We start from the raw sequence: 284,631 nt of genomic DNA, 5'->3' as shown, positions 1-284,631 counted from the left end.
CCCGCTAGTGTTCCTTCTCCGTGCTCTCTGTCTCTCTCAAATAAATAAAAGCTTTAAAAAAACCAAAACAACAAAAAGACACCAGTCTTTTGATTCAGACCCACCCTAATCCGGTATGTACCTCATCTTAACCTGACTACATCCACAAAGACCTTATTTCCATATAAGGTCACACTTGCAGGTACTATGAGTTAAAACTTGAACTGTATTTTGCGGGGGGGGGGGCACAATCATGCTTATTACATAGAGTTAATTTCTTTTCACTCTTTAATGAAAACACTCAAGAATCTGCATTCAAGAATATGACTCACCTCTGAGTCAATCCCAAAGATTCTGCTAAAGATGTTTTTATTTTTTTGCTTCCTAGAGAGCATGTTAAATTTTGATTTCCTTTTCAACCCAGAGTTTTGTTTTTTTTTTTTGACCCGCAATTATTTAAGAAAATGAGTTAAAAGTCCTAAGCATCTTGAGATACCCCATTATTGCTGTTTTGTTTGCTTGTTCTCTTTTTAAAAAAATTCTTTTGTGGTGTCTGGGTGGCTCAGTCAGTTAAATGTCTGCCTTCAGCTCGGGTCATGATCCCGAGGTCCTGGGATGGAGCCCCACATCCGGCTCCCTGCTCAGGGGAGAGTCTGTTTCTCCCTCTCCTCTTGCTCCTCCCCCCTGCTCATGCTTTCTCTCTCTCTGTCAAATAAATAAATAAAATCTTTTAAAGAGTTCTTTTAGTCCAAAACTTGAAAGTTCAATAATTTATCAACCATGGTAAAAAAAAAAAAAATCCCCACAATACCGAGTTAATTAAAACGGCAAAGTCACCCGCTAACCACCAGTTTCTAAATCGTATTCACACAGATAATTGTTAATTACTTGGAGTTAACCTTTCCAGACCTTTCTTTCACATATACATGTTTAATTATCAGCCTCAAATGCTCATAGAGGGCGGAAGGGCAGATACCAAGGCACAAATGCAATAAAACCAGAAAAATGGAAGATACCCACACCAACATTTAATTTTCCTAAATCAAGTTTGTTTCTGAGGGGAGTACAAACACATACACAGCAGGTGTATCCACACTCTGGTGAAAATAAGCACTCTCCTCCTAGGGGCTCTTGAGAATCTGTTTGCTTAAACATCAAAGTCCATCAAACTTTTCTCCAGATATAAGCACAAAAATCAACTTCAAAAATCTTGACCTCAGCTAAATAAGTTACTGATTTAACTGGAGGCTGGACCACTCTACCCTCAAACTTAGACAAACAAATCTCTGTGACATCTGCCCTGTTAGGGATTATAGTTCAAAATATTTCTTTTCCCTCATAACAGCTTCCCACTCATTTTACAAAGGATTTGTACTACCTTTGATATAAAACAGACAGAAGAATTATTTAATTTGTAACATATCCCAAGACGAAATCTATAGAATTTCAGAGAGATATAATAAATTAGTGAACCTGAATTATAATTGATTGTCTATTTCATTCCCTAATTTCTGATTTTTTTAAAAGATTTTATTTATTTATTTGATGGGGGGTGGGGTGCACAAGCAGGGGGGAGGGGCAAAGAGAGAGCGAGAACCAAACTCAGAGAGTCCAACTCAGGGCTTGGCTAGATCCCAGGACTTCAGGATCATGACCTGAGCTGAGGGCAGATCCTTAACTGACTGAGCCACCTAAGCACCCCCTGATTATTTTTGATTTGTTTTTTTTATTTTTATCTTTGTCTTAGAAGTGAAAGGAGTAGGAATTAAAGCTACCAACTGTTCCTAACTTTTCACTCTTAAGACTATTTATTTAGAAAAAAATATTTATAAGCCTGGATGATTTCAACAGTTCAGTTCTAACAAACACAGATTCAGCCTGGGTGGGATAAAAAAAACAAACTAGTTTTCTATTTTTACATGAACGAAATAAAACATTTTGGAATTTATACACACTGCATCTTTAGAAAGAAAGCATATTTTCTTCAGGACTTTTGCAAAGAAAAAAGGATTATTTTGAGAAAAATCCATGTTTACTTAGAGAAAAATCCGTGTTGTGGCTGCCAACTTCAAAAAATGAACAGATACTCTGGTGTTGCTTCATTGGAGACCAGATTTGAATTTAGGCTTGTCTCCATTTTCCTATGTTACAATGAATTTCATTATTGTAGGTACTAAATGAAAAGTTTTTTCTTTCTCTGAAACACTTGTATCTAGTGTTTACCTCAGACTGATTAGTTTTCACTGATTTCTGTATTATGATGTAATTTATCCAGCTGACATGCACCTACATTCAAAGAAAACGCCATAATTCAAAAATCAAAGATCTTCCTACTAGAAGAAAATGTAGGCTAATATCTTTGTAGAAAATGTCAGATAATAGCTCTGTGGTCTGACAGTAATACTGTTTAAACAAGATCAAATAGCTTTGACACTAGGGAGAAAAATCGATAGATTTTATTATATTTCAGTTAAAGATTTCTTTAACCAACAAAGATTTCTTTGACCAACAAAGGTCAAAATGGAGAAACTCAGAAGATAAATGACATACTGGGAGAAAAGATTTGCAACATCTGAAAGAGACAGGGGATTTATACCTTGAAATGTCAGAAACTCCTGCAAATTCACACACACACACACACAAAAGAGCAAAAACGTCTTAATGTCCTTTGCCCAACTGAAAAATGGGCAAAGGACATAAGCAGTAAGTCGCTGAATGGGAAATCCCAAATGTCTAAGGAGTATATACGAAGAGTTGCTCAAATGCATCAGTAATGCGGGAAGTGCAAATTAAAACAATAATGAGAACTCACTCCTCACTTATTAGATTGGCAAATATTAGAAGGATAGTGTTATCCTTAAAATAAAAAAAGTGCCCATCATTTCATTAGCAAAAGCTGGTTTATTTGGGAACAGCAGAGAAGTGTAATCACGTACAACTGCACTACCATAAAGCCGTAGGCAACTTTGAGGAACACAGGAGAGGACCACTCTTTTATAGAGGAAATGGGAGTTGGGGGCCGATGATATAAACAAAAAGTCCATTGGTGGAAACTAGGAGTTTGAAGTATGGTGGTTTTTGATTGGCTGAATTGAGACTGTCTCTCATTGGCGGGGCTCTTGATGGGGGGTGGGGATGAAGAGGCCTTCCTTCCTCCTGCTGGGATAGTAAAGCAGTAGCTAAAGTAGCCTAGGGTAAGGTCCTTGTCTTCCTATGGAGTCTGCAATTGACAAGTGGTAGGGTGTGAGAGCTCCCCCTGCTGGCCTCTGTTCTTTATTCGAAATGAAGTTTGCTTTTATCAATGTTCACGGTGGAAATACCAAGGACTTTATGTAAGATGTGGGGATAGAGATACCTTTGTGCACTGCAGCCAGGAGTGCAGATTGGCAGAGATTAGGAGTAATCCAGCACTTCAATCCAAGTAGTTATGCACACACAGTAGAAATCTTACACTTGGATTTACGACCCTGAAAAATTCCCCCACACAGATCCATAGAGCCATGGATGAGGACGTTGTGTGCAGTGCTGTTTGCATTAACGGGTAGCTGGCGTCCACCCAGGTGTCACTCATGGGGTGGCACGAAAATGCGGTACAATGAAAATACAGTAAAATGCGGGGTTGGCATACTATTGAGTATGATGAAGCAGTTAGAAGCAAACAACGAGATCAGGGGTTCCCAAATGTTCTCATTTCACAGCACCCTTAGAATCTCAACAATTTTTTCATGCAACTCCTAGGTCAAAAGCAATGGCTAAGAATTCTGTGTATTAAGTAGTTACGTCCAAATAGCTGAATATATATTTATGTTCTAACAACCCAGTAGTATTTGAAGAAAACAATGCACATAAATTGGAGGAGAAAATAATATTTCACTGCATTCTTTTTTTTTTTAATTTTATTTATTTATTTGACAGAGAGAGATCACAAGTAGGCAGAGAGGCAGGCAGAGAGATAGGAGGAAGCAGGCTCCCCGCCGAGCAGAGAGCCCAATGCGGGGCTTGATCCCAGGACCCTGGGATCATGACCTGAGCTGAAGGCAGAGGCTTAACCCACTGAGCCACTCAGGCACCCTATTTCTCTTAAATAACCAGAATAACTTCCTAAGAGGATGTGTGTGCCTACCCAGCTTCTCAAATGTTGGCATCGGATTAGACACTGCTGTCCTTATTTTCTGTTTCCCTCTGATTTCCCTTCAATACTTGCTTCTCACCACAACTGCTGAAGGCACAGCTCTGCAAAGATATATGAGGTTATATTATAGAAAGGAATGTAACCCAATCTAATATTGGAGAAGTAGACTACCTCAGATTAGCAGTTCACGGGGCACCATTTGGGAACCACAGAGTTAGGCATACCTATCACAGTATGAAGAAACCATAAAAACAGCGCCAAATTTTTAAAAAGTACTGGAAAACTAAGACCCAAGGAGCTCCACTGAGTCTGTTCTTGCTGAGGTTGCAAAGACCTTACTGCTAAACCAGGGGACAAGTTCCCATGCAGCATTTAGCCTTGTTGAGCCCTTCTCCTTCCAGAAATGTTCATCCACTGGCTTCCACTACCCCCCTCTCTCATGACCTCTTTCTGGTCTTTGACTTGTCCTTTGCAATTCCCTTTAGTGGTCTCCATCTGACCCATTCTGAGCCCTTTCTGCACAAGCTAGCCCATTCCAACTGGGACCTAATAACTCATAACTCATTGTCTTTGGCCCAGAGTCCTTCCTGAGCTGGGGGCCACATCTCCAACTGGCTGTTCAGTGTCTCCACTCAGACATCCCACAGGCACCTGAGACCTACCACATCCCGAGTAAGCTCCCCACCTTCCCCGCTCCCCACCTTCCCCGCTCCCCCAGCTGCTTCTCCTCCCATGTTTTCTAGCTCAGAAAATGGAAGCATTCTCCACCTGGCAGTGGCCTGCAGCAGATTGTGTCCATGGCCCCAGTTCTTCACCTTCCCTACATCCACAGCCTTGCCCTGGACTCATCCCCACCACTTGGCTTTGGGCTGTCCGCGAGACTCTGGCTGGTGGCACAGAGGAAGAAGTGTGGCATGCCAGTTCCGAACTTGGGCCTTTGGAGGCCTCACATGTTTGCCCTTGCCCTCTTCTGCTCCTCTGCTTCTGTGAGAAGAGCACGGCTAGGGTACTCTACTGGTCCAGAACGAGAAGGATGAGAGACTTGTGGAACAGAGCCATTCCACCTGAGCCTAGCCTAGATCAGCTGACACCCCCTTCTACCTCCTGCTGACAAGTGAGGGACACCACAAGATCACTGTTGTAAGCCACCAAGTTTGAGGGTGCTTTGTTATGCACCAACAGTTAACCAACCAGGCCACCTAGACTAGAAACCAGGGCATTGCCTTTGACTCCTCCCCCTCTCAGTCCACGTGATTCCCAGAGCTTCCCAAATATCTCTCGACTCCATTTACTGTCTCCATCCTGGGCACCTCTGCCTTACCTCAGGCCTCCTGCAGCCCCATTTTAACCCATTTTCCCTTCCTGCCTTTTGCCCCTATTCTCCACACAGCATCTTCCAACTATGCAAATCCGACCATTGACTTTCCTGGGGGTTGGCTTTGCCCGGAGGCTGGAGTATCAGTTAGAGCCCCAGATGAGGAAGGAGCCTCGCTGGGGATTGTGGGTATCTTGGTCACTGAGAAGAGACCCTCACGGGGGCAGTTTCTGCTTTGTTCCCAAGTCAGTGCAGGGGCTCTTTAATGGGTTCTGCGCAGGGAGCCAGGTTCAAGCTTGGAGTAAAATAAGCAAAAGACTGTCTTCACTCAGGCCACAGCAGCTCTTCTGCAGGGTCCCCCAGAACCACCTCTACTGCTTGGTGTGCTTTCTCAGGGTGTCAGCAGAGAGGACAACCTGAGAGACAGCGACAACTTGGAATTACACTTTCTGTCCTCATTCCTTGCTAATGGGCTAAGTCACAGATGGACAGCTTTCCTACATAGGCAAACGGGCCCTCAGACCTCCAGCCTTCTCTGGCCACAGTGGAAGGGCTGTTACACCAAAAGAAGGGATGAGTCACCAGAATGGGGTGGGTGCCACAGCCCACAGAGAAAAGCACCCCTGAACAAGACAAGGCCTCCCTGTGAGAAAACTTGAGACAGAGCCAGCAGCCTTGGCCTTCAGAGAGATTTGTATTTTGCCACGGGCCTTCTCACAGGACTGCCCAGAAAATTGTCTTGTTTCATGGTTAAACATGCAGATTCTGGAGTCAAACTTACTGGTGTTTGAGCCCAGCTCTGCCACCGATCTAGGGACCTCTGGCAAAAAGGAGCATCAAGGCTCTAAGCAGTTCAAGTTCAGCAGGAGGGACAGCAAGGTGATCAGACCTTTGCAAAAGTATGAGAGAGGCTCTGATGGGCTGGGAAGGCCCTGGGAGGAACATCTCACCTGGCAGATCTTCCCGGAATCAGTCAGTCCTAGGAACAAGAATGACACAGCCAGGTAGAATGTGGGAAAGAGACAGTGTCCTGGGTTCCAGGGGAGAAGGGAGTGGGTCTGATTTTGTTCCTCATGCACCCTCCACATGTCTGGCACGCATTAGACTACCAATACCAGCTGATCCCGGGAACGAATGAGCCTCCCTGTCCAGAGCATGGGAAGCTCTGATTTTAAATACAGAGGTGGGATGTGGCCCATGTCAGAGCTGGGTAACCATTCAGATTTGCTAGGACCTGACAAGGCCCACTAAAGCCCAGCGCCTGCAGCTCCAGGGTACATTTGCCTGTGACCTCCGTGTCACCAGCATGAGCGGACAGCTGCCTTAGCACCCAAGACACAGCCATGGAAGCCTCCAGGGTCAGGGCCACCAGAAAGACAGGTAGGGATAAACTAGGTTAAAGGTGGAACCTCTGGCCCAGACGTCCTCCTCGGGAAGCGAGGCTGCGTTAGGGCAAGAGATGTGCAGGAGAGCACAGGTGGATGGGGAGGAGGGCAGGGGAGGAGATGCCTGTCTTGTTGCACAGGTGCGAAGCGCGCCAGGGCCCGGCTGGACGCGTGTCCCCGCCCCGTTCCCCGGCAGGCGGCGCCAGAGCGCAAGCCCGCGAGTGACACGGGTCCGGGAGTCCAGCCGGGCGGAGCGAGGGGCGGGCCCGGCGTCTCTGGGCGCTGGAGCGCGGCGACACTGCGGCCGCGGGAAGGACGGACGGACGCGCTGCCGGACCCTCCGCGGCCATGGCCGAGCACGCCGCTCGCCCATGCTGCCTGGGCTGGGACTTCAGCACGCAGCAGGTACCGTCGCGGGCCCCGGGTCTGGGCTGGGCGGGGCGGGCTGCCTCCTCCGGGACGCCGGGCTGGCTGGCGGGACCCGGGCGCGGGGAACCCTGGGCCGAGCCGCGGGCGAGCCTCCCTCCCGGGCGACCCCTGCCCCCTGATGTCTTGCCCGTGCCGCCTGCCGGCCAGATGCGGCCGCGACACTGCCTGGACTCGGGCCCTCCCGGAAACGGTGGGCGCCCCCGCCCCCAACCCCGGCGGATCCTGCGGGTCGTAGCGGGAAGTGCCTCGAGCGGCCGGGGTCCCGAAGCGCTCACCCCTCATGGGCGCTGAGCGACAGGGACCCGAAGGAAGTTGGCCGCCTGAGACTCGGCAACAGACAGACAGACGGTAGACGTGCACGCGGGCATAACCAGTGACCTGGAACCAGATCACTGCTTGAAACTTTTTAGGTGGAATGGGCACGATGTACGCATGAACTTTGTTCCACCCGTGGTTGGCGCCAGCATGCCCGGGTCAACGTACCCGGCACTGCTGGCCCCAGAATGGGCTGCGCTGCTCCCGGGGCTCTGCGGACAAGAGAGCAGAGCCAAAAATGCCTTCAAACTGGGTGTGGGGTGCCAAGGGGCTCCTTTTCCTTAACTTGGGAAATCAGCACGGGTGCAGTCAAACCCCTCGGTCTCCGAGATGGGTCTGGGAGGCAGGCTTAGACCAGTTCTGACCAGAAAGTCCTGTGGGGCTAGGCAGTGAGGTTGCCTTGCTGGGTCTCAGTGCCCATCTATCCCAGAGAGGAGCTGTACCCCTGAGTTTGGAGGTCTGTTCCATCCGGACCTGTATGTCGCTGGACCATGATCATGGCCTGTGGGAACAGCCCAGGGACCTTGTCTGGTCTCTCAGGTCCCTGCAGAGGGGGTCCTCAGAGACATCTCCAAATCCTGCCTCTCATTCCTTCCCCTGCAAGACTTATTCAGGCCTCCTTGCCAGGTTCTGGAATCAGCTCATCTTTGAACATCTGGTTCTAAGACGATCTTGGCTTTGGTTGTTTAGGGGGCAAAGATGCCTTGAGCTGTACGGGTGTTTCTACTTTGCCTCAGCCTCTTCATTTTACCTACTCCTTGGGTGTGTTCCCAGAGGAGGCCTCTGTTACTGTAGTTACAGTGATGTACCCCCAGCCTTCTGGGAGGTCTCCAGGCTGAGCCACTCACTGGGGTGTGAGGCTTCACCTGGTGATGTTCCTATCCCTGGACCAGTGTAGAAGCCGAGGAAAATTCTATACACCATTTTTTAAAATGCCTTCCAGGTGAAAGTTGTTGCTGTTGATGCAGAGCTGAATGTGTTCTATGAGGACAGTGTGAATTTTGACAAAGACCTTCTAGAATTTGGGTATGTACATAGTATATGTGTGTTGGGGGGGTTGGTTTTGGGGTCGTCCCTTAACCTTTTACGTTCATCAACCACACTATTCTGGTGTGATATTGTGATTTAGAAGAAATACATAATTTGGTCATTCAGATGGCCAAAATATATTTCTCACATGCATTTGGTCTTCGTCCATAGTTCCTGCCTCACCGTTCCCAAAACCCTCGGAACTTCCTAAGAGTTGAGAGTCAGAAAGGTGCCTTTTGTTATGTTAATGGAGGTGACTTTTGGACCCCACCTGGGGGTAGGGGCTGGTTGCCCAGAAGACCAACCTTGTGATTAGAGGGTTGGAATTTTCAGCTGGAGATTGAAAGGTCAATGGCCAATGACTAAGTCCTGACTGTGTAATGAAGCCTTCACAAGAACTCAAAAGGACTGGGTTCGGAGAGATTCTGGGTTGGTTTGGGCAGAGCGGCATGCCTGGAAAGGATATAGTAGCTCCTTGCACTTTCCCCATACCTCACTCTATGTACCTCTTCATCTGGCTGTGGATTCCTGTCCTTTATCATGTCCTTTAATAAATTGGTAAACCAATTTGAGTTTCCCTGAGTATGAGTTTCCCTGAGTTCTGTGAGCCGCTCAAGCAAATTAAAAGAACCTAAGGCCATTGGAACCAACAATCTGTGACTGGTTGGTCAGAAGCACAGGGAAAAGCTTAGGGCTGGCACCAGGCATCTGAAGTGGGTTGGGTGGGCAATATTGTAGGACTGGCCCCTACACTGGGATTGGATGCTGTCTCTGCGTAGATAATGTCAGATCATCTTCTGGTGTCCGAAAACTGCTTGGTGGTGTGTGAAGAGGACCACCATCCCTACCTGTCCCCCACCATATTAGAGTTGCGTCCAAGAACCTGAGAGCTGATATATCTATAGATCCATCTTTATCAAACTGCAGGTGTGGTGGTCTGGGTAGACCTCTCGGCATCCTTTTTTCCTGTGCCCTGAATATGTTTTCCGTTCCTTCCCAGTTCCATGCATTCGTTCATCCATACTTGCAGTAGGTATTAGTTGAGACTTGCTTTGTGTCAGGCACCATGCAGGGTATCAGGATTTGATGGTGAACCAGGGACGTGGTCCTTACTTTCCCAGAGCTTCCTGTTAAGTAGGGGAGACTGATACCAATCAAGGACTCTGACAAAATAATATTTGATTATAGACTCAGAGAAGGCCATTAAAGGAAAGGAACTCACTTCTCCAAATGTTTATTATAAAGGAATGTGACCTGGACCTGGGGGGTAGTCAGGAAGGGTCCCAAAGGAAGTAATGCTTTAGCCAAGGTCTGAGTGAGTGGGGTTTGCCTGGTGATGGAAAGGAGAGAGCGTTCTAGGCAGAAGAAGCAGTGTGTGCAAAGGCCCTGTGGCAAGAAAGAGCACTGCTTATTCAGTGAATTGAAGAAGGCCAGTGTGGCTGGAGAGCAGAGAAGGGAGGTGGATGCTGGGCTGGGTCACATAGGCCTGGGTACACGTTTCTCTATATCCTAATACCTATGAACAGCTCCCGAATGACTATACAGATGGGAGTAAGTTGTGACATAGTTGTATTTGTATTTTGAACAGATCTCTCTGGGTGCTGTGGGAGATCAGTTGGGGGTTGGTCAGTATGCATGTTGGGAGAAGATGGAGGTGTGTCAAGATCATCTGGATGGGAAATGGTAGCATCTTGGGAGAGAGAGCTGGGTGGTAAAATTGACAAGTCCTGGGGAAGAACTGAATTTGAAATGTGAAGGAGAGGTTTCTGGGTGGCCTTCTGGACGGATGGTAGACTGAAAAGAGTTGGTTTTAGGGAGAAAGATCATGAGTTTAGCTGTTGTATTAGTTTGCCAGAAAAAAATACCACAGACTGGGTGTCTCAAACAGCAGAAACTTATTTTCCTATAGTTCTGAGCCTGGAAGTTCTAGGTCAAGGTGCTCGTAGGGTCAGTTTCCTCTGAGAGGCCTCTCTCCTTCATTTGCAGATGGCTGCCTTCTTGCTGCCTGTCACACGGTCATCCTCTGCCCCTGCATCCCTGGTGCCTCCACTGTATTGTATCCTAGTCTACTTTTATAAGCACACCAGTCATACAGGATTAGGGTGTACCCTGATAACATCATTGTAAGTTAATTGCCTTTCTCAAGGCTCTTTCTCCAAACACAGTCACATTCGCAGGTACTAGGGATTAGGACTTCAACATATGAATTTGGGGGGATATAATTCAGTCCATAATAGCTATGGACTTGTTGATTCTGAGGTGTGAGAGGCCCTGGTGGAAGTGTCCCTCCACAACTGTTTTAGATATCGCTTCTGGAGCACCTGGCAGGCTCAGTCGGTAGAGCGTGCCCCTCTCGATCTCAGTGTTGTGAGTTTGAGCCCCTTGTTGGGTGTGGAGATTACTTAAAAATAAAATCTTTAAAAAAAAAAAAAGATATCACTTCCCTATTGGCTCTTTGGCATGACTCACTGCTGCTCATGTCGTAGGCCTACTTTGAGCAGAGGTTGGAAGCCATCGTGCATTTGTAGTTTGTATTACTGTAGACTATGTGTGTTTGAGTTTTCGGTAGTTGTGTCTTTCATGGATTGTTCCTTTTTTTTTTTTTTTTTAAGATTTTATTTATTGGACAGAGAGAGACACAGCAAGAGAGGGAACACAAGCAAGGGGAGTGGAAGAGGGAAACAGGCTTCCTGTGGAGCAGGGAGCCCGATGCGGGGCTCCATCCCAGGACCCCAGGATCATGACCCGAGCCAAAGGCAGACACTTAATGACTGAGCCACTCAGATGCCCAGGGTTGGTCCATTTTATTTAAGCTTTTAAATTTGTGGCTACAGAATTGTTCATAATATTCCTTTATTTTCCTTCGGTGTCTGTGGGATCAGTAGTGATGGCCCTTCTGTCATTTCTGATCTTGATCATTTGTGTCTTCTTGCTTATTGTCTTGGTTAGCCTGGCTAGAGGCTTATCAGTTTAATGCTCTTTTTGAAATGTCAGCTTTCAGTTTTGTTGATTTTTCTCTACTGCTTTCCTGTTTTCATTTCTCATTGATCTGTGTTCTCATTTTTAGTATTTCTTTTCTTCTAACACGGGTTAGAGGTGGGGGTGTTTCCTGTGCTACCGCACTTCTCGGCCTTTTCCTATTGCTTCCAGATTTTGAGTCACAGTTTGAAAGGCCTTCCCCATTCTGAGATTGTGAGGCAATTTGCCTGCATTTTCTTCTAGTTCTTGCAAGGTTTCCGTTTTCTTATATAAAAATATTTGAAGTTTATCTAGGTGTATGGCATGACATTTGGATCCAGCTCCAATTTTTTGCTGATGACTCTCCAATTGTCTTGCTACCATATTTTTAGAAGCTCATCTTTACCTCACTGATTTGAGATGCCAGCTTTATATGCTAATTTCTGTGTATGGTTAGGTCGATTTTTGGGTCTTTTCTTTTGTTCCGTTAGTTGGGTCGGGTCTGTTCATGAGCCAGTAATGTGTTTTAATATTCCAGCTTTATAATATGATTTAATATATAGAATTGTTTGTCCCCTCTAACTGTTGTACAGTGTCCATGGACATTCTTGTTTGTTTTTTTTTTTAAGATTTTATTTATTTATTTGTCAGAGAAAGCACAGGCAAGGGAAGTGACAGGCACAGGGAGAATCAGGCCCCCCGCTGAGCAGGGATTTTTTTTTTTTTTTTTTTCTCCCCTAGGACCCTGGGATCATGACCTGAGTCTAAGTCAGATGCTTAACGACTGAGCCACCCAGGCACCCCCTTGTTCTTTTTTTTTTTTTTTAAGATTTTATTTATTTATTTGACAGAGAGATCACAAGTAGGCAGAGAGGCAGGCAGAGAGAGAGGGGGAAGCAGACTCCCCGCTGAGCAGGGAGCCCGATGCGGGACTAGATCCTGGGACTCCAGGATCCTGACCTGAGCCGAAGGCAGTTGCTTAACCAACTGAGCCACCCAGGTGTCCGGGTTTGACGTATGGATATGTTGCAGAAAGGACCATTCTACCCTACCCCTCCCTATACCCAGCCCCTTTGCAAAGTGACTTTGTAGCTCCTTCCATGGAGAGATGGGAGTCATTTCCTGACCTGCGAATTTTTAACCAGTAGAACGTGAGGGAAGTAACATCGTGCAGTTCTAGACCTAAGCCTCAAGAAGGCCTTGCTGACTTCTGCTCTCATCCTTGGAACCCTGCCCAGCCACCACGTGACCAAGCTCGGGCCAGCCTGCTGGAGAATGAGAGGCACGTGGCTAAGTTACCCCGGTATCCCCAGCCAAGAGAAGCAGCAGCTGGCCCCCAGAGGCAGAGCCCTCTCGCCCTCTCGCTACTGCTAGCCGACACACAGAAGGAGCCCAGCCGAGCTCAGCCCAGTGACCCACAGAATTATGAGCTAAACGAGATTAGTAGGTTCAAGTTACTTAGCTATGAAGTGGTTTGTAACAAGGCAAAACCACGTGGTACCTCTATTTCATTTTAAACTTCTTTCTGACTGTTGTATCTTTTTACTAATGTAAATGGGGACTTTTCTATAGCGATTGAGCAGCGATCTACCAGGCTTCTTTCCCTCTCCTCCTGGGCACACCCCCACCTTCCTTGCAGTTTTGGTCGGTCGTGTGACATGAGTCCTAACCAGCAGAACGTGGGAGAAAGTGAACAGGGCTCTCTATCAGAACATACGACCCCAGCTGTGATCCTCTGCCCTGTGTCTTTCTGGGTCCTGTGGCTGGATGGGAGTGTCCAGGGCACCTTGGAAACCGCTTAGAAGATGAGAAGAGCCCCCTGTCCTCCTGGGTCCCTGATTAACCGCAGGGAACAGAGAGCCCCCCTCCCTCGGCCCCACACTCCACATTCCTGGTCCCCAGCACTCCACTGATGATGCTTTGCATGAGTGGGAACTAACTTCAACTGTGTAAAACCAGGGAAATTAACTAATACAGGGTCATCCCTTCCCCTCACTTTTTTTTTTTTAATGCTCTATTGAGATAGAATTCATGTACCAAAAAATTCACTCTTTTAAAATGTACAGTTGCATGGTTTTTAATATACTCATAGAACTGGGTCATAGTCTCCACTATTTAGTTTTAGAACATTTTCATCTGCTCAAAAAAAGAAACCCCGTATCCACTAGCAGTCACTGCTTACACCCCCTCCTCCAGCCCTGGCAAGCAGTCTTGACGGATTTGCCTATTCTGAACATTTCCTATCAATGAATTTGTGCAATGGCTGGTAATTTTTGGCAAGTTTCTTTCACTTACCATAATGTTTCCAGAATTTCTGTTGTATGCTATGAGTACTTCATTCCTTTCTATAATATACTCAGTAACGTTCCATTGTATAGTTATTACATTTTGTTTATCCATGCATCAGTTGCCAGATATCCAGCAGAGATATGCAGATATCTTTGGCTCTTATCAACAATCCTGCTGTGAACATTCATGGATGTTATAGGCTATGTTGTGCCCCCTTCCTGTCCCCTGAGAAATCCTGTTGAAGCCCTAACCTCCAGTGTGGCTGTATTTGGTGATAGGGCCTGTAGAGAGGTAACTCAGGGAAATTAGGTGGTGAGGATGGGGCTCTAATCCAACAGGACCGGTGTTCTGGTAAGAGGAAGATCTCTTTCTCCTCCCTGAGTCTGCACAGAGGAAAGGCCATGTGAGGACACGGTAAGAACATGGCCCTCTCCACATAGGAAGAGCACTTGCACCAGAAACCAAAGTTGCCAGCACCTTGATCGTGGGCTTCTTGCCTCCAGAATCGTGACAAGATAAATGCCTGTTTAGACCACTCCATCTGTGGTAATTGTTACGGCAGCCGGAGCCGACTAATCTAGTGTATGAGTTTTTGTGTGGACATGTGTTCTCATTTCCACTGGGTATATACCTAGGAGTGGAATGAACAGACTTTTCCAAAGCAACAGTACCATTTTATATTCCCATGAGTGGTATAGGAGGATTGCAATTTCTCCAAGTTTTTGCCCATGTTGGTTTTTTACTATTCTTCCAATTACAGATTATAGCCGTTTAAGGGGGCATGAAATGGTGGTTCATGGTGGTGATTTGCATCTTTCTAATGACCAATGATGTTGAATATGTTTGCCCATTTGTGTATCCTTTTTGGAGAAATGTCTACTTGGATCCTTTGCCCATTTTTCGACTGCCTTGGTTGTTTTTTTATTATTGAGTTCTGAAAGTTCTTTGGATAGTCTGGAGACAAATCTCTTAACAGACAATATGATTTCAAAACTTTTTTCCCATTTCTGGGAAATGGGAAAAAAGCATTGTCTTTTCACTTTCTCGATGATCCTTTGAAACAAAAGTTTTAAATTTTAATTGTCTATTTAATCTATTTTTTTTCTTTGTTGCTTGTACTTTGGTACAGTATTTGTTAGGTTTTGGTGTTGATTTTGTATTTATTTCACACACAAAAAATTGAAAATTTCCAAGGTGCCCTGGAACAATTTAAATACTATTAGAAATACTTGTTTTTTAAAGGTTTCAGAGCACTTGTCTGTGAAACCATTTGGGCCTGGTGCTTTGGCAGGTGTGGGGAGCTCCAGTCTTCCCTCCTAGCAGAAATTGCCAAATTTAAGTTGTTAAATACATGCGGACTGTTTAGTTGCAATTATCGTGTGTTTTGTAAAGGCAACATTTTTTTCTGGTGGTTTTTATTGTCTCTGGAAAGTTTGCTTCTCTTTTTTACCTTTTCCCTAATAGTATCTTTTCAAAAATGTCAGTATTATTTAGTATAATTTGTGTATAAAAAAAGGACATCCATTAAAATGTACACTCTAGTGCATTTTGATAGAGGCAGACCTATAGCTGGAAAATTGCCACCAAAATTATGATATACAGAATGTCTACATTGCTCCAAAAAGATTCTTTGTGCCCCTTTGTATTCTATCCTTTCCTCCCTGCTGAACTTGGGAAACCACTGACCTCCTTTTTCACAACAGGTGGATTTGTGCTTTCTGGCATGTGATACACATGGCATCATATGTGTATATGGACTCTTGTGGGCCTGGCCTCCTTCACTCAGCATGATCATTGGAGATTCATCTCTGTCAGTGTGTGTATCAGTAGTTTACTTTTTTTTTTTTTTTAAGATTTTTATTTATTTATTTGTCAGAGAGAGAGCAGAAACACGGAGAGCTACAGGCAGAACAGGCAGAGCAGGCAGAGGAAGAAGCAGGCTCCCCACCGAGCAAGGAGCCCAGTGTGGGACTCGATCTCAGGACCCTGGGATCGTGACCTGAGCGGAAGGCAGATGCTTAACCGACTGAGCCACGCAGGTGCCCCAGTAGTTCACTTCATTATTATTACTATTATCATCATCATGTAGTACTCCATCACACACACACACACACATACATACCACAATTTATCCATTCACCTGCTTGGGGACACTTGAGTTGACTTCAGGTTTTTTTTTTTTTTTAAGATTTCATTTATTTGACAGAGAGAGACTCAGCGAGAGAGGGAACACAAGCAGGGGGAGTGGGAGAGGGAAAAGCAGACTTCCCACGGAGCAAGGAGCCTGATGCAGAGCTCAGTCCCAGGACCCTGGGATCACGACCTGAGCCAAAGGCAGAGACTTAACGACTGAGCCCCCCAGGCGCCCCTGACTCCAGTTTTCTGTTGCCACAGATAAGGCTGCTGTGGAAACTTGTGTACAAACCTGCCTTGGAACTTTTACTTTCATTTCTCTTGGCTGGGTAATTAGGAATAGACTCTCTGGGTCCCATGGTTATCTCATAGCATCTAGCTATGGATTCTGAGCTGTTTGTTTGTTAAAGATTTTATTTATTTATTTGATTGAGAGAGATTGAGAGAATGAGTGGGAGGAGAGGCAAGAGGGGAAGCCGACTTCCAGTAAAGCAGGGACTTGTGGGACTCGATCCCAGATAACCCCGGGATCATGACCTGAGCTGAAGGCAGACGCTTAACCGACTGAGTCACTCAGGCTCCCTGTTGTTGTTGTTGTTATTGTTTTAAACTCATCCTTGAGGGGTGCCTGGGTGGCACAGTCAGTTAAGCGTCTGCCTTCGGCTCAGGTCATGATCTCAGGGTCCTGCGATCGAGCCCTATATCAGGCTCATTGCTCAGTGGGCTTCTGCTTCTCCCTATCCCTTTGTGCTCTCTCTCTCTCTCAAGTAAATAAACAAAATCTTTAAAAATAAAGATAAACGCATCATTGAAAGAGTTGGATTTTGTCAAATCAGTTATTTGCACGAGGTTCTTATGGGGGGACAAGGGTAGGGAGAGGGGTCCAGGCAACTTTCCAGGCTTGCAATCCAAGGACTCCCTGGTCTGATGGCCAAGAACGTTTCCTGCAGACACAGCACTTCTGTGTGGCACATCCTTTCTACCTCTCCAAACCCAGTGGGCTTGGGAGGGTTTTAATCCAACCCTGCACCCTCTAGTTCCCTCATGGCCACAGCGCCAAGTGGTGCCATGCCTGCGTTTCAGGGCAAGCCCCTCATATTTAGAAGGCTTAGTTTTGCTGGCGTCTTCTGAGAATTACCACCCCTGAGCGATTTCCTAGGTCTCCTCTTTCCATCCTGCCAGCGTTCATTGTTCAGCCTCGTTCAGTTTAGAGTGTTCTCACCGATGATGGGGAAGGGGCGTTTCTGTCCCCACCGGGTCTCTGCCCAAGGCCCTGCCCAGCACTCTCTCTTGTTCTTGTAGGACCCAGGGTGGAGTTCACGTTCACGAGGATGGGTTGACAGTGACCTCTCCAGTCCTGATGTGGGTCCAGGTAAGCAGAGGGATCCCAGACCCTTTGTTGAGACCAGGTCCTCATTGGGAGAGGGAGTCGGCCTGGCTCCTCGGGCTAGACTCACCCCAGCAGGTGTCAGTACTTCCGAGCCGAGAGGGCACAGAAAGGTCTAGCAGATCTGGGGCTAGAGCACTGGCAGGCCCTGACAGGAAGTAGCCATCTTGAGAATACCGCCTTTCCCAAACCTTTGCCAGACACTGCGGGAGGCCCTCCGGCCAACCCTCAAACCCTGAGATGTAGACACAGCACCGGCGTTTTAGTGTTCAGGCTCAGATGGACCCCAGGCCAGGCCTGCCTGCTCAGGACCGACAGGAAAGGAAGTTGCCTATTGCTGAACATGGGTGACCCATGGAGCTGTGGAACCAGGGGTATGGTCAGTACGGAACAGCATGATAGGGCTGAGTCTGCCTTGGGGGTCCCAAGACCCTGAAACTGGAAGCCAGCCAAAGGCAATACTCAGTGTGTCTGCCAAAGCTGGTCCAGTCCTCCGGTACCTGGTTAAGCAATTCCCTCTACTGAATTCTTTCTGTTAAGATAACTATTGTAATTTTAAAAAAAAAATTTTTTTTTTTTTAATCAACTTAACACTGACTCATACTGGAGGATTAGGGTAAAGGACAGCTTTCTACCAGCCAGGCCAGCTAGAATGGACTTCCTAAGGCTGAGCCAGACCAAGGGGTGGTGGGGTGACAGGGAAGAGTCCGTGTCTAGAGGTCCCAGTGATAATGTCAGGGGCTTTGATAGATCGGGGCCTTAACTTGAGGTGATAAGCAATGGGTAGAGAGCCAGACTTGGGGGTGGGGCCCCGTGATTTCTCACTGTGAGCAGCCCCCCAGGATTGGACCTGTTCTAGCTTTGCCAGTCCCCCGTCCAGCTGTACCCCATCCCCTGCTCAAGGTTTGGCCAGGAGGACCCAGTTGGCACAACCTGGGCTGCGAGAGGAGCCCTCCCAGCAGAGGGTAGGGATGGTGGAGTCAGGTCAAAGCTCCAGTGGCTGTTCTACCCTCGAGGGAAACAGCCTGGGGTGACTCTCTGATTCCTGCCCTGAAGTCTTAGGGAGCATTAGGCTGTGCTGGGCAGCACCATCTATCCCACAGTTGGGGTCTTGCAAGAAAGAAGATTGCACCCAGATGGTGGGGGGTGGAATGGGGATTGGGACCGATGGCCATCTCTGCCTTCCCTTTCCAGTCTGGTGCTCCTGGACACAGAGTCTAGGCCTGGTCCCCTGTCCCTCCGATGGGGGCTGTCTACTTTGCTCTTCACCTCTCTGTTGCAGTGAAATCACACTAGTAGTTCAGAGGTTGGAAATGCAAATAAAAGAAACCACAATTTTTTTTAAAAGATTTTATTTATTTATTTGTCAGAGAGGGAGAGAGCGAGCACAGGCAGACAGAGAGGCAGGCAGAGGCAGAGGGAGAAGCAGGCTCCCCACTGAGCAAGGAGCCCGATGTGGGACTCGATCCCAGGACGCTGGGATCATGACCTGAGCCGAAGGCAGCCACTTAACCCACTGAGCCACCCAGGCGTCCTAAGAAACCACAATTTGATCCACCTTGTTTTTGCTCTTCCTGAGTGCTTAGGAGTCCCAGATTGGAGAAGCAGAATTTGAGGGACCCGTGGTTTCTGACTCCATCTATTTAAGCTATTTTTACTGTGGTTCACCTTTTTATTTGATTGGTGCCGACTTTAATGAATTATTCCAGGCCTTATCCATTCTAAGCGATCAGCTCTCTTGCGTCTTTGGGATAAGGGCAAGCACTAGGGTTTCAGGGCTAAGGCCCATGGGTTTGTGTGACTCGGTGGTTCTGGACAGTCGCGGTGGGCTCTGTTTGTCTTTCAGGCTCTGGATATCATCTTGGAGAGGATGAAGGCTTCGGGCTTCGACTTCTCTCAAGTTCTCGCCCTGTCTGGGGCGGGTCAGGTTTGTCTGTAGCAGCCCTCCTGTGGCGTGTGGGCGGCCGTTGGGAAGGGGTGCGGGGCTCCCCTGGAGGGAATGCTGCCCCCGAGAGTCGCTGCATGCTTTCTATTGTTGGTAGAGCCCTGCCGCTCTGCTACCTTGGAGGATGTAGAGCGTGCCTTCTTGCGAAGGATCGGAGGTGGCTAGAAATGTGCAGCATTATCCAGAACAGGACCCCGGGTGAGGAAGAACCAGATAGAGGTCGTTGATTGGGGTAGAAGAAGCATTTGGCATGCTTTGATGATGCCTGCCTGGGAGCACTGGCATTGCTTTTCCATTTCCTGGAAGTAGAGACAAAGTCAAACATTCGACTTCTAATGAGAGCAGTTTTAGTAGTAGCAATATTTGTAAAAATAACAACAAAACACACCAACTGAGCACTTAGTGCGGGCCAGGTGCTGCGCTGAGCATTTTACATAGACTGTCTTTTTGTCTTTTTTTTTTTTTTAAGATTTTTTATTTATTTCTTTGACAGAGACAGATCACAAGCAGGCAGAGAGGCAAGCAGAGAGAGGAGGAAGCAGGCTCCCCGCTGAGCAGAGAGCCTGATGTGGGACTCGATCCCAGGACCCCGAGATCACGACCCGAGCCGAAGGCAGAGGCTTCAACCCACTGAGCCACCCAGGCGCCCATCTTTTTGTCTTTTTAAGAAAGAGAGAGAGAGCATGAAAGGGGGAGCAGTAGAGAGAGAGGGAGAGAGAATTTCAAGCAGACTCGGTGCTCAGCGTGGAGCCCGATGTGGGGCTCACAACCCTGAGGTCATGACCTGAGCCGAAACCAAGAGTCCGCTACTTAACCGTCTGAGCCACCCAGGTGCCTCTTACTTAGACGATTTAACCTAATTGTTACAGTGTTTTAGGAGGCAGTGTCAGGATGTGGTTAGCACGGGAGCACTGGGTCTGCTGCCCGGCTCCGTCCCCAGGCTCGCCATTTAAAAGCAGTGACCGGGGCATGTCATCGAACTTTCTGGTGCTTCCTGTCCTCCTCTGCCTGAGTTTCAATGTGAATGTGAAATACTTAGTGCATAAAAACTTCATGTAAGTTTTAGCTACTACCTTTAGTATCATTGCCATTTACCTGAGGGCACTGAGGCGCAGAGGGGCGATGCCACTTACCCAAGGTCACACAGCTGCCTGGTGGAGGAGTCAGGACCCAAGCTGAGTCTTACCCTCTGAATCACTTTGCTCCATGGTGGATTAGCCTGCTTTCACATCCTTGTGAGAGAGTGCTTACAGATTTTTCTGAGCCACCTCTTCTCCTCTACCCTCCAGCCTAACAGGAATTTAACGCTCCTGTCCTTGCTCGACAGATTCCCCGGGAGATCTTGCCCACCTCTCTAATCTGAACCACAAGCTGGGATACACTGTCCTCCTGGGCATCCCCTGATCCCATGCCAGGTGTCCCCAAGAACACCTCCAGCTTACCCCAGGACCACAACCCACCTGTCATCCTTGACTGTCCAAGGGGTCTCCGTGCCCTGTTCATTTGTTACATGACTCTTGAATCTCCCACCTCCTCTCCAATCCTGCCTCTCTTGCTCCAGGCCGAATATCTACGGTTTTTCTCTGGGCCTCTCCTTGGGCCTCCGTGCCTCCCAGGTACCTTCCCCGTGACTCCTAAACCCTTTCATACACTCAGCCCTGGCCGTGGCACTCCCTTGCTAACCCAGAGTTCCCACACCTCCGAGATAACCCCCCACCTCCAGGCCTTGGCGCTCAGGCTGCCACCTCCCCGCCAAGCCCCCACACCACCCTCCTGCCGAAGACTCAGCCCACTGTGTCAGGTGCCACTGCTCCCTGCACCTGCCAGCCTCTCTCAGCCATGCCTGCTCTCTGCATGGAGCACCCATGCGCTCAGCTCCAGCTCCTTTCCTACTAAACAGGGCCCCTTCTGCCAGCTCGTTCAATGGCCCTCCTCTGTGTCCCCACTGCCCTGCCACTGCACATCCACAGGGTTTTGTAATTGTGTGTTTGTGTCTTCCTCCCTGACTCACCGACCACATCGTAGAGAATAAGGACAGTACTATTCTTTTTTTGTTTTTTTAATTTTATTCACTTATTTGACAGAGAGTGAGAGAGAGCACAAGCAGGCAGAGCAGAGGCAGAGGGAGAGGGAGAAGCAGGCTCCCTGCCAAGCAAGGAGCCCAACACGGGGCTCGATCCCAGGACCCTGGGATCATGACCTGAGCCGAAGGCAGTTGCCTAACCAACTGAGCCACCCAGGCACCCCAAGGACAGTACTATTCTATTCATCCATCCCGTTGCCCGGCATGATCTAGGTGCTCCGTAAATGTTCGTTGAGTGTAACTGAACGGGTAACTGAATAAAGGAATGAATTTTAGGTACTATTGTGAGCAATATGTTTTTACAATACAATTTTACGAGGATACCAAAATCCAAACCACTAATTCTTTCTTGGACCTTTCCTGTAAGTTTTGAGGGGGACAGGGCAGAGTTCTCATTTTCTAGAGCTGAAAACCAAGTCTCAGAAAGGGTGAATTCTGTAAGAAGTGGCAGGGCCAGGCTTGGAGCCAGTTCTTTGGGGTGTGGTCTGGACTCTGGGAGGTGATCCCAGTGTGTGGCCATGTGAGCATGTGCTTGGGTTTTCCCTTGACAGCAACATGGAAGTGTATACTGGAAGGCTGGGGCCAGCCGCGTGCTGACAAGCCTGTCACCAGACCTCCTGTTACATAAGCAGCTCCAGGTAACCGTGGGAAGAAGGGCCCAAGCCCCTGTGGGCCCTGAAGTCTGGGGCTTTTGTGCATTGTCAAGGGCATGGGAACTTGGCTCAGGCAGTAGTGCGGTAAACAGGGTCTGCCCTGCCTCCTGCTGGGTACAGCTGGTGTCCGGATGGAGGGTCAGGTGCTGACAGCCCTCGTCTCGGGTCCCTTCCTGCTAGGCATGGCTCCGGCTCGTTTACCCCTCAGAGAGCTCACCTTGGCGCGTGATGCCTCTGGGTGGTGCTGGGAAGGCAGGCTCTGTCATCTCCATGGTTCCCCGCCACAAACGCCCCTGGGAAATGGCACTTTGCGGCAGCTCTGGCCCTCCCCTGCTTATCTCCAGTATCGCTAGTGGTGCTCAGGTGTCTGCCTCAGAACCTTCTACCTTGAGCTTTCCGGGGAGAGACACCACTGGGCCAGGCCGAGGTTTGCGCAGGAAGGGCTTAACCACTGGTCTCCCAAGGTCACATCCGGTGGGGAGGTGACCGCACCTGCTGTGATAGGCAGTGGAACCGCCGGTGCCGGGGCGGCTTCCAGAGTCAGCAGGCAGAGTTCAAGCCTGTGCCTTTGTTCCTCCTTTCCAGGCGTGTTTCTCCATCAGGGACAGCCCAGTGTGGATGGACTCCAGCACCACAGTTCAGTGCCGCCGGCTGGAGGCCGCCGTGGGCGGGGCGCAGGCTCTCAGCTGCCTCACCGGCTCCCGAGCCTATGAGGTACGCAGTGCCTGCCTGGGGCTGGGGGCCAGGGTTGGTCCTGGGAGGACGGTCCTGTTGCTGGTTCTGGCCCCTTGTCCCTGGGTGTCTGGAAGGACACAGCTGGTGACCTGCCCCAGTGGGGCTCCCATGAGGCCCTGTGGGTATCGCCCCTGCAAAGCCAGGATTGGGCACTCTGGCCCCTGGTTCTGCCCAAGGCTGTCCTGCCTCCCTCTGCTGCCCACAGGCAAGGGCGGGCCTCCTGTTGCCCAGCAGGGGACCGAGGTGGGCTCATGGCCGTGCTCTCTGCAGGGTGATGATGGCACTTCCACTTCAGCCTCTAACCTGGGGATAAAAATAGCACTCGTGCTTGGGACAGTTTTGAAGCCCAAGGGAGTCAGTGTATGCAAGGTGTTTAGTACAGCTCCTGGAAAAGTAAAAGAGGAATGAATAAATAAAAGGAATGCCTCTTTCCTGCTGGCTTCAGCCCCTGTACCTGGAGCTGGCTCTGGCTAGCCCAGTTTGGCTCATGATTGGGGGTAGGGAACATAGCCTCATCTCCTGCACAGGGCCCTTGGTCAGCACAGTCCCTGTGGTGGGGGGTGGGGGGGAGAGTAAGGCTTTTTCAGTATGGGTGTGCAGCAAACGTTTCTAGGTTTGAGGCCTTTGTAAAGCGTTCATGATACTAACTCATATCCAGAGCATGCTACGGCGACCTCACTTTGTGGAGATGATCACTGCACATAGGATTTGGGTTTTTAAGAATTTGCGCTCTTTTTCCAGCGTTTTACAGGAAACCAGATTGCAAAGATTTACCAGCAGAATCCCGAGGCCTACGCACACACAGAGGTTGGTTAAATGTTCCTATTTGATTTAAGTCATAGTTGAATTTCTTTTATAACTACCTTTAGCATAAATAGATCTCATGTTCATTGGCCAAAAACATTGATTAGCAGACATTAGAAATGGTGTATATTCAGTTTGCTTATTTCTCACTGGTAAGCCATCTCCAAAGAGGAGGGGAAAAGGGAATCATGGGAAAGAAAAATCAGGGCCTCTCCTGACCAGCGGGGTGGAGGTCAGGGGCAGAGGTCAAGGGCAGGGTGGGAGCCCTGGGGACTGGTGTCTTCCTGGGGCCCCCTGAGTAGGAGATCCAGGTGCCCCTCAGTTTCCTGCCTGCTTAGTGCAGGATGGCTACCGGGCACTCAGTTGGCGCGGGCTTGATGTTTTCTTTGGAAATGGAGAAAGCTGGACCCATGTGGCTGCAGCTGTGTCCCTTCCGTCAGAGCCTGTGTCCCGGGAGCTCAGATTCGTTCTTCGATCCACAGGCAGTGGAAGGCAGCACTTAATGCCGCCTGGGAAGTAGTTCCATACCTTGGCTAGTGATTTTCATCTCTGCATCATTAGAAAATGATCGGTGTATATTAAACCAAAGTGCCTTTTTAATCTTGGAAGTTAACAATATCCCGTTTATTACGTGACGACTCAAGGTTCCAGGTTTCTCTGCAGCGTTAGCTGTGTAGATTCTTGGGGAGGGGAGGGCAGAGACGAAAAGCCCTCTCCACATTCTCTGTGTAGAACAAAGGTGGCCTGAGCGGGAACAGGAGGTGTTGGCATTCTCTGCTGTGATTGCCGCCTGGAAGCACGGACCCTGGGGGATGTTTGAAGTCCGTTATCCATTCCTCTGGCTCATGCCTGGGGTTTGTGGCTTCTGAGGGGCCGACTTCCATTCACACTTATTCTGAATCTCCAAGAGTGACTTTGTTGGTTCCGAATCCTGTGGCCGCGCATCCCACTTCCCTTGTGACTAGATATAAAGACCACAGAAACAGAGAAAGGAAATCAGGCTTGTTGGACGCCCGGCGGAAGGGCCACTTCCTGAGCACGGCTTTTCCATAGGCCTGTTGCTCTTCCTCTTTGCTGGACTGGATGGTTCTCTGGCCTGTCAGACACTGCAGAGTGAGGCGCTCCCCCAAGGACTCAGTTCTTGGTGTTCCAGATACATATGCCAACGGTCCTGTCGCCAGGATACTCTCTCACCGCCATTACTGGGCCATCTCGCTCCTCGTTTCCCCTTCCCTCCCCGATTTAAAACTCTTCTCAGGTGGTGGGTATCAAAGTATTCAGTTGCTTATGGTATGAGGCCTATCTCACTGCCTCTCTCTCTTTCACAGAGAATTTCTTTGGTTAGTAGTTTTGCTGCTTCCCTGTTCCTTGGGTCTTACGCCCCTATCGACTACAGTGACGGTAAGCCTTCAGAGTCCTGGGGGGTGTGCCTGTTCAGTGTGTGGGTGGACCTGTGCGCCTGTGGGCGGTGTGGGCAGGGCAGACTTTTAGCCCTGTCATCTTTTGCTATGAAGGCAGTGAGTTAGTTATCTTTTGCTGTGTAATGAATGACCCCAATGCTTAGCAGAATAGGAACTTTTTTTTTTTAAAGATTTTATTTATTTATTTGACAGAGAGAGAGAGAGATCACAAGTAGGCAGAGAGGTAGGCAGAGAGAGGGGGGAAGCAGGCTCCCTGCTGAGCAGAGAGCCCGATGTGGGGCTCAATCCCAGGACCCTGGGATCATGACCCGAGCTGAAGGCAGAGGCTTTAATCCACTGAGCCACCCAGGTGCCCCAAGTAAGAACTTTATTTTTTAATATTTTATTTATTTGAGAGAGAGAGGGAGGGAGAGCACAAGCAGAGGGAGAACCAGGCTCCCCACTGAGCAGGGAACCTGTTGCCAGATTTGATCCCAGGACCCTGAGATCGTGACCTGAGCTGAAGGCAGACACTTCACCGACCAAGCCACCCAGGCCCCCTGACTGCAGGTGTTTATTATCTCACAGGATTTCTGCAGGTCCGTAGTCTGGGAGCCGGTGAGCTGGGTGGGCCTGGCTCAGGAGCTCTCATGAGGTGGTGTTCAAGCTGGCAGCCAGGACCTGCCATCGAAAAGCTTGAATAGGGCTGGAGGATCCATTTCCAGAGCCCCAAACCTCTTAGCCAGAGGCCTCACTTCCTCACCACATGGGCCTCCCGTAGGACACCAGTGACAGTGGAGCTGGATCCTCCCCCCCGCCACCGCCACCCCTGCCTGAGCGAGGGATGAGACAAAAGGGTGGCCAAGCAGAAGCCGCAGAATCTCTACACCTTAACCGTGGAAGTGATGTGCCATCCCTTCCTGCTCACCCTGCTGGTCGCACAGACCTACCCCAGGTGCGGGAAGGCAGGGACCTCACTAAGTGGGAACACCAGGGCTCAGGGTGGGCATAGGCCACTTGGAGCCTGGCTCCCACAAGGTGTTGTTTCTTGAAGTTGTGTTCACATTTGGGGAACTCAAGGGAGTGGTGAGTTTCTGGAGTCAGTGCCTTGCCAAAAATTAATCTAAGTGATGCCAGTGAGGAAGGAGAGCTGGGAGGAGGCTGCCGAAGGTACTTTTGTGTGAGGCCACGCTACAAGGCCAAACAGCAGAAGGAAGCAGAGTGCAGAGCGAGAGCCCGGACTGACGCTCGTGACTTCAGAGGAGTCTCGGAAGGCTCAGAGCCCCCTGGAATCCAGCTGGAGTTGTCGGAGTGCTGTTGTTGGCCACATACTATTCTAGCGTTCAGGGAGAGAAAGTAAGGTGTCAAAGAGGTGATCCCCGAGCTTCACTCACAATCTGGGGAAGAAAGAGTTCCCACAGGTAGCTGCACACAAGTCAGGCCAGCAGAACGCTGAACCTGGAATAGCCCACATCCACCCGTCTTCGCCATCCCCACCCTGGGGTGGTTACGTGCTGCTGGGAAAAGTCACAGCCCTGCTCCCATCGGTGTTCCAAAGTTCGGGTTACAGCCTCGCTGGGCCCTCGGCTCCACTCTCCTCACTGCCCCGAGAAGTCACTCCCTGATTTACCAGGCGTCTCACCTCCTCGCTTGGGTCCCTGCCAATGGCTGTCTGCCTCCACCTGGGCCCAGTGGAGGAGGAAGAGAAGAGCCCTTCTCTGCTCTGGCTTCTCTCCCCTTTGCTGTCCTCAGGAAAGCCTTGGGAGACGTAGATTGTTTTCAGACAGACTTCGGGAGCTGATCCCTGTGATGTCCTTGAAAAGTTAGAGGTGACTAGGGAAGCCTGAGAGCTGACCCACATCGGCAGAGGGCCACCTCTGCGCAGACCCCTCGAGCCCCAGGGGACATGGAGAACAGTTCCTCAGCAGCGTAGTGCCGGGTCTTAGGACCACAGATTCCTAGGCTGACATGAGGAATATTTGGAGGAGGTGGTGGGGCTGTGTGTTTCCAAGGCCCCTGCTGACCTCTGGTTCTCCAGCTCTCTAGTTGCCTAATGACCCAGGCACACTGCATGCATTCCGTTGGGAAAGAGCTCCAGGTACAATTTTGTGGCAAGAACTCGATCGGCTTTCCGCCAGATGGGCATGTGTTCACCACAGGTCCTTTGCAAAGATGTTTCTGTTTCTCATTTCCTTCATTCCTTAGGTTCTGGAATGAATTTGTTGCAGATTCAGGACAAAGTCTGGTCGCAGGTCTGCCTTCATGCCTGTGCCCCTCATTTAGAGGAGAAGCTTGGCTCACCTGTACCATCGTGCTCTGTGGTGGTAGGTCCCCGTGCGGGTGACATGGCTCATTTCCGAGTGGGCAGCTACTGGGGCAAGCAGTGCAGAATACACACGCACGCCTGCATGCACGCACACACGCGCACACAGAGTCACCCTCATTCATTTCTTTACACACGGGCATACACACGTGGGATTTTCAGGCTAGTGTAAGGGAAGTATTTGATGTACATCAAAGCCAAATGTCTGGATCAGTGCCTTGCGTTTAGCAGGGACTCAAGTGTGCATACAGATGACTGCCTCGTGGCAGCGAGGTGTGAGGTAGGGGACCTGGGAAAATTCCACTAGAAATTTATTAGAACGGGAAGCAAAGTAAAAGGTATAAGTGGTGGGTGATTGTGAACTTTAGGAAAAAGTACACAGAATGCTGACATTCTAGGGCTAGGTACCACCTCTGAAGCTTAAAACGGGCAGTCTGGAGAAAATAGAAATATGAACAAGCTGAGGGAGAACGCAGGCAGTGCGCCAGACTGCCCAGGCTGGATCCCTGCCTTGGCTGCTCACCGGTTCTGTGACTTTAATCTGTGCCTCGGTTTCCCCATCATTTCCATTATTCCTGAAACAGTGGGAATAATGATACTTTCTGTGTCATGCGGACTTGTGCAGAATAAATGAGTTAATGCATTTAAAGCTCTTAAGATGGGGTGCCTGCCTAGCTCAGTTAGAGCATGCATCTCTCGATCTAGGGGTTGTGAGTTTGAGCCCCACTCTGGGTGGAAAGATCACTCACAAATAAAATCTTTAAAAAATTAAAAAAGAGGGGTGCCTGGGTGGCTCAGTGGATTAAGCCTCCGCCGTGGTCCTGGGATCGAGCTCCGCATCGGTCTCTCTGCTCAGCAGGAAGTCTGCTTGCCCCTCCTTTTGCCTGCCTCTCTGCCTGCTTGTGATCTCTCTCTCTCTCTCTGTCAAATAAATAAATAAAATCTTTTTAAAAATTTAAAAAAGAATAAAAACAGATAAAGTGTTTAAGATAGTGTCTGGTCCCAAGGGTAATATTAAAAACATTTACGGCAGCCGCGTGCAAAAGAATGAAACTGGACCCCTGTCTTACACTGTACACAAAAATTAACTGAAAATGGATTAAAGACTTGAATGTAAGACCTGAAACCATAAAAACTACTAGAAGAAAACAGGTGTTAGTGACAATTTTTTGGATTTGACACCAAAAGCAAAGGCGAGAAAAGCAAAAATTAAGTGGGACTTCATCAAACTTAAAAGCTTCTGCACAGCAAGGGAAACCATCAATAAAACAAAAAGGCAACCTATGAAATGGGAGAAAATATTTAAAAATCATATATGTGACAAGGAGTTAGTATCTAAAGTATATAAAGAGCTCTGCTCCACAGCAAAAAGGCAAGATAGTGCAGTTTAGAACATTTAACCGTTAGCGCGGAATCCCCATTCAGCATAGACACTGGTGTCCCCTAGTTTACTACGTTTGTGGCTGCTCTGTGGAGAGAATGGAATAGAGGGAGACTGGGCCCTGCCTTAGAGGCCCTTTGGTGGGAGCACACGCCACACATTCAGAAGAGCGAGAATTCTCGGTGTTTCTGAGTGTCGGTGGGAAGGAAGCAGAAGGTCCCTGAAGCCCGCTCGTGCTGCCTGTTCCGAGTCCCAGCCACTCTTCTGAGATTGACTCCGATGTACAGAGCTGAGAGAGGAGTGTCCCTTGCCTTGGAAGAGGACAGTTCAGGACCCAGGCCTGCTGAAGCCCAGTGGAAAGAATAAGGAAGGGCCAGCAGGAACTGGCCGAGCGTCTGGGATTGGTATTCCATGCATGGCTTTGGGTTTTGTGTGAGACGGAGAGCAGTGTTCCGTCCGTGGCTGCGGGCTTTGTTTGCCTTATGCCAGGAACACATGCCTCCAGGAGGGGGCCTGTGCACAGACCGGCAGCTTGAGGAATGGAAAAGAACTGACTCTGAAAGGGTCTTTTCATTTGTACATACGTACCCACGTGATGGGGGGAAACAAGCCGAATCCATGTTTCCCAGCATCCCTTCTGCAGGCAGTGCCCGTACAGCTTCCTCATTTCCGGCAGGAACGGGTTTGGGATATATGGTATCCGACGCTTCTGCAGCCCCAGCTTGCGGCCTTCTCACCCAGTTATTTTTCCAGCAGCCGTGGCTTTGTGCAGGTGTCACCCGGCAGCATCCTGCCCCAGCTGCATCTCATTTCTCTCACCTTCTGCCCGGGGCTTCTGTGACTCCCATGTTTGTGCCCTGCAAACCTGGAGGTCCGGGGAGTTAATACCCCAGGGGGACAGCCCCGGCATCCTTCACGCACAGCTCCTTGGACATTGCCCACAGTGAGGACCAGCATGACAGTGTACCTTTGGATGGGCTCTCCCACCTCCCCAGTTCCCCTCTCATTTCCTGGGATTGCTTCCCCCAAATAAGCCACCTGCACACGAACCCTGTGTCGGGCTCTGTTTCCTCAGGCAACCCGGGCCAACACATTTCTCTTCTGGGAGATAGCTTATTCTGCTGTAAATCCGATTTTTTTCCTGGAAGGAGCAAAATTTTCTTTTTTTTTTTTATTTTTTAATTAATTATTTTTATTAACATATAATGTATTATTTGCCCCAGGGGTACAGGTCTGTGAATCGTCAGGCTTACACATTTCACAGCACTCACCATATCACATACCTCCCCCTTAATGGAGCAAAATTTTCTTTCTAGACACCAGGATGGCCCATTATTCCTTTTAAACTTTTGGAGCTTCGGTAAAGTCAGGGAAAGGGGAAAAAATGTTTTTCTTTTATAGCTATGCTCTCTAAAGACTAGAGTCTGTCCAGAGGGGTCACTGCTGTCTGGTCCCACAGCTACCCTGGGAGGAGAACTGGAGGCCATGTTTCCCCAGGGGTGTTCCCTCCCCACACTGCTGTTTTTGGTTTATTTTCCTTAGAAACTTGACCTGTGCACTTGTGTGTTTGGTTAATCAGATTGCTGGGCTGATAGAGCAAGGGTGTGGGGCCTTCTCTTCTTCCATGAATTTTCTTCCTGTGTGTCCTCTTGTTATTTATTTTAAAATTTTTAAAATTAATTTTATTTATTTATTTGAGAGATCATGAGCAGGGGGGAGGGGTAGAGGGAGAAGCAGACTTCCTACTGGGGGGGGGGTGCGGGGGGGTTGGGTAGCCCAATGCGGGATTCCATCCGAGGACCACCTGAGACGGAGGCAGACGCTTAACCTACTGAGCCACCCAAGCACCCTCCCCTTATTTATTTACCACTAGTGCTGTCTCAGAATTTGGAACTTACAAAATAAGTACACACTGGGGATTGGTTTGTTCTAGCCACCTCTCAAAATCTAGTGGTGTTCAAGGTGGGGGTGACTTAATATTTGTGGTTCCAAGCCTGGGCTGGGCTCCTCCAGCTTCTCGTGAATGGGAGGGACATCCCTGGTTTGGGACAGGGAATGATGTGCCTGCAGGCCTGGCGACCTGAGGCTTGGAGGGCTATGCAGAGTAGGTCAGATTTACCTCAGTGGGGCATGCTTGCTTTTCCTCCTCAGGGAGCCATTTCCTCCTACTTTGTCCAGCGCTATGGATTTTCTCCAGGATGCAAAGTGGTGGCCTTCACTGGGGACAATCCTGGTGAGTAACTTGGAGGATTTCACTCTCCAAGTAGCCTGACTTGGTCCATGCTGGACATTTGAGAATGCCAGCCTCTGGAAACCCTTCTGTGGCAGGCCCCTTCCTCCCTGGCTGCCTGCCACACTGCTGGCCTGAAATCTGACTCCTTGTACTGCCCTACCTTGGCTCTGACTCTGTCCTCTGCCTCCCCGCTCCGGTGTGAATGAGCAGCAGTTAAGGCAGGCGGTCACGCCCACCCCTCCCTAACTGCCTTTTCTGTTCCAAGCTGATCTTCTCAGTTCTCCAGCCCTTCCTCTAGGACTTGGTTTTGTATCTCCTTCGCGTCATTTGATCTATAGGTGTGAAGTACTCTTCATCCAAACACCTTGTCCTTCCCCCAGCTGCTCCAGGAAGAGTCATCAGGACTCTGAAGAAAGGGCAGGTGGCCGCACTGTGCCATATGATGGTGGTGCCTCAGCCCCACCCCTGCAGCCCTTTTCCTAGAGAGCCACCAAATTCGGGTTGCCAGGCAAATGCAAATACAGATACAAGGACACCCAGTGTGCCTTGAATTTCAGAGGAATGATGAATAATTAGTGTAGTAAGTGCATCCCATGCAATATTTGAATTTCACGTAAGAAATGATGTCTTAATTTAAGTATGGCCCAAAGTATGTCTCTCTGAAATTCAAATTTAACTGAGCGTCCTCCATTTTTTCCCCAAATCGGCATCCTCAGCTCTTGCTCTTAGAAGGTCAATGTAAAGTACGTAGTAGAGGACCTGGGCTGCTGCACAGGTGGGGCCAGGGTTTGCTGTCCTAGGGAGGCTCACTTCCTTCTTAGAGCCTCTCCTGCTTCTCTCTGTGGTCAGGGAGTGTGGCTCCCTATTTCTTATGCTTTGCTCTCCTTTTAAACACATTTCTTTTCAGTTTTTTTTCTGCCTTCAGCCCTCCTCCCGGTTTCATCACCCACCAGCCTCCCTGTACTTTCCTATTGTTGGCTGTGTAGACAAGCAGGACAGGAGCATCCAAAATAAATAGAGACGCATATGTCTGGGAGTTGTATGCCTCAAAATAGAGCGGATGGTCCTTGTTAAAATTCATTCTTAACAGCGAGAGTTACTTTATCAGTATTATTATTAGAGTCCCTATTTTCTGCAGTGTTTCTGTATATTTTTGTGATCAGGAAAAAGCACCAAAGTCGCTACTGTTGTTCCAGGCGTCACTAAGAATAATGCTCATGGCGTTCCTCGGTGTGCTTCCAGCCTGGAGCTGAGGGCACGGTGAGCTCGTCCCCGCCACACTTGAGGCCACATCAGTGTCCTGGGTGTGACCCCTCCCTCCTGGGACAGCCTTGGCTCTGGCATCTGGAGGGAACCCCAGAAGCCAGACAGGGGCCTTTTCCATCCCTGAGCCATTTCTGGAGACGGTCATGCGGGACCTGTTGGCCAAGCACAGAAACTAACAGAGCAGGTTTGGGAGAAGGGATCCCAGTGTTCCTGGTCCGAAGGTGGAGGGGAGGCGGAGGCTGGTGGATGGAAGCCGGATTTCCACAGTGGCAAGGCATGAAGCCCAGGCTGTCCCTGGGGTTGAGGGGAGGCTCCAGGCTGCAGTGTGTGGGTTCTGGTGCTCCTGGCCCCCATTTCCATATCCCTAAGAGCTGGGAGGTCCAGCCTCCCTCAAAGAAGAACAGTTGGTGTAGGAACACCAACTTAGGAAAGTTCTCCACTTCTGTGGGCCACGTCTGTTTTCCTTTCAGAATGAAAATAACTTTGTTGAGTCTCATTAGGCAATGTATAATCTTGTACCCCCTCTATCAACTAGAAGAATGTCAGGGGGAAGAATGGGCCTTTATAACCACTGAAGTGAGCGCCTGGCTTTGTCTGAGCAGGAATGACAAAGAAGCAGCTTTCCAATCCTCCCTCTTGGACCTCGGTTTCAGGCTGAAGGTTGGCAACACCAGGCAGGTAGCCCTCAGTCAGTCCCTCCCGAAGTGTGACCTTGAGTGTGCGGCTGTTTTAAATGATGCATTAGTTGCTTCTTCGTTAAAACAACAGCAGTAATGAGCAAGCAGACTAACCAGGCTCATGCTCTTTGTCTTACTCACAAGGGATACCTCTTCACTGCAGGAAAAAAAATTGTTAAATACCGACAAACCAAAGGAAGGATGTAAAAATCATCCATAATCTCTTAACCCAGAGATAACCACAGTTAAAATTTTGATGGCTATCCTTCCACATTTCTTTCTGTGCTCATAAGTAAACATATTTTGTTTTAGTGGGCAGCATCATTTCAACGGTTGCCTGGGGCCCAGTGGTCCCACAGTTATTTCCCTAGTCCCCTGTGGTGGAGGTCGGTGGGGCTTCTGTGCTCGGGCAGTGCAAACAGTGACAATGAGCACACCCTGTCCTGTCCCTCATCCCTACAGGCTAAGTTCTCCGAGATAGGGCTCCTGGATCCAAGGCTCTGACACACATGGCAGGGGGGGTGGAGGACACATGTCTCTCCCACGTTTCTCCTTCACTCGCTCAGTCAGTCACATTTAGTGAGCACCCCCACCCCCACCCCGCCCCCAGCCCCAGTCCATGCTAGACCTTCTTTTAGTTCCAGAGTGCATCAGTGAGCCCGGCAGATGCTGACTGCTGTTCTGGGCCTCCTGTCTCGGGGACAGACTGCCCTTTACATTCTGCCCCTTCACACTCCTGCCTCACCTTTGTCTTTCCCTGCCATGTGTCTGATGTCTTGACTCGGCCCCCTTGGTTCTCTGTACTCTTGGGAGCACCTGATGGTGGGGAGTTGGACCCTTTTAGAAGAGGCTTCCCAGCTCAGATCAGAGGCCCTGACTACAGGGACTCTACCCTTTCACACCAGGGACCTCCCCTTGGGCTCTCCCAAACCCTCAGCTCATCCTGTTCCTGCCTCTACCCTGGCATGTGGCTTGGGGCGGGAGGTTCGGAGCTGGCTCCCACCTGGGGGTGACTGTGGTTTGCTTTGTGGCTCTGTGTGACCTCCAGCTAACCAGAGGTTCCCCTCCCATTCTCAGCGTCGCTGGCAGGCATGAAGCTGGAGGAAGGTGACATTGCGGTAAGGCGACTTCTCACATCTCTCACCCATAAGCAAAGCCCGCTCTCTCTGCCCTGGGGGACAAGGGTCCCAGCAGCATCTTTACTGCCTGTTAGAGGGTCTGGTGGTCCCAAAAGGCAGCTGAGGGAGGGGATAGGAAGACCCAGGCCCCAGAACCTGCTCATATCTCCTCTCTTAGAAGGTCATGGCCTTTGCCCGGTACGCAGGTCCCCTTGTTGGCCAGTCTTGGTGGGTACAGTGGCAGAAGGGTCAGGCATTGGAGTGGAGGACTGTGGGCTCTCCAGATGAATAAAGAAAACAGAACCTGTGCCCTTCTGGGTCTAGTGGGAAAGTCATCTGGGAACCAGTTGTCACCCAAACAGTTAGATACAATTGTGGTAAGTTCTAGAAAATGGGCCCACAGTTTCCATGAGAGCCTAAATCTGGTTGCTAATTGGTTCATCTGGTGTGGGAGGGTCAGCAGAGGTTTCTCTGAGGAAGTGGCGTTTACTCTGAGGTCTGCGGCATGAGGAGTGAAATGATGGGGCGTCGGGGCTGGTGGAGTGGGGCAGAGGTGCCTCATCTCTGGCTATTTCTTCCCAGGTCAGCCTGGGCACCAGCGACACCCTATTTCTCTGGCTCCAGGAGCCCATGCCCGCCCTGGAAGGGCACGTCTTCTGCAACCCGGTTGATGCCCAGCACTATATGGCACTCCTGTGGTAGGCTTGGTGGGCAGTGGGCACGTCTGGCACTATCTGGAGCCCTCAAGCTCTTCTTAGCAGGCTCTTGTGGCAGCTGAGACCCTGGGACTCACTGGGTTTTTCTGACAGCAGAGCTGGGTGGGGAGGAACCCAGGACATGGAGTCCTCCCCAAATCCAGATTCGAATCCCATCCTCAACACCCATATCCTATGTGCCCGGGGGGCAGACCCCATAGCACATCTGAGCCATAATCTTGGCTCATGAAATGCGAAGAATGAAAGGTTTACCATTGTGTTGTTAGGACACGCGTAGCACATGGTAGACGTTCAGTAAATAGTAGGAAGCACGCCCTGCCCCTGATGGTTGTCATGGAGGAGGTGTACTCTGCACCCTGATCACAGGCCTTTGGAAACCCACCAGAGGCACCCAGGGAAGTTCCTGAGCCTCTAAGCTCCAGGAACCATTGGAGAATATGTAGGTCTAGTAAATTTAGCTGGCTCTGTTCCATTGTCCAGGTGGTATAACGTGTAGAAGCCACAGCTCCCCGTATTTCCCTGGGGTGTCTTCGTGGCAGCCTCTGTAAACAGAGCCCAAGACAGGCCTTCCCCAGTGATTCCCAGGGACCTTAGCTGGGCGTGATACCTGAGGGAGAACCTCAGATCTCTGCTGTCCACTGCCTGGGGGTTGTGGTCCAGCCCGACCTGCAGCCCCTCGACCCGGGACTCTTCCCCAGAACACATGGGTCCAGCCGGCAAACACTGGGTGCCCCCCCCCTCAGGGTTCTGTGCACTTCTGCAGCTTTAAAAACGGCTCCCTCATGAGAGAGAAGATCCGTGATGAGTCCGCTTCCTGTTCCTGGAGTGATTTCTCTGAGGCGCTGAGGTCCACGGAGATGGGCAACGGCGGGAACCTGGGTAGGCTGTTTGGTGTTGCCCCGGCCTGTGAGGGGCAGCAGCTGCTGGCAGGAGGGCCCCAGGGGAAGGGGGAGAGAGGGCCACGGAGCAAGGCAGGGGAGCCCCAGCTGTTGGTCTTTGTGCTCCGTGGGCCCTCCAAGCTGGCGTGAGACCCAGTGATCTGAGTGAGTAGGGCCGTTCTCCGTGCTTTGAGTGGAGGGCTCTGTCCCCCTCAGAGCCCCTGGTGACTACCTCAGGGATGGCAGCCACGGCTCCTGCTTCACTCTGGTGTGCGCCCATCCGTAGCTTTCTGCCCCAGCTGCAGGGTTCTGGTCGAAAGAGGGCCCAACCTTGGGCCAGGCCTCCTGAGCAGGGAGGGGACGTGCTGCCCTTGGCCAAACCTGAGCTGGTGTTTTCGGGGCACTGGGGCAGCTGCCTCTGGTCCGGGCTGTTGGGTGAGAGTTGGCGGAACTGTCTCTAAGAAGATCCAGCCCCAGCCCTTCCAGTTCCTGTCTTTCCTGCCGGAGAGCGAGACGGGGAGCATTCCCGTTTCTTCTGGGGGCCAGAGATGTGGGGTCACGTCACCCTATTCCATCCTACGTCTTTGAGAAGCTTATATTTTGCTTTTGATTACTGACAGTGAATCTCTTCCTGGTCTGGTTTCAGGTTTTTATTTTGATGTAATGGAGATCACCCCTGAAATTACTGGGCGCCACCGGTTTAGTGCAGAAAACCACCAGGTACGTGTGGTTATGGGGAGAGAAATCGGCTCCAGTTCTGAGTGTTGAATTCAACAATCACCTCCCAGGTTCTGCTACTCGAGGGACTTCCTGTACTCCGCTATTGCTTGAGCAAACATTTGGATGGGCCAGAGTGCATTTCCGTCCTGGGGAACCCACAGGATCTAAGACGCTGTTGTCTCTCACAAAGAGGAGTACGAACACCTGGGGGCTTTCCCCTGAGCTGCTAACGCGTGTCCACGCTGACTACCACTGAGAGCCATAGAGCCTGTTCCCTCAGCAGGCTTAACCCTGCACCCCCAAGGACTCACACTTTCTCCAGATCAGGAATTTGTTCCTGATCGAAAGCCTCTGGGACAGGACGCATGAACATTTACTGAGCGCTGTTTCCCTCCAAGCACACCGTGCTGGTGGCTTCCTGCATCCTCCATTGACTGCTCAGAGCATCTTGAGGTCCAGAGATGCCGAATCATGTGCCCAAGTCACCAGGACCTAGGACGTGGAGGGAGGGGCCTCCAGACCCGATCCTCCCTGGCCCTGAAGCGCTGTTTCCTTCCCCCTCCACTGTGCTGCCTTTCCTGCGTGGGACTGAGTAATTCCCTTTGTCTAGTACCTGTTATAGTTAGAGTTGGCATCAGCTTTGTGGCTGATGAAGTCACTGTATATTGGGTTGTAAGTGGAAAGCTTTATACAAACTGTAGCAGGGAGGGGCTCACCTCAGTCTTCTGAGGAAGGGTCCCTTTAGTTTCTGTTGTTCCAACAGTGAAGACGTGCCTGTTCCTTTTTGCATAAACCCATTGAGGTCTGTCAGGGAGAAGGTAGGATCTGTCACTGGTCTCAGGGGCTAAGGTCTGGGCAAAGCCAGGGTTGACGCCTAGCAGCGTTAGCCTGAGCGACACTCCACAGCTGTGGGCTCTCAGCATAAGCTCCGGGTTCTCACTTAGGACCAAACACCCAGACCCGGCCTTGTTGTCTCATTTGATCTTTAGAACCACTGTGAAACACAGGTACCATTATGGCCTTGGTTTTGTTAAGAAAGGAAATGAAAATCCCAGTGAAATTTACGTAACTTATTCGAGGTGGCAGAGCTGAACCCTTGGTGGCCTGAGACCGAGCTTCCCAATGCTCCGGTTCCCTGAAGTTAGCACGCCTGAGGCTGGGGTCACGTATGTGTGAGGGACGTGCTTGTGTGTGCACACATGGCAGGTGCTTAGTGGGTCAAGAGCTCCAGCTGTGTGTGAGCTGCCCGGGAGGCCCGAGTCCTGAGTTCCGAATCCGGGCTGCCGTTTCAAAAGACCACATATGCACACGCACGCACAGACATGTGCACACGCAGTGAAGGGACAGCAAAGGGTTTTCACGGTGCCTACTTTCTCTTGGGGACAGGTCTCAGCATTCCCTGGGGCTGTGGAGATCCGGGCACTGATCGAAGGGCAGTTCATGGCCAAGAGGATCCATGCTGAGGGCTTGGGTTACCGAGTCAGTAAGTGAGCGGCTGGCGGGCTGTGTTCTGGGGCGGGAACCCTCACACCCTGAGGTGGTTGTGACCCTTCCCGGCCTTAAGGCCAGGCCTCGCACGGCACTATCTGTCGAGGCTTCACTCCAAGGGCAGGGGGGAGAAGGAGCCTGGCCCCAGGTGGCTGGAGAGAAGGTGAGTCAGTGGGCAAGGATATGCAGGCAGGCAGGGACAAGGGGGCACTTGTTTCTGCTTCTCTGTTCTGTCCCCACTAGCCTGACCTCCTGGCAAGTAGATGTAGCACTTAGAGACCTTTCTGTAGCCCAGACCTGTGACAACATGATATCCCAAGCCCCGGACCCTGAGGACTTGGGCAATGCCAGTGGGAGATGTCTAGGCTGGGGCCACCTGCCTCTGGGGCACAGCCTAAGCACTTCAGTTTGGACAGAGAAGAGTGGGGATACAGAACCACTGTCCCCACTGAGAGATCTGGAATGGAAAGGCAGGGCGGGGTGGGTTGGGGTGGGCACCCATGGGAAGAAAGGGATTCCTAAGAACTTGAGCTATGGAACGGGCAGCCTCAGGGGGGCAGCGAGTTCTCCTTACTGCTGGCCCTGGAATGGTCTGGGGCACAGGCTTCTGCCCTAAAGGTGGAGTCCTCATGATACTTTTGTGGACAACCTGAGATCTGTGTAGTATGTTTTCTGCCTTTGAACCAACCAAATGCAAGCGTACTCTAGAAGTCAGCACTAGGTAAGCCTTTCCGGGAAGCCGCACACACACACCTCCCTGGCAGTCTCTCCTCTCTGTGAAGGCCTAACGGAAATGTGTACCCGTGGGCTCTAGAGACGTACAGGAGAGCAGTCATCGTGGCTGGTGCTCACCAGCCCCATGCTGCAGCCCGGCGCCCGTGGGTGGTAAGCAGGACAGGTGCATTGTGGGCTATTCATGCAATGTGACGCGACACAGAAATGAAAATAAACCAGCCTCCACCGTGGGCGACGCAATGGATGAATCTCGCACATGTCACTCGGTGTGAAAGAAGCCAGGCACAACAGTATGAGTGGTGGGATCCCATGTTCGTCAAGTTCAAAGCCAGATGAAACGATTTGCTGTCACTGGAAGCCAGGGCAGCGAGCTGCTACCTTTCAGAGGTAGAGGGCCTCTGCGGTGCTGGTGGTGTTCTCTAAGTTACATGCATGCCTGGAGTTTGTGAGAATTTGTCAAGCGGTCAGCTTATGAGGTGTTCTGTATGTTTTTCAGGGTATATGAGTTCACCACAAATTTGAAAGTAAATAAAATGAGCATGATAAACATTTCCATTTCTTTCCATTCCATCACTCAAAGTCTAAAAAGAAATTCCCCAGGGCACCTGGGTGGCTCAGTCGGTTAAGCATCTGCCCCTGGGCTCAGGTCATGATCCCCAGGGTCCTGGGGTCGAGCCCCATGTTGGGCTACCTGCTTAGCGGGGAGTCTGCTTCTCCCTCTCTCTCTCTCCCCATCTCCCTCCACGTGCTCTCTCTCCCACACCCTCTCTCTGCGTCTCTCAAATAAATAAATAAAATCTTAAAAAAAGAAAAAAGAAAGAAAGAAAGACATTCTCCAAAGATCTCCAAAGATTTCAGAATCTCCTGAAAAGTGAGACCAGTGAGCAGGGCAGGGATGGGGCTGAGGTTGGCGCCCAGTGCCTGGCATGAAGGGTTCTCCGGCCAGCAGAAGGTGGCACTTTGTGGGGGGCTGGCCCCAAACAGTGTGCAGGAAGAGGCAGTGAGAGCACAGAAGTCCTCCTGGGCACTGGAGAGGGGATGGGGTTATGCTACCATTCCCAGCCTTTAAAGCATTTTTGTGCAAACCCACATAAAGTTCTTTATCCTCTTAGCAAGCTTAAAGGCAGTGTCAAACCTGTCTTGCCAGCTCTGCTGGGTTCCTCTCCAGTAAGATTACATAAATGAACATGCCTGGAACCAAGCAGGGCTACACAAACGTGAGGCATCATTCTCCCAGCTGCTGTGTGGACTGACCTGTGTTCTTAGGGGACTTGCTTCTATAACTCGACGTTATGTTCATGAATTCCTCCGTGTGAATTCCTCCGGCTGTTCGTTGTCGGCTCTCCCAGCGGTGTGATGATCCATCACGGGCTTGTACCAGGATCGATTGATCCATTGTTCTCTGACGGACGTTTGCTCTTCCCAGCTCAGTGTCATGAACTGTGCCGTGAACAGTGCATGCCCTTGGCTGATTTTTCTTTACTTCATCCCTCCTGCGTGAAGGTATCAGTAAACTGACCGCCTGAGTGTACGGATTTTTTTTCTAGAACTTGTCATGTTTGGCTAGCATAATGTTTACTTTGCTAATCAGATACCTTTGGGCTGGGCCTGCTCACTTGGGTGCCAGTGTGGTACAGGTGCGGCCGTTCCCTAGCCCAGTCCCCTCAGTTGCTCCCTTCTCCTGGCCCCGCAGACAGTCCTATTGTTGGCACCTGAGCCTACAGCTCCTGCTTCTTTTTTTTTTTTCCTAAGATGAATTCAGCTTATGTCTCTGATGGGTGATTGTCTGTCCCTTACCATGTCTGCTCCCTTAGCTCAGTATTACTTCAAGTTCTGATTCCCCTCAAGGCCTCCAGGCCCCCTCCCCAGGCAGCAGCTCATTTTGGCTGAAGGGCAGTTCTTTTTTTTTTTTTTAAGATTTTATTTATTTATTTGACAGACAGAGATCACAAGTAAGCAGAGAGGCAGGCAGAGAGAGAGAGGAGGAAGCAGGCTCCCCACTGAGCAGAGAGCCCGATGTGGTACTCAATCCCAGGACTCTGAGATCATGACCTGAGCCGCAGGCAGAGGCTTAAGCCACTGAGCCACCCAGGCACCCCAGAGGGCAGTTTTTTATCTGGGGGTCAGATGCTGCTGCTGATCAGTGGAAGTGGGTAGGGACAGAGGCTGAGAGTCTTGAGTTTCTGAAATCACTGGTCTACTGTCAGTGCATGAGGGCTCCCGAGTCCCCACCAACACTTAGCATTAAGCACCTTTGAATCCTTTGCTAATCTGAGGGATGTAAACTAGTATCTCAGTGTTACTTTCATTTGCGGTTTTGTTTTTTTTTTCATTAATAATGAGTTTGAACAGCTCTTTATAACTTTGGGTTTTTTCCTCCATGAATTGGCTGTTTGTATCTTTTTTTTTTTTTTAATTTATTTATTTGACAGACAGAGATCACAAGTAAGGAGAGAGGCAGGCAGAGAGAGAGGAAGGGAAGCAGGCTCCCTGCTGAGCAGAGAGCCCCATGCGGGGCTCGATCCGAGGACCCTGGGATCATGACCCGAGCCGAAGGCAGAGGCCTTAACCCACTGAGCCACCCAGGCGCCCCGGCTGTTTGTATCTTTTACCATTTCCCCCATATTGGATTTCCCATCTTTTTCTTAACCATTTGCAGGAGTTTGTCATATACTTCAAATAGTACTAGATCCTTGTCAGCTTTCTGTGTCGCAAGCATCTTCTGTCATTTGTCTGTTATCCTTTTATAGTGTTGGCAACTGAACAGAATTTTGATTAAATTAAATCTGTCAATATTTCTTTTAAAATTTTATGCTTTTGAGATGCTGTTGAAGAGGTTTTTCCCCTCTTCCAGTGCCACAGAAATTTTTTTTACATTTTGTACTGTTCATGTAACTTCCATGTTTAGAACTTCTGGAGTTCACCTTTGTGAATGGTGTAAATCAGGATCCGGTTTAATTTTTTTCCACGTGATGACCCCGTTCCCTTTTCCTTCACTACTTGTAGTGCCCTCTTTATCATGTATCAAGTTTTTATATATATATGTGGGTCTCTCTCCACATCCCCTTTGCCATTCCATTGGTTTATTGGTCTGTTCTTGGGACAAACCATCATTATGGCTTTGTAATATGTGTTAGTTGGCCAGGTCTGCATGACAAAGTACCACAGACTGGATGGATCAAACAACAGATATTAATTTTCTCACAGTCCTGGAGGCTAAAAGTCTGAGATCAAGGTGTCAGCAGGGTTGGTTTTTCCCGTGGTCTCTCTCCCTGACCTGTAGATGCCTGTGTCTTCACATGGTTTTCCCACCATGTGTCCTAATAGACTCTTCTTATAAGGGCAGCAGCCATATTGGATTAGAGCTAACCCTAATGGCCTCATTTCAATTAACTACTTTTAAAACACGTATCTGTCTTTATCTCCAAATACAGTCACATTCTGAGGTACTAGGAGTTAGAACTCCAACATATAAATTTTGAGGGGACACAGTTCAGCCCCAGACATGTCTTAATATCTAATATAGCAATTCATCCCTCACTTTTCTTTTTTCATTGTTGTCTTAGCCATTTATGGGTCTTTATTTTTCCATAAATATACTAAATTGATTCAGTTATTTTTTTTAAAAAATCCAGTTGGAATATTTGTTTAGGTTGCATTGAATTTATAAATTCATTTGAAAAAGCTGACACTTTTATAATGTTAGTTCAAATCCATCCAAGACCAGGGACATCTTTTAATTTACTTCGATATTCCTTTTTGTACTTTAATAAGTTTCCATTTTTTTTCCACATAGATACTTCTGAATTCTTTTTTTTTTTAAGATTTTATTTATTTATTTATCAGAGAGAGAGAGAGAGAGCGCACACAAGCAGGCAGAGTGGCAGGCAGAGGCAGAGAGAGAAGCAGGCTCCCCATCAAGCAAGGAGCCCGATGCGGGACTCGATCCCAGGACCTAGGATCATGACCTGAGCCGAAGGCAGCAGCTTAACCCACTGAGCCACTCAGGCGTCCCGATACTTCTGAATTCTCTGCTAAGGTATTTCCTGGCTACATTATGTTTCTGGTTGCCGTTGTGAATGGTAACTATCACATTTGGTAATTGATTGTTGCTAGAAATGCCATTGATTGTTATAAGTTGGTTTTTGTATCTGGCAATCTTACTAAACTTTAATTAGTTTGCTTATTTTTAATTTTTCTAAGTAGGTAGTTTGTTGTCTGTAAAATAATGGTAGTTTTATTTATTTTCTTCAAATCCTGATACATTTATTTATTTTTCTTGCCTTATAGGCATGGCTAGTATAACTAGTACTATGTGACAGTGTAGTGGATGATATTAAGTCTTTGTTTTGTTCTTACTATTTATTATCTATTGCTATGTAACAAATTACTTCAAGACCTAGCAGCTTAAAATAACAACGAACATGTATTATCTTACGTGGTTTCTGTGGGTCAGTAATTTTGGATTAACATAACTCAGTCATTCTGGCTAAGGTCTCTTCTATGGTTGAGGTAAGTATGTTATCTGGGGCTGCAGTCATCTGAAGACTTGACCCAGGCTGCAGGATCTGCTTCCCAGGTGGCCAGCTTACACAGCTGTTGGCAGGAGTCCCCAGAATGAGGGATCCAGGAGAGTGATCTACAGCGGAACAGGATAGAAGCCTCAATGTCCTTTATGACCTACTCTTGGAACTCACACTCCACCATTTACACAATATCCCGCTGGTCACAGGAGTTGGCCCCATCGATTGTGAGAGGGAACAACACGAACCTAAACATATCTGGAGGCAGGGGTCATTTGGAGGCCATTTTTTTGAGGTCTGAGAGGCACACCAGTCTTAAAGAAAATAATTCTTGGGCACCTGGGTGGCTCAGTGGGTTAAGCCTCTGCCTTCGGCTCAGGTCATGATCTCAGGGTCCTGGGATCAAGTCCCTAGTCGGGCTCTCTGCTCAGCAGGGAGCCTGCTGCCTTCTCTCTCTCTCTGTGCCCACCTCTCTGCCTACTTGTGATCTCTCTCTGTCAAATAAATAAATAAAATCTTTAAAAAAAAAAAGGAAAGAATTCTTAATGTTTCTGTGAAGAATGACATTTGTTATAAATTTTGGATAGATGGTCTTTATTAAGTATGTTTCCTTCTATTCCTGGTTTGTTGACAGATTCTTTTTTAAATGACTAAAAAAAAATTGAAGACAGTAAGATGTTGGTAGGGCAGCAGCCTCACAAGCAAATTACCTGTGACAAACCTGCATGGACAGAGCCAGCTTTGGATCTCTTCTTGAGTCCTGTGTGATAAGCAAGAGGCATTGGCTCAGTACAAGCCCTCTGTGGCTGAAGAACTCTGCAAAAGTCTTTTTTGTCTTGGGGAGATTGGTACAGCCATCAGTGTTTTCTTCTTCCTTGCAGTGCCCAAGACAAAGATTCTGGCCACCGGAGGGGCATCTCACAACAGAGATATCTTACAGGTATGTGATGATAGCAGGCCAAGCAGTAGGGCCTCTTCCATGTCTGTTACTTCTAAGAGCCAGACACTGTCCTTATTGGACTGCCTCTGTTCCCACTGCTGCAGATGTCTGACCATCAGGCTATCACATCATGGGGCTGTCAGTGTCATACTGGACACTGAGCAGTTTTGGATGTAGCCTGAGGCTGTGTCAACTATTGACTTATAATATGCCTGTCTTAGATAAAATTCTCTAAAAGAAGAGCCCAAGTTGGGAATTCTTCTATAAGTGGATTGTTGAGAAAGTGCTCCCAGGAGACAGTGAGGCGGGGCAGGTAGGGCCAGGGGAAATGCTAAGGCCCCCAGGCCACCCTGACTCTATTATTATTAGGGTGGCATGGCCGAGTATACTTCCTGTAAGGCAGTAGAGGTGGAATGGAAGGCATCAGAAGACACATGAGGAAAGAGAGCATAGAAAATGTGTGCCAAATGTCTGTGTTCCCTCTGAGGAACGGCCTACCCCAGTAAGAACCTCCCTCCTTTTCAGGTGCTTGCAGATGTGTTTGGCGCCCCAGTGTATGTCACAAACACTGCCAACTCAGCCTGTGTGGGCTCCGCATACCGAGCTTTCCATGGTAGGTCGAGGGATGGAGAACAGAGGCTTCTGGAAGAGTTGGGGCACTGGCTGCGCTAAGGGGGATAGAAAAGGGGAGATTGGAATGTTCCCAGTCTTTAGGAACATTGGAGTCTTGGGCTTCAGTTTCATTTTTCTCCATCCTAGCAGGCAAGAACCAACTTCAAATCTTCTGTTATTTTATTCTGTATTTAAAGTGGGGAAAGAAAAGTAGGTTCCTAACTGAATGAGGCTTGGTCACACTCAGGCTCAGCACAGGGACATTGGGAAAGGACAAGAGACATGCTGGAGGGCACATGGGGGTGGGTCTGGACAACTGGTAGGCAGGAGAGGTGGATGAAGTCCAGGGCCATCGTTTCAGCAAATGCAGGAAGTGAAGACAAAGCTGAAGACTTCAGAGCCAAACGGCCCAGTACCCTGGACAGCTCCACGAGGGCCCATGGCTCTCATGGAGGCCTTGCTGAACCTCTGATCTCCCCCTTCCAGACAGGTTCTCCTGGGAGCTGCCCCTGCCCACAAGGGGCCCATTTAGTCAATCTGCCCTGTCCTCTGCTGGCTCCGACTGCTCCTCCAGCTGCCCATTTATCTCAAGGGCTCTCTTCCCTCTGCCAGTTCTATTCATGCATTTACTCTTCCTTCGCTTTTTAACACACCAATTTAAACTTACATGTTTCTATCAACATTGAGAATTAATCAGGGACCAGCTCCTTCTCTTAATAATTAACCTCTTACTCTTTGACTCCCCTCCCTCCCTACCCTGTCTACCTCACCCCACCTCATGCCACCTCCTGTGTCAAGATCACTGGGTAATTTATTTCCAGATTGTGTTTTTAATTAAACTTTACATCATATTGGCTTTTATTTGCATTTCCTTATGAATCTCTCTCTCTCTTTCTAATTCTGTGCATTTTCTTTCTTCTTTTTCTTTTCCATGGTAGTTTTGTTGGACTCTACAACCTAGATAAGTTTAAGAGGGAATTTAATAGGTGATAATTTTGGAGGCCTTACATACCCAGCATGGACTTTGTTTTACCCTCTAAATGAATGCTACCTTCTGGGGTGCCTGGGTGGCTCAGTTGGTTAAACATCTGACTTTGGCTCCTGGGATTGAGTCCTGAGTCAGGCTCCCTGCTCAGCGAGGAGTCTCCTCTCTCTCCCTCTGCTCTTCCCCCAACTTGTGCTCTTCCTCCCTCTCTCTCTCAAATGAATAAATAAATAATTTTTTTTTTAAAAAATGCTACCTCTTTGGGCAAAGGACTCTAACTTCAAAATACTTTCTCTTAGCACCTTGAAAATACTGTTCCATAATCTTCTGGCCCTTAGTGTTGCCCATGAGAAGCTCAGGGCCCACTTCTCACTCCTCCTCCAGCTAAAGCAGGAAAGGCGCTGTCCTTTAGGGCCTCCGCTGCTATGTGGCACTGCATTTCTTTTTTATTTTTCCTTTTCTATGCCTATTGTGTTGCCAGAGGTTACCTGGGGCAATGCCCCACTCTGCCCTCCAAAACTGCAGCCCAGGCAAAGTCCAGGCACACCGGCCCTCACCCTGAGGTGTCTCAGCCACTTCACGTCTGTTCTCCCAGCTGCGTCCAGGCTGAACCTCACACATAGGCGGTCTCTGAATCAGTGGACAAGGGACCAGTGTCTTTTGATTGGTGTCTCTGCTGCCCCCCCCCCGCCCCCTTCCCATGCAGCTCTAAGCCGAGATATCCCAGCATTTGCTTGGAAACTGGGCCTCATGTCTTCCCCAGGCCCTGCCTCACTCACGGTGCTCCTGTGTTTCCCTGCCAATCTGATAGCACTCCTTAAAGACTGTCTAGAAATTCCTCACTTTTCCTGCCCACTGATGGTAGCCTTCCCTCCTTCCCAGCCCTGTGCTCATTTGCTTGGGAGTATTTATTGAGCGTCTCAGGTATGCAGGTGCTGTGTGAGGCCCCAGGGCTCTTCTGGAGACCCAGTGCCTGGCTTCACAGAGCTTCAGGCTCAGCAAGGGCGGAACCTTAAATCTGGGGCCAGAAATTGTACGAAGTCTCTGGGGACAGCAGATGGTACTTAGGGGTGGAGGGTTAGGGAGCCTCAGAACAGGTGACATTGTAAACCACAGGTTGTCTGAGAAGAGCATAGGTCCATGAAGAGAGGAAACAGAGACTCTGGACACAGTGAAAAGGCTCTGAGGGAGCTCTGAGGGACCTCTGAGAGGTCCGCACATCAAATTTCTCTCTCTTCTCTCTCTTTTTTTTCTCTAACAGTTTTACCGAGGCACAATTTATATGACATAAAAGTCACAATTTTAAGTGTACAACTCAGTGATTTTTTAGTAAATTTACTGAGTTGTGCAACCATCACCATAATCCTGTTTTAGAATATTTTATCACCCCAGAGATAAGATGCTATTTTTAGTTAATGTCTTCATTTCCAACATGCACTGATGTGAAATGAGCTTTCCCTTCTAGGCCTTGCAGCTGGAACAGACGTGCCCTTTTCAGAGGTGGTGAAGTTAGCCCCAAATCCCAGATTAGCTGCTACCCCAACCCCAGGAGCTTCTCAGGTGAGAGATCATCAGAATCTGGTCGTAGCCTTTGCATTGTGAAAACCAACCACAGTTAACTCTTGAACAACACAGGAGTGATGGGTGCCAGTCCCCTTGCAGACACAAAAATGTACATATAACTTTTGACTCCCTCAAAACTACTAATAGCCTACTGTTGACCAGAAGCCTTATTTATAACATACCTAGTCAATTAACACAAATTTTATATATTATATGTGCTATATACTGTATTACTATAATCAAATAAACTAGAGTAAAGAAACTGCCAAGAAAATAATAAGCAAAATGCATTTACCATCTACTCTATTTAAAAAAAATCCACCTGTAAGTAGACCCGCACAGTTCAAACCCATGATGTTCAAGGTCAACAGTAGGTTCTGTTCTTCTTTCCAAAAGGTAAGTTTGGTTCTGTCACTTAATGTTGAAGTTGATGTGTTCAGCTAATGGGGAAATCGTCCTTTTGGGGTTTTAATTGTCAGGGAAACAGAGCAAAAGGAGCCAGGTTGTCAGCTGAGATTCACAGATATTGCTGATTTTATAGCCCCAGGGGTCAGATCGATTGCTGGGTATGTCTTCAGTGTTCCATATGCCTCAGAATGAGCCCTTATATTTCGAGGGTTACAGAAGCCACAGAAAGACTCTGTCACTTAAGCGTAAGACGTGTTGCATTTCTAGTCCTCAGATCTGAAGTCTGGATCCAAGACAGGTGTGCAATTCCCCAGGCCAGGAAATCCCCCCTTGTTACAGCTTGGGTTCTCTGGAAAGCAGACCCTGAGATGCTAATTGGGGTGCAGGACACTTATTGGGGGTGCTCTTGGGATCTACATCCGTGGAGAGGGAAATGAGGAGGCAGGACGGGGCAGAGGGAGGAGGTGAGCCGTGGGGCAATTGCTGTGGAGACCTCAGCCAGCCCTAGGGCAAGTTCTGAAGCTGGGCTGACTCTTTGTACTCTAACCTAGCTAGGGTGAGGGGGCTGGGCTGTTACACCTCATGTCAGCTGGTCTCTGTATGCAGGCTACCCCAGGATGGGGTAAGGCAGCGCTCTCTAGCCAAAGCCATCCCCAAAGGGGGCTCTCAGCTGAGGGCTGGACGAATAAGGTCTTCGTTCTTAAGGGGAAGTCTGGGTGGTAGGCCACCACATCCAGTATACCTCTCTTCCTATTTGCAGAATGTTCTTGCAGCCCAGGGGCGGGGCTGTGCAGACAGGGCATTATTACTGATGCAGCAGGCAGTAGGGGCTTCATGCTTGTCCCAGATTCCCTTGGCCCTCAAGTGCCATGGGACGATGTGGAGTGGGCCCAGGAGGATACCGTGCACGCACTGTGTCTGTGTCACAACCGAGTGACCCCAAGCTTAGGAAACTCCCAAATTATAAAGGACCTGCAAGGCAGATCTGCCCAACCTTTGCCCTCGAGGGAGACATTTTCTGTACTAGCCTGGTCAGCAAGTAAATTTTCCCTCTGCCCTGAGGACGACTCTATCTCTATCTGCCAGTGCTATTTGCTTTATAAACATTGAAAAGATAGTCTGCAACAAAGGCTGTCACCAGACATGTAGACACACCATGGAGAATTGTCTCCCAACCTATCTTGGGCCAGAAGCTCCCCGTTTCCAGGTGACCACAAAACCCACACACGTAAGTGTGCCCTAGCTTCTATTACTTAGTCCTTAAGTTGTGTGTCCTTACCTTTAAGAGGCAGCTCAACGCTGCCGGAAGATCTCAACTGATATAAAGGACCGTTGGGTTTTCATTCTTACCCTGCCTGTCCTACAGCATGTGACCTTCGTGTGACCTTGAGCAGCATTTCTCATCTCTGAGCCTATTCATCTGTGAAGTGGGGATAACATCTGGTCCTGCCTACTTTCAACCTGCTAATTGTGAGGCTTAAAAGGACTCCTTGGGGGGCACCTGGGTGGCTCAGTGGGTTAAGCCTCTGCCTTCGGCTCAGGTCATGATCTTGGGGTCCTGCGATCGAGCCCCACATAGGGCTCTCTGCTCAGCAGGGAGCCTGATTCCCCCTCTGTCTCTGCCTGCCTCTCTGCCTACTTCTGATCTCTTTTACGAAAAAAAGAAAAAAAAGACTCCTTGGCTCACATGGCTTTATTATGTAACAAGAAGTCTGACTGTAGTCATGGGGCTGGTTCTGTGGTCCACAATGTCGGGGCTCTGGGTTACAGTCCCTACGGTTCTACAGATCAGCAATGGACAATGGCAACATGAGAACCACCTATGTCACTTACAATTTTCTAGAAGTCTCATTTAAAAATAAAAAAAGGAAAAATAAATAAATGACTAACTTCAAAGATATTTTTATCTAATCCAGTATGTCTGAAATACTGCCATTTCAACAGGCAGTCAATAAGAAAAATTGTTAATGTGCTATTTTACATTCCTCTTTTTTGTAAGAAGCTTTTGAAATCTGATGGGCATTTAGTCTTGTAGCACTCATCCCAGTTCAAGTGCTTCCAGGTGTATATGACTTACAGCTCCTGGGTTGGGTAGCACAGCTCTCAATGTGCTCCAGGTGACCCCAGGATGTCTGCAGCTGCTCCAGACATCCCACTCCCCACCCCCCACTATATCCATAGGCAGGACTGAGAGCCTGGCATTGGGCAGCCCCTCCTCACACACTTCTTGCTCATGAGGGGGAGAATCCTGGTCTGCTCTCTCAACTCCCCCACCAGGCTGCTGCTTGGTCCTATGGTCACACTTGGTTGTAAGAAAGGCTGGGGTAGGTTCTGGCTCTTTTGTCCTCTAGAAGGAGGCCCACGAGGGAGAAGGTAGTTGAAGAAAGCTTTAGGGCGGCAGACAACTGCACGTGTCTCCTTATAGGTAGCAAACATTCTGTGTGTGTACCACTACCTTCCCTGGCTTGCCCATGACCAGAGTCACTAAGGGCTCCTGGAACTCCATACCCTTCAACCCAAGGGCAACGTCAGAATCCTTCGGAATGCCAGGTTGCAAGCAGCAGCTGGCTGTGTCTGTTGGTAGAATGACCCATTGGAGGACTGGTCTGTAAACTCCTTGGGAGCAGGGGACCATGCTCTGTGTTCTTCCTATGGCATGAACAGCAATGGGTGTGCTCAGTGGGAAACTCAAAACCGTACCAGTGTTTTCTGCCCGCTCAGCTGAATATTGCAGTTTCCTCCTGACAGAGGAGGTCAAGCTCTCGATGAGTTCTCTGTTCTCTGTCACCTTCACCAAACTGCCCCAGATGTGCCCAGAGTGGGCCCTGGGTACATAATCAGTGACTAAAGCACTTGACTTTGGAGCCGATTAAACCAAATGAAAGAGTGAGGTTGGCATGAGTGAGTAGTGGCATTTGTGAGTTGCAAGGAAATCTGGGTCCCTTGGTTAAATGTTGCTTGTCTATAAGACCCCGTGTGCTGACCGGAAGTGCCCACATTTCTCAGGCAAGGCTTATTGAGTCATGGATGAAAACAGCTTTAAAAAAAAAAAGGAGGCGGGGCACCTGGGTGGCTCAGTGGGTTAAAGCCTCTGCCTTCAGCTCAGGTCATGATCCCAGGGTCCTGCGATCGAGCCCCACATCGGGCTCTCTGCTCGGCGGGGAGCCTGCTTCCCCCCCTCCCTCTCTGCCTGCCTCTCTGCCTACTTGTGATCTCTGTCTGTCAAAATAAATAAATAAAATATTTAAAAAAAAAAAAGGAGGGGGGAAGGAAGGTTAAGAATGTGGAGTCGTGAGGGGCACCTGGCTGGCTTAATCGGTGGAGCACGGGACTCTTGATCTCGGGGTGCTGTGTGTGAGCCCCACATTGGGTGTAGAGATTATTCAAAAATAAAATCTTTTAAAAAACCCTTTTCCCTTATTGGTTTTTGGTTTGGGTTGATTATCCAGCACACTGCATATATAATTTTGTAGCCCACTTTAAAAAAAAAAAACACTACAGTACAACATGAGTATTTATTTTCTTAAAAATGAGCATATACATTATTTTTTTAAAGTTTTTTTTATTTATTCATTTGACAGACAGAGATCACAAGCAGGCAGAGAGGCAGGCAGAGAGAAAGGGGGAAGCAGGCTCCCTGCTGAGCAGACAGCCCGATGCGGGGCTTGATCCCCGAGCTGAAGGCAGAGGCCTTAACCCACTGAACCACCCAGGCGCCCCCATATACATTATTTTTAGTGACTGCAAAACATTCTGTTTGGCTGTAATTTACTTGTGATTTTTATATGTCTTAGAGCAGTTGCTTCTAATTTCTTTGTTTTTTGTTTTACAAAAGATTTTGCCCATTTACTTGAGAGAGAGAGAACACAAGCAGGGGGACCAGCAGAGGGAGAGGAAGAAAGAGGCTCCCTGCAGAGCAGGGGAGCCCGACACAGGGCCTGACCCTAGGATCCTGGGACCACAACCCCAGCCGAAGGCAGATGCTTAACCGACTGGGCCACCCAGGCATGCCATCTAGTTTTTAAATTGCTGTATTGAAATTATGTGGGTAAAAGTTTGAGAAAACCTTTTCCTATTCTGCATGAGAATTTGAACTTTGGTTCAACTTCTAGCTCTGTTTCCTTTGGAATGTCAACAGTATTACTATGCAACATCGCCGATGTAAAAATGGCCTTTAAGTGGGGCACTGCATCTGGAGGGGGGAAAACCATATATGCCTGATGGGAAGTCATACTTAGGGCCTCCCTGAGCCCAGTGATGTCTCATGGGCACGTGTCTTGCCTGTGGAGTTGTTATAAGAGATGTTCCCATGGGGCATGAGGTTTCAAAGCCAGGGTGCCTCTTGCACCTGTACCATGTGGATTTCACCTCCTTGCACCTGAGCTGTAGCATAGGGGGCAGGGAGACCCTTTCCTGGACACTTGTGCAAACTGCTGTTAGGACCACTACGTCGTCTTTCACTCAAGTTTGTTTCTCCAGTGTACCCTGTTGTACCCTGAGGGACAGAGTGTGTGTGGCCCATGGTAGTCTTAGGAGATTGGACAGTTAGTGGTATGGCACCCTACATTTAGGATGGTTTCCTTAGGAGAGCTTTGTAGAAGTAGAATAACTGGGCCAAAGACTATGGGCATTTTCAAGCCCTTTAATACCAATGTAGAGTCAAGTTGATTTCCAGAAGGGTTGCACCACCAACTTCACCAGCTGTGCAACAAGATGGCATTTCCAGATATCTTCACCAGAATTTTTAAACATTTTGTAGGTTTGATAACAAACTTTTTGGTCCTGATTTGCATTTTTTAAAAATCTTAAGCTGTAGGTTTGGGAACTACTAGCATTTTCTCTTTTGTGAATTGATGCCTCCTTTCTTTTGCCAAGCACAAACAACTTAAATTGCAAGTACATGGCATGCTAAATTTTAAAATTGCAAGTGGCAAAGAGATGAGAGGCACCTCTCCCTCCCTGTTCTAAACTGCTCTTTCTGCCCCTCCAGGTCTACGAGGCCCTTCTCCCACAGTACGCCAAGCTTGAGCAGAGAATCCTGTCCCAGACCCAGGGGCCTCCAGAGTGAATTCCTCAGGCCCAGGCAGCCCTGTTAACCCTGCCTGCCAGGCTCACGGATCCCACTTTGAGACATACGTGTTCCTCCTGCACAGTAGGGATCCTCTTGCTTGTCCTAAGTGACTCTGCCTGCCCGTCTGACTCCTCGCGGTGCTCCGGCCCTGCCTGGGACTACCTGAAACCCACCTTAGCGCATCTTCCTCAATGTAAATGGACTGAAACAGTTACACTGTTTCAGTTACAGTTTCAGTTACACTGAAACTGATTCTGTGCCCTTGTGCCCGGGGCAGGAAAGCCGCTGTCTTCTCCTGTCCTTTATCTCGGGGCGGGGGGGGGGGGGCAAGATAAAGCAGTGAGTCTGGGATATATCCAGTAAAAATTGTGACTTTGTGCCCTTTCAAATGCAGAAGTAAAGCGAATACAGGGACCTAAATCAGGTGAACGGTGGAGACAAAGCTGTCCCCCGTACCCCAACCCCAGCAACCTCTTCCCCAACTCTCACTCTGGCTTCTCCTCCTCAAACTGTAACCCACAGCCATCCGCCCCCTCCATACCGTGACCCTGCAGTCCATCCTCCCGCCCCCAACCCCAAACTGATCTCCTCAGCTGCTGCCTCCCTCCTCATTTCAGGGTCTGAAGAGCTTCCTAGTAGCTTCCTTTCTTGTCTTCTCCTTGCTCACCCCTCCAAGTTTTTGCCCTTGTCACCTTCCAGCATCTGCCCCTTCATCCTTCGTGATCTCTCCTCCCTCCCCATGCCCACCTTTTGTAACTCACTGCCTCTCACCCAAAAAGCTTGACAGGCCTAATGACCAAGCTTTCTGCCCCCTCCCATCCACCCTGCTCACTGGCTGCCTTGCTCCCCAGAACACCAGACCACTTGCAGGAGCCCTGTCCCAGGTGGTACAGGGTAGCACCTCCCTTCCTCCGTCCCTCCCTTCAGGAAGAATTTCTCTAATTCTGGATTTCGTTGATTCTGTTTCTGATTTGTCATTTAACATATTCTCTATCTTCTGTATTTCCTATAAATTTGTGATTGGATCTAAGACAGAGCTCTTCAACCTCAGTACTATTGACCTGGAGCTGGATAAGTTTTGGTTGTGGGGGCTGCGGGGTCACTGGCCTTGACCCACCAGATGCCCGTAGCACGCCCTCCCCAAGTCGTGACAATCCAGAATGTCTCTAGGCATTGCCACGTTACCTCCTGGTGGGGATAGGAAGACAAAATGGCCCCTGGTTCATAACCACTGACCTGGAGGCTTGATCTGATGCACATGTGATTATTTGCTGTTTATGTCAGACAGCTTCATAAGGCAGTGGTGTGTTCTTCCATCAAGAGACACATATGTCTGGTTTTCTCTCATTTGAGGGATGTTCATGCCTAGCTCCATTAGTTCACTGGGGATATAGTCTTGTTATTCCTCTTCATTTACCCGGGATTCTTCTATGTGACAGACATTCTGTATCGACTTACCCAAAAGAGCTAGGAGAGGCTGGGTAAATAGATTTTTTCCTCTGTTCACCAGTTTTCAAAATAATGGGTTGATTCCCAAGCATCGTCTAACAGCAAGTAGGTTTTTGTTTTTAGTGCCAATAGGATACATTTAATATATTTTATGTATTTTAATCCATTACTGTAATTATTTCTATCCTTTCCTTTTTGATAGTCATTCTCTGCAACTTTTCTCCTGCTTTCCTGATCTGCCATTTCTTCTTACGTACTGGTACAAATGCTCTGTGTAGTCCTTAATGATTGCTGGGCCCCCAGTTTTTATCCTCATCCCTCTTTCTCTCCCATTTTGTCCTCTTTTATTAGATGTTTTCGTCTCTTCTTGGGTTTCAGCCACTGCTTATGTGTCAGGAGCACTGATCTTTGCTTCCATCCAGAACTCTCCTTGGAGTCTACCAGAATTCTCACCCAAAGGAGTACTTCAGACTCCACTTATCTTCCTTTGTCCTTCCCCAAACCTCCTCCTCTCGTGTTCCTGTTTCAGTGAACTGACACCACTGTTCATCCATCCATTGATTGAGGAACCCAAACCCCAAATGCAGATGTCCTCCCCCTTTCCCATGTCAGATCAGTCACCAAGCTGAGTTGGTTATTCCTTTGTTAACTCCTAAAGCAGTCCCTTTCTCTCCTTCCCTCCTGTTTTACTTTGGGCCCCTTTATTCAGTGCTCAAATTATCACAAAACCTTACAGGTAAAGTCCTGTGTGATCTGCTTCCTGCAGAATCCCCCCAATTTTACCTTTGCTGCAGGCCCTTGCCTAAATTGGAACCTCAATTAAACCAGACTACTTATGGTTTCCACCCAGGGTGGAAAAGTGCTGCAAACCAGGTCTGAGACCTGGTCGATCAAGGCAGTGGATAGGTGGATGTCAAAGGAAGAGATTTAGAAAATGAGTGGGACCAGCGGCATCTCTCCTGTGAGAGATGAAGTCGTCTTGAAAGGAAGCGGTATCCCTAGCAGCTTGGTGGATGAAGGGGAAAAAGAAAGCAGAAAGCTGAAGATAACAGCCTATCAATAGCAAGTCAAAGATTCAGAAGAAAATGGACAACTTCCTCACCCCTAGTTCCTAGACATTACTTATTAAAGACACTTTACAACATTAACCAATTGAAAAAGATTCTCTTGGACCAAGAAACAGAGAAAGCCACTCGATCAATCCATTTTACCTCTGCCCCCAAAGAGTTGCGTGTTATTGCAAGCATGTCAACATAAATAGAACAAGGAATTCACTGTATATACAAATACAGGAAGAAAACAGAGTGAGAATCATAACTTTTCAAGCCGAGGAAATACTCCAAAGTAAAGAGAACAAAAGAGAGTAATCCATAACAACCCTCTAACATGAACTCTAAAATAAATTTTGCAACAGTTGTGGTTAGGAAAGATACCACAGTTCGGAAAATTTAAAACTCAGAATAAAAATGAAAAAGCAACAGGAATATATGAAGAGAGAAATGACCAAGCTTGGGAAACAATTTGAGTGAAAAATTAAAATCATCATAGATAGGAAGACAAAATCAATAGAGATGACTACAAGTATAGTAAAGCATATAGAAGTTGGGAATGACAAAAGCTAAGACAGCAAAAAATACAGAGGACAAGCTGAAAAGGTACAGAACGAAAATGATAGGTAAAGAAGTAACACAGGCAAAACTGGAGCTCCCAGAAGCTACCAAAAAAGACAGTGGAATTGGTTAATAGTTAAAACTACTCCAGGAGAGGGATGCCTGGGTGGCTCAGTCTGTTAAGTGTCTGCCTTTGGTTCAGGTTATGATCCCAGGGTCCTGAGTTCAAGTCCTGTATCAGGCTTCCTGCTCAGCAGGGAGCCTGCTTCTTCCTCTGCCTACTTACTGTTCCCCCGCTTGCACATTTTCTCTCTGACAAATAAATAAATACAATCTTAAAACAAAAAACATGCCCCAGGAGAAAAAAGTACAAAGAAGACCTAAATCTTTATCTTGAAAGGGCCCCTTTGTTACATAGAAAAATTGACCCAGAATGATGAATATCCTAGCAAACTATTAAGTTTTGAAGGTGAGGAAAAAAACCCCTCTGGGCCAAAAGAGCTAGTTTCTTACAAAGAAAGCGTCAAATTGGCGTCAGACTTCTCAAAAAGCAAGTAGCAATGGAGCAACATTTTCAAGAAGTATAAAGAAAAACAAAGGAACTAAGTGTTTTGTATCAAGTTAAGCTGTCCTTTAAATATCAAGGATATGTAAAAGGTTTTTTTTTTTTTTTTAAGATTATTTATTTATTTATTTGACAGATCACAAGTAGGCAGAGAGGCAGGCAGAGAGAGAGGAGGAAGCAGGCTCCCCGCTGAGCAGAGAGGCCAACGCAGGTCTCAATCCAGGACCCTGAGATCATGACCTGAGCCGAAGGCAGAGGCCTTAGCCCACTGAGCCACCCAGGCGCCCCGATATGTGTAAGTTTTAATCATGTGAGAGCACAGGAAAATACTGTACTCATAACCCCTCAGGATTTTACTTCAAGACAAGCTTCGACCAACTAAAAGATGATTGGGGAACTTAAGCAAAAGGACTGGTGGTAAGCATTGAGTATCTTTAGTTTCAGATCTAAAACCAAAATGAAAGAGGAAATGGGGTGGTAGAATAGTATCAAATGATATTCTTTGACAAGGTAGAAGTCACAGTGAAATAAATGAAAAAGAAGGGAGAGGAGGCGGACAGTACAAAGAGGTCTTTGTTGCAAAGGCAGTGTGTACAAGGCAAAGAGTATCATTTAAAGTTGACAAACCGAACAGTTGGGGTTTAAGTAAGGAAAAAGGAGACAAAGGATTATGAAAGGGGACAAGCTAATTACCAGAATAAAGATAGAAATCTCCCTCAATGCTCAAAGATACTATAATAAAAGCAAAAAATCATATAGTGAAGAATGCAATGAATGTAGCATCATACCCAGTAAATACAAAAACAAACATAGAGTTAAATTACTAAACTAAAAGGCTCAACTCATCTATTAAAAAAAAGTTCAAAAATGAGCAAAGGGGAAAAAAAGGCAAACCAAGAAACAGACTGACTCTTTTTTTTAGAGTAGGCCCCGCACCCAGCATGGAGCCTAGTGCAGGGCTTGAACTGATGACTCTGAGACCCAAGACCTGAGCTGAGATCAAAAGTCAAATGCTTAACTGACTGAGCCACCCAGGTGCCTCAAGAAACAGACTTTTTAACTATAGAGAACAAACCGGAGGTTATCAGAGGGGAGGTGGGTAGGAGGATGGGTGAAAAGAGGTGATGGGGATTAAGGAGTGCACTTGTGATGAGCCCAGGGTGATGTATGGAAGTGTTGAATCACTATATTGTACACCTGAAACTAGTATTAGTTATGTATAAGTTAACATGTATATGTATGTTACCTAACTGGAATTTAAATAAAAACTTTAAAAAGTTCAGATTTGCTTACAAACCAGCATCCTATTATCTGTTATTTACAAGAGACATCTAAAGTAATTGATCCATAAAGGCTAAAAATTAGATGGGCAAAAATATAATAGGCAAATACAAATCATAAAAAGCAAGATTACAATATTGATATATGACAAAGGTAAAATTCAGGAGAAAATTAAATCAAAGAAGGAAACTATAATGCTAAAAACCACAATTCACAATGAAGATATACTAGTTACCAATGTTACAGCTCAATTATTTCATTTCTCAACTTTAAATTATTTTCTTTGATTTCACCTATAGATTCCAAAAGAATTTGTATGTCTTCTGAATATATATTGCACTTCGCATCTTTTAATAAGGAATACTAATACATAATCGAGGATATGCCTGTTCTCACAGAAAGTTGCCATTTGTTATATCACAAAGAAAACATCTAATTTCCACAAAATAGAGACAATACAGTCTTCTTTAACCACAGTGCAATAAAATGAGAAATGGGGGCGCTTGGGTGGCTCAGTGGGTTAAAGCCTCTGCCTTCAGCTCAGGTCATGATCCCAGCATCTTGGGATCAAGCTGCGCATTGGGCTCTCTGCTCAGCGGGGAGCCTGCTTTCCCATCTCTCTCTTCCACAGTCTGCCTACTTGTGATCTCTGTCTGTCAAATAAATAAAATCTTTTTCTTTAAAAGATTTTATTTATTGGGGCGCCTGGGTCCTGGGATTGAACCCCGCATCGGGCTCTCTGCTCAGCAGGAGCCTGCTTCCCTTCCTCTCTCTGCCTGCCTCTCTGCCTACTTGTGATCTCTGTTTGTCAAACAAATACTTAATTTTATTTATTTGTTTGACAGACAGAGACCACAAGTAGGCAGAGAGGCAGGCAGAGAGAGAGAGAGAGGAGGAAGCAGTCTCCCCGCTATCCAGAGAGCCCGACGCGGATCCCGATCCCAGGACCCCGGGATCACGACCCGAGCCGAAGGCGGAGGCTTTAACCCGCTGAGCCACCCAGGCGCCCCAATAAATAAAATCTTAAAAGTAAAATAAAATAAAATGAGAAATGAATAAAATATATTTTTTTAAGTCTCACCGGGAGAAAGACTTTCTATGAACTACTCTTGTGGCAAAGGGGGAATATAAACCAAACTTTCAGAGCTGTTAAAAAAAGATTGATAATTAAATCTGTGAGAAATAATTAAAGCACTGATAGGTGAAATAATAGCTTTAAAATACTATCACATGTGTCAATTATACTCAAAAATTTTAAAATACTGTAACATTGATTTTAAAAAGCAAAATAAAAATACAACTCAAAAGCAAAAAAAAAAAACAAAAACAAAAACAAAAAACCCCACAAAACCCAAAAGGGATATAAGAAGTAATGATAAAATCACACATTAGGAAAACAGGAAAAAATAAAATTAACGAAGAGCATTTTGCTTATTTGAAAAACAACTGAGACACCTCCGTGGCTCAGTTGGTTAAGTGTCCCACTCTTGGTGTTGGCTCAGGTCATGATCTCAGGTTGTGAGATAGAGCCCTACATCAGGCTCTGCACTCAGCATGGAGTCTGCTCATTCCTCTCCCTCTGCCCCCTCCCCTGATTGCATTATCTCTCTCTCAAATTTTAAAAAATCTTTAAAAAGGTAAAAAGAAAAACAATCAGAAGAGACAAGCCATTAGCTAACTTATGTAAAAGGGGGAGGAAGTAGAAATAACAAAAGTAAAAATACTAGTGAAAAATTGACATTAAAACAAAATAAATTTTAATTTTAAGGACTATTTTGTACAACTCTGCAAATAATTTGGTAACCTAGATGAAATGGTAATGACCTTAGGTACTAAAATGACTCCAGTAGAGAAAGTTTAAGCCTTTCTAGTTCATAAGGGAACTAGAAAAGATTATCAAAGAGCTATAAGATGAAAAAGGCTCCAGTTTAGATGGTTTCACAGGATTCTACTAAACTTTCATCGTTCAGGTAATCCCTTTGCTACATAATGTATTCCAGAATGCTGGAAAAGAAGAAACACTTCCAGATTTTTATGAAGCAAATACAACATTGATCCCTAATATTAGGTTGCAAAAATAGCCCCAATTCTCCACTTATCCCTATGTCTACATACTTGGCCCTGAAGTTTTGCTGTGCCCTCCCTCTCTGACTCTGGGCTCAGCCATGCAAGTCTGGTCAATGGGATTTTCACAAACAAGGTGCAAGCATTGGCTTGGAAAGTCCTTATGCCATTGAGATTCCTCTCATTTTGCTCTCTGCCTTTATTATGAATTATTTGTGCCTAACCTTGCCTGACCAAAGCCATCCTGGGTCAGTCAAGGTCACTAACTGTCCCAGACTTGTGAATGGGTCCAGGTGAGACCAGAAACACTACCCAGCCAGGTCCAACCTAAATCCCAGCCTGCAGATCAATGAGCTAAATACACGTTTATTATTTTAAGGCATTAAGATTTAAAGTGATTAAAAAAAAAAGATTTAAAGTGATTTATTCGCAGTTACAGATAACTGATACACAAATTGGTGCCAAATAAAAAAATTAATATCTGTGACACTGGAGCTGGGCTCTGGGTGGGGCTTGGAAAAATGGTGAGAAAATTATTTTAGGGGGCTGAAAAATGCAAAGAAACTGAGCACCTGTGGTAACTTGGAAGATAGAAAATGTACCGCATGAACATTTGGGCTTGAGAAAAGACATTTCTAGGCAGAATGTTGAAAATGTCAGCTGACTATTACTCAGAAAAGAACTAACCAGATTTGAAGTACAGTTTAGATGGAACGTAAAGGTGCTAGAACAACAACTTTCTCATCTCCATTCCTTTAAGCCTACAAAGATATCAGACTTAACGATACAGCTTTAGGTAAAAACAAAATCAAGGGCTGAAAGACACTTTGCTAAGACCTCTGAAAGAATCAAGGCATCGTCTAATGGACTTTTCCAGTTGATTAAAATGACTTCCAGGAAATATAAGATTCTTGTCCCACAGTAGCCTGATACCTAAAGTATCGTGATTAAGCCCAAAGGGCAAGTGATATCTCAAAATGATTGGGTATGGCTTTTGGTGTAGAGAGTGGACTCAGATCAGACACAGAAGATCCACAGAACGTCTTTATGGAGCTATACTAATAAAAGTGACATCAACCTAGATTAGAAGGGACTAATGTAAAAAGACTCCGGGCCCCCCAACTTTCTTTGGACAGGAAGCAGACTGAGGAAGTTGTTCAGAAGGCCTGTTTTCTAATGCCCTCTTCAGAAGTGTCCAAGGAGAGCAATGCAAAGTGAAAGATGTAGAGGGTGAAACCAAGGAGCCATGGAGAATGGTGGACTGGATGCCACTTTCAGTGTGGCAGATAAACTCTAAAATGACCTATAATGTATTCATACCCTTGTGTTACTCCCACCTCCTGAGTGTGAGCAGGACCTGTAACTCCCTTCTAATAAAAAATGGCCAAGGTGATGGGGAGTCACTTCTGTAATTATGTTACCTTTGATTATAACTGCTATCTTCCTGACAGGCTCTACTGAGTCTTCCTTGCTACCTTTGATGAAGAAAGCTGCCCTATGGAGAGACCCATATGGCAGGGAAGTGAGCAGCTTCTGTCTAATGATCATCAAATAATTGAGGCCCTCAGTCCAGCAATTCACAAGCAGCTGGATCCGCATGACTTTGGAAGTGATTCCTTCCCTAGTCAAGCTTCAGATGAGACCTCAGCTCTGACCAACATCTTGATTAGAGCCTTGTGAGAGGTTCTGAAGCAGAGGACTAGAGGACCTAGGTAAACCATATCCAGATTCTTGACCCACAGAAACTCAGATAATACATGGATGTTGTTCTAATCTACTAAGTTTGTGGTTATAACAGTAGTTACTACTATACAGCAATAGATAATTCATACATCCAAGGAATGAAGCCTTAATCACAAACCATTCCCCATCTCTCCAGCAGGGGGACCTGGTTATACATTCCGAGTGGGACTTTAAAATTGCTATGGGCAAGTGACTGCTATATGCTTTCATCCTTACACTTTCCAAATGATAGCGCTTTTGCAATGATCTTGCACTTGTTTCTACCCACTTATGTTGGTTATTTGAGAAGCAAGTAATTTGACTTTTTGGTTCATATGTCTTTGGATCAAGAGTAGGCCAGGGGCACCTGGGTGGCTCCTCGTTTGAGTGTCCAATTCTTGATCTCAGCTCAGGTCTTGATCTCAGGGTCGTAAGTTCAAGCCCTGTATCTGGCTCTGCGCTGGGTGCGAAGCCTGCTTCGAATTCTCTCTCCCTCTTCCAGCAGCCCTCACTGTGCACAAGTGCGTGCTTTCTCTCCCTCTCAAAAAAAAAAAAAAAAGAGTGGGCACAACCAGACTTTACTTAGATTGTGAAATCCTAAACCTGATTGAGATTTTTGCAGGGCTTTGGGATGAGAATGTGTATATTTTACATATGGGAATGGTGTGTATAACTGGCCATGAGGGAAAACTGAGATAGTTGCAGAAACGCCCCCACATTCCTCATTGTGTCCGTATGCTTTGTTGCACAACTTTGCCACGCTCTCCCATTTGGACTCAGAATTGGTTGTGTGACGCGCTTCGGCCATGTCAGTAAATGAGATGCAAGCTGAGGCTTGAAATAACTTGCATGAGTGAGTTTTCTGTTTCTTGCAAGAACAGCATTACTATGATAACATGAGAAGGTGACAGACACATGGAAAGAGCCTGGTTGTTCCAGGTGCTCCAGCCAACAACTGGCGACATTACAGATGTGTATGCTCGCCCAGCCCATATCAGAATCACCTCAGTCACAGGAGCAGTAAGCCTTTTACTGTTGTAAGCCTCAAGCTTTCCAGTTGCTTGTTAGGCAGCATTATTTTAACAATAGATAACTACTACAATACCTAACTTCATAACGATTATACAAAATAAGGAACTACATATCAATCTCTTTTCTTTTTTAGGAATTCTTTTCTTGGGGGGTACCTGGGTTGCTCAGTTGGTTAAGCGACTGCCTTTGGCTCAGGTCATAATCCCAGAGTCCCAGGGTCAAGTCCAGATCGGGCTTCCAGCTCCATGGGGAGTCTGCTTCTCCCTCTGACCTTCTCCCCTCTCATGCTCTCTCTCACTCTCTTTCTCTCTCAAATAAATAAAATCCTTAAAAAAAGAATTAAAGAATTAAAAAGAATTCTTTTTTTTAAAGGATTTTATTTATTTCTTTATTTGACAGAGAGAGACACGGTGAGAAAGGGAACACAAGCAGGGGAAATGGGAGAGGGAGAAGCAGGATTCCTGCTAAGCAGGGAGCCCAATGCGGGGCTCGATTCCAGGATCCTGGGATCATGACCTGAGCCGAAGGCAGATGCTTAACGACTGAGCCACCCAGGCGTCCCCGGTATCAATCTCTTATTAATATTAATGAAATTATTAGCAGTTTTGTCAAACTGTCTATGATTTAGTAAAAATCAGATTTATAAATGATGAATTTATCAAATATTATTGAATTAATATCAGTTAGAAAATCCCAAATGAAAAGATCAACAAACAGAAACCAATAGGGCATTGAAGATGATCTGTCATGGTCAAGTGCAGCTTATTCCTGAGTCGTCCAGTATTAGGAAATCAATGAATACAGTTCCCCATTTTAATAGACCTAAGAAGTCAAGCAATTTGATCATAGCTGTTGAAAGTCTTCTGACAAAATTCAACACTCATTTCTGATTAGGAAAAAAACACCCCAACCCTGGTAAAAGGCAGCATCTACTTAATGAAGAAACACTAGAGTCATTCCTGCTAGAATCAGGAATAAGTCAAAGAAGTCCACCACCGCCACTACTATTTAATAGTGTATTAAAGTAGTAGCCAGTGCAATTAGATCAGATAAAACCAAAGCATAAGAATAGGAAAGGAAGAGATAAAACTTAAGAGAATCAATGTTAAAAATAATGCGAGTAAGAAAATCCAGTAAAGTAGCAGAACATTGTTTTTTAATATAAAAAGCAGTGTTGACATATGTAATCAATAAAAAGGATATGTTGTGAAGGACAAGAGCCCAATTACAATAGCAGAAAAAAAGTTAAAATACTTAAAATAGAGGTATAAAAATAGATGTACAAAACACATGTAAAAATAGATGAGCAAGGGATGCCTAGGCAGCTCTGTCGGTTAAGTGTCTGTCTCTAGCTCAGGTCGTGATCCCAGGGTCCTGGGATTGAGTCCTGCATTGGACTCCCTGCTCGGTGGGCAGCCTGCTTCTCCCTCTGCCTGCTGCTCCCTCTGCTTGTGCGCTCTCTTTCTGACAAATGAATAAATAAAATCTTAAAAAAAAGAAAATGGGGCACCTGGGTGGCTCAGTGGGTTAAGCCTCTGCCTTCGGCTCAGGTCATGATCCCAGGATCCTGGGATCGAGTCCCGCATTGGGCTCTCTGCTCGGCAGGGAGCCTGATTCTCCCCCCGCCCACTTGTGATCTCTCTCTGTCAAATAAATAAATAAAATCTTAAAAAAAAAAAGAAAATGGTCAGCAACAAACAACAACAAAATATACACAGAAACAATACAAATACTTTTTAAGCGTTTTAAAAAATGCTCAACCTCTCTATGATATCATTTCTCACCTATGAAATTGACAAACATCCAAAAGTTTGATAAAATGCTCTGTCACCAAGGCTGTGAAGCTTGGTATGAGTACAACTAACAAAACTAAGTATGAATGTGATCTAACAGTTTCTCTAGGAATCTGCGTACAGACAGAACTCCAACATACAAAACATCTATACAGGGTCATTTATTGTGAAAGTATTAATAAAACAAAATATTTGGAAAAAAGCAAGTATTGATTAACATAGGACCAGTTGAATGCATTATGGTACACAAGAAAAAAGACTAAGGAAGATCTGTGTGTACTGATTCCCCAAACACGGGCCATTTTTATTTACTTCTTTCCTTCCATTTATACTGCTTTAATTCCCCTCAGCTAAGTTTTCTTTTCTTTTCTTTTCTTTTGAGCGAGCGAGAGAGAGCACGCGAGAGAGAATGGAGGGTGATGGAGGGAGAGAGAGAGACTCTTAAGCAAAAGGATCCACGCCCCATGCAGAGCCCAACACAGGACTCAGGCTCACCACCCTGAGATCATGACCTGAGCTGAAAGCAAGAGTCAGATGCTTAACTGACTAAGCCACCCAGGCATCCCTAAGTTTTCTAATTTTCAGTGTAACATGTCTTACAAGGATTTTGTTAAATTCATCGTTATTTAAGTGCTTTTTAAGTTGTGCAGAAATATACATAAAGTTTACTATTTTATGTATATTGTAATTCTATATTATATTGTATATTGTAATAGTGCAGAAATATGTATAAAGTTTACTATTACTATTTTTATGTATATAATTCAAGGCCGTTAAATACATTCACAGTGTTGTGCCACTATCACGACTGTCCATCTCCAGAACTTTTTTTATCATCCCAAACAGAAACTCTTTAGCATTAAACTACAACTCCCATTCCCTTTCCCCCAGCTCCTGATAGCCACTCTTCTACTCTCTGCTTCTATGAATGCTTCTATGAATACCTAAAATAGATACTTCCTATAAGTGGAATCCTACAACATGCATCCTTTTGTGTCTTGTTTGTTTCATTTAGCAAAGAGTTTTCAAGGTTCATCCACGCAGTGAGGCTGAATAATTTTATGTGTACTCCACATTTCATTTATACATTCATTGGCTGCTCGATGTTTGAGTCCAGTCATTTCTGTCTTTTGGATACTGCAAATAGTGCTGCTGTGAATATTGATGTACAAATTTCTGTTTAAGTCCCTGGTTTCAATACTTTTGGGCATGTACTTGCAAGTGGAATTGTTGGATTATATGGTAATTCTGTGTTTAATTTTTTTTAAAGATTTTATTTATTTGTTTGAGAGAGAGAGCACAAGCAGGGGGAGCAGGAGAGGGAGAGACAGGCTCCAATTTGAGCAAGGACTCGATCCCAGGACCCTGGGATCATGACCTGAGCTGAAGGCAGACACTTAACACACTGAGTCACCCAGGGACCCCATGTGTTTAATTTTTTGAAGAACCACCATATTATTTTCCACAGCAGCTGCACTATTTTACATTCACACCAACAGTCTGCGAGGATTCTAATTTCTCCACATCCTTGTCAGCACTTGTTATTTTCTGGTTTTGTTTTGTTTTTTTGTTGTTGTTGCTTTTGATAATAGCCATCTTAGTGGGTGTGAAGTGGTATTTGATTTGTGTTTCCCCAATAACTAGTGATGTCAAATATCTTTATGTGCTCATTGGCCATTCATATATATTTAATGTTTTCTGATGCTGATGTAAGGATTTTTCATTTTTAATTGTTTATTGCTAGCTTATAGAAATGCTCTGTGGTATCATTGCTAGCATACAGAAATGGGTTTTTGCTTGATCTTGTATTTTCTACCTTGCTAAATTCACTTATAAGCTCTGATAGTATTTTGTGCTCATAGAATAGGTAAGATTTTCTGGGACACTTGGGTGGCTCAGTCGGTTAAGCTGCTGCCTTTGGCTCAGGTCATGATCCCAGGGTCCTGGGATCAAGTCCTGCATCAGGCTCCTTGCTGGGCAGGGAGCCTGCTTCTCTCTCCGCCTCTGCCTGCCACTCTGCCTGCTTGTGCGCGCTCTCTCTCTCTCTCTGACAAATAAATAGATAGATAGATAGATAGATAGATAGATAAAATCTTAAAAAAAAAGAATGTGTAAGATTTTCTGTGTATGTCATTTGTGGAAAAAGACTGTCTTACTTCTTCCTTTCCAATATTTATTTCTTTTTCTTGCTTTGTTGCAATGGGTAGAACATCCAGTATAATGTTGACTAGAGGTAGGAAAAGCAATCATCCTTGCCTTATTCCTGATCTTAGGAGATGATTTTCTTTTCTTTTCTTTTTTTTACGACAAACTGCATGTTAGCTGCAGGATGTGATGTGATGTGTTGTGATATGATGTGTTGTGATGTGATGTGATGTGTTGTGATGTGATGTGATGTGATGTGATGTGTTGTGATGTGATGTGATGTGATGTGATGTGTTGTGATGTGTGTTTATCCTCCCTGGTGTTTATTAAGATTTTAGGATCTATGGGATTCTAGTTTTCATGAAATTGGAAAAAAGCTTAGCCATTATTTCTTCAAATACTTTTGCTGTATTCTCTGGGATTTCAGTTAGACATGTTAGACAATTTGTTATTGTCCCATAGGGCATAGAGTTTCTGTTCATTTTTTTCTAGTCATTTTTTCTCCCCATATTTAATTTGGCTGGTTCCTACTGCTATGTCTTCAAATTCATAGAACTTATTTTTCTGTAGTGTTTTAATCTGCTGTCAGTTTCATCCAGTTAATCTTTTTTGAAAAGATACTACATTTCTTTTATTTCTAGAAGTCCATTTTGGAAATATTTTCATTCTCTCTTCATTATGTTCATATTTCCTTTAAATCTTTCAGTATATTTATAATAGCTTAAAAAAAATCCTTGACTTATAATTCCATCATCTCTGTCTTCTTTTTCCGTTGACTGATTTTTCTCCTGCTAATGGGTCACATTTTCCTTTTTTTTTTTTCATGTCTAGGAAATTTTTATTAGATGTTGGGCATTGTTAATGTTTTATTGCAGAGTGTCAGAATTTGTTGAATTTCATTTAAAAGTGTTAAACTTTTGTCTGGTAAATACTTAAATTGCTTATGTATCAGTTGGATCAATTCAAGGCTTGCTATTGTGGACTTATAGGGGGAGTCTTTATTCTTGGCTAGTTTACCTCCACTACTATGGAATGACCCTTTGTGTTTCCACTCTGACGGTCTTGGGTGTTTAATGAGGACTTTCCACTCTGGATGGTTAGAACTATAAAAACTTCCCTTTCCTGTGTGAGTTCTTGGAGCTATTCAGCTTCTGTCTTTCTTTCTCTCCCCCCATGGAGTTTCATTGTATGCATGTATAACTCAGAATTCAGGAAAAGACACAAGGAGACTCCTCTGCAGATGTCCAGCTTTCTTTATGTAATTCCCTCCTCTCTGGTACTCCGCCAGAGTAAAATTTGCTCTTAAATTTGCTGCAGCCTTCTCCATTTTCGATCTCATTCTCTGTTCTCAACTCTGCAAAGTTTCCAGGCTCTGCTTGGGATATGCGTCCTGCATTGTGGACTGGAATTTGTCTTCAGGCAGAAAGCAGGGTCAATCATAAGGCTCCTTTCATTTTTTTCTCTTCTCTCAGGTCTTACAGCTTGTATAATGTCCAAAAATAGTTCCCTCCTATATCTTGTCCATTTTTCTTGTTATGGTAGAAGGGCAAAAGCCATTCCAGTTACTGTGTGATGGCTGGAAGAAAAATCTTATCCAGCTCAATTTTGATTCCATTTCTAGAAGTTTCTCCTTAGTGAAGGAATCTGATCTAAAACAGAAGCCTGGCTAGTCAGTTTTTTTTTTTTTTTTTTTTTAAGATTTCATTTGTTTGTCAGAGAGAGAGAGAGACAGCACAAACAGGGGGAGCAGCAGGCAGAGGGAGAAGCAGTCTTCTCACTGAACAAGGAGCCAGATGTGGGATTCGATCCGGACCCTGGGATCATGACCCAAGTCAAAAGGCAGACACTCAACCAACTGAGCCACCCTAGGTGTCCCTGGCTAATTAGTTTTAAAAGTTCACAGGGACAAACTGTTCTAGCTCTTTCTATTCTTACCAGAGTCTCCTTGCATTCACTTGTGGTCAGACTGGGGAAGCCCATCCCAGTTTCACCTACTGTTATTGAACCATGCTTTCCAATGAATCTCTCTTAGCCGTCTGGGGATTCTGTTTTCTCAGGAACCTTATCTACACTGCTGCGTTCTTCATGTTCCCTTTGCACAGATACTAGTCCATGCAGATTGCATTGCTGTTGGTAGTTCATAGTTTATCTCCATTTGCTTGTATTTTTGGGGTTTTGGGGGGAAACCTTGTCACCTAGTTTTCTTGTACATGTACATGGGTTTTCTGTTTTTTGTTTTTGTTTCCATGCAGTTGCTCTGTGAGAACTATGGAAGAATTCAAAATATATGCAGCCACCAACCTAGCTACCGTTTTCCTGGAATCTGATAGAAGTTTTAAGAGCCTGAATACAATTTACTTTCCCTCTCTCACTGCAATAGTAGAAGCATGTATCAAAATGTAACCTCCATTAGCTTGTGTCACTGAGTTGTTACAGTGAATATAACTTGCTTGGTGACTCACAATGGACAGGTAGCATGAATGAAAAATAAATTTGGTTGTTTTAAGCCATTGAGATTTGAGGATTTCCCATTACCACGGTGTAATCTAATCTATTTGAGAGAACTTTCTACCCAACTCAATTAAATTTAGTTGACCCGAATGTGGTCACCATAAGTTAAGAGAGAGTGTGAGGAGAAATATGAAGATAGGAAGAAAAGAAATAAAACAGTTTGAGAATTGTCTAGGAAATAACTTTTAACATTGATGGCACATGGAATAGATTGGAAATAAATGGATAGCTTACTAAGTTTGGGGGGAATTGTATTGCCAAAGAATTATGCACCCACCCCCATTATATAGGGTGAATAGTACACTCTGAAATCATTTAATGTGGTACTGCTGTAACTAAATTACCCACTATTCTAATATATGTTACCCTATATCTCTCATAATAATAACCCACCATAGCATATCTTTAAACAATGAACTGAGAGAGGCTGGGGCCACTTCACTTTTTTTTTTTTAAAGATTTATTTATTTATTTGACAGACAGAGATCACAAGTAGGCAGAGAGGCAGGCAGAGAGAGAGGAGGAAGCAGGCTCCCTGCTGAGCAGAGAGCCTGATGCAGGGCTCAATTCCAGGACCCTGAGACCATGACCTGAGCTGAAGGCAGAGGCTTTAACCCACTGAGCCACCCAGGTGCCCCTTCACTTTTTTTTTTTTTTTAATGAAGAGTTCTCAGAGTAAAATTACAAAAGTTGTGGTTATTTTAAGAGTTTATCTTGACAAATAAATGCATTTAACCTTCACAATATAATGCCTTATAACAATTCAGATACCAAGTCATATTTTAATGCTATAATTTTCCATCTTCTTCCATTAGCTTGATACTGAGGGAAGTCATGCTCAGTTGTTTCTTCCCAATTCTTTGGTCTCTGACTGTGACCATTGAGGAGGACGGGGAGTAGGGGAAGAATGGTCCTAAACACAGAATTCCTGAGTGACAGAACTCCCTGCCGTATGTTTTATAGTAGACATTTGTTGTTTTTTTGCCTTTTAGCTTCCAGTTACCTCATTTCTGATACCAAATGAGGTATTTAATGTTCTTGTAGTTCAGAAGAACAGAAAACCCAAACCAAACTTCATTTTCAGATATCCACATCATCTTTCCCTATCAGCCTAATATTGGTTCATGAACAAAATGGTAGCAGAGTTACAGGCTAATCTCATGAGCTCAGCAATATAGATTTCAGCTCTCCAAGAGAGTCAGGTAGCAGTGGCAATGGGGATCGCAGGGGATCTGAGGTAGAAACAACCTTAATGTGTTTGAGGAGCAGAAAGCACACCAGTGTGTCCGGGGATAATGGGGAGGTGGAGAGGAAGTTGGAGAGGAAGAAGGGTTGATTATGTAAAGCTTTATTAGGCATTGTAACAGGAAGCCATGGGAGGCTTTTAAGGAAGGGAGTAATGTGATACTAGTTCCAGGTTTAAAAGATCATTTCAGGCTCTGTGTAGAAGTTGTATTATATAACAGGAAGAATGAAAGCAGGTGACTAGTTACAATCCCTTCCAGTTCACTGCTGTTGCAGGGGTCCAGATATGAGAGATTGGGTGCTATGGTATATATGGAGAACGTGGCTTGATGGTTGATATGTTTTTGAAGCCAACTTGCTGATGAACTGAATATGGGAGAAATCAAGGGTGGCTCATAAAGTTTTGGTTTGAGCGACTGGTTGTTTGGTTATGCCATTGATTCAGAGAAGGACAACTGGAGAAGCAGATTTGCTGTGAAAATGGGGAACTCTGCTTTGGCTAGGTCAGGTTGGAGACAGCTGGTAGGCTGTCAAATAGAGATGTCAAGTAGGCAGTTAGATATACAAATTTGGAGCTCCCAGAGACATCAAGACATCAAGGTGGAAGACACAGATGTGTTGGCAACTTGGACCGCCCTGAGTCATTATGATACCTATCCTGGTGTGGAATAGAAGAGAGGAACCAGCCAATCTAATTGTTGCCACAGTGGATTTTATAGTTGCTATCTCCCAGCAGGGAGAAGGCAGCGATTTATCTTTTCTAGAAAAGCCACTCATTCTGAATGTGGAGTTGCTCTCCCTGCCATCATGTATCTATCCATACAGCCTCCTGTAGGATTACCCAAATACCGGATACACCACCAGGGGATCCCATACTACACTGGTTCTCGCTCAGCACACAGCAGCACTCAATCCTGTGTTAAAAGGCCTACACAGGGATTGTGGCAAGGAGGTGCTGTCCTTTTCCACAGGATTTCTCCAGAACTGGAAGGGACCTTTAGAGACTCAAATCTTCCTGGGTGGTGACTCCAAACATGCCACACTTTGGGGCCACTATCCAGATGCTCCTGATGCTTTTTGAAACTGGGGGGTGGTGGGCCCTCATTTCAACGTCAATCAAGGCAATTTCATTCTGTATGGTGGACTTTTACATAATATCTAGTTTCAATAAGGTTTCTGCTTTTTGAAAAATGCAAAGCAGAGTAATCTAACCTCTTCATTTCCTGCGTAAGGAAAAAGGCTTAAAGAAGTGAAATAACTCTGATTTCCAGGCACCGCCTCCTTCCTGGCTGCCTTTACCCTGCTCTTACCTTGCTCCAAGAAAGGCTGTGGCAAGTCATGAGAAGCCAAGGGGCAATTTCTGTATCCAAGGATCCTGCACATCATCCCTGAGTTGTGATGGGTTTTCCCTCTTTGGCTGGGAGCCCCATCGTGACCTTCCCAAGCTCTGGTTGTGTGATAAGGAGAGTGGAATCTGAGATGAAGAACAAGGGGCCCCGAGGAGGAACGTGGCAGGGGAAGAGGACAGCAGAACCATTTGCCAGACAAGATCTTCAACTGGGTGGACTGGAGGCAATTGAGAACAGTTTTGAAGGTACACACTGAAGCAGGGGTGGGTGGGGGGCGGTGGGAGTGCTGAGGACAAGGGTAAGTTTGGGGAAACCAGTTGCCATTGGTCCTTTTCCACCTGCGGCTGCTGTGCAGGGAGGGGCTCAGCGCCCTCTCTCACACAGGTGGGTCCAACTCCAGGATGTCCAGATGTCTTTGAGAGAAAGAGAGAGAGAGATCGAGAGAGTGTGTGTGTGTGTGTGTATTAGGGTTGCAGACATGGAGGGCTACCTGTCATTTCAGAAAAGATAGGCTTTTCTGCCGATTACTTCGGCACGAAAGACATGACCTTCCCACGGTTCACACTGACCCCCATTTCAAAGGTGGGGAAGTGGAGACGCGGAGGGGAATCCTGGCGAGTCCGGGGACTGTCCACCCACTCCCGCCCGCATCGCAGGGCAGTGCGTTCGGGAGGGTGGGCTCTAGCACGGAGCAAGAATCACAGGTGCGGCGCCCACCGCGTCCCAGCGACCACCGCCGCCACCCCTGCCAGCGCGCAAGGCTTCGCCCTCAAGTCCGGCGGTGGTACGCGACCTCCCGGAGGGCGGAGGGCGGGGGCTGGGGGCGGGGCCTCCTTGTTGTTGTTTCTCCGGGGCACCGCCCCTCAGGGGGGCGCGGACCACGCGGCCGGAGGGCCCGCCTCCCCTCCCCCTCCCCGCCCAGCTCGCCCGCCTCTTTGTATCCAACATCCGGGTTTCCCCGCTGGCTCGGCTCCGCGGCCGCGGCTCAGGAGCCATTTTGGACTCGGTTCAGCTCCCCTCCCCCCACCCCTCCCCCCCGTTCATGGCCCCTCCGGACTCGGCCCCTGCGCCCGGGGCCCGGGCCCAGCCCCGCCGCGCTATGCCTGAGTCGGGCGCGCCCCGGCCCGCACCCCGCCGCCGTCCCCCGGTCCCCGCGTCGCCCCGGAGCCCGGGCCGCAGCCTGCGCCACCCGCAGCGGCCCTGAGCCCGGCCCCGCCGCCCGGCCCTTGGAGTCTGCACGCTGTCCGGGGACGAAGGCGCAGGAAGCGCGCGGGGAACGAGACCTAAGGAAGAAGCGGGAAGAAGAGCGCAGCCGCCGCTGGGCCCTGCGCGCCCCGAGAGCGCCGCGCGGCCCTGCCCGCGGGCTCCGGGTGTCCGCGGGGCGGCGCCGCGGAACATGACGGCGCCCTGGGCGGCCCTCGCCCTCCTCTGGGGATCGCTGTGCGCGGGTAAGGACTGGGCGCGGCGTGGGGGGCGCGGGGAGGGCGCGCGGGGCCGGTCTCGGGCGCCGCGCGGTGTTTACCAACAAAGGGCGGGCCCGTGGCCTCCTCGCCGCCCCACCTGCACCCAACTTGCCCCTCCCGGGGCGGGGACTGGGGGCGCGCTGGGCACCGTGCTTGCCGATCTTGGAGGGACGATCGTGTTCGTTCGGCGGCCTGGCGACCGCATGTTCGGGGTCGGGATCCAGAACCTCAGGGTCGGGGTTCAGGCTACTTGGGCGCGTGGAACCCAGGGAGATTGAGAGGAAAACCAAAGCGTGGAGAAGGTGGCCAGCTCTAAAGCCGGGTGGCGAGATCGTAGGTGCAGGAGGGGCTGGGGATAGGACTGCGCGACCCTCAGAGCCACTAGGTGTTGCGAAGCGAAGGGGGCTGCTTCACACAGCTAGGAGGAGTCCCCTGCACTCCGTCCCACCGGCATCTGCCTTGTGTTCCCCTCGAGGCGGGCGGTTGGCGCCCGCTCCCACCTACGCCCGCTTTCTCTGCGGCGGCCCCAGGACGCGAGATGCGGTCACCCCAAAGGACCGCTTTGTTCAGGGCTCCTGAGAAGGGAGGTGGGGTGCGAAGGAAAATTAACAGGTCCGTTTGTGCCTCTGAGAAGCACGTGGTGGAGATGGGTGACCGGCAGGGCTAGTGTTAAGCTCGCGTGCCTGTGGTTGAGCGTGTGTGGGTGCGGGTGTATACACGCGGAGTTCCCGCTGGGAAAGCGCTTTTCCCCAAGGCCGAAGCAGTGATTTTCCTCTTCTAGCGGTGTTGGGGCGCGCCCAACTCGGGTTGCGCGCAGCATTGGGCTCCGCACTCCGGTTCGGATGGCTCCAGGTAGACCCGGGAAGTGTGGGGAGCCGCTCTTTGAGGCTCTAGAGGGAAGATCAGGGGCGGTTGGTGCGCGGAAGCCCGGGCACTGGGTCCTGCGCGTCTTTGTTCCCAGCCCCCATTACACATGCAGCGCGGGTCCCCGCAGCCCGCGATGGCAGCAGCGCGGAGTCTGGGAAACCCGTGAAGGGCGGGGCCTGGCGTGCAGGGGCGGGGCAGGGATCCCCGCGCTCCTGCGGGGTGGCGGTGGGGGAATCTCCATCCCATCCCACCCCTACTCTAGGCCTCCTTTTAATGTAGCGTGGCTTAGCTGTCTACAGCCAAAACAAGTGAGTTGTCTGCTTGGAGTTTGGAGCTGCGTAGCCTGAGCGCAGGGAGTAGGGGATGAAGACCCCTTTATTGGTACTTGGGCATAGTGTGGGAGGGAGCGTCACGGCTCTTTTGGAGCCGTTTCCCGTGTGGTAGAAACAAAGTGGTGTTGTTGAACTCGTTGCTCTCTCTTTTAAGTGCTGCTTTGAGATGCTTCTGAAGGGAAAGGAAGGCATTGCTCTTCAGAGGATAGGGCCGCGCAAACCGACTTAACAGACACGCAGTAGCCCACTTGGCTGTCTAGATCCCTCCTGAACGTCCTGGGCTCTTCCAAGCCCCAGCCTGCAGAGGGAACCTCCTAAGGCAGGGCAGCCTCAGATCTGGAACCCTCATCCTAATTTGTCTCCATCTCGTCTCACCAGTCTCATCTCCCTCCCTGAAGAGGTAGGACGGGGTGGGGGGGGGCTTGGGCCCCTGGAAGGACTTTATTTCCCTCTTTCCCACTACTCCCCCCAACGTGGCTTGGGCAGTGCTGAGCAGTGTGTTCTGCGAAGTGAGGCAGCTGGAGTTAGACTGGAATCCAAGTACCTATGTTCCTGTCCAGAGAGGAAGGTGGGGTGGCTGGGTGTTTTTTTTTGACCACAACAGCCAGTTCTCTGGTGGCCACTGCCCTCACCTGTGAGGAGCCCTGGGAAGAGCTGCCCCAGGCCCACGGAGGGGGAGAGCTGGCCCTCCTGTTCCTTCGATTTCATGGATCGCCTTCCTTCAAGGTCTTGACTTGCTGTTTAGAAGTACCCCATCACCTGCAGCACACACAGGAGGAGGATCAGGAACAGCACTGTCCAACAGAAGTGCAGCATCCACCATTATATAACTTAAAATTTTGTAGTAGTGTTAATGAAAGGAAAAAGAAACAGGTGTCTTAGTCTGTTTGGGCTGCTATAAATAAAGACTATAAGCTGTGTGACTTCAGCAACAGAATTTGTTTCTCACAGCTCTAGTGTCTAGAAGTAAGAGATCAGTGTGCCAGTATGGTAGGGTTGTGGTCAGGGCCCTCTTTCTGGCTGGCAGATGGCTGTCTTCTCACTGCATCCTCGTGTGCCCTTTCCTCTGTGTTTGGAGGGCTAGGTAGAGAAAGATGATTCTTCCTCTTCTACTAACCCCAAATTGAGGGCCCTGCCCTCATGAACCAGTCGAACCCTGATTACCTCCCAAAGGCTCCAGCTCCAAATACCGTGGTATTGGAGGTTAGGGTTTCAACATACCGATCTTGAGGGGACACATAGAAACATTCAGTCTATACCTCTGAAACTAATAATATGCTATATGTTAATTAATTGAATTTAAATAAAACAAGAAAAAATAAACATTCAGTCTGTAACAAGGTGAAATTAACTTTAATGATATGTTTATTTAACTTAATATATACCAAGTAATCATTTCATCATGTAATCAGTATTAAAACAGTTAATGAGACATTTTACATTTTTTTGTACTATCATCAAAATCCAATTGTATTTTATTTTATTATTATTATTTTTAAAGCTTTTATCTGTTTGACAGACACAGTGAGAGAGGGAGTGGGAGATGGAGAAGCAGGCTTCTCTCTGAGTAGGGAGCCTGATGCAGGACTCGATCCCAGGACCCTGGGATCATGACCTGAGCCAAAGGCAGATGCTTAATGGTTGAGGCATCCAGGTGCCCTTCCAGTGTGTATTTTATTTTTATTTTTATTTTTTTATTTATTATTATTATTTTTTAAAGATTTTATTTATTTATTTGACAGACAGAGATCACAAGTAGGTAGAGAGGCAGACAGAGAGAGGAGGAAGCAGGCTCCCCGCCGAGCAGAGAGCCCGATGCGGGGCTCGATCCCAGGACCCCGGGATCATGACCTGGGCTGAAGGCAGAGGCTTTAACCCACTGAGCCACCCAGGCGCCCCCCAGTGTGTATTTTAAACTTAGAGAATATGTCAACTCAGACTTTCCCATTTCAGGTGCTCAGTAGTCACATTTGGCTAGTGGTTACTATATTGTATGGTGCAAGTCTAGAAGAAAAGGGAGAATTTATGCTGTAATAATGGCACATGGTGTTTATTACAGGACCACTGTTCAGTTAGTTCTGCGGGTTTTTTGTGTTCTGTGCCTGGCTCAGTATCCTTGTGAAATAAGTCATTTGGTTCTTGCCTTGCAACAGACATCCTAGACACACTTTTGTGGGTCTCTTTAGAACTTCTGACATCTGTCTCTGTATTTGGGGTTCAGATTAGAGCCTCTGGGGGTGGGGTGTATGCTTTCTGAGTGGAGTGTCAGGAGCCACTGGTGGAGGAGGACCTGACTCTTGTCTGTCCCATCAGGAACCTCCAGCTTTGCCCCAAGTTGTCCTCAGGGGCTGGATACTCTCTGATCCACAGATGTTGTGTGTTTCCTCGGGAGAGAAGTGTGTGTGTATGATGAGTGAGGTGACCCTCAGGCTTGTTGTAGTGGTGGCTGTCAGGGATGCAGACCTCAGAGCCACAGGCTGCTGGTGTCATCCCCCAGGGAAAGGAATCCTTTGCTCCCTATCCTTGTACCTGCTGGTTACTCCTTGCTGGCTGGCTGGGCTGCCCTTCCAGAGGAGTGGTCACTCTTATCTCTTAGAGGCTCTTCTGAGCTAAATGATACACGAGAAACTCACCCAGTGTTCCAGGCTCTGTAGCTGTGTGAATAAACAAGTCCTGGGACCCCACAGACTCCCACAGCTTGGGTGGGCCTCTGGTGTACTACTCTGCAGGGTTTTTCTGGGCATGCAGAATCCTCAAATAGCCCCTGGACCTCTCCTGGCACTTCAGCTAAGGAATTTTCAGGGAGCCCAGTGAAGGTTGCCCATTCTGTACTGTGGACCTTTGTATTGTGAGCCCCTCTGAGAATCTGATGAAAGCTGTGGACTCTTCCCCCAGGTGAATACAAATAAAGAGAGAGCACGTGCGCATGAGAGCCAGGGCAGGTATTGTGCATGTACACTTTCCCTTTAGCACTGATACCAGGAGCCTGTAGCCCCCTGTGTTGGACTCCATGAAGTCCTGGCTGCCTTACACGTAGCCACTGTACCAGGCCTGAGGGGCAACTTGTTGCCCTTGGTGGGGGGTGCACTGGGTTTCTTCCCACATTGCTTCTAACCGCAGGATGGGACTTCTTTACTTCTGCCTTTTGTGATCCCTGTGTAGTGTTTACATTCCAGCACTGCTCCCCTCCTTTTTCTCCTCCTAGAGGCAGCCCTCCCTGGAGGGCCTATGCATTCAGCCCCTTCCTGGGAGCTCAGGGTATTGTAGTTGGAGACCAAGGGACATCAAGTGAAGAATTAAGATTCCCTTGTAGATACTGGCCTATTACTGTAGGTGGAGATTTGGGGGCTGTGAGGAGGAGCTGGTGTGGGTATACTTTTGAGAATGACACTGGATAGGCAGTTCTCAGGCAGGGTCCTGGCTGGGCAGACCTCATTCTAGGACAGGGTTTCTCAGTCTTGACACTATGGACAATCTGGACCCCATGATTCTCTGTTGTGTGTGTGTGTGGAGGTGGTGGTGAGGAGACCTGTCTTGTGCCATGTAAGATGTTCAGCAGCATCCCTGGCCTCTGTTTTTTCAATACTAGTGGTACTTCTCGTTGTGACAACAAAAATGTCCTGGGTAGAGGGCTTGCAAATCACCTCAGGTTGAGAACTCCAATCTAGTGTTCCCATGCTTCAAAGAAACAGTTGTGGGAGGTGGGGTTATGGCTAATGCCCACAGCACCCCCCCCTTCCCGGATTCAGGGTGGCAGCTTGGAGTCTCTTCAAAGCCTGGGAGATCCCTGCTTGCTCAGCCTGCTCGGTCTTGAGCATTTGATTGGAAATGAGTGGCTCAGGAGTCCCTCTGCCAGCCAGCGAGGAGAATCCTGGCGTCCTTGAGTTTTCCCAGAAGCGGTTCGGGTTTCAGGGAGGTGGCAGCCGTGGGTGGCTGGGCAGCCTGCCTGCCCGCACCCGCCCACCCGCCTACCCGCCTCTGCCGGCCGCCTTGAGCTTTGCACGGGGGCCTCGCCCTCCCACTCGCGCAGAATGTCAGGCAGTGCGTGTTGCCGAGGCCACCGCGCCGCCTGGAACCCCGGGGCTGCCGGCCCTGGAGCCGCCCGAGCTGCGGCTGGGAGCTGAGGCTGGCCGGAGCAGTGCCGGGCTGCAGCAGGACGTGGGCATGCCCTTGCCCTCGAGCAGGCCGGCCGCCTGGCACCCCGCCGAGCCTGGGGACGCCAGCGTAGGGGGGCAGCCTCTCCCCCGAGGTATGGGCGCAGGCTTCCACCCTGGCCTCTGGGAGTCGGCGGGTAGGCCCTGGGAGGTGGGCTGGGCAGCGGGGGCGCCAGCACTGGCGGCCCTCACCCAGGGGGTTGGTCTCTCTGGGCGCGTGTGCTGGCTTGGCAGGCAGGCAGTCTCGTGTCTGTGCTCCATTCCAGCCTCTGCTAGGGGGGCTTTCTGGGGGCTCCTCTCTAATCTCGAGCTCGGCAAGGCACAGCTTGCTGCACTGGGACCCTGATTGCAGACTGGGCCCTTCAGGTGGGAGCACACAGTCCCCATCGCTTGCATTTCCAGGTTCTCCACACCACTGCTGTGTCCCTGTTTATTGGAAGGGGTTGACATTTCTGGTTTGGTCTTGTTGCCTTCTCAGAATTCTTTATTTTCTTTCCTTCCTACCTGTTCAGTCTTTATTCTGCAATAGACACCCACCCCCTTGGGGCTTTTTTTTTTCGTGGTCTTTCTCCACCAGACTGGGGCCCAGCCTGGCCCAGAGGGGCCTTTTTCCAGAGGACCTGGTGGCCCCTCTCCTGGATGCCCAAGTTGGGGGTGAGGATGGGAATGGGGGAGAGGATATGCTACTGCCTTCTTTTGAGTCTCTGTTTTAAGTTTCTCAGTGATGTCTCTGTCGGCTGTGCTGATTATAGGGGTTGGGGGTGAGCTGTGCTTCTTCCTGGCCCAGGATCAATCATGGCTTCGTGCCTTTGAACAACCCCAGGCTTTGCCCCGGTTTTTTACAGTCTTGCTGGACACATATATGTGCCTTTTTCAGACTCAGGGACTGGCGGCCCTAGCTGGGTGTTTTCATTCATGGACATGTGGTTATTGGGAGCAGGTGTTGGAAAGACAGCCTGGCCCACTGGGCAGATGTGTGGCCCTCCTCCCAGGGGACCTTCTCTAGGGGCTGGGCCTGCCACACAATGGGACTTCTCTTTGAGCAGAGGTGTTTTGTGAGGTGAGCTCGTGTTCTTGTTTGCAAATGTTCCTCTGCCGACTATTTCAGTTCCACTCTGACAACCAAGGAGGCTAAAATTAGTTCTGGGAAGGAAAAGGAAGGCTGATTGGAAACCCAAGCCCTTGGCTGGAGGATGGAGAAGGCTGCTTCCCGGAGTTTGTGGTCAAGCATTTCGGAAGATGTGACCAGACCAGCTGTTGTCTGTCCATCTGAGGAGAGGGTGGGGCCCCTGCTGGCCTCCTCAGCCTGAACCAATGGAAATGGGAGGCTGACTTGGAAGCTGACTCTCTTTGAGTGTTGATGTCAGGATGTTTTTTTCTTCTGACTTGTGTAGTGGTGCACAGTGTTTTCAGGTATGAGGACAATGCCTTTTAATGTCTAATGTCATTGACAATCCTCTTTCTACCTCCAACCCTCCCCCATTGATTCAGAAAGAATGCTGTGAGTCTCTGAATTCTCTGAGTTCTCAGAGCCCGGGGCCGACAGCCATGGGTTAATAAACCCGTGTACTTCTATGTACTTTTTGGGAATTTCCTTGTCACTCAAGTTTTGATGTTCCCTTCAGGTGTTCAATAGCCAGGCAGTCCAGGGCCTGCTTTAGAACTGGCTTGGGTGAACTGGGTTAAAGAGGAGCCCTGTGGCTCATGTTTCATTGGGGGGGGGGGAGGTCTAGCCTTTCTGCCTGAGAAACTGGGGATCAGGGTTCAGCTGTTCTAGGGCTTAGAAACAGAGGGGCTGAAAAGTTACAGAGGTGAATTCTGCTTTCCCTCCCGCCAGGCTGGCCCCTCTTGTGAACCCCCAACCTGAGAGTGGGTCCTGCAGGGGCACTCAGGGGAAGGAGAACTAGGACAATGGAGTTCTGCCTCCTTAGCCCTGAATAACCACTCTGAAACCTCCCTTTACTCAAGGGTCTCCTGGTTAGCTACCAGGGTATAGCTGGGGGGGGGGTATAGAGGTCACTTGGGCCATATTTCTTTTCCCATTTTAAATTTTATTAATTTCTGATTTTACGAATAATACACATACATTCAACTGCAGAAACCAGAGCCTTTTACCACCCTCAGTCCCCACCTGGTCCCATCTGAGTCCTTCTACACGTTTTATCTGTGCATCTGTGGAAGTACTTAGAGAAATAGGATTTTTTTTAAAGATTTTATTTATTTATTTGACAGAGAGAGAGAGATCACAAGTAGGCAGAGAGGCAGGCAGAGAGAGAGGAGGAAGCAGGCTCCACACTGAGCAGAGAGCCTGACGCGGGGCTCAATCCCAGAACCCTGAGATCATGACCTGAGCCGAAGGCAGAGGCTTAACCCACTGAGCCACCCAGGCACCCTGAGAAATAGGATTTTTTAACTTAAAATGGTATTGCTTCTTTTCAAACATTTAATTGGGTATAAAATGCATGTAGAACAGTGTAATTATCACAAGTGACAGCTTGATGAATTTTCACAAACTAAATATGCCTGTGTAATCAGCATCTAGGTGGAGAATCAGAAATTGACCAGCCCCTATCTCCACCAAGCCCTTTCTTGTTCCCTTCCAGTCTCTACCCCTATATCCCTAAGGGTAATCACCATCCTGACTTCTCACAGCCCACATTAGTTTTGCCTATTCTTGGGCTTTATATGAATGGAATCTTAACAGAGTGAATTGTTCTTTGTCCATCTTTTGCTTACCATGTTTATGACTTAATATCTGTATTGTTGCATGTTGTGGCTTTTAAATTCAGAGGTATGTTTTGGCAGTCTTTCTTGTATGTATGGATCTACCCGATCATTTTAATAGCTGTGTGAAATTTCAAAGTTTGTATATGGACTACATTTTATCTAGTCTGTTGATGGATTTTCTGATTGTATACAGTTTATGCAGGTTGGTTCTTAAGGACAGATGATGAGGAATTTCTGGGTCATAGGATGTGTGTATTTTATTTTTATCAAGATTTATTTATTTAAGGTATCTCTGCACCAAATGTGGGGCTCAGACTCAGCCCTAACATCAAGAGTTGCATGCTGTGCTGACTGAGCCAGCCAGGCCCCCCAGGACATGTACATTTAAAATTTTTTTTTAAAAGATTTTATTTATTTATTTGACAGGCAGATCACAAGTAGGCAGAGAGGCAGGCAGAGAGAGAGAAGGGAGGACGCAGGCTCCCTGCTGAGCGGAGAGCCCGATGTGGGGCTCGATCCCAGGACCCTGGGATCATGACCTGAGCTGAAGGCAGAGGCTTTAACTCACTGAGCCACCCAGGCACCCCTGTATATTTTAAATTTTAATAGGTACTGAGAAATGGCTATGCTGTTCCCCCCTCCCCATGAGGCTACCCAGGTGATGGCAGTGGGGGCAGAAGCTGGGTGAGATGGCAGGTGGCCTCCTGCAGCTAACTGTAGGCCTCTCCTCCCCCTCCAAAAATGAGAGATTGCAGAGGTTGGAAATAGCCCATTTCGTAAAAGGTGCCCAGACAAGGTCTAGTGTCTGAGGAGAGCCAGAGAGGCTCCTTCCTGTGTCTGAGCCTCCTGTGTTGATAGAGGAGAGGTAGCAATGGACTTGCCACTAAATGCTGCTCTGGCTATGCATGTGTGTGTCCGTGTGAGCTCACCAACCAGGCTTTACACTGCCTCCAGCCTCCAGAGAGACGGAGGCACTTGCTGAAGGTTGTGAGGAGCTGTGCATAACAGGGCACCAGCACTGGTGACCCCAGTGCATTGACAAGATTGTGGCATGGCAGGATCCTGATTTCACATGGGGGATAATGGTGGTAGGGGATATAGGAAACACTTGCAGAAGAATTATTTTAGAATCTGGTGAGGAGCTTCTTATGACAGAAGGGACTCTGGTGAGCTTCACTTCTGTCTGAACGTGTGCAGTGTTCCCTTGTATAACTTTCTGCCACGAATGGCCACGGAACTAGGGAAGATAGTTTGAGATAACTTTTTTCCAGAGCCTATGCTTTCCTAGTCTGCTTCTTCATCATGCTGTCCGCTATTTTACCACTCTTTCCCTGGGATTCCTTGTGTAAACCCACTTGTCAGGCTCTGCTTGTGGATTTAGGTGACTGTGGACTTACGGTACTCTTTCTAGGATGAATGACGTCTCGGTCAGCTTTCCCACTTTGTGCAGGTGATGTGCACTGTCTGTGCCTTAGACTGATAGGGCAGCCATAGAATGGGTGGCTTTGAAATACCACAGACTGGGTGTCTTCAGTAACAGAAATGTATTTTCTCACAGTTCTGGAGGCTGGAAGTTCTCCTTGGAGAGCTAGCAGGGTTGGTTTCTGGTGAGGACTTTCTCTGGCTTGCAGATAGCTGCCTACTTACTGTGTCCTCACATGGTCTCTTCTCTGTGTGTACATACACTCCTGGTGTCTTTTCCTCTTCATCCGAGGATACCAGTCCTGTAGGATTAGGGCTCTACCCTTACAGCCCAATTTGACCTTAATTACCTCTTTAAAGGCTTTACGTTCGGTACAGTCACATTGGGAGTTAAGAATTTGGGGGTGGGGGAGACACTCAGTTCAGCCCCCAACAGTCTGAAATAATAAAATTGGTTGAAAGGGAATTCTGTTTCCCTCTTGAGTTACACTTTGGAGTGGAAGTTACTTTTTCCATGCCTCTAGGGTCTGATTAAACACTTGCATGGATGGGATTATCTACATAGGTGATTTCAGTTTCTTTGTATGGGTAGAGCTCCTTTGGGTGTTATGTGCTCCTGAAAATAGCCTAAAAGCTGGGTAAAAAGTAGATATGGAAGCTTCCTCTTATGATGACCAAGACCAGCCCTCTTTCTGAAGGCATCTGGAAAAGATGGACAGATTGCAGCAACATCTCTGGTTGAAATCATCGTACAGCTAAGAAGATAGTGAAGACCTACCAGGACAGGATATGTGTGAGGCCCTGGGTGGTGACTTTGATGTTTGAGTCTCTTTTTAGCTCTTCCATATGGGCAACCAAGAGGGTTGCATTTGCATTTGATGGCCTTGTGGGGCTAGGAAGACAGGGATTGGAGTTTTCAACAGAGGGCAAGTATGGTGAACCTCTCCTTTTGAGTTGGAATTCCAAAAACTTGGGGCAAAGGGGAAACAAAAGAAGACAAACCTAAACAGGATTAGGATGTTCCGGAGTTAATTGTGCCCTTAGCTGCCTGCTAGGAACACATGTAACATTATAGGAATGTAACAGCATTGTAGGCCTCAAGTTATTTTACACATATCATTACTGGGTGATCATGATCATTTTAAATAAATAGCCATTTTAAATAAATAAATAAATAGCTTCGACATCACAGTTGAAGCAAAACCTGGGTGAGTTCCAGACTGGAGTTATCATAGGTATATTGAAAAATAATGCTTGCTATGATCAAGGAAATGAAAGTGGGGATTTCAGTAGAGAGCTGGAAGAATATATAAGAGCTAAACGAAAACTCTATTATAGATCTACGTTGTATATGGACAGAAATTAACTCAGTGGATGATTTTATCAAGAGATAAAGTAAAACTGAAGAGAGTATTAATGAACAGGAAGACAGATCAGAGGATAATATACAGACTTAGTCCTGGAAAGAGAAAAAGATAATACAGAAGAGAGGGAAAGATACAGAGAGGATGAAGTGAAAAGGGCTAAGATCCATGTAATCAGAGCCACAGAAATGACCAGAAATAAAAGACAGAAGCAGAAGAGATAATAGCTGAGAACTTTGCAAAATGAATGAAAGGCGTCAAGCCATAGATTCAAGATGCCCTGTGAACCTAGATAAGATAAATAAAATTTACACACCTATTCTTTTTTTTTTTTTTAAATAAAGATTTTATTTCTTTATCAGGCAGAGAGAGAGAGGGGAGGAAGCAGGCTCCCTGCTGAGCAGAGAGCCCGATGCGGGGCTCGATCCCAGGACCCTGGGATCATGACCTGAGCCGAAGGCGGAGGCTTTAACTCACTGAGCCACCCAGGCGCCCCAACACACCTATTCTTATTCCGGCCAAACTTCTGAACACCAAGGAGAGAATCTTAAAAGGCAGCCAGAGAAAAAAGGCATATTTACAATCAAAAGAGTAATGGTTATATTGACATCTAACATCTCCGAAACAGTGGAAGCCAGAAGACAATGGAATGATAGCTTTAATGCTAAAAGAAATAATTGTCAACCTAAACTTCTATATTAAGTGAAACTGTCTGTCAAGAATGAAGGTATCAGGGCACCTGGGTGCCTCAGTCATTTAAGCTTCTGATCTTGATTTTTGCCCAGGTCATGACCTTAGGGTTGTGTGGTCGAGCCCCATGTCTGGCTCCACACTCAGCAGGAAGTCTGCTTGAGATTCTCCCTCTCTCTGTCTCTCTGCCCTTCTTCCCTCCTCTTTAAAATAAATACATAAATTTTTTAAAAAAGAGTGAGGGTATCAAGTAAAGAGAGTGTTCTTCAGGCAGAAGTTAAATGATCTAAATGGGAGGTCATAGATGCAGAAAAGAATGATGAACACTGAAAATGATATGCATTTGGACATGAAAGAAGTGTGCTGCTGAGTTTGAAATACATATAAAAGCATCACATGACAACAATGCTATATGGAGAGTGCAGTGAAAATAGAATTTAATTGTTCTAAAAGTTCTTACATTGGCCACCATGAAGATGAAACTACCCGTTAATATTAGGTTTTGATAATTCAAGGAGGCATCTCTGGGGTAATCACTAAAGGATAGAAAGGTTATAACTTTCAAGCTAATAAAGGGGACAGATGGAATAGTAGGGAATTTACAAATTGAAAAGAAAGCAATAAAAGTGAGATAAGGGAACATAGAGCAGGAAAGGTAAATAGAACTAATATCCCTAATGAATATAAGATGCAAAAGTCTTTAAAACATTCACAGATAGAATCTATCAATAGGTAAAAAAATAATAATAATACATCATGGCCAACTATTTAGTCTCAACTATTTTAATTGGTTTAACAATTGAAAATCTAATCTGCCATCCATGTTAACAGAGCAAAACAAAACAAAACAAAAAACCCCCCCATAGGATTATCTCAGTAGATGCAGATAAAGCCTGTAGGATATAATCTTTAATCCTTGGAGTAAAACAGTTTGGAAATGCAAAGGACTAGAAAGAGTCAAGGCTATCTTAAAGAAAAAGAACAAGTTGTGTCTACTGGATTTGAGGATTAAAATGGGAAGGTTTTGGGATGCCTGGGTGGCTCAGTGGGTTAAGTGTCTGCTTTGGACTCAGGTAGTGATCTGGGTGTCCTGGGATTGAGCCCCACATCATGGTCCCTGCTTGGAAGGGAGTTTGCTTCTCCTTCTCCCTCTGCTCCACCTCCTGCTCATGCTGTCTCTCTCTCTCTCAAGTAAATAAAATCTTAAAAAAAAAAAAAAAAGGGAAGCTTTTGGTGCTAGATAGCTAAATAGACAATGGAATAGAATAGAAAGTCCAGAAATATATCCATGCCTATATGGATGCTTAATTTAAGACAAAGGAGAAACACAGAAGTTGGGAAATGGACCACTTTTCCCATAAGAGTCAAAGCATTTCAGTTCTTTTGAAGTGATATTTCATAGGCATGAGAAATTGTTTCAGTATTGGGAAGTGGTACTAGTTGATGGGGCTTCAACAGGGGAATAAATCACCCATTTTTGTCTCTTAGTATTATAAAATTTCATCTTAATAACCACTCTAGCTATGTTGACATGGTATATTTATTTCCATTCATTTACTTTCAACTTGTCTTTGTGAATTTTTTGTTTCAGATTATTCAGTGTTAGAATTTCCATCTGGTTCCTTTTTTTGGTAGGTTTTTTGTTTTTTTAAAGGTTTTGTTTATTTATTTGAGAGAGATCAGGAGTGAGTGGGAGAGGAAGAGGGAGAGGACCCTGAGGTCATGACCTGAGCTGAAGGCAGATGCTTAACCAACTGAGCCACGCAGACACCGTTTTTTTGTAGGTTTTATTTCTCTGCTGATATATCCTATCAATGCCTTCATTGGAATGTATTTTCCTTTAGTTTCTTGAATGTATACTTCTGATAGTTACTTTAAAATCTTTGCTAATTCCAGCATCTGATCATCTTAGAATTAGTCCAGCGATTATGTATTCTCTTGAATATGAGATACATTACCTATTTTTTACATAATCTTGGATTATATCTAAATATTGTGAATGATAATTGTAGAGGCTCTGAATTCTGTTTTGTTCCTCTTAAAATCATTGTTTTGAGTTTGTTTTGTTTTGCTGGTGGTTATTTGTTTGTTTTTTTATTTTTGTGTTAATAGGTGGTTATATTGGCTGAATTCATAAACTCTTCTGTGGTGTGTAGCTCCTGAAATATCTGTTTTAGTTCTTTTAGGTTTTCTTGGTTGCTTGAAGTGTGATTGGTGCCTGTGTAGTTAAAGGTCAGCCAGCAGTTTGAACAGAGTTCACATGTAGACTCTGGCTCCCATCCCAGTGTGGCTGTCACCCTGTATCTCCTTCGGTCTTCATCTTTACGATACCTATCACTATCTCTTGTGTTGCATCTTTGGGTTTTTGTATCCTTGTTGTATCTTCTTTTTTTGTTTGGTGGAGCATATCCTCTAGTACCTTTTTGAGAAAGGGTGAATAAGAGGTACATTTTTATGATCTTACTTTTCTCTCTTCTTCTTTCACATTTCATTAATAGCTGACTGGGTATGAGCTTATAAATAGGACCCCCCCCCCCCCATTGACTGCAGGAAGTATAAAGCCATTCTGATTCCTAATTTTTTATAGGTGACAGTTTTCTCTTGATAGACATTTGTTGTGGGTTTTTTTCTTGTCCCCACTGTGGTGAAATTTCACAGTGATAGGCCTTGCTGGGAGGCCTGTTTTCATCCACCGTGATGGTCTTTGATTTCTTCTCTTTTGTTTTCTCCTTCCACAACTCCTGTTACTTAGGTCTTGAACTTCTGGACTGGGCCTCTAGATTCCTTTTCTGTTTTCTCTCATATTTTCTGTATTTGTGTGTGTTTACTTGACTTCAGTGTTATCTTTTATTCCTGTTGGTTTTCATTTTTGCCAACTGTATATATGTGTGTGCATGTGTATATATATATATATTTTAAATTTTTTTTAAAGCTCTTTCATTCTCTGATCTTTTAACAATGCCATTCTGTTTATTTTTCATGAGTGCATTGGTTTTCTTTTTTTAGCTCTCTGAGGGTACTGGTAGAATTTTTGTGAAGTTATCTTCTCCCTACATAATCTCTGTTTTCTCCAAGTTGGTTTTTTTCCCCCCCCTCCCCTGCGTGTTTTTATCTCTGTTCTTTCAGGTACGTGGCTTTCCTAGACCTGTTAATATTTAAGGATGGACCTGAATACTGATTGAGAGCTCTGAGCTTCTGAGTGGAACCCGCCAACTGTAGGATGATCTGATGGGGTTGTTTTTGAAGCTAGTTAGATTCTCCTGAAAAGTATCTTCTGCTTTCTGTTTGGGGATTGGTGGGGGAGGGTAGTATAGGTCTGGCTGCCAACATCCTAGGAACCACGGTGGGAGGACAGCTGGAGTTTCTGTACTTCGTATATTGTTCTGTATAAGTCTTGTTTCAGTATGGTACCTGTGCCCTCAAATTTTCCCACTGCTCCCTTTCCAGAGGCTCTTTATTTTGTCTTCTTTAGAAAATAACCTACCGTCTGCTGGGTTGGGGGAAGCAGCCCCCAGCCATGGTGAGTGGTAGTGAGCTCTGAGGATCTGGCCAGCCTTTCTGTTTTTGGATTCATCTTCACCCCCACTCTTACAGAGACATCTGATTACACAAATTCCTGAGTTTTGGAGGATCCTGTGGTGGAAATTGTGTTGCTTTTCAGCTTTCTCCACAACCAACTCAGGAGTCTGTGTGGTTATTGACTGCTTGTGTATCTGCTTTCCAGCTTCAGAATTTCATTTCTGTGTTTTTTTCCTGGTTTTTTTTTTTTTTTTTTTTGCCTCTATGGGTTTATGTTTTAAAAACTTCTCTGTGCTGTGGTTTTCATGGAAGTACAGGAGACAGAAAAAGTAATACTTGTGTATAATCCGTAACCTTTACCTGGAAGCTCTCTTTTTAGTATTCTTTAGAAACGGTATGGCTTGGAGAAAGGCAAGGATTGCAGAGAAGGCCCTGGACCCACACTTTGTTCTATGGGAGGATGGTGTCCGGGACTTGTTTACAGAGTCGAAGCTGGAAGTGAATTGAGGTGACCTGGCTTGATTTCCTTGTTGCTAGGCTAGGCTTGGAAAAGCATATAGAGCTCTTCCTATCACCCTTGGAAAATGCTTCTGGATTTATATTTTGGCAATAATAGTGAAATAGTAAAACAGTTGATAAACATCCTCATGCAAGAGACACAGAAATCTGGATAAGATATAATTAATATCCTTTTAAAATGGATGTGCGGGCCCCTGGGTGGCTCAGTTGGTTAAGGACTGCTCTTGGCTCAGGTCATGATCCTGGAGTCCCAGGAAGGAGTCCCGCATCAGGCTCCCTACACAGCAGGGAGTCTGCTTTTCCCTCCACCTGCCCCTCCCCTCTCTCGTGTGCCCTTGTGCGTGCATGCGTGCTCTCTCTCTCAAATAAATAAATAAAATCTTAAAGAAATTAGAATGGATATTCATAGCTGCATATGTAGGAAAGTAAGGGAGAAGCAAGAGGAGGCTGGAAATTAGAACTGTATTAGTTCTGATTAGGACTCTGTCCCTATCCCTAAATGTAGAGGTGTAGGTTTAGTGGCAGTGTGTGTAAGGCACTTAGAGATAAGGTATGAAATTGAGACTGAGGCCCTCATATGATAAAACTTTTGTGGGGTTATACCTTCAGTGAAAGTATGGACTAGAAGAAACATTCTTTTGCTGACAAAGGGAGTATATAATGAAATTGTCTTGGCCTAGGTTGATAGGGAGGCCGGTAGTTCCCTTGAGAATTTATAACCATGGGTCTGTGCTTACATGAGCTTGGAGTTGAAGTTTATACCAACTAGTGTTCTCTGGGAAACTTGAAGTTGAGAAATTGAAGTGATTCCAAATTGATGATATCCTAGAAAGTTTGGCAGAAGCAAAAACATAAATTATCTCTGGAACATTGCCCCCTCAAACTTGGCCTTCGAGTATTCTCACAGAAGAGGCCTGATGAACATAAGATCTGTATCCAAAAACAGAATCCAAAATTCTGAGAATCCTAAATTCCAAACACACCAGGAAATAAGATACCATGAGTGAAAAATCATCATCAGACTAACAGGTGGCAGAGATAAATGTTCAAGAAATTAAATTATGGAGTTAATAAAATAAGGGTTTGGAAATATGACAAATAATGGAAGTATCAAAATTAATCAAGAAACTTTTTTTTTAAAATAGAGCTTCTAGAAGTGAAAAAATGGGTTAATTGAATTTATAAATTAAGTAGAAGAGCTAAACAGCAAATTAGACACAGCTAAAGAGAGAATTAATAAATTGGAAGTTAGGCCATATACAATTATCCATAGTGGTGCCTAGACACAGAATTGGAAAACATAAAGGCAGGGTTAAAATACTGGATAGAGGGGCATCTGGGTGGCTCAGTGAATTAAGCCTCTGCCTTCGGCTCAGGTCATGATCTCAGGGTCCTGGATTGAGCCCTGCATTGGCCTCTCTGCTCAGCAGGGAGCCTGCTTCCCCCTCTCCATCTGCCTGCCTCTCTGCCTACTTATGATCTCTGTCTGTCAAATAAATAAAGTCTTAAAAAAAATAAAATACTGGATAGAATGAGAAAGTCTAATATATTTCATTTATTTTTTTGAAGATTTTGTATATTTATGTGAGAGAGAGAGAGCGCACACAAGCAGCGGGGGAAGGGCAGAGGAAGAGGGAGAAGCGGACTCCCCGCTGAGCAGGGAGCCTGATGCAGGACTTGGTTCCAGGACTCTGGGATCATGACCTGGCCCCAAAGCAGACTCTTAACTGACTGAGCCACACAGGTGCCCCAAGTCTAATATACTTTAATAGGAATTTCGGAATCATAGACTGGAGAGATGCAATACTCAAATTAATAAAAGCCAAGAATTGTTCAGAATTGATAATAGAAGTAAATCATTGAATAAAAAGCATATTTTTCCAAGCAGTGTAAATAAACATATACTTAGACACACGGCTCATAGTGAAACTGGAAAGAGATGATCTAAGAAAGTAGCCGAAGAGAAAAGACAGAGTATCTACAAAGTTAAAATAATAGCAGACTTTTCAGCAACAACAGTAGAAGTCAGAAGACTGTGGAATAGTATTTTCAAAAAGACAAGAGAAAATAACTCAGCCTGAAAGTTTATGTTCTTTTAAACTGTCAGTTGGGAAACAGGGCAAAATAACATTTTCAGAAAAGCAAATAAGAGCTTCTCTACCAAAAGATCTTTACTGAAGAAGGATGTTCTTTTAGAAGGACAGTGGTCCCAGAAGGAAGAGCAGAGATGTAGGGTTGGCTGAGCAGACGAACTGATGAAAGTATGGACAAATAAGAAAATAGCGAGTGTATACAATAGAGATCATATCTGCTTTGGAAGGCGGATAAGAACAATGATAACAGATTAAATATTTAACACCAATATTACATCAAACTGATTACGTGTTGTCGGAAGGAGGTAGTTGGGTCTAAAGCAGTTAAGTTCCTATGAGGGATGGTAGAGATGTTGATTAACTTTAGTTTTTTAGCATAAATAGTACATGTTAAAGTTTAAAGGCTAGCTTGTAATAGGATAGATACAGAGTGAGTTATTTCCAGACCAGAGTGGCTGAAATGTGGAATTAAAAAAAGATATTCAAAGGTGGTAGCAGTAGAGAAAAAAAAAATGTAAACATAGCAGTAATCATGAATATAATGGGATTCAGTTCTAGGTCAAAGACAGGGTTAAGTTGAACTGGAAGAAAAAGATAAAGATTTAAAATAAAAGAAAAAGATAAATTCAGAAAATACTAACCACAAAATGTTGTATAGCTACATTAACCTTTTTGGTGAAGAGCAAATGAACAAATAAAGGGGGTTACTATATGGTTAGAAAGTTTTGTTGTTGTTTTTTTTTTTTTTTAAAGAAGATTGTATTTATTTATTTATTTGCCAGAGAGAGAGAGGGAGAGAGAGAGCACGCAAGCACAAGCAGGCAGAGGCAGAGAGAGAAGCAGGCTCCCCGCGAGCAAGGAGCCCGATGTGGGACTTGATCTCAGCACCCTGGGATCATGACCTGAGCCAAAGGCAGCGGCTTAACCAACTGAGCCACCAGGCATCCCTGGTTAGAAAGTTTTAATACCAAGACTATATAAAGAATTCATGCAAGTCCTGGGAAAAGCAGCCTAGCAGAAAAATGGGAAAGGATGTGAACAGGCATTTCTTAGAAGTAGAGGTTAATAAACACAAAAGGATGAAAAAAAAATAAACACAAAAGGATGATCAGTTTTACACATGATTAACAAATGGGAATCAAAACTGTCCTACACCGTTTCATGCTGATCAGGTGCGCAAATACTGGGGTGAGTGTGTAGCTTAGTGGGGCTGTAGTCTTCTGGGAACATAAATTGGTACATCCAGATGGGTCCTTGGGAGAAAAGTTTGACAGTCTCTGGTGAGTTGAAGATGCTCCTACCTTATGATAGGACCCAGCATCTCTAACATAACCCCTGCCTGCCCACATGTGAGCACAAGAAAACACACAGGACGAGTCCAGAGGCTTCCTCGTGGCCGCGCTCAGATCCTTACCCCTTGTAAATAACCTAGAAGTGCAGTGGCAGGCTGGCCAGTTCCCTTGTGAGCTCGGACTGCGGAGCTGGGCTGCCCGGGTTCCAAAACCAGGCTGCCTGGTTTTGACACTTGGTAGTTACTTGGGGAAGATACTTCACCTCATTGTGCCTCAGCTTAGGATACATTTATTTATTTACTTACGTGTTTATTTGAGGGGGGGAGGGGCAGCGGGAGAGGGAGAGAAAAAATCTTAAGGTGTGGAGCCCTACCTGGGCTTGATCTCATAACCCTGAGATGATGACCTGAGGCGAAATCAAGAGTTGGATGCTTAACCACCCAGGCATCCCTAAATTATTATTTGCAAAATGCTTAGTTTAGTGCCTGCTATGTGTTTGTTAAATGAATGTGTATCAGTGTGGATGGCTCACAAATAAATGGGTCAAGTCAAACAAGCCAGTGTGTCAAGAGGTTGTTTGGCTGCTGGGAATGTGCTGGAGCTCTTCTCTTGTGTGCCAGTTCAAAGGTACAAGTATAGATGCATTGTGGATTCTGTTCTGCCCCACTCTCTCTCTGTGCCACTCCACCTGGAGTCTGGAGAGTAAGGGAGAGCACTGGCCCCCTCTCAAGTATGGAGGCCTGGAGGCTTCCGGGAGGAGGGTGTACCTTGGCATGCTGACGGCAAAGGACTGAGGTGGATGTGGTGGGCGGCATTCCTTTCTCACTGGTCTACGATGCCCCTGTGGTTGGGGCTGGGCATCTGTTTCCTGTGGAGGGAGAGGGGGACTGCCGAGGGGCTTCAGGAGCCAAGGTTAGAATGCAGCCGGTTGCTGGTTGCTGGGGTCTGAAGCTGCTCTGGGAGATGTTGGCCAGGCTGGATGTATCCCAAGCCCAGAGCTCAGGGAGCCCCAGGGGAGGCGTGGCCACGCTAGCTCCATATCCTCCTGCCCGGGCTCTGCCTTAATCGCCCCCCACTTCTGCATTCCTCTGTCACTGTTCCCTCCCTGTTGTGCTTCCAGTGCCTCCCAGGCAGTATCTGGGTGGGCTTTCCCCTGCATCTCCCCACCACATAGTGGGCTGTGTCCAAGGCCAGCTGGACTGGCAAACACCTCCCTGTGCTTGTCTTCGAGTGTCAGAACTGGTCTGTTTGGGGCAGGCTCCGGAATGTTGGTTCAGAGTGGAGTATGTATTTTTATTTCTCTCGGGGGTGGTATGTGTCCAGGAGTGGGGTGTCTCTGCCCACCTGGGCTGAGGGCTTGGGGAATACTGGGGTCTTTTTTCTAACAAAGTCTAAGCCCCTTGGAATCTAGAGACTGCCTGTTGGGGAAATTGCTACTTGTATACATAGTTCGTCTGGAGGCCAGCAGTTGGGTTGGCTGTGACTCAGGGATGGAGTGAGCCACTTGCCCAGGTATCTGGGAGGTAGGCTGCCCTCAGGGCTCTGAGGTAGCAAATATGGGGGGGGTACTGCTGGCACCCCATCTTGGGAGTACAGCTTCCTCTCCTGCTGGGATAGGCGAGTGAGTGGGTGGGGGTCGGGGAACCTCATGTACATGGGTGCCCGGGCCTGTGAGCAAGCGTGGGCAGGAACCCTGTGTCTATTAAAAGGCAGAGGCTGCCTTGTGGTTGGAGTGTTGCCAGAGGCTATAAATAGCTGAGTGTGTGCAGAAGCCAGCATGAGGAGGAGAGAGAAAGGGGGAGGCCCTGGATTTCCAGCTGGCAAGCGGGGCCTGGGCGTGGTATGGGAGGGACATGGAGCCTCCCAGGTTTGCAGGTTCTCCTGGCTCTGAGTGCGAAGCTTTTGGAGGTGCTGGGAGCCCTCCTGGGGGCTTGTAATGTGAAGGACTGTCACGGGCAGCAGGGAGGGGTATGGCTTTTGATGTGACAGCTAATGTGCCAGGCACTGTCATAACCACTCTTAAAACACATCAACTCATTTGGCTTGGGAACAGCCTGAGGAATTAGGTGCTTTTATCATCCCTTTTTCATACATGAGGAAACAGAGGCACAAGGTGGATTGGTAACTCACCCAGGAAGTGTTACAGCTAGGATTTGAATGAATTAGCATAAATAGTACATATTAAAGTACTCTCAGCCTGCTCCAGGCTGCCTTACTCTCAGTTGTCTGCAGGAGGATCTGGTCGGGGTCGGGGGTCCACTTATATTCTAAGCCCTTGGGTCTTACCTGGAGCTTTGGCCTCGCCAGCCCTGTCCACTCGGGTCCTGCCCATGGTAATGGCCAGAGGAACCTCTGCTTGGTGAGTGGCATGAGGAGAGGAGCTGGGCTGGCTGTGGCCACTGTCAGTGTTGGTACTCCTTGCCTTGCACAGGGGGCTTGTTGCTTATTTTCTGCTTGGAGATGGGAACTCCCTTGAGGGATACTCAGTCTGGGCTGCAGGCTCAGGCCACACCTCCTGTCGTCCCTTCCCTTCAAAGCTCTGTCCTCGTCAGGTGATGACCATGGCCTTCTGTCTGTCCATTCGTTCTTCCCTCTGTCTACGTGTCATGTGTCTGGAACTGGTTCTGGCACTCAAGATAGTCAGGCTTGTGCCTTCATCAGCCTTGCAGGCTCATGGGGGGAAGGCTGACATTTCAAAAGGGATTTTCAAGTACACTTATAATGTTTTATTTCTTAATATGAGTATTCACTATGTTATTTTCTCTTGGGGGTTGTCTTTGGTTACATTATTTTTACACGTTTTGAATGTCTGAAGCAGTCCTTTAAAAAACAGCAGGCCGTTGGTCCAGAGTGGTAAATGAGGTGGTGGAGGAAGCAGTAGAGAGTTCGCCTGGTCTCTGGGGAGAGAAGAGCCAGGGTTTAAAGGAGAAAGTGGGGAGCATCCTGCAGCCAGAGGTAGTAACTTGTGCTAAGTCCAGAAGCAGAGCGTGTTCAGGGGCCTGGCAGTGTGGTATGACAGCAGTGGGGGAAGCAAGATCGAGGAGTGGCCGGCCCCCCTCTCTGCAGCCCCCCCCATCCCTTCAGGTTCTCCCCTCAAGTCTTAGGCCTTGTGCTCCATGAGGGGCCTGGCTGGGAGAAGCCAGCGTGCACCCCTGCATGAACCCCTTTGTGTAGACCCTGACGCCCTTCCTGTGGACCAGGCTGGGTCCCAGCTGCCTGGGTGGTGGGGAGGCCACTCTTTTTCTTCTTACCGGTGTCCTTGCATGCCAGAGCCATGGCTAGACACTGGCATTCTAATAGGATGGCATTCTGAGCCGTACGTGCTCCTACCTGGAGCTTTGACATGTGCTTTTTGCCTCTGGCCTCTGGGGGAGCCTCTTGTCCGTGCAAAGAGCTCAGAAGGGGTGGGTTGACTAGAGAATGATCTGCAGTGGGGGGTGCTTCCCTCCTGATAGCCAGTCATTGCCCTTCTCCCGGGGTGTACCGTGCATATCAAGTTCTTCGCTCTCGATGGCCACTGTGATAACCTTGGCCGTGGAGTGGAGGATGAGGGAGGCTTTGGGCTGTTAACGACTCAGGGCACTGAGCTCTCCCCCAGGGTCAGGATGGGGTCTTCTCTCCTGGTTGCTGGTGGGCTGTCTGACTGTCCATCGGTGGGGGTAACTCTGACCCTTCCTTCCTCCTTCCTGGGGCAGGAATACCAACTGGGGTGGCATCAGGTCCCTGGCTTGCAGTAGGCCCAGGAAGAGTGGAGAGGTTAGGTGGATGCTTGGTGCTGGTTTCCTCTTGGGTGTCTGTGTGGTTTTTGGCAGTGAGGTTGATCATGAGTGTCTGTAAAGGGACCATAGTAGGGCACTGAGTTCTGGAGAGCTCTTCAGCCCAGGCTTCAGGCAGGGGCCATCATCTGTTTCCTGGGAACCTCCTTTAGCATCTCCTTCTTCCTTCCCATTACAGGGCTTTGGGGGACTGGGGGCCAGTGGGGCAGATGGGAGGGCTGGGCATGGTTGCCTGAGAAAGGTGGATTTGGTGAATGTTTGAGGCCATATTTGGAAAGGAATATATTTGGAGGGAGAATAGTTGAAGGGGGCAGTTGGGAGTTGAAGTGTTTGGCCACCTGGATGGCACTCATGTAGGGGGTGGAAGAGGGCACAGGAATGGTGGGGAGTGCTCACAGGGGTTTTCAGGGGCCAAGCCCAGCTGGGAGGATTCTGTTAACTGTGTCTAGCCACCAGCCAGCCCTCTTTCTGCTTGGGGCACATACTCCCCGTGGCGACTTTGGGAGACTTGCCCTGAGCATGCTGGCCTGCTTCTTAGGACCTTCTCCTGCCCTGCTGAGCACCAGGTGGTGTTGCTGGAGGCAGGAAGGACACTGGACTGGAGGGTCTGAGGTGGCGTGGGGGACACACAAGCAGTGAGTCTCCCGGGGTGAGGTGGACAGCAGCAGCAGGAAGCTGCCTCTGGGAGTTTGCCCAGACATGGTCCTTGAGGTCTGCATCAGAGCCACTGGAGGTTCTGGGGGCGGGGGCCTGGAGGTGGAGGGTGGTGGTGTTTAAAACTGTGGTAGAATTTGCCCCCCTTTCAACTGTCCAGTATGGGCGAGGCCCAGGAATAGGTACTTTTAGCAGTCTCTCCTCCCCCCCAACACAGACAGTGATCCTGTTGTGCATGGGGGTTTTGAGGGCTCCCCACTTCTGCTGCTGCAAGGGAGCCATCCCCACACCCACACAGGAGGCTCAGGCATCTGTGGAGCCCCTTTCTGTGCCTTTGGCTGTCAGTCTGGCTGTTTGACACCCTCCCCCACACCCAGTCCCCCTCAGGGTGCCGGGGACTCAGGACAGGCGGGCGCAGGGGTTTGTGGACCGCTCAGCCCTTTTCTCGCTTCCCGGGCACAGGTTCCGGGCGCGGGGAGGCCGAGACTCGGGAGTGCATTTACTACAACGCCAACTGGGAGCTGGAGCGCACCAACCAGAGCGGCCTGGAGCGCTGCGAGGGCGAGCAGGACAAGCGGCTGCACTGCTACGCCTCCTGGCGCAACAGCTCCGGCACCATCGAGCTCGTCAAGAAGGGCTGCTGGCTGGACGACTTCAACTGCTACGACAGGTGCCTGGAGCCCGGAGGCCGGGGCCCACCCTCGCTGCCCCCCATCCCCTCGGCGCTCTGGAGTCTGCCCTCCCCTCCCGGCACCACCCCTGCCTCAGTCCTCCTGGAGTGCCCTACCCAGTCCCCCTGGAGTCCACCCTCCGCTCCCCTAACCCTGCAGCCTGGGGTGAGCCTGTCCTCCCCTCCCGGCACACCTCTGCCTTAGTCCTACTGGAGTACCCCCCCCCCCCAAGTCCCACTGGAGCCCCGGGGGGAGTCTGTCTTCCCCTTCTCGCACCACCCCTGCCTCAGTCCCACTGGCACCTACCATCCAACCACTCCCAATTCAGTCCTGCTGGAGCCGGGCCTCCCCTCCCATTTGCCCCCCAAGTCCCACTGGAGCCTACCTCTGGCTACAGGGACCTCTAGGCCTCAGAATGTGAAAGCGAGCCTGGCATTTAAGGGTAGGGGGAGACAGGGGCCTCTCCTGACAGCTTGGTCAAGTAGGGATGGTGCCAGGGTCTTAGCTGTCCCACAGATGTGTGTGCCCTGTCCCAGTGCAAAGGAGAGCTCTTTGTGTGGAACTGTGGCTCTCCTGCCCGACATTTGGGTCCTACTTTAGGGGAGGTGGGTTCACACTGTCCCCTGATGGCTCCCCTTGAGCTTCTCTGTCTCTGGGGAGGGCTTAGCTGGGCACGCCCCAGTGAGGCTTGCATCCTTCAGCTGAGGGGTCCACGGGAAACTGTATGCCTTCAGGCAGGAGTGTGTGGCCACCGAGGAGAACCCCCAGGTGTACTTCTGCTGCTGTGAAGGCAACTTCTGCAACGAGCGCTTCACCCACTTGCCGGAGGCTGGGGGCCCAGAAGGTGAGGGCTGCGGGAGGGCAGGCTGGGGCCTCTCCTTGGCCCTGGAGCTCTCCTTTCAGCTCTGGAGTTGGGTGGGGAGTGGCTGTGGGATTCTCTGGTCTGGCCCCTGAGGTGTGTGGGTGGGCGGGCTGTGTGACACAGGGCTCCGTGTGTCCCCTAGTCACGTACGAGCCACCCCCGACAGCCCCCACCCTGCTCACGGTGCTGGCCTATTCGCTGCTGCCCATTGGGGGCCTCTCGCTCATCGTCCTGCTGGCCTTCTGGATGTATCGGCATCGCAAGCCTCCCTACGGCCATGTGGACATCCACGAGGTGAGACAGGGCTGGTGAAGGGCAGGGGTAGAGGTGGGGTGACCCGGCCAGACCCTCGTAAGCCCTCCCTCTTCCCCAGGACCCTGGACCTCCACCTCCGTCCCCTCTGGTTGGCCTGAAGCCTCTGCAGCTGCTGGAGATCAAGGCTCGGGGGCGCTTTGGCTGTGTCTGGAAGGCGCAGCTCATGAATGACTTCGTGGCTGTCAAGATCTTCCCACTCCAGGTAAGTGAGCGAGGGGCTTCCAGGTCATCCACCCGTGCTGTCCAGCTGGAGCTGTCGCATCCTAGGGCCGTCAGGCTTGTGCAGGTGGGATGAGAGAGAGGCAGGCCCCACTGACATTTTCTTGTAGGGCTGGGGTTGGGCTTTGCAAAACCTTGATCCACTCTGGTTTTCAGGGGTTTGTTTTTGACATCAGGTTCTGCTTAGAGGCCTCGGACACCAGGCTACCCCAGCAGGTGCCCAGAACACTTAGCAAAGCCAGGCCTGGCTCTGCATCTCATTTGGTGGGTGCAGTGGGCCCCTCACTTCCCTCCCTGGGCCTCAGTGGCCTTGTTTATAAATCAGGTGCTAGCCCTAAGTGATCTATGGGATCACCATTGACCTCTGCTCTGGGGCCCAGCTCAGTGCTGGTCATCTGCCTGCCTCCCTTATGGAGCTGAGGCTGGTCTGGGGTGGGGGGATTGCAGATGGCTGGGGTGGCGGTCCTGCTGCAGGGTGGCGTGGCAGCAGCGGGGCTTAGCCACATCCCTGCCTTAGGACAAGCAGTCATGGCAGAGTGAGCGGGAGATCTTCAGCACACCCGGCATGAAGCACGAGAACCTGCTGCAGTTCATTGCCGCTGAGAAGCGAGGCTCCAGCCTGGAGGTGGAGCTCTGGCTCATCACGGCCTTCCATGACAAGGTGAGTCAGGCTGTGGACAGCCTGTGACAGGCTGTGGGCTCCTGAGACGAGGTAGCCTTCCACCCTTGGGCGACCCTTCCTCAGTGTGGACATGAGTGCCTACAAGAACTCCTTTAACCTGGGATAAATTCTTAGGAATAAATGCAGTGACTTTGTGATTAACACCCTCTGACCCCCAGAGGGTCCCAACCCTCTTAGCTTCACATACCTTCCATGTCGATCACAGTCTCCCAGGAGGGGAGCCTGCCTCTGTCCACTGAGACAGTCCTCCTGGGGCCCAGCTGGGTTCTGTTCTGTTCCCGGAGCCTGTGCCCAAGTTCTGTGCTGTCTCCTGTAGGGCTCCCTCACGGATTACCTCAAGGGGAACATCATCACGTGGAATGAACTGTGTCACGTGGCAGAGACAATGTCAAGAGGCCTCTCGTACCTTCATGAGGACGTGCCCTGGTGCCGAGGAGAGGGCCACAAGCCGTCTATTGCCCACAGGTACCTGGCTTAGCAGTTGCCCTCCTTGTGCTTGGTGTGGAGCTGCAGAGGGTTGGAGGGTGAGAACAGGGCCTGGGGTGGAGGCAGGGGGCTTTTCCATTTCATAAAGATGCTTAGCTGCTCTGTGGTGGGGGGCCATCTGGCCCATCCCCTCCCTTCCGCCTTTTCCTCAAAAGCTGGTTTTCTCATGCCCTCTGGTGGCCACATGAGGAAGTGCTGACTCCCATTACTTCGGTTGGAGGGTTGGTTCAGCAGTTCTCAAAACTTTTTGGTTAGGATCTGTTTACATTCCTTTTTTTTTTTTTTTTTTTCTTTTTTTTGAGAGAGAGAGTGCACACCTGTGCTTGGTGGTGGGGGGAAGGGCGGAGGGGGGGAGAGAGAGAGAGAGAATCTGAAGTAGGTTCCATGCCCAGCATGGCCACTTGTCATCACCCTGAGATCATGACCTGAGCGGAAATCAAGTCATATGCTTAACCCACTGAGCCACCCAGGGGCCCCAGGATCTCTTTACAGTCTTAAAGAGAACTTCTGTGTACATGGGTTATGTCTACGGATATTTGCTGTGTCAGAGTACTCACGTTCTGTTAACTCAGAGTGATGACATCCCATGTATGTAGCCGCTGGAACACTCTTCTCCTGAGATTGAATTTACAAAGACAAAGAATGGATTTTGAATGAAAAGAATTCTGGTCTTGCAGTTCCCCTGAAACAGTGTCAGGGACTCTTTGGGGTTCTGGGGCTACCCCTTGAGGACCACCGTAGTGACTGGTCATCATAGTCCTCACTCAATGCCAGCACTGCTCTGAACACTCAGAAACACAAGGCCAGGTTTGTCTTAGTATCTCACAGACATTTGTCTGTGAGATGAGGGTGTTTTCTCAGCTCCATCGTACAGAGCAAGGACGGTAGTGCAGAGAAGCTGAGAGGTTGGCCATCAGACTTGGTGTAGGGTGGCTCTGTGCCTACAAGGGAGGGAAATGAGCCTCGGGTTCCAGGACTCAAAGCTCAGGGGCCCCTCATGGTAATAACATCAATGACGTTTAAGGCTGACAGTGTGAAGTTGCGATTTTTGTAGGTCAAAAGTGGTTGAATGTTGACTCTTCCGTATGGTTTGATCTAACGGTAGTGCTCAGTAAGTGAGCTGGGTGGCCCCGAGCGTGTGCACTTACTGCTCCCTGAGCTTCATTCCTCACAACAAGACTGACACAGGCACTGGGGAGACCGAGGAGCGCATGCACCCCTTTAGCACAAGGCGGAGCTGAATGCGCATGCCAGCGCCCGACTCTACCCTGACGCGAGTCCCTTGGGCTTGTGCAAAAACCTGGGTAGGTTCATTCATTGTGTCACTCCCATCCCGGCTTGTGGACATTCTTCCCCAGAAGCCTTCATCCCAGGCCAATAGGCCTGACCTCAGCCTCTCCGAGAACGCAGAGGCTGGCCTTTGATACTATGGGGACTGGAATGGGGTCTGCCCAGCCATTGTGATCAGTGTTGCTTTGACAGCTATGGCAGAAATGTATTGAGGGATTCTGACATTGAGGGGGGTGAGGGGTTGAAGGGTGTCCTAAAGCAGCCTGCCTGTGCAGCCTCATAGAACCCCACCCTGGTGTAGGCCCTGCTCCCAGATAGGGTGCGATGGCCTGGTCTGGGTCTCTGGGGGCTGGAAGGCACAGGCTCCAGATCTCGGGGTCCAGGTGGGAAGCCAGGAGCCGGAAGCACAGTATTCCTCTTCATCTCAGTCCACTTGTCTCCTCAGGGACTTCAAAAGCAAGAATGTATTGCTCAAGAGTGACCTCACAGCCGTGCTGGCTGACTTTGGTCTGGCTGTTCGGTTTGAGCCAGGGAAACCTCCAGGGGACACTCATGGGCAGGTAATGAGCCTCAGGGGTGCTGGAGCGGGGCTGGCACAGGGGTGGACACTGCCCTTCTGGGGCCCAACTGGCAAGACACAGGGGCAGGGGTCACTGTGAGCTCAGAGCTGTCCAGGAGCAACACTCGTCTTCCCCGTGGGGCAGGCCAGCCCTGGAGGGTAGCACAGCCCTGAAGGCCAGTTAGTCAGACCCAGCTTCCCCACCGGGGTCGGTACTCATCCTTGCAGCCTCAGTCTCTCTTTTCCCTTTCAGCAGAATTGTAAAGCAATATAATATAGAAGGAGCTCTACTAAGAATCCAAACCAAAAATCTAGAAAACGTACCTAAAAGTTAAGCCTGAAGAAATCCTCCTAGAACAATTGCTGTCAATATTTTTAAGTATTTTTCAGCCCCTCTGTTTTTGATCTTAGTCTCAGGAAAATGCACACCAAGCGGGTAGCCCCTCGCAGTGCTGGTGTTTTGAGGAAAGAGACAGCAGTTCCGTGTGAGAGTCCTGTCGTGTCGAATGTGTGGTGTTTTTCAGTTCTCCTTGGGGTATTGTACGCACACTGTGACCTCTCGTGAGCTCCCCATGAGTGTGGTGAGGCAAGGGCTGTCGTCCCCAGCGGTGTCCTCTGAGTGCTGCCGTCCTAGCCCCGTCTAGTGGGCTCGGGTGGGGCTCTCGTGTGCCGTGGTGATGATAGGCCCCCTGCCCTGTCCTCATGTAGGTGGGCACGCGGCGGTACATGGCCCCTGAGGTGCTGGAGGGAGCCATCAACTTCCAGAGAGATGCCTTCCTGCGTATTGACATGTACGCCATGGGGCTGGTGCTGTGGGAGCTTGTGTCCCGCTGCAAGGCTGCGGATGGTGAGTGAGGCGGCAGCCCTGAGTGCCTGGGCTGTGGGCTCAGGGGCCACGAGCCCTCGGGGTGACCCTGCTGGGCTCTCTGTCCCCCCCAGGCCCTGTGGATGAGTACATGCTGCCCTTCGAGGAAGAGATAGGCCAGCACCCGTCCCTGGAGGAGCTGCAAGAGGTTGTCGTGCACAAGAAGATGCGGCCTGCCATTAAGGATCACTGGCTGAAGCACCCGGTGAGCAGCCTAGGTGGCAGGGGACCGTGCAGGGCAGCTGAGAGGGAGGCCCGTCTAGGTGGGACGGAGGACGAGGATGCCTCAGGCAGCAGGACCGTCCCCTCCTCTCCCGTGGGGTCAGAGGCCACTTAGTGCATTGTCTCCCTTCCATCAGGAGTGTGTCTGGGGAGGTTCCGGCTCGGCAGGGCGGTGGCTCTGCACTTGGGCCCTGAGTGATGAGGCCTGTCGGTCTGTTCCTTCAGGGTCCATGTGGCCTCTCCGTGGACCGTTTGTGGGGGAGAGCCCACTGGCCCTGGCCTGACACGTCTGGGTTTGAATCCTAGATCTTCCCATGAGTAGCTGTGTGGCTTCTGGTAGATTGCTTTATTTCTCTGAGCCTTTGTCTTCTCAGGGTAGTAATACATTTAACTGGTAATTATAAATTACTTGGCAGGACACCTATCACATAAATGCTTAGTATGGATTAACTCTGATGAAATATTATCTGTTCTCTGCCTTCCTTTTCTTTCTGGGCAATGGACCAAGCCGTGTGGCATCTTGTCCCCCTCAGTGTGGGGATATTGTACAAAAGACCCCCACCACGTAAACTGTTTACTGTCTTAGAAGTTGGACAGTTGCCTTCAGCTCCATTGAGGCTCTCCCTGCCATACACCTCCCGGTTCTTTCAGAAATAGGACAGCCTTGGGGCCACTGGAGGCTGGCAGTCTCCCATACATGCCATCAGGGGCCAAGTTCAGTTGCAGTGCAGCTCCCTGGAATCTGGGGCTGCTGATGGAGAAAATTGAGACATGGGGACATATAGGCTGGGCCAGAGTCTGTCCCTTCTGCCTCAGACTTCTCAGTCTTCCAGGGCAGAACTGGCGGCCAGGCTAGTTCCCTGATGAGGAGCACAAAGTGCAGAGAGATCTCGGTGTGGTCTGGTGCTGAGCAGGCCAGAGACGCCTTGGATATGGGCATTGGCCTTTCCTGGCTCGTGCCAGTGGAGGGTGTCAGGCCATGTGCCCCAGACTCTTGGGAGGGGCCCCGGGGGTTGTGGGGAGTGGGATGGGTGGGGTGAAGCCCTCCTGTGGTCCCCACTGTAACTGAAGCTGCACACGGTGGGCCCCTGCATGATTTGAGATTCACGTGAGGTGTTTGAATGTCACTGCCCCAAGGCAAGCAGTTGGGTCTGCCCCAGGAGCGGCCTGCGTTCCCTGCCCGGTCCCTTCCTGTGCTGAGGCTGTGGAGGGAGGCCAGCGGGCTCAGGATGGTAACTGCTGGGAGGGAAGGCGTCCTGATTCCTGCAAGGTCCCTTGGGCCTCTGCTGGCTGACCTGCTGCTGGGGTTGGGACCAGTGGGCTCTGCCCAATCCTCAGGTACATCCTCAAGTTCACCTGTCCCCCTGCTTGTCTGCTGAGGGCCACTGACAATGCTGTCCTTTCCCCTTTCCCTCTTTGCACTGATGTGCAGGGCCTGGCCCAGCTCTGCGTGACCATCGAGGAGTGCTGGGACCATGACGCAGAGGCTCGCCTGTCTGCGGGCTGCGTGGAGGAGCGGGTGTCCCTGATCCGGAGGTCGGTCAATGGCACTACCTCGGACTGTCTTGTCTCCCTGGTGACCTCCGTCACCAATGTGGACCTGCCCCCTAAGGAGTCGAGCATCTAATAAGCCCAGGACACGAGTGGATCTGAAGAGGAAAGGAAAAAAAGTTGTGTTTTGTTTTGGAAATCCCGTAACACCAACAAACACATGAAATGCAGCTGCTATTTTATCTTGACTTTTTATTATTATTATAATTATTATAATTATTATTATTAATATTATTTTTTGGATTGGATCAGTTTTTACCAGCACACTGCTCTACTGTATCGCAAACAGCGGACGCATCAGCAGGCGTTGAGGTGCTGAGCTGTGAATGCGGAACCAGCGCCATGCTGAAGAGCCTCAGCCACCTCCTGTCCCTTGGGGTTCATTTTTCCCGCTTTCTCTTTGTTTGTTGTCTCAGAATCTGTGACACAAAGAAACCCATCTCCTGTCTTAGGAAACTTAATGCTGCAAACTCTACCTAGAGGAACCTTTGAAGACTGTTACATTAAGAACACACCTTCCTCAGAGGAGGAATTTCCCCCTGCCCTTGTGCCCCCCCCCCGCCCTTATTGTTTTTCTCCCTTTTTAGACAGTGAGTTTAAGAAACAGCAGATGTGTCTTTCACGGATTAACGGGTGTTGTCCTGACCGAGGAAAAACGGGGATGACAATGAGGATGGTTTGGACCAGAGTTGGAAGGGGAGGACAGAGCTGGGGATGGGGTTTGGAACAGAGCTACACTGGACTCGGGCACATTTGGAGCAACATCCTTTGCTAGGAGGCTACTTCTCAGGTAACCAGGAATCGAGGGGAAGGACCGTGTGGAGGCCGAGCATTAACGTGAGAAGGGGTTTGGAGAAAGTCTGAAGGCAGGTGTGGCTCTGACCCATCTGTTGGCCCTGACCAGTTTCTTCCTGCTGACTTGGGCTTGGGCATTGGACAGAACGTTTTCTCTGCCCTCATTTTAAGGTTAGGCAAGGGTAGAAATCATCATGTTTTAGTGACTGTGTTTTTCATAAGACAATACTGTAAATATCTGTAGCGGAGGAAAGAGTTCAAACATGTTGCTTTCTCCTGGTCAGGTCAGGGAAATGCCCACCGGGTGCCCTGCACAGCCACAGCAAGAGGGCTCCCTGGGCGGGGCCGCTGCGGCCTGCCTGGGAGACCAGAGCGTCCTGCGGTGCTGGCTCTGCCTTGTGTGGTGACACTGCTGTCCCTTCACATGTCTCGTGCACATGGCTTTCTCCAGACCCCTCAAAGAGGTGCATATTCTAAAAACTGTTTCTCTATTATGCCATAACCTTGCTCTAGTCAGTGAATGTTCTTATGCTGCTGTTTCAACATTTGAATTTTTTTTAATTTATGAAACATGCAAATTTTTTTAAAAACAAAACACACATCCACATATACACACATGCTTTGCGATGTGGCTTCCGAGGTTTAAATTTTGAAAAGTAAAAGAATTAAAACTTCACGACCACAGACCACCTCAAACCAGAAATACCTCAGAATTTTCTACTTGTGTAAGTTTTATTATATATTTTATTAGTTGTGTTGTCTCGTAGTAAGTATATTTTAATGTAAGTTGGCTTTTATGACAAAGTTTAAAAGAAATAGAGAAAAAGAAAAAAAGTGTGAGTCTTCTAGTGAGTGCTACCATTTTTGTTTGATAACGCCCCCTTGTAAATAATTGTCATCAACTGTAGATTGGCTGTCTGGGCTGTCTGGGCATTCATCACTCTTGTTTGTGAAGGTGTTTCCCTCTGGTTTCTTGAGACTTTTATTTAAAAACTGGATCTCTTTCATTTTGAGGGTAGGTGAGTTGGTGAGCGATGGGGAGAGGTTGACCTGGGTGAGAAGGGGAAAGGGGTGCCTCCTCTTGACTTGCATGGAGGTTCAGATCTTTCCCTCAACGTGGTTGGTCAGTGTTCAGAATGACAGGTAACCCCACTTTAACTTGGTGAGACTGTGGCCCTTCGGTGTGCTTGAGGTGATTTTCCTTGAGCAGCAGCAATCGTGGAGGAGGCCAGTAGTGTCTCTGTGAGTCTACACCGTGACTTGGGACAGTCTGTGATAGAGTGGTGTGTCTGGAGTGGCGAGTTCTCACTGTGCCCTGGAGTCACAGTCTGAGCGCGCACACTCCCCACTTGGCATGCCATGTGCATCGGGCCTGCCACTTGGCTTTGTCCCTTTTTCTCTGTGTTTGGGCACAGGGTGCTGTGGGAGGTGAGTGTGTGTCCCTCAGAGCTCTGTTTTTGCTTCATGGGTCAAGCTCTGAGCTGGTCAAGCTCTGAGCTGGACAGGTTTTTTGTGTGTGTGTGTGTTTTTTTTTGTTTTGTTTTGTAAGCTGTGTTGTCTTTTTTTTTTTTTTTTTAAACTATTTTGTGCTGTGGTATTTTTCTTCCCTCGGAATAATTTTTAACAGCAAAACAGGCCTTACAGCAGTTGCTTTTCTTTTCCACTTATTTCTTTAAAAAGCTTTAAAATATTTATTGATAAGTGCCATATCTAATTTCTTTAGCTTTCACCTCAGGCAGTGCATCTCTACTTCTCTGGCCTCTGCTTTTCACCCTCAGCGACAAATAAACCACTAACAGATGTAGCTGATTCACCATGGGAATGACCAGATCCCTCATCCTACCCAGTGTGGAACACTAAACCCCTGCCTCTCCATTTGGTTTTAGATTTCCTCTGGATGATTTTTCTTTTGGCTTGATTGTTGTAAGAACACGTGTTTGGCCTGGCTGTGGAGGGTTGAGCTGTGGCCTTGGTGTGGGCCTTGCTGGTCAGCTCGCAGTACCGACAGGGCAGGCCTTCCCGTTGGCCTACATGCCTTTTAATCTGGGTGAGCTCCCTCTTTGCCAACCCTGTGCTCAGCTGCTGTGGTGGCTTTGGGGCCTTGGCACCAGAATGTCTGGAGGTGGTTCCTGTGTGGTGTGGCTGGGGAAAGGGAAGTCTGGGAGCGCCAGTTCTTTGGGCTTCAGGCTGCCTTTCCCTAATGCCGTGGTGTAAAGTGCACGCATCAGGCAGTATCCTTGACTGCTGTTGATGGCAGAAGAAGGTGGGTAATCTTTTTCTAGGGCGTGCCCCTGGGAGCCTGGGTGGGTCTTTTCTCTCAGATAAAGTGTCTTTGTGCTGTCATGTATTCTTTGGGGAGTGAACCATTTAGAGCACTGGTTTATGCTTTTTTGGGTTATAGGGCCTCTGTCTGTGCTCTTTTCCACAAAGATTTCATGTATTGTCCACTTCTGGAGAACTCAGAGAACTACTCCCCACCACCACCTCCACAAGCTCTGATGGAAGACTTGTAGGAGTCTGACACATCATTTTGCCTGCCTGTGGGGGAGGCTGCCCCACCTAGGGTGAGAGGGTGGCCAAGTCAGGGGAGGGAAGTGGCCAAGGATCCTTGCTCCTTCCTTTCTGGTGTTCTTCCATCCACACAGGCTCCTGGCTGTGGGCTGGGCTTTGGGAGAGAATGTGTTCTGTTTGAAAACGTCCATTATCACTGGGAAGACATCCCAAGCCAGAGAAATACAGAAATGAGCAACAGAAGGAGGAAATGAGTGGGACAGAGGCCACTGTGTGTCCTGTAAGGAACTCTTGATGGGCCAGCGGAGGCCCTGGACATGGTCCTTAGGGGCTTGCATCAGCCAGGTTTTCTCCTGGGATCGTTGGTCCCTCCCAGGAGTCCTTTGAGTGAGTTACTCAGGGTGAGGGCTGTAGGTGGAGTGTTCTTAGGAGAAAGGGAGACCTGACTGTGAAGGGAAGTGGTGAGTATCATTGGCCCATCATTGGCCTTCACTGTTGAACATGGCCAGCTTGTCCTTCATTGTTTAACATGGCTCTGTAGGTGTAGGTGCCCAGAGGGATCAGGGCTGCCTGGGGAGGGGTTCCCCATGTGTGCCAGCTGCTTTTGACTCAGAATTCCTCCTGTTTGGACTTGGGCAATGTGCAGAACAGGAGAGATCTTGTTCAGCTTTGAACATCTTCAAGTGGCTTGAGCCCCCCACTCGCTTGTTCTCAGCCCAGTTCAGAATTTCTCCTCCAGGCCACTGAGCTAGTTCTTCATTGACCCTAGGGGCCAGGCCAGTCTTCTTGTCATGGCTTGTCATGTCATGCTTTAGAAAGCAAAGCAGGTGACCCAGCACTTTTCTGCTCTGTCACCTTTCTCTCCAGTTGCCGAGTTCTTGCTTCCTGCTACCCTGACACTCTGCACTGAGTGCTTGAACTGTGTGTGTGGTGGTGCTTTGGTGGCAGCCCCAGCGCCTGTGTGTGTGTACGCGTGTACGTGTGGCTCAGAAAGCCTGTCATATGGCACCGATGGCTCTGAGCCATGAGGGTAGGGAGGCGGCTATTCCATCTGGAGTGGGAGGACTGGGTGGCCCTCTTGCAAGTGGCATTTTGCCCTTTTTTAGGGTGCCATGTAAAGTTCCCCGCACATACTGGTAATACAAGGGTTTGCTGGTTTTTGGCAATATGGTAAGCATATGTGTCATTGTTTGGAATTGGTACTAGAAGTCGAACAGCCAAGTGTCATTCCTCAGAACTTGGCTCACTAGATGGGTATCTGAATTAGAGAGCATTTTCTTGTAGCTAACTCAGATTGATTGTCAGTCCCAGCTATTTCAGTAGCCTGTTGGGTTCTTAATGGTTTATCTTTGGCTAGATGGCCAGGCCCGGTTCACATTTCAGGGGCTCGCTAGACCACACCTTTCTAAGAAGTGCAGTGAGTTGGTTCATCTGCTCTCTCCACCTCCCATCTAGGGTGAGCAGCCAGAAGGGAAAGAGGACAAGGTAGTTTTTTCTCCTCATTTGGGTGCCATGAATTCTTTAGTTAATGGGTGTTTATAAAAGCGGAACTAATAAATTAGTTAGTAGCTTCTAGGTGTTCACAGTAATGTTTTAGGTAAAGAAACAGGCCCAGTAATTCAGTTGATGAACTGTTTATATTCTCAGTCTAGATTTCATGAATTCAGGGTTATATGCATAGTTGTTTAAGTAAGATTCCTGGTAGTTGATTTGTAACCAGCAGTCCACCTATGAATGTATCCCAAACCTTTAGAAGGCTTGGACAAGTTTTTTAAAGTAATGATTTAGTTTTGTAGCAAAAAGAAATTGAAGATTAAAATGCCCCCCTTGGAAATTAATTCAGTTGACTCAGCTACATTTTAAGAACAGTGGGTCCAGGAGACCCATAAACTCATCAAATAAAAGTCCAAATTATCTAGAGAGATATTTTGAATATTTCTATTTTATACTCATTTGGGGTCCATTGTAAACTTTGGTTTGGACAAGATTTTGAATTTAAACGATTTATCACTGTTTAAGTTTTACCAAGCTTTTAAATTTGTGTGACTATCTTCCGGGTGTGAAAGAAGCCGGACTTTGTGATTGTGGTACTCCACATACTCCTGTAGTGCCAAAACCAGTGATCCTTTATTTGCTCCGGTGGCAGCTTGTAGAGATCATACAAGTGGTTTTTCCTCATGAATTAAAATGCGTAGTCTCTAAATGCCAGTGTGTGGTGATGGGCCCTGTGCTGCCCTTCCTATCCGGGAGGATCTTTGGACTGTCCGGGGCCTATGCGGTTCTGAGAGCCACTGAACGTCCACCACAGGACTTCAGAGAATTATACGCTTGGGCATACACGTGTATGCAATGGATTATTCAAACATGAGCTCTCTGGGCATCTGTGGGAAAGTGTTAAATTTATTTGCAAAGTTTACATTTTTGAGCTCACAGTTACGAAAAGTATGACCCATTATTAGCTAATGCTTTTTAGGCAGGTGAGGATGGGTTTTATTTTGTTTTTTTGTTTGTTTGTTTGTTTGTTTTGTTTTGTTTTAACAAATGGATATGTTCTGTCTTGAGTCCTGGGAATTTCTGCTGTTGGTTGGGCATGGGATCATTGTCTGTTTCTCCCAATCACGTTTGCATCGGAATGTTGTTAGGTAGCATTGTAAATAAAAGAATAGGTTCTATAATAGAGATATGACACTTGAAATTTTACTTTAAAAAAATCTATAGCTCTACATATATATTTAGTTATATCACCTGACAGATTCTTCTGCACAGTGTGGAGATTGTTTTATACCACAGATTATTTTTATAAAGTCTAGTGAGTTTGAATGAGAATGATTTTGTAATCAGAGTAAGGAGCTTTACCTTTCATGATCAATGTACACTGGAGTGTGAGTGGTGTGGAGCTTTTACCTAGTGCTCATATGGATTCTCGTGATACACTGGCAGATTGCAGGCCCTTTATGGGTCTCGTTTGGCCAGAACTCCACTTGCGGCTGGGTGGGACAGTGATGCTCCAGCTCCGCTCCCTGCATACTGGGAGGCAAGGGGCTGGGGAGCGGCAGGAAGAGCCTGCAGTGTGTTTTTACATTTGTGCTTCCTCCTGAGATTTCTTCTGAACAAAGGGTTCTGAGGTTAGAAATGAGTTTGTGAGTTCCTGCCATAGGATGTAGTTGTATGAGGGTGTTTTGAGAAACAGAAATTATGCGGGAGTGTGGATTGGGGTGGGTTGGGATGATTAAGATTCAGGCTATATAAACATTTGAACTGAGAGATTGGTGATTTGAGGAATCCACAAAACTGAATTATCTAGGACCAAATTTTCTAATTTTCAGGACAGAATTTCTGGTTGACATATTATTCAGAAAAGGAGGGGGTGTGTGGACACAGTGATTAGGTGAAATGGTGAGCTGCCAGCCACCTTGTGTCTACTCTGGTCGGGACCTCTTGGGTGTGAGAGTGCTTGGGGGCAGCTCCCTGCTTTCATGTAGCGAGTCACAGCTGGGAGCCCTCTGAGGAAGCTCAGAGTCCCATACCAGAGAGCATCTTCCAGCCATCACAGAGCCCTTCCTGCTCTTCCTGCAAAGGTCAGCATGGCCACCAGGGGATGGGAGGCAGTCTTCATGTTAGCCTTTTTATTTTGGGGTAGAGAGTGGATGGTTATTTGGGTGAGCCTTTTGGATGGGGATACAGGGAAGGTGAATAATGAAGCTCATTCTCTGTATCGTCATTGTCATCCTGAGGCCCAGCTGAAGACCTGTCCCCCCGACCCAGGCTGCTTGGGATGGTTGGGATGGTTTTGTCAGGAGAATCCCTGATGTGTCGTTTTAAGCCAGCTGTGCTTTTTATTCAGTCTGGTTCATAGTGAAGTTTTACACTTTACCCCTTTTATACTTGGAGTAAATTTAGTTTCAGCAGGTCTAGTAGCAGTCCAGGAACTAACCCGTCGTTCCTTTCCCTGCTCCTTGTGTAAGAACGTTTCTCTGCTCTCCAGCCACGTGTCTTGGAATGTAATTCTGTTGTGCCTTTGTTTTTGTCACCTGCCTCCCCTCAAAAGCAACTGCTGTAAGCTTTTTTCTACTGGTCTTTTCTAGCCCGAAACCCCACCTTTTTCCTTTCTCCCAGCTGTAATTTCTGGATGCAGTTCTGTGCTCCAGGTATTTGAAGAACCAGTTACCTCAGACCTCATGTTGAACCGTGTCACCATCTGGGTCCTCTCGATACTGCAGGCTTGTAACATACACACATAGGAACCCTGCCGAGTATGGGCACTTACTTGTTTTAAAGTTAAACTCTTCCCAAGGACTGAAAAAGGGGCTTCCGGCAAGCTCTTCACTGCACTGTGGTGGGATGGGTCTAGAGTGTCATCTGAACGGTGCTTCCTGGGTTCCTTTTTGAATTCTGCCATTTTCAGTATTCACATGTCTGAAAAGGTAAAGTGATTCAATTGGCTGGTCTTGCACACAAATTAGTTCCAAAGACGAGCTCTTTGTAATACATTTCCAGTCATTAAAACTCAAATGTAGAACATTCCTTTAAATGGCAGGATTAAAAAAACCCACCATTCACCACTGTGCATTTTGGGAAGATGTCTGTAGCATATGTTGCTGTGAAATTAGGCCTTGCGGGATATGGCTGTTTGTCATTTTGATGTATTTTAAATAAATATATATATATATTTTTAAAGAGCCTTTTTTACCAATTCAAAAAGTTTAATTAACCAGCAGTCACCACATCTGAATTTTTGTCTCTGGGGCACAGATGGCAGACTGAAAGTGGTAACTCAGCCGTTTGAGCATGGGCTGCCTGCCTGGGCTGTCCTGCTGACCGTGGGATGCCAAGGTCAGTGTGTTCCCAGTGGGTTCTGATCAGCCCTCGAAGTGTTTGATCTCTTCCCTGATCAGTGGACTGTTGACTTCAGTCCCTGCAAGTGCTTTAGCCCAAGTGGGGTTTTCTCAGAGCACTGCCACAAGCTAAGTGTATGTTTAGCCAAATAATTTCTCCATTAAGGGAAAAATGCGCTCATTCAAATGTTACCAGCAACAACAGAGATGAGAGTAGGAAATATTAGGCAACACTGGGGTTTTGATTTGGAAAGTGTCCAAGTCACTGTCAAAGGCTGTCTGAGAGCCAGTGATCATATAGAGATTCTTAGGAGACCTCATCTGGAAGTATTAAGACCTCCTGTGAGTTGGAGGGATTGTTAAAATGCCAGCAGCTCCCCCCGCCCTTTTTTCTAGAATTCTGTAAAAATGCAAAGAAAATTGAGTGGTACTTAAGAATTGAGGGTGAGGGTTACCGCAGAATAGAAGCATACTTGTAGATTTCAGTTCCATGCCACCAAAATCCACACAATGCCATTTTTCAACTGTACAAAAGAATCTGCTTATGAATTTGACATGATCTTAGTGGTAGCGTCAAAAGGCCGAATTTTTCACCTGTTAATATTTTTCCACATTTGTCCTTAAATCTGAGTAACTTTACAGTACTGTAAATTTAACTTATACATTGAGTTTGATGTCAATTCTTGTGAAAAGAGCTTCTCCATGTAACAGACACACAGTTAAAGAACACAGCAGAATACAAAATTTACAGGACCAGTTTTGGAACCAACAGAAAATGTCACCTCTCATTTGCCATCTTTATGTATCAGTTTTATCAGCTACTTCTAAATTTGTACATTACATGTAAGGAAAAGAAGGAAACCCCTAAGGCTTGTCTAACTTAGTGGAGAATGTGTGTGTCGGGTTTAGGATGGATAGCAAAGTCTTACTGAGCTGTGTTATCTAACTTGTATATAACAATTGTAATTAAAAGTCTGGATTCACCTGTTTCTTGCGGTTTAAAGCAATGAGTAATTACAAACTCTGGAAATGTGACTAGTATATGACTTAAGGCTGTAGAAGTGAGGAAGCTCTTCAAGTGCTAAAAATAAAGACTTCTGGTTTTTGGCTCAAATTCAGTAAGTACTGTTTGTATACCAGGATATGTGAGATGTAAATGTAATAGGTCACTTTTCACCCTTGTAGCTATAAAATAAAAATTTTGTAGAACAGAAATAGCTTGTACTACTGAATTAACAAAAGTTATACTAAAGTATCATGTTAAAAAAATATATATACACACACACACAGAGTTAAGCGTGTTGCTGTTACCCTGTCTGGATTTGAAGTGTGCTGATTTATATAACACACACACACACACACACACACACACACACACACACACGTATATATATATATTATATACACGCACACATCTAAAATGGCCTAAAGCAGACATCCATGTAATTACAGTTGCAAAATGAAGACATTTTGGAAAGAACATTGTATCATAGTTCATTCATTTGCAGTGGATCTTTGTTCCTTTTTACTGTGGTAATTTTAGAAATGAGTGTCAAGTTTGAAATTAGATCTGCTAAGTTGGGGTTTTGCTGCTTGAACTCTGCACTGGGTCCTCAAATAAACCGATGTGAATGTAGTTTTTTTCCCCCTGTGTGAAGAAGCAGCCATACCCCAACGGAATAGGAGGAAAAATCTAGAGCTATTTCAAGTTTTATCTTTTTGTATATGAAAATAAAATAATAATAAAACTACCCTGTGTCTCTCTTAATCACATGGTGGGGGATTGAGGTTTCTCTTCATGAGGGAATTAGAAATCAATACAGTGGCGCTCTCTCACAGGGCTGACTCTCGAACACCCCTGAGTTCCTGCTTGGTACACATGGAGTTGTTAATGGTTGAGTGCCTAGTCCACCATGGTGCTGTGGTACTGGAGCTCAGCACAGGTCTTCATTTCTGCCCTTCAGAAGCTCAGGACCTAGTTGGAAACATGGGGTTTCTCCTAAATGGACTGTCCTGGAACTTGGGGTAAGTTCCTGCAGGTAGGGGTATATTTTCCAAATCTCCAAGATTCCTGTACCTCCCTCCCCTACCCCCAGTCCTATACTTTGCAGACAACCCTGAGTAATATATTTTTTTAAAGATTTTATTTATTTATTTGACACAGAGACAGAGATCACAAGTAGGCAGACAGGCAGGTGGGGGGAAGCAGGCTCCCTGCTGAGCAGAGAGCCTGACACAGGGCTCGATCCCAGGACCCTGAGATCATGACCTGAGCCGAAGGCAGAGGCTTAACCCATTGAGCCACCCAGGCACCCCTTGAGTAATATTTTTGTAAGTGGAGTAGAGAAGCCTGGAAAATAAGTTTTATTCAGGACTACTGCAGAATACAGGCTTTGTCATTTTCTAAGCATGGCTGAGTATCAGGGTCAACCATAAAAAAAAAAACATAGTTTATGGGGCACCACCCCAGATTTGAGTCAACAAAGCCCGGTCTTATGTTTAGGAATTCCTGACTTACCTTGCGAGGTGAAAACATGGTTCCCTGTTAATGAAATAATGAGTCTCTACTGCCTAACAAAACCGGAAAGCCCCAGAAATCACTGCTTCCTGCAGTAACAGATTTTTTTGGCCTGTGACTTATATTTGCCAAGTGGAGAAATACCAGCTTTGGATCCTTCTGGTACGGTTAATGCCTTTTTCTTCATGCTTCAATATGAGAATTAAACAAACCTGTTTGGAACTCTTAACGATTTTTGACTAAGGGACCCTTTATTTAGGAACCAGTGGTCACAGCTTATGGCCCATTTTGCTCTCTCAGATTTAGACTGTTCACCTTTTGTTAGTGAGTGCCCCTAATGATAAGTGCAGAGAAGGAAAGGAAGGCTAACATTATCGAAAGAGGATCTTAGAACTAGAAATGCTGGAAGGTTGGACCAGAGAGGTCATTATGGTCACACTTTTCCCTCAGCAAAGGAATTGGTTCATCAAAGAAAGAAGCTGATTTTAGAAAAACAGGCTTGCTCAAGTGAGCAAGTAGAAGAGGGTTCAGGGTCCATTAAGTCTGCCCTCCCATCCCTTCCCTTAAATCTCAGGTACCCCTGTGGAACACTATGGATGCCCTCCCCCCCCAATTACAGTTTAGAAACTACTGGTCCAATTCCTTCACTGGGAAGGGAGGTACCCTACCCTAAGTCAGGCAGCCCTTGCAGTTCTTGACATCTTGGGGCCAAGTGTGGGGTTCACTGTTGTGTCTAAGTACAGGGTCTGGATGAGGAAAAGTCATCTACCATTTATCTCTCATTCTGGTGTTTAACACAGCACACGGCACTTAGGAGGGCCTTGAGAAATAAATCTCTCTTAAGTGAATGAATGTATTAGTATATTCTGTAAATTGAAACTTAGAGATGTACCAGTGTTGTCTGGTTGTATTTGTCGGGACTCTTGGTTGCAAATGACAGAAACCATTAAACAAAAAGGGGGTTTTACTGGAAGGATCCTGGGGCAACCAAGCTTTGAGTAAAGGCAAGCTGTGGAGGGGCTTCAAGAGCCTTGGCAGCTGGGATCACAACATTGCAGCACTAGCCCTTCACTTGTGTCTCAGCGTTTCCTCCACTGTTGCTCAGTGCAAGATGCGTCTGGTCCTTTGTCTACTTAGCAGGAAAGAAAGCTACAGATAGTGCCAGAGTTTCCTATGTCACAGCTTTGCCACCTAGAGAGACTTCCAGATACACAGTCCCTGGAAAGATTCCAGTTGACCTAGCTCCACCAGTTAGGGTCAGAGGTACAGGGAATTATACAGAATGACTTTATAATAGGTATTCCTGGGTAGGGGTGTGGACCCAAGAACCAATCAAAACAACACTGACACTTTGGCTGGCTGTTAGAAAACCCTCCTGTTTAAGCCCACCTGGGTGCTGCAAAATGAACAAAATCCATTGGGTGGGAGTGCCTAAAACATACCCTTACTCTGTCAGCAGGCATTCAGCAGTCCGAAGTTTATATTCCAGCAAGATAAAAGAGGACGAAGGAAAAATCGCTAACACTACAGAGCACTTAATGACACGCGCCAAATTCTTCCCTAAATGCTTTACGTGGTAACCTTTAATCCTCACAAGAAACCTATGGTCTAATCATCTTCATCATAATAACTTATTATTTATATAAATGTATAAATAATATTTATTGTATACTTTTCATATATGATACCGTTACCATTATTCTCATCTAAAAAAAGAGGAGACAGAAGCCCTGAAAAGTGAAGTAACACACCCAAAGAGGAAAGTGGGTGAGCGGCCATCCAAACCCCCGCACTCTGATTGAGGGTCCTAAGCCACCATGGAGTACTGTCTTGTCAAGACACTCCTAAGGAGGTACAAAGCAATTAGAAGTTAGGACATCTAGACCGCGACTTCAAAGCCAGGTGTCGTGAAGACGTCTAATATGGCATGTGTTTTGGGCTCAGACCTGAGTTGGAATGGCGGCTCTGAGGTCTTACTCTAACCGTGTGCAAATGGCTTATTCACCTATAAAGTGGCACTAAAGGTACACACCACTGCGCCCTCAAGACGTCATGCCTCCCACCCATCACCGGATCAAGGGGACCAGGGGTGGAGCGACGATGGGCCGGTCGCGGTGGGGGGAGGGTGCGGGGGGAGGTGGTTAGAGATTCACCGGCGCCTCCAGATTTGTCACTAGGGGGCTCCCGAGGCCCTCAGCGGGGCGGGTGTGCGCATGCGCTCTGCACATTTTGTGGCTCCACAGAGGCTCGGTGAGAGGCGACTCCAGGTTGCGCATGCGTGTCTCGGTCCCGCGGTGGCGATTGGCTTTTAGGCGTCATAGCTGGTGTGCGCACGCGCGACTGCAAAAGGTAAGGTGCTCTGGATAAGATGGCTGCCAAAAGTTTTGCTTCCCGCCTCAGAGGCTCTGGGCGCTTTTTGAGTGTCTTCGTGGCGGGAGGTGTGGTGGGCGCCGCGGGAGGCGGGTTCACGGCCATGCAGTTGTTCCGGAGTCAGGGCGCTGAGGCAGCGTTGGCAGCGAGGGAGCCCGACGGTAAGTCCATAGACCTCTTCCCTGGCCCGGGTTTTGGGCAGGATTCCTGCCTTCGGCATGAATTGTAATCCTCTGTCCGCGGCTTTTCTCCCCTTGTGGGCCCCGAGCCGGGGGTCTCGGGTTTTCGGCCTTTCTAGTCTTCCCATCCGGCCTCCCCGCTCCACCGGAGGCCTCGCCTGCCTCTTTCGCATACTTCTCCATCTTCATTTTCTCGTCTTCTACCCCCGAAGCAACTTACCACAGGTACGTTTTAATGTCTGTGACCTCCTTTAGGTCGTTAGCTCCGTAACAACTCGGACTGTGTTTTGTTCTCCACCGTATATACAGTCCAGCACCTGGTGCTTAGTTGACAGTAACCGTGGAAGAGTGAATACATTAACACCTGGTTTTAGCAGATTAATTGTCCTCATTTTGTCTTCGTTCAAACGAAGGGTGCCCGCATTAACCCTAAAAAGAAATCTGTCAGGTTATCTTATCAGCAAAAAAGTGGGCTTCTTTCGGAAGAGTAGAGAATTTGTAATCCAGAACAGGCAAGCCATGGCAAAACCGTAGGCAAGTGCGGCAGCCAAAGGAGAGGAACTTTACGGAGAAGACTGAGGAAAATTGGGAGCGTTGTTTTGGAAAGTCCATCGGAGAAAAAGCAACGGTTCAGGGTGATGAGTTTCTCATTGGCTGAGTTGCATGGGTGTCAACTTCTTGTAGAGGTTGCACTGTCAGGCGTTCCCTGTTGGGGGCCTGTAGTTGACGGTTCTTTCCTCTTGACAGTTCTTCCGTCAGGGTCTGTAATTGACAGTTTTCCTGTAATTGAGATGGGGTTGAATGGCTCCCCCTTCCAGCCTCCCCTTCTAGCAACAGAGTTCACTTTCCTGAGGTTTCCCTTTATTAATTTTCACACCTGCTAGCCCTTCTTCAAAGGATATAAATAAATCCTCAAGCTACCAGGGGTACCTCATATTTAACAGTGAAAATGAACTCGTGCTCATTTTTTACACTTTCCCTGACATGCTGATTTATCTTGCTCCTTGTGGTACTTGGCATTTTAGCAAGAGAACTATTCTGGTAGGTCGAACACCTGGAGAAGCCGTCAAGAGAGGGTTATTTTGAGACAGAGTCCTTGTTAAATGTGTGCTTAGTTTCTCCTAGTAGGAGAAATAAGACAAGTTTTACCACTGTCTGGCTGCAGTGCACATCTCTGCTTCAGTTCCAGAACAATGGATGATAGTCTTTTAAGATGTTTATAAGAGGCTGTTTTTGTCCCCATGCTAACTCTTATCATGTAATGAGGAAGTAGGCTTTCCCCCATTAAATCATATCAGTGGCTAGTAATGACTTGTTTTTCCTTTGCTGCTTTTGTATACATGGTACTTTATGGGGCAGAGATTTGGACATTTGATGTGAAAGACCAGTAAGATCAGGTCCTTATTTAAAAGTTAGTGAGGGGGCGCCTGGGTGGCTCAGTGGGTTAAAGCCTCTGCCTTTAGCTCAGGTCATGGTCCCAGGGTCCTGGGATCCAGCCCCACTTGGGGCTCTCTGCTCAGCAGGGAGCCTGCTTCCCCCTCTATCTCTGCCTGCCTCTCTGTCTACTTGTGATCTCTGTCTGTCAAATAAATAAATAAAACCTTTAAAAGTTAGTGAGATAGCTGCAGTTTATCTTGTTAAAACTATAGGACTGATTATAGGCAAAGCCTACTATCTCTTTTCTCTGCGTTGGAAATAATTGCAAAATGAGATCTGGTTGATTAGACCTTTGAGTCAGTCCTTTGTAAGTCTAACCCCTCTCCCTTATAATTTCTTGTTCCTAGTAAGAATTACTAATTATTTGTTATTTTCCCCCCTCCCTCTTTGCATTTTTAGGTTCTGCAGAAAAGGCTCTCTTGGAACAATATGGAGTCCCTTTAACTGGAACAGAGACTAGGCATTACACTAATCATGCCTTGTCTTATGATCAGTCAAAGCGGGTGCCTAGATGGGTTCTTGAACATATATCCAAAAGCAAGATAATGGGTAGGTGGTTAGAAGTAAAGGCATTGATGAAAGGTGTTTCCAAATTTAGAACAAGGAGGATTATTGATTCAGCCTTTTTCACATTACAACACATTTAGAAAATGATGATGTTTGTATGAAGCACTTAGATAATTGGACCTACCTGGTCTCCAGTGAGCTCCAGACCCTTCCCAGCTTTCTAAGGGGCTGAGAGGATCAGTATCTTGACATATGAGTTGAAGGCTCTGTCAGTATTGCTACAACTAGCACTATTCGTGCATTATCTCCACAAATACTTTTAAAGTGCCTACCACATGTCTGGCACTGTGCTGAGCCTTGGGATCAGAGCATATGGTCTCTCATCCTTGGCACTTTGAGTTAATGTTGGGGAATGAACTGGCCTATCAAACAAATAATCATGAATGTGTAATTATTATTGGTAATAACTGTTCTGAAGGACAAGTGATTGTAGGTTGGGTTAGTATAAACAAGGAACAGTAAAGAATGTGATGAGCAGTGATGTAGGAGAACCTGATTTTGATTAGCAAGGTTCTCCAAGAAAGTGGCTTGGAGGTAGATGCTGTTACCTAGACAGTGGAGTGGGATGGTCCATGGATTGTGGACAGGTGCATTCCAGACAGAAAGAAAAGCACAGGTGCATCTTTGAAGGCCCCAGTGTGAAGAGTTTTGTTCCTTTAGGGAACTCAAAGGCCAGAGTAGCTGGAGCAAGGGAGAACATATGAAATGAGATTGGAGAGGTAGGTGGGCATGTAAGTCTGCTCATGGTTTTAAAAAAAACATTTTTTTTAAATGTCCTGGTGGATTCCTATAATTAAGATGACCAGACCTTGATATTTAATGTTAAATTGGTTTCTGTGTAGATTATTCTGGTTTATACTATGCACTGTTAACTACTTGTCCTGTCTTCCACTCATAATGAACATTACCAATTTAATAGCTGATTTTATTTCCATTTATTGGATACCAGTGAAGATTAATATTTTGTGAATTATTCTTTCTTTGTGAGTTATTTTTACCATTTTCAGTTGGGATATTGTTTTTTGAATTGATTTAGGGAGTTCTTTATGTGTTAGGGTATTACCTTTTGTCATAGTTGTTTTATTCATATTTTATTTGCCTTTTAATTTGTTGTAAGGCCCACACATTATTTCTCCTTGCTTTAAGTACATGCTCTGTTTATGTATATTAAAATGCTGATGTTTAAATGAGTATGTGCCTTCCTAGGGTCAAACCACCAGCAGAATAGCAGGAGCCTTGGGCTTTGCTTGCTGCTAGAAGGAGACTGATATAGTTGGAAACTTCATCATAGCAGTTGAGAGTTGATTATAAATGTATATCAAGGGAAACTCATTTGGTATAGTTTCAAACCAATGAATCTCCTTTAAATGCAGAACTTTTCCCAAGATGTAAGGGATTTTGACTTTACTAATTTTATCCTGCTCTTTAGAAAGGCATATAAGAAAAATACCACATTTCACATTGTAATGTGTAATTTGAGGAGGTAAAATAATATTATTTGAAAACAGGAAGCAGTATACTTGTGATTTACTGGATATTAGTCTAAAGAGACTTCTGTTTTCAGTAATGACAGATTAGATTACTCAGTCTGACTCTCTGCTAAAAACAAGAAATGTTATTAGCGGACTGAGTGTCTGCTAAAAACAATAAGAGATATGTAGGGGAAAAAAATCACTTAAAAAAAAAAAGTTAGCATGATAGTGGTGAGTTGCCAAGCCACTATCTGGGGGAAAGCCAGAATCCAGAGAGATAAGGGCAGTCTTGGTAAACCATAGCAACATACATTGCGTTTGATTCCACCTTTGTAGGGTGAGGGAGACTGAAGGTGAGACCTAGGGCTCACCCAGAGTAGATTGTTTTACACGACCCTCCCCATATTACCCTGGAACCTCCAGAGGGCTGAGCCCTGGGGGAGGACAGGGGAAGTGGAACTAACCTGCCTGCTCACTGTAGGGGACCGTATGGAAGGTTATCTTGGCACTGAGCAGAAAAGGGTCAAAAGGAAAATAAAAAGCTTGTTCCAGAGAAGTGGAGGCCACAGACTGGCTATCATGCAGACTTAACAGCTGGGAGTCATGGATCCTGTGTAGATCAAGCAAGGAAGCCCTGATCTTGGTTTAACACGGTTCTCCACTGGCAGTGCCTCCAGGTAACCTGATAGAAACAAATTTACATCCATCTCAAGGAAGGCATCTTTATCCTAGGCCTTTGGAAATTCCCACAGATGAATTTTCAAGGGTGGTGAGCACCAGGCAAAGACAATCAGGCATGTAAGGAAGTGATTCCAGTGGTAATGACATGCAAGAGAAGCTTACTAATAATTCTTCTGTTGTTTTTTTTCTTTATGAAGTAGCTCTACAAAACTCAGTATCTGATAATCTATTCTGAGTTTTGGGGTCTGATCATGTAAAATTTTTCTGGCCGAATGAAATGACACTGGAATTGGTAACTTCATGGATCTCCATTTTAAACATTATTGAGTAGCAGTCTGAATATGTTCCATTTATCTGTATTATTTTTATAATTTAACAAGATCTGGCCTAATGACAGTGGAAAATATGGGATTAGGGTTTGCTGATTGGTGTGGCAAACTCTTCTAAGGTGGGAAAATATAAATAAAATAGAGATTTTTTTTTTTTCTCTCCCATGTGGTACACAGATATTTTGTTTCAGGAATTTCTGGATTGAGCTTATAACCTAAATGTTTGTTTCGTCATGGCTTAAGAGGCAGCAAGCAAGATACCAGAGACACTCTCCCCCTCCTCTATGCTGTGGCTGCCCAGAACAAATTGTTTTGTGTCTATATATATCCATTATTTCAGTACATACAATCTTGTCAAATATAGTCGCACAAAATACAATACATGAGGGTTTTGGTTTTTTTTTTTAAGCAGGAGTTTATTTAGTAGGTAAGCTTTTTATGTAGTTCAGCTATTTGGTCATTGTTTTACTTAAATACTATCTGGGGGATTATTTGCCTTTAATTTCAGAGACTAGGAACAGAAGTATATGAGATAGCTACCCCATATGAAAAGCGTTCTTCCCTAGACTAGTCCTTGCTAAATTCAGATGAGGTATCTGAACTATCCCAGGAACTTGAGACATGCACGCAATCACTAAATACTAGCTGCTCAGAGAGATAGTAGCCAGGAGCAAACAGCTTGCCTTGCTTAGAGAATCTTGAGGGATATTTGTCCACTGATAACTTACCCATTTTGTGTGTTTTTCTTCAGGTGATGCTGACAGAAAACATTGTAAATTCAAGCCCGATCCCAACATTCCTCCAGCCTTCAGTGCTTTCAACGAAGACTATGTTGGGAGTGGATGGTCACGAGGACACATGGCTCCAGCAGGAAATAACAAATTTTCATCTGTAGGCATTTTTTTGGGTGGGATGGGAATACGGGGCTGGATATCTATATACTGTGGGACTTGGGTATTAAAAATATCGGAGGCAAACCTTAATATTTGAGAATTTCTGCACTCTTATTTTGTATTTTCCTTCCTGACTTTAATTCCTTTGTTTGCTCAGATAGTGAGACATTTCTTAAACAGGTTGAAAAAGTAAAACTAAATGCTATGTAAAAGAGAACTGGAGAGCTCTTAGGAGCTATTCATTCATTCATTCATATTTTGAAAAATTTCAGATCTGTAGAAAACTTGAGAGTATAGCAAAAACATTTTTAACTGTAGAAAAATTGAAAAGATGGTACAGCAAACATTTTTTTTTTTTAAGAGAGCGGGAGGGGCAGAGGGAGAGAAGGAATCTTACGCAGACTTCACGGTCCATGGTGTTCAGGGTTGCTCAGAATATTGTATCATCTAAGAGTGAGGATATTTCTATATATGACAGGAGTATCATACCAAGAAGTGTGTATGTATATGTATTTTTGAAAATTTGTACAATAACATACAGTTCATACTCAGATTTGCCTCATTGTTGCAGTTGTGTTCTTTACACAACTTTACACAACATCTTTTTGATCCAGTGTTCAGTCATGAATCACATATTGTCTTTCTAGCCTCCTTTACCTTAGGTTAAGTTCTCTGCCAAAAAAGGAGAGAAATGTCTTTTATGACATTTATTGCATCAATTGTTGGTGATTATTGTCATTAAGATAGTGGTTTTTAACCTTAGATACTCACTATAATCACCTGGGGATGTTTTAAAAAAAATCCCAATGCCTAAATCCAGAGTAGTTAAATCAGAAACCCAGGCACCAATATTTTTAAAAGGTCCCTGGGTTATTTCAGTGTGTATTCAAGGTTGAGAACCACTGCTTGAAGAGAAGTTTATTGATAGCATTCGTGGTTAATACAGGTCAGTGGAGGGGCGCCAGGGTGGCTCAGTTGGTCAAGCGACTGCCCTCAGCTCAGGCCATGATCCTGGAGTCCCAGGATCAAGTCCTGCATTGGGCTCCCTGCTCAGCGGGGAGTCTGCTTCTCCGTCTGACCCTCTCCCCTCTCATGTGGGCTCTCTCTCTCAAGTAAATAAATAAAATCTTCAAAAAAAAAACAATACAGGTTAGTGGAAGGAAATAATAATGATAGCCTTTCAGGAATGTGAAATGAATGAACACCTAGTGGCCAGAAATTCAGAAGAATAAGGAATTCTTCTCTGCCACTTTTTTTTTTTTTTTAAGATTTTATTTATTTATTTGACAGAGATCACAAGTAGGCAGAGAGGCAGGCGGTGGGGTAGTGGGGGGAAGCAGGCTCCCCGCTGAGCAGACAGCCCGATACAGGGCTCAATCCCAGGACCCTGAGATCATGACCTGAGCCGAAGGCAGAGGCTTAACCCACTGAGACACCCAGGCGCCCATTTTCTCCACCACTTTGAACCAATATGTTTGTATTGTATTCCTTACATAAAATTTCTGAAAGTTGACCTTTATGGAGAAATTCTTTGCCAGAGGCTAAACACCAGAATTTATCCTTTAGCTTTATATTGGAAATTTTGCTCTTAGAGTCTGCATCACTGGTTTGAATTTTAGGAAGTACAAAGAAAGCTAGAACACCAGACTACTTATTTTGTTATACCCCTGTTATGAATAATCATTATTGAGCTTTCTGACCTGGAATAGCTATGGCTTTCATTTATTTGAACAAGTAGTCACTGTAATTGCCTTGAGCTAACATAGAAGGAACTGGCTTTCAGAGTTTCTTTGTAAAATCTCAAAGGGAAGGCATTTCATTGCAAGTTACTATTTTTATTTCTTTTCACAGAAAGCCATGGCTGAAACCTTTTACCTTTCTAATATTGTGCCACAGAATTTTGATAATAATGCTGGATATTGGAACAGGTGAGGCCTGAGAGTTTTAAAATATGATTCTGTGGGAGAGGAATGATGTGCCAGGAGAATGTACTGGTGCACCCATCAGTTGTTTCTCTGTTTAGCAAAAGCTAGCACTACTGAAGGTAAGTACTTTGGACTAGCTGTCTTTGCTGTATGCCAGGAGTACGGTTGTCTGTGGCAGTACTGACTTCAAAACCGCCAGCCATTTTGATCATATTTGCCACTGGTCAGAAGTCAAGTTTAGGAAGAAACTATTCACCAAAATATTATTACTGAAGCAGTAAGAGATTTTTGAGTATGTCCAGAAGACACTATATTTTTTTCTACTTGTATTTCAAGAGTTGCTGAGCTTTTTAAAAAAGTTTTGGTACAATTAAACATAACCAGTTTTTCATAGAACCTAACAATAAAATCATAGGCTTTTTGCGGGTTTTTGATACTTCTAAGGAGTTCTCTTGGGGGATCTCTTTAAGCATCTAAAGCTAGCACTGATTGAGGGTGTTTCAGGCCATTGCATTTTCCTTAAGCAGTACTTTATGGTTTAAAATAATTAAGAGAGTACCCCACATTGAAGACTTGAGCAGTTATCAGTCATGTCTCCATATTTGTTCTGTCTGCATACCCTCCCTTCCCCCACTCATTATTTTAAGCAGGGGACAGCTATATTGTTCTATCTATATATGCTTTAATATATATTTTTAGAAGATAAGGATTTTTAAAAAATCAAAGCAGAGCATGATTAGTGCACCCTCAAAATTAAACAGTAATTCCTTATTGTCAATTTTACGATTAATGTTCAGATTTTTGTTATTGTCCTTAATTTTTTATTTCTGGTTGATTAGTTTGAATCAGAATTCGAACAAGGTCCACATATAGATATGTTCTTTTAATACTCTATTAATCTATAGGTTTCCTTTTTTTTTTTTTTTAAAGCCTTGCAGATTATGTATTGAAGATCGGGGATATTTGTCTTACGGAGTTTCCTTTTTATTTTGGCTGGTAGCATACCTGTGGAAGCATTTAACATTTTCCTTTCCCAAGGGATACATTTTTTGGGAGAATAATTTACCTGTTAGGCATATATGCTCTGAGGTGTAATACTGCTGATTTTACTTTTTAGATAAGGAAGCTGAGCGATGATGACTTGCATTGTTATCTCTCATAAATCTTTCCCAACTGCAGTATAAGAAAGTGCATATTAAACCTACTTGCCATTTTTAGCTAGTAAATTAGCAAAACCATTTTTAATTGATAAATCCCAGTGTTGTAAAGATTGCTGTGAAACTGTGGTGTCACATTTTGTAGCTTATATAGTAAATTGGTACAATACCATTAAAATACTACTTTTACATATAACCAAGTGTTACTAAAATATGTTTATAAAGTAATTCTGGCCCTTGAAATTTATCCTAAGGAATGTTGCATTATATAACAATTGTTAGGATAAACCCAATTACCCCACAATAGGGATGGTTAAATAAATAACCATGTATCAACTTGTTGAAATGATATCTAACACTTCAGAAAAGATTGAGAACTACAACATAGAAAGATAAGGGAGAAGACAAAACAAAATTTGAGTTCTAAAATGTACACTGAATGCACACACAGGAAAATGTAGGTAGTTGTGTGAGTGCATGTAATTTTTAAGTATTCTTGTACAGCGAAGAATTTGGGAGATAATTGCTTATATGCTACTAGTGTTTTGTGTAATATTTGCTTGTTCACATTCATTTATCAAATTCAGCATTCCTGGTATCTTTCCTAGGGATTTGATATGGTTTGCTTCTTTTTTATATTTATGTGTGTGTGAATATCACACCTCTTTTGCTTTGCTTTTCAGAATGGAAATGTACTGTCGAGAACTGACAGAGAGGTTTGAAGATGTTTGGATAGTATCTGGACCATTGACCTTACCTCAGACTGGAAGTGATGGAAAGAAGACAGTTAGTTACCAGGTAGGGACATGTTTTAACATTCAGGCTTATGTTATTTGTATGAGATTATAATTTCATTCTGTTTTTTTCTTTTTATTTATTTATTGAACACCTGTTGGAATGATAGGCACAGGGGATATAATTAATGATGGATTAAAAAGTAGCCACTGACTCTAGGGAGCTCACAGTTTAGAAAGGGAGACAGAAAACAAAAAAAGAAGGGAGACAGATGTGTTATCAATTAATCACATTAAAGTCTGATGTGCTGTGCTAGAGATAAATAGACAGATGCAGGGGTCTCACAGGAGCACTGACCAACTCTGTTGGTGTGGTTTCGGAAGACTTAACAGAGGAAGTGATTTTTGAGCTAGATCTTGAGAGATGAATAAGAGTAAACAGTCAGTGAGTCACTGTGTTGTATACCTGAAATTAATGTAACACTATATGTTAACTATACTGGACTTAAAATTTTTAAAAATGGGAAAAAGGAGTGAACTGAGTCAGGAGGGGAGCATGGGAATTTCAAAAGCTGGAGCAGTGTCAGCAGAGGACATTTGTGATTGACGGCATAGTTCTGGAATACAGGTATCATTGATAAAGATTGGAGCTTAGATTGGGTACAAAAGAGTATGGGTGGCCCACAGGGGATGAGGATTTCTACAACAACAGGACAGGGGCCAGATAGTCGAGGGTTTTGTACTCCATGAAGGCTTGGATTTTACTTTTTAGACAGTGAGAAGTCATAGATTTATTTTAAGCATGGGAGACTTGTTTGGGGTTTTATGAAGACTATTCTGACAGCACTCTGTAGAGAGGTGGGTGAGAAAGGGGTGTTTGAAAAAGAAGTCAGAGATGAGGTGAATGGGACATTGCTTCCGTGGTCCATATGAGAACAGACACAGGACCCAACTCAAGCAGCTGGAGTGAGCATGATAGAGGAATAGAGGAAAGTGTAATCATGAATTCGCTTTTTGGCTGAGGAAGAAGGAAAATTTCAGGATCACATTTAGGTGGCAGTGAGTGGAAACGTGGGAGGACCAGCTTTTCTTTTAGATGCTTGAGTTTTTTAAAAAGGTGAATGTGTTTTTCATGCAAGATATTTAAGAACTTTATAGACTGAAGGAAGGAGGTTAAACTAGAAGAGTATAATGAGTGGCGTGAGGGCTTATGCATCTGGTGTTGATGTGGAAGACTGAGGATTGCGCCTGAAGGGTAGCTGAATTGATACAGTGATATTGTGAGATCTGTACAGGGTGGGGGACCGGGTGGAGTGCGGAAGACGTGATGGAGTAAGTTCAAGGGGATTGAAGGACTTCCCTGTAGGTCAGAGAACACCTGGAAGGAGCACCTAGTTCAGCTCTAGGAATAAAGCAGATATTTAATAAATACTGGTTAGTTTATATGATTACTTAAGAGAGTCTGTGATATAATTAAATGACCTGAGAAACAGATTTAGGGGAAAAAAAAACTCACAAAACTGTAAGGTATGTTCTGTCCCTCTTCACTTACTTTTTATCAGCCTGTCTGGATTAGATGCACAGTGACGTGTCAGTAGCCAGGGTATTCACACAGGCACTCTCACCCTCAGAGTATTCCAGGAGTTCTTACGGGAGGCAAGAAGTGGCAAAGGAGTTAGTATTTTAAGCAGATTAATTTCTCTCCTCTGATCAATTTGCTAATTTAATTCTAGTGTTTTTTGTCACATTAGAAAGAAAAAATGGCTTAAAGCTACTTATATTCTCTTATTTTTAAAATATTAATTATTATTATTTTTTTAAGATTTTATTTATGTTTTGACAGAGACACAGTGAGTGAGGGACACAAGCAGGGGGCATGGGAGAGGGAGAACAGGCTTCCCGTGGAGCAGGGAGCCCGATGTGGGGTTTGATCCCAGGACCCTGGGATCATGACCTGAGCTGAAGTTCAGACACCTAACAACTAAGCCACCCAGGAGCCCCTAAGTATTAATTTTTCTTGAGCTTTGTTAAATCCTCTTTACTTTTTCCATTAGAAAAGAGGTTCTCCTGACTGACTTTTAAACCTTAAGTGATCGAGTTAGTTTTATGTGTGCTTTGTTTTCATAAAATTGAAAGACTTACATGCTAGCTTACTGTGTAATGGACAGAAAATTTATCCAAAGTTCAAAAGGAAAGATTAACCAGTAAATAAGAAAGAGCATTTCACTAACAGCTTTTTTCGGGTGGATATTTCTGTTAGATATGTGTTGGCCAAATGCTGTAGTGGAAAATATATTGCTTTTCTTAAATTGGATATAATTTTTAAAAATATAACTTACACAAAATATTATGTATCTGGCAGGTCTTTCTGCTAAATGGGCCTAGAAGCAGTGATACACAGTTAGCAGTGAACATACCTTGACACCAGATCTTCTCTCTAAAATACCATCTCTTACTGGAAGAACTTGGCACATGGGGAAGTGGCTGATTCCAGGGCTGGTTCAGGGAAAGTACAGAATAGAGGGGACGTGTCAAAAAGACATAGACTTCAGCTTGCAGGAGTTCCACCTTACCATGTCTGGGGCTATTTGATATCAAAATATAATGGGCTATAGACCTACTGAGTTGGATAAGAATCCTTACTTCTAACACATAAGTAAATACATGAATGTAGGGAAAAACTTCTGCTTACTATAGAATGTCAACTAACAAATTTATAAGAATCAAAGAGAAAAATCATTTTGTAGCCATCATGGTAATAAGTGATTCAGACAGGAATCATCAGTGGATGCTAAAACTAGTGAGTGAAAGTTTTGTGGGAAAGAGGAAGTTTATATAGTTAAAAGAGTCTCTCACAAATTATTTATTAATAACAAAGCAAGAAATGGTAACTGTACAGTGGAGAAACTTCCCCTTAATCAAGTGATCAAGGTTAATATTGTCAGTAACAGGATTACTAATAAGCTGTGCTTCCTGGTGTGATACACTGAGAAGAATACAGGATCATTTCTGTGGTGTTTTTGCCAAAAAGCATAGCAGTGAATCTCACCATGCAGAAATAGGCAAACCCTACCGGGGGTCATTCTATGAAACATGTTAGGGTCATAAAAGACAAAGGCTGAGAAACTATTCCAGATTAATATAGAATAAATAGTCCTGAAAACAAGATCTGATCTCAGGTCAGATCTTAGGTCAGCATAGAAATGTTACTAAAAAGGACGTTATTGGGACAGTTGGCAACATTTGAGGTCTGTAGGTTAGATCATCATATGTTATCAATGTTAAATTTCCTGATTTTGATAATCATACTACAATTATATAAATAGATGTCTTTGCTCTTAGGAAATACGTCCTGAAGGATGTGTCTCTGACTTATTTTCATAGGGTTTAGGGAAGCAATCCTGTTCGGACCCCTCGGACTCTTTTTCTGTATCTTCACTTAAAACTCTTATCACTTTGGGGTGCCTGGATGGCTCAGTTGGTTAAGCGACTGTCTTCAGCTCAGGTCATGATCCTGGAGCCCCGGGATTGAGCCTTGCATTGGGCTCCCTGCTCAGCAGGGAGTCTGCTTTTCCCTCTGATCTTCCCCAGTCCCGTGCTTGCTCTCTTTCATTCTCTTTCTCAAATAAAGAAATGAAATCGTAAAAAACAAAAAAAAACAAAAAAAACCCTCCATCACTTTACTTGCAAACACAACGAACCAACAAATGAAAACACAAAGGGTTTAGGGAAAAGGAAAATACAGAGGAAGAAAGAATAATCAAGGAAATTGGGCAAAATGTTAACAGTTGATGAATCTGTGAAGAGCATACAGGTGTTCTTTGTGCTCATCTTGTAAGCTCTATATTTGAAATTAATTGAGAATGAAACTTACATAATGTACGTATATTTTAATATATCTTTTCTATACCAGAATTCTTCATTACACTGGAATATATAAAAATAACCAATAAAAAGACTTACCTTGCTTCTCCTAAATAGCTTATCAGTGACTGCTATTCAAAGCTTAAAGAGAGTTTCAAAAGAGACCTGTCAGCTTTCCTTACCCGAATTAGTGTCAGGGTGATGAAATGTGGGAGAGCAGTCAAGATCAGCTTCCTGAAGAGTAGACTCTGTATAATAGTCTTGTTTTCTGGTTTCTCTGTGAAAACCGTATTGGTCTTAGGTCTTTATTTTCAAGTTCTGGGTCTCTGAACCTGTATTGTTAGTTTCCCATGTCTATGGTAATTTATAGGACAGGTGCATGCTTACTGGCCACTCTTGAATCCAGCAAATCTTCCAGTGCCTGTCATGTGGGAGGAGGAATGTATACAGAATTGTAGATTACATGCCTTAAACTACACTCTTGATTACTTTCTCCCTTTCTTTCCTGGAATTCACATCCACAAGTCATCTCTCCTAATTTCTTTGAGTCAACAACTGTTATCAGATCTCTTTCTTAATAACTTTTACTCAGATTTTGCTGAAGCTCTGAACACTGCAGTATAGTAGAGGCCTCCAGTGACTTTCTCTGGTTCCACTTCTGTTGGTGTCATTCTGTCTGGAGTCCAGAAGTCATGACAGAGAAAGTGTACATTTTTGCTTTTCTCATCCTCAGAAGCATCAGAAATGAGTAATACCAAAAGAACAGAAAAGGAAACTTCATTTGTACTGAAATCAGGAAATGTCCATAGTCATATCAAGAATTTCAAATTTCAGGATCTGAAAAGATACAGTATATTTAGACTATAAATTATGCAAGGTTTTTTTTTAAGAGTTTATTTATTTATTAGAACAAGAATGAGCAGGGAGGGGGGCAGAGGGAAAGAAAAAGAGAAGCAGACTCCCTGCTGAGCAGGGATCCTGACACGGGACTCAATCCCAGGACCTGGAGATCATGAACTGGGCTGAAGGCAGACACGTAAGCGACTGAGCCACCCAGGTTATTAATTTCACATGTGTTCTTCTATCAAAGCATGGGGCAGGGTACTGGAATTAGAAAGATTCTGGTAAGGGGTAAGGAAGAATTTCTTAGATTCTTTTTTTTTTTTTTTCCTTTCTCTTCCACAGAACTTTAGAGAGTAGATGCCTTTCTATTAGTTTGAAAACCGTTGAATCTATTCTTCATTAATTATGTATTAGAAGTTAGAAGTTATGATGTTAAATACTTATATTAAACGTAGTTTAATCTTGATGCTTTTGTCCACGCCTTCCCTCCATGGCATTGAAGCCATGATTGCCAGTCTTTTTATTTGTTTTTTAAAGACTTTTTTTATTTCAGAAAGAGACAGAGAGAGAGTGAGAGCATGTGAGCAGGGGGAGGAGCAGAGGTAAAAGGATAAGCAGACTCCATGCTGAGCACGGAGCCCTTGTGCGGCTCAATCTCAGGATCTCAAAATCATGACCTCAGCTGAAATCAGGGGTTGGATGCTTAACTGACTGAGCTACCCAGGCACCCCTTTAGTTGCCAGTTTTTTATTTTTTTTTTTAAAGATTTTATTAGAGCATGAGAGAGAGAGAACATGAGCAAGGGGGAGGGGCAGAGGGAGAGGGAGAAACAGACTCCCTGCTGAGCCAGGAGCCTGAGATGTGGGACTTGACACTAGAGCCCTGGGATCATGACCTGGGTGGAAGGCAGACATTTAGCTGACGGAGCCACCCACACGCCCTAATTGCTGGTCTTTTAATGAGCCTTGAGTTTTTAACTTTAAAAATATGTTATGGAACTCTATGTACATAGTAATGAAAATGTTAAATCTTAAACCCTAAAGTATATGACATCATAATGAAATTCAAATAGTGTAAGGTATGAGAGGGATAGTTAGCTCCTGGTCCTAGTCCCACTGTGTAGTTTCCCAGTTATGCTGATTATCTCTCTATCTGGGAATAATGGGTGCTAAACTGTATTTCTTAATTTTGATTTTGTCCATTTTAAATAGTCTCTGTTGATGCTGTTACATGAAATATATGAAATTTCTTTAGTTCACACATTGTTCCATTATCCGTCATTCATGTTAGTTTTAGTTCTTCTGTTGGTAAACTTTACATCATAAATTTTATATAATATACTTAAACCTTTACTCGTTGATCTGTCACTTAATGTATTATTGAGATTTATAGCATTTACATTTGTTTGCTAGCTATAATTTGGTCTGAGCTTCGCCTGTAGCAGACATCTAAGGCAGAGGCCTCCTGTAGCACATCCAGCCCATAGATGCTTTGACTTGTTTCACATAGTATGTTGTTTTTGAATTAGTTGGTAATTTTTTCATACTTGGGAGGTTTCACATAAAAGTCCAGATATTAGCTTCTCTTAAAAACAGAGGACTCAAAACACTTGGCACGGATTCCCATAGGTGTATTCACTAGCTTGCAGGAGCAGCTTTCTCCTTCAGGGGAGCACATGTTCTTCCATTCATCATAGTCTTCTCCTGGCCCAGTCCATCCATTTAACATTTCTTGTCTAGCTCTTGTTGGTCTTTGAGTTTTACAATCCTGGCTCTGTTGAAAGTACAAAAGCAGTATGTATAGTACTATGAATGTTTAAGTAGAACATTTGGATCTGTAAAGCAGTAGGTATATCCCATATTAAGTCTGCGCCACTGGAGAAATAAATGTTACCACAAACAACAAAAATCTGAGAAGGGGAGGAAAGTAAAGGTGGCACAGTATTATAATTGCTACTTTAAAATGTAGTAATTGCTTTCACTTTCTATTTTGGACCATTTAACCTTACTATCATACTATTTTTTAAAAAGATAAATCAGTTTCTTCTTGAAGACATCGTTCTTAGAGCCCTCTGACTTCTGTTCTAATATGAACCTTTTGTTTCCTCCCTGCCATTCCTTCTTCTCTCCCACCCTCCCTTCTCTCCTTCCTTTTATTCAGCAAATATTTATTAAGCTCCTCCTGTGTACCTGGCCCTGTCCTAGGCATCTTTGATAACAGCAGTAAACAAGGCTGTATGTTTTATGGAGCTCAGATTATAGTGGAGGAGATGCACAATAAACAAAGTGCCATATTAGAAAAAGAGAACACGGGGGTGGGAAAGAAAGGCAGGATAGGCTGCTAAGGGGTAGTGAGACTAAACAGAAACCTGAGGGAAGTGAGGGAGTAACCTCTATGAGGAGTTTTCCAGCAAGTGCAAAGACACGGGGGTGAGATTAGCTTGGTGTATTCAAGGAGTTGCAAGAATGCCAGTGTGACAAGGGCAGAGAGAGCACCGAAGGAGGGCAGTTAGGGGGAGGCAATGGGGAGAAGTCCAGATCGCAGATTGTGTTCAGGAAGCTGTAACACTGATCAGGAGAGTGGCATAATCTGGTTTAGATCTGCAAAGCCCAGTCTGGCTGCTCTATGTGAGGAATAGAAGAGTAGCCAGCCCACTTAAGAGGCTGACAGAGTAGTCTAAATGAGAAGTAACGATGGCCTGACTAGGGGGGTGGTAGTAGAAATGGGGAGAAATGCTCTGATTTAGGATGTGCCTTGCAGTAAAACAGATGGTACTTTCTAATGGGTAAGTTGTAGACTAAGAGGGAAAGTGTCAGGATAACACTTAGGTTTTCAGTCTGAGGTCATGAAGACCAGAGAGAAGCAGGTGTGGAAGCTGCAGGTCGGGTGGTTTTGGCTATGGGAATGGGAGATAATCTGATGTCCAGGGCAGTCTGTGAGTTTGGTGTGTCAGAGGAGAGGTTGAAGTGGCGATCTGCTTGGGAGTGGTCAGCCCTGGAGGTGGTATTTAACACTAGGATGAGATCATGTAAGTGAGCACAGGCAGTAGAGAACAGATCTGTGGTCTGAACCTTGGGGGTTCAGACATTCGGAAGTCAAGAAGAGGAGGGTCCAGCAAAGGAGACAAAAGGGACAATTTTTGAGGCAGGAGAAAAATCCAGGGAGAGTGATGTCCCAGAAGGCAAGTGAAGAAAGCATTTCAAGAAGGGAACGATGAGTGGAATGTGGAGGGAATAATGAACTGACCGTTGGCAACCTCTGTTAAGTTGTTATAGTTTTCAGTCAGCTATACATCTGTCTTTCCTTAACAGTACCCTCCTGGCTTAGGTCCCTTTTATCTTGGGCTCCCACTTCCCCCTTCTTGGATTCCTTTTTTGTTTTGTTTTGTTGGAGTACATCCTCAGATTCTGGAAGAGTCATTGGATGGTAAACTTGCTTGTCTAAAAATGTCCTAAAGTCCTGGTGGTGGGACTCAGGAATCTGTAGGTGTGACTGTCTATCCTGGGCAGTTTTACATACACTGTAAGGTTTTAGAAGCATCCCTTTAGAGAATATTTTTCTAGCTTCATCCTGGAGGCAAGACAAAGGCGTGCTGTTTTTGTTGGTTGCACAATAATTTTATAGACGGATTCTTCAGTCTCACACCTTGATTTGACACCCTTTATTTACTGGAGCACAGTGTAAGGGGCTGTGAAAATCCAAGCTTTGACTTCTCTTCTCCTCAAGTTTTATCTAATTTGTCAGCTCCTCCATCTTCCAGAAATTAATGGCACTTCTTAGTCCACTAATGCATGACTCTGCCGTTCTCTGCACTTGCATGAGTCGGTTCTGTGTCAGACCTTTTTGCTGCCATTTGTGTGTATGTGTGTATTTTCTAAATGGGGGTGGGGGGGGAGAGAAGCAGAAGCCTGGGCCCAGGTTGCCATCTTGAACTGGAAACCTTTATTCATGAGCTTTTTGCACATCCTTGGCAAAGCAAGTTGATACTTTTTTAACATTTCACATTGAAATAATTTCAAATTTGTAGAAAGGTTGTCAGAGTAGAGAACCCCCTAATGTGTTTCGCCTAGATTCACGAGTTCTGGCATTCTGCAGGTCTTGTTCCCTCTGCTCCATGCGCACACCTCGTTCTCAGTACTTTCTCAGCCATTCAAGCGTTTGTTGCAGATACCTTGTCTCTTTCCCCCTAGATGCTCCATTCTCTCACATAACCATTGTATAGTTGTCAAGTTCATGAAATTCAACATGTAAGAATATTAGCCGTAGTACAGTCCATTTTGCCAGTTGCTTCAGTAACGTTCTTCATGCAGTTTTTCCCCCAGATTTGGAATGAAGTCCAGAACCACACATTGCATTTAGCTGTCATGTCTCTTTAGTCTTCTTTAATCTCAGCCTTTTTGTCTTTAATGATGTTGACATTGTTGACAAATAGAGGCCAGTTGTTTTGTAGTATGTTCTTCAAATTGGGTTTGTCTGTTCCCTCTGATTAGATTCAGTGATGTTTTGGGCAGAACACTCCAGAGGTGAGCCTGTGTGCCCTCGGTGTATGGCATCGGCTTGCGTACGCTGTCAGGTTGTCCTGTTACTGGCGGTACTAACTTAGATCCCTTGATAAAAGTGTGGTGTCCTTTAGATTTCTTCACTGCTGCTATCATTTCCCCTTTGAAATTAATCTGATATCTGTGGACGCCCTTTGAGACCCTGTAAGTATTCTTTTTCTCTTCAAATTGTCACTTGCTGGTTTTAGCAGCCATTGAAGATTCTGGCCTGAATCAGTTATTACTATAATTGTCGCCAAGTAATGATTTTCTAATTCTTATGTCTTCTGCTGTTAGTAATTGACATTCTACTGTAAGGAAGAGCTTCTCCTGTTTTTTTTTTTTTTTTTTTTGACGATTTTATTTATTTGACAGAGAGAGATACAGCAAGAGAGGGAACACAGGCAAGGGGAGTGGGAGAGGGAGAAGCAATCTTACCACTGAGCATGGAGCCCGATGTGGGGCTCCATCCCAGGACCCTGGGATCATGACCTGAGCCAAAGGCAGATGTTTAATGACTGAGCCACCCAGGTGCCCTGGGAAGAGCTTTTCCTTCTTATTATATCAGTATGAACTGATGGATTCTTATTTAATTCAGTTTTTAATCAATCTGCTGTGTATTCATTTTGATGCTCAAATTGTCTTTGATTGGCCAGTGGGAGCCCTTTCAGGCTATCTCCCATGTGCTTTGACATATCCTCATCGTGTTCTTAGCACTTCTACTTTTTGGCATAACGTGATATTCCAGGCTCATCTTGGCCAGACTTTGGGATCAGCCGTCTCTCCAAGGAGCCCTGGTTCCTTTTAATGGGAATTGGTATTTAGAAACCAGGATCTGGATGACAAGTTGATTCTTGAGTGCTTGGTCTGCTGTTGGCGTGTCATGTGTGTTCACCACATTTATTTTTAGCCTTTTATAGTGGGTGGAGAGAGCCCCAAAGAACATAGTATACAAATTCTGTTGCCTTTAGTGGCTCACCATTTTTTCTTCATCTTTATTGTTCCTTTGTGTTTTTTTGAGATAATAGATTCTCGTCATAAAGGAAACACTTACCTGTGAGTGTGTGTTACGTGTGTGTATATGCAAAGGTGAATGTTGATAGGAATGTATCTTCCTGGAGAGGGATATTGTTTTTTATTTTTATTTTTTAGAATTGTATCAAAGTGATTTACTTTTTTATATTTATGTTTTTCATGAACAGCTTCTCTGTAGTAATGCAGCTTTTGTTAGATGTGATGTTATTTTTTCAGATCAAATGCTTTCCGGTAGAATTTTAAAGTTAAAAATCTGTAGTGTACCTTTTAGCATGAAAGCAAAATATCCTTTGGTAAATTAAATTGGCAAAATGGTTTCAGCCTGCCATATTAAGAATTTAGTTGGGCCAAACATTTTATACATAATGTGTATACACACATACATGCACGTAAACTTGGGAAAATTTGGTTAAGGAAAACAGACATGGGAAGCAAAACCAGCAGGGGGAAAGAAACAGGAAAATGTAGGATTTGTGCTGAAAAACATTTATGTTCCTCAGACAGTTGGGTTAGAGCTTCATATAGGGAAGAAGACAAAAGTAAAAGGAAAGGTTAGGGCTGGGTGGGTGAAATCTTAAATGCCCAGCTCAAAAGCATTCAGGCTGTTCTCTAACAATTCATAATAAAACAGTTGTGGATAAAACCATGTCCTTTAGTGATGCTGGGAAAGGGGACACGGTATGGCCAAGCCCTAGAAACCATTCTGTTCCTCTCAAGGAATAAATATTTGAATTGTGAATTCCTGTTTTCAAGGGAATGTCTTACAATTATGTATGGCAGTTCAGAATGCCGGGGGAAGTGTTTTGTTTATCAGATCCAGCCATTTAATATTTATTGCTTGTTTACAACTATATTCTGAACTTGATTTTAGGAGAATATAAAAACAAGTGTGTTTATTTAGTTTTCTCTCTGGGCAATGAAACATGTATGTGTATACTGTGGAGAAGGTGAAGTAAGTGAACTGGTGTTAATGGAGGGCTGTATCTACCATCCGACAGACAAGCAGTTTTAGACATGTCTCATTCAGTCCTCACAAGCAGTTCTTACAAGGAAGTAGTGGCTATCTTTTATAGGCAAGAAAGTTGAGGTTTAAAAGGGTCAAGTCGAAGTCACATAGCTGGTCATTATCAAAGGGAAGGTCCAAACATGAGTCTGTCTACTTGTATGAGAACCACCAGTCGTTCTGTAGCATTGTTCTTCAAAGCTCTCGAAAGTCTGCAGGAGAGAGGTTCTATGCTCTTCCCATGCAGCAGCTTAAGGCCAGGAGGTAGAAGGTGGTGAAGAGGGAGAGCATTTGCAAGTGGTATCTGCTAGCATGCAAAAATAAGAAGGGAAAATGGGCCAAGAGGAGGATCCCTTATAGGCAGGCAGAAATGTCTGTTAGAATATGCAGGAAGGGATCACAGCTTCATAGGACTTACGTGAATGCAAGCCCAGGGGAGGATTAGTAGCAGTGATTTTATCAGAAGTGAGTCTTCTGACAGCTCTAATCAGAATCACCCCCTTTATTATAGCTGAGGTCATCCATGTGCTTTCCCTGATGGGCCTGTTTCAAGAAGAGATTGATTCCAGACAAGTGAACATACCTGAAGAGTCTGGCCTGAACCTTATAATTGACCTGACAAGAAAGTGAGCTTTAAATTTTTCAACTCGGTGGCGGTGGTGGTAATGTTAGAAGTGCCTAACAGTCTGTGTTTTCATTCCGCAGCATACTCTCCAAACTAATTCCAAACTGTTCGTAAAGGGGGAGGAAATTAAAAACATGCCTCCAGGAATTGTGAGGCATCACCTGAAGTGATCGGGAGTAATTTTTTTTTTTTAATCTCCTGTTTTCTCTTTAGGCAGAGCTTTTGTTCATTTCTGTTTGTTTTATTGAAAAAAATAAATGATTTTACTGGCTAAGTATCTCCTTACTCCCACCCTCCATCTCCAGGTAGAATCGACAGTCTGAGAGGGTGGTGCTTCTTGTCCTGTGACTAGGCAGTCAGTCTCCAGTCTCCTTACCTGGCGTGGACGCCCCCTGTGAGCAGCATAGTTTCCCTTGGTCTCTGCTGCTGCACAAGCTCCTCTAGAGGCTTGTGCCACACAGGGCTGACCACCTGCCTACCAACTTACCAACTTGCCCGCTTGTCCTTCCCTTGTTCCTCTGTCCCCTCAGGTGTGGAGTCCCTGTTTATCACACACTGTCATGATTTCTTTCACTTGATTGGCTTGACTTTTTAAGGGCTTGGTCTCTTGATGTGTCCAACAGTTTTATTTTTGGATTTTCTTTTTTGGTCCTACCAGGGGAATGTAACCAAATATATCTATCTGATTGTAGCAGGTACATGTATTTTCCTTGTGCTGCTGGTTAATTTTATTTACCTAACAGTTGCTCTATGTATATGACTGGCACACCTAGCCTGAATGTCCTTTGTTGCCAGGCTCTTCTGGCACTGAGTCAGTGTGAAGGCCCAGTCCTGTGTGTGTGGCGCTGGGGTGGGGGAGAACAAATTGTTGTTTCTGTCTCTTGGACAGAAAGAAACCTCAGGCCAGCGGGTATGCATACTAACTGTAGGTGGTGAGTGTGTGCCACCTTTATGGCTCTTCTGTATATTGTGTTTACTAGTTATACACAATTGATTTCCAGTTTTTTGTTACAATCCTGACAAGAGTTCTGTGCTTTTTGCTACTTTAACAGCAGTGAGGATTTCCTCTATAAAGTACTTTTATATCTACATCTTCTATGACAAAGATTGTTGCTGATTTACTGATACTGAAGACTTGGTATGCGTTCAGCCCCCAAGTCCTTTGCTGAGGGTGTCATTTGTGTCCATCCTTCTTCCTCTTGAAACCTGTTGTCCACCTTTAACTGGTCTAATCTTGCTTGATGCTGTGTTTCCCCAGAGTCCCTCAGCGGAACCATCTGTTGTACCGAATGCAATTACATCTTATCTTTTGAATGACATCCACTACAAAAATTGCTTTTTTCATAGGTCTTGTGGACTTTAAAACCTTTTTTTTTTCCTTTGGAAACTAAAGTGTCTTTGTATCATCATAACTGTTTTGTGAGATGGGTAGCATGAAGGTAGTTATTACCTATTTTATGAATGAAGAAGGAAGATATCAGTGGACGTGACTTGCAGCCTCGTGGCAAAGCCAGGACTTGACCGGGTCTCTGGGGTTCCAGTCCCTAGCAGTTTCTAGACACATTTTATGAAAGACTTCTAGTTTTCCCAGAATTGGGAGAATTTTATTATATAGGTTGAGTTGTCTACGAAGACGATAGATTGAAAATTAGGATTTTATTTAAGTCGTAATTTCAAGGAAAAAACAGTGGCTTTTCTGAATTTCCAAATGTTGCCAGTTCCTACAGATGTTTACTTCCTAAGAACAAAGCAGACTGAATCAGAGAAGATAGGGGCTAAGTTTTCATTTTTTATTTTTAGGGATAGTATTTTGCAGCTCCTTGTTGAAATACTGTAAGGTCATAGGTGAAATGATCCTACCTTGTGATTCTTAGTAGGAATTTTTGTGTCCCATGAGAATTCTTAAAAGTAGTACTGGACATCCTCTAGCTATTGTGTGGACTTTTGAAAACCTCATAGAAATGATTTATTTTTATAAATCCTAAAATGTCAAACTTCTTTACTTCTGGCTGGAGTTTAATTACTCTGATTAGAAGCCCTGGTTGGCAGCAGATGGGCATGACCATTAATTATTCTTGAAATTTGTTGTTTATTTGTAGGCAGAGAGTCCAGGAGGAGAGAAAACAATCAAGTGAATGGTCTGGAGGGCTCCTCACACTTGGGAATCTGAGGCTGTGCTGCAGTGATGAAGGATGTCCACCAGGTGGCATCAAGGATTTGCTTAACTGTTGGCTCCCCAGCTAACCCTGGAAGCCCAACTAAACTTCTATCCCCCTGTGAACTATGGCTCAGCTGCAGCTGTGCCCTCAGTTCCGGTCCCTTGCTTCCCTTAGTGCTGTCTTGTGCCCTGTGTTGGGATCTGACCACATTCTGCCTCCCATGAAAGCAGTGGGGGTTGACTCCTCCTCTAGATGGGAAACTTCTTGAGACACTAGGGCATTCACTGTAAAGCTTGCTCCTTTCTGTGTTTCCAGCAGTGCCAGCCATAGCTCCTCTGAGTTGTATTGTTGCAGTAACATCTGTTGGTGACCTGTGGCCTAACTGTGGACCTCCACAGAATTCACCTTCAGTATTTTTTGCTTGAAGAGTACGTTCATTTTCCTAGCTGCGTAAATGACTTGTTGGAGGGCTGTAGGGTTTCATGCTTATAGATTGTGTACTTTCATAAACTTTACTCTCATGTGAGCCCTGACCAGCTGCTTCCACTAACTTGAGAGATAGTATTTGGAGAAATCAGTCCTGTAGATGGGGCTTCCCTGCAGTCCCACGGTTGGTCTTGGCAGTGGAACCTCCATGCGTGCCGGACAGCAGATAGCCATGGCATTCTTAGGCTGTGTGCCATGTAGGTAGAAGCCGGAAAAAAGCAGGAAAGAATCCTTGTAGCTCTCATCCCTCTGCCTTATCTGGGCTCCCAGCACGGCCTCTGGCAGCAGGCAGGTTTGATCAGGAGCGAATGCCCACGTGGACCGAGGAAGGGCCTGGGAGGGGTAGTAGTACATATGCTTATTGTAGTTGGATTGTATCATTTTATTGGAGACCATTAAGGAAATGGATATTCAGTTTTCTTTTTTCAGAAAACAGATACGGCTTTTAAGCCAATTGGAAGGAAATTTGAAAAGGTTCCATAATAATGTTATTTTATCATTAGAGCCAACCTACATAGGCAAGCAAGTTGTTTGCAGGCCTGACCCTGGCTTCCCTGTTGTCTGGATATCTTTCCAAAGTGTTTGGTTTGAGGGTACATTCAGAAGTTCTATGTTTGATAATAGGCCCAAGAGTGTGCAAAACTCTTGGGCAAGCAGCATTTACATTTACTTAATTTAATTTAAAAAATGAGCCAGTCTAGGTGAAACTGGAGCTAGTGATACCGATGTAGTGCGTCTGGCTGCTTTTCTGAGAGCTATTTGTTTAGTTCCCTAGTGAATTTGATAAACTAAGGCCATATTTTTATATCTCAAGCTGGGAGTTTTGACCTTTGAATGTTGAGAGCACCAGAAGTTCTGATTATATGATGAAACAGCTTTTCTTGCCTGTTCTTTTGGGCATTCTTTTGCCCTTTGTCCTACAGTCAGAGCAGAGGATGTGACCTCTACTCTTTGGGGTGGCATTATTTTAAAGATGTTATGTATTTATTTATTTGACAGACAAGTAGGCAGAGAGACAGGCAGAGACAGAGAGAGGAGGAAGCAGGCTCCCTGCTGAGCAGAGAGCCTGATGCGGGGCTCGATCCCAGGACCCTGGATGTGACCTCTACTCTTTGGGGTGGCATTATTTTATTTTATTTATTTATTTTTTTTAAAGATTTTATTTTTATTTATTTTACAGACAGAGATCACAAGTAGACAGGGAGGCAGGCAGTGAGAGAGAGGAGGGAAGCAGGCTCCACGCTGAGCAGAGAGCCTGATGCGGGGCTCGATCCCAGGACCCTGGGATCATGACCTGAGCCGAAGGCAGAGGCTTTAACCCACTGAGGCACCCAGGCGCCCCTGGGGTGGCATTATTTTAAAGATTGTAATCAGAATCTACCTGTTAGATTCTCATCTTCTCTGTGAATCTGTATTTTGGTTTATTATTACTTTTGACAGTTGAATTTAAATTCATTGGTGGGGTAATTTATAAATGTCTTTGCAGAAATGTGTTGAAAATCTTTTTAGGAGAAATTTGGGAACTGCCAGCATCAGTTAGCATTGCTAACACAGCTGCTTTGCTTTTAGGTGATTGGTGAGGACAATGTGGCTGTTCCTTCGCACCTTTATAAGGTGATCCTGGCTCGCAGAAGCCCAGTGTCTACTGAACCGCTGGCACTAGGGGCCTTCGTGGTTCCCAATGAAGCCATTGGCTTCCAACCCCAGTTAAGTGAATTCCAAGTGAGCCTTCAGGACCTGGAGAAGTTATCAGGACTGGTGTTTTTCCCTCGTTTGGATAGAACTAGTGGTATCGGGAATATCTGCTCTGTGGACACCTGTAAGCTCCTGGATTTCCAGGAGTTCACTCTGTACCTGAGCACAAGAAAGGTTGAGGGAGCCCGATCAGTCTTCAGGCTGGAAAAGGTCATGGAAAATTTGAAGAATGCAGGGATTGAACCAGATGATTACTTCATGAACTGCTATAAGAAGAAACTAGAAGAACTCAAAGCTAAGGAACAGTCAGGAATCCTGGAGAGAAAGCCATCTTAGTCTTTTTCTCCGAAGATGTGTGAGTATCTGTAACGAAGCAGCTGTGTCCTCTTCAGGCTCATGTGTTTTAGTGGCTTTGCTTTATAGAAATGATGAAATCCTAAACTTCAGACTAAATTTCTCCCCAAAAGATGAAAGATCTAAAAAATTCTGTCAGTTTTTTATTTGACACGGGAACTAATTATTAAGGAAACTATAAGACCTACAGATTGGATGCTGATCTTGCGTCAGGTTCACAGAGGACTCTGACCACAGGACGACGCTGTTTTCGTCTCTCTTTGGATGTTCGCGGGTGAAGGCATTTTGTTTTCGTGCCACTGAATCATGCATTATCTTTGATGTATCTCCTCAGCTTTCTTGGAGCCCAGTGTTATATGTTTTCTTTCTCTAGGACCCGAGTTGGTCTTGGAGGTGGCTTTTAGATAGCCTCTGTGTGCTGTCCTGTCCACATGTATTACTGTGTTACGTATTCATTTCTTGCTCCTTTGACAGACCTGCTGGTCCTCCATTTGTGCCCTATAGAAGCCCTCAGTGACATTTTCTGCTCACCTAGTGTGTGCTGTATACTAAGCTCAGTGCTTTACATGGATTATCTTACAGCAACTCTTCGAGGTAAATACCACTGTCCTCATTTTACACGTGAGGAAATTAAGCTTAAGTATTTTGTCCAAGGTTTACCTTTCCAAAGAAGTAACCCACAGAGGTAGGCATGTGGGGCCGAGAAGAAAGACAGCGTGACATAGACTGAAGTAATCCAGACACATAGGTTTTGACTTAGACATGTATACACATGGGTTTGGTGATTCTGGGCCCACTTGCCAAGAGGGGTTTGGTTTCTTGTATGCTATTGAGCCAAAAGGTCTTGAATGTTCTCTGACTTGAACACTCCGTAGCTCTTTGGGAAGAAACAATCACAGGAGTTTGAAGATTAGAGGGCATTGCTTTGTGGGGTTTACCAGAGCTCCTACTTGCCTCCAGGGATGCAGTTCTTTTAGTGACCGGATGGTGCCCAATTGCTATGTTCTTTGCTTTCCAGGTGAGCAGTTTGTTCCAAAGATTACGGGGCCTAAGAAGGGCCTGTGTCCACAGATTCACCAGCTCATGGTTTGCTTCCCTCGGGCCCGCTTGCCTACTTGGGTAGCACCAGGCAGGTGGTGCTTTGGGCCAAAGACTCAAAGACAATTCTGATTATCTCTAAGGGAAACTGGCTGTTTTTCTGAGTCAGATCTCTAGATTTGGGTTTACGTGGAATCCTTTCAAGGGCTATCATAAGTATAGACAGTGAAATACCTTAAAATAGGGCCCAGGAGCTTGTCTGAATGTATCCTAGCTGTCTTTCCAAGCGGTGTTACCAGAACAGTTTTTGTGGTGTTTTGTGTGTTTGTCTCTAACAGAAATGCCAAGGTTTTAAGATAAAGGTAAGTTGATAAGGATTGACCTTGTTCTGCTCCTTTATTTGGATAAAAAAGAAAGAAGTTGGGGGCTCAGAACATAGTAGCCTGATTAATACCAGTCTGTTTTATCACAGTGTTTGCCATTAGCTTATGCCAGTCCTTTTCTTCCCGGGGATAAAGAGCCAAAATGTCACTGTGACCAAAAAAATCTGTTACTTTCTCTCCTCATTGGAGAGGGGATGGTGGGGCCTCCCGGTCTGGTGTTTCTCCCAGAGCCTGAGGGGGCAACTCTGGGGGAGAAGTCCTGGGTGCTTGGCGTTCATCTCTAGAGGTGAGCCACCATCTCCTTTCCCTCACGTCTGGCTCCATGCCCTGATCTGGCTTGAATTTTCTTCAACCTTGGACTTATTTCCCATGCTCTTCGCACTCCTGCCCCTCTACCTGGATGGTGGAGAATCTTGATTTTTGGATCAGTGAATTGAAGTGCCTTAGGTTTTTAGTATGAAAAGTGCTGCCTGGTCATTGTGAAAAATAGTTCCGTGCTTATAATAAAACATGCGGTCTCCCAGTCTTCATTTTCACATGGAAGAGTTGTGTTGGTCTACAGGAGTGATCTTGACTTGTCTGAACACTTCCATTAAGAGTCCCTCCAGAACAAACTGAAATGTAAATACTTGGTGGAGCTTGGAATTTTCCCCAGGATCAAATCACTTCAGCCTCCCCTGGTAGGACTGCTGATTATTTGGACTTGGATGCAGGAGATCCCTAAGCCACTCCCCAGCACCGTCTGTCCCCTGATGGAATAAGCTCCTCATTACCCACCTGAGCCAGGCAGCCTCCAGTGGGTCCTACCTTGGAGCCAGCCAAATTCTCAGGTTGGGCCTGGGACTCTGCCTTCCGTCCAGTGATGTTCAGGGAGTATCTTGGCAAAGGGGAAGGCTGCAGCCATCTTCATGGGCTCTGCTGCCAGAAGCCCAACTACAGGTGAGGGTTATTCCCTGATCTCCCCGCCCCCAGTCACATCTTTATTTGAGACTCCAGGCTCTTTGGTCTCTGAATTGAAAACATTTGACCAATGTCATTTGTGGCTAAGGTAGGACAGGTGTCCCAGCCTGTTACTGCAGGCCAGCATTGCTGTCTTGCACTGTGACCTCCAAACAACTGACAAACAGCTGAAAACCTCTGCCCCTCTGTCAGGCCTTAGAAGCACCCGGAGGGGAGACGTAGTGTGATCTTGAAGGAACATCCCTAGCCCCTGTGGGGCTAGGCTCAGCCTGGAGCAGCCCCACTCTCGGAATGACCCTGCCTCATTCCTGTGAACATGTCGCCGTCGCTCACATCAGCAGCACATCCCTGAAGCTATCCCTGCTCAGTCCTTCACGGCTGCATCTGTGTGCCCTTATGTCTTCTGGGCACACTCCATCGTCCTCCTTGGTCTTTCCATTCATTCTGCCGGAACTGGTCGGGGGCGGGGAGGTGCCTCACATTTGGTGTGGCACTCCTGCTCATTCTTGCCTTCACTCCCCACCTCATTCTGGCCTGCCTTCCTGGATGTCATTCACGGAGATTATCTGTCAGGGGGTCCAGTGCTGCCTTTTCCAGTCCAGCCTCTCCTCCAGGGACTGACTTGTTGGTCATTAGAGCCGGTCAGGTGCATGAACCGAACTTTGATGTGGATCCTGTGTAATCTGGGGTGTGCAGTGGGGATGTGTAGATGGACTTCTCTTAGTGTTCCTGGACATGGCATTATGGCCTAGGGGCTGGTGTGCTCCTGTGTGCAGAGTACCTCTAGGGGTCGCTATGGCCTAGTGCCACATGGAGGACTCAAGAGTCAGCTGTGACACTGTCCAACACAGAACCTCTAGCTGTGTAAGCCACAGTGGGTTAAGGCCTCTGCTTTCGGCTCAGGTCATGATCCCAGGGTCCTGGGATCGAGACCTGCATCAGGCTCTCTGCTCAGCAGGGAGCCTGCTTCCTCCTCTCTCTCTGCCTGCTTCTCTGCCTACTTGTGATCTCCCTCTGTCAAATAAATAAATAAAATCTTAAAAAAAAAAAAGAGAGAGAATGCCCTCTCCCCTCAATATTTTGTCCCATTTCCTTTCTCTTCTTGAGCCATTTAAAAGTAATTCATTGATTTAAAAAAAAAAAGTAGTAGACACACTTTATTCTTTAATACTTTGATCTGTATCATCTAAGAATCAAGACATTCCCCTGTATTGTCAAAATACTGTTATCTAAGAAATTTATCAAGAATTCAATATCATTTAGTGAACAAAGTCTTAAAAGTTTGCCTAGATTTCCCCCCAAAATCTTAAACTTTTTTTGAATATCCAGGTCTCAGCCACGGTTTGTGTCTTGTATCTTGTCATGTCTAGTCTCTGCTAATCTAGAGCAGTTTGCCTGGTAAGCTTCAAAAATATAAAGATTCTTCAACCCCACCCTTGAAGATTTTGACTCAGTAGGTCAGTTGTGAAGCTGAACCCTGTATTTTTTACACAAGAAACACTGCTGATTCTGATGACTCTCCAGGGTTTGGAACTGGACCAAGCCCCACGTTGCTGCCACTCCACGGACACACACATTCCCTAGACAGGAGTCACCTCAGAAGGTGGGCTTTGAGCTCCTGACTATCAAAGGAGAACTTTCTTCCATTGCTTTGGGCCCCCAGGTACCCACTTTCCGTTATTATTGAGCTTCATAACATTAAGTTGAAACTTTCCCTGCAACTTACTCATCAGTGACAGGCCCTAAATGGCCATCCCAGGCTACACAGAGCTGGCTGGCACCTGCTTTCACCTGATAGTCCTTTAGAGATAGGAACCTCATAAAGACATCTGGGCATCTCGCTTAATGCCCAGGGCATTCGTGGATTTCAGACCTGCCACCGTCATGATGTTATGTAGCCTTTATGGTGTGGCAGCCACATCTGGGCGAAGCATCAGACACAGTGATGGCAGTGCTGAATTGAGTGCTCCCTTAGTAGGGACGCTCCACTATTCTCACAGTACTGTTGGTCCTTGTGGAACTTGGTCCAGCTAACTGCTCCAGGTCATTTTCCCGTGGTCTGTTGTCAAGTCGCTTTCCCATCATGTACTCACACAGTCAATATTTGGAACACAAATACGGGGTTATGTGTATGCCCTACTGTTAAGATTTCATTTCATTATAGTTTCTCCCCATCTTATGTGAGTTTGCATTCTTGATGATCCTGATTTGGCCATCTGACATGTTAGCTCTGCCTCCCAGCTTTGAGATTGCAGATCAGATAAACAAGCCTTCAACGTGTCTGTTAAAAACATTGAATGAGACAGAGCCACGGAAGATCCCGTTGGTAAAAAAAAATTCATTTCATATGGCAACCTGCTTCACACACTCACCCAACAAGATTCATGTGATAATAATGTGCTCTGATATTTTCTAAGTTCAGTTCTTTTCTAGTTCTTTTTAAAAAGGGAAACAACACTGAATTGATTGCACAATGCAAAAATAAGTCTCTGTCACAATTTGCTTGTGAGTCACCCCGGGACAGTAAGAGTGCTTACTGTATCTCTGGGTGTGTACAGCATGGCTGGACCAGCACTTTGGATACATCCCTATGTACGGAGGTGCACTTGGGTCCCCATCCCAGCTTTCCACCTACTGCAGCCTCCTGCAACAGACCTCATTTGTCCTGAATCAGGTTCCTCAGATGGGAACAGGTTGGGGATGACTGGCAGGATCGTTTGAGAATTGAATAAGCTAAGTCCTCAATAAATGGTAGCCAGTTACTATGAATTCCTGTTACCAGCGACTACCAAAGACAATGTGTGGCCCCAAAACTCATACCTTGAAATCTAACCCCCTCCTAAAGGTATGAGGAAGTAGAGCCTTTGGCAGGGAAATAGCTCCACCCTCATGAATTAGATTAGTGTCCTTATAAAAGACCTCAGAGACCGCAGACTCCTTTGCCCCTCTGTCATGTGAGGACACTGCACAGTGATTGGCCCAACCAGAAGATGGGGTCTCATCAGACACTGAACCTGCTGGCACCTTGATCTTGGACTCCCCAGCCTTCAGAACTGTGAGAAATAAATTTCTTTTGTTTATAAGTCACCCAGTCTGTGGTATTTTGTTATAACAGCCTGAACTGACCAAGACAATGACAGATGAAGGTCATCGTGTCCTGAGAAGGTGGAGGACAGACCCTGATCTTAATATGGTGTTAGGCTCTGGGCCAAGTGGAAGCAATTCTGTCACCCCAGTCCTGAGACCATCAGATGTGCTGCTACCAAACTTTCAACTCTCACTGCTCTGCAGTTTGCAAAGTGCTTTCACATCAGAGCTTATTCAGCCCACCATTTCACATGTGAGGAAACAAGCTCCAGGAATGTATGACTTAGGAAGGTTTTCGGGCTCTCGCTTTAACATTTGCCCTCCCCCCACAAAGCTGTTGGAGTTATTTTAATTTGCTTTGTAATCCAGTCATTCATGCTCATCTTGGCCCTGTAGGTCCCGCTAACTTCCTAGAAGCAGGCAAATAATGGAGTTGATGCCTTTCTGGGGCCTCCAGAGGGGTCTGGAAATAGTACATGCTCAAGAACGTTTTGGAGTTTGAGGTGCCTGGGTGGCTCAGTCGGCTAAGTGTTTGCCTTTGGCTCAGGTCTTGATCTTGGGGTCCTGGGACTGAGCCCCACTGTCGGGCTCCCTGCTCAGAGGGGAGTCTGCTTTTCCCTCTCCCTCTGCCCCTCCCCCTACTTGTGTTTTCTCTCTCTCTCTCTCTCTCTCTCAAATAAATAAATAAATAAAGCTTTAAAAAAATGTTTTGGAGTTGCCAACAAGTTTGAAAAGTTGAGACGATCCTGCTTGAGTCCCAGTGTGTGCACTGTCTTGGTGAGAGACCCGGGAAAGTTGGGCACTAGGGTATGTCTGTGAGTCAGTTCTCCAGCAGGGACCAGATGAGGACAGTGAGGACAGTTGCGGGGAAGGTGTCTCAGAGGAGGCAGGAAGGCAGGTGCACTGGTCTCCCGCCAAGGCCCAGGTTCTGTGCTTGGGGGCCGGCTGCTGTCAGTAGAGCAGAGCAGGGGCCTGTGTCTCAGAGAACAGCTGTGTGCTGGGCACTGCTTCCAGCAGGCTAGGGTTCCCAGGGCATTTCCCCAGCGGCACCCTTACTCAGGCTGTGCGGGGGCCCGGTGTCTGGTCTGAAGCAGCTTGCCCCTGCTGGGAAGATGGGAGCAAGGAGGTGACTGTCAGATAGGAGAAGGGGTTTCATGTGCTGGGTCCTGGGAAGCAGAGCTAAAATTAGGTCTTCCAGCTGCGGGGAATCCCACCTTTTCCCCTCCCCTGAACCAGGATCTTGGAATTACCTCCCACCCTCCCCTCCCCTTTCAGCTCCAGCTCCTCCTGAGGCAGGAGTTGAACTGTCCCACCTCTGGTTATGCCAGGAGCCTTTCCACCCAAATGATCTCTAAGGCTACGAGTGAGGAGACAGTGGCAGACTGTGGCTTGGCTTCCCTGAGCTTCCCCAGCTCGTCTGAGGCCTCAGCACAGCTGGGGCTCCAGGCCACCTGGGGACAGAGGTTTTCCTTTCCTACCACCTCCCAAGCTGGCCTCTTGCTTTTTGTGCTCCGGGCCCCCCTCCCCTCTCCTCTCCACCCCTGTCTGCCCACCATCTCCGAGGGAGCCTTGAATCCCTTGCCATCCACTGCCGGTCCAACACAGATGTTGGCACCTGGGCCTCCAGGCCCAGTATGGCCAGTATGACGTGTGTTCCCTCTCCCTTTGTGAGGCTGAAGCTTGAGAAGCACAGCGCTCCTCAGGAAGAATGTCCCTCTCACTCCCCCTTCATATGGCCCTGGGCCCTGCCTTGTGGGTCCCCAGGGTAAGGCTCAGGCCCGTCAGTGCTCCTGTCTAGGGTCGGAGCCTACTTCTGGCTCCTGCGTGTACTTCGCCATCTTATTTTAGGTGAGCAGCATCTCCTTAGTCCTGGTTTCCCTATTGGCCAAGTGAGGGGTGGGTGGGACGCTCTGCCAGGTCCCTCCCTGTTTGGGGTCTCTTCACCGTCCAGGGCAAGTCCTCCTTCAAGAAAGGCAACCTCCAGGGGCAGCCTGCCGGATGCAAGCTGAGGGAGGCTGGAGGCTGCAGCAGGTAAGTGGGCTGAGGGGCCTCTGAGGAGGTGTGAATGAGGGAGGCAGAGCAGGCCAGTGTGGACAGCCCTGTCCCAGCCCTATCTTTCGTCCCCGACACCCTCTCCACACCCCAGCCCTGATAAGCAGGTGTGAGCCACGGCCGCCTTGTGACAGGCCCTTCAGCAGGGAGGGGATGGTGGGGGTCCACTCCACTTCTGAGTTCAGACGTCAGAGTCTTCCTCCCCCACCCCCATTTCCCTGCCAGACTGCCATCCTCCTGACGCTCGGCTCGGTTCAGGCTCTGGAACTCTGCCCCTGCCTGTGAGGCCTCAGCCTCCTCGGGTGGTAGGGGACAGGCCACACTCAGTCCTTTCTGGAGAAGTGCCTAGAAGGCTGGCCATCCCCAGCCAAACCCGGTCCAGCAGTGACTGTGGGGCTGGGGTCTGGTAACCCCCTGCTTCTCGCAGATTTGCCCCTCAGTGCTGGTCCTTCTCTGTCGTCTTCTCATCCCGTTTCCTCCAGTCCCTGTGACCATCAGCTTTCAGCTGTCTTCCCTCAACCTTGGCTTTGGGTTTACTGCTCCAGCTGGGCCCGCCTTCTTCTCTCCTCCAAGGCCCCAGCCAGGGTCCAGAAGGCTGAGGCCAGAAACCCCTAATTTTTGCATTTGTGGGCATCGGGGCTGGGGGAGGAGACGCAGGGCCTGGGGCTCTAGGACAGGGGAAGATGGGGCGCCTGTGTGGCTCAGCCAGTTAAGCGTCTGCCTTCCGCTCAGGTCATGATCCCATGGTCCTGGGATCGAGCCCCACATCGGGCTCCCTGCTTGGCGGGGAGCCTGCTTCTTCCTCTCCCACTCCCCCTGCTTGTGTTCCCTCTCTCGCTATGTCTCTCTCTGCCAAATAAATAAATAAAGATAAAATCATTTAAAAAAAAGAGAGAGGTAAAGCGTTTAAACAGTGCCCAGCACAGGGTAAGTAGCACGTAACTGTTGGCCACTGTCATGAATTATGTAAATTTCAGTGTATTTCAAATTGACAGAAAAGTTGCAAGCAATGCCTCCATGTCCTTTATGGAGATTCGCCAGTTATTCATATTTGGCCCATTTGTTTTATAATTCTCTGTCGGCATTGTGTATATATAATGTATCCTGTGTTCAGTATCATATATATACTATATATCACATATACACACATACACACGCACCTTTTTTTTTTTTTTTCTGAATCACTTGAGAGTAAGTTGAAGACACCATGCCTTTTAATCCCTAAATAGTTCAGTGTGCATCGGTAAGGACAAGAATTTTACAAAACCACAGCCCAGAAAATTTAATACTGATATAATACTGTTACTAATTCACAGTCCATATTCACATTGGATCAGTTGTCCCAATCACATCTCCTTTTTGTCTCTTTTTTTCCTCTTTCAGGGTCACCCACTGCATTTAGCTGTCATGTTAATCTGGGTAAATTCCTCAGCCTCTCTTTGTGTTTCTTGAACTTGGCATTTTTGATGAGTCCTGGCCAGTTATTTTGTGGAATGATGTGGCTCAAATTCTGTTCTGCTCTTTCCTCCTTGCCAGTTTCAGGTGGTCATTTTTGGCAAGATCACCACGAAGGGTGACGCTGTGTCTTCCTCTGAGTATCACATGGGGAGGCTCCCAATATCCAGTCTCCTACTCTGAGGGACACTTTCCCCCACTGGTCTTCATCCATTGGTGGGTTTTGACTCCATCATTCCATTCAAGCTCCATCAACTGGCCCAGTCACATTGGCTCCCATGTCTCTTGGTGCCTTGCCAGTCTTTGGGCACTCGCTTTCTTTCTGATGCTACATACTCCGTACTCTTCTCGTATTTTCTCTCCTCTAGCAATGAATCAGCCACCTCACCAAGGAGTCTGTTTCCTTTGAATCGAGAATGGTATTTAGAAACCAAGATTTGGGTGCTGCGTGTGCTCATTGACCCAGTGTATTATTATTGGATGGGATGGTGGGGGGAGTGCTGAGGAAGCTGCAGGTTAGAGATGGAAGGGGGAAAGGGGTGACATAACCCGGAGAGAGTCCTCTCTCCCTGTCTAGCTCTCTGGGTCTTGTCCGCCTTCTCTTTCCTTCTTTCCCTCTTCATCATGACCTCATCTGCCCTTTCCTGGTCAGAATTCCTCTGGAGATTCCAGCTGTGGGAACCTCTGAAACCGTTTCCCCAGCTACATGTGTGATATCAGAGGCAGACAACTGTGTGACCTTTGTGTGTGAACAGCCAAAGGCAAAGATAATTTATGAGAAAGTTTTTGCTTAGAACAGTCTGGTGACAAGGTGATTGGGGAAGACACATTTGGAAGATTTCCACCTGGAAACTTTCCTTTTTCCTGCATGAAAAGCACTTAGACCCAAGCCTGTGGTTGGGTTGGGGCACTATTGGAGATCTGCTCTTTAAATAAGCCTCCTCAAGGTTCTGGGGTCTGCAGGGAAGATTAACAGCCCATACAGCCTATTTGGCCATGTCCACAGGTAGCAGGTACAGTTAGAGTTTAAAAGCAAATGCCTGGAGTCCACTTGACTGGCTTTCTCAGTTATGCAAATGTAGGGTGAGTAGGTAGCCTTGGTGCCCCACTTAGAGTTAGTTAACTATTTTGAAACTAGATCCAAGTCTTCTCCTCCCTGGGATCCCTGGTATGCAAAGCTGGTCCCTGGAGGAAGTGCATCAATTTATAGAAGGGGCCCAAGCTTCAGGAAGGGAAGAAAATACCCAGCTGCTACTTCTTGAGATGGCAAGGGAAGGAGGAGACCTGTTGGGATAGAGCAGGGGGACGCACCATAAGGGTCTTGGGCCACAGCCTTCTACAATGAAATTATCCCGAGGGAAACAGAAGTCTGGGGTGGCGGCTGAGGTTTCCAGCAAGGGCCTGCCTCTGTGTCATGGGGTAGGGCTGACCAGCATGCAGGGAAGCTGCTGTGGGGAGTTCTAGAGGGTTCACCATGCTGAGAGTTTGCCGGTGCTCTTGGCTGGGGCCTGGGGTTTTTTATCCGCAGGACCATCACCTAGAGAGGAGTCAAAGTAGGGGCTCCCACCAGGCTGCCCTTGACTTTGAAGAATGGTACTGTCTTCTGCTAGTCTGGGCTGGACCCCGTGAGATGTCTGGGTGTCCTCAACAGTGATATGGTGGTAGACCCCAAATCCTGTTTTGTTTTTTAAGTAATTCAAGCTGAAGGCAAAGTCCCCTCAAGAGGGGGTATGTCATGTAAATTCTTAATTGGTTAATGGGAAAAATTCAAAGCAGCCCGAGGCCACCTTTGTGCTCTGTACTGTGGGGCAGTTCACACACAGGGGGGCTGTTCATACAGGTGTGTTCACAGTGACCAGAGAAGCAGACATTGTCCTGTCACCGGCAATGCGTGACTGCCTCAAGCAGGTACCAGGAACTTGTGGTCTTTTTGAGCTCATGCTGCTTATGGTAGACACAGGACAGGATTAGGAAGGTTAAAGCCTAGAATTAATTCCTAAATACAATAAACCCCCAACAAATCATCCATCAATGGGGCAGAAGGAAGAGGACTGAGAGGCAGCCCAGGAGGGGACCCAAGGAGACCCCTTGTGGCTCCTTCCCCACTGTCCTAGCCAGAGCCCAGAGGAGCCTCCTCACCTACTCTTGGGTGCTCAGTCTTCCAATTTTTGCATCCGAAATAGCTCCCACGTTTCTCACTTTCCACAGTCCCCATTCTGGTTCAAGTCACTATCACCTCTCCTGACAGAGGCCCCCTGACCTATTTTCCCTGTTCATTCTTGTCTCCCACAAACCTTGTCCTCAGAGCAGGAGGCAGAGTCTTACCAACATCCAACCCATTCAGCAACCCTGCCCTTGCCCAAACAGCACAAAGGACAGATAGTAAACCTCATCTACAGTCCCGCAGGGCCCCAGGCTCATGTCGGATCCTTCCCCAGGAAGGACTCCCTGGATCCAACCCTGGGCACCAGCTTTCCTTCTGGAATGGGCCCCTCCTTCTACATCAAGACCTTCACCTTTGCTCTTCCCTCTGCTTGGAAGCATCCGTCTCAGGAAAACAAAAATGCCGTGTCTTCAGGAGATCCTTATTCCCCTGTACTCCACCACCTGGACATTCTTGCTCATGGCCCTTGGTGCTCCCCACTGCTGCCCCCAACCCCCTGTCCCGTTTTGGGGGACTAGAAGCAGCCCTTGTTTGTGGATCTTAAGGTAAACATCTGCCTTGCCAGCATGACTGTGAGTTGCACGCGGGCAGGGGCCTTGTCTGCTTTTGCCCATTATTAGAACTCCAGAAGCTGGAAGATGCGTGGTACATGTTTGCTGAAGGAAGGATGGACAGATGCCACCATTTCCCCAGCTGGTCCTCTGTGTGGGCTGACATCATTCAGTGGGAGTGAGTGAGGAAGGGGACCCCTTTGGCTCGGAGGCCTCCTGCCACTTTCTCCTGGCGTGAATCACTGGCATCAGCCTTGCTGGCAGGGCCTTGGCCACTGCTCAGTTTTTGTTTGTCCTGCAAACATGGTGGTCTCCACAGGAGAAAGTGGGGGCGGCTTGGCCATGTCCCAGGTGGAGCTGGCATGGGGCTTCCTGGCGAGGCTGTCCTCGGGCTGAGTGATTTTCGGCTGGGACCTGGGAGCAGAGAAATGAGATGGGGGTTGGGGATGGGGACATGTGCTGGGGCCTGACGGCAGGCACGTGGTGAGGGAGACTCTGAGGTGGTGACTCACCCCGGGGAGAGGAGGGCACGGGCGGGCCAGGGCAGTCTTGGCGGCGGCCGGTGGCTGGGGAGGCTGGGTGGGACTGCCTACGACTGAGGCGACAATGAGCGTGAAGAGCTTGCCTAGTGGAAGTGAAGGACTGGGGTGGTGTGGGAGTGGGTGTGTGTGGGGGGTAGAGCTTCCTGTCCTCCCCTGCTCTGGCCTCCAGAGCCCTCAGCTTGCAGCCCTTAAGCCCTCGCAGCTTCCCCAGTCACCGCCCTGGTAGGCAGTCCCTGGGCCTGCTGGGCTGTCCTCTCACCACCTCCTCCTCACTCCCCATGGCGCCCTGGCTCCAGCCCCAGACCTGTGCAGGCTGCTACTCCTGCTACTCCCTCCCCATTCCCACTCCCTCCCTCAGGAGGGGGCCCAGTTCTCCTCCAGAGGTCACTTGGGGCCAGAGAGGGGCTCAGGGAGGCCTGGCAGCCCACCTATGGTACTGAGCTAGGGAGAGGGCAGGGGCGGGGAGCGGGGGGGAGCATGTGAGCCACTGTGGGGCACGGGTGGTGTCCCGGCAAGGCCACACCACTTTCTCCAGACTCTCAGGTTCTCTCTGTCCTGCCTGGTGTCATCTGCCTTCCAACTACTCTTCAGACTCCTTCCTGTTTCTCATGGTCCCTCTCACTGGTGGCCGAGGAGCTGGCCCTAGGTCGTGGTGCAGTGCTGCGTGTGTGATGAGGGTCCCAGGGCTGCATGGCTGTCAGGGGCGCCCCTGGGTGGAGGAAGGGACCCGAGAGAGGTGTGTCAGTAAATGGAACAACTCACGAAACCAGAGGACGTAGTTACTGCAGAAGGTGGGGCCAACCACTCAGAAAACGCAGGGCTCTCAGGAGGGAAGTGGGATCGACAGGAGCAAGTCACCCAGGGGTTAGTGACAACACTCGTCATCACCACACTGGGCATTTACGAAGCGCTTACCATGTACTGGGGATTGCTGTAAACTCGTCCCATGTCTTAATTTATCCCATCCTTCACTTTCCTGTTATACCTGTCTTGCAGATGAGGAAAGGGAGACCAGACTCCAGACCATACAGCAAGCCCACGCAGAGCAATGAGATGTGATCACCCTGCGCGGGCCCTTTGCTCCTTCAGATGACGATGTCAGCATATAAAGCATTGGTTGAGAGCTCCTTCCCCACAATGGCAGACATTCCACCAAAGAAGAGAATAGGGGCCAATAAGCACATGAAAAGAGGCTCAACATCATCAGTCAACAGAGACATGCAAATTAAAATTATGGGTACGCCCACTCCACTGGCCACAGTTGAAGAAAAAAATTAAAAGAGTGAGAGTTCCAAATGCTGGCATGGAGATGGAGGCACCAGAGCTCTCCTTGCTGGTGGGGATGAACAACGAACAGGCACGTTGGGAAACATTTGCTAACTTGTAGAGTTAAACATGCACTAATCGTAGGACCCTGACATTCAATTTCTAGGTATTTACCCAAGAGATTAAAAAAAGTGGGTCCACATGAACACCTGTATACAGATGTTCTTAGCAACCTCATTCACGATAACAAAACGCTGTGAGCATCCCAAATGTCCATCAGCCATTGCACACACAATGAACTGTAATGCAATATATTCAGTGGCAAGAAACTAACACGTCCAACTAATGCACGGATGATGCTCAGATGTATTATGCTGAGCGACGGTCAGACAGGACAGGCTATGTACAGTGTTACTCCTTTTATGTGACCTTGCTGGAAAAAGCGGATCCACAGGCACAGGAAGAGGCTCAGCCATTGCCAGACGCGAGGGTGGGGGACCTCCCTGGTGTGATGGGAATGTCTAATATATTGATGTTGGTGGTGGCCCTAATGCTTGTGCATTTGTCAAATTCATCAAGACATGCATGTAAAGGGGTGAATTTCGTGGTATGGAAATGGTACCTTGCTGAACCCTGATTCAAGTGTAGAAGTAGTGGGCTGCAGAGGGTAGACAATAGGATGATCTTGGCAGCTTCGTTGTAAAAGTGACAGAAGAAATCTGAAGAAAGGGGGAGCTGCGCTAGTCTCTGGGGGAAGAGGGTGACCAGCAGGGGACATCCAGCGCTGAGGTCCTACGGTGAGGAGTGCTCAGACCGGGAGGAAGCAGCAAGGAGCGGGGATGGCTGAAACAGAGTAAGAGACAGGGCTGTGGGGGGCTCGGGCTGTTGTCTGAGTGCAAGGGGGCCCTGGGGGCCTCTGTGCTGAGCATTCGTGGGGTCCTACTGGCTGCCATGATGGTCTGCAGCGGGGACCAGCTGGGAGGTGCTTGTAAGAATCCAGGCAAGAGGGGACGGTGCTCAGCCTAGGGGTGGCCATGGAAGCTGAGAAGTGGTTGGATTGGGATATATTTTCAAGGTAGAGCCAACAGGATTTCCCACTGGATTGGATGTGGGGTATGTGTGTGTGTGTGTGAGAGAGAGAGAGAGAGAGAGAGAGAGGAGGAGGCAGGGATGACACAAAGATTTTGGCCTGAGCAGCTGGAAATCCAGCTGTTCCCCTGCCTTATCCCCCACCCCCTAGGGACTGGTTTCAACTGTGGCCTTCCTCCTGTGGCTGAAGTCAAGACAGAGAGGGAGGGGAGGGGCTTAACCCTGCTCCTGGCTCTGGGGTTCAGGGGATGGGCTGCACATACTGGTTATTCTATTACTCTCTATTTATTAGCCTTATTGGCTTCTGTCATTTCCTCATTGCCTCCTGTCTGGAGAGAAGACTATAAATGTGATGGATTGATACAGGATACAGGACGCCCAATTATCTCGGTGAAGCCAGCCTCACATCTTGGTCAACCCTCCCGGCCCTCAGCCATCCCGCAGCCCTTCCCACAGCCTTGCACGCAGAGTCAGCCCCGTGCCTGGCTTTCTGGGAAGAGGGGGTACAGCCTGAGAGGGTGAGTGGCAGACAGATGGTCCCCCAGGAGATACGGCTCCTCCAAGAACAAATGCTGGAGGCAAGCTCAGCCCCCTGGCTGGTTGCACCTAAAATCCTGCTCCCCGAGGCTCTGCCCACAGAGGCTGGGCACGGAGCAGGGATGGAGGACAGGACATACCGCCTGCGGCTAGCCCACATCCGGGGAGGGGGGCTCTGTTTCACTTGCATGTCTTTCTGGAATCTGAGCCAGTCTCTCCACAAGGGCTGGGATGATGGGGCTTTTCTCTCCGGTAGCAGGTGCCTGGCAGCTGCCCGGGGATGCCAGCCCTGTGAGCTGGCATGGGAGGAAGTGCTTGTCAGGGTGGTCATTATACGTGCTGGGCTCCAACTGGCCCAGCCCCCACCCCTGATGTTCAGGCTGACTTGGGACACCTGCAAGAGAGTGGTGCTTCCGGCAGGGCCACTGTGGTCCTCCTGGGGTCCCCAGACAGAACTTGGCCGTGTCAGCCTTTGAGCATAGTATTGAAACAAAGTCCCTTGGCCACCCTCTCTGGCCTGTCTGCCTGTCTCTGTCCTGGGAATGTCCTGAAGCCCCTGGTCCAGGGGATGTTGGGACAGGAAGCCTGAGGTTCATCTCTGGCATTTCAGGCATCTTCCTGATGTCACGCCACTGGCCCCAGAGTGGAGACCCAGCTTACGGTGCTGCGAGTATGCACATGTGTGTGTGTGAATCCGCCCGTGTCTCCATGTAGGTGAGGATGTCAGACGGCCCCGTGCCTGACCTGCCAGGGGAACCCAGAACGGCAGGTGGGACTGCCTGTGAGAAAGGGGCAGGGAATGCAGAGGCCATGAAGGAATTGAGCACAGGAGAGGAACCGGTGAATTCAGCAAAGGGTCCCACTAACCCACTCCTGGGGCGCAGGCATGGGGGTTGCTGTAGTCTGGGGCACTCGGCCGGGTGACAGCAGCCCCCGCCGATGCTCGCTGCAGGGACACGGTGCTGCAGCCTCCCTGAGCCAGTGGCCACTGTGCCGGCTCTGTCCCGGTTCTGTCTCCATGCCTCCCACCCTCCTAGCCTCCGGGCACCAGGGCTCGAGTCTCGTGGCTGCTGGGGCCGAGGGCGGGGGAGCCGTTGGCACGGGGCAGGGTGGCTGCCAAAGCCGTGGCCCCAGGGTGAGAGCTGACGTCCATCCAGGAGCATCTCTCTCCCTGCCAAGGGTTGAGCTCTCTGGGCCGCATACCTTCCCTCTGACACAGGAGCCGGCATCCGTCCCTCAGAGCCACCCGCTGCCTGGACCCCAGCCTTACCCTACGGCGGCCTGATGACAGCTGCAGCCCCACTCGGGTCTCCCTCCAGAGGATCCTGCCCTGTGCAATGCCAGGCGAAGGTCCACTTCAGACAGCTGGGGCAGACCCTGCACAAGGAGATCAGGAACCCCAGATGCCAAGCCTGGGCTTTGAGAATGATGGGGAAGCCGCAGCCTGGGCCCAGACCAAGCCATCATGTCCTGGAGCTTGCCAGAGAGGAGGCTGACCCTTCCCAGGTTAGGGTGGGGGGCCCAGCCTTTCTCCCTCCACCAACACGTGCGGGGCTCCTGCCATGCCCGCTCCTGAGCTAGGTCCCAGGTGCAGGGTGACAAGACCAGCCATGAACCCAATCCTCAGGCTGCTTTCTTGTGATGGGAAGCACATTTCCATCACTCCCTCTGTTCATGTGGGTGCCCACCCAAGATATATCTCTCTCTGAAACAATGGTTTCACATGACAACATTCATCCTTACTGCATAGGTTATGCTGCTGTTTCAAATTCTGACATTTTTTTACAACAGTTGCTGATGGCCCACAACACTGGGGTATGGCCTGCCCTCTGAAAAACCTCTGTCTGGTTGGGGAAAGATGTTTAAACAAGTGTCACAGGAGGTGAGGGTGGCCTGCTTCTGCCCCACTGTTGACCAAGGGACCAACACCAAGGCTTTCAGGGTCCCAAACCCCATGTCTCTCATATGCAGATGGTTTTCTGGGGAAGTGGTGCTGCATGTTGGGACCTCACAGTCACATCAAGAATATAAAAAGGGGCCCAAGAAAGTGGAGGGCTGAGGAGAGCTGTGGGAGGGTTTCTTTGGGAAGAACTATCACTTGTTTTTTCCAGGACCCCGTGTGGCCTTCCATTGGTGGTGGGCCTGTGTCGGGTATGCAAAGCTCTTCCCCAGGTCCATGGGGGACCTTCTTGGAGAGCTTTGACATGTTGGAGACAAGGAGGATGGGGCCTTGCTGGGTCTCAGGAAGCTCAGGTGGACAGGTGACGAGGCCTGACTGCATGGGACGTAGGGGGAGCTGTGGGCCCCCTGCTCTGGTGGTGGCTGTGAAACAGGCTGTTGTTGGGCATGGCCACACCCCAGCATGTGTGTGTATGTGTGTCTGGGGGCAGATACTCTGAGTGCTTCTCCTGGACCAGAGGTGGCAGGTGGCCGAGAGGGGCTGTTGTGTGCCACCACAGGAGGGCCGCCTGGGGGGGGGTTGCAGGGCGTGGAGGAAGAGGCTGTGGCTGGACTCATGGGTGCCCATGATGGGCAAAGGAAGGGGTCTCAGGGGTCCCTGGAAGAGAGCACACCTCCTGGGCTGAGGAAACTGCAGGGAGAAGGCTCATCAAGGAGTCCCCCCAAATCCCACAGAACCCCCCCTTGCCGGAGGGTCCCCTTGACCTGCCTGCCTGGTGTGGGGAGGAGGAGCCACACAGCCACCCTGTCTCTGTCCATGGGATGGGCAGCTTCGGGCCCAGGCTGAGATCATATTTACAGTGTGGCTGCAGGCTGCTGTTTTATCCAAGACGGAACCGAATGGCCATGGAATTGGCCTCAGGGTCAGCCCTGTTTTCATCCAGGGTCAGGGCAAGATTGTGTCTGCTGAATAAAATGGAATAAAATGGGCTTTGCAGGTGTTTGCAGTAAGTGGTATTCAGTGCTGGGACAAGGGCAGTACCTAGAGTGGGGGCAGGTGATGGGGAAGGGGGTTGGGCAGTCAGGGAAGGCTCCCAGAGGAGGCGACATTAAGATGAGCCCCCTGGGCTGAGTGGAGAGGAGGCCAGTGTGTTCCTAGTGCAGGGAACAGCCGCTCGTAGGGTCTTGAGGAGGAAGAGCCTGGGTCCCTGAGGGCTGGAGAAAGAGGTGGTCACAGAGGCTGGTGGGGCTGGAGGCCCAGGTACCGCTTGCCTGGATCCCAAGGCAACAGGAAGCCAGCAAAGGGTTTCATCCAGGAGGCGGCCATCTTGGATGAAATCATGCTGGTAGCTGAGGGGAAGGGAAAGGAAGGAAGGGAAACCCCTGAGTCCCTTACAGCACGAGTGAAAGATGCAGACAAGGCAGGCCAGTAGGTCCTGGGCTGGCCAGGGGTGAGGAGGAGTCTGTAGTTGAAGATGGCTGCTGTGGGACTCGGGCTGAGATGGACCAGCCCTGTGTTGGGTGGCTGGGCTCGAAAGCCATGCTGGTGTCCCAGGAAGCAGCTGGACGTGCCAGGCTGGGGTGCAGTGGTAGGAACTGGGCTCCAGATCAAGGCTCCACTCTAAGCGTGGCCACAGGAGGGGGGCTTGTGGGGAGGGGCAGAGGGTGTTTCCTGCTCTCTCTTCCTGGAAGCGGGGCCCAGGGTCAGTCAGATCCCAGAGGACGTGTCCCCTGAAGGAGGCAATGCCAGAGCCTGGAGGAAAGCCTGGACAACACCCCCAGAGGGGGCTGATGTCTGCTGAGTCAGAGGCCATGGAGTGGACCCATGAGATAGGACAGAGAGCCAGCCGCAAGGAGGCCTCTGCTGGCTGTGGAGCGCTTTTGGTGGGGCGCTGGGGCACTGGGGCGGCAGTGAGGAGCCAGGGGAAGGTGCCACAGGTCCACCTGTGTTAACTCACAGACCACCTGGCTGTTCTCTGTGGCCTCACTCTTCCCAACCTTCTCCATTATGGAAGCCTCAAATGGTGGCCCTCACCCTCCACAGTGCCCCAGATGAGGGTTCCTGGAAGGCAGGCCCCGGGTACCCCCACTTTTCCTGGACCAGTCACGCTCCCAGCTGTTCTCCTGGGAAAATGAAGGGAAGTCCCACGTGGTTCTCGGGGTCTTATCCTGCCCTTGTCCCCGCACCACCACCGTCCCCCTGGCTGGTTTCAGGGGGAGATCTCCTCTTAGGCTCGGTGGGCCTCTGCCGCCGCCCTTGTCAAATCACAAGAACAGAGCCCAGGCCAGGTCATGTAAGCCATTTATTGGTTTGTTTTAAAAATATGTATCTTATTTATACACAGAGTTTGGTGAGAAGTGCTCAATTAGCTCAGACAACAGCTGGCACTTGATGCTCCCTCCTTTCTCTACCCTCTTCCCTCTTACTGGTCATTGTGCCGTTCTGGGAAAAAGAAAATGAGAGCCACTCTAAAAGCTAAGGAGTCAGGCCTAGCTTACCCTGCCTCAGCCACAGCCCTGGGCATCTATGTCAGGACTCCCAGGCCTTACACACACACACACACACACACACACACACACACACAAACACACACCCTCGAAACCACAGCCCCCTTCCGGCCAGCTGGGCGGCCAGCAGGCCTGCACTCCTAAACCGCGTTTCCGCCCCTGCAGTGGGCGCCGAGTGACAGGGAGGGGCACACACCGCTCCGAGCCTTGAGAGCAAAGCACAGAGAGCTACAAAAATAAGATTTCCACTCGGAGAAGTGTGTCTGGGACGGTCAAAACCACGTCCCGCACTGGACTCAGGGGAAACACGGGAGAAGAGAAATCACTGGGGTGGGTGGGGGGATGGGGGCTAGGGTGGCCACCAAGGGAACTCGGGGCAACAGAAAAACATAATACTTGACTCGCCGGCAATGCCCCCTCGGCACTGCCACGAGCTCACAAACGTCCAGCCCTCCGACAGCTCGGCGAGGTAGGTGAGGAGCAGCGTTTCCAGCTTCCGGGGCTGCCCAGAGGTGGGTGGCGGCTCTGCTGGAGAGCTGGGACTGGCGGGCAGCTGAGCCCCTGCCTGCTCAGGCTCCGCCAGCCAACACTGTCACTCTCAGGGTGACAGGTCTCTGCATTTAAAGATTTGCATATGCTAAATAGGATTGTCAGCAGCTCAAGAAGCCCTGGGGGTAACTGGACTAGAAAAAGTATTTTTCCCTGAAAAGGCCTTCTCACAAGACCTGTGGAGGGTCTGGACAGGTTGTCCTGCGGCTGGTGCCTCCAGGACCCCAGGCTGAGCCCAGAGGGGCTGCTCTGGGGCCACACGGCTCCCTTTCCCAAGGTTGCCCACTGTCCATTCCCCTCCCAGGCAGGGAAGCGTCTGACCCTCCCAAGGCTCCTTCTCGGTACAGGGCCCACGCTGCCCTCCCGGCTCTGTCTGGAGGGTTGCTGGGCACCACACAGGAGTCCCCCCACCCCCACCCCCCACCCGCACACATGGTGAGAGGCAGAAAGGTCTGGAAAGAGAGCTCCAGTCAATGACAACCAATTCCCTTCTTCAGATGCGCTGGGGTCCCACGGCGGAGGGCTGTTCAGCTTCTTAGCCCTCGTGGCACGGGGCTCAGACTTCTGTTCCTGGCCTGTGCGGCGGGGTCTGCTGGGTTCGGGAGCAAGGACAAGCTGGGGGCCAGGCCAAGCTTGGGGCTGGTTCCCTCGTGCCCTTCCCTTTAATGTTAATACTCGAGCAGAAGGCCAGGCTCTCCTGGGAAGAAAAGGCAACGTCAGCGCCTAGGACCAGCCCTGGGACCCCAGCCACTCTCTTCTGGAAGCTTTGTATTTTTGTAGAAATGACCCCAGTATGGCCTGCATAAAAACACAGGGGCAAACAGGACCCTGGGGACAAGGGAAGGCCAGAGTGAGCCCCCACTGACAAGAACCCTTCTGCCTGAGGCTCGTGTGAGGGGAGCTGGGGCTGCATGTGGCCCGTGTCTGGCCTGTGTGTGAGGACTCTGCGCAGACGCTGGGGGAGGAGTGGGGTTCAGCGCCTCCGGTGCCACAGCCCACACAGCAGGGGAACCCCTTCCAGCCCTGGGGCCGTAAGGGCCTGCGGGAACCACATGGGGTTGTACTTTTGCTTTGGGAACAGAGTTCCGGCAGCTCCACAGACACTCTTGTTGGGAGTTAAGAAAAGGCAGTGTGAACTGCTGCCGATGTCCACGGAAAAAACATTAGTTCTTCGCTCAAGTAAAAAAATATCAAATATAATAAATTTATGAAAGCCCATTCACAACATCTACAGTCTCAGTTTTGTGTTTCTTCTCAGCAGCTGGGATGGTAGAGCTTTTCAGAGCCCCAGGATGTGGCCTGACTGGCCCTGGCCACCGGCGTGGGCAGGGCCCCCAGTGACAGGCCACCCCGAATGGTCAGCTCGGCCACCTGCTTCTGGCTGTCAGCGTGGGCGCCACCGAACTCTGCCTTGTCGAGCTGCAGGGCCGAGGCCCATCGCTCACAACCCGAGCCCGAAGCAAGGAAGGCCCTGCAGATGCTGGCTTGTGGCCGAAGTCACGTGAGCTGCGAAGCAACAGGCTGCCCCCCGGTGCGTCCTGGCCCGCCGGGTTGCCGCTCACACGATGGACTCGCGGTCCCTGTCTGGGGAGGGGGGGAAGTCCGCGAGATCCTCGCTGTGGCTGTAGTCGGACACCCGCACCTGGGGGTTGTCGCTGGTGGCCCTGGTGACGCTGTCGTAGGAGGGCGGGAAGGATGTGGAGGAGATAGAGGAGCTGGAGGGCGGGCCGAGGCGCTGGGAGAAGTTCTCGTTCATCATGTAGGCGATGAGGCCCTCTTGCTCGGGGGCATCCTCATCAGAGAGGCCACTGCTGCCCGCCTGCTGGCGGAAGAGGAAGGAGGCGTGCTTCATGGAGCGCTGCAGCAGGTGCCTCCGGAAGGCCCGCTGGATGATGGTGGCCGACACCTCTTCGTGCTTGCGCCGGAGTGTGGTGGTGATGGGCTCGTAGGAGATCTTGGACGGGTTGGCCGCCATGAACTTCTCCTCCATCTGGATCTTCAGGGCATCCATCTCCCCAGACTCACCCAGGACCCTCTTGGTGAAGGCAAAGAGGATGTCCATGCAGTGGATCCGGTCCCCGCTCACCATGGGCAGGTCCATATTGATGAGGTTTATCTGGTTGGGCTTGGCGATGCGCAGCGGCTCAGACAGGGCATCGGCAAAGTCAGACAGGGCTGAATACTCGATGAACTGGGTGGCCTCCGGGTCGAACTTCTCCCAGATCTCATAGAACATGTCGAAGTCATCCTCGCTCAGAGGCTCGGTGCTCTCCTCCGTGGCCACGCTGAAGTTCTCCAGGATGATAGCGATGTACATGTTGACCACGATGAGGAAGGAGATGATGATGTATGTGGTGAAGAAGAGGATGCCCACGGCCGGACTCCCACAGTTGCCCCGGGAGCCGTTGCTGTTGGGCAGGTTGGGGTCGCAGTAGGGGGGTCCTGTGTTGAGGATAGGGCTGAGGAGGCCATCCCAGCCGGCTGACGTGGTGATCTGGAAGAGGCACAGCATGCTGTTGGCGAAGGTCTGGAAGTTGAACATGTCGTCGATGCCAGCCTCCCATTTGACATAAGCAAAGTTGGCCATGCCGAAGATGGAGTAGATGAACATGACAAGGAAGAGCAGCAGCCCTATGTTGAAGAGGGCAGGCAGGGACATCATGAGGGCAAAGAGCAGCGTGCGGATCCCCTTGGCCCCTCGGATCAGCCTGAGGATGCGACCGATTCGGGCCAGGCGGATGACTCGGAAGAGTGTTGGGGAGAAGAAGTACTTCTGGATGATGTCTGAGAGCACAGTACCTGTGGGAAACAATAGAGACCATGGCCACCTGTGCACCTCTGTCCTCCCTCTCGCCCTGTGTCACTGGATGGGTCTCTGTATGGCAAGCAGCTAAGGGGAGGGGGCCCCTTCAGGAGGACCAGGTCAATGGGGGCGTGCAAGGACCCTGCATCCTCCCATCTCTCTGGGGCTCCATTTCTCATCTATGATCCAGAAAATGAGATGCACAGTACCCACACCTTTTGCAAAGTGCCTTCCCAGATCTCTCATCCTTTAGCCTTCTGAGCATACCTGCACGGTACAGACATCCTGGGCTCATCTTCTAGATCCTGGGTTCTGAGGCCTCAAGGTGGCCTAGCTTGGATCAGAACTCGGGCTTTTCAGCTCTTCATTACTCAAAGTGTGGTCCGAGGACCAGCAGCCCTGAGATCTCCTGGGCTGGTTATCAGAACTGTGGATTCTCAGTTTCACCCACAGTCCCACTGCGTTTTAATAAGCCCAGATGATTCATGTGCTCATGGAAGGGCACGAAGCACCAGCCCACAAGTCCGTGTTCTCTACTACGCCGTGCCTGTCGCAACTCAGCCTTTCTGCGATCGTTACTGTCATCCTCCCAGCCCTGCTAGCTTCCGGGGCTTCCCCTTGGTCTCTACTGACAACTCTGGGTTTGGAGTTTTAAGAAGCAGGCATATAAGTTATAGGAGAAAGAGTGAAAAAAACTCTTAGTATTGGCCCAAGTGACCTTTCTAGATTCCTCATGTAAGCATGTCACCAGCTGTCATGTGTCATGTTTACTGTCAATAAGCCACCGGGCTGAGCATTTAATATCCATCCATTTAGCCCTTCCGGTCACCCGAGGAGGTAAGCGGATACCATCGTCCTCATTTTCCAGAAGAGGGAACTGAGAAGTGAGGTAACTGACACAAGCTGTCACCTTGTCAGTGAGATGCTGGGATTCGACTCAGACCCCCTGGCTCCAAGTGGACCTGTTAGCCAAGCCCTTCCAGTACGGCTAGGCACCAGGACCCATAGGTGCTTCTGAGGTACATGCCACACTTTTCCCAAAGCTTCCCACAACCGCCCCTCATTGGCCCCTTGCAGCTGCTGACATCCTGCATTCTCTAAAGCTCTCCAGTCCCACCCGGCATGCTCACCCTCACCCTCACCCCTGTCTGGGACCTCCCTGAGTATTTCCTGACTCTGCATCCAGCTTCTAATCATCTCTCTGTCATCACAGCTATGGCAGCCCCTGCCTCAGCCCCCGTTTTTTCCTCTGAGGTCACCAAAGTCATGGGCTGTATGTACATGGGCAACAGAAAGAGGAAAGTCAAGCCACCCCATGGCAGAGTTTCATGGGCGAGAGGTCAAGAGTTTGGGTTCTGAGCACAGGTGACAAAAAGGAAAAATAACCTTGATGAACTGGGACTTAATCAAAACAAAATTCTGTGCTTCGAAAAACCACCACCAAGAAAGTGACACGACAACCCACAGAATGGGAAAGAATATTTGCAAATTGTGTATCAGACAAGGGACTGGTGTCCAGAATATATAAAGAACTCTTACAATTCAACAATAAAAACATAAGTAAGCTGATTAAAAAAATAAGCAAAGGATTTGAATAGACCTGTCTCTAAGACATTTCTCCTGTTATAGACCAAGACACACCACGAGAAGTCATCAATCAGCACATGAAAAAGATGCTCAGCATGGTTAGTCATTAAGGAAATGCAAACCAAAACCTCAATGAGACGATCATGTCATACCTGCCAGCATGGCTGTGGTAAGAAATTATAGACAATAACAAGTGTTGGTGGGGATGTGAAGTCACTGGAACCCTTCTCCACTGAGGGTGGGAATGTAGAACGGGGCACCTGCTTTCAAAAACAGTTTGGCAGGCCCTCAAAATCTTAGATGAGTGGTTTCAGGGACTGGGGAGAGGGAAAATGGGAAGTGATTGCTAAAAGGGTGCAGAGTCTCTGTTGGGGGCAAGGGAAATATTCTAAGATGAGATGTAGCAGTGATGGTCACACAACTCTGTGAATATACTAGCAACTACTAAATCATAAACTTAAAAGGGTAAATCTTAAGGTATGTGAATTGTATCTCAATAAAGTTACTATTTAAAAAGGGGGGGGCACCTGGATGGCTTAGTTGGCTAAGCGTCCTACTCTTGATTTTGGCTCAAGTCATGGTCTTAGGGTGGTGAGATGGAGCCCCATGTTGGGCTCTGCGCTGAGTGGCGAGTCTGCTTCAGATTCTCTCTCCTCTCTCTCTGCTCCCCCCCACCTCCCTGCTCTCTCGTTCGCTCAGTAAATAAATACACAAATAACAAAAATAAAAGAGGATTTGAACCCTGAGGTCAAACAGACATGGACACGTGTTATGGTTTGAATGGTTGACTCTCCTACCAAATTTGTATGTTGAAATTCCAACTCCCAAAGATGATGGTATTAGGAGGTGAGACCTTTGGGAGATGCTATGGTCATGAGGGTGGGGCCCTCATGAGTGGGATCAGTGCCTTATAAAAGAGACCCCAGGGAGCTCCCTTGCCCCTTCCACTTTGTGAGGACATAGTCAAGAGGGTGCTGGTTATGAACCAGGGGAAGGACACTCACAAGAAGACATGACCATGCTGGTGCCTTAATCTTGGACCTTCAGCATCCAGAACTGTGAGAAAAGAATTTCTGGTGTTTATGAGTTACCCAGTCTGGTGTTTGGTTATAGCAGCCCGAACAGACGGAGTGTGAATCCTATCTCTTCTGTTCCTAGTTGGATGATCTCCTTGCCTCAAGGTAGACTTTGTAAGTTCAATCGCACAAGGCGGGTGATGTCTGAAAGAGTCTGGCACACATCTTCATGGCTAAACTCTAGAATTTTCCATCTCCAGGGATCAGTTCTACCCTAGAGGCTACCTGTTCCCATCCCTGGAGACTCATCTCACCCTAAGAAAGCCTCTTCTTCCTTTAACCTTTCCCTTGGGAGGGCCGGGAAGCCTGTCCAGCTCCCACTACCTTTCCCAGATTCATCCTTGAAGCTCTCACAGAGAGCAGAGAGCTGTGTTCTAGCATCCCATGGAGGGTGTGCTGGCTCCTCTGTCAGGATGGCCCTCCTGGCCTGAGTGGGCCTTCCCAGACAAGTTCTCTGTGGAGGTGTGTGTGCATGTGTGTGTGTGACAGGGAGAAATGTGGAATGTAGTGAAAACAACAAAGGAGTCTAGTACACTGGCATTAAGTACAGACACAGGACTGGAGGAAAGGCCTGCATACCCACCCACTATGGAGAGGATGACAACCACGAAGTCAAAGATGTTCCAGCTGTTGGTGAAGTAATAGTGACGGAGGGCAGCCATCTTGATGATACACTCGCCTGTGAAGATGGCTACAAAGAGCAGGTTGATCTTGGCCAAGATGTTGACCTTCTCGGGGCTCTGGTCGTCTGTCTCCACCATCATGGTCACCATGTTCAAGCAGATGAGAAACATGATGGTGACATCGAAGGCCTGCTTAGTCACAATGTCGAACAGGAAGCCCTGGTACTTGTTCTGGAAGGAGGGGCAAAGGATGGGCTCAGCTGGGACCTCAGGTCTGTTGCTGCCCCTCATCCAGACCATCCACTCTGCCTCTCCACCCTCTGGGGAGACCACTGGGGTGAGAGGAGGTCAGGAGGCTGAAACAGCCTGGCTCTCCTGCTTCCAGGCCCAGCCCTCGGGCTCCCTCTTGCCTGAAGTCTTTTCTGAACCTTCAGGAAAGGATGTCTCCTATCCGGACCTTCCCTAACACATCGTCGTTCACTGTGCTTCTCTTTTTTGCACCCACTCTCTGATGGCTCAAGGTCAAATTTAAAGTTCAATCCTAGTAATTGGTCCTCAGGTTAACAAATTTTCTCCATCCTTTATGGAATTGATTCTGTTTATTCAATTAACTATATTTAAGTGTCTTTAATTGTTAGCCACCTCAGATTATCTGGGGAAAGAGAGAAAACTATAAATAACACACACACACACACAACTAACATAAAACAAAGCATGGTGAAAGGATAGGAATTAGATAAAATTGATGAACTGGATTAAAAACCTGGTACAGTCACTTCCTAGCTAGTAATTTGAGTTATGTCACCTAATTACTTTGAGTACGGATCCCCTCCCCCCCACTTTTTTGAAGAATGGCTTGGTCAGGCAAGGGACTCAGTCTCACAGGGGACTGAGTGTCCCTCCTGGCACCATCTGGCAGGGGACTCGGGCTGAGTCTGTCCCCTGAAGGAAGAGGCTGTGAATGGGGGTGGGCATACAGAGGCTGCCTTGCTCTCACACTCTGGCAGGGGAAGAGGGTGCACTCAGAGGAGAAGGACTCCCGTGGGAGGGAGCCCTCCTGGTTGGAACAGCTGCCCATGCCTTCCTCACTTCCTCCAGGAGTCTGAGGTGCCTGACAGATCCCCTCCGTCCCTGCACTGACCCACTGACCCACGGCCCTGGTTGATTGATTTTTTTCGGGGGGGGGATTGAATTTTGGAGCAGTTTCATGTTCTTTCATTCTTGTACGTTAAATACCATCGGATTAAAAATGCCTAAATAAAAATGTTCATATGAAAATATCATATTTTAAAGAATATTGATTTTTCACAGCCCTGTTCTCAACCCTTCCTCAGTCTCTTTGAATAGATCAAATGCATGATAAGTCTTCTTTGTGGTCTTCCTGGCACTTTTTCTAGCCTTTTGGGCCCAAACCCCACTCCTGACATTGGCAAACTATTTGTGGTACCATAGAGAAAGGATAAACAAGATGTCAAATCATGTGTTATTTTCCTTAATACATTCTTGGAGCAACTTTCCCAAACTTTGCAGATTTCCATTTTCTATAGTGTAAAACTGCTTCCAGTGTTATCATCCTATAAAAACCCTATTGATTAATGAATTTAAAAAGTACATATTTAAGAATTTTTACTATTAAGGAAACAGACAAATCTGAGTGGACAATTTGGGCAAGCTCACTTAGGCTTTCATTGGAAAATTCAGCAGTCCTGGGGTTTGGGGTTTCCCAGGCCCCCCCAGCCCAACCCTCCACTCTTGCTGAATCAGAAGTTGGCTCACCAGAGGCCTCGGGATGGGCTTCTGGGGTTTCTTGGAGCCCAGCTTCTTCATGGCATTGTAGTACTTCTTCTGCTCCTCTGTCATGAAGATGTCCTGGCCCCCTAAGTGCAAAGAGACAGCACCAGACTCATTTTGGGGTTCTCAGGGGCTCTGGCATGGGGCATATAGGGATCTTGCCTCCTTGATGTGGGTGCCTTGGCCAGCCTCCTCCTCACTTCCTCTCTTGGTGGAGAGAAGTATGTCCCTATCCTGCACCAGAGAGTTCTCCCCAAATCTGCTTTTGCAGGGTCCCTGTCTCCCTTTACTCTGAGGCCTCTCTGGCATTGGGAGGTGCAAATCCAGTCCCCATCCCCCACCCTCTCCTCTGTCCAGCTCAGCCACCCTGGACGTTCTCTCTGCCTAGCTGGTAGCGCTGGAGAGACCCCAGGCCACTGTCTCAATTGTGGACTGGGTGAGTAGTCCCAACCCTCAGCCCAGTTCTTCTCAGGAGCCTCCTGGGTCAGGTAGGCTAGGGCAGGCATGGCGTCCCTCCTTCCACTCTTACGGGTTGGGGGGGGGGCTGTTACGTCAAGGACATGCCCCTCTCCCACCCACTCCAGCAGCACAGGAGGAAGACCAGTGGTCCCCAGGAGGAAGGCAGAATGGGGCCAGGGCCAGAATGGCTCCTCAGTCCCCTAGTACCCAGCCCTCCCCTGCCAGCCCACGGGGAGCAGGTGCTCTACGCATCTTTTTCTTCTGTTGGTTGAAGTTGTCGATGATGACACCGATGAAAAGGTTCAGGGTGAAGAAAGACCCGAAGATAATGAAGATGACGAAGTAGATATACATGTAGAGGTTGTATTCCCACTGGGGCTGCTCTTCATACTGAGGGGGAGAAGCCAGACACAGGGGTCAGGCCTGCAGGAATGGGGCAGGGCTGCCTGGGCGAGAGGGTGTGTCCAGAGCGAGGGCACCAGCACAGGGCTATGTGTCTGCGTGTCTGTGCGCGCAGAGTGGGCCAGGGTGGGCGGGGCCAGAGTTCAGAAGAGTGACAACTGGGGGCTGACACTGTGACGGGGTGGGGTATAAGGACACAGAAGAAACTTGATCTGCATCTTTATTCCTTCCACCCGGTCTCTTCTTGGGTAAGGCTAAGATTCAAGTAAATTACAATGAAGTTAATTGGAAAGATATTTGAGGATTTGGGGTTCCTTGGGAGATCATGCAACTTTGCCCCAGGGCCTGGCCTGGGCCTTCCGGAGAGGCTCAACTGCAGGCTGACACAGGACACTGGCCCTTAGGGGGTGGGCTCTTGGGTGTGGGCACTGAGGCGCTAGCGGCCAAGCGTTCTGGAGTCTCAGGTGCCTGACTTGGCGGGAGAGGCCAGCATGGTTACCTACCCCCCTGGAGTCCACAGCTGCGTACATAATGTCCATCCAACCTTTAAACGTTGCCTGGAAGGAAAAGACAAGAGTACGAATCAGTGAACTTGCATCTATTGAGCTACGAGGGGCTCTTGTCCGGACAGATGAGGTCAGGCAACAGCTTCCTACGAGAAGCAAGCATCATGCCCCGGGCCCTTCAGCCATGTCCACATGACTGTGTGGTCAGAGAAAGGCCTTGTTCAGGGCTGGAGGCGGAGGGGAGGCTGGCTGAGCTCACACCCTAAGGAGGCCACGGAATGGGGTAAGAAGTTTCTTGAAGTTGGCTAGGAGACTGAGGAGGACTGAAGGAGGTCTGCCTATCAGATATACCTTCATTCCAGATTCTACAACGATGCAGTCCTACAGCAGGTGTCAGCGACAGAGAGGTGGATCCCCGTCCTGACCTGGTCCCCTCTGTCATGCACCTCAGAGAAGCCTGCGGCTTCTGCTCTGTGGCCTCTCAGGATGGCCCTGAAGCATGCCCACCTCCCCTCATACTTAAGGGGGGGTCCTTTTGCCAGTGGTGTGTTGGTAAGTGGCTAACAAACGGTTTTCCAGAAGAAAACAAAGCCCTGATTGTTGTGTTTGCCAATTTCTCTGGGTAAACACTCCCACCATGGTCAGTTTCAGGTTACCAACAGGCTGTTACTGAACACAGATGTGGGAAGAGACACATAGGAGTGGTGCTTTATAGTCTCCACTGTATGGATACAGCACATATGAACAACCTCAGGGGCATACGTGATAATAGGTGGTAATAGTGAATTTTGTTTTTAATTGTATTTTTTAAAGTAATCTCTACACCCAACATGGGGCTTGAACCCACAACCCTGAGGTCAATAGTGGCATGCTCCTCTGACTGAGCCGGCCAGCCACCCTACGATTTTGTTTTAATATCACTTAATGAATTATAAGTTTATAAAATCTGATTTTTAACCACGGTTTGCAAAATATCTGAAAATGCAACAATCAGCTCCCAGGAGCCCACAAAAGCCTGCTCCAGCCCGCTGCCCCAAGGCAGCAGAGGAGGTGGCCAGATGCCACAGGGTTCCGGTGTTGGCTGCGCCGTCCGCCCCAGCCTGGGCTGCTATGAAGATTCTGGAAGAACCTGAGAGACATGCTTGGTGGTGAGGCTGACTGTCTAGGGGGTCTCACTTTTGTCCTTGGCAAAAGCCAATCCTGCCCCAAGCCTCCTTTCAGGGTACAGCTGCCCATACAAACTTTCATGTCTGAGGGTTCTTCGGACACAGGCAGGGCAGATGGGGAAACTGAGGCTGCCCCAGAGCAGGCAAGCTACTTCAGCTCCCCGTGCCAGGAAGCCCTGTCTGGTGCAGAGAGGGCTGGGCATGCTCTGGAAACCAGCTGCTGGAGAGCACCCATGGTAACGAGATGCTTGTGACTGCTTTTCTGGCCACTATGTCGTTCTGTCGGAATGGCCTTTCCTTCCAAGTTCTGACATTTAGAGGGAAGTCTCTGGGACAGAAGGCTCTCTGGATTTGGCTCTAATCTTGCCCTCTAGGAGGTATTTCAGGGAGTCTTTGGAAAAAGCTTCCCCTGGGATTGAAGGGAGAGCTGGGGGAGCGAGTAGATGTGCATTAAATTTTCAGATGAGAGCCCGAGTGTTCCTCTGCTTTGGGGACTAGAGACAGGTCTCTGGGCTTAAGACTGGGGTAGCAAGTGAAGCAAGTTATGGTTCTCTGTGTTAAGTCTCTGTCTGCTGTCAAGGCTACTTGTAGGTTAACTTCATGCCCTTGTATCACGCTCACTGAAGCCCCCACCCTCACAAATCAATGGAAACTTTGGAAGGACTGGGTGGGGTCATGTGTGTTTCATAACAGAAGGCTGGAGTCACTGTGTGGCTAATAGTTCAGTCTCCGTGTGTCTCTGGTCTTTGATTTTTAACCTGTGTCATCACACCACCAAACTGGTAGCGTGAGGCTGTCAACTTGGTCACTGGCTGGGGAGCTGGGTCTACCTCAGTGCTGAACCTCCATGCCATGCGTCTTGGAGAATATGGCACCTGTTCTAGAATGGAAAATCCAGGGACTTGTCAAGGAGCCAAGAAGTCTCTGGAGTATCCCCAGCTTTCTTTGGACAGTGTGACCCTATTGTGAGGACCCAGAGGGGGCCCACTGTCCCCCTCCTGCCCACACTGTGGGTGAAGGTGCCTGTTGCTGGACAGCCAGTGGGAGGAAGGAAGTCCCTCCCCTCCAGGACTTACCACCTGCAGAAGGGCCAGGTACCCGGCCCCCACGTTGTCAAAGTTGACTTTCACCTTGGTCCAGTACAGTTCGCCAGTCACGTTGAAAGACTCACAGTCGCTCTTGTTGTTCACGATGGTGTAGTTCAAAGGTAGGTCTCCCTCAGTCTGGTTGATGCATCTCCCAAACTTCCCCGCGAAGAGGTTCACGCCCATGATGCTGAAGATGAGCCAGAAGATGAGGCAGACGAGGAGGACATTCATGATGGATGGGATGGCGCCCACCAGCGCATTGACCACAACCTCAAGTGGACAGAGAAGAGGCTCCGTTCCTGGGAGTGCCCAGAGTATATGTCCTTTTCAAGATGCGCCTACCCACGCCCCTGCTTCCCCCACTTAACTCCACCCTGCATGGAAGCCCTGATGGGGAATAAAAGGAGAGGCGATAGGGGGTTGGTGGGTGGGGCGGGGGTAGAGAACACACACACGCTTTTTGTTGTTTTTGCACACTAATGTCCGCTACAACTCCGGAAACTCTGCCTTTCCCTTCTGGTCCTGCCCTGAATTCATGACCTTCACACTGGATTTGCAACAGGGTCTTTCTAGTTAAGTACGCCAGCAGTCTGATGGGAAAGGGCCTCCAGAGACACACTCTCTGAGCTAAGTTTCTGGTTTGTTTTGGGGTTGCTGCTACTAGGAAGGATGGGTGTTCTCCCTAAAGGATGCCCCGGGGACCTCTGTGAAGCGTGTCTGGTGGGAGCTTCGGCAGTTCTCCAACATCGTGGTGAGAGCCCAGCTGGGAGGGCAGGGAGCTCCCTGGGCCTCCGTCTTCCTGGGAGCAGCTCTCTCTGACCCCGTGGAGCCCTGGTGTTGGTCTTGTCATCGAAGCTCAGAGCACCCCAGGGAGGCTTCCTTGGCAAAGGCATATGGTGGGCTCTGCTCCCCTGAGGGCCGAGTGTCCAGCCGTCCTGGAGTCAGGAAGGTGTTTGACTGGAAGTGATGCTGGTGTGGGGCCATGTGGTGAGCATGGGGCTGGGACAGGTGATGCGGACACATGCAGGTGAGAAGGGTTCCCTTGTTTCCAGCAGGCATGCTGAACAGGGTGGAAACCATGGAGGTGGCTCCATGGCTTACAGCCCCAGCAGAGGCACTCGTGGCCACTCGCATCTCCCCCACAGCCCTTGGGAATCAAATGCCCTTAATCCCAAGAGACATTGAACTTAGGGTGGGATGATTCACTTGTGAATGCTTTCCCACCAGGAATAAGTGACTTGTTTCCCTCTTAGGGGTGTGGGCAAAGTTTGAAACCATCAGCAAAATGGGGGCCGTGGGATGGGGCCTGCTGGGTCAGCAAGAGACACACAGGTGTGGCTTCTGAAGCCACAGCAGAACTGGGCAGGTTTTGTAAAAAAACAAAAAACACATGTGCACACAAAAGCACACACGTGTTTGTTTTCTTGCTATGTATTATGGGGTAATGTTTTTTTCTTGGTGAGGCTTTTATTTCATTTTATTTTTAAAAGATTTTATTTATTTACTTGACCCAGAGAGAGTGAGCGAGCACAAGCAAGGGGAGTGGGAGAGGGCGAGGCAGGCTCTCTGCTGAGCGGGAAGCCTGATGTGGGGCTTGATCCCAGGACTCTGGGATCATGACCTGAGCTGAAGGCAGAGGCTTTAACCCACTGAGCCACCCAGGCGCCTTGGTGGGGCTTTTGAAGTTGCCTTATATGCACATATTCTTTGGTGAAATTTGATGACTTAAAAAGTGCATAGGGCTCTGCACTTAGAAATCAGTGTGAAAGAGTTTGCTAAGTAAATGCCAACCGCTGTGTGATAGTGAGGGTAGAGCTGCTCCCTCCTTGCTTCCTTCACCTTGACTGGCACAGCCATGCTGCCCATGGCAGACCAAGAAGACAGCCTTTGTTTGCCAGGAGGAGGGCACACAGGCGGGCCCATGGAGGCAGAGCACACGCACAGATGGCCCCCGCCCCAGAGCAGAAGCAGGAGGTGGCAGGCCTAGGGGGAGGGGTCTCACTGCTCTCCACCCTCTGGGTGCCTGTGAGCCCAGCAGCACTCCTCCTAGAGACTTTGCACCCTGCCCCTACAGGCTGGGAAGCCACAGTCCCAGCTTTGGGCTGGGCTTCTCCGTCAGCCAGTGGACCCGGGTTGTCTCAGTGGAGTCACCTCCCACTGCCCTGGCAGGAAGGCAGTCACCCCCCTTACCCTCATGCCCTCAAACCGTGACAGGGCTCGCAGGGGTCGGAGCGCACGCAACGTCCGCAGCGATTTGATGGGGCCCATCTCGGCAAAGCCCAGGGTGTTGGCTACCAGGCTGATCAGGGAGACCTGTGGGAGGTAAGGTGGGCATGAGTGCCGTGGGGACGGCTCTAGAAATGGGTGGGGGGTCTCCCAGCCCACCTAAAGCAGGGCCAGTGTGAAGAGCCAGCAGGCTTTCCCCATGTCTACTCTGTGCTATTTCCAGTGGCATCATCTTTGTGGCCGCCATGCCCTTGGCTGGCCTTTCTGGGGCCAAGGAGCCTGGGGGTGAGACTAGTGTGCTTTTAGGTCTTTGCTGAGAGCCTGCTCTGTGCACTCACTAACCCAGGGACTTGGGATGCATTCTCCCTGTTCCACGGATAGAAACCCGAATTCCCAAGCCAGCTACTGTACGGAGGAGCTGGCACACAAAGCCTGGGCTTTTGGTCCCCACCGGCCCTCCTTCGAGTCAGATTCTTGGGCCTGCCCATCCCTCCTCCAAAGAAGTCTCCTCTTGGGAAGGAAGGACGGGCCTGAGCTGACTGTGAGCAGACAGACAATCCTGGGGCTCTCTCCCAAAGCCGGACTTTGCAACATCAGACATCCTGGAAGGTCTGATGTTGGAAGGAGACATGAGCAGGGACTCTGCGGCCCAGCGACCAGCTCTGGCCAGTCTGTCCCCTCGCTCCCAGCAGTTTGCCCCCATTGTCTGTGCCACTGAAGCTTGTGCACCTGCCCCACGCAGAGCCCTTCCATCTCAGCTGAGGGCCACTCCATCCTTCCAGCTGCTCAGGCCACAAGCTTTGGCATTATCCCTGCCTCCTCTCTGTCTCTCACACCCTCCGTCCACCCCAGCAGGATTTCCTGTTGGCTCTGCCTTCAAAATACATCAGAAGTCCAAATACTTCTCACCACTGCCACTGCCACCATCCTGGCCAGGCCACTGTCCTCTCTCCCCTGGACAGCCGCCACGGCCTCCTGACTCTTATGCCTGCCTCCGTGGGTGCCCCACCCCCCAGCCCCTGGGCTCCTCCAGTAAGTGGAGTCACTTCATGCCACTCTCGTGCTGGGAGTGTCGCAATGCCTTCCCACTTCATTCTAAATAAAAGCCCACGGTTTTCCAGGGTGGCGCCCTGCTCTGCCCCTTGCCGTCCTGCCTCATCTGCTGCTCTTCCTTTCCCCACTGATTCTGCTCCAGCTACTCTGGCCTCCTTGCAGTTCCTCAAGAATGCCAGGCATGCTCCACCACAGGACCTTTGCACTGCTGTCCCAACCTCTGTGTGGAAGGTTCTGCCTGGCGAAGCCCAGCTTCCTTCACATTTGCTCCAGTGTCATCTCAGTGAACCCAATCTGGTCAGCCTATTTAAAGCTGTCATCTATACCTTCCCCTCGCTGGCGTCCTGGCCCTCTTAATCCCCTTTTGTTCTCTGCATCTTATTTCTCCCTGGTACACGTCAGCTCCTAACAGAGTATAAAGCTGGCTTACTGGGTACATTTATTGTTCGCGGTTGCCTTCCTCCATGTAAGCAGAGGTTTTAGTCTATTTTGGTCCCTGAGATCCCCAGCACCTACAATAGTAGATACCCAATAGTATTTATTGAAAAAAAAATGCAGGGATTGATTCTGGAAATAGCCTTCACCAGACCCTGGGGCCTGAAGACGGCATTTCCCGTGCAGGGAGGGGGCAGCACGTCCCTCATCAGGAAAGCTGGATTCCAGCCTCCACTTCCTTCTCCTCGACCTTGGGCAAGGCCCCTTTTCTGCTGAGAGCTTCAGTTTCCTTCTCCACAGGCTCACTCTCCAGTCCTGGGACTGGACAGGAAGCACTGGACAGTCCCCTTTGCCCAGCCTCAGCCCTGAGTTCCTCAAGGGGGTGTCTTGGGGGACTTCCCCGGAGTCCTTGCAAACCGTCTCCTGCCTTCCCTGAGGAGAGTCGCTCAACGAGCCCGACTTCGCAAGAAGCTGCCAGAATAACTGGGTGAGGAGCCTCAGGGCAGAGCTGCCAGGATCCCGGGCCCTCTCACAGCCCCAGGGCAGGAGGCTTCTGGGTCCTCTCTTTCCTCTCAGGGAGGTTCTGAGGACCCCAGGCTGTAAGGGCAGCTAGACCTCCCTCCTGCTCTCTCTGCCCCCCAGATACTCCTCCCCCCAACATTAGCATCCTCTCAGTCACTGAGGTGATAGAAAGAGGCTTGAACCAGAGGCCCAAGGACCTGGATCTGTGTCTCCACGCACACTCTAGCCCAAGGAGCCTCTCCTGCTATGGCCACCCATGGGCTGACCTCCCACCTGGGCTGAGACCCTCCTCCCTTTAGCCTCTGAGTGGGGTGTGGGGGCTGAACAGAGGCTTGGGCCTCTTGTGCAACCATGGGAAGGACAGCCCCTGCTGGTAGGCAGAGCCTGAGGCCAAGCCTGGAAGCCACGGGTGCCCTCTGGAAAGCCCTTCTGGGTCTGCAGACGCTGAGCCATGTTCCATTCCACAGGACCCTCCACCACCAGGTGGTGAGCCTCACTGGAGCCCTCCATCTCTGCCTGTTCCCTCTGCCCTCAATCAGAGCAGAGGACATGCCACCTCCTGTCGTAGACCCTCCCTGGGCAGGCAGGAAAGCTGTGCCAGCTACCCAGTTGTCCAGGGGAGCAACCCAGAGCCCCTTAGTCACAGGTGACTGCACTCCTCTCTCATCCTCCCCCAGTAGTACCTTCTCCCCGACCCCAGAAGATCCTGCCCCTCCCTGCCCAGAATCCCTTCACCAGCCCTGTCCCCTCTGGCCTTTGGCTCCCTCTCTCCCCTGCACAGTCTTCCACCATGTGTGGACACTGAGGTTCTTAACTGACCACCTGTCTAGGGGACCTGACAGACACTTCACGACACACGTGGGCAGTGCTGGGATACAGGCTAGTCTGCTCCCTGACTTCTGGCCATCCTGAGGGGGCGGTGTGCGTGGGGGGGCACTCCTGCTTGGACTGCTCCTCACTTTCCCCTGTAGTGAGTCAAGTCTCCCCCGAAGCCTAGGTCTCCCCCTGCTCCTCTGTCTCTCCAATTTGGGGTTCTGATGGTGACACCCAGGTTCCTATCCCTCCCAGCCTGGGAACCTTATGGGCAGGGCCTGGGGCTCTCCTGTGATCCCAGATGGCGGCCTCCCTCCCCTCTGCATGCTCTGTGGCTCAGCTGAGTGCCTCACCTCAGCGTGCCGACTCCCACCCGCCCTGTCCCTCCGTCCTCCCGTCCCTCTGCTTCAGCTCCTTCCTGCCCTGGCAGCCCGTCTCCCCATCCCTCCCTGTTTCTGGGCCGCACTCACATCCACGATGAGGAAGTCCAGCCAGCACCAGGCGTTGGTGAAGTACTTCTTAAAGCCATAGGCCACCCACTTGAGCAGCATCTCCAGCACAAAGACGTAGGTGAACATCTTGTCGGCATACTCGAGCAGAACCTTGATGGTCTTCCGCTCCTCCAGGTAGATGTCCTCAAAGGCCTACGGATCAGGCCGGACAAGGGGGACATGACGTTCCACCACCCATCCCACCCTTGGAGAGACTTCATCTCTAACAGGGGGCGCTGCCCAGGAGGGCAGGAGCAGACCCCCTGGTGGAAGGGCCCCTCGGAGGTCACACTGGACTAGAACAGCATTGCTCTCCTGGCTCATGAAATGATCTCACGCCGTATGAGGACAACAAAGCACAGTGTGTGGTGAGAACGCTTCATGCTGGAGAGTGAGGCTCAATTCTGAGCTAGTGTATCTCTCGAAAACTTACTGATCTCCCGGGTTAACACGGAGACTGTGTGTAGGAGCAGCTCAGGGCTTCCTGCTGCAAACCCCACCAACCCTCCTTTTGTTGCCATTTTGCTATGTGTTTGATGCAGCTACCTACTTTTCATAGGACACAAAACTGGTGTCCAATGATAACAATCATTAAAAGTCCCCCTTTACAAAGAGTTTATGGAAACACACAAAAACCAGGGAGAGCTGATCGAAAGCAAAATCTCCCGTAAATGCTAGCGAAGGCAGTTTGTCAGTAAGAACAAGACCAGGTATCCTGGGGAGCCCAAAGCTCCTGCAACCCTCAGAATCCAGGAGTCAAGAGTTTCTAAGATGCTAGCAGGGGTCTTTCTCCACCTCGTTTCTGCCTCAACCTGAATTCCTGAGCCAACGGAAGAACTCTGCCGGCTCCCAAGTGCCCTCTGGTACCTCCTGTCCTGATCTGTACCCGGGCCTCTCAAGCCACCTCTCCCCACCCACAGTGTGCTTGGAGACTCCCTGGCTAGGCAACTGAACACGTCACCGGGGGCCCAGGGGAGTCACCTCTGCTTGTCACTATGGGCCTCCCTGCCAGCCTGCAGGGCCCGCATGAGCCACAGCGGCCCGGGTGGTCCATGCCGTCGGCCCCGACGTGCACTACCCAGGCATATGTGTGGCTAATCAGTCAGTGTAGACAGCATGGCAGGATAATTCAGGTTCCTAAAATGGACTCTGGGAGTTGTTCAAGACAAAAAGTAGGTGGGTTTTTTTTTCTCACTATAAAAATGTGTGCACAAAATATTAAATATAGACATTATAAAAAAGAACAGAACACAGCTCTGATTTCATGACATTATAGTAACCACTGCTAATATTTAGGGCAAAACTCTTTCTGACACTATTTGTGTGTGTATACGAGGACACAGTTTCCTAAGATAAACTGTTTTGCTTTTAAATTTCTTTTCCACTAAACAATCTTTTGAGTGTTTATCTACTCTATAATGTGAACACATGTGATATGTAGTATTCTTTTAAAAGACTGCATAATATTTTATTATTTGCATATATCCTTGTGTTTTTAGCCCAAACTCCTATTAATGAACATTTCAGTGGTTTCCGATTTCTCACTAGTAGACACAACACTGCAGTGAGCAGTGTGTCTGATTATCTGTTCGGGATAAATTTCTAGAACTGTGATGCCAGGTCAAGGGTGTATTTTGGGTACAGATTGGGAATAGGATTTCCGGCTGGGGACACCGACAGACACTCCCTCCAGAGTGCACCAAGTTGGCTCTTTCCTCACCACTCCCCAGACTGTGGTGGGGTTTCTCCTTTGTCACTCTTCCCAGCCTAAAGAATGAAAGTTGTATTTTGTTACATTTTAATTATTTTATTACGAGTAATGCTGACATCATTTCCTTGGATGTCTGCAGTATTCCTTTTGCAAACTGCCTGTGCCTCTTTGTCTAATTTTTTTTTTTTTTACTTGAGTATCTGGTTTAATCAGAGATGTTAACTGTTTTATACACTCCATCCCAGTTGTGTGCCTTTAAATCTTGTTTACTTTTTCCACTGATTGATGAATGGACAAAGAAGATGTGGTATGTATGTGCAATGGAGTATTACTCAGTCACCAAAAAGAACAAAATCTTGCCATTTGCCATGATGTGGACAGAGCTAGAGAGTATTATGCTAAGTGAAATAAATCGGTCAGAGAAAGACAAGTACCATACAATTTCACTCATTTGTGGAATTTAAGAAACACAACAGATAAACATAGGGGGGGAAGGGAGAGGTAAACCAGGAAATGGGCTCTTAATGATAGAGAACTAACTGAGGGTTGATGGAGGGAGGTGGGCAGGGGATGGGCTTAATAGGTGGATGGGTATGAAGGTGGGGGCGTGGCAAGCACTGGGTGTTGCATGTAAGCGATGAATCACTAAAGTCTACTCCGGAAACTAATATTACAGTGTGTATTAACCAACTGGAATTTAAATAAAAACTTGAGGGGCGCCTGGGTGGCTCAGTGGGTTAAGCCTCTGCCTTCAGCTCAGGTCACGATCTCAGGGTCCTGGAATAAAGCCCCGCATCAGGCTCTCTGCTCAGTGGGGAGCCTGCTTCCCCCCTCTCTCTGCCTGCCTCTTTGCCTACTTGTGATATCTCTTTGTCAAATAAATAAATAAAATCTTAAAATAAAATAAAATAAAATAAAAAAAAACTTGGAAAAGAAAACTAAATAAATTCAACCTATTAAAAAAAATCTTGTTTACTTTTGTTTACCATACTGGATTTTCACACTTTACCTTCATTTGTTATTATATCATTTAATAGAATTACATCATTTATTATCATTTTCACCTAGTAAAACTTTCAGTGTCATGTTAAGAAAGCCCTTACCTAGTCTAAGGCTAGAGGGAAAAAATGACGCTTCTTTTCTTCTTTTTAGTCTTTTGAACTTTCATTATTTTATGTTACAGTTTTAAAAATCCAATATATTTTGGTGAATAGCAAATATCCATTTTATTTTTTTTTCAGAGTAGCTTGTCACCATTACAACACTTTATTAGTGGATTAGAAGTCAACTTTACCATGTAAACTACATTTCTATACTTACTTAAGTCCACTGGACCTCTCTGTGTGCTTTTATTGCTCTCTCTCTGCTCCTGAATTAGTATGAATTCTCCTGGCCATTTTTAGTAATTTTCAAGATAAAATTAGCAATGTTTTGTCAAATTCCTTTTAAAAATGTTGCAAATTTATTGTTACTGCACTGAATTTATTAACTGCATTAGGACCTAATATGGAGTTCCCCTACCCAAGACCAGAGTATATTTATAGTATACTTATTGGTCTGTCTTCTTTTACAGTGCTTAGCAAAGTTTTAGAGTTTTCTGCATGTACCTCTTACAACATCTCATGTCATATTTATTCCCTGTTATTTTGTGCTTACAATGTCTGGCAAATAAGGACTATTCCAGAAATGTTACTTACAACTAAATTGTTTCTGATAGCATTAAAACAACCACAGGAACAATTCTTTGGGTATTTATTTTATAACTGGCCACATAATATTTTTAATAGGTTTTAAAATATTTCTAGCAATCATTATCTACAAGTAATGCTACAGTTCTATGTATTTCTATTATTTTAACTGATTTTATACTTTATTTACATCAATACTTCTATTTTCCAATTTTTACTTTGTATGTTTACTTTTCTTGATTAATTGCACTGGCTAGTACTTCAAGATTATTATTCAATAATGGAACTACAGCTAAAACGTAGTTAAAGCAACCTTTTCTTACTCCTGACTTTCATAAAAATGTTTCAAGTGCTTTACTACTAATGATATAATAGAAGTTAATTTGAACAAATTTTTCACTAAGGAAATATATTTCATTTCTACTCTTACTAGAGTTTTAAAAATCAGGTATGCATTGAGATAATTATATTTTTTTCATCTCTGTCCTATTCATATACATAGATACCCTAGTATGGCATCATTCTGCCATTTTAGAATATACCTGGTATGACTTATTTAATTTTTAAAATATATCGCTGGTTCTTATCTGCATGTATTTCAGATTTTTGCAATACTACTCATAAATATGGCGTATGAAAACTAATTCATGGTTTTCCTGTTGGTATACCTGAGGTTTTAAAAATCAGCATTATTTAGCTTGCATAAAAAGGATGTGCAGACTTTCCAACTTTCTTCATACACTAGAACATTTTAAACAGGATTGGAATTATTTTCTTCCTTGGGAATGCAAAAGAACCCATCCTTGGAGATGTGAGAGATCAGAATTAGCTAACTGGTTTATTTATTTTATTAACTTTTCAAGGCATCAGCTTTGGAATTTCATATCAGTTTTATTACTTATTTTTAATTGATTAATTTGTTTTAAAAATTTTATTAATTATTTTCTTGTTGTTCTTAAGAATATTTTGTTGCTACATCTGTAATTTCTTGAGTTAAATAATTAATTTGCATTCTTTCTATTTATTAATAAAAGTGTTTAAGTCTATGAATTCTCCTCTTTCTTTTTTTTTTTTTTTCCAGGTTAGGCTCCATATCCAGTGTAGAACCCAACATGGATGGGACTTGAACTCATGACCCTGAGATCAAGACTTGAGTTGAGATCAAGAATGGGATGCTTAACTGACTGAGCCACCCAGGCGCCCCTATGTATTCTCCTCTTATTACAACTTTGGCTGCATTCTACAAGCGATACTCTCAATATTATTATTTTCTAGTTTTTTATTCCCCAGCCAGTTTTTTTTCTCTACCTCTAATTTTCCTTTCTTACTTTTCTAGATCTTAAGTGGACAGAATTGGTTGAATCATAATCTTTGACTTACAAAACACTGTCATCTTTGGCCCATGAGTAGCCTTTGTATTTTATTTATTTGCTTACTTTTTAATATAATGAACACCCATGAATGTACCATCCAACTATTTTCTGTTTGATCCACAGTTTAAGAATGACTTTTACACATCTAAGGATTGTTTTTGTTGTTGTTTTTTAATCTTTCTATTTTTGCTGTATCTAGCAGTTTCCTTATCTGTAAGATAGACTTAATAACAGACTCATTTCTTAGGGTTATTGTGAGAATCAAATGGATTAATCTTTGTAAAATGCTTACAACAGGGTCTGGCACAGAGTGGGTACTATTTAAATGTTATTGTTTTTATTATTAGGCTAGATTAAACTTGTTAATTACATATATATGTATTTTAGATCTCTCATAGTCTTGTTCTCTTTATGTGATTTGTCAGGAACTAATAAAAGTGTGGTAAAATCTCCCGGTACTATTGCATCATTGTCGCTTTTTTTCTTTTTCTTTTTTTTCCTAGTAGTTCTTGTTTGATATAAGTGCTATGCAATCCCAAGCAAAAATATATTCATAATAGTTTATTTACTTTTAAAAATTTATTTATTTGAGAAAGAGAGTGAGCAAGAGCACAGAGGGAGAGCGAGAGGGAGAAGCAGACTCCCCTGCTGAGCGACCTAGGTGCTCCAATAGTTTTATTTTTATTATAGCTGTGACCTGCTTTGTTTTATCTCACATTTCTTACATTGAATTCAACCTTGCTTAGTATTAACAGACACAAACACTCTGATTTTTGTCATGATTGCATTTGCCTGATGTATCTTATTATTTTACTTTTACTATTTCTGAGTGACGGTGTTTTGGTTTGTCATTTAAGAGCACATAGATGAAGTCTTTGTTTTTTGTTTTTAAAATCCATTCAGATTCCTTTCCTTTTTTAAAAGATGAATTTTATCCAGTTATCATTATTATTAAAACATATTTGCTTTTGCCTCTGCCACCTTATTTTCTGTTCCCTGGTTTAATGTCTCCTTGTTCCTTCTTTTTTCTCCTATCTTCTGCTGTAAGAGCTCTGTTTTCTTTAAAAGAAAATTCCCTTCAACAATTTGGAAAGGATATATAGTTTGCTTTCTGTTAACCGAGTTTATAACTTTAAATAACACACTCAGACTTCTTTTTCTCAATATATCATCGACGTGTTTTTTTTTTTTTAAACCGTGCTTGGCTGTCTACCCTGATTAGATTCACCATTTGCTTGCCAAAACTCCTCCTCACTTATGCCAGGCTGAGTTTTTCCTCCACAGCCCAGACTACATGGCTCTGGCTGCCCTTGTTTGTGGCTGTTTAAAAACAAAACTCGTTAACATATTGTCAAATCATCCTCTGAAGCCTACAGAGATTTGGCTCTAGCTGCCAACGGTAAAACATGCGGCCTGGAAGTCAGGGCTTTAGGCCCACTCTAGAACAGGGGAGGGGAGTACAGGATGGGACGAGAGGCCCAGAGATACAGGGGTGACAGCTACAGTGCCTCCCCATGGCCTGAGCCCAGGAGGCGGCACGGAGTGGAGGCACATAGCCTTGGGTCAAAGTGCCCTTCTCTCTTGCTCTGGGGTTCAAAGCATTTCCTGTCAGTTGCTCAAACATGGGGTTCTCACCTCCCCAACGATATCAAGTGCTTGCTCCCCTGGGTCAGGAAAGTGATTATCTCCTCTGTCTTCTTGACCACCCATCTCCCCGTTCACCAGCATCTTCTAGAACCCTCTCCAGTGCCATCCCATCTCCTCCTAAAAGGACTCTGAGAGATCAGAATAGGGTGCTTGGGAGCCACATGGGGTGTTCCTGGAGGCCCACCCTGCTCCTCCTGGTCTCAGCAAACGTCCTTGTCCTGCACAGTCCAGCTTCACCTGCTATCTCCAGAAAGTCTTCCTGATTGCTCCAGTTCCCCTGACCTCCCAGTCATTTTACTCTTATTCAATGTTTTCTTACAAGCTGATCTCTGACTACCTCAAACCTACTGAATCTGGTTTCCCCAGCTACACTCTCAGCCAATGAGGCTGGGGCTGGTGTCTCCTCCTCCTGTTGTTGCTCCCCATGGCTCACAGGACTAGATACAAGGAGAACTTAGAAGAGACCTATTGAGCCAGTGGAAGATCACATCTGCTGCTTGCAAGTGGTGGGACCTTAGGCAGGTTATGTAATGTTTCTACAAAGGGTTGTTGTTGGGATCAAATGTGACAATGTGTGAACTACACAGCCCGTCCTCTAACCCTGGAACAGCTGGAATGAAGGGAGCTACCGGTGGAATCTCAGGCAGCATCGTTAACTGCACTGAAATGGCCTAATGGCGCAAGGTGCAGGTGGGTGTGTCCCCAGCGCTTGGCGGTGGGAGGCTGGTGACCTGTGACCTATGCCAGCTGTACACTGTGAAACGGGGCCAATCATTCCCCTCTGGCGGGACCCAGGGTTCTGGCCAGATGACCTCCGTGAGCCCTTCTGGCTCTGACTTCCGTTCCTGCTGTGGTGATGTGAGTTTGTGAGCTGACTCCCGTGCCAGGGGCCGGGGGAAGCCCATCTGCAGCAGAGGCTCTGCCCCAGTTTCTGGCCTAGCTCCCAGTGGCAGACTTCCCTTCCCTGCCCTCCCTGCTCCACCATCCCTCTCTGCACAACCCTGCAGACCCAGGAGGGTACCAGGGCTCCACTGCTGAGCAGGATCATGAAGATGATGAACGTCTCGAACCAGCTGTGCTCCACGATGCGGTAGCAGGTCTTGCGCAGTCGCCACCAGACCTTCCCGGGGCCCTGAGTGGTGTCCACGGTGCAGCAAGGACAGCGCCGGACGCAGCCTGTTGGGGGGAGGGAAGGAAGGGTCAGGTCCAGTCCAGGGCCTGCAGATGCCCACCCCTCGGAAGGGGTGACCGAGAGAACGAGGTTGTGACGTGGAGTAATGAACAGGGTGACACGGTGGGCAGGTGTAATAGGACAGCAGGGAGCACTGCGGTGCTGTCCTCAGGGGCCCACACTCAACAAGAACTCTGTGGAAAAGCCAGATGGACTAGGCATCCAGTGAGTGGGTAAAGGGCCTGGCAGATCTGAGCAGAGGGAAGGCTGGGGCTGGGGTGGGCACCAGTTTCTCCTCTGCTCACCTGGGAAATTCTTCCCCTGGGGGGATATTCCAGAACTCCTGGAGTACTCGGTCCCTGGGTCTTCTCCACGTTTGCAGTTTTTGAGCCGTGGGAAGGGCAAAGCCCTCATTGATAGCCCCAAAGGACAGGCCATGTGGAGGGGAAACTCTCATTTTATCCCCAGTTGCCTTCTGAATATTCACCACCAATTCATAAAAGCCACAGATGCTGATGATGGGCACATGTCACCACCCGTGAGTATTTACAGAAGGACTGCAATGGGCCAGGCACTGTGTGTTAGGGGCACGGTGGAAGAAGATTGAGCCCCTGCTGCTGGGGGTCACACACTCGTGTTGTCATCCTACCAATGCAGAGTCACGGGTCTTCCGTGCGGCTGACCCACAGCTGCCCAGCCCTGCAATCCACGGGCAGGGGTGTCATCAGGTCCTGGGTAGAAGGAGGGGGCCTCCCGGGTCATGAGGAATGGGGAGGGAGAGCAAGCATTGGGGTCAGGGTGGGGTGCAACATGGCCCTGGGCCTCAAGGAGCTGCTGATTATCTTGCCCACCCCCCCGCCCTGGGTGGGGCTGAGGCTCTGGCAAAGGGCCACTCAGGGCAGTACCTTCAGTGAAACAGTCTTCCGGATCCTTGACATCCTCACCCAGGTCGGGGATCTGCTCCAGGAGGTCAGCAGTGTTGGTCATGTCTGCTGTGCTTCCCTCTGAGTAGCTGTCCTCATGAGTCTGTGGGCAGGGGCATGGGATGGGGTGGGTGAGGGCCACGTAGAAGCCTCCAGCCTTGAGCCCCAAGTCTGGGGCAGCCAGGGGCTTCCTGAGGGGAGGTGGCCAGACTACTTCCCACTGCATAACCTGGAAATCTGAGCCCAGGGTGGGTGGGTGGTAACCTGCCCCAAGTTGAACTGAGGTTGGACTTCAGAGGCTCCTGAGTCTGTGGCTCTGGTCTGCTGGGGTCTAGGGTCAGGTACAGGGGGGACTGGAAAGCACTGGGGTTGGGGAATGTGTCCAGCTGGGAACAGACAGACACGGGTGGCAACACGGGCACATGCTCAGACAAGGACACACGGTGGCAGCTTGGCACATGCGGCGGAAACAGGCATGCCCCCCACACCCAGAACAGAGTCCAAACCAGGCCACAGGCACACACAGATGTGGGGTCAGACACGCAGAGCATGGCCAGCCACCCAACCGACGCTTCTCGCCCAGTTCATGAGTGCTGGGGTGATGAGCAGAGCCCGGAGTCAAAGCAAGAAGGGCCTGGAGGCTGCCCTGCCTGGCCACACAGGGCTCTGCCAGCCTGCCCTTGCATAATCTGATTACAGAGAGCCGTGTGCATGCGGTGTTGTGAGAGTCTGTCGGTCACGTGTGGATGCGGTCATTGGGGGGAGCAGTAGTGGTCACTGCCAGTGCTCGGCCCAATTCCCTCTGGTAGGTCCACTGCACCGTGAACGCTGACTGTGGAGCTGGCCCCTTCTTCTGAACACGGTCTGTAGCCAGGGAGTGGCCCCGTAATAGCTTGTGGGTTTCAACCCAAGCCACGGGTGGCTGACACCCACTGTTGCACTGATGTGGGAAGACATGAGGCCAGCCCCTTGCCTGGGGAGGGGGTAGTGGGACAATGCCATGTGCAGTGTGTGCCCCAGGGCTCCCCGCTGGACCAGGCTGAGGCCTGAATCCAGGACCGGGCCTTTTGAAGCTTCTTCGTTGGTTTCATCCTGCTTCTTACTCTTCCCTATCAGCTTCTCTGGGGGCACTCCCTCTGGGGGCACAGGACGCCCGTCTCAGGCTCTGCTCCTAGGAGCCCACCCTACAGAAGGCGTGGCAGGGGCAAGAGGCTTCTGAGAGGGAAGGGAAGCCTTTGGTGGCCTCGGATCCTGTCTATGGTGCCAGCTAAGTGGGCGTGCCTGGGTCGCTCCACTTGGAGATGAGGTGGCTGGAGTCCTTGGCCTGCCTCTGCTCCTGAAGCCGTCTTCTTTTCCCTTCTTTCTGTGACTCACTCTGCTGCTTTCTCAAAGTCCTCTTCAGTTTTGGCATTTGTGATGGGGAAGGGTTGGACGCTGATGGGAAAGTCAAGAGGGCTCCTGGGTGCAGGGTGGAGCCTTGGCCCTTCTGGGGTCCCTGTGGCTTTGAGGGCTCATCCTTCTGCCCCCAGCTTCGTTGGGCAGCTGAGCCGGGAAAAGCACAAGCCAGAGGAGATCTCCGCACTACTTTGCTTTTCAGACGCTGGAGCTGCACAAAGTACCGGGGGCATTGGCTGGGAGACAGGTTCTCAGGAACCCGCTGCAGGTGGGATGAGGGGTCCTTGTCCAGGAACACCCAGCCCACCTCTCTCTCCCTTTGATGGGTCCCACCGTGAACTGATTTGAGGAGAGGAAGAAGTGTCATCATTCCAGTATGAAAACCCTCCCTCTCCGTGACTTTGGGCCCCTCCTGCATCTTCCTGCTCCCACATGCCTCTGTGTCAGACCCTCCAGGGGAGAAGAGTGACCTGTACCGTCAGGATGAAGATTCCAGCAGGTGCTCATGCTCCAGAGCTGATCATGATCAGCCTCCCATAAACCCATTGCACAAAAGGGATGGGGCAAAAGGTACAACGTTCCATCGAAGCAAGTCACAGTTGCTGGACCAAGGGTCGGGATCAGGCTGCTCTGTCTCTGAACACCTGCCCTCTACCTTCCACGATGCTTGGCGTGAGCCGGGGTGGCTGTGTGGGGTCGGGGAGCATGAGCAACGCCGCAGTCCTTTAGCTCAGGGGCTGCAGACTCAAATGCTTACAGGTGTGGAATGCTTGCAAGTCGTGGAATGGAGTTAGGCAGGTGGGTTTGTGGCAAACCAGGGAGTTCTAGTCAGTGTCATGGAGGTGGTTATCACTTGTCTCTGGCAGGGTGGTCTTCTTCCAATTTTTTTTTCCATTTTTCCTACTTTTTTTCTGCAGTTCAATGCAGATTTTTTTTTTGTTTTGTTTTACATAAAAGCTACCAGGTTTTAAATGTTAGTAGCATATTCACATTAAAATCCTTTTGTAGCCAGAACAAAACTCTAGAGTAGGCCTCCCATTTGCGGCCTCGGTCTTAGTCCAGGAAAGAAGCTGTTGGTGGCCAGTGCATCAAGAACTTGTTCTCAGGGCCCCCTGAAGTCCCCTGGGATGGGGTAATTCACAGGACAAACATTTACCAAAGAGGACCAAAGCACGGGAACTGAGTGACGAGGGATGAGCACATAGAAGGGTAGGGTTAGTCCTGCCTCAGGGGCCTGGGCTGGCAGCTTCCAGAATCTTCCGGAAGCTCTGGGCCCCATGCCACCCCTCCCCTGTCAGGGCAGGGCTGCCCGTGCTCCCCTGCGCAGACGGTTCTCCCACACTGCCTGTGACCGAGGCTATGGCTCCCACCAGCAAATGCAAGCGTGTGCAAGGACCCCTCAGACTGGCTCCGGTCCAAGTGTGGCACCCCGCTGGCTTCAGGGACAAAGGCGTGTGTTACCTCACTGCACCCTGGGGCCGGGGACTCCACTTTCCGCCGCTGCCGCCAGTCTGCCTGAGCCATACTGGCCTCGGAGGAGGGGGTCTCTGACACCTGGCTCCAGGCCCTGGGCTCTGGGAGGGCCTCTGGGCTGCCGGAAACAGGCTGGGATTCCTGCTGAAGAGACCCCCAGCCCATGAGCTCCCCGGCCGGAGTGTTCCCAGGGCCCTGCCTAAGCGACTGGAGCACTGCCTCCTGCCCTCTTCATGGGGCCTCAGGTCACTGAAGGTCTCTCCCTCTGGGATGATCCTGGTCAGCCTGGCCTAAGTCTCCCCTCCTCCCACTCCCCGGAAGGGTGCAGCTGGGCTGCACTGCCCAGTTCCCAAATGCTGGCAACTCCACTTAGGAGGGACATACAGACTTCCCCCATGAGTTCCCATGGCACCCTGCATGGCACCCTCCACACACGTGTGCATGCACACACACACATGCACGCACACTGGCCCCAGGGAGCCAGAGCCAACAGGCTCAAGAGAAGGAGAAGAGCAAGAAAGGGAGCATCCTGGAGATAACTGGTAGCCGTGGCAACTGCTAGCACTGCCCTCCCCCAGCTCACACTGTCCCTGTCCCACGGCCTGACCGAAGGGGGGGAAGCCGGCCTCTGGGACCACTGGGAGGCAGAACGATGTGGAAGCAACTCCCCACGTGGGGAGCAGTGTCCCTTCACAGCAGACCCAACTGGCGCAGGCCCACAGCAAGCAGTGAGGATGGGCCCAGTCAGATAGAGAACCACTCACTGTTTGACCTAAAGACCTAAGGAGAAGCCCATCTGTGCCTGGCTCAGGCCACGGGAGAACTGAGGGGGTTGGGGGCACTGTCTCTTTTGTCCAGACTCTGGCCCTAAGTGTTAAAAATAACAGGTTGGGAGATAAGATAGTGCTGTCTCTGACACCTGCCATCTTAGGGATGCTTATTTTTAAATCTCTGAGTTAGCCCTGGGCCTGGGAGGAGGGGAAAGGGCAGTCAGGAGGTCAGGAGACTGCACTCCTCCCTCATTAAGATATTCCGCCATGTTAGTCCTGGAGGGGGACAATGGTTGGGGGAAGGGGGGTGGGCAGGAGTGCTGGCTCTGTCGTAGGTGTGCGAGGCACTCCTAGCAAGTCTCTCTCTTGCCATGCCTCAGTTCCTCTTTCTGTACAGTTCGCTGCTCCTGGCTAGTATCAGGCAAATGATGGACAATAGCCCCTTCCAAGGTCCCCTCTGGGCTGGGTTGGGAAGAGAGGGCTGACAGCTGGCCTCAGCACCCCACTGTGAGGCTGCCTCTGGAGGGTGGCAGGGTCAGCTGCTTGGAGCGAGGCTGGGAGCCCTGGCAGGCACAGCCCCGGGCCCTGTACAGGTAGGTGCTGCATATATGTGGGGGAGGGGGGTGGGGCAGTCACCTGCTTACTGGACTCCTCCTCCGTGCCCAGGCTGTTCTCCTCATCGTCCTCTTGGTCATCTGTGTCTGACTCAGCCACAGCAATGGGCACACACACAGGCTCTGCATCCCCGGGGGGGCCGTGGCCTGGCCGCTCATCTTCCTCAAACCGCGTCTCCTTGCGGGCCGGAGGCGCCTTCTCTGACTCCGGGGGTGGTGGGGGGCTGGAGGTGGCCATGCAGCTGGGCAGCTGGCCGTGGCTGGCGAGGGTTGCGGGCTTCTGGGGCCGCCGCTGGAGGAGCCCACAGCAGAAGTCCCAGGTGGTCCGCTTGAGGAAGCGCAGGCCGCGCTGGATACGTGCCAGGGCTAGCTGGAGGTTGTTCATCTCCCCGTCATCATCAGGGGCTGTGAGGTTGTCTGCGCTGAAGGAGCTGAGCAGCAGAGCCAGGAAGAGGTTCAGGACCTATGGAGGCCAGGGATCAGGCTCATCAGGGCAGGCACCATAGGGGCAGCTAGCCTTGGGGCCATTATGGGGAAACTGAGGCCCAGGGACCTAAAGGATGGCTGATGGCCAACAGCTCTGGGGTCGAACCCTGGGCCCTCATCCTAACCCCACAGTTCTCTTGAATATAGTGAATTTAGCTATAAAATGAAAGACCAATTCTCATCCCTTTTCCCAAGGGCTCAAATGCAGTCTGGGTTGAGGGCATTCGGCCCCATATCTCTCGGGTCTTGGCCTGGGGTCTAAAGGAGAAGCATGGGTCCATCCTGGGATGAAGCCTGCAGATGGGATCTTGCTGCTTGGGAGTAATGGCGGATAGCAGGGTTAGAATGAGCACGGGGTTGCTCCCTGGGACGTGGGATCCAACCTGAGATCACCAGGGACAAGGCAGAATCCCACCCAGAAGCAATGCAGAGCTCTTGAGGACTTTCCTGGGAAGGTGCCTCTATGTCTGTTGGTGAAAGAGGGGATTGTGATGGGCCTCTGAGCTGTCTCAACATTTGAAAATCTAGCACCTTCTACATATGTCCCCAGGTCTGACTCTGCTTTCCAGGTGAGGGACGTGGGGGATGGAGCAGAGAAGGGCCAAGGACACTCCTCGGGCCTCTGGGACTAATTGCAGGGTCAGAACATGGAGAGGTGGCTGTCTAGACAGTGAGGGATGCTGGGATGGGCACTGGGTACGGGACTAGACAACTGGGGAGGAGGTGGAGGGACCTGGGTCGGAGCTGCCAGGAGTCAGGGGAGGGGCTGAGGTTGCCAAGTGCCAAAAGGGCAGCACTTAAGCTATTTATCAGGAGGTAGGGATCTGAAACTCTTTAAGCGAGGTGTGCAAAATTCATCTCTCTCTGCAGAATTCTGGACTACTGCTATTGTTAAACCATCCTGGAAGTGCAAAGCTTTAGATTTTGTTAAGAAAGAGCCCTTTCGTGGAGTGACAAGAGGGTGGCCGTGGGTCCACTTCCCAGCCTCGTGGAGGGTAAATGAAAATGACGGTGGGCTTGTTCCCTCACATGGGTCAGACGGACTCTGGTGCTGACAGGCCAGAGACACACCCTCCCCACCTTGGGCTTGGTGCCTCCTCCACCCAGTCAGCCCCCACAGAGAGTTCCCTTGAAGAGGGGCCCCTACGGCAGGGAGGTACGTGAGGGCAGGCGCGTGGTTCTCACTGGAAACCCCCTCTGGGCCCCTCTCCGGCTTCTCACGAGTCCCGAAGACACACATCCTGCCTGTCAAAGAGCTAGGGATGAGAATTCTGAGGAAAGCAGTGGTAAGGTTGGAGCTCCAGGAGTCAGAAACAAGCCTTTGGTTTAAGAAGCATTATACATTCAGGAGGACAGAATGGCAAGGGGAATGGGCAGGATCTGGCATTCCGTATGGGGAGAGGATCACTTTTGACACCTGTCAAAAGTCAAAATGTCATCTCTGGTTGTCAGGGCACATGACATGATTCAGGCCAGGCCCCAGGCCGGGGCCTGGCCTGCCTCTGCTCCCAGTTGCCCACCTTGGTTCCTCCACCCTCACCTATGCCTCACGTCCAGATATCTGGGGCCCAGGCCAGGGGCTAAGGTGGAGAGGGGTGGTGCGTGGGCAGCCCTGTCCGCCCCCACAAGAACACCAGCTCCTCCCTTGTGGCCTGGTGCTGAGGTTTGGCTTCTTCCAGTGCTCTCCCCGTCATTCAGGCTGCTGCTCCCCAGCCCCTGCCTGATCATGACTTCCCATTTCAATGGCAATCTTGCTTCCACCCACGCCCGACAGCGGCCCAATTCCTGAGGCGACCAGGGAGGGGGCAGCGTGGGCTGTGTTAGCTTCCCTCCTCCAGCAGCCTCTAATCTTCTCATCCCCAGGCAGATCCGCTAGGAAATGGCAGGGCTGTGTGCATGAGGGCAGCGGGCCTGGCCCTGGGCTGAGAGCCTGGCGTACTCACAAGCCTCCTTAGAATACATAGTCTGGTGGCCCCTGGAGCAGGGCCAGAGCTGAATGAGGCTCCCGCCCAAGGGGCAGCCAGTTGAAGACGTGGAAGGGGGTGCAGTCCAAGAGCTGGGTTCTGTTGGCACTGTGCACCGATGCCCTGCCACCTCTCTGGGCCCCACAAGTGGGGCTAGAGACAGCCTGACCCCCAACTTGGCCTGGGCCCGCCCTTGCATGGTTAGGGCACATCTGAAGGAGAACCAGGAAGGTTTGGGGAAGGGATCTGTCTGGAAACTGTAGCCCACGGTACTTGAGGCCTCTATGAGGTGATGGGAGTCTATGCTGTCCACACTGGCAAGAGTCAGATCAAGCAGGTGTGAGGTCTGAGCATGTGTGGACCACCTGTGTGCCCAGACGGGTAGCTCCACGTCCACAGTGGACACTGACTTCTTCCTGAACCACTCACTTGCCTCAACGTGAAGCTTTCCAAAGAAGGAGCTTTCCAAAGCTCCTTCTCTGACATTGGGGTTTTTTATCTCTCTCAGCTGCAGAATTCCCCACGTTGTAAGATACAAGGCAAGAGGCACCTGTTCTAGGATGCACAGATGGCCATGGGAGCAAGGCCAGGATCCCTTGTGACAGGCTAGCTGGGACTCCCCCACGGCTACCCAGGGTGACATACAAGTTCCCATGGATCCTGCCTTATCTGGACCAACACCTACTGCACCTGTGCTTTGCTCCCTTTGTTCCTTCCCACTCTAGTATCACCAGTCAGGTCTGCCCCAAACCTTCCTCTAGGAAGCATTCCTTGATTTCCCCTGATGGTGGGGATCAGCACCCAAGGGATGCTCCTTAATGCCTCTGGTCATTCTGACCAGCTTGAGTTATTTCAGGCCTGTTTGAACTCTCCACCTCCCCACTCTCCAGTTGGTAAGCCACGGCAGGGTCACATTCACCTCTGTATTCCCAGCAGCTCCTGCCATAATATTTTGCATGCAACAGGGGCACAGGAAGTGTTGTTAAGCTGAACTGAAAACCTGTGTGATAAATCACTGACAGTAAGTGACTAATAAAGTAGTTGGTAGATTAGTAAATAAATATGTTAATGGATATTAAATGAGTATATAATGAAGAAACAGGTACCTAGGTGGGTAAATGAATGAAGGAGCAAATGAGGAATGATGGGAATGGATGGATGGGTCAATGAGTGAGTAAGTAGAGAGTTGGATGGATGAATGGGTAGATGAAGAGGACTGCCGAATGAGTGAATGGATTGTGGGTTGACAGATGGATATGGGGCTGGATTAGTGAGTGGAGGGAAAGATAAGAGAATAAAATAATGGGTGATGAATGAATGGATAGATGGATGGGTGGATGAGTGAATGGATGGATGAATAGGTAGGGGGTATGTGTGTGTGTGTGTTTATGAATGAAGAGGGCTTGATGGATGGGTGGTTGATGGGCAGATAAATGGATGGATGAATGAATGGGTAGATGGATATGAGAATGAGTAAGTGGGGAGTTGATGGCTGGATGGCTGGGTGAGTGAGTGAGTGAATAGAGAGGAGGACTGGTAACTGAGTAGACAGATTGATGGAGAGGTGGACAGAAGGATGGGTGAATTGGCGGGTGGGTGACTGATAAGTAGATCAATGGCTGGATAGGAAGATGCATGGATGAGTAGAGAGATGGAAGAATCAGTGGGTAAGTGGATGGATGGAATGGTGATAAGTGCACAGACGGATGAGTAAACGGGTGCATAAGTGGGTAGACAAATGAATGGATGAGTAGATAGATGGAAGGATGGGTGATGAATCGGTGGACAGATGGGTCAGCGGATGGTTGATGAGATTGATGGATAAATGGACAGTTCGATAGCTCACTGAGTGAATGAGTGGGTGGATGGAAGGAAGTTAAGTGAATGGACAGAGGGATGACCGGTGGGCTGGTGAATGTGTGTGTGGTGTATATGGGGCCACTGGCCAACTTACCACGAGGTTGCCAATAACCATAACAAGCAAAAAGACGAGCAGGCACAGTGACTGCCCAGACACCTCCATGCAGTCCCACATGGTCTCGATCCACTCCCCACAGAGGATGCGGAAGATGATGAGAAAGGCATGGAAGAAGTCCATCATGTGCCAGCGGGGCAGCAGGCCTGAGTCACTGATGCGGTACCTCTGCTCAGAGTAGTTCTTGCCGAAGAGCTGCATGCCCACCACAGCGAAGATGAACACGATGATGGCCAGCACCAGCGTCAGGTTCCCCAGTGCCCCCACCGAGTTTCCGATGATCTTGATGAGGGTGTTCAGGGTGGGCCATGATTTGGCCAGCTTGAAGACCCGCAGCTGGGGAGGGAGGTGTCCTTGTGAGGGGCTCTAGTTCCCGATGCCCATGGACACCCTCACCCCCTGCTAGCTCCTACCTGAAAACCCAGGGGGCCCTTGGACACGTGTTTCTCCAAGAGCACACCCTGCTCTTTCTCTCTACAGCCTGAGGGCAGCTCGGCTGGGCTCAGCTCTGAGTCAGGTCAACATCTCCAGCTTCATCTCCCCGACTCAGCCTTGCTCTTCATCCCCGTACCAGCTTCCTACCCACCCCAGGCTCACTGCCAGGAACTTCCCATAGACTTCTCCAGCACGGAGTATCCTTCTTCTTCCAGGCTCATCTTCATCAGGTCAAACCATCTCTGACTTGCCCCATTGCCTCCAACCTTCTCTCTGCTCAGTTATCACGGAAAAGGGGGGCAGATGCTTAGCATTTATTGAATACCTGCTGTGTCAGGCCTGTGCTTAGGATGCTCACGTCATTCAGAGCTTCCGACAACAACATGGGGTCAGCACAGTTATTGCCTCCTTTGGCAGGTGAGGAAGCCAGCCCTTAAAGGTGGAGTAACTTATCTGAGTCCATTAGTTCATGGCAGTGGAGTCAGGATTAGAACCTATAGCTTGGACTTTCTTTACTGCCTCTACCATCCTGCCTTTCAAGCCCCCAGTGAACCCAACAACAGTGCCCAGACTTCCTCCAGGAAGCCTTCCCTGACCTACCTCCAGCCCCATGTGTGGACCTCTCAGGCATTCTGCACTCCAAGAGTGGTCCACAGACCAGCAGCTTTGGCCTCACTCGAGACCTACTGAATTAGGCACTGCAGGTTAACAAGATCCCCAGATGATTTGCGTGCACATTAGAGTTTCCAAAGTGCTCACTCTGAAACCAGCAGGCAGAACCCCAGGAGAGCTGTTGGCAGGCCTGGCTCCACCTGTTATTTGCTGTGTGGCTTTTGAGAAATTCATTTCACCTGGGGCTTAGTCTCCTCATCTGTGGAATGGGTATGGAGTAATACTAGTTCCTCTCCTGGGATACTATGAGGGCTAAAGGGGGCATGGTGAGCCATAAAGGGCTTTGCAAGTCATCAGGATGGCCATCCCCATAGCTTCCCAGAGGGATATCTCCTTTCTTGCCCCCCCCCCAACCTGCATCACCAGACTGGGGTACCCAGCAAACAGCTGTTGGGAGAAGGCATGATGGATCATAGTAGGGGTGACTGAGTGGTGACCTCAGAGGGCGTTGCCTCGGTGCCCTAGGCTCCCACCCCACCCCCCTGCAGAGGGCCCAGCTAGGTACCAGGCGGAAGGAACGCAGCACTGACAGGTTGCCCATGCGGGACAGGCCCAGCTCCATAAGGCTCAGGATGACAATGATGCTGTCGAAGATGTTCCAGCCCTGCTGGAAGTAGTAGTAGGGGTCCAGAGCGATGATCTTGAAGGTCATCTCTGCGGTGAAGATCCCCGTGAAGACCTGGGGAGGAACAGAGAGATCGGGGTTCCCAGTGTTTGGGCTGGAAAGACCATCGGGCCAGGAGGGGTGTCCTGCTTTTTGACTCTTGCTCCCGCAGGATCCCCCTCCTGGGCTGCCAGCTCTGACTGCACCCTGGCTCCCAGTGGGTGCTTGCTCAGCCATGGACCAGGCCCCTGGGGACATATGCAGCCTGATGTTCCCACTCCCTCTTCGGCTCGCCACCCATGATCTGCCAGCACGGCCTTCAGAAACAGCCAGGCCCATCTCAGGCCCTGCAGAGACTGATAGCTCTAGGAAGCACCTGGGGGCAGGGGAGGCTGCGGTGGGGGTATCACAACCCAGCCTGACACCCTCCAGCCCCTGTCTCCACAGAAAGCACTCTTACTCCTTATGTGCCAAACACACGCATTCCCACGAACACTCATAGCTTCCGTGTCTCAGGGCCTTTGCCCATGCTCTTCCTGCTCCATCTTGTCCACACACTGAACTCCTATCTCTGTAATAACAATCACTCAACTCTTTTTGAGGGCATGACCACGTGCCAGTCCTGGGCTAGAACGCTGTGCATATGCCCAACAACCCCACGAGGAAAGTATCATCATCCCCATTCTACAGGGAAGGAAACTGAGACACTGAGAGGTTAATAATTTGCCTGAAGTCACGTAGCTGGTACATCTGAGAAGCAGGAAATGAACTTAGGGTTGTCCTTCAAGATTTAGAGCAACCCCCTCTGCCTCCTGGAAACATTCCTAAGCTAGACAAAGGCTGGGTTTCCCTCCATTTTTTAGACACAGTTTGGAGCCCCCCAACCTGGGCCAGCAGAGTCCTGTGGTCAAGAAGCCCATCATGTGGTGGGTCATACAGCTGTGACCATTTCCAACCGCTCCTCAGTGTGCCAACAGCCTGGAGGAGCCCAAGGTTCCTGGAGGAGGAGGCGCCCTAGGAGGGTGTGGCTGGCAGGAAGTTGGGCCTGCATATGAGGCCTTCTTGGATCTCAGGGGGTTGTTGTGAGGGTGGGGAGGAGTCATTGAGGTCTTCTGTGGGTGAGGGCTGAGGTCAGAGGGCCAGACCATCCCTAGAGACAGCACCAGGCCTGTGAGGGAGGAGAGGTCAGAGACAGCAAGGCTGAGTAGCTTGCTGGGGTCGGCAAACAGGGGCGATCACCCAGGCCTCAGCAACCCCTGTCCGGGGCTCTGTGCTGAAGGGAGGGGAGCAGGGATGCCTGCATTAGCCCTTTCCTCCTCTGCTCATATAAGGCCCTGTGGCGGTGGGCTGGGGGGCAGGAATTGCTATGGGCCTGGGGGCAGTGCACCAGGACGGCACTGCCACACCAGCCCTCGTGACTTCAGGGATCCGCTCAGGGCTTGTGCCCAGAGAGCACTGTTCTCCCACCAGCTGGGGTCTTACGGAAAGGAGGGCCTGCAACATCTCTCAGCCTCAGCTCCAATGCCTGGGATCCCTCCTGTGTGGGGAGGCTGGGGTTCTTCTCCATTTCCTCAGCACCCCAGCCTGTCTCGGGGTTCTGTACCCATAACTTTTCCATCCCTCTGACTCCATCCCCTACTGCTCTTCCAGCCTGTCTCCTCACTGTTCCTTGCTCAGGGCCTTTGTACCTGCTGCTCCCTTTCCCTGTACCATCTCCGCCCCCTCCTCCCCCCCTCCTCCACAGGGCTCACTCCCTTCAGGTTTGGCTTAAAAGCCACCTAACGGATGAGGCTTCCTGATGCTTAAAATCATGGCCCCTCCCACCAAACTCCTCCTCCCTCTTCTCTGCTTTATTTTTCTTTCCCTCACTTACCACCACGTAACAAACTGTATATGTAGCTACAGATTTGGCTAGACTGTAAGCTCCACAGGAGGGACCTTTTCTGTCTTACTGTTACAAGAATGGTGCCCAGCCAGTAGGCAACCACCCAATATTTGTTGAATATAAACACACAAATAGCTGGGACTCCGACCTTCAGCTCCTGTGTGCCCTGTGTCCTGTCAGCCACACTCCCTGCCCTGGGTCTCCCTGAGAACCCCTAAGGGTGGGGCCTGCGAAGCCCCTTCCTCTCACCCCTGCCGGCCCTCTGGTCTCCCTCATCACCTGTCTGAGCATCCCAGGGTGGGTGTATTCTTAAGGTCAGTTCACCAGACCCATGAGTGCTCACATTCATTTCTGGGACAGGAATGAGTGCGAGTGCTCAGGAGAGATCCCGCCTCCCTTTGCCCAAGTGCAAATCTGTCTTGGCAGCAAGAGAGCACATATTTGTTGGCATTGGAAGTCAGAAGAGCAAGACAGCAGAAGCTCTTGGGGAATGTCTCTTGGGGGAAGTGATAAGGAACCAACAACATCACCTGGATGCTTGAATCTTGAAGACCACAGACCCTGCTCGAGCAGAACCTGTATTCTGACTAGATGCCCAGATTCGAAGTTTGAGAAAAGCCACTGGTTCTCAAATGTGGCGCACTTTGGAATCACCTAGGGAGCTTTAAAAATACAGATGCTTGGGTCCCACTCCCAGAGATTCTAGTCAAATTGGACTAGAGGACAGCCCAGGAATTGACTGTTTTTTGTTCTTAATTTCCTAGGTGATGCTAGTATGCAGATAAGCTTGTGAACCACTGATTTACAAGGGCATAAATTTTGGTGCCAGACTCCTCCTTCCAAAGGACCAGCCCAGGCTTTCTAAGGCCATGTGATCAAAGCCTGTTGGTTTAAAGACATGTAGAGAATGGCGGCCAGACACAGTTTCCAAAGCCGGGTCTGCTGCTGTGTGATCTCAGGCCAGTTTCCTCATCTCCCAGAGCCTTGAGTGTCCTCATATGTAAAATGGGGATAAGGACAGCTCCATAGGAAGATACTAAGAGTTAGTGCTAATGAATGCAGAGCAGATGCTCCCCACCACAGGCCCATTATTGTTACCATGGCAGCATTTATTATAACTGATGTGAGAAGCCAAGAGTGCCAGGCCCAGGCAGGGGCTGCCTTCAAACAACTCTGCATGTTTAATAGGCTCACTGGGATCTGGCAGGCAGAGACTGGAGGGTGGGGACCCACTTCCCCTGACTCTGGGCAAGAGGGCCACTGAGCAGCGCTGATGGTAGCTTCCCAGGAAGTAGGGGTACTTTTGGGAAACTTTGAATTCTCCTTGACCATATTTCTTTAATATCTTTAATGTAAACTTGCTTTTACAACTTAATTCCTGGGAACATCCTTCAATGCCAATTAAAAATGATCTACGGCATCTCTTTTCCTCCCTCCCTCTCTCCTTCCCTCCCTCCCCTTCCATCCTTCCTGAACAGTTGTGGAATATTCCACTGCACAGATGTGCCATAGTATTTCCCTGTGATGGGCATTCTTTTGTCTCTATTAGAAACATTACCATAATAAATATCCTTCCACATACTTGTTTTAAAACATCTTGCCCAATTCTTTTCTTAGGATAAATTTCTGGAAATGGAATTGCATAGTCAATGAGCATTTTTAGAGATTCTGACACATACATTTTAATTGCGCAATGGCTGGAGATGGAAGGTTGCACAATAGCCTATCTTTGCTGTGACTTGCTTTGAGGCATAAAATGTGGTCATTTTGTGAATGTTGCATGTGTGATTTCTTTAACTACTGGGTGTTGTGCTCTGTACGTTCATTAAGTCAAGCTTTTCATTTCTGTTATCCAAGTCCTCTAGATCCTTGGTGATCTTTTGGAAGCTTGACCCGCGAGTTATGGAGGGTGGTCTCCCACTAAGATTGTGGTCTTGTTAAATAGATCTTTCTGTCTGCTTTATATATTTGGAAGCTATATAATTTAGCACATACAGGTAGAATGATATGTTCCTGGTGAGTTGTTCCTTTCATCTTTATGTTTTGGATCTCTTTATCCCTTAATAATACTTTTTCTTTAGAGTTTATTTTGTTTTATGTTAATATAACTCCATCAATTTTCTTTAAAGTATTTGCCTGTTCTGTCTTTTTCCCATCTCTTTTTCTTCAATCCCTTTTAGGGATCTGGATCCCAAAATATACTCAGGTATCTTCTGTAAAAAACATATAGCTTCATTTGATTTCTTCACCAAACCAACAATCTGTCATTTAACTGGTGTCTGTGGTCCCTACCTCTATTTATTATGATTCCTGGTATATTTGGACTTCTGTTTTTATTTTATTTTGTATCTTGTATTTTTTTCCCCTTTGTTTTCTTCTATTAGATTGAGTTGTAAAATTTCTCCATTTTCCTTTCTTCTGGCTTGGCAATTAAGACTTCCCATTCCTATCCTCTTAGAATACCCTAAAAGTTTTAATAATCAGGCTTGAGTTAAGAGTGTCTAAGGTAATGTTTCAGAATGTACATGAACTTCAGCCCGTCTTACCTCCAATCCCTGCTCCATGCCTATTTTATACGCTACTCCTGGGGGGAGGGCCACTGAGCAGTGCTGATGGTGGCTTCCCAGGAAGTGGGGGGACATTTTAGTTCCAATGTTTTAGTTCCTACTTTTTATACCCTCCAATCAGCACTCTTCTTATTCTTGTGTTTACAGTCAACGCTTGCTTAGCTTTACCCACATTCTTATTAATCCTTTCAAGTTCTTCTCAAATCCTGTTTCTGCAATCATTTTACTTCTTTCTGACGTACAGATTTTTGTGTACTTTGTGTGTGTGCAGACTCTCAGTAATCAGTGTCTTTCGTAAATGGCAGGACAATGGATACAGAATTCTAGGGTGTCCACTGTTTTCTCCCAGAACTTTGGAATGATTATTCCACTGTCTTCTGAGTTTTGTTGAAGCTACTGTGGAGTTTGCCATCTATCTAACTGTTGTTCCTTAGTAGGCGATCTTTCTTGTTTTGGTTGCTATATGATGTCTTTGTTTTTGACATTCATGGTATCTAGATATTTTATTTATCCTGTGAGGATGTAATGTAATTCCTGAATCTAAGTGTTCATTTCTTTGATCAGTTCTCACCTATTCTTTTCTTGAACACTCTTTTGCCCTCATTGTCCTACCTTTTCCTTTGGAACCCCAATCAGCTGTGCTTGACCTTCTCATTCTGACTCCATGTCTCTGAACCTTGATTTCATATTTCCTATCTCTTTATCTCTCTACATTCTGGGAAACATCCTTAGATCTAAAAGTATATTAATTTGATTCTCTTCCTAGCTATATGAATGTGCTATTTGATTTATACATTGAGATTTTAATCTCAGTGGCTGTATTTTCCATTTCTAGAAATTTGATTTGGTTCTTTTCCAAAGCTGTATTATTCTTTAATGTTTAATTCCTTCTTCTATGTCTTTAGTTATTATGAACATTCTTATTTTATAATCTGTATTAGACAGTTCTATTATGTCACGTTCTTAAGAAGATAAGCCTGTGTGTGTGTGTGTGTGTGTGTGTGTGTGTGTGTGTCTATGTCCATCTGTCTGCTGACTCTTCCTCATAGTGGTTTATTTCCTTGTGTGTTTTGTAATTTGGAGAATATGCTTGGCCTGGGTTAAAAGTATGTCTTTCCAGAGAAGTTCTCTGATTACTTCTTGCAGGGGCCCCAAGATATCATAGGATCCGTTTATCTGTTAAATTTTTAGGCACTGGTCCCAGAAACATTGAGCTATAAATCTGAACTCCAAATCTATATAAGACCAAATTCACCGTCACAAGCTTCCAGAGGTTACTTTTCCCTCCTCTTCCCTCTGGCTGAGAATGACAAGCTTCCTTTCTTTATCATTTCCCAATTTCAGTGTCAGGAGTTTTTTCTGGTTAGCCATTCTACTGAAAATAAGGTTATATTCTTACGGGGCCACTCAGTTTCAACCCTTACTCACATTGTCTAAAGACCTGCCTTGTCTCTGTAGTTTCACTAAAATCCAAGTCCCCAGATTACCCAAATCAGCAATATCACCTGTTCCTGGCCCCCACAGGGGCAACTACAGAACCGTTTCCCACGTTTACTGCTATGGTTTTTAAGTTCCTCTTTGTTTCTGGCACTATGGGATTTTTGTTACTTTCTCATGAGCTTCGATATGCATTTCAAAGAACATTTGCAGTATTTTTAGTTGCTTCCTAGTAGGGGACTTTTCAGGTTTTTTGGCCCACAATGTTAGGAATAGAAGTTGCATTTGTTCTTCAGATGATGGGCTAAAGTTCAAATCTGCTGATCTTCTCTTTTATGGAAGTGGTTTTTAATGACATGCTTAGAAAGGTTTTTTCTCCCCTACCAAGATTATTTTCCCATGCTTATTGTGGTGGTTTTGTTTCTTTACATGTAACATTTAAACCATGGAGAATATATTAACTTCAAGATAATCAAAACCTTACACAGTAGCAATAAAGCTATCCAAATGAAACAAAACAAAGCTATATTCCAAGGACATGACCTCTTACTAACAACAGAACCCCAAGTTTTAACACAACTTCAATTCAGTCACAGCTCAGTGATCCAGGGAAGCCACCGGAGCTCTTTATCACCTTGACTTGCTGTTAAATGCCACCCAATGGTCACATTCCTATAAAACCACATTCAACTGCAACCCTACATAGCCGCCACCTGAGGACCACCCCACACAAGGCCGGCACAATTGTGCCATGACACACCTGTAGACTGTAATACAGCTTTCCATTCTGTTTGCATATAGAAGGAAAGAAAGTAGATTTAGAGCAAAATGGACTCTGGTTTGTGAAAAAGAACTGAATAGACCCCAAGATAACGATCTAGATAGAGTTCTAGATATGGAAAGTAATAAAGGAAAAAAATCCTCACACTGTGCAGCGTAGGAGACCTGCCAGCTGGGCGCGGGGGGGGGGGGGCGGGGGGGGCACCTGCGCCATAGGGACCAAGATAGGGCGGGCTTTGCAGTAAGAGGAAGCTTGGACTTCCTCTTCTCTTAGCAATAGCCTTCTCTTCCCCCCAACCTCAGTGATGGTGCTGGAAGCTCCTTTCAGTAGCCACTGGGCTCTCTGCCAGGCTTGACCTGGGATCCCCTGGAGAATGGCTGTCTGTGTTTAGCTGGGCAGAGCCAGTGGGGCCCTGTCTCTTAGGCTCAGGAGACAGTAGTCACATGCCCAGCTCTGTCATCACTATGTCACTTCTTGAGCCTCAGTTTCCCATCTTTAGGATAAAGAGGTAGGACCTGATTTGATCTCAAGGAAAAAAAAATCAGAATCAGAACCCAGACGTTCTGACTTCCAGGGGCAGCCTCTTTAATAACAGCAACAGTGATGATAACCACAGACCACAGCTATCATTTATTTTGAGTGCTTACTGTTTATCAAACTCTGAGCCAAGCCCATTATACACATTATCTTATTCAATTCTCATTAGCTTCCTATGAGCTTGCAATTGTCATACTAATTTTACATTTATTAAATTAAACAAATACTTATTGTGCCAATGACTGAGAGTAACTAATTTGCTTGAGGTTACATAGTTAGTAAGAGCTGAGTCAGAATTCAAATCTGGCTTTGCCTGATTGACTCAACTACACCCAACTATCCATCCATCCATCCATCCTCTCTCGTCCATCCATCCTTCCCCTGAGAGAACTGCCTCTTATTGCATACACTCTCCTCCCCCAGTACTAATTGCCATATCTCACATCCCTGCACATTTCAAGTTCACCCTCAACTCACTTTTGTTTTCCAGCCCTTGGGCATCTTTATCCCCAACTCGCTCCCAGCTATAGCTCTCATCTCCTTAAAACCTGATCCTGACCCTTCCTGTTCCAAGATTCTTCCACGGTGACTCCCACCTTCAGAAGATCCTTTTGTGCTCTGCATCCCCCCTCACTACCCACGAAGGCCGTGCCAGCTAGCCGAGAGCCCTTCACACCAGGATGCCCATTTGAGAGTCAACTGCTGGCAGCCCTTACCAGGTTTCCAACCTGCAGCATCTCCTCGAATTCGGTTGTCATGTTGTAGTGCTCCAGAGCCATGAAGAGTGTGTTAAGCACGATGCACATGGTGATGGTGAGGTCAGCGAATGGGTCCATGACCATGAACTTCACTTTCTGCTTGATGGACAGCCACAGCGGGCAGCACTCCCAGATCAGGTAGCGCTGGGCAAAGCGATGCCAGCATGGCGGACACTTGCGGTGGGACTCTTCCAGCTCTGGGGGCAGGGGCAGCCAATGAGCTGGTTTGTTTCTTTGTGGACTGACTCACATATAATTTGGTATTCCAGAAAAGATTCATGACTTAGCTGGGGAGATGGCAGGGCTCCTTCGTGACAGGGGCACAGTGAAAGGGACGGGGAAGGCTAAGGGAAGGTGTGGCTTATGACCTGGCCCCTTACTCTGGAAATAGGATAGGAGAGGGCCACAGGGGCAGGAGGTCAGGATGGATGTGGGGACAACTGGGGCAAGACAGATCATGACAGATAGGGGCTCTCTTGAGACAACAGTCTCACACAGACATGGGGACACCCAGGGGAGGACAAGCTGAAAAGGACAAGATAACATCTGAGACAGGCAAGTTCAGATCTAAGGACACCCAAAACAAGAAGAACAGACGTGGGCATCTGGGACATGTTAGGACAGATGGCAGGTGCCTGGAACAGGCCAGAAAAGATGTGAACACATATGGGACAAGAGGAAACAAGATGGGAGTGGTGGTGCCAAGTTCAGACCAGAACGCCTGGGGGTTTCCTAGGGGGGTACTGGCTGGGACAGATGTGGGGTGCCTGGAATAGCCTGGGGTGGGCATGGAATGGGGGGAATGGGCTATAGTTGGCATGCCTGGGCCAGGATTGTCCTGGGAAGGCACGAGGATGCTTGGGAAAGAACAGGGTGAGACTGGGAAGCACCCAGGACAGGCCAGGACAGCCGTGGGGATGTTTGGAAGAAACACAGACATGGCTCGGGAGGATGAACAGGCAACAGAGACTGGAAAGTCTAGGCCCACTGTGGGTATGTCTGAGGCAAACCTAGAAGCTGGGGGATGCTTGGCTCAGGTCAGGTTAAGTGGGAGGGGGCAGGAGTGGGAGCATTTGGATGACATCAGGGGAAGCTGACCTTCCAGGGCGCTGGTGAGGACACTGACTGCGCTGAGGGCCCGCTGCCGCTCTCCTGGCTCCTCGAAGCCATCCATGCATGGAGCCTGGCGGTTCAGCATCTGGGGCCGGGCCAGCTCCTCCGACGGTGTGGTCTGGGAGCAACCAGGAGATATGCATCAGCCCGGGAAGGGGGTCCTCCTGAACCTGGGGCAGCTGCTGGGCCTGGAACAGCAGTCCCAGACTTGGGATTGGGGGGGGTTCATGGGGAGACAGGATGAGGGTCTTAATGGGACATGGGTGCTGGGTGTCTCTGCTCCCAACTCCTTCCCTGTTCATAACTTCCCCCATCCCTCTTGCCAATCATCATCTCCATCCTCCTTTCTTCACTGTCTCTCATCAGTGGTAATTCTTGAGTGTGGACAGGAAACTACATGTACCAACTTCTATTAACCAGATGCTGTCATTGTACATTAGTACATGCAAAAACAGTCTGGGAGTCTTAATTGACCACAAGCTCTCTAGAGTCAAGAGCATAAAGAACCATAAAGGAAAAAAAACTACCCTGCTCTGAGGTGACATAATAGAAGCATAAAGCACAATGCTTAGACATAGCTGGTGGGAACAGCTGTGGAGGCAGTTTGGCTCTATCTACCAAGAAAATTTTAAATTGGTTCGGCAATTCCTCATCTAGCCATCTAACTTCATAAATAATTATACACGTGCACCCAAAATATATATGCAATGATGTCCATTGCAGCATTGCTCCTACTCCCGTAAAAACAAAACCAATCAATAGAAAGAATGTTAAAATCAATTATGGATACAGTCCAACTCTGGACCCTGATACAGACATAAAGAGAGGAGGCAGTCCCATGTGCGTTCCCATGGGAGCACCTCCGAGACAAACAGTTTGATGAAAAAACAAGCAGAAGCCCTGAAAGATACACACGGAACCGTCAAGGTGAGGATATCTGGGGAATGGGATTGTGGTGGGGTGGGGGAGCAAAAGAGAGGGAAAAGTCTTCTCGTGCTCATACGCTTCCACACTGTAGGATTCGTTGTCAATGTGCTGGCATCATTTTTGTAAGCAAAAGAGCCAGAACTGCAGACAGAGATGTGGTGTGTCTGATAGAAGGAGGTGGTGGTAGGAACTCTCTAGGCTTACTCAGAGCCCCGCCTCCCAGTACTGGGGCCGGGAAGGGCGGGGCATGAAGCCTTCCCATCAGCGTGGCCCTCTGTGACCACAGTGTAAGAGCCTGAGCTGGGCCTGCGGAAAGCATGGGGCTGTTCAGCGTGCAAGTGTGAGGCCCTATGATCTCTGTAGGTCAGAAGGAAGAGGGGCCTGGGTTACGCAGGGAGGCAGAGTCAGGGCTTGGGGTGGTCACCAAATTGATCTGCACTCCAGTTAAAGTCAGTCTTTGCCATTGGTGGGACTGCCCTGAAATGTTGCCTAGTGAGGGAGTGAGCTCCTGGTCATAGAAGTATTCAAGCAGTCTACCTCCTACTCGATGGTGATAGTCTGAGTTATAATTTAGTAAATATTTCCTCATTGCTCTCCCAGTGTGGGGAAGCACCCTTCCCTGTCTCACTAATGACACACTGGCTTTGGCTCCAGTAATCATTTATGAAAACAGTTTCCCCAGGTAGCTGCCACATGTTCGACCTGAGCCTCAGCACCGAGGCACTCAGAGCAGCCCTCAGCCTGACCCATGGTGTGGAGCCAAGCCAACACGCAGCCAGAAGTAGAGCTGCCCGGCCAAGCCCGATCTAGACCAGCCAAAACACGGGCATCCTGCAGGTAAGTCAGCGTGAGAATAAAGGCTTATTTTTAGCCACTGACTTTGGGGGTGGTTCGTTACACAGCATTATGGAGCAGGAGCTGGCTGTTACACTGCCCTAGTGCATGCTATCATCTCTTCCATTTTCCCGACACAGCAGAAAGGGATTCCCTTAAAAAGGAAATCAGGTCACGATAATCTGTGCCTTGCCTCTCCCCATGCTTTCCATCTAACTCAGAGTAAATCCAAACTCTTTTATTACCTACGAGGCACTGTGCAGTCCAAATCCTAACTCACCAAAAGTGTTTCTGTATCCCTCCTAGCTGTTTCCACCACACTTGACCCTGCCTCGAACACGCCAAGCCTCCTCTCCTTCAGGGCCTTCATCCTTGCTGTTCCCTCTGCCTGCAACACTGTTCTTCCACATCTTTGTAGCTGGCTCTCTCGAATCATTTGCCTGCCGATTTTAATGTCACCTCCCCAGGAAGGACTTCCCGAGGATTCTAAGAGCCATCCCCAACCCTCCCCCTAGCAACTGTCTGTCCCATGACCCTTACTGCTAACCTGGAAACGTCGACCAGTTTGCCATCTGTCTTCCTGACTACAAAGTAAACTGCCCGATGTTGGCGCTCGTCTGTTCTGTTCACCACGATATCCCTGCAGCCTCCAATTCAATGTGGTAGGCTGGCATTGGACAAACGTTGGTTGCATGGATCATTACTTGAGAATCAGAAGGCTTGGATTAAGCTCTAGCCCTGCCTCTAACTAGCTAGATGGGGGTGGGGGGGGAGGGAGAAGACTGTTGTTCCCCACCCCCATCTGGCCTTCTGGGCCACATGCTCTCCTGTAGACAAAGGAAAGCTTCACCCTCTCTCCCTTGACTGGGGTAAATTAAACATGAGCTGTCTGGTGGGCTGGCCCTTCTTCCCCCTCTTATCTTGGTTGAGTGCCCACTATGTGTCCCACACTACACCCTGCCTTCAGTTTTAGAAGTGGGCAGACAGGCCTCACTGGGGACCCAGTGGAGGCAGAGAAGGCATTCCCCGGGGCCTGCAACCCGCTAATCTCTTTAACTTTACAATGTCTCCATCTTGGTCTGATAATTCCTTTAACTTTGCAAATAAGCCTCTTGGCTCGCTAATCCCTTTGAGGTTACAAATGGGCCCCACAGAAGTGAGAAAGGGTGAAGTCAGAGTGTCCGGTAATGAAGTGTTTGAACTTGGATTCCTTCTGACATGTGCAGCACAATGAGATGATTTTCTCCCTAATGAGATTAGGAAATTCTATTAGTGTTCTGGGCTGCTGACCTGATTCCACACGGCTGAGACCTGCAGGAGGGCCTAGGCCACCCGGATTCAGTGTTCCTGAAAGGCCAGACGTCCCACCCTCCAGGTGACAGCTAGGGCCCTCCAGGCCCGCCTGGAAGGGGTGGTCTGCCTTCAGTGCCCTCTCAGGACCCTCTCTCTGACTCCCTGCTCCGGAGGACTGTGACTGCCCCAGGAGTCTTTACTCCTTCCTCCTCAGTAAATAAAGGGTAACAGATAATAACAGTAATGACTCGAACATGAGGCAAGTACCAGTCTAATCACCAGACAGGTCTTAACCCTTTTAGTCCTCACCACCAACTGTTGACGTGGATATTAATTTCATTTCCACTTAACCAATGAGGAAATTGAGGCACAGAGCGATTTATTAACCTGTGCCAAGTCCCGCAGCCAGAGTCCATCTGAGCTGGAGCAAAACAGCCCATTTGGCTGTGAGCCCTCTCTCTTCAGCCCCACCTTCCCAACCAAAGCTCCCTGTCTTATTCTAGCTTCCTCAGAAGTCTCTACTCCTCTGTCTCCTGGAGGCCTTGGGTATAACCCATGCATGTGCCCTTTCCCTGGGTGGGCTGCTCTGGGCACTATGTTGGGGGCAGGGGTCAGCAGGGACACTCCAGGGCTGACTCAGTGATCTGAGCTCTGGCTGGCCTTTCACGCTCTGCCCTGTCCCTCTGCTGCCTTTTTGATGGTAACTCCAACAGCTTTCGCCTTTGTTCTGTGGGTTCCAGCCATTCTGACCTCATGGAATTTCCTTCAATAGGCTGGGCACTCTCAGGGCCTCAGTGCCTTTGCACTGGGTGCTCTTGAGGCCTGGAACATGCTTCCCTCAGATGATACAATGATGGTATATAATTATAACATTATCACAGCATCAACATACTCATGATGTCCTGATTGCTGTACCCATAGGAGATAGCAATCTGAGATGGGTGTTTTAAATTCATTTTACAGATGACATACACACAGAGAAAGAAAGCAACTTGCCCATGGCCATCCAGCTGGTAAACTATGAGCTGGAATTCAAACCCAGCTTGTGTCTAGAATCCGGGTGCTCTATCACCCCCCCCCCTCAGTTTCAGAAAGCAGCCTGGGCTCCCACCCTTGCCTCCTTTAGGTCTTTGTTTAAATGCTTCCTAGTGGGTAAGGGTTCCCGCTCCCCCACCCTTACTCGTGCCCTCCCGCAGCACTCATTACTTGAGCTAATGTTTACCATTTTGCAAAGTACTGAAATATTTAGGCTTGACGAATAACTGTTGTGCAGAATGCCGCAAGTATCCCCTGGCCATTCTGGCCTCTTTCCTAGTAGCGCCTGCATCGCCCAAGATCCAGCAACTCCACGGGCTAACCCTTGGCACACAGGGGGCCTTCAGGATACCAGTCCTGTGGCACGGTGGCATCTCAGTGCCTGGGCCTTACCAGTTGCTAAATATTTAACTCTCTTCCCTGTTTATCAACATTATACACCATATAGATATATATACCTATTTTTCTCCTTCTTTGGTGTTTGCCCATCTGTCTCCACTATCAGGAAAGTTCTACAGTTTTTTTGGCCTTTTTTTTTTTTTTGCTGTTCACCCCCAGAGCCCGGCATACAATAGGTGCTCAGTAAATACTAGGTGAGAATTTTGGACCTGTCACTGGTGACCAGTTTGGGAGACCAGATCTGGCCTGGGGCTGCATTGTGGGGCTGGCTCACCGTGTCTGGGGGGCGATCCAGGATCACAGGGCGGAGGAGGTGGCTCCCTGGGGAGGTAGCCTCAGGGTCTCCTGCCCCCAGCAAGGAGACCACCCCGTTGCAGTCCACGGTGCTGTTCCTTTTACCATTGAGGGCGTGACTGAGAGCCGAAGTCCCCGGACTGAGCTGTCCCTGGGCACTAGGCCGGCGCAAAGGCCAGGGCACCAGCAGTGACGTGCGGTGGCTCTCGCTGTCCCCCGCTGTACTGTTTTCATCATCTGCAAAATCTGTCTCTGAGCCCAGGTCTCGCCTGCGAAAGGTGAAAATGCTCCCGCGGCTGGAGCGCGGTTTCATGGACGTCCTGCTGAGGCCATGTGCGCTGCTCAGACGATTCTGGGGGCACAGGGAGAAGGCACACGACCAAGACAGCTCTTCACGTGCTTGCAGCCTGTCCCCTGTGGTGTTCTTTGAGACTGAGACTGAGAAGTTCTCTCACAGCAATGAGAGTTGGGTTTTTTTGTTTTGCTTTGTTTTGTTTTTTTTTTGAAGCAGGCTCCATGCCCAGTAGGGCTTGAACTCATGAGCCTGAGATCTAGACCTGAGCTGCGATCAAGAGTCGGATGCTTAACTGACTGAGCCACCCAGGTGCCCCAAGCATTGAGGGCTTTTGTTGGCCACTCAGGAACTGGGGTTGAGGAAGGGATTGCTGAGCTAGGGTGTGTTCAGAGGAGGGGGTAGAGACAATCCTGCCTCATCTAGGACTTCTGCTCCCTTAAAGCCTGTGCCTCTGGGGCTTTGAGACTCAAGCTTGCCTGAGCCTGAAGATGTGCCTATGGCTGGGCAGGGGGAGAAGGAGGCAGGAAAACTCCTGGTGGTACAAACAGGCCTGGCCTGAGCGGGACTGGGGGCCATCAGCCATGCGCCTGACTCACATGGGCATGTCCTTGGGCACCCAATCCACACCACGGGGTGTCCCCCAGTCCCAACCCCAGTCCCAGTGCTGGGGACCTCACAACGCCCAAACCTAGCTCGTCTCTCTGCGCAGACCTCCTCCACTCCAAGAACGGTCATGGGAAACAGGAAGGGCTTGGAGGGGGCTTAAGGAGACTTTCCCTGAGGAGCAACGATGGGGGGCTGTGACGGCACCAGGGGTCCAACATAATGGGCTTTTGATGCCAAACCCACCCCGAAAGGGCCGGAGCCACCTCTGGGGATTACCATTGCTCTGGGACCATCCTCTGAGTCGGACTTGGGGAACCTGTCATCCCCACACTCCTCTGTCCCCGAAGACAGTCGTTTTCTCCTCTTGCTTCTTCTCTCGTGGGTGCTTACTGGGGCTAAAGGGGACATCTCCAAGGAGCTGCGGGACACGGTGTCCACACCCCTGATGGTGAGGGCCTGGAAAAGGTGGAAGAGGGATAATTTTGGTCATTGCGATTCTGTGCAGCCTCAGGCTACGGCAGGCCAGGCAACTCTCAGTATCTCACTTTCCCCATCAGGAAGTAGACTTGCACACTTAACCCCAGACAAGGGTATCATGGAGACAGGAGCTCAAACAGACCCAGGATGTTTTGACAAAAATCAAAGTCCAGGGAAGAGGAAATAAGTGGCTGAGGTGGGTAGCTCTTGGAAGAGGGGAGTGTGAAGGACAGTTGAAGGGGGAGTGTTGACAAGCAGAGGAAGCAATAGAACTAGAGGGCAGGAGATCTTCTAGAAGCTTCCGCTGGCCCAGACTGGTGCTGAGGGTGGTGGCCTGGGGCAGTGAGAAGAAAGTGGATGTCTAACAGCTGGCTCAGTAGTTAGCCTGCAGCACCTGTGTGTGGGACTATGGGTGATCAGTGCTGCCATGCTTACTTTCTGAGCTGGCTCAGACCTCCAAACTTGAACCTTCCTCATCAAGCTACCAGAAGGCATCCGTTGACTAGGATAAACTCAGTCCATGGACAGGTGGTTCTCTTTTATTCAGCATGCACTAGGCTCCTTTAGCAGGAGCTACCACCTCTACCCAGCGGGCACCGTTTTCTCTCAGAAGACACCATGGTCAGAGGGAACACTTCCCTCAGCAGGCCCCACAGCCACAACGCCCACCTGTACCCAGTGTGGACTATTTTCACCTAGCAGGCACCTCATGAATAGGCACTTTCTTTACCCAGGTACCAAATTTTTACCTGGCAGACACCACAGTCACATGAAATATCTTCACCCAGCAGATGCCAGCTTCCAGCAGGAACTGCCTTTCATCTAGCAGATGCCACACTTAAAGGTACCAGCTTTACCCAGCATGCATCACATTCACAGACACCAGCTTTACCCAGCACACACTGTGCTTACAGGTACCAGCTTTGCCCAGTAAGCAGCGGGGTTACAGGCACTGGCTTTACCCAGCAGGACCTGCCTTTTATCTAGCAGATGCCACGCTTAACGGGTATCAGCTTTACCCAGCAGGCACCAGGTTTATAAGCACCAGCTTCGCCCAGCAGGTTTATAGGCACCCATAGTTAGGAGAGGGCTTGGCTTAGAGGCTCCTTGGCTGGTGCTCACCCACCTCATGCTCTTTCTTGAGCATCTCCATGGCCTCCTGGAAGCGCTTTTCTTTTTCCTCGGTCTCAGCGATGGTGGCTTGGTTTTGCTCCTCGTAGGCCATGGCAACCACAGCCAGGATCAGGTTCACCAGGTAGAAGGAGCCCAGGAAGATGACAAGCATGAAGAAGATCATGTAGATCTTCCCTGCAGACCTCAGGGTCTGGGGGAGTAAGGCGATAGAGGTTATCCTCACTGGGACCCCTTCTAGGTCATGGTCATGGAATTTCAAGTTGTCCAGTCTGCCTGTGCCAAGGGTTCAAATGGCCACAGCCTGGGGAGGGAGTAGAGCATATCCTATCTCTAGAGGTAAGTGTCCTAACCTATAGAGCAGAACAACCTACACAAAGGGGATAGTGTCGCACCCATAGAGGGAGGCAGAATGTTCCAGTCAACAGAGGAAATGTTGCATGCATAGAGGGGACTATGCCATCACATAGGGTGAAATGTTGCACTCCCAGAGCACAGTGTCCCACAGAGAGGGATGAGTACTTGTTTACCAGCAAAGTTTCTTTGCTTGCTCTGTCCCATCCCTCAGACACAAGGTCCCTGTCTCTTTCTCCTTGAGTCCCCCCCAGCTCTTGCCAGTGGAGAAGCTGCTGGGGCCACTTCTGGCTAATCACCTGTGCATCCTGGTCCCTGATGTGGGTCCCCAGCCTGTTCCTGGTGTTTCTGCTGCCCGGGCACCCATATACCTGTTGGTAGAGGCGCTCCCAGCAGTCCTGAGTCATTAGGCGGAAGAGTGCAAGGAACGCCCAGGCGAAGGAGTCAAAGCTGGTGTAACCATGGTCAGGGTTGTCCCCTGCCTTTAGGCACCGGTAACCCTCAGGACATGTCCTGCAGTCAGACACACAGACTCTGTCCCATGCTGTGAGAGCCACCCCCCCCCCCCACCAAGATGCCCCCTGGGCCTGACTCTTATCCTTAGGCAGCCCAGCACATGCCCCAAGGCTTCGTAAGACTGATTTCCATGAACTTAGTCCGATACTGCTTGTCCTGCTGCCGTGACTTTTCCTGCCGTGCCTCCCTCTTGGGACACCATCTCCGTCTTTTCTCTACCCATCTGTATTCATCTAAGCCTTAATCCATCTCTCTTCTGCCCACACGATACCCATCCCTGCTGCTTATGTGAATGACCTCTCCCCTCATGGAGGAAGTGCCAAGGGCCTGGCTCACGGTCTTTTCCTCTGCCTGTTGACCCCACGGGAAGATGAGCACAGAGCTGGCATGTGGTGCAGAGGACAGTGAGGCTTGGGGGAACAGTACAGAGCTGAAGAGCATGGAGACCAGGGCAAATGCCAGGCCATGGGCTTGAAGGATGATGCGGGGATGGACGGGCCGGGGCCTGGCCATGTCTGGAGAACGTGCCCATTTGCCCGATGGTGCACACAGGCTGAGTGAGGCAGACTGACGGTTCACAGAGCCAGATGGGACAGCCTCTCTCCCAAAGATGGACCACTGGGCTGGATTCACGAGTGTGAGAGACAGAAGGTTTGGGGAAGGGGACTTAGCAAGTGGGAGGACACAGCCTCTGTGCCTTGCTCATGTCCTAAGACCCTCCAGACAATCTCTTCAGCTACAAGAAGGGCTGAAACTTCCTACCGAGATATGTGGGACTGCAGCCCCACAGAGCCCCTCCCTCCCCAGGTGAGTCTGTGTGTCCCGCTCTTCCCCAAACTGTGTCATGGTCACACTGATCCAGACCCCATCTGTACAGGGCCGTGGGAGCTGCCTGTGATTACAGGGCATCTCTGGGCACCCCACTCAGGCTGCAGGTGTGAGCTCTGCTGGCCCTGAGGAGAATTTAGGCTGCTGGGGAAAGCCACACTTACTCCTGACCCAGTGGACAGATGCATAGGGAAGGAGAGAAGACTGGATTGGGAGGGAGCAGCCCTGGGGGCCTTCCATGAGGGAAAAAAGCCAGGACTGGGCTGGCAGGAGGCACTGGGCTCTGTCCTCCTCCCTGCAGATCTGAGCCCTCATCTGTTACTGCCTCAGAGCTGCCTCCCCTGAGGTGGGGGTGGGGTGACAAGATGCCAGGGCCCCGGCAGGGAACAGAGGCAGGGGAAGGCCTGGGGTCAAGGGCATAAACTGAAAGCACAGTCAGCTGAGAAAGCACCGAGGAGCGGGGGCCCTCGCCCGCCGCCCTCACCTCACCTCACCCTTGTTGCGTGAGGTGGCCCTGGGGGGCGGGTGCCACATACCCGGCATCAGAGCTGTTCCCACACAGTAACACGTCAGAGGTGCCATTCTTCAGCAAGTAATTTCCTGAAAGAGGAACAACCGATGGTGAAGGGCATGTGTGGCCCAGACTCCCGGGGTTCCCGCGCTGCATCCAGGCCTCTGGAGAGGCAGAGATGCCACTGGTGGTCTCTTCTCTGCCCCTGCCCTGACCCCTACCCTCTGCCTGGCCAGGTCTGATGCAATTCCAGCTGCTTGCCCGGCCTGCCTTCTGCTCCCCCTCAGACATTCAGCTGCCAGCATCCCCCCAGCTCTCGGAAGACTCAGGAAGTCCCCACAGGGAGCTTCTGTACCCTGCCCTGAGCCACTCAGGAGGACACCCAGGGCCAAGAGAGGCCTAGAACCGGGAGGCAGGGGTCTAGGCAGAGACCCAGCTTGGCTACTGAGTCCTAGCATGGTCTTGGCAGGCTACTGCCCAGCTCTGTCTGGGTCCACTTCTTCGTGCAAGAGATACAAACTATGGTCACCGTGGTGATACTGTGGTCTGCTCAGACAGGACTGGGGCTGGACTCGGTGACAGATGGAACACCCAGTCCTGTCCTTTCCTCTCTGGTCATCACCCACCACTACCTGCCTTAGTTTAAGGCAGCAGTTCTCAAACTGTGGTCCCCAGCCCAGCGGCAGCAGGAAATCAGTGGGGACCTGCTGAAAAAGTAACTTCCCAAATGTCACCCCAGAGCTACTGACTCAGGAACCCCGGTGGTGCCGCCCAGCAGTATGTGCTTTCTGGAGTCCTCCAGGTGACATGTGGTACATTCCAGGTACACGCGGAAGTTCTGGAACCACCGCTCTTTGGCCACAGCTGAACCATAAGCAAATGGAATCCCTGAGTTGTGGTGTGTTTCTTTTTCCAGCGTGGACTGCTGTTGTAGGGAAGAAGCCCTAACTTCAGAATGTCCCTGGCCTGTTATCTGGCCTTACACCACTGTCTACCTTTGACTCAGACTGATGGTATTACTTAAGAGAGGTGCTGGCCATCAGCCTGGAAAGCAGAAAACCACATATCAGTGAAATGACAGGAGCAGCTCATGTGATTTTGTACAATCACTGAGCTTGCTCTGACTCTCTCTCGGGGCTCTGGGGGGCACGTGCATGGGATTAACATTCTGGCAAGGAACACAGAAGCCGACTGAACCATCCCGTGCCCCACAGGTGGGGCCTGCCCTCTGAAGCCTCACAGATTACCCCAGCACCATGTCCCACCCTTTCTCCCGCCAGCACTCCTTCCCAGGCAGGCAAGCTGGTCTTCTCCCCATGCCTGATTCTCTAGCGTCCATCCCCGCCTCTAGCCATGGCAGCTGCTGTCCCTTGTCTGCCTCTCCAGCTAACTCCCTCCTTCCTTTTCCTCAAGTGTCCAGCCATCTAGCCTGAGAACTCTTGAGGGCAGGCCCAAAGTCTGCTCCCCTTCTGTCCTCTCTTGGAGTTCCAAAGGGTAGGGGCTGGGATCCCCGAGCAAACCTCTGGGTCTCCAGGGGCTCAGACAGGGCTTGAACGGCCACTGGGGGGAGGTCTGACCTCTAGCGAGGCCCGTGTGGCCTTACTAAGCCCTGCCCAGGCCACAGAGTGAGCCTGCACCTGGGTCGTTGAGGTAGAGGTCCAGTGACTCCCAGACTAGGCCATCGGCCTCCACAGAGCCGTTGGTGTCATTGAGCGTTGTGAAGTTTCGGACACACTTGTGCCTGAGGTTGCCCATGAAGAGCTGCAGGCCGATGAGGGCGAAGACGCTGAGGCAGAAGACCGTGAGGACCATCACATCAGCCAGTTTCTTCACAGACTGGATCAGGGCGCCCACGATGGTCTTCAGACCTGGGGAAGGCAAGAATGAGCAGGGGGGTCACCCACAGGCCCCGTGCTCCCTGCTCCATTGGGTGGGGGCCGGGCCTGAGGGGGTGCTAGGAGAGGTGGGTAATCATGAGGTGGGGGCAGGTGAAGGAGGCCTCTCTCAGGTTTTTCAGACCAAAGCCCCCATTTCCTCCATCACTGAGATTGTGTCCTGATTCTCCCAGGGGCAGTCAGAAGGGCCCAGGCCTCTTTGCTCTCCACTAACCACATATGAAATGGGAAATGCTGGTTTCCTGAGGAAGAAAACACTCAAAGCCTGTCCCCATCTGGCTGGTCCCAAGGTAGGCCTTTAAATGTAATCTGTGGGAAGGACACCGAGGTCCAGGCCCATTCTCAGGCAATGGAATCTCCCTTGATCCTTGAAATGGGGAGAGACAAGCCATTCCTGGTAGAGGAATGTGGTGTGTTCTTGGAGGATGGTGGGGGTGGGAATCAGGAGGTCTGGCAAGGGCACGGTGGGTAATGTTCTACAGGGTCTGTTCTGGTTAGGGGCCTCCTTTTGGAAAAGCTTCAAGGGCAGGGGAGGGGTTGACCTGTTTTGCATTTTCCTCCCCTGCCCTGTCTGTCCGGGACCCATCCCCTTCCAACCCATTCCCAAAAGCCAAGGCCATGATGTGTTAGTTGCACGGCCCAGCTCCCTGCAGAAGCCAGCACCACACAGCGAAGTGACAGAAAAGCACGTGTAGACGCCTTTGGTCTGACACTGAGCTATTGTCCTATGACAAGTCTGAGCAGAGCATTGGGAGGAAGAGGGCTTCTCTGCCAGCAGCAGAACCCTGCCTCCTGCCCCCACTCCCCACCCCCCAACCAAGCGGCCAGATCTCAGATTAAGCTCCATCCATCCATCCATCCACCCGTCCATCGTCCAGCTGGTTAATGTGTTAGGAGCACCTGTGGTGGCCGTGCCCACAGCTGCTGTGCCCATGACCTCGAGACAGGGAGGCAGCAATGGGCAACCATGGGATTGGGGAGGAAGTCCTCCCACTGTGCCCCAGCACTGCTGCCTGCCCACAGCTCAGAGGCACTCAGTGTACTCGGTAGAAATTGTCCTGGCAGATGCTGGTAACTGCCCTGGGCAGGTGTGAACCCTGCAGGGGTCTGGGCCTGGAGAGGTGGTGGTGGTGGGATCCCCATTCTGTAGCCCAGCATGCCCCATCTCTAGCAGAGGTTTGAGGACCCCCTCAGTGAGCACACTCTGGTTCTGCTCACTGGGCCTGGAGACCTGGCCCGTACTGTATGCAGCAGGGAGCACAGGGCAAGAGGTGGTGGGTGGCCAACTCTGCCTCAACTAGCATCCAGTTCTAGGCCCCCGTGAAGCCCTTCCTGGCCTGTGGACATAGTTGGTAGACAATCAGTTGGTGAGCACAGATACAGTCCTTTAAACATTTCTCATACTGATGAGAGAGTTCACTTCTGGCAAGAATGAGTCCAATGGAGTAACAGTATTTTTTCAGCAAAGACCCAAGAAGGGAAGGGTCCTGGGCATCAACTGGGAAACTCTCCTGCCACTGAAATTCTAACAGGCTGGGCGAAGAGCCCTTGGAAAGCAACCATTCGGATTTCCTTCCCATTTTGTGGGAGAGGAGACCGAGGTCTGGAGAGGGCCAAGGCTCTTTAAGCCTCAGGTCAAGGGACAACTCCTCTGGGGAGACTTCCATAATGCTGACCACAGCACTGTTCTAATGACCACTTTCAGGGTCTACTGTCTGCTTCCTCATTGGGTTGCTGGCAGCTTTGAAGAAGGCCTGGGTTGAGGCTGGCAGGCTTCCTCCTTTACTCCGAGAAATATTTTCCTTTCCTAGCCTTTCTTATAAAACAGACTGAAACTTGCCTTTTCACAACTGCTGTGGTCAGTGTCAGTGTGCTTCTCTAATCTTGTGGGCAGATGATGTGAGGTTGTCCCTGGGACCCTAGAGGACAGACCTTGAGGCTTCTAAGCATGTCTGTGTGCACCCGGGTCAATGACAACACCTATCTCAAAGGAGGTGACTACGCACTGGGGGCAGACTGTCCCACTTGCTACTGACTCTTAGGAGGGGTCTGGGGCACTGGAAGGGAGCACATCCTGCGGGGTTCGGAGGCCAGGAGGAACATTCTGAGGCTCTGTTTGAACATAGCATAAGTGGATGGGGGTCCTCTTCCAAGATAATTAACCCCATCAGGGAAGAGACTGAACTCCTGCAGAGCAGGGCCCCTGCCTTTCTGGGGGCAGCAACAGCTACGTGGAGATGAGGGGCCCAGGACTCATGGCTTTCCACATCAGGAGTGGAGGCAACCATCAACTTCACTTAAATCTTCCCTCAGCTCTGACACCTCCCCAGATCGGTGGCATACACAACCTGTCTCCAGCTGCCTTCTTAAAAGAAGCGCCTTCTCCAGTTCTCAGTGTGGCCGTATTCAGAAAAGGCTCTGGAAGGAGCCTCCTGGCACTGCTCTGTGGGCAGTGAAATCATCAAAAGCCTTTTGAGAGCTTTCCTGGATGGCTGGGGTAGGCCGGCTTTCTGGAGAGGCCGCCCGAGCTTGGATTTCCCGGGTGCAGTTGCCAACATCTGTCAAGGAGAATTGCTTCCCGAGGCTACCATGCACGGTCCACTACGCCTCTACCGCGCCATGCAGCGAGGGCTGGTAGACGCCAAGGCCTGATGACGCCTGTCCGCAGAGTACACTGTTTCACAAAATGGGGCTGCGGCGGCAGCTGTGCCCTTGTCACCACAGGGGGCCCAGTGCAGGGACTGGGCCCTCAGCCCCGTAGGCCTGTGGTTTCCCTCAAACTCAGTTCTTTGGTTTCCTTATTGGAGCGTGATGCTTCTGGCCAAAGCAATTCACGTATAAGCTTTCAGCTCTTCAAAGTGCTGAGTTCTGTTTGGGAAGGACCTCACCATCTTGGGAAGAATTGGGGTTCAATCCAGGACCTGCCGTGGGAGCTGTGTGCCCCCTGGCATCTGTGAGGGTGGGCTTTGATGGGGAGGGCAGCCCGAAGCCCCTTGTGAGGCTTTGAGGGGACAGCCGTGTCCGTTGCCGACAGCCCCCACAGCGGAGCTCTGGGAAACGTATTCTGGTGACAGGCACCTTTGGAGGGGCCTTCCCAAGGGCCACCTTGGGCCCAGCTGGCTGGGAAGGCCTGAGCGTGTCCCTCCGGCCTTGGCGTTTAACCTGATTTTTCACCTGAAATGACTGATATAGTTTTCAGGGCCCGGAGGACTCGGAAGGTACGTAAAGCTGAGACATTGCCCAGGTCCACAAATTCAGTTGTGTATCTGTAACAAGGGAAAGTCACACACGAGACAGTGACAACACGCCAGTAGGAGACACACGATGGGGGGAGGGGGGAGGGGAGACAGAGAGAGAGTCACTTGTAGCTGAGATCTGAGAGGCAAATCTGGGCATCTTACCTGGGATAACTGAAATAGTTTTTAGAGCTCTCAGGACTCTGAAAGTTCGAAGAGCCGACAAATTGCCTAGTTTTATATTTTCTGATACATACCTGCAGAATCAAACCACAGTTATTGGGAATTACAAAGCAGCACCTCAGCCTGCCCTCCCCGACCCACCCGGTCCCTTCTCCCCCTCCCACAGGGAGGGCTGCCGAGAGCCCAGGGCTCCCTCCGGCTCTCTTCCTCCTCTCCACCTTCCTGACATCGGGCCCTCGGTGAGATGACTTAAGGATGTCCACACAGGAAGCCCCCACACAGGAGGCGGCTCTCTCAGCAAGGTGCTCCTGATGGCCGGGTGACAGAGGAGCCAAGGGGCATTCTGGTCCCAGCTTTGCTCTGCATCTTCTGTCGTCTGTGATCAACTTGTGCGTGGCTGCCCCAGTCTCTGGTTGAGAGCCTCACACAGGTGTAGCAGGGTCTCTGAAGACTGAGTCCCCCCTCCTCAGTCTCATCCCAAGACCTCTGGAGGCCCCCAAGGATGGTCCTAGCTCTTCACAGGAGGAGGGACCTCAGGAGTGAGCAGCCCTCTAGGTCTGCTTGGGCCCAAGCGACGCTCGGTAGAGCTGAGTGGTAGAGACGTTCCAACCTGCAACTGTGACAGTCACCCATCTGTGGTCTTCACAGGCACGGGAGGAAGGAGTCGGTCCCTGGGGAGCAGGGAACTGCCCAAGCAAGTGTGAGGGTGTGTGTGGGTGGGTCACGTGACCAGGATGTCTAAGAGCTGGGTGGACAGTGTGTGACCAGGACCATCGGGACAGTGGCAAGTGACTTGTGATATTTAACCAAAGATTTCACATCCAGGGTACCTGACATTTAAGCGAAGGCGTCTGATGTTTAACAAAGGACAGTGGACTCAGGATGTCTGGTTTTTAACCAAGTGTGTCGGACCTGGTGTCTGAGTGACATCAGACCCAGGACTGCAGACTGATGAAGCTGGACAAGTGCCAAGGGTGGGCTGATCGTGCAGCTGGACTCACTCTGCTAGTCAGTCTGGACCTCCAGGCCCTTCCATTCCACTCAGAGTTTCTGAATCTGCTTTCAGGCTGTGGGTGTCTGCTGGGAAGGACTTGGTAGGCTATGTCAAGGGACTCAGTATCCTGGAGTCAGTCGGGTCCTGCCTTGTCCAGCTCTCTGACTGGGCTGACACCAGATTCCTCTATGTGTCCTCATGGGGCCCTGTGGACCATGCCTGCTCCCTCCTTACTCCCCACACCCCTGCAGAGATGAGAAGTCAGCAGACACATTCTCAGAGCTTTTCTTCTGGCTACACCAGATCCTTTTTGTGGTGTGGCTTCCGTTCCTTCCCCTGGACTCACTTCAGCTTGTAAACTTCCGATGGGGAGTAGATGTCACCTCCCTTATTCTGGCCCATATACAACTATTAATTTGGTTCAAGCTCCCTCTCTGCTTTTGTTGGCTATTCCATCCTCTGTGATGACTCAGATTCTCAAACCTCTGTCCCACATTCTTCTTTCAGGCCTTACTTTCCATCTGGATACGGTGCTGCCGCAAGACTTTCAGGTTTATCTCAGAACGTTGCTCATGTTGCCATGAGACACAAAGCCATGGGTCCAGCCTGCAGTGGCCCTGGGCCCCATTTCCTGCTGATGGACCAGTAAGTGTGGCCTGGGACAACAGTCTTTCTACTCAGGACACTGGTTCCAAGAGTGTCTCTTCTGGTCCGGGGGAGTGAGTAGAGCACTGTGCAGATCAGAGGGAACCAACGGTCCTTGCTTCTCCCTTCTTGTCCCTCGCAGACCCGGTCTGTCCCCTCGCATCTCCAGGGAAGCCCTGCCTGTCTGAAGCTTGGACTCTGCCTGTCTCTGCCTGTCCCAGGGCAGAACTCGCCTTCCCACATCCTCAGGCTTGCCCTCCATTCATAGTCCGCCTTCTCAGCAGCTGGTACTGAGCACAGAGGAGCCAAGATCCCAAGGTGTGTGCTCCTAGCAGGCTTGCAAGGCCAGCTGAGTGGCTGAGAACGGGAGCAGGGCCGGTGGTCATCCATGAAGTCAGGACACGTGTGGGAGAGCAATGCTGAGGAGAAGCAAGTCTCAAAGGTAAGACACAGGGCTGGGTGAAGTCTTGGTGTGTCCGTGACCATGCCTGTGACATGGAGGCTCCTGCCCTTTCAGCTGATTCAGAGCCTTCGCCCTGGCTGCTTCCCACATGGAGGCCCTAGACCCCCCAGTGAGGCCTCTTGGGGCTCCAGGATATGTGGCCGGAGAGACCCTGTATTTGGCAACGGGCCAGCTTTGGGAGTGGCCAGGTTGGAGGTAGAGAGAGCTCTGCCCCTGTGAGGCTGGCAAAATGTTCCTCCAGGCCATTCTACTCCTGCACACCAGCCCCAGGGCAGGGGAAGCCCTTCTGGAAGCCAGAAGAACCTGGAGGAAGGGCAGACCCCCTCCTGCTCCACCCCCATCATCCTGTGCAGCCCTCCTATTCAATGCAGTGGGAGCCTACCTACCGGGCTGCTGGGCAGAGAGGTACAGCCCACCCTCTCCCCTCTGCCCTCCCTCCTTTCCCCTCCAGGTTCGGTTTCCATAACAACCCCAGGAGGTGGGAGGCTGTGCTAACGGGCAGGTAATGCCCAGCCGGGGAGGGGCCCTGGGAAGAACTCTGGCTGGAGGGTTGCCTGGCAGGCCTCCTGGCAACCAGACCCTCCTACAGTCTCTATGTTGAGTGGGAGGGGAGATCAGGTGGGAACATTAGACCTGGCGTGCCTCTTGAGTGAGGGGACCTGTTTTAGTTTCAGCATGGCTGCTGATTCATTGCACAAATTTGGGCAAGAGGTAGGCTCTCTCGGAGCCTCAGTTCCCCATCTGTAAAATGGGGGAGGGGGAGTTTCATTGAATCAACCACTTCTGCCACCCAAGGCTCCTTCAATTATTCTAGAAGCCCCCACCCCAACCCCTTACAGAGTCATTTGACTATAGGAGGATGCATTTCACTGCATTACCAGGGCACCACTGTTCTCAGAAGGCAGGGCCACCACCAATCAGAGCTGCCAGGCCAATCCAGCCCACAGCAGATCCCTGACATTCCAGTGGGTCCCTGCGCCCCAGGGGAAGCAAGTGCCGTTTCCCGGAGATGCTCAGGAACTTGGAAATGGTCTGCTGGCCTCTAAGGCTCTGTTCTGCTTTGTCACCCCTGGTTCTGGTCCAGAGCAAAGGCAGGCAGGCAGGCCTTGGTGAGGAAAGCACACCTGCTCTGTGATTCCAAGTGGAAGAAGCAGTTCCCTGTGGACTCCCATGGGGACTGAGACAGAGACTCTCTCATGGGATAAGCAGCAGGACTCACTAAGGGCCTGAGGTCATTCAGAACATCTTCCAAAGACCTACGGTTAGGTAAGGGACCCAGGGTCTGGGAGCATCCCTGCGGTGGACACAGCCCTGCTCAGGCTCCAGGATGGGAAGTAGGAAAGACACAGGCAGATGCTGTGTCCTGTTCTGCCACAGCCCCCTTCCTGTGACACCAGACCCCCAGTGGCTCAAAGAGCACTGCTCCCCTCTCGTGGGCACTCTGGAGCCTGGGCCTGGTGTAACACTCCTGCCCCCTTCCAAAGTCAGTGCAATGTCCTTCCTCTGCGTGGAGAGGTTTCCTTTTCTCCTCAAGAGCAGGAGCCTCCCTACTCCGTGTTCTCAGCTGATGATCCCACTTCTTACCGTGGAGAAAATACGAGCAATCAGAAGAGAAATTCTCTTCTTTCATCACCGACTCTCCCAACCCACCTGAAATTCTGCCTTCCCTGCTCTGACGGCCAGAGTTCCACGTGGGCCCTAGATTCCTGGCCCTCGGGCCAGCTCAAGGGCTTTGTCCTGCAACTCACCCTCCTCCGCCATCAGGCTGCCCTCTCCCCTGCACCGCATCCCCTTTACAAAGACCCCTCCAGTGGTGCTCTGCCCGTCTTCCCCACCCCTGGCATCCTAGTTTCAGTCCTGTTTACAGCTAGCCCCGCAAAGTGCATGTCTATACTTGCCCCAGTCTCTTGAGCCCTGTCTAATCAGGTGTCTGTACCCCCATGTTGGGTCAAGGCAATCAGCGGGGTCATGGTCATCTCAGTGGCATCAAGGTCATAGGCGGTGTCACGTCTCGGACTGCCATGGTCTATGCCTTGGATTTCTTCAGCCTCCTCAGGGCATCTTTCAAGGGTAGCCACACTCAGCCAGTCCTCTGTCCAGGTTTTCTCCATCTTCCATAGCGGTGCCCTCCAGACTCCTTGGCTCACCCCTTCCTCTCTGACCTCAAGACGTTGGAGCATCCCGAGGTACAGTCCCCAGGCGCCGTCCCTTCTCTGGCCATGTTCACTCTAGATGATTCATTCATCTGGTCTCCTGGCTGCCGGTCTCATCTGCACCCTGATGGGTTCTAAATATATATCCCTACCTCGGACCTCTTTCCTGAAGTCCAGACTGGAATATCCAGTTGCCTATTCCGCATCTCACCCCTGGATGCTTTCAGACTTAATGCATTTCCAATCTGGGTGCTTGAGTCCCTTCCTCCCTCGGCCAGCCCCTCCCGTCAGCTTCCATTTTAACAAACGGGAACTCTGTTCACCCAGCTGCTCAAGCCAAACCCACCTTGGGGTCTCCCGTCAGCCCTACCCTCAAAGTACATTCAGAATCTGACCATGTCTCTCAGCTTCTCTACTTAAACCCCAGTCCCTGCCACCATCTTTCTCCTGGCTATGAAAATAGCCCCCCAGCTGCTGGGCAAACTTATGATACATAGCTCAGGTCTCATCACTCCCTGCCTTTCAACCCCTGATGGCTCTCTTTATGGCCCTCAAGGCCATAGGGCTGGCCCTCAAGGCCATAGGGCTGCCCCCCACCACCCTGCCTTCTCTCTGGCTACACTCTCCCTTGCTCAGTCGGCTCTGCCCAGGCCTAAGTCTACAACGGCTTTGGGCAAGTGGCAGCGTCTCTCAGAGCCTCAGTTTCCCCACCTGTAAGGTGGTGGGCTGGTGTCAGTTCACAAGCAGAGCACCGAGAAGCAGAGGTCCTGATGCATTTTCTAACCAGCAGACTCTCCATCTCACCGGGAAGCACCCCATCAGCAGGGTCTGGCTGCCTGCTCTCCCCTCTCTTCCCCACAGCATGGCTGAGCTCACAGCCAGGGGTGCTCACGTCCCGGGTGAGGCAGACCTTGGCCGGCATGAACAGGTGCATTCAGTGAATCTGAGAATCCTACAAAGCAGGCGCTGAACCGAACCTCCAACACCACCGAGGCCAGCACTATCCTTCCACGAGTCAGGGAACAGGGGCCCTGCAAGAGCAAAGTATTGGGCCTACCAGCTCCGCTCCCTGCCAGGGTGTGGTGCCCAGGCCCACACACACATCAGGCTTCCAGAAAGAGTTTGACGGCTGAGCCCAGGCCACAGCTCCCACCCGGGAGGCCCACCCTGATCAGTCATTGCCTCCAGAACGAAGCTTCTGTTGTGGACACATCCCGAGGGGAATGCCTTAATCCAGCCTCAGCGAGGATCTCTTTTTAGACAAGGATGCTGCATGGCAGCAGGCCGGGGATATTCCCATTCACTCTCTGGCAGGCTCCTTGTGGGTCCTTGGCATCTGTTTTGTCATCTGTAAAATGGGGACAAGGAATCTCCAGCCAGGATACCTCACTGGATCATGCCAGTGACCAAATATGGAGTCCGTGAGTGGAGAGAGCGGAGGTGCTGGTGTGCCCAGCGTGGGCTCCTGGGGATGCCCGGTCACTTCTCCAGGCTCCTTGTCTTTCCTGCTGACTCATTCTTAATCACCTTGGAATCTAGGTCATTGATCACAGTGCTCCAGAGATCTGGGGCTGTAACACTGGTTTCCCACGGTGGAAGGGGCAGAGGACGCTAAGCCAGAATCTTAATGGATTCTGAGTCCAGGGCTGCACAGGGCCACCGCTGAGCCAGCGGGCCTGACTGCCATGGCCCACCAAGAGGGGCTGGGGGCCTCCATCCTGTCTTCCTCTTGCCATAGCAGTGAGGTGGGCTGCTCTCCAGCCATATGCAGCCTGCAGTGGGGGGGTGAGAGGGCCTGGCGGCGCAGGGCCAGGGATAACACCCACGTCCCTGACTACAGCCTGGTGAGACACAGTACGGCGCAGAGAGCAAGGTACTCACGCCATGACGATCACACTGAAGTCTAGCCAGTTCCACGGGTCCCGGAGGAAGGTGAAAGCATGCAGGCAAAAGCCTCGAGCCAGAATCTTGACAAGAGACTCAAAGGTGTAAATGGCAGTGAAGGTGTACCTGGGGGGAGAGACCCGCAAGGTTTTTCAGGGAGGCTGCAGCCCGCAGGCCAGGTTGCCCAGGTTCCTCACACGCATGCCTGAGCCCTGGATAGCTCTGCTCTTAAGTAGCCGTCAGGCCAGACCCTTGGCCATGCCCTCTGGCTTAGCTGGAGGCTTAGTCCAAACGTGGGACTAATTACGGCATCTTTGCACGTAATTAGTGCAGAGTGCTAATTAGTGCAAAAGTGCTCAGCATTGCTGAGCGCCCACCATGTGCCCCTCTGAACTTTCCATGTTCCCTCTTACTTGTCTTGGTGTAAGAAGACCCTTGACTTCTCTCCTCACTCCAGCCCTGGGGGCCATGTACATGAGCATATGGTGGTCACTGGGTCTACCCTGTAAGGACGCTCAGATCATGTCACTCCCTCATCCTTGCTGGTCGGTCCTCAGCAACTAGTGACAGAAGCACGGTCCATTCTCAACTACCTACAGGTGGGTGGGTACAGCTGTCTCCAGTGCACTTGGGAAGGGGGCTGAGGTTCTAATGCCTGAGGCTAGGTGGGGTGAAGAATCGTGATGCCTAGATGCCGGGACCATGGGCTGCTTCTTTCATTCCCGCAGCCCCGGGCAAACGCAGAGAGCCATAAGTAAAGCCACTTTGGTAAGAGAGGCTGTCCCTGACATTCCATCAGTTCCCCGAAAACAGGCACCAAGCTCCCCAAGGGCCTATCGGGTCTGTTTGAAACTTAAGGGTACTGTACTCTCATTTGAGAAGGATGGACTGGAAGCTGTTTTCTGAAATTGAGCAAATGGTCCCAGGAGGCAGCAGAGGTAGTAGTGAAGTGGGGACACCCCTGGGCCATGCCCTGCTGGACAAGGTGCGCCTCCAATTTCCAGCTTCCTGTCCGTCAAAGGGGGACAGTGGCTGTCCCCATCTTATGGTGCTGCCCGGAGGGACAGAGGAGATGTGGTTTACTGTTCCCACGGCAGCGCCTGGCACACACTAAGTGCTCGGTAAGTCAGGATTTTATTTCAGAGCCTTCCTCAGCCGGCTCAGTGCTCTTTAGGGTGGGTCAGGAGGGAATCTCCCACTTGGCCAACCTGGAGAGCTTCCTCCCTTGAGGGCACCGCTCAAGGCAAGGAGCCGGCAGGACCAAGAGTGGCCTGAGAGGGAAGGGGCTGAGCCAAGGACCCTCCAGGTGGGCGAGTCCTGCCGGTGACTTCTGGGGTGACTTTCGGGGCCACAGTATGGGATGGAAAGGGAGGGAGGGAGAGGCCGGCCACAGAGGCCCTGAAGATACTCACTCGACATACTTGGTCCAGGGTGGAGGGTCGTGCTGGGCCATGAACACGCAGTTGGTCAGGATGGTACACATGATAAGCATACTGAACAGCGTGGCGCGGAGGTCAAGGAAAGCTCCGTGCAGCGGGCCGGCGGGCCACTGGCGCCTGAGGATCCTGCCCTTGCGATTGTCACTGCCATGCCACTGCTGCCGGGTCAACGAGGTGGGGGCTCCAGGGCCCAGGCCCTGCCCACCTCTCCCCTCCTCGGCACTTGCAGCAGGAGCCCTGCCCTGCTCTGCAGTCCCTTCAGGGACCGGACAGCTGACGTGGCACCATTAGCAGAGTTCCACGTAGGGTCTGTCCTGGAGGGCAGGGAGGAAGACCCCAGAGTACAGAAGTTTTGACCCACAGCCGCGTGGGAGGGAGATGGGATTTGGAAACTGCTCCTCAGGGGCCACTTGCTTGCAGGGAGAGGAAAGCCCTGGCAGTGGGGCTCCCAGTTCTTTTCCCTACTTCCCCGGGGGGGCTCTTTACCTTTGGTCTCGGACCTCTCTGAAGGGTTCTGCTGTCCCAACTTAAATGCCTCGTCAGGATACACTAACCCTGAGGATGCAGGTGATGGCTCCTCATACTGCTTTCTGCCCTTAGCACGTGCCCCACCTAGTGCTCTCCTCGCCATCCTTCAAGAAGCTCCTCAGCAGGTGCACAGCTTCTGAGCAGGGGCACCTGTCCTCCCCGCCTTGAGCAGGAACATCCCCTCAGAATGAGTTCCCCCGGAGCAGGAGCACCCCTTCTGAACAGGAGCACCCTCTCTGAGCAGCCTGCTTTGACTCCTGGGGGACTGCACCCCCAGGGCATGGGGCATCTCTCCTTAAATGTGCCCTTGCCCCCCAAGAGGTAATGCCCATCGGCTCCCCATCAGAAGGGGAGCTCTTCAGATGTTGGGTCTTGGGCATCCTTCTGGGCCCCTGGCCTTGAACCGAACTGCCCCAGGCCTTGGGTCATACCTAACTTTCTGGCTACCCTCTCTGCTGCTTGACGCCAAATGAAGCCCTGACTGACCTCCTGGCCTCTCTCACCTCCACAAGACCTACAAGGGAGCAAGGGGCAGACCCTGGGGCCATGGAGGGACTGGCACAGGGGACCCCCAAGGGGCCTGAGTCAGAACGGGGAACACTCGGCTGCTCTCACAAATTCCCTCCCCACCCCAAGAAGAGAGGCTGGGCTTCCTGCCCGTTGCGGCTGCCCCCAGGCTCATGGCGACGTGGTCCCGGCCCCAGACCTGTGCACAGCAGCTGCCCACCTGAGATTCCCTCTGGCTGCCAGGGAGCTGAAGTAATTGAGCCCTAGGGGCCTGCCTCTTTCCTCCCTAGCAGAGCTCCTCCAATTTCCAAGGCCTGGCCCCGCCTCAGGTCTGAGGGGGAGAGCAGTGCAGTCAGCCAAGCCTGGGTGCTGACTTCTGGGAGAGTGAGGGGCTGCCCCAGCTGGGGAGGGAGGAGAGGTGAGTGAGACCTCCACACTTCTAGTCCTCCTTCTAGGGAACTGAGGGGATTAGGAAATAGCCTGCCAAGCCCCACCTCCAGTTTATAACGAATTCTCCAATTTCTCACCTGAGATGAAAGAGGACCAGGCTTTGGGAACCTCCCTCAGTTCAAGCAGGTGGTTCCAGGAAGTCCTGATTCCTCCCTCGGGGAGGACACCTCTCCAGGCAAGGGGTGTGGCTGGGGGTGGGGGGTGGAGGGAGCAGTGGGGGGAGTGGTGTCCCTCAGCTGGAGAGCTGCCCATCCCTTTGCCTGTGGGCAGGTCTCCCTGGCTGACCCTACTCCCTTCTCCCTCACACATGCACATGTTCCCCACACCCAGACTCTGTGCCAAGGCTGTCCTTATTGGGCAGACAGTTAACTCGCCCCTCAACCAGCTTTATTCACCAACCTCCCACCTGATCCACTACTGGGGATCCCAGGTGATTCCTGAAATATGAAAGTAATGACCCTAAGAGTAAATATTTATTGAGCCCTTCCTAGGGCCAGGCTCTGCTCTCTGTAACCATTAACTAATTCAATTCTCCCAACATCCCTATGCGGAGTCACTGGAGGGGAGGGACTTTGTCTCCATTTTGTACCCGAGGAGACTGAGGCACAAGGTCAGGCTGGATAGTCCTACAGCCGGTAGAATAAGAGCCCCCCCTCCCCACCCCGCAGACAACCACATTCAAAACCCGGACAAGCACAGATGTTAATTTATATGGCAAAAGGAATTTGTGGATGTGATTAAACGACGGGTCTTGGGATGGGAGATCGCCTTGAATTGTCCGGGCAGGCCCAGTGTCAGCACAGGCTCCTTCTAAGCAAAGGAGGTAGGCAGGAGGGTTGGCAGCGGAGCCTTGTCTGTGGGAAGAATCTCACCAGCGGTTGCTGACTTCATACACGGGGCTATCATAAGCCAAGGAGTCCACACAGCCTCTAGAAACTGGGAAAGACTAGGCCCAGAGTCGCCCCAGGTGCCTCCAGGGAGGAACGCAGCCCGGCCTACATGCCCTCGGTGAGACCCTCCCGGGCTCCTGACCGCCACAAGCGTATGATGCTACATTTTGTAGTTTTAAACCACTATATTTGTGGTGATTTGTTGAAGGGGCCACAGACTGTCAGTACAAAGCCGGTCAATGGCCTGGCCCTGCTCCGAGCCCCCGCCCGCCCAGCGCAGGCCCCCCCTACTCTGAGCCCTGTCTCTGCATGAGAACACCAAGGGGTCATCCTGCTGCCTCCAGACAGAACGGCTGGGGCACGGGTATTGCTACCTCATACTTGGTCTCTGTCACCCACAGGGCAGTAAAACCAATGAGTAAAAGGCTTTGTAAAGTGCGTGTAGACTGCCACCCTGCCGCGGAGGGGGTTAGGGGATGAAATTGTCATTTTTAAGAACAGACCTAAAGAGCATGTATGCTTGGCCCTGGGTGGGAGACAGGGAGGGAACAGCTCCAAGATGGGACATTATGAGAAACCGGGCCTGCCTAGGGCTGGGCAGGAGGCTTCCTGGAGGAGGCATTTAGACAGGCACCCAAGGCTGGACAGGGTTCCTTTAGCAATCCATCAGGCTGCTGGTCACGGTGAAGCAAGCTGGGCTTCCTGGGGAGACCCCTCTCAACAGCTCTCACTAGAGCGAAGAAAAGGCCCCTGGGCAGAGAACAGCAGTGGACAGGCTGCCTTGGACTAAAAGACTCGGCTGGAGCTCAGGTGAGTTGAACTCTGGCATCAAGACTTAGGGAAGATCCAGAGGAGACGGCTCGCTCTTTGGAGTGCTGCCAGCCAGGGTCTGCGTCCCATGGTGGGGAATGACAGGAGCTGCCTGCCTGGGTTCTGACCGTTTGACCAAAGGCAACAGCTTAAGGGGAGGTGCAGCAAACCCTAGACTGTGAGCTGCTTGATCACTGGAAACCCTGCCTGCTCTCCCGAACCTGAGGACCACCTTTCCATTATTCTCCATCACTCCTGTATGTGTGTGTTCTCTTCCTGCCTACAGGTGCCTCCAGTCCACGTGACTCTGCTCAGAGCATCCCCGGGTCCCCCGTGGAGCCCGGCAGGCAGCCAATACCGGAGAGATGAGTCAAGTGCACTCCAGCCCCGGGCACACCTGTTTGCACTGCCTGGCAGTTTCAGGCCAATGACTGAGCTGGCCCCATGTGTGGGCAGAGGCAAAGGCCAGCTCTCTAGGTCTGAGCTCTGCTGAACATCTTCAATCCTGTCATGTCATTGTCCCCAAACACCCACTCCCAGCCTCATGATTAAAATGCCAGCAAGGACTGCCTGCATGGGTGGTGGGGAATGCCTTAAACTTGGCCTGCCTGTCTTTGGATCCCGAGGAGTCAAAAACAACAACAACCACCACCACAAAACCTTGAGAACAGAAGGGATGCTGTGGGGGGCATTTTCATATATCCGTGCCATTCAGTGAACATGCACACACACGCACGCACACAAACACACACAAACATGTGGTTTGATTGCCCATTTGAATCTGCTAGAGAAACGTGGGAGGATTTTGTGAACAGACCCTGTGCACCCAGGAAGGCAGAAAGCTTCTCGGCGTGAACGTGATGCCTCTCTGAATGTGACTGCAGTAGAATTGGGAATTCAGTTGGTTTCTTTTATTTAATCCTGGCAGGAACACATTCTGCAGGATTATAACAAAAATACATTGGAAAAAAAAATAATTCTACATACCCATATTTACTTTTTAGGCCACTTCCCCGGGATGCTGAACAAGCGTGGCGCTCAGAGCAAAGCTGAGCTGAATTACGGGGCACTTGCTAGCAGATTGCTGGGAATGCCTGCCTCATTCCTAGTGAGTGGGTTTTCTTCCTTGAGAGCAGGGGCCACCCTCCTGCCCCTTGGTTTGTTCCTCTCTGTCCCCTGGCCCTTTCCAAAGGGCCGAGCCCCAAAGGGCACCCATGAGTGGATATGAAAACATAAGCCAAGCATGGGACAGAGTTTCAGTTTGGCAGAAATGCTAGATCTCTGCTGCAGGACAACACGCACATAAACCTACTCCACATAAACACCACTGCACCCTACACTTAAACGTGGTCATGACAGTGAATTTTATGTTCTGTTTTTTTTTTTCTCAGTACAATAGAAAAGAATGTAAGCAGAGTGAAAGTTCACTACTCAGAACACGAAATCTGTATGCAGATTCACAGTGACTGTTAAGGGGCACAAGGCTCCTTTTTGGGGTGATGACATGCTCTGGAATTGGATAGTGGGGATGGTTGTACCACCGTAGGAATATACTAAAATCCACTCAGTTGGACGTCTCAAAACAATACGTTGTATGGTATGTGGATTACATTTCAACTAAGAAAAAAAGAAATACACGGAGAGTTGGTGGATTCCTAGGCTTCACACTGGAGCTTCTGGTCTGGAAAGGGCCAGGAATCCGAATTTTGAATAAACTACTGAGGTGAGCCTGAGATGATCCTCAGGGACCCACACCTGGAAACACCTGTCCAGGGCGCTGTGTGCGCGGATTGCCGGGCCCTTGAGAAAATGCAGGTTCTGGGGTGGGGCCTGAGACTCGGCAATTCTTATGAGATCCTCATGCTGCTGCTGCTACTGGTCTGTGCGCCACACTCTGAATGGCAAGGCTCAAGGGCACAGAGGGGAGGCTCCCAAACCTCGCAGATCTAGACCCTTCCTCTCCCCACTGCCCCCGAGCCCACTAAGGGGCGCTATTGAGGGCCATCGGAGTGCTTCCAGTCCCTGGCACCTGGAGGATCCAGGCAGCCCCTGGGAGCCCACTTCAGGGCCTCAACCATGGCAAGCCACCTCCCTGGGGCAGCTGCCCTGGGGGACACAGGCCAGCTCTGAGGCCTCAGGGTCGGTTGTGCCCGGAGTGGGGGTGGGGGTGGTGGCGGGGATGGGGAAGCAGGGGGGACACCAGCAGCATTGCACAGCCTCAGTCACTGCTCAACGGACCCTCTGGCCAGCCTGTGGGCGCCAGTGCTCCCCAACCACCTCCCTGGCCTCATCTGGCCACCCCCACCCTGGGCCCGGCCCAGGGCCCTGCAGGAATCCTGGGGCTGCCGCTGTATCCCTAGAGGCGCCCCAGCTGCCAAACAGTGTTGGGTTGGTTAGATACCTGGAGGAGAAGCCCCAGGTGGGAGCCAGAGCATGCTTTCAGGGAGGCCACGCCCTCGGAGTGAGGCGGAGACCAGCTCTGAGCCGGAGAGGAGGCCGGCCTTGCCTCCTCCCTCTGGGCTGTCCTCACCAGCCCGTGCCTACCCGCTGGCAGGAATGACAACTATTCCTGTAGCTGTCTTATCAGTCTTAGGGGACAGTACAATTCCCAAGGGGGCAAGGTCAGGGTCTTGTTCAGCTCCACGCACCCAGGGTGCCCTTCAAAGTGCTGGGTGTCTCCAGGGAGTTTAGAAACAGTTGCAGAACGGCCCAAAATTCAATCCAGAACTACCCTTGCCTCACAAAGGAAGACATAGCTTGGAAGGGCAGGCTGCTCTCTGAATGGAACCGCTCCCCTCGGTGTCTGTCCACCCGAGAGACCTCTCCGAGGCTGCCACGGCTGTGGCTGTACGTGGGACTTTGCCTGGACACACACATCTAGCGAACCCTGGGGGAAAGGCAGGAGCGAGCCGGAGGCGGGGAGAGAGGGTCTGCACGCAGAGAACAGATTTGGCACTGAGCTCCTCCAATTAACCCCTGGGGTGAGGATCGGGCACTGGGGCACAGGTGAGTGGAGCCTGGAACGGGCATCCCTCACCTCTGCCTGGCCAGGAAAAGCCCCTGAGCTGTCAGCATCTGTCTCAGTGACTTAGCTCCTCACGGGGCAGCTGTTTTCCTGAAGCCTCTGGCCTTGCTCAGAGGTTAATGGGTCTTTGCCTCAGCCTCGGAAAAGGTCCATCCAGAGTGGGGAATGGAGGGGGGACCTTGGGGAGCTCTATCAGGCCAGCCTGCCGCGCCCACGGCTAATCACTCTGCAGAGCCCAGAAGCACTGATTCGATTAATGGCCCAGCCAGCTGCCAGCCAAAGGAAGGCTGCCCAGGCCGGCACCGCGAGACACAGATGCCTCTGACTGTATCTGGACACCAGCCTCCCCACCCTCCCCACCGCTGCCTCCCCATCTGTGGGGCCCCCTTTCTGAAGTCCACAGAACAGCCGTGATCGGGTGCTGGCGTCCTGTCCCACATCCCACGCGGCCTGAATGAGGCCCCCTTCGGGCCCAAAGGCCAGTCTGTCCCTTGTCACACTGCAGCACTCCCAGAGCGTTCCTCCGCAGCCGGCAGCTTTTTTAGGCTGTGGTTTATATAATTTAATGCTAACCAGAGTTCTTTGAGAGAACTCTGAAACTGCAAACATATCGTCAACACCTAATCAAAAAGCAAGTGTTGCCTCCCTAGAAGGGTGCCCACGTGTGAATAAACCAGAGGCCTCTTTAGTGGGAAGTGGTTTCTCCTTGGCTCAGCCCTGGTGCCCTGCTTGAGGTCCCCTCGCGGGGATGGGGAGGCAGTGGCAGGGGACTTGGGAGCCAAAGCAGAGCCAGGGGACATTGGCAGAACTCTTGTCTTCTGGGATCCTCAGTAGCCTGGCTGCCAGGATGCTTCTCTACTGAAGCTGGGTTTCCCAAACTTTAACGTGCCCAAGAATCCCCTGGGATGATGCTGAAATGCAGACGCTTATTTGGCAGGTCCGGGGTGGGGTCCAAGGGCCCTACATTTCCGACCTGCCACTAGGCTATGACCGTGATGCTTGGGTCTTCAGGGACCCACACCACTCTCAGCCCCAAACACCTGCCCACCCCGAGTAGGGCCCAGAGGAGACACCCAGCAGGGACTCACTGCAAAGGATATGAATGAACCAGAATCTTCACAGCCGCTCTCCGGACAGGGTGGAAGGGACTGAGGACATACAAGGCATTGGTGGCACTGAACCGGAAGATGGTCTTGCCTTTATTCAGCACGATGAAGGTCTGTGGACAGAGAGCGGCTTTAAGTTGGGGTGGTGGTCCCTAGGCCCCTGTGCAAGGAGGATTCTGGGGGGCAGTGGTTGACTCAGAGCCCTAGAACCCTGCCTAAGGGGTGGAGTGGGAGGAAGAGAGGGACAGAGAAAGGTGGAGGGCATGGAGTGGGCAGGTCAGTGGCCCCTCACGGTGTTGCCTGTGGTGTAGTGCCTGTGGCTGTAGCGGGATAAGGTCAAGTTTAGGGGAATGTCAGGTTGGGTGAAACTTAGTTCAGTTTCAAAATGACAGTCCTAAGAAGGGGCCTCTCATGATTCTAGCCAAGCTGTTTCCACAGCAGAGGCCAGGACCTGGCGGATGCCCGCTCCTTCCCCTGCTCCCTTCTGACCCCCTCCCCCTGCCCGCTGGTAGTGATGCACTAATGAGGGAGCTGGGTCAGTGGAGAAGACTAACGGGTGAGAAGTGGGGATGGGGAAACAGAGACCTCAGCCCAGAAGAGAGAAGCTTTCTGTGAGGTCCTATCTCGGGGCCCAGGACAAGTGTCAGCCCTACCTCACCCCAGAGGAGATGACCTAGTCTCTCCCCCAGGAGGATCTTGAGCAGCCCAAACTGGACCCTCTCCCCAAGCTTCCAGAAGATGCTGTCCACACAGTACAGCGGGGCATGGGAGTGGACAGTATGTGCAGGAGGCTGAGTCCCGTGCAACTCCAGCTTCCCTGGCTAAGGCTGGAACAATGGAGGGAACACAGCTCTGGGGTTGTGCTTCTCCAAAGGTTGAGCTGGTGAGACAAAGTTCTATTTAATCTGAGCTGGGGAGATAAGCTGACTGGGCATATCAGGACCAAAAGTTCTGCTGTGCTGCCTGTGCCACCCCTTGGGACTTGGGGCAGTGTTGCCAGGGGTGAGCACGGAGACAGAAGGTTAGAGGCCAGAGTCATACCTGGGCCATGGTTCAAGTACTCCTGATCACAGGGATAGAAAACAGTGTCCCCGACCCAGCCCAGCCTTGACTCCATCCTCAACTGGGTCCTCCTGCCATGCCTTCTGCTTGTCCTAGCCAACTCAAACGTAGCTGCCACTTGGATTTGCCGCTGAAAGCAGGACCGGCCACCGGCTTTGGCCTTCACCTCGATCCTAATTGTTACTTCCAGCTGTGACCAACCATTACCTAGACGCCCCTGCCCTGACAGATCCCAGCTTCTAGACTAACTCTGACCCCACCCCCACTTGCATCACTTGAACCAGGGTTCAGGGTCTCTTCTCCCACCTATGCATATAGACCGGGTGGGCTTTCCCTTTACCCACACACCCACACCCACTCCCATCACACAGGAGACAACCACACCTGTCCCCAGGCTCTTGGTCTCTGAAATGCACGGTCACACACACACTCAGGCACCTAGTGATACAGACCCACAGGACTCACACTTGCCCTGGGAGCACTGACCCTGTCTGCCCTCCGGCATTTCCCCAATAACGAGAGCAGCCACCTTCTTCCTCTGTACCTGGCCTTCTGGGGAAAGGCCGCCACCAAATGCAAACCCGCCTTCCTCCAGCAGTGAGGCCCGGAAGAGTGGGCAACCAGCTGGGGACCAGGCCTCTGTGGGAGCCTCGTGTGTCTGTGGTCTGAGCGGTGAGGCCGGGGCAGGGCACCCAGATGGGGGAATCCACCTCCTGGGTGGAAATCCCTGCTGGGAGGGAGCCCGAGTCACCCTGCCTAGCGGACAAAAGCAACTTTGTCTCCCTACACTCAGAAGGACAACAGCAGAACAAGCTCTCTCCCCACCCTTCTGAGATTTCCCGCTGGCCTTCACGGCCACATTGCCAGCCTGCAAGGCCCAGGAGCTGCTGCTGCGGCCCCCGGCCTGAGCTACCCAGGCACAGCCAGGCCCCGTGAATCCTCCGGGCTACATCTGTCCCTAGTAGGAGCTGGGACCACATGCTGTGCTCTGGGGTCCAGCTCCAAATCATACACCCTGCAGGATGGCTGGAGTCTGCCCGAGGGGAAAGTCTAACTACAGATGACCCCCACAGCTGGCACTCCCCAAGGAGGCAAGATTTCAACTTTGGCTGCCCGCTCCTCTTCTAACACCAAACATTATCAGGCTGCCTGATTCTGGCTTTTACTCGGGAATAAAATGAAAATGATTGGAATATAGATCCCCAGTGACTCACTCCCCCAAAGCCCAGGGAGCCCGCCCCAAACGCAGCCCCATATGGAGGCGAGGCCCTCTCCCTGTCTGCTGCGCTGAGAGGGGAGCTGCAGGAAGGCGTGGGCAGGGAGGTGGGCGGCAGTCACCTTTTGGGTGCTATAGAAGGGGTCCAGGTCCTCCAGGGGCTCCCCGATGAGCTCTCGGGGCGGGTTGCCATAGAGATCTGGCAGCTTTTTGGAGGCCTGCAGGTCCAGCTGGGGCCGGGGAGGCTCCTCCTCGGGCAGCCCTTCTCGGCTCTCCTGTGAGGCGGCCGAGCCTCGGGCCTGCTTCTCCGCCATGCGTTTCTCGATGGCCGCCAGGGACTCCCGGGTGAACCTGCGGAAGCTGCTGGTGCCCCGAGGTAACAGGAAGTCTGCCATCTTCTCATCCTGCTTCTGGGGCCCAGGCGGTCCTCTCGTGGCCTGTGGGGAAGCCAGAGAACACGGGCTGTGCAGGTGGAGGGAAGGACGAGTTTTGCCGAGAGGGTCCCGGCCATAGTCCCCAACATCTCCAGAGGCACACCTTGCTGGTGCTGGCCTGGGCAAACCCAGTGTCCTCCAGGCTGCGGGCTCTGTGTGGGGACCCACAGGAGGGTCCCTTTCCCATCCCAGTGAGCACATTTGATGGCAATTAGGCAAGAGTGGCTGTGTCACTGAAGTTCTTTGTTCTGCCCCACTCAACACAAAAGGGAACACTTGCACTTGTGGGTTCCTGAACCAAGCTGACTGAAACACTTCCTACAAAGGTGCTGACACTCTCTGGACTAGCAGGGACACTTGCTGGGGCAGGGCTGGGACCTGTCATCTTTTTGTCCCAGGGCCTTGGCAAGGCTGGTCCTGAACAAATGAATGATGGAAGGAATGATGAAGAATATGTAGGAGAGGGAAGGGTATGGGAAGGTACCCCAGTGCCATCCCTCCTCTCAAGCTTGTTCCTTCTATAGGAAACCCTGGAGCCCTGTGGAAGGTGATCAGAGGCGTCCTGGGCCAATGCCCAGGCTTCTTTTCTGGGCAGAGGCAGCTCAGGCAGTGGGGCCAAAGGGTGGGAGGGGGGTACTCTGTCTATCTCCACACAGCACCATGTGCCTGCAGGGGGAGGGTGCCCAGACTTTCCCTGGGGCATGGAGGCGCCAACATCTGGCACCTGAAGGGCCATCTGTGTCTGCCGAATGAGACCCAGGCAAATGCCAGGGGGTTTGGAAAGAGCAGGGGCACAGCTTCAGAGCTGTCATCCAGATGTCAGCACCCCCGTGTATACAACTGCAGTACTGTCTTGCTGGAGGGTCCCCCCCACCCCAAATCCCCAGGGCGAGCATTCTTCCGAAAATGGGAAGCTCAGATGGAGCATCTCGGGCTCTTCACACCTCTCCATGTGCTCCCCTCCTCTCAAATCCGAACAAATGAGGGCTGCCCCTGGTGCTGGCAGAACCAGAAAACAGTGACCACCCTCCACAGGGGTGTCCGAGCAGCACACGCACGGGACTCACGCCAGACTGCGAGAATGCGGGCCCCCGTGGCCTCAACCGATCCGGGACCTGGTGCGAACATGCTCTGCCTATGACATGGAGACCAAAGAATGTACTCCTGACTGTCCCAGCAAAACAGGATGTGGTAGGCACAGCAGCTCCGACCGGGATGCCACCGGGAAGGGGGAGGCAGTGTTGCTAATTACCACATCAAACCCAGGAATGGCCGGGCACTGGCTCAAGGGGGCAGGGCGGACACCTGTTGGAGATCTCTGCCAGGACAGAATCCCTTTCCGTCAACCAAAGGCAGGCTTTGCCTTGATCTCACTCCCATGAAATACGTCACCAATGACCCCAGCGATCCGCCGCACCAACCCTTGCACATAGCCGGCAAAGGTCCCAGGCCGGGGCCCAGGACGGCTGGGAGGTAGGCACCTGGCCAGCTGACAGGTAAACGGTGAGCAAGCATGACACAACCAGGCCTTCAAAGGGCACCTCTGGCCCCCAGGGAAGGGCAACAAGGCAGGTGTGAAGGGAGGTCGGAGGAGAGGTCCTAGGACCTAGCACTCTAAGAACCACTCCATCCTTCGGGGTCTTGCTCCTCTGCTGCATTCAAGACAAGTTAAAGGAACACCTGTGATAATAATAGCAGGTGAGGGAGTAGGTTCCCATGTTATAAAAGCATGTCCCTGCTCAGCTTCCATCTTTGAGTGAACAAGAAAGGGGTCTGTGACACTCATCACCAAAGGTGAATGGCGATTTTTTTTTCCTAAAGATTTTTATTTATTCATTTGAGAGATAGAGAAAGAGAAACACAGAGAGCACAAGCAAGGGGAGTGGCAGAGGGAGAAGAAGACTCCCCACCGAGCAGGAAGCCCTATGCCATGCGGGGCTCCATCCCAGGACCCTGAGATCATGACCTGAGCCGAAGGCAGATGTCTGACCCACTGAGCCACCCAAGCGCCCTGTGAATGGTGCTTTTTTTCCTTCGCTGGTAAAAATGTGGGTCATGTTACACTTTCCTTTTTGTACTTTTCCTTAGTGCTTGAATTACTTAGGATGATCTTGTATTATTTTTACAAAAACAATAGTCATTAGTCCTTATTGAAAAAAGAAAAAAAGAGAAAAAGCCAGCCAGGATGACAATGGCCCTTTCCAGGGCAATCCTCTCCACCATCAGCAATCACTATTTAAGTAAATCAGGAAGCCTCCTCTTTGGCTTGGAATTTTTTCCTAAAAATAGTGTTCTCTGTCTCACTGTATCCATCTGTGTCCACATGCCTGCAAGGGTTCTGGGGACACGTGTATGCCCATGGACTTGCAGAGGCTCACCGGTATATACTGGGGAGTTTGTGTGTGTGTGTGTGTGTGTGTGTATGCATGTGTGTGTGAGAGAGAGACAGAGAATGTGCGTGCTCATACAAGCTCACACCTGCGTAGCCGTCTGTTCTAGTAAAGGTGTTAAAAAAATGTGTATTGAAATCAATGATTCATGTAGATTGGCACACATATTCTAAGCGTGCTGGTGGATGAATTTCCTCAAACTAAACACAGCTGGAAAGAGCACCCAGGTCAAGGAAAAAATTGTCCCCTGTCCCTCATACTTGGATTCCCCTCCAGTCACCAGCTACCTCCCTGGCCAAGGGAGACCACTCTCCCGACTGCTAATGGCAGAGACAGCTTTCCTTGACTGTGGAGTTCAGGGGTTCCTAAAGGCCTCTTGGACGGATGGGAAAGAATTTGGCGTAGGAGGAAATGCTCCTTGTTCTTACTAACTTTTAAATGCAACTGAGCACTTCCCTCAATCACAAATAGAGGCAGCAAAGTGATCGTGTTAGCGGTGCCTGGGACCCAGAGAACCTGCTGACATTCTCCCGTTCTGTGACCGGTGCCCCCAGGATCTCAGATATCACGAATGCTCATTGATACTCCACAATTAAAAGGCTTATCAGACCCGCTGCCAGATCTTATTATTTCACACGTTAATAAAGAAGCACTGACAATGGGGGCCTAGGTCTGAGGAAGGGTCTTGTCCCCCCGTGGCCTCCAGTAGGGCACCTGAATCCTTTGGACTCTGTGGTTCCTGAAACCAGATGAGGTTCCCTGCCGCCCAGCAGCCAGGCAGCCTCAGGTTCCAAAGTAAACCAGTCAAGAGTGTCCTTTGTCTCTGGGCCCGCAGGCAGTGCAGGGTGGGCGGGCAGGATGGATCCACTTTCCCCCTTGTTCTCCCCCAGCCCGCACCTGGCTTTGGTCTCGCTCTTCCTTCAGCAGCTCAGGGCCCACGCCCTGCCTGCGGCCGAGACTGGCTGAGCCCGGGCTGCGAGGTTTCTGGTGAGGCCAGGGTAGGGGGGGCTGGGGTGGGAGGGCCCAAGGACGCTCCAGGCTCAGACCCAGCCATCTCCTGCAGGCCTAGGAGGTCAGGGCCCCAGCCATCTGGGGAAAGAACACGTCTCAGTCTTATACAGATCCCGTGTGTGGAGAAGCCTGGCCTGATTTAATTCCGAGACGGTTCCTCTAGAAGCAGCACCCTCCTGACTCTCTTCCCTCGTCCAGGCTAGCTTCTTCGTCTCCATCAGTCCTGTAGATGCTCCCTGGGCTGGAACGGCTTCTTCCAGCTGACCACCCTGCCCAACCTGGTTGCCCCTGTTCTGTCGGCCTGACTCAAGCTCCAGGGGCCCCCAACCCAATCCTGTCCCAAGTTTAAGAGTTTCTGGTTACCGGGGGCTTCTCTGTCAAAGTTCTGCTGGCTCCCGAGCCCAGGGAAGCAATCCGTGAAGCTTCCTTTTCAATCTGATCCTTTCCTCAGACACTGGCTACACGCCCCCACCCTCACCCCCATCAAACATTCCAGCCTCCAATCCCGATGCTACTGCTGGGACAATGCTGACCTCATGGCCACTGGCCTCCTTCCTCTTTCCCTCCATTCTGCAGTTCCACCACTCCCTGGCCCAGCCCTTCCCAAACACAGCCCCTGCCCTGTGCGATGGCAGGGCCACCTCAGGCTCTCCTCATGACCCCCTTCTGTAGGACACCTTCTATGGTTGCCCACCCACACTGATCTCCCTCCTCTGGGCATCCAGCCCTTGCCTGCTTCCTGGCCACAAAGGCTCCCTGATAGTTAGTCCCTGGGTTGGTTTGGGGCCAAAGGGTATCACCTCTCAGGCGTTTGATTTCACCAAATAGCCCAAAAACCTCTTCTTAGGGGAGGGCCGTGTCCCTTCTCCTCGGAGTCGCTGGCCTGTACACACGGGTATTACAACAAGGTGGAGATGCCATGACGGAGAGCGGTGACTGTCCGCACCAGACACCGGAGCCCTCTGGACTTGTCTCCGTGTTGTCTCTTCAGCTGGCCTTCCTCAAGGAAGACTTTCCTGAACGTACAGGACACACAGCTGGGGCTCAATCCATGGTGGTCACATGCCAGGTTGTGGAACATGAAAAGAGTGTAGCTGTGGGTACGGTCCAGGGCCAGGGAGTGACGCTCTGGACTTCTCTGGCTTCAGCACTAAGATTCCTGCATCCTGAGAGGCGATACCCTTTGGTCCGGAACAAACCAGAAAGGTTGGTCACCTGAGGGATGAAGAGGGGCCTGACTCCAGCCTAATCCCTTGCGGAGCCTTCCTTCCCATTCCCCTCCAGGATCCCAAGGCAGGCATGCTCCGCTGTCCTGAGTCACCTCTAGCATTTTGGTCGCCTTGGAATCACAGCCTCTGGAACACAGCATGCAAAGAATATTCTTTGCTATGTAAATTTATGCAAGACACTCTGTGGAAGTGGTTCCCAGGCTTCCTAGAAAATCTCTGCCGGCTTCCTTGGCTCCTCCCTCCTCCCTCCCGCTCTGGAGACTCAGCTCACCTGTGCCCTTGCCCCATGGCCCTGCCTTCCACGGCTCCTCAGTCCTTCAGCAAGAGGCTCAGGGAGAGCTCGTGGGTGCCCATGAGGCCAGGGCTCACTCCCCACAGGTGGCAGTGAGGGCAGGAGGAGTGAATTCATTTCTTCCTTGAGGAGAATGAGTTAAAACTAATTAACACCTCAACTCATAGACTCGTTTTATTAATCGAATGATTCAGTAATCAGCACCCGCTGTGTACACGGTCTTACAAATGACTTCATAGAACACTTTTCTTCCCGAGGTAATGGATCTTAAATCAACAGGTGATGATGGGGAGATGAAGACGAGCCATCAGCAAAGAGACTCTGTGGTGGCTTGTGAGGACATTTCCACTCAGCCTTGCCAAGATGGGCCATGAGGAAATGCCCTGGGCCAGAGAACCCAGACCTGTGCCCAGTTCTGCTTCTGCCTTTGGCCTCCCCACATCCTTCTCTGCAGGATATTCTGTTTCTAAATGGGATAGGGACATGATTCAATTGCCCGTGTGGATCTGGTCCTGTCCACTTATTTCCATGTGTCCTTGGGCAAGTTCACTGATGTGTTTCTGCCTCAGTTTTCCCACCTGTAAAATGGGGGTCATAATCGTACCTGCTGCACAGGGCTGTTCTGAGGCTTAGATTATTAATACTTGCACATGCTCGGCACACAGGAAGTATCTTATGAATGCCAGTTGCCCTCATCATTGTGGTTGCTGTGGTCACTACTTTTTTCCTACTAGATCCAACTCAGAGGATCCCTCTTTGAAAGACCTGTCTTGCTGCCTCCTCTGCCCCCCACTCCCAGTCCTCCCTGCCTGGCACACTTGCATTTCCATACCCACTTCATCACAGGATGCGGTAATTGACTTCCTTCCACATCTACCTCTCCCTTCGGCTGAGTCCTGAGCTTCCGAACCACAGTCTGGCCCAGCAGAGGTGCCTCTAAAGGCCTGGAGAATGAATGAGTGAATGAATGAATGAATGAGTGCCAGATTAACCTTCCTATTGCCCAGCCTGTGAGCTTGGAGAAACACGACACAAGGCCCAGAAAAAGTGGGCTTTTTCTGGGCCTTGTTTTTCTCAGCCACAAGCTGGGTGGGCCAATCCAGCAGGGTTGTAGGCTCATGATGTGTCTGGGACTGCCGGAAGTGCTGCTGTGATCACCTTATTTCATTCTTGCAACAATTCTAGGGAGAGGGGAGGTTAGTGTCTGTTTTACACAAAGGGAAATCTGATGCTTCGAGGTTAAGTAAGCAGGCCCCAGTCTGTCTGGTGAAAGCCAGGTCTCACCAAGGCACTTACGTTGCCTCCTACTTCTGCTAGCACAGAGGGCGGGGAGGAAGGGTCAAGGTCAACCTGGGACAGGGGTGGGCATGTCTGTGACCCCCACTACAAAATGAGGAGTCCAGCCAAGGCTGGTCCTTCCTCCCTCTCAGCAGCCTAGCTGACCGACCTGCCTGTGCCCACGCGTGGGCAGCTGCTCCCAGGGAGACCTGGCCGATTTCTGCCAATGGCCAGGGACTCAGCAGTTTCCCTGTTGGAAATGATTCCCCAGCAGTTTTTATCTCCAGCTCTGGCCCTGTTGAACGGCCCTGTCCAAAAGGGTAGCCACCCAGCCCACGTGGCTACTGACCACTTGGAATGTGGCTACCCTAGTGGCCATCCAGAGGGGTACAGTCCCCACAAATTTCATTATTAACTTTTAAACACTGATTACAATTTATGCTGGTTAACATTTTGGATATACGGGGTTAAATGAAATATTACAATAAATCTCACTTTTTTTTTTGACTTTTTAAAATGTGGCTACTAGAAAATTTTAAGTTGCATATGTGACTCTCATGGGTAGTTCAAGTTCCCTCTCTACCGGATGGCATTCCCTCCCTGCTGTTGGGTCCTAAACCCTTACAGAGTTCCACTGCCTCTGGGCTGGGCCTCAGGCTAGCCCCGGGGGTGGGGGAGGAGAGAGAAGCAGAGAGAGAGGACGGGGCGGGGATGGGTTGAAGGAGAGTTGTCTTCAGCAGCCCAGAAAGTGGCCACCCCGGTTTGGGGCAGTGGCTTGTGGGTGGTTGTGCTGACAGGAGCCACAGGTGGGGATGGGGGTGGGGGAGAGGGGGAAGTGGGAGGGGCCGACGGCATCCCTCCAGCCCAGGCAATTATCTGCACAGTCCTGGCTCTCCCAGGGTAACGGCTTGGACAAAGGCTCAGTGGGGGTGCCAGCTGGTGCTCGTGGCCTGTGCATTCAGGTCCTTGCTCCCAGATCAAAGGCACATTGGCACGTCCTTGTGCAGGGCCTCAGCGAACCGGCTCCCTGCAGGCTCCGCTCCTCTGAGGCTGCATAGACATTAACTCTGTCTAGCCCAGAGCCGGAGCTTTGGGGGAGGATGATCCCCAGGGGGCTTTCCTTCTCCAGTCCCGATCCCAGCCCCCAGCAATCTGGGGAAGTCCTGCAGAATCCCCACCCCCATCCCTTCTGGAGGCGAACACGCCCACCCTAGAAGCCGGGGATGCCCTCATTTGCATACATTTGCATCTCATTTATTCCAACACTCGAGCTGAAGCCGAGGCTAATTCAGCTGACAAGAAAACCCCACCCGTTTGCTCTGCCTAAGTGATTCCCCAGGCAGAATAAAAAGGGGTCCCTGGGACCAGGCCCCTCCCTCTGGAGTGGGAGCTGAGGGGAGAGCTGGAATGGGGTGGGGGCACCTTTGGCTTGAGCCCTGGATTCAGCCAAGGTCCCTGTTTTTTCAAACTCCACCTTCCCCACAGTAAGGACAGGGCCCTTTGGGAGCCTGGAAAGGGCTTGCTCTTCTCAAGTGCCCTGGTATTGCTGGTGCCAGGTCAGGGGGACCACACGGCCCAGGTCATTCAGGGCGCCCTGCACAGGGCGCCTGGGCGTCCGCTTCCTTCCAGGCCTGAGTCTGTCTTGTAAGCCCAATTATTTCTCCATGCACAGGGGTCTGGAACATTATATCAGGCACTGAGATGTTACTCACGGCCTAGGGCTGCCTAGGGGTCCTGGGGCTCCAGGGTGGGGGCTTGGAGGATCCACTATGTGACCACAGAACTCAGAAGTTAGACAGCCGGCTCGGTCAACCAGGGCACTGCTGCCCCAGACCGTGTACCATCTATACCCACACACCACACACAGTTAGGCCAGAAAGGTGGCCCAGGAAGCACTCCTATGTGCTCATAGGTGCCTGCGAGACGGCAATCAGCATCCTAAGTCTCTAGCCCTGTTTCTTCCAACGCATTTTTCTCAACACCTGGGCTTAAAAAAAAAAAAAAAACGGTTTTACAGGGGAACTGTACACTGAGGTCATGGCAACCAAAGCATTTATGGAGTACCTACTGTGTGCACTAGGGAGACAGGAGTGTCCTAGGGAAGCCTGGGGGCACTTAGGGTCCCTTAACCCCCAGAGAGAGATAAGCCAATCCATCCACACACAAAATCTATGCCACAAAATTGTCTATGAGACAGAATGGGCACATCTATATATATGAAAATGCACTGATTTTCAGTGTAGAGGTGAATGAGTTTTAACAAACGTATACCCTTGTGTAACTACCACCTCAGTTAAGCTAGCGAACATTCCCACCGCCCCAGAAAGTTCCCTAGTGTCCCCTTCCGGTCAACTTTTCTGATTTCCATCATCATAGATGAGTCTGACCTGTTCTAGAACTTCGCATATATAAAAGCACACTGTATGGGCTGTTTGCGTCCAATGTTCCTGCTTGACATAATGCTTCTCAGACTTTTACATTGCATTTGCCGGGGATGGCCATCTGACTTCCCTTCGCAATGCACTGTGGCCACACAGGACCCAGCTGGGGACAATCCTTCACTCGATCATAAAAGGCGAGCACTGGGAAGGACCCGAAGTCCAGCTATCTCTGGGGACAGCCGCCCCCGGGGGATCCTTAGGGAATATTTTTCTCTCCTTCCCTCAGACATTTCCTGAAACAGAAACTCAGCAATTATACATCTAACAGGCACCCAGCTCAGCAAGTGAGTGGGGGCTTTCCCTGGGTTTCCACTTTTGTTAGCAACTAGCTGTCGCTTTATTTAACTGGCAGTCTGTGCCGCACCCAACCACCACAGTGGCGGCGGCGGGGTTGGCGCTGCAAATGGCCGGCCCCCGTCCTGCGCCTTCTTTCTTTCCCTCAAGTCCTGCTGTGGCCGGCCCCCTCTGCCTGCCTGCACCCGCACGCAGCTGGGTGTCCTCCGGCTGGGGGTGGGGGAACAGACTCGGGGGCTGGGATTCTTCCCAGGGGTGGGCCCCAAGGCAGGCAGCAATGCTGGGCAGCAGGGGCAGGCGCTTTGGCTCAGAGGGGCTCTTTGTACCCCTTCCCTGCTACTGGCCCAGCTCGATGAGGCTGGGGCTTTGATGGGCACGCAGGAAGTATTGATGGGGCTGGGCTGGTCCCTCCCATGGTCTGATGTTCCCCCGCATCTTAGATGGCCCATCCAGGCCAGATGGAGGGATGGCTAATGAAGCCCGAGGACTGAAATCAGCAGCTCCAGCCAAACCTCTCCCTGCCCTCCATCCCTTTGAACACTGCCTCTGGAGCCAGGCCCTTCCTTTGCCCAGGACTTCGAGGAATCAATACCCGCCAGAAAGGCATTTACCACCCTCTTGATGCCAGGAAGAGCCTTTCTACTGCTCAAAATCCATTCCCAGAAAGCACGGGGACTGCCTGGGCACAGCCTGGTCGGGAGGTGGGGCCGGGGCACCGTGGGCCCCGGGCTTAGCGCCACCCGCATGCCCGAGTGACCTTGAGCCTAGAGGCTGACCAGCACTGGCCCCAGGCCTCCAGGGCTGTAAGGAGGGGAGCACACACCCTGGGGATGACAACGGAGGGATCTCCAAGTGGGTGAGGGACCTTCCCGCGCCCACACAGCTGCCACGAGAGCGGCTCCGTCCTTTCGCTTGCTTAACACCCTTGTGGGGGTGTGACTTCCCACTGCCTCCCTGGAGATTTAGTCAGAAGAAGAAACTGAAGAGGAGAGAGAAAGAACTGAACTCCAGCCGCTGAGCATAAATGCTCTCTTCCCACAACAGGCCCGTGAACACAGTCTGATCCCCTTCGCCTCTCCCAATTCTGGGCATCTGCCATGGCTGGGCTCTAATCCCACCTCCTCCAGGTACCCTCCCCTGGCATCTCTGGGCTACAGGGACCTCCACTGGGGTGTGTGTGTGTGTGTGTGCACGCACGCAAGCACGCTGAGCCCCCAACTCCTGCCATCCATCTCCTCTGTCCTGAGCAGCCTTCGCTCTGGCCCCAGGGGTGAACCTACTAGGCCCCAAGGGTCTTTGGTTCCTTTTCTGCCGAACCACAGTAGTAAACAGAGTGAGGAATGGACAAAGAGAGTCAGAGAACTGTCGCACTGGACCCCAGCTTCAATAACCACTAAGTTTTCTGCTGGGCTTGGGGCATGCCAGAACCTTGTCCAGGAAATGAAGTTGGAGGTAGGAAAGCTGTGGGTACCTGGCTCCCCAGCCCATGGCTGTGACTCTTCGGGAACGGGGTGAGAGTGACCTGGCAGGGGAGGTGACACAGGTTTCAAAGAGCCCATGAGTCACATGGTGCCAAAGCTGTGCCAGCTATGGCGCTTGCCCTGGAAAAGCCTGCTCCTGGACTCCCTCTCCCATTTGAGGATCCCTGGCCCCAATAATTGATGTGGGGGTCTCTATAAATAACACCCATTCCATATTGATCATCTTAAAAAGACACGGAATGTTCTAGGCCCACGGAGAGAAGAGTTGTGTCTAAAAATAGTCTCATCCCCAGGAACCACTGCCAGCCCCAGGCTGTCATATAAGCCGTGCATAACAAAAGGGGCAGTCTGAAGGGGGCAGATGACAGAAAGGGTGGCAGTTGGAAACTGAGGCATGGAACTCTCCATCTCTACCTCATTCTCTCTGCTCTGGTCACAGAAGCCAACCATGCCTTGGGAGCTTGTCTCTGCCTCAGGGCCTTTGCACTTGCAATTCCCTCTTTCTAAGACCTTCTTTCTCCAGATTTCCTCTGGATAGGTTCTCCCTTGTTTTTTTGTTTTGTTTTGTTGTTGTTTGTTTGTTTTAGATTTATCTGAGAGAGACCCCACGAATGGGCAGCAGCACAGAAGGAGAGAATCTCAAGCAGATTCACGACTGAGTGTAGAGCCAGGCTTGATCTCATGACCCATGAGATTAAGACCAGAAATCATGAGTCACCCGCTTAACCAACTTAGCCACCCAGCGTCCCTGCTTCTTTCTTGTTATTCAGGTCTCAGTTCAATCTCCTCCTTCAAGAGGTCTTCCCTGACCAGCCAGTCTAGGGTCACTCCTATCTGTCCACCACATCATCCTGTTTTACTTCCTTCATAGTCCTGGTCATGATCTAAAATTACCTTCAGTATCTATTTGTTTAGTGGTATCCGGTCTGTCTTTCCCCAATAGTATGTGACTTCATGAGAGCAGTTACTGAATCTGAATTGTACACCTTCTAGAATCTTCTGTGGCACTGAGTAGATGCTGAATGTCTTATCTGGGCCCTCCCCCGCCACCCCAAGCTGAACTCTGCCTCAGACCAACACTTCAGGTCAGCCTGGGGAGGTAGAAGGCAGTGGGAATCCAGTCCTGGCTTACTCTGTAGCTCCCCGCCCCCCCCCCCCATGCCTGCTCTACTCTCTGCAGCGTCCAGTCTCTGTCCACAGTCTGCCCCCTGGCTTCATCCCTTCTCTCTCTGCCTCCTTCATAGAATTTGCCACAAGATTTCTACCCTAGTCCCTCTATTCCTGGTTATCTGCTCTTGAGGACCTCAATGTGTCTCCAAACACTGCTTTCTGGAACACTTCTCATCTCAGAGCAAGATCTCCATCCCCTTCCTCTCCCCCACCCCCAGGAGGAATCACAGTTCCTGCCATCAAAATCCCCCACTGAGGCACAACTTCGACTCAGACCTCTGGCCCCTCACTGTCAGGAAAAGTATTTGCCCTATAAGTACCGCCCGTGGGTGCACTGCATGGACACACACGCCTAGAGTCCACTCTGGGCTCTCCCTACATCCCCCCCTTGACTTCACCCCTGGCCAGCTCCCTGCTATCTCCTTCCTCCCTCTTAAACCATCAAACTCTTGCAAAGAGCTGTCTACACGTGCTGTCTCCACGTCCTCACCTCCTGCTCACTCCTGAACCCACTCCAAACTGGCTCCTATTCTCACCAATTCATTCATTCATTCATTCATTCATTCATTCAACAACTAACCATCTGTGTTGGGCACCACATTCTGTAGGTGTTAAGGAAGTTTCTGGTGCTCACTGTCACCAGCATCCACTCTGTTCCTTAGTCTAATGGACACTCCTTTTAAAATTAGGCATTCTTCTTGATCTATGCCTGAACTTCTCAGAACGCATCTTCTTTACTCTCAGCAGAAAGAAAAGAAACAGAAGACTCCCCTTCCTTTGGGACGTGCTCTCTCCTTGCTTTCTGTGACACCTCCCACTCCTGGCTTGCCTCCCACCTCTCCGACTGCTCCTTCTCAGCCTCCTTTGCAGACTTCTCTGGCCTCAATTGTTGGAGTGCCTCAGGGTTCTGGACCAAAGCTGTTCTCCTGCACTCTCTCCTCCACATCAGGCTCACCTGGGTGCTTTCAAAATTTCTGATGCCCAGGCCTCACCCTGGAGTCAAATGAATTAGAACCTTGAGGGGAGGGAGTAGAGGCTGGGCATAGGTTTTTTTGTTTTGTTTTGTTTTTCAATTTTTATTTTATTTTTTATTTATTTTTATTTTTTAAAGACTTTATTTTTTATTTTTTTTATTATTTTTTTAAAAGATTTTATTTATTTATTTGACAGACAGAGATCACAGGTAGGCAGAGAGGCAGCCAGAGAGAGAGGAAGGGAAGTAGGCTCCCTGCTGAGCAGAGAGCCTGATGCGGGGCTCGATCCCAGGACCCCGGGATCATGACCTGAGCCGAAGGCAGAGGCTTTAACCCACTGAGCCACCCAGGCGCCCCAAGACTTTATTTATTTATTTGACAGAGAGACAGATCACAAGTAGGCAGAGAGGCAGGCAGAGAGAGAGGGGGAAGCAGGCTCCCAACTGAGCAGAGAGCCCATGTGAGGCTCCATCCCAGGACCCTGAGATCATGACCTGAGCTGAAGGCAGAGGCTTTAACCCACTGAGCCATCCAGGTGCCCCATGTTTTTCAATTTTTAAAAGCTGTCCAAATGATGCTAATGTGGCCAGGCTTGAGAACCACTGGTCTGCACTCTTGCTGGACAATCTAGTTCACTGCCATGACTCCCATGGCCAGCATCTGCAGATGATTCCTAGTTTCCACCTCCAGCCCCGGTCTCCTGCCAAACACTGGACCCTCCCCTCCAACTGACCACTGCATGGTTGGATCTGTCTCTGAAAGTACTAACGGTTCCACTCAGTACCCCGAAACATCTGTTACTTCTCCTTTGTTCTTTATCAAACTTGCCAACCTAAACTTCACTCTCGCAGTGTGGTGGGGTGATGGGGAATCTCATTTAATGAGCAATCAAAGTCAGGGATGGAAGAAGCGGCGCGTCTCTGAACAGAGAAGAAAGCTGGGATGCCACAGGTTCCAACACCTGTGGCGACCTGACTTTCCTTCAACCGAAAGACTTCTGATGGCACTCATGGTCTGCGTGGGCAGACCTGACACCTGGGCTCAAACCCAAGGCCTGCTACTTAGTAGATGTGTGACAGTGAGCGAGTTAGTTCACCTTGTTGGGCCTTTGTTTCGCCACCTGCAGTATTGTCATCAGTAGGGTCCCACCTCCCGGGCTGATGTAAGGATTCCTGAGATGAGCCTTATAAAGTGATTAGCGCCGTGCCTGGCTGACAGAAAGCACTCAGTAAATGTTAGCTATTTTTAGTACCATTACTGAGGATAAATTCCCAATTCCTGAGTATAGAGCTCACAAGGGCCCCCTGTGACTGTGACCTTGGCTTTAGCTTCTGCTCTTCCCTCCCTCACACCATGAGACCCAACGGGTCGCTGAACTAACAAGGGTGTTTTTCACAAATCTGCACTGCTCATGCCGGTCCTGATGGCTAGACTGCAACTTCTCCATCTAGAAAACTCCTATTCATCCTTCAAAACCCATGAGGAAGGTTATTTTTGTTAGAGAGATACTCTTGACTCCTCTGGCCAAAGGTAATCATTCCTCTTTCAGAGGGGCAATGGGGTCACACTTCTGACAGTGCATACCCTTCCAATAACTTTCCCAAGAGTCAGTGGGAACTAGCCTCCTGTGAACAGAACAGAGACTGCCATTGACCACTGCCCCAGGATGTTTGCAGGACTCCCTTCTGGAATGGCTTAGGCACTAGACTCTTCTTCTCCACAACTCCCAGCTGTCTCTGGTGCTTCCCACCACTCCTGCGAGCTTGGTCTTCATGCTGAGTGAGTCAATCCTGGAACTTTTCCAGAAGAGCTTTGATCAACCAGGGATGGGCCAAGCACCGCAGAGGCGCAGCAGCTGCCCAGGCCACACAGGGCTGAATGCTCGTTGTCGGCACCCCAGAGCCTGTTTGCTTTCTGCTCAGATCCTCTTTGGTCAGTCCTAGCTCATTTTGGTCCCCAGGAAGTAGTTCTCAAGGAATCTTCAACCTGAGTGGTGCACCAAATCTACTGACTCTCTCTAGATGACCTTGGATAAGTCCTTGACCCACTCTTGGCCTCGGTTTTCTCCTGTTCAATGTGGCAGTGATGACAGAATTCGATTAAAAGTTCAGTGGGTCTCATTTCAGCACAGGGTGGGACATTCTAGCATCAAATCTGTGTTCCACCGTCTGGCTGTCCCCTGACCCTCCCCTCCTGATGCTCCTGTGACAGCAGCATGGTATGAGCTATCATCCTGTGCCACCCTCTTTCCGCCTTCCAGCTCCATTACCACCCACTCACGTGCACCTGCCCAATTCCAGCTGGGAGGAGTTGAGGGTGAGGAGATGGAGTTGAGGACAGCCGCAAGGGCCTGGGCTCCCAGTGGCCTGAGCCTCTGCTACTCGGGGTCCCTCTAGATCATGAGGGGCTTGGTGGGAATCCGCGAGAAGGCTGAGGTACTGCTGCATGGTGGGGGTCATATGGTGTGTCTGTCTCCACCGCGCTGTTCAGGCTCACTGAGGAAGGTGACTAGGGTCTCAGTGGGAGGTGGGGAGACAGCTGGGGGGATGAAATGCCAGCCAAGGACCCTAAGAGGCGGCTCACTGTGCCTTCCTAGGACTGGTCTCAATGCTCTAAAGAGAGAAGATTGACTCCTGCCCCTACCTCAGCCATGGCTTCCTGATTCATCTGTGCCCTGGCCTCCAACAGGTGTTTGCAAGGCAGGCCTATGGCCAGGGCCTTGTCCCCAGCATTTCCCCCTCTACAGCTCTCTGCACCTCCAGCCTCCACAAGGCTAGGTACAACCGTTCCTCCCGTTCCTCCCCGTGCCACCAAAGACGATCGAATAACACAGAGGATGAAAGCCACCTCCCTCCCGTCAACGCGAGTGGATCTGCCCGGGTAAGAGCGAGAGCGAGCAGGGCGACAGCGAGCAGGGCAGAGAACTCTCTCCAATCCCAGAGCACAGAGATCTCCCTTGTTGAGAGCACAAAGAGATCTCTCCTCCTTCAAGGCGCTCAGAGACCAGATGCGGCCCCGTTAGGGCGTCAAAAGGCACAGAGATCTCTTCGGGCTCGAAGCTTGCAGAGATAGGACACGTATTTAGATCTCTGCTCCCTCAGGGCGCAGAGATCTTTCCCAGGTCAGGACGGGCAGCGATCCGGTCCCAAAGAAGACACCCCTAGAGGACCGCTCAGTGGGGCCCAGAGAAAGGGGGTGATTGGCTCCCTCCCCCATTCCCAGCCCTGCTCGGTCGGCTCCCCGGCTCTCTCTGGAACCACACTCACTGCGCGCCTAGTCGCCGCTCTGACCTTGGGGTCTCCGGCCTCGGGAATCCGGGTCCCAATCCCAGACCCTCCCCGAGCCTGCGCCAGGGTCGGCCGGGAAGCCGGGGCCGCAGCTCCTCCTCCCCGGGCCCTCGACAGCGCACCGGGAAACCCGGAAGGAAAGGGATGGGGAGGGGGCGCAGGGCGATTACAGACGCCCCCCAACTCCCCCCCCGGGGGAATCCCTTCCAGCCCGGAGGATCTGCACCCTTTCTTCTCTCCCTCCCGCCTCGGGGGCAGCGATGGGGGAGGGAACTGCCGGGCGCACCCGGGGCAGGGGAGGGGGTGCGCAGGGGCCGGAGGCTCCTACCCTCGGGGAGGAAAGTTGGGCGGCGGCAGGCGGAGGGGGCTCCGGCCCGACCGGTGCTCCCAGGCGCGGGGGCGCTCGCTCACCTGCTGGTCCCCCGGCCCTGGCCCCGGGATGGGCGGCTGAGGCTCGGTGCGGACTCGGCTCCGCGCGGGGCTCGGGGCACTGGGCGCAGGCTCAGCGGCCCCGGGGGCGCGATCCGCGCATCCTACGGGCGCCGCCGCCGTCTCGGCTCCGCCGCTCCGCTCGGGCTCCGGGGCTCGGCGGGCGGCGCGGGCTCGGGCTGGGGGCGGGGTCGGGGGCGGGCCCCGCCTGGGCTCGGCCTGGGGCTTGGGGCCCCCGGCTGGCTCCGCCCCAGAGCGACGCGCCCCGGACTCCGCACGTGGCGCTCCGCCCGCTCAGAGGGTAACCCCTGGGCACCCGCCGGGGCGCACACCCCCACACTGACCCGGGGGCGCCCCGCCACAGACAGCCGCCCACGCGGGCACAGACAGACACACGCAGACGCGGGCACACGCTGGGGTACACACTCACCGACCCAGGGACGCTTCGCCACAGATAGCCACCCACGCGGACACGGACAGGCACGCATCCCGGCACACACGGGAGAATACACACAGGCATCCTCCCTGACCTGGGGACCCTACACTGGGGAACCAGCCCCCTGGACACGGACAGACCCTGATGCAGGCTCACTGACACACACAGACACCCATGCTGACATTCCCTGAGGCTGACAGACACACTCGACACACGCACACCTGCGCTGACACACAGACACCCACACGGACATAGGCAGACACATCATTGACACACACGCTGAGGCAGACACACTCTGACAAACTCAGTGATACATGACTCAGAGACTCGTACGTATCCCCTGACACAGAGGCACACACTTACATGGGACCACATTCTGCTGGAGAAACATGGATAGTACACAATTCTGCACAATAGTAGACACCCGCACTCACACAGACCAGAAATAAGGGCACAACCAACAAATACAGAGACACCCACCCTGAAATGGACTCACACACATGCTCACATACGTACACCTTGTTGGGACACATACAACCAACACCTTTACACACAGAGAGACGCTCACACATGTGGATACTGAGACAGACACTGCCTCTCACATAGGGACACATAGACCAGTGATAAATTATCACTCACATACCCAGGCTGACCCATAGGGAAACATGTCCAGGAACACAGGTTTTTAAAACAAAATGGGCTACCAGATTTTCCCCGCAGGCCAGTAACATAGTTGAAAGGGACGGTATGCTTTGCCCCGCACAGTGGCCACTGCCCACAGCCATCTTCTTTACTTTTCTGACACTTTCAAAGCCCCAAGATACAAGAATTGCTCTTGGAGGGCAAAATGGGGCCTGGTATCTCAGAAAACTCCAAGGTGCTGGGTTTGAGATCTCAGAGACTGCGACCTGCCCCTTCCACTGGGACTCTGGAGAGGTGATGATGAGTCCATTGTCCCTTTGGGACCTGGGTGTGGGGTTCCAGGTGTCACTGGGGGCCTTACACATACACTGAGGAGCTACCCGTGCTTTCAGGACAGCCAGTCCAGGGTAGGGGAATCGGTGAGAAAGTCCGTCTACGGGAGAGTCTTAAGACACAGACGCTTTCAGGCCCTGGATTGGGTGGGATGGCTCCTGGCCAGACAGATGAATCACAAAACAGCATGCCGGCCTCTAGCCCCTTGACGGGCCTCAGGTTGGCCAGCATCTCCCACTAGCGGCCAGAGCGGGAAGTGCAGGCAGTGTCAACTTGGCAGCCCCCGGGCACGCGGGACCGCCTTCCCTGAGCTCACACCTCCTTGGTGCCAGGAAAGGGCTGTAGAAGGGGGTCCTCCCGAGGTTTTCCACGACCAGATTCTGGACCCCAGAATGAAGATTCAAACTTACAAATGGGCATCGTGCCAAGCAGGAAACCAAGCTAGGACGGAGGCAGGTGGGGCCAGGGCGTGGGGGGAGGGATTTTTAGAGAGCACCCTCAGTTCAGCAGAGTTGGAGTTCTCATTGTCTTCGTTAGCGTTGGACACTTGGATGTTGCCAGAGGGGTAGGTAGGCTAAGGCGTGACTCTACAGGCACCCCAGATGTAAACGAGGGGAGGGAAGCCCATGAGAAGGAGGAATCAGAGTTCTGACCACGTGGAGATTCAGCTAACATATCTGCTGGTCTGAGAGAGGCTGCAGGGGGCAGGAAAAGGCTGGAAAGGGCCCCAGACCCCTTGAAGCAATTCTTGAAGCAAGAATATGCAGTCAGCAGTCCAGAACAATCAAAGTTTAAGTGAGGTGTTTTCCTTTATCTGCCCCCCACCCCCGCAACTTCCAGTTCAAAGTTGGGTTGAGAACATTGTGTTTGCACATCCGTTCACAATTCCCCTCTTGCATTACTTCCTCTTCTTTCTTCCCTTGGTCACCATCATCACTTCACTGTCATTCTCTGGCCCACGCAGGCTCCCTCTCTAGGAGAAAGAGCAGGTCTTTAAATACATACACATCTTTGTAAATTGTGTAATATTGTTGTTTGCGCTTATGTGTTTTCTGTTTTTATTGCCCTGGGCTTTTCTTTCTCTGTTGCTTCTGCTGAATCATAACTTTCACATGGAAAAGAGCACAGACCCTAGGTGTTCAGCTCAAGGGTTATCGTTAGTTGAAAACCTCTATATAACCAGCACACAGATCAAGACACCAAGCACCACCAGCATCCCAGAAACCCCCTCCACGACTTCTAACTGTCACAGCTGCTTCTCCCCCAGGGTTAACTACTATACTGGCATACATTGAATTCCCCATGCCAGTTTTGCCTAGTTTATTTAATTTAAGAGAGAGGGGGCACGAGCCAGGGGTGGGGCAGAGGGAGAGGGAGAAGCAGACTCCCCGGCGAGCAGGGAACCCAAGGTGGGACTCAATCTCAGGACCCTGGAATCATGACCTGAGCCGAAGGCAGACGCATAACTGAGCCACCCTGGCAACCCAGTTTTGCCTAGATTTGATATTTTCAAAAATGGAATCATTGAGTAGAAACTCTTGTATCTGGCTTCTTTCGAACAACTTTAAGTTTGTGAGATCCATCCATATTGCTATTTGTTCTCATTGCTTTTTGGAATTTCATCGTGTGAATATACCACAACTTATTTCCCCATTCTAGTGCAGATGGGTGTCCGGTAGTTTCTAATGTGGGGTTCCCATATATAGCACTGCTATGAGCATTCTAGTGTATGAATTTTGGGGAGCGTATGTATGCATTTCTGAGAGAGAGTTGCTGGGGGAGAGTGTTTTCGCTTTTAGTAGACACCGCCAAAGAGTTTTTCAAAGTGGTTCTACCAATATATACTCCATCAGCTGTGACTGTATGAGAGTTCTGGTTTATCCTCCAGCATCCTCCAGTATTTGGTATTTTTATCTTTTTCATTTTAGCCACTGGAGTGGGTGTGCAGAGGTTTTACATTGTGGTTTTAATTGGCATTTCCCTGATGACTAATGAAATTGGGCACTTTTTCATGGTTTATTGGCCATTTGTGTATATGTGCTTTTCATTTATATAAATGGCTATTGTTCTAACTTCCATTCTTTTTCTTGTGTTTCTCCCCTAACACTCTGCTTTGGAGCTCTAGCCACATTTCGGTGTGGGCAGTCAGTTCTTCGCTTCTGACAGCTGAAGCGTGTTCTCTGTTAGGCACCCACCACGCTTTATTTATCCGTTCCCCTAGAGAGGGACGACAGGTAGGGTAGGAGACGGTAATTGGTGGGAAGAGCGGTAACTAGCTTGTGTTTCTCTTGTCTTCACTCTGCTCGTGCTTGGGGTCCGGGCAGGTAAAGACGCAAGCTGATCTGGGGTTCAGAATCCACAAACGCTCAGGACTAGGCATCTTGGAAGGTGGAAGTACAGGTTGGGGCTGAAAGCTGGAGGCCTGGTGGAACCCTTACACAGAAGCCAGGAAGACCCAGAGAGGTGTCTCCCTGTCCTCCCAGCCGGGGGCTGATCCCCCTCCCCCATCAGTGGCTAACTATCTCTGACTCTGGGAAGGGGCATCTGGTAGGAGTGAGGGGCTTTATCGAGAGTAAGGAGATCTAGTGGGACCCTGGTTCCCTATCCCTGCTAGGTGCTGGATCTCTGGCAAAGGATGGGGGAATTCCACACTGAGAAAATGACCAGCCTGAGAGAAAAGACCTTGGATCCTGGGCACCCAACCACCCTCCCTCTAAAGCCTCCCTATCAAGGAGTGCCGCTTGCTCCACATTCATCCCCACACTTTCTCCTTGCCTGGCTCTCCCAGGAAGACTGTACAAGATAAGTACCTGCCTTCTCATGTCCCCTGTGCCCAGTGCCGGCCACATGACCGGACACTGGCCACGAGTCCTGAGCACAGTTTGCCTGGGGTGGGATGGTTTCTGGGAGAGCATGTGCTTCCTTGATAAAAGGACAGGAGCAGCTAGAAGAGCTCTCTTCCCCTTCTTCCTGCCTTGAACGAGACCATCATGCTGGGAGCTGGCAAAATCATTGCACAAGCATGGAGGTAAGGCCAGGAGATTTGCAGATGTTGGCCGCCAAGGACAGTCAACTGTAAGCCAGCACCTTCATGCTTCTCTTCCACTCTGCGTGTGAATGAATGAGACTGACTCTTTGAAGTTGGAACCGGATTGTGTCTGCTGGGGAGGAATCTGGAAGCCCAGATGCTCTCAATACAGGCTGTTGCCCAGCCCTCTTGTTTTTAGCTGCACCCCTCCTCCCCATTTCCAAAGGTATCCCCAGTGCCTGTGCCTGTCCCAGAGTCCCAGAAACATGCTAGAACTTCAAGGGGGAACGACGGTGTCCTTTGTTTTCCTTTGGCACCTCTCCCTCTGCGAGCACTTTGAACTCCAGCCCTCCAGCTCTGCCAAGTCATTTGCTGCTCCAACTTCCAAAAAGTTCTGGTTGACACCACTGTTTCTTCCTCTAACACGCTTTTTGTTTTTGTGATGTTTATGCCTTTTTAAACTATTGTGTTGCCATTTTCATGACAGTGCAAGAGGTATTCCACTCTGCTGTATTTTGAAGACAGTCCTCCATTTCAGTTCCCACCCCAGATAATTGTAAGGAGTGATCAGAGTTTACCCCTGTGTGTTGCTGGGGCTCTCCTCAGAAGAGATTTTGCTTTATTCTGGAGCTTGAGCAGTTGAGACCTTCTATCTTAGGAGGGGCAGAGAAAAAGAGAAATGTATTCACTGTCAAGGACATGTTTCCATGGGGATGGTGACCTGATCCCTCCTATTCCTAAATGATGAACAGGCTACCTTTTTCATCTGAAGGACTGTTGCCAAGTGGGATATACTGTCTCCCACATGTACACTCTGCTCTAGTCTCTCTCTCTCTCTCTCTCTCTCTCACACACACACACACAAGCATGTGCGCACCCCTTGCTGCTGTAGACTCCCCATTAGCCCAAATGATGCTGGGTCTGGAAATGAGGAAGAGCTGCCCCTTCCTCAAGTCGCTCGACTGCCATCTGCTGGAGAGTTGAGAGAAAATAGATAAAAATCTGATGTCTAGAAATGTGCATCGCGCCCCAGGATTGTATGAAGCTCAAGTGTATGGGGCAGCCTGCTCCTACCACTGCCTGTCCCATCTTCTCCCTGTAAAATGACGCCCCTCTCCCATCAGCAGCTCTGGCCATTATAGGGAACTAGAGAGCCAGGCTTGGAGGGCCAGAAGTTTATTTTAAACAGATTATTACTGTCCGTGTGACCTTGGATGAGACACAAAACCTTTCTGGACATTACTTTACTCATATATAAATGGAGTAACTGTATACCTACCCACCTCATTGAGTTGTTGACAGGATCAAGTGAAATAACATCCGGAAAACTGTTTGAGAAATGGAATGCTTTATGGGTGAAATTGATACTTGTATTAACGAAAGCTCTTTTGCCCTTTGCCTTAGGTTGGGTTCCTTAGAAACAGACTCTGAGGTGGAGACTTGCATGCAAGGGGTTTCTAGGGATGCTCTTGGGAACCACATCTATAGGGTGTGAGGGAAGCAGGGTTGGGCAGAGGGAGGAGTTACTGGCAATGGTCTCAGCTAAGCCCACAGGAGACCCTGGAGCTGGATAACCCTCTTGGAGTCTTCCCAAAAACTGAGACCCAGAGGAGAGGGAGCAAGCTTCACTACCTATACTTTACCCAGTCATGGTGTTGGGCTGCTCCCGCTGAGCCTCCATAACCTTGGGTGAAGCAGCTCCCTTGAGGCAAGGGCGACACCAGGAAAGGGCACAGCTGTGAGCTTTCAGCAGCCACATTGCTGGCAGTCAGAGGGACAACAGGAGCTCTACCCAAGAGAGGTTCTGGGAAGCTCGCCACATTCCCCTACCCTGGGTTGTATATGTCCGGGAGTGTGTTGTTCTTGGTGGCTATGACATGGCAGGAGTAAGGAAAAAGCCAGCGATGGATTCTGCACACCGGGTACACACCCAGGCTGCTGTGGCTGGGGCAGGGTCTCCTTGGCACTATCCCTTCCACTCAGCCGGTCTTTCTGACAGCCTTACCTGCATGAAGCATATGCCAGAGAAGTATTCCAAGTCCACATAAAGCAACCTGATCCCCCATGTCCCATCACATTCTGTGGGGAACATGGTGGTCCCTCTGAGTTCTGCATCCTTCAGAAGGCGACATGTTTATCCTGTGTACTGTCATGGTTCCTGTCAGTGCAATGGTGGAGTGGAGGAACATATGAGAGAGAGATTCAGAGGTGGCTGACGGGATCTTGGCCCCTGAATGCAGCCCACAGATGTAGTTTCTTTTCAAGGGGCAGGTACAGCGTGTCGAACAGTTTATACTGCTGTGAATGTCTTTCGCTGGGACCTACACTCTCCAGTTCTTTTTGGTTCCCACCATTCTTTGTTGTATTAGGTTTATTAACGTTATCTGCATGGCTCTACGGGCATTTGAGGCTTTCTTTCCTGGAGGAGGGCCAAGCAGCCCCACAAGGACCCTGGAGCACCCAGTATGGTCACGTGAACTAGGATCAGCAGTAGGTAGGTGGTGACGGGAAGGCTGGGAATTCTGGGCTTGGGCAGGCTGTGGGCTGTGATGAGCAAGCAGGTCAGGGGCAGGGATGGGATTGTGGTTGGTTGGGGGTATGATGCTGGTTAGAGAGGACCTGGTGAACTATGCTCAGAGCTGGACAGCATCATCAGATGGGCACTGTGCTTGGCCACTGACTCTCTACCACACCTTATTTTTATATGCTGAAGAAGCATTTTTATTGATATACATAATATGGGTGAATCTCAGGTGTGTGATATTAGGTGAAGGAAGCCAGCGTCAAAAGGTTACATATACTATATGATTCCTTTTATATGATATTCTGGAGAAGGGAAAATTAAAGGAACAGTGACTGCTGGGTGGCTGGGTGTGGAGAGAGGTGTGGGCTTGAATACAAAGGGATAGCACGAGGGAGAGAAGGTTTCAGGATGATGGAACGTTCTGTCTTTTGACCGTGGTGTGACTCTGCATTTGTCAACACTCAGAGCAGTACACCAAGAAGCATGAATTTGCCTGCGTGTAAATGAAAATATAAATAAATTAAAAATTTAAAAATAAAAACAAAGACATCCTTACCTTTTTGAACAGAAGTGGTACTTCCTTCAGGAATATGTGAGTGGGTGTGTGTGAGTGGAGGAGAAACAGGTATGTGTGATTTTGAAGAGACGGTGGTCAGAGCCGCTGTTCTGAGCCCCAGATTGCTGGAGCAGGCCCTGGACTTCAGGAATTCTACCTTTAATGCTCTGTATATGAGCTTGAACTAGAGGCTCTGGTTGCCCAGAAACAGGGGTTGTGGACTTTGAAGCAAAAGACCTTTTTTTTTTGGTTGTTGTTGTTTTGTTTGTTTATTTTTGGTTTGATTTTTGGTCATGCTTTGTTTTATGTTTTTCCAGTCAGATATTTCCTCTCTGTAGTGGTAGAGAAGAGGTGGGGGAGGGTGCAGGTGAGTCCCCATCGCACTTAGGGAACCTCTGAGCTTCCCCAGCACCTGCCCTACCCCAGCATCCACAGCGTCCTAAAAATACAAAATGTTATGTTAACAGGAAGAGGACGGGATGCAGAGGGGGGTCAGCCGCTCCAGTGGATTCAATCCCTAGTGCAGTGCAGAACAACAGCCAGACTCCTCTGGGCCTCAGTTTCCCTATCTCTAAGAGAAAAGCCTGGGGATGATGAAATCCTCTTCTAACACTCGGCAAGCAGTAAGGAAGGAAGGAAGACCCTAGGTCTGCAGGCTCTGAGGAGGGACTCTGCCTGGGACTTCTGTCCTCATTTCTGCCCTGGATGGTGTGGGTCCAGGATGGCCCTTGCCAGCATAAGGCCTACCTCACGTCGTCCTCACGCTCTCAAGAGAAGTGGATGTACAAAGGTGCCAGACCTGACAAGAGAATTCAGAAGACTTTGTAGGGGAATTGGTTTTTTCACTGGAAGTCAGTGCTTCAAGCCAGAAAATGCTCAGAACTGGCAGCAACTTACAAAAGCTGCCTCTTGTCTGTAAGCGTATCAAGAGGCAGGGGCTGGAGTGCAAGCTTCTCGAGTGAGCGCTGACAGGAGAGCAGAAGAGCTGCCGCCCACTCTCACAGGCTCAGAGCATCCTGGCTGCCAGGGCTGAGACGGCAAGCACTCCAGCCCTTCACCTTTCGTGGTGGGAGACAGGCCCAGGATGAGCAGTGATCTGCCAAGGGCCTGTAAAGGGCTGTGGCCACTGCTGGGGTTCCTGGGGGAGGGCTTGGGGACGTGGTACCCCAGATGTGCACTGCAGGAACGTGACCTTCCTCTGGACTCATCTGTTGATGGAGGCAGCCTTGTAATTTCTGAGGGCTGTGAAGACAGGATCCCTATGGCCATCCCATTTTAGGAGAGCAATGCTGGGAACCAGATCAGTCACACTTCCCAGGGGGCTTGGCTTCAGGCTGGGCTGACATGGGGGCCACACTCTCATCTATCAGCAGACCTTCAGAGGGGAAGATAAGGGTGAACACTGGCTTGGCTTTTGTCTTTTCAGAAATTCATATTGAATGGCTCTCACCTGTCCCCAGGGTCCAGACCTCAGCAGGAATCTCTTCAATTTATAAACCCAGGCCCCAGCTGCCAGCTGGGAAGCCCTTCCCCAGCAGATAAGCATCCAGTAGGCATGCCTTCTACAGTTGTATCCAGGCCTCTGGGGGTAGAGAGCAGGGAGCTGCTTTCCATCTGCCTCCTGGCTCTCGTGCCCAGTCCATACCTGTTGGCCCACAATGAGGAGCAAAAAAGATCCTTTTGGTTGTTCCTGGTGCCATCTAATCCCTGCTGTGATGGATGTAGTGGGTCAGGCACTTGGCTTCCTTGTTAGCCTCCTTCTGGTGTACCTTTCTCTACCCAAGCCAGAAACTAGATTTCCTAGATTCTTTTGCAGATTGAACTCTGGATTTGAATTTAGATGTGCTCTAGGAAATCTGAATAGAAGAAACCATCTTCCTAATGCTTTGGTTGTTACTACTGGCAAGCATGGTCAAGGAGATGTTAGGCTTTTCTCTGTCATTATTCTAGTGACATGTGACTTGATTTGTGGGTAGGAAGAGGCAACATGTAGCAGTCACTGTGGCTCCCTGGTCATAGTGGATTAAAATGGCTGCAGATTCTTTGCACAACCCCATCAAGGGATAAGTATGCTTTCCTTCCTCTGAAGTCTGGGTTGTCCTGTGACTTGTTTTGACCAATAGAATGTAGCTGTGTGACTTCAAGGGGCTGTACCTGAAGAGGTCTGAGCTTCTGTTTTCTTCCTTTTGGAACCTGCTCTTGGACGTCAACACTATGGAAAAAGTCTGACTATCATGTTGTGAGGAAACCCAAGATTCCTGCATGAAGGAGGACCAAGATGCCATGATGTGGGTAAAGCCTTCTTGGGTCTTCCAGCTCCTCTAACCACCAGCTGAATGTAGCTGGGTGAATGACCCCAGCCCTTGGCACATGGAGCAAACCACCTAGCTGAGCCCTGCCCAGATTCCCGATCCTCAAACTTATGAGCAAATTAAATGGTCATTGTTTTAAGCCCATGAAGTTTTGGGCAAGGGAGTTACATATCAGTAGACAACTCAAACACTGATCCTTGGATCACATTTTGTGATGAGTTCTCTTTTCTAAACTGAAATGCAATTTACATAGAATAAAATTTAAAGTGCACAATTCAATAAATTTTTACATGTGTATAGATGAAAGTACTGCCACAGTTAAGATAGTGAACCTCAATGTGAGACAGGAATCCATCAGAATCCTAGAGGAGAACATAGGCAGTAACCTCTTTGATATCAGCCACAGCAACTTCTTTCAAGATATGTCTCCAAAGGCGAAGGAAACAAAAGCGAGAATGAACTTTTGGGACTTCATCAAGATCAAAAGCTTCTGCACAGCAAAGGAAACAGTCAACAAAACAAAGAGGCAACCCACGGAATGGGAGGAGATATTTGCATATCCATTACCTTCAAAAGTTTCTTTGTGGTCCTTTGCCATCCTTTCTTCCTGATCCTTTCTACGCCCAACCTCTATCACCAGGTAACTACTGATCTGTTGTTGTCACTATATATTAATTTGCATTTTTCTAGAGGTTTATTTAAAAAAAGAGGTCCATGCCATACTCTTTTTTGGGGGGTCTGGCTCCTGTAAGCATAATTATTTTGAAATTCACACATGTTGTTGTATATATCAATATCATTCCTTTTTATCGCTGAGTAGTATTCCACTGTAAGGTTGTATTATAGTCTGTTTATCCTGTTGATGGACAATTTGGTTTGTCTCTGGTTTTTAGCTTTCATAAAGTTGCTGTGAACATTTGGTACAAGTCTTTGTATAAATATATGCTTTTTTTTCCTTCTTGGGTAAAAATATCTAGGAGTGAAATGGCTGGATCATATGGTAGATGTATACTTAAGTTTTTAAGAAATTATCAAACTGTTTTCCAAAGTGGTTGTACCATTTTACATTCCCACCAGTACTGTATGATAGTTCCACTTCCTCCACATGCTTCCCAACACGTGGTCTGGTTAGTTTTTTAAAATTTCAACTCTGTATGTATGGTATATCATTGTAGTTTTAATTTGCACTTCCCTAGTGACTAATGATGTGGAGTATCCTTTTGTGTGCTTACTTGCTATCCTTAAACCTTTTTTTTTTTTTTTTTTTTGGTAAAGTGTCTGTTCAATTCTTTTGCCAATTTTTTGTATTAGTTTGTTATTTGTTTATTATTTAATGTTGAGATTTTAAAAAAATATATTCTGGATCCGAGTCCTTTATTAGATTTCTATTTTGCAGACATTTTCTTCCAGTGTGTGGATTGTCCTTTCATTTTCTTAAATGTCTTTTTCAGAATAGAAACTTTACATTTTAATGATGTATAATTTATTTATTTTCTTTATATATATATATATATTGCTTTTTTGTGTTGTACCTAAGAAATCTTTGCCTAGTCTAAGGTCAAAAAATATTTCCTCTAGATTTTCTTCTAGGAATTTTATAGTTTTTTTATAGGGCTTATAGTCCACTTAGACTTAATCTTCATATATGATGCAAAGTATGGATTGAGGTTCTTTTTCTTTGCATATGGATGTCCAATTGTTCCAGCACTGTTTGTTTAAAAAACCATTCTTTCTCCATTGAATTGCCTTTGTCAAAAATCAGTTCACCATATATATATGGATCTATTTTTGGGCTCTCTATTCTGTTCCATTAATCTACACATGTCTCCTGTTATCAGTACTATACTTTTTGATTACTAATGATTTATAGTAAATGAATCGGTAATGAGAACTTTCCAACTTTTTCTTTTTTTTTCTTGAAAAGTATTTTGGCTATTCTAGTTTCTTTGCCTCTTCATATAAATTTTGGAACAAGCTTGTCTATTTTCACAAAAAATTATGCTGAGGTTGATTGAGAATATGTTGAATCTACAGATCAGTCCAGGGGAGAATTGACATCTTAGCAATACTGAGTCTTCTAATTCATGAACAATTAGGTTCATGAATATTTATTTATTTCTTCTTTGATTTCCTACATTGTGTTTTGTAGTTTTTAATTTACATCTCCTGTACACATTATTTTGTGATATTTATACCAAGTATTTGATGTTGGTGCTATTGTAAATTATTTTAAAATTTCAATTTTTATTTCACCTTGGAGGAAATATCTCAATAGCTTCAGATCCTTTGGGAATTTTTATTGAGGTTATATGTCCTTTCCTTTTAATGGAGTTTATCTTGCACCCTCTGGTTCACATCTGTCTTGCTAAGGCAACTAAGGAACTTACTATTTCCAGCTGATCAGATCTAATCAGCATAATATCAAGAATGAAGTATGCTGGGGTGCCTGGGTGGTTCAGTCTGTTAAACGTCTGCCTTCAGCTCAGGTCATGATCCCAGGGTCCTGGGGTCAAGCCCCACATTGGGCTTCCTGCTCAGTGGAGAGCCTGCTTCTCCCTCTCTCTCTGCCTGTCACTCTGCCTGCTTGTGCTCTCTGTCTCTGTCAAATAAATAAATAAAATATTAAAAAAAGAATGAAGTATGCTATTGTGTAGAATGTCAATATGATCAAGATTTCTGCAAACTGTATCATTGCAGAGAACAGGCAAATTTATTAGCCCTGTGGCAAAACTGTGCAATAGTATTGTTAACCATGCCAGGTGAAAGCAAATTGCTTTTTGGTAATCTTTACAAATTGATATGGAGGACAAAGCATTTGCAAGGTCAGTAGCTACATATGGGGGCCAAGGGCTGTGTTGATTTATTGCTGTAAAGCTACTATATGTGAAACAGCAACTGCCATTAAACCCACCTCCTTATTAGGTTTACAATAATCCACAGTAATTCTGCAAGATCCATTTGCCTCCTGCACAGGACAAACTAGTGAGTTAAATGGAATGTGATAGGTATCATTACTTCTGCATCTTTAAAGTCTTTATTGGTGGCACCAGTCTTTTAAATTCCCCCAGGGGTGTGATACTGCTTTTGGTTCACTCTCTGGACAAAGACAACAAGTTCAAGGAGCTTTCTATTATGATAGCCCTTACACCGTATGTCGAAGATCCAATGTGGGGATTTTGCCTGTTGTCAGCTATGCCATTCCAACTTTCAGGGATGAACAAACTTTTTTTTTCGTAAAGCACCAGATACTAAATGTTTGTGAGACAGATACTTGTCTCCTCCTCCTTCTCAATACTTTAAAAATGTAACCAACAAATTGGACAACCTCGAAGAAATGGATAAATTCCTAGAAACATATAACCTTCCAAAACTGAATCAGGAAGAAATAGAAAATTTGAACAGACCAGTTACTAGCAATGAGATTGCATCAGTAATTGAAAAAACTCCCAACAAACAAAAGTCCAGGATCAGATGCTTTCATGGGCGAATTCTACAAAACATTTAAAGAAGACTTGATACCTATTCTTCTCAAACTATTCCAAAAATATAGAAGAGGAAGAAAAGCTTCCAAATCCAGTCTGTGAGGCCAATATTATCTTGATACCAAAACTGAATAAAGACAGTACAAAAAGAAAAGAAAACTATAGGCCAATATCTTTAATGAACATAGTTGCAAAAATGCTTAACAAAATATTAGCAAACTGAATCCAATGGTACATTAAGAAAATCATTCACTACAATCAAGTGGGATTTATTTTAGGGATTAAAAAAAAGAAGAAAAAGTAAGAACCTTTCTTAGCTTGCAGGCTATGTCAAAAGATCCCCCCAAACCAAAGAACAAATAAAACAAGCAAAACAAAATGAAATTCCAACAACAACAGCAACAACAACAACAACAACAACAGAACAAAAAGAAGGAAAAGGCAAAAGGCCAGATTTGGCCCACAGGCCATAATTTGCTAATCTCTGGTCTAGACCAGTGGTGTCCAATAAACTTCCAGTGTTAGTGGGAATTTAAATTTAAACAGCTGCTCGTGGCTAGTAGTGGCTACATTGAACTACACAGATCTAGGTTCAGTAACTAGAGCATGGGTCAGTGAATCTACAGAATCAACTATGATTTGACCTTGACACTATTCATCACCTGACTCTAGTAACCCCCACTTTGACTGGCAGACCGTAGAGGCATTTTGTGTCCCCTCAAATTAGTGTCGATTCAGAGTCAGTGTTTTGTAACCTTTGAAAGGTCTGCGTATTTCCCTTTTCCCAGTGCACAGTTACTATAGTAATTGGTTGCAGATCACTTTGAGAAAAGCCTGGTAGAAGATTTACAGTATATACTTAACAGGAGCTCTGCAATATCACTCTTCAAGGAGAATTTGTCTTCCTTTCAAGTGAAGGGATCTTAGCCTGTGAAGTTGTTAAGGAGGAGAGGTTTGACTCTTAAATATAGTGATTCAAGTTATGTTTCTGGCCATTGGATCTAGAGTTTCTCCTGTTAAGTAGATCAAGTGAATTTTAGTAGGCTTCCCATTTATTTCATTCCCATCAATTAGCCAACCTCAATGATTGCTATGTTGCAAATTATTTTGATTACCTCTTTTCCTTTGCTGCCTATTATAGTAAAAGTACACTTCCTTGTCTTTTAATTAAGGCAGTTACACATTGCTTTTTGGCCTCTGCTACTCTGGAATTCCATCATCCCACTGAAATCAAGGCTCCCAGGTCACTGACAGCATATACCACCATGATACCTGATTGCAGAGGACAGACAAAGATGCTGGTTCCTGTCCCCCCCACCCCCCCCATTAGTGTGTTTTTCAGTGCCTTGGAGAAGGGAAGGGTCTTTGACTATTTTGAGAGTTAGGTTGGAAAGGGCTGATATGCAGTCATGCATGATAAATCTACTCTACATTTCATGCTAGGGAACTTCCTAATATTGTGTCAGGGAAGTCCTGTCATCTCAACTTTCTTAAACGTAGGCCACCATCGACTCCAAGTGGCACAGGTTGAGCATTCTTCTTTTGCTAGGCTGTCAGGTAGAAGGTGGTGGTTGTGGTGGTGGGGGTGGCAGCCTAATCAGCGGCTGGGTGAGTTTGAAGCTTTCTCCTATTGGCTTTAGGTCTTCCTTTTGTGTTGTCCTTCTGAGGGAGTCAATTTCCTGCCACTCTCAGGTGTATTCCATTTACTCTTAAAGGACACTTGCTAGCATGGTGGTGGGCAACAGGGAGGGAAACATCCTTTGATGTATTGATTTAGCCTCAGTTTGGGGAGGGTATGTGAACCTGGATCTTGGGAATGTATCCTTCAAAATTATTCATGCCTCTCCATAGAATCCTGGGTCTCCCACATATTCCTGTTCCCCCTTGCCCCCATGAATTTTTTTTTGTGTTTGTTTTGTCTCCCAGATGTCATGGGTTTCCACCATGCTCTCAGGCTCACGTTTTGTCCTTCCCATTGTAGAATAAGGCTTTGTTTTTAAGAAGAGATTAGGGAGCACTGGTCTGGGTAGAGTTTTGGCTGTGAATGCTATTCCTCTTCCCCGCCAGGACTAGGGATGGAACTTTATCAAGATTCTTCCTAATCTTCCTTGTGAAAGTCAGGTGGAGTTTGGGAGAAAAGGGATGCAAAAGGGTGTGAACTCCACTATTTCTGGGCCCCTGCAAGAACTTTACACTCTGAAGCTTCTCACTGGCTTATATGGCATTTCAAGGATCTGTCTCTGTTAAACAAATGCTCAGGTCTTGTTCTTCCCTACAGAGCCTGTCTCAATTCAGATATTAGTTGTTGCCCTGTGAACTCCATTCTCTCAGTTGCCTGCTAACATCAGAAACAGGATTATGATGCCCACTCTCACTGCTACTGATCCACATCACTCAGGAGGCCCTCAGTGCAATAAGAGAAGAAAGGAAATGGAGACTGAAGGGTTGAAAGGAAGACACAAAACATTTACTAACAAAATTCATGACTGTCTACAAGGAAAATCTAAGATAATGTGCAAACATAGCACCAATAAGAGTTCAAAAAGTTTCCAGATACAAGATCAACATTTGAAAATCAATAGCATTCCTCTCCAATAGCAAAAATCATGGGAGGTACTCATAAAAGGTAAAATGTACCTTTCTGCTATCATCTGAATATTTGTGTCCTCCTAAAATACTTATGTTGAAATCCTAATCCTTAAGGTGATGGAAATAGGAGGTGGGGTCATTAGGAGGTGGCTAGCCTCATGAGCGGGATTAGAGCACTTACAAAAGAGACCCTAAAGAGTTCCCTAGTCCCTTCCTCCATGTGAGGATACAAAGAGAAATCTGAAATCCAGAAGACCCTCACCCAACCAGGCTGGCACCCTGATCTTGCACTTCCAGCTTCCAGAAACTAAATTTCTGTGGCTCATAAGTCCTACTTCAATGGTATTTTGTTATAGCAGCCTGAATGAGCTAAGATGTTTTCATAATAGCAACACAATTTTTCCTAGGAATAAATACAATAAAAACTGGCAAGTATTTTATCAAAATTACTCTCAGATGTTATTGAAGGACATAAAGATCTGAATAAATAGCTATATTTTGATATTGGATTAGAAGACAGAATATTTTCAAGATGTCATTTTCTTTCCTAATAATCTTTGAATTCACTGTATTTTCAATAAATATTCCAGCAGGTGATTTTATGGAACAAATAATAATTCAAAAACTCATATGGAAAATGAAAAGGCCAGGACAGTAATAAAATTCTGAGTAAGACCAGGGAAGGGAGACTGCTTGCCAGAGTTACTAGAGTACTTTACATAGTGTAAATAGTAATTTACATAGTGTGTTGCAAGGACAAGGATAGAGAAGTAGGTTAGTGGGATTGCACAGAGTGCCCATAAACAGATCCAAGCATATGTAGGAGCTTGATACTATATATATCAGAGGTGGTATTTCAGATCACTTGGGGAGTGAATGGCTTTCAAAAAATGATATTGGAACAAATAATAAGTAATATAGAAAAATACTGAATTCTGTGCAGAGATCATCTATTTTCAAAGTAATAAAATTTTCAGTTGGGTACACTGCCACTCTATCAGTCAAGGTCCTGTTAGGAGACAGAAACCACACCAGTTATTCACATAACACTAGTTATTCACATAAGGAAAATACTATTATGAATTAGTAAAAAGTGCTTAGTTACTAAAAGAAGTAAAGAAGTCTTTAATGGATCTAAAAGTAGCAGATGTGACAAATCTCCACCATAGGACAGAGGACAAATTTTCCATCATACTAGTGGAAAGAAAATTATTAGGAGAATGCTACCCCCACGGCTATTTGAAGATGATAATGGCTCCCACAGGAACACACAGCCTATGGATGGTAGAGAAGTTTACCACAGAGTGTGGGTTTGGAGCTGGTCTTCAGAGTTGGTCACCATTGGCTGAGACTGTGGGTAGGCCAGACCTGACCTGTAGAAGTGATTTAATGGATGGCGTGCCATTGCCCAGGGTGTAGTCAGAGCTGGTCTTCTTCTTCTTTCCCCCTCCCCCTTTCCCTCCTCCTCCTCCTCCTCCTCCTTCTTCTTCCTCAGCATTTAAAAAAAAGATTTTATTTATCTATTTGACAAAGAGAGAGAGAGCGAGCACTAGCACAGGCAGGGGGAGGAGCAACAGAGGGAGAGGCAGAAGCAGACTCCCCGCTGAGCAAGGAGCCCAATTCGGGGCTTAATTCCAGGACCCTGGGACCATGACCTGAGCCTAAGGCAGACACTTAACCAGCTGAACCACCCAGGTGCCCCAGAGCTGATCTTCTGGGATGAATAGTTATAATGGAGGCCCAGAACCTGGGAGGGAATGTGTTCTTGTTAGAACCTAGTCATGTGGTAACATCTAGTTGTGTGGGGGGCTGCGAGAGAAGAAATGTGGGCAACATTCAGTTATGCATTTAGAGGAGAGAATGTGCCTTTCTCTTTCCTGTTTTCCACTGGCTGGAATGTGGTTGTAACAGCAGAAGCCAGAGCAACCCTTCATGAGATGGAGTCTTCATGGTGAAGATGTCAGAACAGCATGATAAAGGGAGCCTTGGCTCCTGATCATTCTAGAGCTGCCCTTTCAGTCCTATGCTTCTTGTCTGGACTTTTATGTGATGGAGAAATGAACCTCTAACTGTTTAAGCCTTTGTTAATACAGTTCTTTCTGTTATAGCAGCCAAGGCTATATCCTAACCAACATAGACCTATGCCTCATATATCAAAGAATAAAATTCCAGGTAAATTAAAGACTAAGACATAAAAACAAAATACACAAAAATTTAAACCTTTAGAAGAATCGTAGAGGAGCACCTGGGTGGCTCAATGGGTTAAAGCCTCTGCCTTCGGCTCAGGTCATGATCCCAGGGTCCTGGGATCAAGCCCCGCATCGCATTGCATCATCGGGCTCTCTGCTCAGCAGGAAGCCTGCTTCCCCCACTCTGCCTGCCTCTCTGCCTAATTGTGATCTCTGTCAAATAAATAAATAAAATCTTAAAAAAAAAGAAGAATCATAGAAAAATACCTTCATATTTTCCATCATATAAGGACTAATTTCTTAGATAAATCATAAAAAGGGAAAACTAAATTTAGATTAAAATTTTTAAAAAAGATTTTATTAAAAATCATTAAAAATAAAGAAACAGTAACTAACATGTATGGTGAAGGCTTATTCTTTGCAAGTGATTGTTTTGAATTTCTTTTTAGTTATTACATATCTATGGCCTAAACAATGCTCTGACGTCTGTGCCATTGCTATCTGCATATTGTCAAAGAGGAAATGAAGGCACAGACAGGATATGTCATTTGCTTATAGTCACAGGCCTAGTAAGTAGTAGAAGTGGGACTTGAACCTTGGCAGTCATGAGCCAAAGGTCACATACATGACCACCGTATTATGCTGCTCTTAATTAATTTCTAAATAGACTAGAAAGAGAAAAGATAGTCTGGGAGAAAATGTTTTCAGTGTAGATAATGACTTTATATCTGGAATACATAAAGAACTCTCACAAATTTAGAAGACAATGTAAGGGACAAGTGGACAAAAAATACAAAGAGACAGTGCATAGAAGAGGAGGTCCAAATGGTAAAATTTTTAAAACAAGAGATTATGTTGTGCTCGCTTTGGCAGTACATATACTAAAAAAGGGATTATGTTTATATCTTCCAGAAAATGAAAGAGGAGAGAACATTTCCCAATTCATTTTGTGAAGCTAGTACTATTCTGATATCAAAGCCAAAGACAGTACCAAAAAAGAGAAAAGGGACCAATATCTTTTATGAGCTTAGATGCAAAAATCATCAAAAAATTAATAAATTTAACCCAGCAATGTATGAAAATTATTATGCACCATTGCCAAGTGTGATTTATTCCAGGTATTCAAAGCTGGTTGGAAAATAATTTGAATCTTTGAAAATAAATTAATGTGATCACCATACCAACAGGCATTAAAAAAGAAAAATGTTATGATCATATCAACTGATACAGAAGAAAGCATTTGACAAAATCTAACACCTATTCATGATAAAAACTCTCAGCAAGTTAGGAATAGAGGGGAACTTCCTCAACTTGATAAAGAACGTCTACTGAAAAACCTACAGCTAACCTTTTTAATAGTGAAAGACCAAATGCTTTTTCCTCTAAGATTAAGAATGAGGCACGAATATCCATTCTTACCACACTTTTCTACATAATACTTAGGAAGTTCTAGCCAGTACAATAAGGCAATAAAACAAAACCCAAAAAACAAAAAAGCATGCAGAGTAGAAAGAAATTAAACTGTCCCTATTTGTAAGTGACATGATTTCTAGTAGGAAATCTCAAGGAATCTCCAAAAACAAACTCCCAGAACTAATCAATGAGTTAAATAAGATGTCAGGATGCAAGATCAATACACAAATTTCAGTTAGATTTCTATACACTAACAATGAGCACATGGAGACTGAAATTAAAACCCTAATATCATTATAATTACTCCAAAGAAAATGAAATACTCAGGTATAGATAAAACAAAACACATAGGATCTAGATCTTGAAAATTACAAAATGGTAGATAAAAAAATTCAAGAAGATCTAAATGAAGAGACATACCTTATTCATTTTTAAGACTCAATAGGGTAAAGATATCAATTTTGCCCAAATTAATCTATAAATTTAGTGCAATTCCTATAAAAAAAACACAGCAATGGTTTTTATAGACATTGACAAGCTTATTGTAAATTTTATATGGAAAGGCCCAGGACCTGGAATAGCTAAAATAACTCGGAAAAAAAGAGTGAGGACATCACTCTTCTTGATGTTAAGTCTTACAACACTGTTACAGTGATCCAGACAATGTAGCAATGGTGAAGGGATCAACACATCAATCAACAAAATGGAACAGAGAATTCAGAAATAGACCCACACAAATATGTCCAAATGATTTTTGACAAAGTTACAACAACAATTTAATGGAGAAAGGATAGACTTTTAAACAAGTGGTTTTGGGGCAGTTAGACATCTGTGAGCAAAAATGTGAACCTAAACCACACACACAAAAAACCTCAAAATAGATCACACACATGTAAACATAGATCTAAAAGCCTTAGAAAAATATGTCAGATTTCAGGTCTGAGACTTTGACACCAAACGTATGATCCATAAAAGGAAAACTTGACCAATTGTATCTCCTCAAAATTTAAAACTATTGCAGCCCCAAAGACCCTGTTAAGAGGATGAAAAGACGAGTTATAGGCAGGGAGAAAATATTTGCAAACCACATATCTGGCAAAGGATGACTACCTGGAATATGTATAGTATTCCCAAATCTCAACACAGAAACTTTGAATAATACCAAAAAACAGCAGAAAAAAAATGAAAAATGAACATAGGACATGAATAAACATTTCACTGAAGAAGATTTACAGATGGCAAATAAAGACATAAAAAGATGTTCAATGTCATTAATCATGAAGGAAATTCAAATTAAAATCATGGGGAGATATCATTATATATCCATTCCAATGGCTAATATACAAAATAGTGGTAACACCAAATGCTGATGAGAATGTGGAGGACTTGGGTCACTCAGACATTGCTTGTAGGAATGTAAAATGATAGTCACTCTGGAAAATAGTAATTTCTTACAAAAGTAAACTTGCATTTGTATCATCCAGCAATGGCACTTACATTTGGTCCACTTGGGTTTCTAAAATAAAATATCACAGACTGGGTGACTTATGAACACAGAAATTTATTTCTCACAGTTCTGGAGGCTGGGAAGTCCAGGATCAAGGGCACGGCAGATGTGCCATCTGGTGAGGCCCTCTTCCTGGTTCACAGATGGCTGCCTTCACAATGTGTCCTCATGTGGTGGAAGGGGCAAGAGAAATCTCTGGGGTGTCTTATGTAAGGGCACTAATCCTATTCACAGGGGTTCTACCCTCATGACCTAACACCTCCCAAAGGCTCCACTTACAAACACCATCATAATGGGGATTAAATTTCAACACATGAATTTAGGGGGGGACACAAACATTCAGCCTATAGAAGCACTCTAGGACATTTATCCTAGAGAAATGAAAGTGTATATTTATAAAAAAACTTGCACATGAAGGTTCATAGCAAATTTCTTTCTTTCTTTCTTTTTTTTTTTTTTTTTTAAAGAGAGAGAGTGCATGTGTACTAGGGGAAAGAGGGAGAAAGAGAAAGAGAATACCAAGCAGGCTCCACACCCAGTGCAGAGGCTGATTTAAGGCTCAGTCTCATCACCCTGAGATCATCACCTGAGGTGAAATCAGAAGTCAGACGCTTAACCAACTGAGCCACCCAGGCACCCACATAGCAGCTTTATTCTTAATAGCTGAATACTGTAAACAACCCAGATGTCTTTCGATGAGTAAATGGTTAAACAAATTGTGATACATCCGTACCATGGCATCTGACTCATCAATTAAAAAGAATAAACTATTGATACACCCAATGATTTGGAAGGATCTCAATGGAATTATGCTGAATAAAGAAAACCAATTACATATTAATTAGACTACATATTGCATGATTCTGTTTAGTAACATTATCGAGATGGCATAATTGTAGAGAGGGAGAATGGATTAGCAGTTGCCAGAGTTTGGCGTGGGATAGAGAGGGTGGTGACTGCTGTTAAGGGGAACACAGGAAATCTTTGTAATGAATTTGTCCTGTGCCTTCTCTGTGGCTGTCATATGAATCACTGTAAGTGATAAAATTGCATAGAACAAAATACACACACCCAAATGAAGGCTTGAAAAATTGGCGAAATCTGGGTAAAGTTTGTGGAGCCTATCAGTGTAAATTTCCTGGTCATGATATTGTACTATAGTTATGAAAGGCTTTTCCATTGGGGGAAATGGGATGAAGAGCATATGGGATTTCTCTGAATTATTTCTTACAACTGCATGTGAATATACAGTTATCTCAAAATAAGAAGTTTTTTTTTTTTTAAATGATTTTGACGGAGAAAAACAACTATCATATGATCTCCCTGATATGAGGAAGTGGACATGCAACATGGGGGATTTGAGGGGTAGGAAAAGAATAAATGAAACAAGATGGGATTGGGAGGGAGACAAAACATAAGAGACTCTTAGTGTCCCAAAACAAACTGAGGGGGGCCGCGGGGAGGGCGGTAGGGAGAGGGTGGTGGGGTTATGGACATTGGGGAGGGTATGTGCTATGGTGAGTGCTGTGAAGTGTGTAAACCTGGGGATTCACAGACCTGTACCCCTGGGGCTAATAATACATTATATGTTTATAAAAAAATAAAAAAAATTAAAATAAATAAAATTTAAAAAATTAAAAAATGATTTGAAAAAGTTGGACTCTGAAGAAGTTTTAAGAATAATTTATTAGCTTTGTATATATATTCATTTCTTTAAATAACATATAGTGTTATATTAGTTTCGGGTGTACTAAAGTTTTACTTACATACTCTTTTTCATTTATTCATAGAAGTGATATATGATACATGTCTAAAGGAATCTAGGGGCACTTATGTGACTCAGTTGGCTAAGCCTCTGACTCGATCTCAGCTCAGGTCTTTATCTCAGGATTGTGAGATCAAGCTCTGCATTGGGTTCCATGTAGTGTGTGGAAACTACTTGAAAAAAAATCTAAAAGAACTATTTCAACAGGTACAAAATACAAATTCTAAGTGATAAGAAAAAATAGGAACCAGTAAAGTATGACTAATATATCAATGGTGGAGCACCTGGGTAGCTCAGTCGGTTAAGCGGCTGCCTTTTTTTTTTTTAAATTAATTTATTTATTTGACAGAGAGATCACAAGTAGGCAGAGAGGCAGGCAGAGAGAGAGAGGGAGAAGCAGGCTTCCTGCTGAGCAGAGAGCCCGATGCGGGGCTCGATCCCAGGACCCTGAGATCATGACCTGAGCCGAAGGCAGAGGCTTTAACCCACTGAGCCACCCAGGCGCCCCAAGCGGCTGCCTTTGGTTCAGGTCATGATCTCAGGGTCCTGGGATTGAGCCCCACGTGGGGCTCCCTGCTCAGTGGGGAGCCTGCTTCTCCCTCTCCTTCCTGTTCCTGCTCTCTCTCTTACTATCTCTGTCTCTCTCTGTCAAATAAAGAAAATCTTTAAAAAAAGGTACATTTAAAAAAAATCAATGATTTATTATTTCACTATATTAATACAAATTAAAATTTCTGACATCTAAATGTGGATGATGATGTGAATAAGTAAGAAATTTCTACACCACTGGTAGAATTTGCTTTGAGTACTTTGAGTATATACAACCCTTGAGGAGTATGTACCCTAAAGAAATTTTTGCATATACGCACAGTTGTATATAAGATTGTCCTGAGCAGCATTCTTTGTAACACCAAAAATCTGAAACAATGTGAATGTTCACCAATTGGAAATGGTTTATTTAGACTCTGGTATATTCATAAGATGAAAAATAACTAGCAGTTAAAATGAATGATGAGTTCAAAAAATAATGTTGAATGAAGTGAGATGTAGAAAATCACATGAAATGTCACTTACACATATTTTACAAAAATACCTGATATTGTATCTTATTCATTAAACAATTTTATGTAATATAAATATAAAAACACAGCAAAAAAATAGGTGCTCTAAATCTCTGAAAATAGCTGCTTCTGAGAAGTGAGGAAGACGGGATTGGGAAGAGGTACAAGGGGCACCTCAACTCATCTTTAATGTCTGAATTGTTTTAAGAATAAAGGAAGAGATCTGAAGTAATGGGATTGCTAAACAATTACAGTGCTCCAAGCACAGATCTGACTCTTTGATTCCATCCTTGATTATTCACAATACTATGAGCTGGATGCAACTACTAGCCATTTTAGCAGAGAGGAAGATGAGACAGGAGAGGTTAGATAACTCACTGGAAGTCCCAAGTGGGCATATCTGGATTTGATTTCAGGGAGGTTGGTCCCAGAGTCCTGTCCTTAACTACTGAAGGGCTGACATTTGTTATTCAGAAAGGTGGGTAAATGGATGGTTGTGTGTGGAATTGTTCTTTGTGCTTTTCTCTATATCTTAAAATTAGAATAAGAATTGGAAATAAAGAAATCAAACAAAGCAACCAAACAAACAAGAGTGAAGTGAGCAGAGAGCGAATCTAGACCATTCTTTAGCCAATTTGCTGCGAAGGAGTGCAGGGGGATGGATCAGGAGGAAGATGTGTGGACAAGGGAGAGGGAGCCTGTGTTTTAAGATGGGATCTAGAACACACTGGAAGGCTGATCAGAAAGACAACATTGATGATAAAGGAGAAAGGTAACCATAGTGGGGATGAGGGTGTAATGTGATCAGGGCACAGAATGACCCTGGAGATGAAACTCTCTTTTTCCATTTTAAGAGCAGGGAATTCAGAGAATATGCTCATAGAGCCAAGAAGATTCATCTACTTGCTAGTGGGAAGATATCTGATAACTTTATTCTTTCAATGAAGTGTAACAGGATGTTCAATTTGAAGTGTTGATTGAGACTCCAGAACTGACATGCTGAAGTAAGGTGTTAGACCAAGATGGCACTTTTTGAAGAAATAGTTATATGACTCTTAAACTCCACCCACATTGAGGGCTGAAGAGGTAAGGCTGTCAAGATGAGAGTAGAAGGGGTGGCTCAGTTGGTTAAACCTCTGCCTTCAGCTCAGGTCATGATCCTGGGGTCCTGGGATCGAGCGCCGCATCGGGCTCTCTGCTCAGTGGGGAGCCTGTTTTCCTCGCTCTGTGCCTCCCTCTCTGCCTACTTGTGATCTCTGTCTGTCAAATGAATAAATAAAATCTTAAAAAAAAAAAGAGTTTCCTTCTCTAAAAAAAAAAAAGAAAAGTAGAAGGATTTTTGAGGATGATTCTTTGATGGGGTTACGGCATATACCAAGACAGTGTATAGAGACCAATGCCCTGGAGAGGTGTTTGCGGGGTACCTGTCTTTTATCTGAATCTTGTGAGAAGGTCCATTTTGAGAGTTATGTGTGTGGGAGATGTAATGGCTAGTGTTTGATTCCTGCTTGGGACATTAAAAAGCTAAAGATGTTAAACAGCTGCCTCTGCTGGCAGAGAAGCTGAAGGAGTTGTGATAGACACATCCTGTCAGAATTTGTTCAGGTAGAGGACCTTGTGTGTTCCCATGCATCAAATGTGAGTTACCAGAGGGAGTGAGAGAGAAGAGAAATCATCTAGTAGCAGGGCCTCTAAGCAGACAGAATCTGGAGGTGGACCCTCAGGGTTTCTCGGGGCTGTGGAAATAAGTGAGTGGGCAGATGAGCTGGAGAAGAGCACATTACTCCAGACAAAGGAACTACAGCTGAGAGATCTCCAGGAATGAGTTTTTAGATGAACTTAAAAAAGTTCCCCCCCAAAATGGTCTTTAAACATTGCCCAGGCTCAGAAAGAAGAGAATTTTCTACTTCCCTTGTCTTTCCAATCCCAAGCCCTGTAAGAGTCAAAAAGAGCATCTATGAGAGAGGGGAAGGCAAGTGAGTGGACCCCTTTCCCAGGCAGTGGACAGCTTACAGCAGCAGACCTCAACCTGAGAGTGGGGAGTAGCCAGAACTCTGAATGAAGTTGGAAGTCCTGGCTATTACATGCGACCAAGGTTCTAAATATCAAATCAACTGTGTTTTTGGACTTAGAGTAATCAAAGGACTTTTTATTACATGAAAGTAATCAGAAAAGTTATGGGACAATCCACGATTTTGCTCAGAAGTGTGGCAATTTCCATTCTGAATAAAATTTAAGGGAAGGTTAATGACACAAATGAAGTTGCATCACTGAATAAAGAAATAAGAGTTAGGGGAATAGACTGAGAATTAAGGAGGGGAAGAAGGCAGGGGTTAGGAGGGTTGGAGATTTGAGAAAAGAGAAAGAGGCACAAAAATATCATTTTGGTGGGAAGGAAAATGAACTTTCTAAGGAAATGCATTGGGATCATTGTACAATATTTAGAACCCATCTGAAGTTTGTGGTCATGAAATTGAAGTGAGACCAGCAACTGTTTGGAGCAGAAGCAGAGAGTGCAGCAATTTGGGTTTAACTGGAGCAGTTCAAAGTTTTACCAGATGTGTAAGATGCAGGGAGAAGGTGACAAAAATGTGAAAGTGTTTGCAAACATGTGAGTATAAAGCTAGACCATGACATCAAAGTTGGTAAGAGGTGGCATCTGGGTGGCTCAGTCAGTTAAGTGTCCAACTTTTGGTTTTGGTTCAGGTCATGATCTCAGGGTTGAGAGATGGAGTCCCCATCAGGATCTGTCTGCTTGAGACTTTTTCCACTCTCTTTCCCACCTCCTCTGCTACTCCCTCTGCTCTCTCTCTAAAAATAAATAAAATCTTAAAAAAACAACAACAAAGTGGGACAGGAGAATATAAGAGTGATGGAAAGTCAAAGACCTACAGAAGACTTACAGCACTGAAAGAATTGTTTCAATGAGAATAATAAGTTAAGTGTACTGGAGAGGGAAAAGTTGGCAAAATTAGGAGACTGGTGTTGCAAAGAGTGATGGCAAAGTTCAGAATATGATCACCTGAGTGAATGATGAACATGGGGTGGAGGATATCGTCACTGGGCCTGAGAAACCTGTGTATTGGTTGAATCACTCTGGGACTGAGGATAAGAACAGAGTTGGGAACAGCAAGCCAGAGGCCATGGCATTGATGAGTGGTGAAGAATAACCTCAAACTTACTGTCAGTGATACCCCAGAGTTCAGTGGAGAGATTAAAAGCACTGGTCATTAGGCCAGGATTAGGATGAGGAAAAAAAGGTGCCAGCGTGCAAAATATAAAGAGGCACTCACTCTTGGGTTAATGCAAGTGCAAGATCAGCACTTGAGAATGAACTCTTCCCTAAATTTAGTGCTCAGAGCACCTTGCTTGCCTCATTCTAGTCCTAGCCCCGTAGATGTTACTAGAGGGGAAAGGACGTCCCTGAAAAAGGGAAGGAGGTTAGCCTTCTCTTTGAGTACTTGGCACACTGGGAAAGGTCAAAATTACCATGGGGAGGCTTTTTGAATGGACCTCTACTTCAGAAACCCTGCTTCATGGTACTGAGGGCAATCCATGAGAACCATAGGTACTTGGCAGGAGGTGTTGCTAAATCTAACTAGAAAGCAACTTTTCTGGTCCAGTATGGCTAAGGATTCTCAGACAATACATTGTTGGATATCTGCTCTGATGGGCTCCAGCTGTGGTGTCCTCAGGATCTACTGCAGTGCAAAAGTTCTGCTTTTTCTGTGCTGTTCCCACCAATGACTGAAGATGGTGGGGGAACAAGAGTTGGGCCATTCTTGCTCAACAAATAGTCCTCCACTGGGCAATCTTTGTTCTGGGACTCCCCACCAACTCTCACAGCTGCACTGCAGTCCGAGGGTCTTCCTGCCCAATCTTACTTCCTTCCCTTTCTTCTTCCAGAGCATCAGACTTGAATCTCAGTCTGGGGCTCTCCCTGCAGACTCCTGCACCCTCCCTTTTATTCTTCATAAAGGTCTACCCAATAAATCTCCTGCACATATAGTTATGACTTGACATCA

The 284,631-nt window shown here is 48.7% G+C and overlaps 4 protein-coding genes across 11 annotated transcripts; 3 read left to right on the top strand and 1 right to left on the bottom strand.

Moving 5' to 3' along the window:
* Positions 1-7,058: 7,058 nt before the first annotated feature.
* Positions 7,059-68,566, top strand: XYLB (xylulokinase). 4 transcript variants are annotated; one of them, XM_080796889.1, is made up of 19 exons: positions 7,059-7,216; positions 8,499-8,581; positions 17,267-17,336; positions 19,198-19,278; positions 21,931-22,017; positions 22,618-22,746; positions 23,509-23,574; positions 24,900-24,972; positions 27,177-27,295; positions 30,827-30,908; positions 33,929-33,969; positions 34,552-34,667; positions 35,449-35,564; positions 36,210-36,283; positions 37,670-37,766; positions 43,911-43,969; positions 44,495-44,582; positions 47,019-47,126; positions 52,528-61,836. In XM_080796889.1, exons 1-19 carry the CDS (start codon positions 7,160-7,162, stop codon positions 52,563-52,565), a joined length of 1,584 nt encoding a protein of 527 aa, XP_080653015.1. In that variant the 5' UTR covers positions 7,059-7,159; the 3' UTR covers positions 52,566-61,836. The 4 variants fall into 4 exon arrangements, with proteins under 4 accessions (XP_080653015.1, XP_080653017.1, XP_080653018.1 ...); XM_080796892.1 differs by having other exon boundaries at positions 7,071-7,216; positions 47,032-47,126; XM_080796891.1 differs by lacking the exons at positions 47,019-47,126; positions 52,528-61,836 and adding an exon at positions 68,522-68,566.
* A 4,204-nt stretch (positions 68,567-72,770) lies between these two features.
* On the top strand, positions 72,771-104,080 carry ACVR2B (activin A receptor type 2B; the record flags this gene model as incomplete). The annotated part of the gene is made up of 12 exons (XM_080809478.1): positions 72,771-72,822; positions 78,067-78,285; positions 96,709-96,916; positions 97,652-97,761; positions 97,922-98,073; positions 98,153-98,296; positions 98,831-98,974; positions 99,312-99,460; positions 101,217-101,331; positions 102,039-102,177; positions 102,270-102,400; positions 103,850-104,080. The coding sequence occupies 12 exons, from the start codon at positions 72,771-72,773 to the stop codon at positions 104,042-104,044; spliced, it is 1,758 nt and encodes a 585-aa protein (XP_080665604.1). The 3' UTR covers positions 104,045-104,080.
* Positions 104,081-116,936: 12,856 nt separating this feature from the next.
* On the top strand, positions 116,937-157,020 carry EXOG (exo/endonuclease G). 5 transcript variants are annotated; one of them, XM_080808626.1, is made up of 7 exons: positions 116,966-116,976; positions 119,013-119,162; positions 122,414-122,553; positions 124,407-124,483; positions 126,321-126,435; positions 142,494-142,974; positions 156,202-157,020. In XM_080808626.1, the coding sequence occupies exons 2-6, from the start codon at positions 119,159-119,161 to the stop codon at positions 142,953-142,955; spliced, it is 798 nt and encodes a 265-aa protein (XP_080664752.1). In that variant the 5' UTR covers positions 116,966-116,976; positions 119,013-119,158; the 3' UTR covers positions 142,956-142,974; positions 156,202-157,020. The 5 variants fall into 5 exon arrangements, with proteins under 5 accessions (XP_080664750.1, XP_080664752.1, XP_080664751.1 ...); XM_080808623.1 differs by lacking the exon at positions 116,966-116,976 and adding an exon at positions 116,980-117,158; XM_080808624.1 differs by lacking the exon at positions 156,202-157,020 and having other exon boundaries at positions 116,937-117,158; positions 142,494-144,929.
* A 5,267-nt stretch (positions 157,021-162,287) lies between these two features.
* SCN5A (sodium voltage-gated channel alpha subunit 5) lies at positions 162,288-256,914 on the bottom strand. Its single transcript, XM_080814901.1, has 28 exons — positions 256,752-256,914; positions 240,182-240,496; positions 237,764-237,894; positions 230,439-230,519; positions 229,024-229,152; positions 222,643-222,734; positions 219,211-219,441; positions 217,599-217,662; positions 216,090-216,231; positions 215,360-215,557; positions 214,033-214,212; positions 212,836-213,207; positions 208,059-208,191; positions 206,919-207,157; positions 198,897-199,070; positions 197,264-197,620; positions 192,882-193,322; positions 191,464-191,619; positions 188,590-188,710; positions 187,535-187,689; positions 180,074-180,247; positions 176,745-176,867; positions 174,543-174,824; positions 172,298-172,351; positions 171,641-171,782; positions 170,919-171,019; positions 169,103-169,373; positions 162,288-165,852 (listed from the first exon to the last, which is right to left on the bottom strand). Exons 2-28 carry the CDS (start codon positions 240,452-240,454, stop codon positions 164,612-164,614), a joined length of 6,057 nt encoding a protein of 2,018 aa, XP_080671027.1. The 5' UTR covers positions 240,455-240,496; positions 256,752-256,914; the 3' UTR covers positions 162,288-164,611.
* Between the last annotated feature and the right edge of the window lie 27,717 nt (positions 256,915-284,631).

This window comes from Martes martes (assembly GCF_963455335.1).
Source record: "Martes martes genome assembly, chromosome: 1".
NCBI lineage: Eukaryota > Metazoa > Chordata > Mammalia > Carnivora > Mustelidae > Martes > Martes martes.
The sequence above is the reverse complement of the archived record's forward strand: the minus strand, read 5'-3'. Positions and strand labels throughout refer to the sequence as shown.

What these genes read in the sequence shown, in the direction of transcription:
- XYLB (XM_080796892.1), top strand. Translation starts at nt 7,160, where the DNA reads ATGGCCGAGCACGCCGCTCGCCCATGCTGCCTGGGCTGGGACTTCAGC. An exon ending in GGGACTTCAGCACGCAGCAG is followed by an intron (nt 7,217 to 8,498) that starts GTACCGTCGCGG and finishes AATGCCTTCCAG; the next exon opens with GTGAAAGTTGTTGCTGTTGA. An exon ending in CTTCACTGGGGACAATCCTG is followed by an intron (nt 30,909 to 33,928) that starts GTGAGTAACTTG and finishes TCCCATTCTCAG; the next exon opens with CGTCGCTGGCAGGCATGAAG.
- EXOG (XM_080808623.1), top strand. Translation starts at nt 116,996, where the DNA reads ATGGCTGCCAAAAGTTTTGCTTCCCGCCTCAGAGGCTCTGGGCGCTTT. An exon ending in GAAATAACAAATTTTCATCT is followed by an intron (nt 122,554 to 124,406) that starts GTAGGCATTTTT and finishes TTCTTTTCACAG; the next exon opens with AAAGCCATGGCTGAAACCTT. An exon ending in AGAAGACAGTTAGTTACCAG is followed by an intron (nt 126,436 to 142,493) that starts GTAGGGACATGT and finishes CTTTGCTTTTAG; the next exon opens with GTGATTGGTGAGGACAATGT.
- SCN5A (XM_080814901.1), bottom strand. Translation starts at nt 240,454, where the DNA reads ATGGCAGACTTCCTGTTACCTCGGGGCACCAGCAGCTTCCGCAGGTTC. An exon ending in CACGGTTTGAGGGCATGAGG is followed by an intron (nt 174,825 to 176,744) that starts GTAAGGGGGGTG and finishes TGTCCACTTGAG; the next exon opens with GTTGTGGTCAATGCGCTGGT. An exon ending in CCAACAGAAGAAAAAGATGC is followed by an intron (nt 171,020 to 171,640) that starts GTAGAGCACCTG and finishes CTTTGCACTTAG; the next exon opens with GGGGCCAGGACATCTTCATG.